At 45.1% G+C, this 287,326-nt stretch overlaps 2 protein-coding genes across 4 annotated transcripts; one reads left to right on the top strand and one right to left on the bottom strand.

Annotated features, from left to right (window-relative positions):
* The first annotated feature begins 7,974 nt into the window (after positions 1–7,974).
* LOC144681554 (monocarboxylate transporter 5-like) lies at positions 7,975–78,621 on the top strand. 3 transcript variants are annotated; one of them, XM_078543226.1, is made up of 9 exons: positions 8,102–8,156; positions 42,219–42,272; positions 47,427–47,559; positions 49,963–50,106; positions 50,846–51,007; positions 57,451–58,137; positions 67,447–67,658; positions 73,308–73,401; positions 77,522–78,621. In XM_078543226.1, exons 3-9 carry the CDS (start codon positions 47,433–47,435, stop codon positions 77,755–77,757), a joined length of 1,662 nt encoding a protein of 553 aa, XP_078399352.1. In that variant the 5' UTR covers positions 8,102–8,156; positions 42,219–42,272; positions 47,427–47,432; the 3' UTR covers positions 77,758–78,621. The 3 variants fall into 3 exon arrangements, with proteins under 3 accessions (XP_078399350.1, XP_078399352.1, XP_078399351.1); XM_078543224.1 differs by lacking the exon at positions 42,219–42,272 and having other exon boundaries at positions 7,975–8,156; XM_078543225.1 differs by lacking the exons at positions 8,102–8,156; positions 42,219–42,272 and adding an exon at positions 20,986–21,302.
* Positions 78,622–107,484: 28,863 nt separating this feature from the next.
* LOC144681562 (sodium-coupled neutral amino acid transporter 3-like) lies at positions 107,485–250,296 on the bottom strand. The gene is made up of 16 exons (XM_078543245.1): positions 250,093–250,296; positions 202,266–202,418; positions 197,473–197,560; positions 197,173–197,288; positions 180,314–180,387; positions 178,996–179,088; positions 173,713–173,794; positions 152,190–152,272; positions 146,687–146,745; positions 143,618–143,785; positions 142,027–142,106; positions 140,297–140,397; positions 134,957–135,081; positions 130,753–130,897; positions 112,341–112,444; positions 107,485–108,195 (listed from the first exon to the last, which is right to left on the bottom strand). The coding sequence occupies exons 2-16, from the start codon at positions 202,373–202,375 to the stop codon at positions 108,091–108,093; spliced, it is 1,533 nt and encodes a 510-aa protein (XP_078399371.1). The 5' UTR covers positions 202,376–202,418; positions 250,093–250,296; the 3' UTR covers positions 107,485–108,090.
* Between the last annotated feature and the right edge of the window lie 37,030 nt (positions 250,297–287,326).

The raw sequence follows: 287,326 nt of genomic DNA, 5'->3' as shown, positions 1-287,326 counted from the left end.
CCGAATCAAGGTGGTCAGTTATGAAATCACAACGTCCTGTATCAGCCAAATATTTTTCAATCCGTTCAAATCCTTGATATGACATAATATTGAATAGTTGGCCCGTTCTATAATCTTCTATTTGACACAATATACATCAACAGCCAGAAACCATACATTACCTCTATTACAGACTGGAGGATGGGCACATGTCTGAGATATAAAGATGGATTTGGTCAGTATGTAATCACTGGCTACTTCTGTGGTGTATAGCGCCGGTGTTTGTGACATGGAGCCTAGTCTGATTTTGGTTATCGAAAATCTGTTCTGCATCTAACATTAAGATAGGAAATAGCTCAGTGTGTTTGGTACCAGTGCATGACGAATTTCTAATCTCAGATTTGTCATTGGGAGAAGGTTGAACCAGGACTGTTTATATGTCATAGTTGGTAAAGTTGAAATGTTGACACACGAGGTCAGAGCATGAATAAAGTGATTAGACTGTAAGGGTGTGACTTTATGCTCATAATCCTCCACGTTTAAGATCCTGATCTTAATCATGCTAATGAAAGGAAATGTCAAGTCAATCCAGGGTTTTACTACACACTGGGGGATGAGAGTAATTGTAAAATCATCCCTGAGTTGCTTTTCAAGTATGTGTTGGTTTATTAGGCTACTTCTGTCATCAGGGAATGAAGTTAACCAGCTATATACTTTTGGAGTTGGTGTATTGCTCACAAGACTGTTTGGGGACAAAAATAAAAGGAGGTTTATCCTTATATACTTTATTTTTTGAAGTGGTATTGTAAAGATCTTTTCAGTGGGTAGCTTATGCTCTGAACCTGAGAATGGTTCATTGGCCAGAGAGAATCAAATTCATTGAGGATTAAGTATTCTTACTTTACTATCACCATGCTCATGCTCATGCACCTGCACTGCCCAGCTAGTTGTGAAACAGCAACCCTGGAAGATATTAATCCCAATATATGATCTAATTTAAAATAAATTAGCAGTTCTCCCATCAATGCTGAAATTCACAATAACACACACACATACATAGAGGTACAATAATACAAATGCAGCAAAGATCTGAGTTCATTATATTTTAGCCATCAAGGGGTTCTGTACTGTACGTAAACATCCTTTGTAACATGTGCACTTTGAAAAAATTCATTCATGGGATGTAGGCGTCGCTGGCTAGGCCAACATTTATTGCCCATGCCATTTAAGAATCAACCATATTGCGGTGGGTCTGGAGTCACGTATAGGCCAGGCCAGGTAAGGATGGCAGATTTCCTTCCCTAAAGGGTATTAATGATGGGTTTTTACAACAATCAACCATGGTTTAATCATTAGACTTTGAATTCTAGATTTTTATTGAATTCAAATTCCACCATCTGCCGTGGCGGGATTCGAACCTGGGTCCCTAGAGCAGTACCCTGGGCCTCTGGATTGTTCCCCTCCCCCCGTCCCCCTCCCCCCATCTGCTACAGGGTCATCTGTTACCTGTTCCCTGATGTTCTCTCTCACAATGCTACTCTTGTTCTGCTATTATCACATTCTGCTTTCTTACCTTTTTGCCACTATCAGCACCTTTTTTAGCACTAACCACTACCATTAACACTCACTTTGTCCTTTAGTTAATAACACCTTTGTCCCCACTTATCACTGGCCTTCTATCCATCTCAACCTGCCCCACCCCCCCTTAAACAGTATAAATTTCAGCTCACTTCCACTTCTTTCCAGCTCTGAAGAATACGGACTCGAAACATTAACTCGGTTTCTCTCTCCACAGATGCCGCTAGACCTGCTGAGTTTTTGCAGCATTTTTTGTTTTTATCTCTGGATTACTAGCCCAGCAACAATACCACCTCCTCCCTTGTCAGCATTGCTCCTTCTATACTGCGTGAATTATTGCGTGCTTTTTCTTGCCAAATTTATTTGCCATTTTCCTGTTAATCTGAGGCCATTGCATATGCAATTACACCCAACAATGAGTGACTGAAATGCCATGCACATTACATTGGCTAATGCAGGATGCTGTTCGTCTGCATTTAATGTCAGCAAGGCCTATTGTTAGTTTAGAATTTAGAATGGAACAGGTGAGCAAAGAATTCTGTGCAGCAGTCAGCATGACACAGAATTGAAAGCACAAAAGACTTCCTACAATTATCCTAAATGCTCATTGAAGGTCAAGAAAGAAATGTATTCCTTGAGTATTGCACGCATAATATGCGAGGGGATAATCTTTTTGGTGTGGTGCATAGTGTTACATTATTTTCTGAATCCAGTCATGATACCGCTGATCAGAGCAAGTCATGCTCCGAGATTGGGAATGAGTTGCGGACGTGCACTGAACTTACCCTTTCATAAGTCATCTATTTCCAGTGAGGAAGGAATAAGAAAATAGGGGCGCTAAAGAAAAGCTACGCTAGTTACACTACAACTATGTGTGGATTGCTGTGGGTATGGCAACCACCTGTCTTCTGCTCAGCAATGACAACCATTGCAGACAGTGGGGATTCATGCAGCTCCAATGCACCATTTCAGCTCAGAATCCACAGTAATGTGTTTGGAAACTATAAATGTTCTGCTGAATTTTCTATTTTCTATCAGGCCTTCAAGGAAAGGAGAGCAATGAGCTGAAGCTCTTCACATCTGGCTTCATTGTGTATCCTGGTGTTTTCACTAATGAGTTACGAACGCTGAGAGTATTTGTGGAGGTACAAGGATGGAGCACTGTTCAATAGTCAAAGTAGAATTTAGTAGTTTGTGTTTGTGTGTTGGACAGGAGGTGCCTCTAGTAACTCAATAAGTGCACTTGGTTACTACCAAGCCACATAGATTGGGAAAATAAAAATACCTGGAAAAACTCAGCAGGTCTGGCAGCATCTGCGGAGAGGAACACAGTTAACGTTTCGAGTCCGTATGACTCTTCAACAGAACTAAGTAAAAACAGAAAAGAGGTGAAATATAAGCTGGTTTAATGGGGGGTAGAGCTGGATAGAGGGCCAGTGATAGGTGGAGATAGCCAAAAGATATCATAGACAAAAGGACAAAGAGGTGTTGAAGGTGGTGATATTGTCTAAGGAATGTGCTTTTTAAGGGTAGAAAGCAGGACAAGCAAGGTACAGATAGCCCTAATGGGGGTGGGGTGAAGGGATCAAAATAGGCTAAAAGGTAGAGATAAAACAATGGATGGAAATACATTTAAAAATAATGTTCCAGTGAAGCTCAACGCAAACTGGAGGAACAGCACCCCATCTTCCGACTAGGCACTTTACAGCCTTCCGGACTGAATATTGAGTTCAATAATTTTAGATCATGAACTCTCTCCTCCATCCCCCACCCTTTTTTTTCCCCAATAAATTATATAGATTTTTCTTTTCCCACCTATTTCCATGCTGTTCTCGTCGCATTCTGAGATCCACACTCAGTGTCATGCGCCGCCATATGAATACACTCGACCTCTCCCTCCAGCAGCACCGCCGCACCCTATTTCTAAGCTGCTCGTGCCCCCAGTTTCATTTTATTCTTCGTCTCATCTGATGCCTCAACAAGAAACTTTGTCTCTTTCTTTCAGGAGCAAAGGAACACAAGCTCCAACAACTCATCGACACCAACACCCATCCAGGACCCTCCACCCCTGCATGTCCCTCTGTTCCCATCCCGCCTTCCAATCCCAGCCCCGGCCGTGTATTCAGCATACCCCCTGACCTTCCCCTCTCCGATGCTGAATGTTCAGTGCTCAGCAAAGGACTTAGTTTCATACCCTTGCGCCCTCATCTCATTGAATTTCGGGCTTGGCACGATGCTGAACTCTTCTTCCGCCACCTTCGTCTCCGTGCTCACTGCTTTGGGCAGGAGTCCTCTCCCCGTTCAACGGATCCTTTTACCCACCTCCAATATTCTCCCTCCACCTGGACCCCTCCCTCTGGATTCTTACCTTCTCTTGATCTTTTCATTGAGAACTGTCGGTGTGACATTAGTCGTCTCAATTTCTCTGCTCCTCTCACCCACTCTAACCTGTCTCTCTCTGAACTTGCTGCACTCTGTTCTCTCAGGTCCAACCCTGACATTGTCATCAAACCTGCTGACAAGGGTGGTACTGTTGTTGTCTGGCACACTGACCTCTACCTCGCAGAGGCTGAGCGTCAACTCGCAGACACTTCCTCCTACCTCCCCCTTGTTTCCAGGACTGTTACTGACCTCATCTCCTCTGGAGATCTTCCTTCCACACCTTCCAACCTGATAGTCTCCCAACCTCGGACGGCCCGCTTCTACCTCCTACCCAAAATCCGCAAACAGGACTGTCCCGGCAGCCCGATCGTGTCAGCCTGTTCCTGCCCCATGGAGCTCATTTCTTGCTATCTTGACTCCATTCTCTCTCCCCTTGTCCAGTCCCTTCCCACCTACATCCGTGATTCCTCTGACACCCTACATCATATCAACAATTTCCAGTTCCTTGGCCCCAACCGCCTCCTCTTCACCATGGACGTCCAATCCCTCTACACCTCCATCCCCCACCGGGATGGTCTGATGGCTCTCCGCTTCTTCCTCGAACAGAGGCCCAAACAATCCCCATCCACCATTACTCTCCTCCGTCTGGCTGAACTTGTTCTCACACTGAACAATTTCTCCTTAAACTCCTCTCACTTCCTCCAAATAAAGGGTGTGGCTATGGGTACCCATATGGGCCCCAGTTATGCCGATCTCTTTATGGGGTATGTGGAACATTCCTTGTTCCAGTCCTACTCCGGCCCCCTTCCACAACTCTTTCTCCGGTACAGCGATGATTCCTTCGGTGCTGCTTCATACTCTCGTCTGGATCTGGAAAAATTTATTAATTTTGCTTCCAATTTCCACCCCTCCATCATTTTCACATGGTCCATCACTGACACTTCCCTTCCCTTCCTTGACCTCTCTGTCTCTATTTCTGGTGATAGACTGTCCACCAATATTCATTACAAGCCTACCGACTCCCACAGCTACCTCGACTACAGCTCCTTACACCTCGCTTCCTGTAAGGACTCCATCCCATTCTCTCAGTTCCTTTGCCTCCGTCGCATCTGTTCTGATGATGCCACTTTCCAAAACAGTTCCTCTGACACATCCTCCTTCTTCCTTAACCGAAGTTTTTCACCCACAGTGGTTGACAGGGCCCTCAACCGTGTCCGGCCCATCTCCCGCGCATCCGCCCTCACACCTTCCTCTCCCTCCCAGAACCATGATAGGGTCCCCCTGGTCCTCACTTATCACCCCACCAGCCTCCGCATTCAAAGGATCATCCTCTGCCATTTCCGCCAACTCCAGCATGATGCCACCACCAAATACAACTTCCCTTCACCCCCCTGGCGGCATTCCGCAGGGGTCGTTCCCTCCGGGACACCCTGGTCCACTCCTCCATCACCCCCTACACCTTAACCCCCTCCCACGGCACCTTCCCATGCAACCGCAGAAGGTGCAACACCTGCCCCTTTACTTCCCCTCTCCTCACCGTCCAAGGGCCCAAACACTCCTTTCAAGTGAAGCAGCATTTCACTTGCACTTCCCTCAATTTAGTCTACTGCATTCGCTGCTCCCAATGCGGTTTCCTCTACATTGGAGAGACCAAACGCAGACTGGGTGACGGCTTTGCAGAACACCTTCGGTCTGTCCGCAAGCATGACCCAGACCTCCCTGTCGCTTTCCATTTCAACACCCCACCCTGCTCTCATGCCCACATGTCCGTCCTTGGCCTGTTCCAGTGAAGCTCAACGCAAACTGGAGGAACAGCACCTCATCTTCCGACTAGGCACTTTACAGCCTTCCAGACTGAATATTGAGTTCAACAATTTTAGGTCATGAACTCTCTCCTCTATCCCCACCCCCTTTCCGATCCCCCCCCCCTTTTTTCCCAATAATTTATATATATTTTTCTTTTCCCACCTATTTCCATTATTTTTAAATGTATTTCCATCCATTGTTTTATCTCTACCTTTTAGCCTATTTCAATCCCTTCCCTTCACCCCACCCCACCCCCACTAGGGCTATCTGTACCTTGCTTGTCCTGCTTTCTACCCTTAATTAGCACATTCCTTAGATAATATCACCACCTTCAACACCTCTTTGATCTTTTGTCTATGACATCTTTTGGCTATCTCCACCTATCACTGGCCCTCTATCCAGCTCTACCCTCCCCCCCCTTAAACCAGCTTATATTTCATCTCTTTTCTATTTTTCCTTAGTTCTGTTGAAGAGTCATACGGACTCAAAACATTAACTGTGTTCCTCTCCGCAGATGCTGCCAGACCTGCTGAGTTTTTCCAGGTATTTTTATTTTTGTTTTGGATTTCCAGCATCCACAGTTTTTTGCTTTTACATTAGATTGGGAAAATCTCAGGTTCAGTTTCTGATCTATGCTGATCTTTGTTACTTCAATGATGGGCATGATATAATTTGTTTCAGTATCCCCTTGATGGAGGGGGTGATCAGCCAGGATCCTACTCATCAGATTACCCATTCCACAGTGAGGTGCATGTCATAGGTAAATCTGAAAAAAAACAAGAATTGCCAAGGCTTGTTAGGAGGAGATGGAAAAGGCAGATAAAAAGTATCAGTTACCACAAGACAGACAAGTGACTGATGAATGACTTAAAGCAAGATTTTACTGTGATTGGTGGGCTAATAGTTACAGTAGGCTTTCCTAGAATAATAATTTTAAGAATGTGGGGTCTGTCTTTGTTGATCCAGCTAGGGTTGGACACATTCCTCGGGCCGTTTTTATACTTTATATCTTCATGGGACGTGGATGTCACAGGCTAGGCCAGCACTTACTGCCCATCCATAATTGCTCTGGAGAAGGTAAGCTGCCTTCTTAAGCCACCACAGTTCATGTGTTGCAGTTACACTCTCAGTGCTGTTGGAAAGGGAGTTCCAGGATTTTGACCCAGTGACGATGAAGGAATGATGATGTATTCTTAGGTCAGGATGGGAATGGCTTGGAAGGGAACTTGCAAGTGGTGGTATTTTCATGAGGCTGCTGTTGTTGTTCCATTCGACTGGTAGATGTCATGGTTGTGGAAGGTGCTGTTGCAAATCCTTGCCGCGCTGGAGGGGGTGCCAATCAAACGGGCTGCTTTGTTCTGGTTGGTTTTGAATTTCTTGAGAGTTGTTGGAGCTGCACTCATCCAGGCAAGTGGAGAGTATTCCATCACATTCCTGACTTGTGCCATGTGAACAGGCTTTAGGGAGTCAGGAGGTGCAGAATTCCAGGCCTCTCAACTGCTTTTGTAGTCACAGTAATAATTTGGCTGATTCGGTTCAGTTTCTGGTCAATTGTGACCCTCAGGATGTTGATGGTGGGGGTTTCAGTGATGATAATCCCCTTGAATGTCAAAGAGAGATGGTTAGTCTCTCTTTGATGTTATTATATGGCACATGTGGCCTTTATGTGTTCAAGCAAAATATACACATCATAGACTAGAAAGCATAGAGTCATAGGATCATCATGGAACAGAAGGGTACCATTCCACCCAACGAGTCCAAACCTGAATGTTGTCCAGGTCTTGCTGCATGTGGTCAGGGATTACTTCATCACATTGTCCTTCAGCTACAACCTGCCACAACACTCCTGTTATTCTTTGTAGCCAATTGAAAAGTGAAAAGACGGCATTGCTCAATTGGGAGGTTCTTGACTGTTAATTAAAGAACCTTTTCTTTCCAAATCTAAAATTTTTAATAACTAATGAACAAAAATGTTAAGAGAACATTTTAAAACCAAAATGATTTTAATACCCCCATGATTTTTCTCTTAGGTTTGCTCCTAGCAGTGTACTGGAAATTAATCCTTTAATTCCAGAAGGTTTGGCAATCTTATACCCCAAAGAGAGCTCTGACAGTTTCAGGAAATCGAATGATCTCCAAGTTGGTTCAAGGCGGGTTTGTCAACCTCAGCCGCTAGGGGTGGGCTGTGCCTGTGTCATAAGGCAAAGGCTGAGAAGGCACGCTAGAAACGGAGAGGGATAAAGCGGGGGGAATGTAACAGAGAGAGAGAGAGGAAATCGGCAGCACAGAGAAACAACCGAAATAAAACAGGAACCAACACAATGTCCGGTCCAAGAGGAGCCCAACATGGGACTGTGCTGGAACCTCCTGAAGGAGGCTGGGGATGGGTCATTGTCTTCGATCTCTTTGTGGTGAGTGAAAAGTTTTAGAGCGAGAGGATGAATGGTAGCAACTACCTGTTGCAATCTCAGGAATTGGGTTGCAAGGCAGCGGATTACACTGAGCCTGTTCTCAATGGAGTGAAGTTTCTGCGCTAAAAACAAAATGCGGAGGAGGGTTCTCACTCCAGCAGAGAATTGTTTCTGGGGAGAATTTATTTAATGTCAACTGTGCCTGGAAATAAGAGCCTGGTGGAGATTGCGGGATGCTAGTTTTCCATCTGAAACAAAAGTGAAACTCTGGAATAAGGAGGCTTCCCTGTTTTCGGGTCAGATTCGATGATTAGCAGCAGAAGATGAATTCTAAAATGAGAGTTGGGATGGAACGAGTTCTCCGGTGTAAGGCTTTCTCAAGTTTGTTGCGCTTGGCATAGCTCTGACATTGCGGTAGTTCAAGTTGAATGAAGTCACATAAAGAGGAGTTAAGTGTATACATTAATGTAAATAATTGAGGTGCTAATGATGTACATCAGTTCTCTTAGTAATGTACTTTGTGAAGACTGTTGTAAGGGATTTTTTTTTCATTTGTTTTCTGATGGGTAGCTGAAATTGACATGACTACACTTAATGTCAAGTTGCCTTGAAACTCTTTCGAGTTATCAACAGTCACAGATTGCAACTCTTTCGAGTACAATCGCAGTACTTGGTTTCCAGGAGTGGGACATGAACCCGCAACCCTCTGATTCAAAGGCGAGGGTGCTATGAACTGAGCCACAGCTGACACCTCTTGCCTTGCCTTGAAGGTGGTCGGCCTATTCCTGGCGATTGCTTTACAGCTGGCTGGCTGGCATTACAGGGCATTGACAGTCTCTAGTCCCCAAATTTGGCTCCCCAGCGCCCGTAGTTTCCGTGCTACAAGTACCGTTCCGCTTACACCACCAGGAGACAATGTTGGATGTTGGTTCACCAGGAGACAATGTGGGCTGGAGGGAAAATGGGATGTGGGGCGGCGGGATGTGGCTCAGGTGGGGACATAACCAACATCTTCAGTGGTTTCAGCCACGTCACTGACCACAGCCTCAATCGTGGCCATTTCAATGATAGCAGGTACCCTCTGCTCTCTGAGGGTGAAGACTGTGCCCGACCCTGAGGCCCTGCGGCTGCTGGTAGTGTGCCCCATTGTCCTGCAAGAGAGGGAAGTGTGCCAACGAGTGCGATATAGTATGCCTGGTTGATGTGCCTGCCATAGTTCTATAGCTGGCAGTGCATTCACATTGAGAGATTTGGGCGTGAGGCGTGTTGCAGTGCTAAGCATTGAGATGAGGCTATGAGTGTTGGGTATGAGTTGTGCTTTACAGACAATGCTGGTAGATGAGTGATGGAGTTGTGGTGCATTGAGCTGTGGGGGACGCTGCTGGTGCAGTTGTTGGCATATGGCATTGGAAGATATGTTCACCAACTTGACCTCTCATGCGACATCACAAAATTTCTTCCTGCAATGCATCCATGTCTTCAAAGGCTACATTGTTGGCATTCACAGCAATTCACTATCTGCTCCCACTGTTTTCTCAGTGCCTGTCTGGAGGGCCTCCTGGCCCTTGTGGGAAGACAGCCTCTCTCCTCCTGTCCAGTTCCTGACCCAAGACCTCCAGTGCTGCTTCAGAGAATCTTGGAGCACATGCCCTGCCTTTTTGGGCTTTGTTCAGAGACTATTCTTCAGCTTTTTCCAGCACTTGCTGCAGCCAGAATGCACCTTCCCTATGAGAGGTGCAGCCTGGCTTTAAGTAGTGCAGGCTATCTTTAAGTACTGCTAGCAGGAGGTATTGTGGTGCAGTGGGTGGTGTTCTTCCCTCTGAGCCAGAAGATCTGGGGTCGAGTCCCACTCCAGGCTTTGATGGCCGGTATGTTCACATCAGGCCAAGCAGTTTGGTTATCAGCCTGCAATTCCTTCCAGTATACCTATGGAAAGCAGGAAGAGCAGGAGATCCTGGTCAGCCAGAACCGTGTGGTAGCTGCAGTCTCCCCACATTAAAAGGCTTCATGTGCAAGCTCTTACCACGTGCTACTCTCTGTTTCAGGTGTCCCCCTCACTTTGAGGGACTGCTAATGATGGTAATGAAATGCTGCCAGCCTTACAATGGGCCCCCTGCTGAGGTGTACAGCCTGGGCTGCACACCGACATCATATAAAATATCAGGCAGCACGAATGAGTGGATATGAGTTAATTACCCATGCCCTGTGCTTATTTTTAAACCTTATCCGAACTTTCCCCCAGTTCGCGGTGCATCAGCAGCTCCTGATGATCGACGCAATCTGCATATGTACACAGCTGGCTGCAGGACTGGTGTCAGTAGTCACTCAATTTTATGAGATATGAGAAGCCACCATATAAATTCAAATTTCTTTTGTTCCTGCTATACTCTATGGTTTCTTTGCTGTACATTGTTGCTGAAGATTGATTGTGCATCTAATCTATGGCATATCTGGTCAAAGCGTACTTAATGCTGACAAAGGGTATAAAGTAGAGAAGCAATCCATTCGCAAGCATTGCTGTTTCTCAATAGGATGTGTACATTTTGCTCTTAAGCAACTTCAGCTTTGTGTAAACAGAACTGCAGAACACAAGGTGTAAGGATATTAATGAATTACATCCACTTTAATTGCTTAGATAGCTCCACTGGTAACCAATGCAGACAGAATGAGTTGATAGGCTTCCTTCTTTACTTAAATTCCAATGATTTTATACCCGGTGTTTATAAGTTTCACCTTAGCTATGAAATATTTGGTGTTTCACTCTAGTTACGTCACGTGAGTTCATTGACACGACTCACACATTGATCCCTTGCTCATGAGTTGCTTAGTCATTCTCACCCATTGGAATAGAATCCATCCCCGGTGTGGTTTACAGCATCCTCTTAATAATCCCTTTATAACCATAAAATTATAAACATTTTACATCATTCCAGTGATACAATAAGAGGTAATATTGCAGATAGTATGATTTGTATAGCTTTGGTATTAGAAAATAAGCAGCAAATGATATGAGTCTTGTCAGAGTGGAATGTTAGACTGTGTTTCACATAATTTCCCTAGTGAAAAAGGATCCATGAGCAGTCCCTTTATATTGAACAGTGTCATAATGAGGGGCATGTTGTTTTATTTCATTAATTTATGGGATGCGGGCATTGCTGTCTGGGCCAGCATTTCTTGCCCATCCCTAATTGCCCTTGAGAATGTTTTATAGTTTCTCTTAAAGGGAACTTAACAACATATGAACTTAGGGTAAAAGCTGTTGGAGGATGCATACAAAAGAAGACAATGAACATTTTCATTTGTTACAATTTACCATATTGCCTCCATATCAAGTTGATGAACTCCAAATAATGTGGAGGTTTACATAAGGTGAAGGAGATGATATAATAAAATTCATCTGAAGCAGAGGAGACAATCTGTGCAGTCATCACCTCTCGAACGAGCATGGAATTATTCTATTCTTTGTTGAGTAGCAATATTTTATCTGAGTGCCAAATTTCCTGCCTTATTGTTTCTGAATTGGTTACAGCTGAACTTTAATTATATTATGTTTTGGAGGCCATTCAGTTGCTTTTTATGTTGCTCAGGATTACATTTATTGTTCAGATTCTCTTAGCCTAGCTCCGAGGGAATCCAAGAATGGATTTTCTTTTAATAAATTATTGGGCCAATTATTGTGAATCTGGCCAATCAATTCTGCAGCTTTGAGTTTAGACACTACTTATTGGTAATTTGTTTGGACTAAGTCATAGTTGTAAAGTGAGTTCTCTCATGACTCATCATTTCACTGATGGTGGAAAATTCCCATATATCATTTAAGTTTAGAGAGTGGTGTACTCCCCTTGTGACGTTAATAGAAGAAGTTATTTAAAAACCCACTCAAGATGATCTCAGCCAGCTTGAGCAGCTAACTGAGATGGTCAGTCACTTGCCTGTTTTGTACTTAAGACTGATTGAAAATGTTAAGAGTATAAAAAGTTCAATTTTTCTATGAGTTGAGTCTCTTGGAAGAGGCATCTCAGATGGAACATAAGGTGTGATAACTAACCTTCAGCTTAGCATTTCCCTAGTGGTTGAGGTAAAAACAAAAGCGACTATAAATAGTTTGGCATCATGTTTGGCACCACTCTGCATCTCACAATCCTCTCTAAATGGCCACAGTGACATATGCAAAGACATTATGGCCAGGATTTTGCAGTAGTAATGATATCGATGTTGACAGTGTTCACCGTCATCACTCCATTGAAACTGACAGCAACCTCTGGAGTCCACAGTGGTGCAGAATAATCCAGAGATTCAGAAGTTGCAATCAGTGATCCTACACTTCTCCTGTGGTGTTCAGGTACCCCTTCAGAATGCAATTCTGGAAATCAAAGGAATTGACAAGAATTTTGACTCATACGGTGGCTTACCACCACCTTCTCCAGGGCAATTAGGGGTGGGCAATAAAATTCTGGCCTAGCCAGTGATGCCCACATTCTGTGAAAGAATTTTTACAAATGCTGTTAATCTCACTGCAAAAAGCCTTGAAAAGTCACACCTTGTTGAATGAAGTGAAACTGGGTTTTTAACAGTGTACTGACTTCATAATTACTGCTAAACACATTCACTGGCCCTGAAAAACTATTTTTATATTTGTGGAACGTCCAGTTTCTCCATGATGATAAAAAAAATCACAAACTGTTAAAAAAAAGTTTTTAAAATCTATTTTTTTAAAAGTTTTTTTTATTTTAGCTTTAACTTAATAAAATCATTATTTATTTTTCTATCTCAAAATTTAAATTAAAAGTGAAGGATTTTAAGTACTTTTAACTTGTTAGTTTGCAGCGTAAGAAGGGTAACAATCACAGGCAGTGGTCAAAACCACCTGTATATGGATGCGGTCAGCACCTTCAGCTCGAACCCACTGTCAGAACACGGGCTGATGAGCATCTGTGACCCATTTGAACTAGCCTCGGAAGTCGGAGTAAGCTGCTGCAAGAGCCAGGCCATCTTCTTTGTTCTACTGAAAGGTCGACGACTTGAAACATTAACTCTGTTTCTCTCCACAGATACTGCCTGATTTGCTGAGTATTTCCACTTTTATGTTCTTTGGACTGCGTGATCTTTTGTCCTCTTCACTGTATGGTCCAATTACCTGAAGGTGCTGGGAATATGGTTCAAATGGCCACAGTGTGCACCAAAAACTGGGAGGAGTGGATGGGCAAAGTAGAGCAGAACCTGGTCACGTTGGAGTGACTCTTTTTCTCTGTTGTGGGTAAGAACCTGGTCATCGGGTGCAAGTTACTCTCGGCGTTGCTGGATGTTGTGCAGGTCTGGCCCATGCCCAGCCCTGCATCACTGCAGTCGCCAGAGCCACCTTCCACTTTATCTGGAGATCCAACATGCATCTTGTACAAATCTCCAGATAAAGAATTGAGAAATGTACCCAATGTTGCCCGCATTATGAGTGACTACATCAAGCTGTGTGTAGACCCTCGATATACAAACAACAAATGCTGAGCCTCTGTCTGCTGTGAAGGATGGTTCTGGCCACATTGCCGTGGAATGCTTCATTTAGTATCACCTGCCCCTCTTGGAAAAGTTTGTGCCGAAAAACACTTTTGACCACAAGTCCATCAGGTAATGGTCCACACATAATGTCCCTGAGGCCTTGTGGGAAAAGGAGCTGGTGAATCCTGTCAGACGGGGCTGAATTTTGCCCCCGTCGGGGGTTTTGTGCAGGGGTGGGCGGGAGCGAGCGTGAACCCTATCGGCATCCCCGATCAGGTGCGCGCTGCCATTTTACGTGGATGGGCCAATTAACGCCCGCTCAGCGTGACGCTCACCTGGAAACGCTGAGCGCTCCCTGTGCGGGCGGGGGAGGAATTCCCGAATTCCCTGAGTTGGGGTCGGAAAGAGTGCAGAAATCTCCCTGAGGCATAGAGGTGCCTCAGGGAGATTTGTTAAAGTTTTACACATCAAAATAAAGAAATTAAAAACTTTTAAAACATGTTCCCTCATGTGATAGTGTCACATGAGCTGGGACCTGTCAATGAATTTTTTTGAAAATTTTTATTGAATTTTTAAACACTTCATGAAACCTCATCCCGCCCGTGGACGAGGCTTCATGAAAAATTCAAAGGCCACCTGGGCCCTTCGCCTGCCCGCCAACCTTAAGGTTGGACGAGCAGCTCATTTAACTATTTTAATTAGCTTTTAATAGGCCTTAATAGGCCTTTGACAGTTCGGCAGGCGTACAGCTGACTTGGCTGCTGCCCGCCGAACTGAAAATCTAAATGACGTGGTGATGGCGGGACGCACACCCAACGTCACCTGGTGTCATTTTATGTGTCGGCGAGTGGGCCCCACCCCTGCTCACTGAGCAGAAAATTCTCCCCATGGTTTTTTAAGCAGACTGTCAAAGTCATCTGGTAAAATGCCTCAGCACCAGAACTTTCAAACAAGCACCAATCCATAGCCTGGTTGGTGGTGAGAAGGGCCTTCCTCATCAGATCCTTTCTGCATTCTCGGAGTCTCACCCTCTCCACACGTTGCCCTCAAAACAGCTGCAGAGGGGAAGAGACAGTTGCCCATCTCCTTTCGGAATGTACCTTTGCAAAGAATGTCTAGAAAGAGATGCAGTGGTTTTTTGTTGGGAATTCAGCCCTAGCAGCTCTGTAATGCCAGACTGTGTGCTCCACAGTCTGTTCCCAGGGACACACACTGAGACAACTACTGCTGGAGGAGCATCAGTGAAGGACGCCCTTTGGTTGGCCTATAACCTGTTGGTCTTCCAGTGTAAAGAGCTGTACACGGCCAAGTGTTGCAAACTGGCATGTTCCAGGGTCCTGACTACGTGCTGCAGTGAAGCTTGATGCAGCCACCAAAACAGTCCAATGGGGAAAGGGCCCTCTTGCCATAGCATATTGAGAGACTAAAGCCCATGCAAAACCCCTTAGGCTGTATGTACCTGTTCGCAATCTGCATTGTAAGTGGTGTAAGGCACTCTAGATGGCCATGTACTGAATTTAACCAAAATGATCTGTATTGCACTTTACAATCTGCCACACCTGAAGTGTATTGCAATGTACCTTTATAAATTTTACGAATAAATTTTATTTTTGTGATAGAACACACATATTTGCAGCAGAGGAATAGAAAGAATCTGAAATGAGAGAGAAATTTCAAGAAGTAGGACATGGAAATAATAACCTCAGTCTGATTAGCTACTCACAGGCAGTCTGTCTGGAATGATGATTCCCTGAATACCTCCCCTTTCCTCTTCCTCTCCCTCCTCTTGAGGTGCTCGGCAAAGGCCTGGTGACGAGGCCTGTGCCCTCGGCAAAGGCCTGTGCCCTCATGAGAGTCAGGGTACGGCAGATCACTATGAAATCAGAGACACACTCTGGCGAGTGTTGTTAGAGCTCCACCTCCCCCTCCCCCATCCCAACCCCAACCCACCCCTACCTTTCAGCCCAGGCAGCAGAACGGCAAATGCATGATGTCCCTGGTGGCAGCATGGCTCTCATTGTTGCGCACTGTTCCGTGTGGTCAAGTAATGGAGGGAAGTCATAAGCCGCGTGTAGAGCGCAAAACCCTTGTCATCAAGCAGCCACCCTCCGGTTCATCATCAGATATGGCAGGAATAGCTGGGTGTTGCTGGATGAAAGCATCCTGGCTGCTGCAAGGATCGCAGGCATTTGCTGAAATAATGTAGTGTGCACAGTCACAAACCAGCCAAATGTTAAGTGAGTGGAACCCAGTTCTGGGTCCCTGTAGAGACGTGACACTCGCAGAATCTCTTTGAGCAGTCAATAGCTCCTGCACCATTTGGAGCCTGGCCACTCTTGCAACATACTGTGAGATGTTGGTGATGTCTCCAGTCTGCAGGGACCTGAGGTGTAGAAATTTAGGGCGACAGTGACCTTGATAACCACTGGCAGTGCCATCCTCTCCCTGCAAGTCTGTTTTGAGGAGGTGGCACAGTTCAGTGATCATGTCCTTGGTGAAGCATAGCCACTGCAGACATTGCTCCTGGCTGAGTGTGGGAGTGCTGCTCTCTCAATGCCTTAGTTACATAGGGCCTTCTGTTGAGAACCCTCCTCCTCCGCCCTTTGTGCACAGCTTATCCTCTCTGTTGTCTGCCTTCCATCTCCTTAATCTGCTGTAGCACAAGACTGATTGAAACTATAGCCCTCATGAATGAGAGCAGGCTTTATGCTCAGCAGCCATCAAACTCCACTGAACTCCTTGAAATAATTCAGCACCACTCCCTTCTTACCCCAACAACTTCCTTCTTACTCCAACAACTTCCTTCTGACTCCAACAGCTTTCAAAAGCTCCTCCAACAACACAGTAAAGAGTACCTCCACTAACTGCAGCTGCAAAGAAAATCAAAAGCACTTCATCTGAAAGTCCATTGCTGATGCCTTTACAAAGCGCTAGTGGGATGGTTCCTCATGCAGCTGGACGCATATTCAGTTGAGAGTGTTTAAAAGAGGCCGTTAACAGGACCTGTGGAGTCTAAAATGGCAGGCCTGGTGCCAAATCACCGTTAGATGCTGAATGACATCACGATCTGCCCACCCTACATGCTTTCACTGTGTGAACAGCATGACCACACTAACGCCCTTTCAGTCATGGCTGGCTGTGACATAAGTGGTCAGAAATTGGTCAGCCACCGCTTTCAGCACCTCCAGGCTCCCGTAGCGTCAATACCTGCAGTGCTAGAGAGCTCAATTTTAGACCCTAGTGTCTACCCTCATACCCCACAAAGCATTACTACTTTCTCACCAAGTGCGAACAGTGGTAAGCATCACTGCTTAATAACGAGTGATAAAACAGATTTACTAATTAGCAACTCCAGCACCACATTTGCAATGTTTTCTTTTTTTGAAGGCAGTGTTTACTTTTTGACAGTGCACTGCAGATTGTTTAAAGCTACATCAGAATAATTTAGTCGTAGACCCGGAGCTGGTGCCCTGCAGGAGACACAACAATCACACAGGTCGGTTCTTGGACACAAAATTGACTACACAGATTTTCCCCTCTCCCTTGTATCTGATAAAGGTTGTTAGAGTTAATTGCTTTCTCTCCGGAGAGATATTGCTTATTTTCAAAGCCTAAGTAAATACTTAATTATAAATTGCTTTGATATAGTATGGCCAGACATCAGGCAGGGATTCATTTAACATTTAGAAGGTGCTTTGTTAATTTTTACTTACATAGGATATATGGCACAGCAACCGGCCCACCTCGATTTTATTTTCCACTCGAGCCTCCTCACATATTTTCTCAGTTAAATCTACCATTGTAACCCTCTATTCCCTTCTCCCTCATATGCTTGTATAGCTTCCCCTTAAATGCTTCCACACTATATGCTTCAGCAACTCCCTATAGTAGTGAGTTCCACAGCCCCACCACTCTCTGGGTTAAGAAGTTTCATTGGATTCCCTATTGGCTTTCTTCATGGCTATCTTATATTGTCGACCTCTAGCTATGCTCTTCCCCACAACAGGCAACATTTTCTCTGTATCCACTCGATCCAGGCCTTTCATCATTTTAAAGGCCTCAAATAGTCACCCCTCAGCCTTCTTTTTTCAAAAGAGACCCAGCCTGTTCATCCTTTCCTGATATTTATGCACACACATTTCTGGCATCATCCCTGTAAATCCTCTCTGCACCCTCTTCAGTGCCTCTATGTCCTTTTTATAATACGGCGACCAGAACTGTATGCAGCTCTCAAAGTGTGGTCTTACCAAGTTTTGATACAGGTTTAGCGTCACTTCCCGAACTTTTCAATTCCATCCCTCCAGAAATAAAGCCTAGTTCTGGGTTTGCTTCTTTTATGAACTTGCTAACGTTTGGCGCAACTTTTAGTGATTGTTGTATTTGTACTGCAAGATCTCTTTGTTACTCTTCCCCACCTGTACTTGCACCTTCCAAATAATAAGTGACTTCCCTATTCTTCTTACCAAAATGTACAGTCTCCCTTTTATCTGTGTTGAACTTGGTTTGCCAACTATTTGTCCATTCTGTAAGTTTATTAATGTCTTCCTGTAATTTGTTGCAGTTCTCCTCAGTATTGACCATTCCCCCTGCAATTTGGTGTCAGCTACAAATTTAGAAATTGTAGATTTGATTCCAAAGTTCACGTCATTAATTAAATTGTGAACAGCTCTGGCCCCAGCACTGATCTTTGAGGAACACTTTGTCCAACGTTCTTCCACTGTGAATAACTACCCTTTTATTTCCATTCTCTGCTTTCTATCTTGAAGCCAGTTCAATCAATTCTGCCACTTATCCCCTGACTCTGCATTCTCTGACTTTATTTATTAATCTAATACTTATTGAAGGCTTTTTGAAAATGCAGGAAAGCACATCTACTGCATTATCATTATCTACTCTCTCCGTTAAAAAATTCAGTAAGATTGGTCAAGCAAGATTTACCCATTTGAAATCTATGGTGACTATTCATTGTTTTATTTTTCCTTTCTAGGTGTTCTTCAGTTCTCTCCATTAGTAAGGATTCCATTATTTTTCCCACCATTGATGTTAACCTGACTGGTTTATAATTCCATGGACCTTTTTCGTCACCCTTCTTAAATATAGGAATTACATTACCAGTCCATTAATCCTCTGGCACTACACCTTTTTCTAATGAGTTATTAAATATATGTAGTAATGCCTCTCCCACCTCTTCCCTTTTAAAATACATGGATACAATCCAGCCGACCAAGGTATTTATTTTCTTTGAGTTTCATTAGTTCACTCAATATATCCCCATTTTTATTTTAAATGCATTTATCTCATTACACATCTCATCATTCAATGTCATGTCTACCTGATTTATCTCTCTGGTGAATACTGAAGCAAAATGTTTAACTATCTCTACCATCTCTCTATTATACTATACTATCCTTGCACTCCCTCAGTGGCCCTATTCCCACCCTAATCTCCCTTTTTATTGATGTGCCTGTAAAATATTTTACTATTTTAGAAACATAGAAAATAGGAGCAGGAGTAGGCCATTCGGCCCTTCGAGCCTGCTGCGCCATTCATTATGATCGTGGCTGATCATCCAACTCAATAGCCTGCTCCTGCTTTCTCCCCATATCCTTTGATCCCTTTCACCCCAACAGCTATACCTAACTCCTTCTTGAAAACATACAATGTTTTGGCCTCAACTACTTCCTGTGGTAGCGAATTCCACAGGCTCACCACTCTCTGGGTAAAGAAATTTCTCCTCATCTCAGTCCTAAATGGTCCACCCTGTATCCTCAGACTGTGGCCCCTGGTTCTGGATTCCCCTACCATCGGGAACATCCTTCCTGCATCCACCCTGTCTAGTCCTGTTAGAATTTTATAGGTTTCTATGAGATCCCCCCTCATTCTTCAGAACTCCAGTGAATATAATCCTAACCCACTCAATCTCTCCTCATATGTCAGTCCTGCCATCCCAGGAATCAGTCTGGTAAACCTTCGCTGCACTCCCTCTATAGCAAGAACACTCTTCCTCAGGTAAGGAGACCAGAACTGCACACAATATTCCAGGTGTGGTCTCACCAAGGCCCTGTATAATTGCAGCAAGACATCCCTGCTCCTGTACTTGAATCCTCTCACTTTGAAGGCCAACATACCATTTGCCCTCTCTACCGCCTGTTGCACCTGCATTTGTTTTATGTTCCTTGATAACCTAATCTCATAGTTCCTCTTTGCCTTCCTACTTTACTTGTCTGATTTCTCTCCTAATTTCTTTCTATTCTGTACCCTCCTGTAATCCTGTGCTGTCTGTGTACTTACTCTACACCTCTTTCCTAACCCTCAAATGCTCCCTTACGTCTTTGTCTATTTTGGAGTCTCACTAATGTTTAGTTTGTTCTTGAATGTTGCTGAAATGAGAGACATGTTGCCAAAGCTTTTCATCTAGCACTTATCAGGACAAACACAAGAATACAAAATTTCAAACATTTTATATTACAGAAGAGGGCTGTGATTGGTTGGCAAGACGACTCTGACTGACCAAGGCATTGCTGAGGAGAAATCAGTGGGGAACCATAGATTCCCCAAAAGCTTGTGATTGTTTGAAATTTTGTATTCTTGTGTTTGTCCTGATGAGTGCAAGATGAAAAACTTTGGCAACATGTCTCTCTTTTCAGCAATATTCAAGCTCTGTACTACCAAGCAACTGTTTGTTCTTTCCTTTTAACAGAATATATTTTCCTGCACTCTGTCAAAAGCTGTTTTAAATGTTTCCCATTGTTGTTTTACATGATTGTTTGCCAATATTGTTGCCAATTTTGTTTTCCCAACTTCTAATCCTGTTGGGGCTTATTTGACTTGAGAAAAGTATATTGAGGGGTGCAGGATCGAGAATTGTACATGAAAGTAAGAGAAATTCTCTACTTCAGAATCAAAGGTGTGTGAGGCATCCTTCCTTGTGGTCAGTACTGAGCCTGTAATCATTAACCACTGCAGAGTGTATGATACTTGTTCGTGGTAACAATCATTCAACTCATTTGTTAATAAGTTCCACAGAGTCAGTAGTCATGATCACTGGCAACTGCATGACAAGGTGAATATCCAGGATGGCATCTGTACTCATTTAGCTAAAACCTCTGGCTGTTGATATGACAAGGAGGAATGGAGGGGTTCTGAAGAGACTTGAGCTCCTGGCCTCCTTAGCAATTATAGAATGGAGGAAGATTTCAGCCATTCTGCCATGAGGAAGAACAGTAAAAGCAGGAGGTTGGTCACACAGGATCACTCCTTTGGATAACGTTGAGCCTGCTTTAAGGACATCGGCAGAGAAGCGAGAGGAGGTTGCTTGGTTTATAGAGCAGCATGTAGAGAAAGTTTAGGTAAAACACACAAAGGAAGTGGAAAGTTGGCTCACCTGAATTGGTAATCAGGGGATCATAATCTCAGTGTGGACAAAAACAATGACATTATCTTTCTTGTTTAGTTGTTGGTAGCCATTTGAAGGCACAGCTGTTACTGCAGCCGGACATACAGATTAATAATAGTGGCGAAAAATAATCATAGACTTTGAAATTAAGAAGAGTGGCAACCCTGAGTAGGAGCTGTTTGAAAATAGACCAGAAGCACTGAGCAGCTGAGTCTATGAGCAGGGGGAGAGAAAAGGAAATGCAAAGTGATGGCAGGGTGAGTTACCAGTAGATATTTAATCCAGCTATAACTTAAACTAGACCGAGCAATTAATTAAAACATTTTAATATATGTTAAGTTGATTTATTACTTTAATTAATTAAACAAATAATAATTTTAAAATTATATAGGAATGGCAGTGCATGAGGTGTGCCACAACTGCAGCATGTGAAAGTTTGTGGAGGGCATTATGATGCTGGATAACCACATTTGCAGTAAGTGTTAACATCGCGAGGAGCTTCAGCTCAGAGATGTTGAGCTGGAATCTGAGGCGCAGACATTGTGGGGCGTTGGGGAGGGGGAGAGTTATTTGGACGCTTTTGTTTCCAGGAGGCAGTCAGTCACACCCCTTAGATTCGGTAGTCATGCAGACCTGGTTAGTGGCACTCCTCAACTGTCAAACATCTTCTGGGCCTTTTATCCTGCCCTGGATCGCGAATGATGCAAAAATGCGAAGGCCGCCTGGCCAATTGGCCTGTGCGCCAAGCGTGAAAGTGCGCAGGCACTAAAAGTCCCGGTCGATTGGGGCTATAATTGACTTAATTGGAAATTTGATTGTCAGCGGGCATGCTTTCCACACCCACGCACGCCCGCCAACTGTGATTTGGCATGATGTTGGGACGCCCACCCAACATTTTCACGCATGATTTCACGCTAGTTTGGGTTGGCCGAGTGTCCGATCGCGGCAAGGAAAATTCCGACCCAGGATTCTGAAGGAACTAGGTGAAAACTTCGCAGGCGTCCAAATTATAATCCTCAAAAGTTTTTTTCAATTTGGGAACCATTACTTTAGATTGAGGAATTGTGCATGTCACTGCGTTATTTAAGACCGGTGACAGAAGAAAACCGGGGAATTATAAGCCTCAGTTTAATATCTGTTGTCGGAAAATTGCTAGAATCCATAATTAAGGATAGGACGACTGAACGTGTGGAAAGTTTTCGGTTGATCAGAGAGAGTGATCATTGGATTTATCAAAGGTAGGTCACGCCTGACAAACCTAATTGAAATTTTTTTGTAGAAGCGACTAAAGTAGGGGAGAGCGGAATGCCTATGGATGTTATTTATATGGACTTCCAGAAGGCGTTTGATAAAGTCCCTCATAACAGACTGTTTGCTAAAAGTTGAAGCCCATGGAATTGACAGCAAATTATTGACCCGCTTCGGAAATTGGCCGAGTGGCAGGAGACAGAGTCCTAGGTTTTCGTCATGACGAAGAGCCTCTCCCGTCGTGCTGAAAATCCCGGGAGCGGCCAGAAATTCTAAGTCCTGTCCCCAAACACGGCATGTTGCATTTTCATGGGAGTGGAGTAGGGGCAGGGTTTGTGCATGCGTGGTTTATGGAGGCAGCTAGCCATTTAACTTACCAGCTGCCTCCCCTGAGGTGGATTTTGATAGGCCAGGAGAGTGAAACTCAGAGTATGCAGATTAGATCGGGTAAGAGGAGGTCTGAACTTGTTGGTTCGTTTAGATCGCCAGGGTACCCCTTTAGAGAGGTAAGGTGTCCCTTTGGATATGGTCCCAGGACACCTTTGGGAGAGGTGAGACACCCATTGGTAGAGGTAAATCCTTTTGGGATTGTTAAAATAAACATGATTGTGTGCAAAAAGTGTATAAACTTATTGGAACTGCCATGGAACTGTCCAGCTGCCAAAAAACTATCAAGGAATGGTCCAGCTGCCAAAGAAGTGCCATGGAACTGTCAAAGCTGCCAGGGAACTGTCAAAGTGGTCAATGAACTGTCAAAGTATACTAGGTGAGTTGGCATGGAGGATGCAAGAGCAAAGGGTGATGGCTGGGGGAATGGATTGGCAGAGATGGCACTGTTGGCATGGGGCTATAAAGGGCCATGGGGATGTGGGGGGCACAGGGGGGTATGAGAGGCCATGGGGGTGGGTAGAGGGACATGGGTTGGCATAGGGGGTATGGGGGGGCTATGAGTGTTGAGTGGAGGGCTTGGATTGGCATTGGGGTATGAGGGACCTTGGGGTTGGGTGGGGGGCATGAGGCAGCATAAGTTGGCATGGATAGGGCATGGGGAGAGTATAGGGGGTGAGGGGTGGTGAGGGCTGGAGGACTGTTTTTTGTTTTATTCTTTTTTAAAAATTTAATTCAATGTAGTGGCAGAGCAAAGAGGCAGACCTTCAGCCCAGCCTTCCTCCGCACCTTGTAGCCTTCTCACCCGTTCCGGCAATGGCGGGCCAGGCTTCGATTCCAGCCCACCACTCCCCCTGCCCACACCCCCCAGAATGAAACTCTGACCTGCAGGTGACTATTTTTAAAGGCCGTGTTTGCAGAGCCAGGAATTGTCCCATCTCTGCACACCCAACCTGGAAGTGCAAACCTGGGCCAGAGCGTAGGGATAATGGGTAGGGACTCTAAATGGCAGGATGTGACTAGTGGTGTCCTGCAAGGATCTGTATTGGGGCCTCAACTATTCACCGGGTTTATTAATGACTTAGATGGTGGGATAGAAATTAAAATATCCAGGTTTGCTGATGGCACAAAGATAGGCAGTATTGTTAGCAGTGTAGGTGGAGGCATCAAATTACAAAGCGATATTAATGGAGTAAATAAATGGGCAAATCTTTGGCAAATGGATTTCATGGAAGGAAATGTGAGGTCATCCACTTTGGATCTAAAATCGATCGATCAAAGTACTTTCTAAATAGTGAAAAGGTGGCTGGGGTTTGAGGTACATAAATCATTAAAATATCATGACTAGGTACAAAAACTAATCAAATGGGCGTATGCTGACCTTTATATCTAAAGGTCTAGAATACAATGGGATAGAAATCTTGTTCCAACTCTCCAAAGCCCTAGTTAAACCATATCTTGAGTAATGTGAGCAGTTCTGGGCACCACACCTTAAGAAAGATATATTGGCCTTGGAGGGAGTTCAGCATAGCTTTGTCAAAATAATACCTGGACTCTCAGGGTTACTTTATGAGGAGAGGTTACACAAACTAGGGAAGTATTCCCTGGAATTTAGAAGGCAATGGGGTGAATCGGTCAAACTTTTCAAGATATTAAAGGGAATAGATAGGGCGGATAGAAATAACCTATTTCTGTGGATTTCAGAGTCTAGGACTGTGGTGGGGGCATAGTCTAAATATTCGAGTCAAACCTTCAGCAGTGAAATTAGGAAACGCTTCTACATCCATTCCAAGTTTGGAGCCCCTTCTGTAAATAGCAATTGAAGCTTGATCAGTGGTAAAATTTAAAACTGAGGTTAATAGATTTTGATTATCCAAGGGATATGGGGCAAAGGCAGTGAGGGGAGTGAGGTCACAGATCAGCAATGATCTCTGAATGGCAGAACAAGCCCGAGGGGATAAATGGCCTCCAGTTCCTATGTTCTCATGCTATGTGAAGGTTAGTGTATGGGCATTTTATGTTACTTTATGTTTTTCTGCTTTTTTTTAATGCAGTCATTAGCCTACTTAAAATAAAATCCAACACAGAAACTTAGTATTAGTTCACTAATGATTTGCATCACAACATAATTTATGTTAAAGCAGGTTAGCTGCTGCCTCAAAATAGAAGATGAATGAATTTTATACAAACGTGTTGAGGGTTGATAAGATGATGTTACACAGTATAATACCAAGGCCATAGAACATACATCGAAAGAAAGATTAAAAGTAGAACATTATGTGAGGAATTTCTTACTCATTACCCGGAGTTCCGGCATTCGTTTTGATATCAAGGAGCACAAAACAATTCATTGAAGTTGTAGAGGACCAAGGTCAACTCGTGTAGATGTAGCAAATCAATGTTTACTGTGCCTTGTATCACTGTATACCTTGACCAGTTTCTTCTTCCAAAGCAAAGCTATCCAAACTGCAGTCTGAAAGCCACATGCAGCTCCCGAGCCCTGTCACGCCAAGTTTATTTGGCCTTGGCATGCTATGATCTTCCTGCAGTGCCACTTTACTATTTGCTGCCTCATCACCTTGCAATTTTAAGGGCTCAGAGGTCTTGAAAGCTGTTTTACCGCAATGGTGAATTTCTCTTAAACCAGAAATGCCACTGTCGATCAGCGTAAACAACTTGTGATACTTACACAACACAATGAGTGCACTGAATTAAGCTTTATTCTACACATAGCCTGAGGTAGATACATGAGCAGCTGCAAAACTCAGTGCTTCGACACTCTTGCTCTAGAATTCTTGATTGGCAACATATTTGTGTTACAGTGAATGTCAAACCAAATAATACTTCCGTATGGAAAAGGAAGGCGGGTTCATGTGTAGGAGTGAGGGTTATGTGTAAGGGTAAAGCACAGCCTCCAGCAGTTGCCTTCTCCAGAAACGACTTGCGGTTCTTAATGCACTTACATGCTGTGGCTCAGTTTAAAAAAAAATATTCATTGCTGGCAAGGCTGGCATTTATTGCCATTCGTATATGACCAGAGAAGGTGGTGATGGACCTTTTACTGGAACCATTGGTAATGATTTGATACATTTTTGCGTGGCTTGCCTGCACCACTTCTGAGAGCAGTTAAGAGTCAACCACGTCGGTGTGGGACTGGGGTCACAGGTAGGCCAGACTGAGTGAGAACAGCGGGTTTCCTTCCCTCGAGGACATTGCTGAGTCAGCTCTGTTTTTACAAGCTTCATGGTCACTTTTACTGATACCAACTTTTATTTACAGATTTTCCATCAACTGAATTTGAATTCTCAAACTGCCATTAGTACAAACCTTAGGATTACAGGTAGAGTACCTCAGATCTGGCTATCCGAAAACCGGATATTTTTTTTTTGTTCTCCAGTGAACCTTGACCCTACCGACCCAGCTCGGGAAAGTTCAGGGAGTTGCTGATTACTGACCAGTTTCACTGGCCTGACGTTTCCCATGCTCCAGTGAACGTTGACCCTGGTGCAGGTGTGGCAGAGACAATTGAACTCACCCAGGGAAAACAAGGCTCTTGCAGAATCCAAAATTTAGCTATGTATTGTACTTGAGATCAGGACATGTGCCTGTTCTTGCTACAGTAAAGGACACCTGTATTGAATTTTGATGTCATTAAGGCTACTCAAATAGAAGCCCACTGGCTTAAATTTCAAACATTGCACGTGATTCCCAAACTCCTTTAAGTTCCATGGACACTGGTTGCCTTCTTACAGCTGGCCCAAGTCAGTTCAAAGAGAGTTATTAAAGAGTACTGTACAATCTTGAATGAGTAAGAAACAGTTTCCAGTTACAGCTACAGGGTATTCTTAACATCATTTTAGTTAGATTGATCTTTTCTCACTTTAATCAGGGTGCGCTGGTGTAGGGGAGTGGGGAAGACATGAAAAAGTTATTGAATCCAGTGCATGAGAAGTGAATTAATACCAGCAGTGACATGACCATTAAGCTAAAGGCTTTGCAATTGGTTTTCCTGCACCCGCTATTCACTGAAATAAGGTTTTTGAATTAAGCTGTTCCGAATTTTTTCCCGAAAACCAGCAAGTCCCGAAATCTGGGATGGACTTGGTCCTGAAGTTGCCGGTTTTGAGGTATTCCTAGGGCAGAATTTTACATCTCGCGGGCAGGCAGGTGCGCACCTGACCCGACTGGGCATGAAATCACGCAAAATGACGTCGAACGATGTCATCCTGCATGCGAACAATCTTCAGGTCGGTGGGCACACGCAGGTGTCGGAGCTGCCCAATATCGATTAAAAGGCCACACAAGGCCATTAAAAAGGCAATTGATCCTGATTTTACGTTGCCCATGCACTTGCGCGCTCGTCGCACGGGCAAAACGGGCAGGCGAGAAGCTCACTTTTTACAAAACCTCATCCAAAGGCAGGATAAAAAGGGCCAGCAGCATTGCCAGTGTGAGTAGTGAGGAGTTTAGGGGATAGTTTGCTGTTGGCTGCTTATTTGAACTTGACAGCTTCAGCTCCATTTGTAGCTTCATTCTTAGCATTTCCAGTGTTCATTTCAGGACTCATTGGTGTCTCCAAGGCCCTCAGAGAATTTAGACCATGTGGACCCTTCCAAGTATCAGACAGCCTCCCATTACATGGATTGTGGTCTCTGCTAGAAGCACCTCCTCTGAGGAGGAAGAGAGGGGCAGAAGGGAGAGGAGGCCACATGTCCCAGTGCAGCGTCCAGGGGAGCGGCCTATGGGAGGAGAGGTGCAGGCACAAGGGGCGCAGGATCCAGCAGGTTGTCCCAAGGCGTGAGGGGCCGCAGAAGACACTACTATCCTGCAGCCAGGGTTTACAGGCAGCGATGCAGCTACCTTAATATGTCAGAGGTGCAATTCTGAAGGAGGCTCTGCCTCTCCAAGGAGACTGTGACCTCTGTTTGTCATTTGATTGGGCCCAAGATCACCTCCAGCTGTGTGGGTGGACACTCCATGCTAATGGCTCTGGAGGTCACAGTGGCCCTCAATCTCTATGCCTCCGGCTCTTTCCAGGGGTCAGTAGGGGATCCATGTGGAGTGTCCCAATCAGCTGTTCATAGTTGCGTCAAGCTGGTGACAGAAGGTCTGTTCAAGTGGTTAATTACATTTATTCATTTCCCTATGGATGAGGCCAGCCTGCTCTTCAAGCGAGTGTGAAGTGCCCTCACCACTGTGCACTGACATTCTAGCAGCCAATCTAACGCCCACCCAGGCACTGGTATCAGCGCTGGTGCCTGGTTCAGAAAGTGGGTGAGACGCAGGTGCATCTGAAGCCTGGCAGTCCTCTGGAATCAGGGATAGCTCTTCGGGGTCCTGCATTCGAGTGCGTGTTAGCGAATCTAATGGAGAACATTGACATGCCATTGATTTAAGTCATCACACTGTCACTGTGCATGCCATGCGCTCTGGTGAGACAATGGAGATCTGCATCATGGTGCCATCGTCCTTCAATGATCAATGGGGACTCCAGGTTTGAGGCTCCCATTAATGCTGAGACTACACAAGAATGTTTGCACAATCTGACACTCTCACCTCTGTGCACTGCACTCTTACCTATGTCAGAGACCCCGCCTCGCCCCGACCGGCTGACAGAGGTGGGCGGCGGCTCCCCAGCTCTAAAGCATCCATTTCAAACCTGGTCATGATTAGGAGGTTGAGCTGGCCTCCACCTGTCCATGACCTCTCTGCTTGGTTATGGCTCATCTTCTCCTGAAAGGACAGAGGAGCATTGATTAGTCCACTCTCTACCTGCAGCGCCATTGCAGCCTGGCCAACCCTACCTGAGGAACACCTCGCAGGGCACATCCGAGTTGTGGCCCTTGAGTCGCAAGGCACTCAGTCCAAGCAGCCAGGGCTTCACCCCCTTGGCCAGCTCCGGCGTCATTGACAGTTGGCACTCAGACTCAAACACCCCTGAGCTCCATGGGGGTACGCCAGCCCTTAACACTGTACCACACTGATCCATGCCAACACTACTCACCCTTCCTGAGCGCAGCAGGTCGCTGAACCTTTTGTGGCATGGCACCCATGTGTGCCACACGACATCGTGGCTGCTGGCCTGCACTGCCACCTCCTCCCAAGCTTTTTTTGGTCTGTTGTGGTGGCCTCCTCCTGCCAACCCTGGGAACGAGGGTGTCCCTCCTGGCACCCACCTCCTCCACAAAGACCACGAGGCACTTGTCTGAAAAACAGGGCCTTCCTGCCTGACGTCTCCAGCTGCTGTTGAGCCCATTGCTCCAGTCTCCAGGACGCAGAATGATTCCCCTCCCCCGTCGCGCCAATTTTAAACCACCCGCCGGGTCACCATTGGGCCTGGCACCCCACAGGCCCCCAGCCCAGCCCTTCCCAACCATTGTGAAGACGTGTTTCACGCTGGGCAAGCCTCAATTGGCTAGCCAGCGTGAAATTGCGGTCACTGGCCGATCGCGGTTGGGGACCTGTTTCCCGGCTGCTCCCGGGCCCGCCGATCGCGCCCGCCAGCCAAGGGTAAAATTCAGGCCCCAGTATGATCATCATTGCACTAACATACCTGATCCCCATCTGACTGTGAACATGGGATTCATGGGATAAAAATATTCACTTTGCCCCCAGTTGCAATAAACCGGGAACTCATATCAGAATTGCAGATTTCGAGCCTGTGATTTTGCATCTTTCAAAGATAACTGAAGGAAAGCCATGGGATGGGAGTTTGCACGTTCCCAGTATATGGTCATAGCATATGCCAGGATGGAATGCGGTGACCTGGTCATCCCCATGTGTGATGGATGCAGGGCCTTCTCATGCTTCAGTCAAGAACATTTCTGTGGTACTCTTGCATTTTTGATCTCAGTAAACTTGGAAAATGCACCGATTTATATTGAGACATGAAGCAAACCTTTTTTCTCCTTGCTGGATTCCAGAGTGAGACCAGAGCCAGGTTGTCTATGGTAACAATAATTTATCTGATAATTGAGAAAATAAGGGAGGTGATGACTGTACATAAAAAATTAATTAGTGACGCAAGTTCGCTTTATCTTGGACATTGCACTTTAGGGAGTAATTTAAAGAGATTCAGTTTTATTGTTCACGCTTTACGCCTTCAGTAAACTGAATGACGTACCTGATGTGAAGACCCAGCAAGGGATTCTGCTTTAGCATCATAGGACTTGGAAACAGGAGTAAGCCATTATTTAGCTCATTGAGCCTAATCCACTATTCAATGAGATTATGGCTGGTCTGTGAACTAACTCTGCCATTTAGAAAGTGCTGTGATCAACCTGATCTATCTGTTTTAGGACCAAACTGTATGACCTCCCACTTTTGCCCACGTTGAAATCCATGTGTCACAATTAGCTCCATACACTTAATCTATTAGTGTTAGTTTGTAATTTTATTTTTCCATCTACACTGCACACAATGCTTTGGTGTCATCGGCAAACTTGAATATGTTGCTGTCTATCCCATCATCTAAGTCATTAATAAATGAGGTGAAAAGTTGAGAGTCTAACAAGGAGCCTTCTGGTGCACAGCTAGCCACATCCTGCCACTTAGAGTACCTGTGCTTTATCCCTACTCTGTCTCCTATTGCTCACTCAGTTTCCCAAACAAGTCAATCATTTTCCATTAATTCCATAAGATTCAGCTTTAGCCAACAGTCTCTTATGAGGGTCTTCATCAAATACCTTCTGGAAGTCCATGTAAATAACATCAACAGACCTTTCCTCTGTCCACAACTTTACTCACCTCTTCAGAAAATTCTTTAGGCATAACCTACTCTTTATAAGTCTGTGCTGGTTCTCTGATCAGCTGAATTTCCAAGGTATTCATTCACCCCATCCATAATTACAGCCTCCAGGCGTAGTATTTTATTTTTATGGAAGGGTTTAGCACTCTGCCACCTGAAGAGTCAGCGGGGAATGCACCCATGCCAATCACGGCAGCTCCGCAGCCACCTAATGCCCTGAGATCATTAATTGATTGGAGGCTGGAGGAAGTCCCGCCTCAAAGAGCGGCTGACCAATCTAATTGGCCACAGCTCGATAGTCCCACCTTGAGCGGTGTCTGCTGCTGGGACTACAAGCTGTCTACAAGCTGGAGCCCCCAGGACCAGGGAGTTGCAGGGTCTCGCAGCAGGGATGGGAGAGGAGGCCGGTGGGTGGTGGAGAGAGGTGGGTGGGGGATGACTCTCTAGATGCTCCCTCCCTACCAGACCAGGTAGGGAGGGAGCACCCAGAGAGGGGAGACCTTGCAAGTCACCCAATCTGGAAAGGGGGCCAGTGATGGAGGTGCACCCCTCCACTTTCCTGACTTGAGACCTAAGCCAGATGATCAGCTGAGCTCATCCCTCAGTCCTTGACCACCTTGCGCTGACTGAAAAATTGCAGCCAAGTGGGAAGCACCCCTTAAGTGGCCACTAATTGGCCAATTGAGGGCCCCAGCTGGGTTAAAGGTGGATGGGCTGCCCTAGACCTTGCCCCCCCACCCAATAAATTTGTGGACATGTTGGGGGCAGGCAGGAAGCTGGTAGGAAGACCACCTGGGGAAAGTTATGTGCCCTCTGCCTGCAAACCCCGCCAGCCGGGGACTTTAAAATTCTGCCCTAGTCATTTCTCGTCAACAGATGTTAGGCCAACTGGTCTATAATCAAAGTGAAGAGAGACAAATAACTAAGGGACACAGTGGTCCTGCTTCTTTATACCTATTAGGGAAGATCTTTAGGAATCATTGTCCATAGAACTTTCAGTCAGAGCCTGTGACCAAAACGTTATTGGAAAAAATGCTTATTCTGAGAATGTAGAGGAAGTATTGTACTGCTGCACTCTGTGTGTTTTCTGACTGTGTAATTATCATGAGTGAACGAGTGATGTGTGCTCTGTCGGAATTCAGCTCCTTGGGCTCCTTCTCAGCTGTTTCACCCTGGGCTGTTTTCTTGGCAGTTTTTATCAATGGTGGTTTGTCATTGTCTTCCACTGTCAGAAGCAGGGCGAGGAGACAGGTCTCAAGTCTACCTCACCCGCAACAGGAATTGGACCCGTGCTGCTGGCTTTATTCTGAACCACACACTAGCCATCTAAGCCATCCAGCCCTCCCCCGCCCCCGCAAATCTCTTAAATATTAATCAATTTGACAACTGTCTTAGCCCGAACATAGCGGGCAGAATATTATGTTCCCTCTACCGTGGGTGGGGATGGGTGGGATGTGGTGTAAAATTCGCTGGTTAGCCTTCCCACCCGTTTCTGACCTGTCCACAATTTTACGGGGAGGGGGTCAGGTGAGGCCATTCAATGGCTAATTATTGGCCACCCGAGGACTGCTTCTCACCTGGTCACGTCTCTGGTCAGTGGGAGGAGCTCAGGGCTGGTGGGAGGGGATGCCTAGCAGATCACCCAGCTCGGACTTCGGCCAGGAAAGTGCAGGGGTGGAGGGGGGGGAGGGCCTCCATCACTAGCCCCCTTTCCAGATCAGATACCTCCATCCCCCCAGGGTCTGCCCCCTCCTGACCCTCCCCCCATACCCCAGGTGCTCCCTTTCCACCTGGTCTTGCCATCATGACCTGTACCCCCACCCCCTCCCCAGGCTTCTCCTACCCTGCCATGAGACCTCCACACTTACCTCTTTCCTGGCTCTGAGGCTTAGAATCTGGGGACTGTTTGTAGTCAGAACAGTGGCCGCCGCTCTCGATGATACTGCTGGGACTATAGAACTGCCGGCCAATCAGATTGGCCAGCAGCTCTCTGAGGTGGGGCTTCCAACTGAGTGAGGGGTGGCAATCTCATCTCTAGCCAATTAACGCTCCATAGAGCATGAAATGGCTGCGGGGCAGCTGACATCGGAGAGGATACATTCCCTGCCAACTCTATAGGTGGCAGGTTGGGAGACCCCGCCACTCACAAAATTCTGCCCCATGGGGATGTAATTTACCTCCTCCCTAAATAAAAGGAGGACACGGTGAGCCATCTAACCCCATATAGAAGGATAATTGCTACCTCTGTTATACAGGCTTTCACATCAGAAGATACCTAAGGATATGCATTCTAGTTCACATGAGATGCAAATCTACGTATGGTTGTTAGCTGTTGACATGGGATTGATTAAAAGTTTGAGAGAAAGTCCAAAGTTTTAACATAATGGATATATGACCTTGAACTTTGTAACATCCATGACATTTTTTGACTGCGTGTTACATATGACTTTAAGCAAGAAGATAAAAGCAAAATACTGCGGCTGCTGGAAATCTGAAACAAAAACAGAAAATGCTGGAAAAACTCAACATGTCTAACGTCATCTGTGGAGAGTAAAACAGAAACGTTAACTCTGTTTCTCTCTTCACAGATGCTGTTAGACCTGCTGAGTTTTTCCAGCATTTTCTGTTTTTGTTTACTGCAAACAATAACCTTGTTTTAAAAGCTTTTTGGGAATATATCATATTAGAAAAAGAACTTATCATAATTTAAGGCAGTGGATATGGTCTCCCTTTCTTAATGGGACAATTTATGCATGACATTCAATTCTTGTCAAGCTCTCAGTTTTGCCACACTCTGTTCCAATCCCTTCATATTATTAGGTTCTTGGTTACAGCATTATCTCTAGGGCCGTGCCTCTAGCTAAGTTGTTCCAGTACAGCTACAACACTGGCATCTACCCGGCAATGTGGAAAATTGCCCAGGTATGTCCTGTAATCAAAAAGCAGGACAAATCCAACCCGGCCACATCAGTCTGCTTTCCATCATCAGTAAAATGATGGAAGGGGTCATCAACAGTGCTATCAAGTGGCACTTGCTTAGCAATAACCTGCTCACTGACGTCAGTTTGGGTTCCGCCAGGGCCACTCAGCTCCTGACTTCATTACTGCCTTGGGTCAAACATGATCAAAAGAGCTGAACTCCCAGGGTGAGGTGAGAGTGACTGTCCTTGACATCAAGGCTGCATTTGACCGAGTGTGGTAACAAGGAGCCCGAGCAAAACTGGAGTCAATGGGAATCAGGGGGAAGACTTTCCGCTGGTTGGAGTCATACCTAACATAAAGGAAAATGGGTAGTGGTTGTTGGAGGTCAGTCATCTCAGTTCCAGGACATCACTGCTGGAGTTCCTCAGCGTAGTGCCCTAGACTCAACCATCTTCAGCTGCTTCATCATGACTTTCCTTCCATCATAAGGTGAGGATGTTCGCTGATGATTGCACAACGTTCAGCACCGTTCACGACTTCTCAGATACTGAAGCAGTATCCATGTCCAAATGCAGCAAGACCTGGACAGTTTCCAGTTTGGGCTGACAAGTGGCAAGTAACATTCGCGCCACACAAGTGCCAGGCAATGCCATCTCGAACATAAGGCAATTTAACCATTGCCCCTTGATATACAATGACATTACCATCGCATAAAACTTACTATCAACATCCATTGACCAGAAACTGAGCTGGACTAGCCATATAGATACTGTGGCTACAAGAGCAGGTCAGAGGCTAGGAATCCTGCAGCGAGTAACTCACCACCTGACTCCCCAAAGCCTGTCCACCACCTAGAAGGCACAAGCCAGGAGTGTGATGGAATACTTTCTACTTCCCTGGATGAGTGCCGCTCCACTGACACTCAAGAAACTTGATACCATCCAGGACAAAGCAGCCACTTGATTGGCACCCCATCCACAAACATTGACTTCCTCCACCACCGACGCACAGTAGCAGCTGTGTGTACCATCTACAAAATGCTCTGCAGGAACTCACCAAGCCTCCTTAGACAGCACCTTCCAAACCCACGACTGCTATCATCTAGAAGGACAAGGGCAGCAGGTAGATGGGAACACCACCACCTGGAAGTTCCCCTCCAAGCCACTCACCATCCTGATTTGAAAATATATCACCATTCCTTCACCGTCATCTGGGTCAAAATCCTGGAAATCCCTCCCTAACAACACTGCGGGTGCACCTAAAGTACATAGACTGCAGCGGTTCAAGAAGGCAGCTCACCACCACCTTCTCAAAGACAATTAGGGATGGGCAATAAATGCTGGCCTAGCCAGTGATACCCACATCCTATGATCGAATCAAAAAAAGTACATTCCATTCACATTATGGAGCTCTCAGTTATAAGTGTATTAGTCTTAACTCACAGCTTTCCCACAATAATACACTGTGGGAAATTCCTCACGGCTTCTAAGGAGCATGTTGCAATATCAACAGAGTGCGCAATGTGTGACAGATGCAGCAGAGGAGGTACCGACCCAGTATTTTTGCTAGAGTGACAGCTTTATATTTCATTATTGCAAAATCACTTCACAGTTGACATAGCTCTGGACTTGTTCACTCATTAAAAAAACATAAACGCTAAAGGGCAGACATCATAAATCTCTTGCTTCATAATACGATAGCGGGGGGAGAGGGGGCACATGTTGACTCTTTTGAATAAAAGCAAAATGCTGTGGATGCTGGAAACCTGAAATAAAAACAGGAAGTGCTGAAAAAACTCAGCAGGTCTGGCAGCATCTGTGGAGAGACAGAGTTACTAGGCGGAATCACCCGTGCCCGCTGGTGCCAGGAGTGCTCGGCGGTGTGAGCGGGCAATATGGCAAGAAGGCCAAAAATCGGTTTCACGACATTGTGAAACCAGTTTGCGATTGTCCGCTCAGCCTATTGATGTCGGGCCGCGTTTCCCGCCATCGGACATCGGGAACCTCTTTGTAATGCATCTCCATATCATTATAAGGCTAGCCCGCCGGAATCACCCTCCCGCGCTGGATTGGCCGCCCACGCCAGCATGATTGTATGCTGACATGTGACATGCACCTGGTGAGCTGCACATCACCCGGGACTTCGAGGTTTGTTTGCCTATCTTTCTTTGGGCAGCAGTTGCAGTCATCAGCGCCAAGCTTTGCAGACAGCACCGCATCACTTTTAGAGGGGCTCACAGGCAGATCTCTACCTACCAGACCAGCCATAAGGCGGGGGTGGGTTTGTATGGCCGCAGGAAAAGGGCTTGCTTGGGGAAGGGGGAGAAGTGGCCTCAGGTAAAGGAAGAGGCTGCAGGGTGAGGGCTGCACTGGGGAAGGGGGTATCCCAGGGTTTGTGTGAGAGCACATGTTGATCTGTACAAGTGGCCTCAAGATGGTGAGGGCTGAGGAGGCAGTCTCCAGAGGAGATGAGGCCAGATGGAGATGTGAGGTTATGTGTGTGAAGGACTGAGTGGTGATGTTCCTTGAGCTGGCAGTGAGTGAGACATCAGTGAATGTGTGATGGCCTTGTGAATGTGTGAGTTCAGAGTGATGAGATGGTTGCCTTACCCTAGCAACTCGGATGGGATCATTCATACTTTTTCTGCATTGGATGGCCATTGCTGCAGCATTGGCACTGATCACCACTGCCACTGCCTCCCAAGCCAGAGTGGTAATGTTGTTGCCCCTCCTGTGGCCAGAAGGGGGGCAGAGGACACCATGGCGGGCCTCCACAGTGTCCAAAAGGTGCTCGAGGGACGTGTCACTAAGCCTGGGGTTGCGTTCTTTTTGCCTTTTGGGGCCATGTCTTACTTGCGGCAGTCCTGGGCTGGAAGCACCGGGAGGTGTGCACGCGGCTGTACTTTAAATATGGCGCCTGGCGTGATGAAGCGGCGAGGTGATGGCGCGCCGGGCGATTCGGAGCCCATCCGCCATGGAAACGGCGTATTTCCCGGGAATGCATTATTATTGAGGTGGGTTTGGGACAATATGGCGTGAGAAGCCACCATTGTGGCTGGCGGGTAAAACGTTTTACCCACCTGCGACTGTACTTAGTGCAAATATGGGATGATTCCACCCAATGTTTCGAGTCCAATATAACTCGTCTTCGGAACTGAAGAGAGGTGGGGATGTGATGGGTTTTATGCTGTTGAACAGGGGAAGGGGCAGGTGGAGCAAAAGAGAAGGTCAGTGACAGGTTAGAGAGCGGGGGAGATTAAATGACAAAGATGTCATGGAACACAAGGCAAAGGGAATGGTAATGATAGTATTAAAAACACAAAGCATTGGTCCAGAGTAGGAGTTAATAGCAGAATAAAGGTAAGTGCTATGAGAAAGCAAAAAACATGAGAACATGATACAGACTGGCACTTAGAGAAAAAAAAATCAAAATGAAGGACAGAGTTCATGGTCTGAAATTGTTGAACTCAATGTTGAGTCCAGAAGGCTGTAAAGATGAGGTGTTTTGTGCTCTCATCTGGAACTGGAAAAACTCACCAATTTTGCTTCCAATTTCCACCTCTCTCTCACCTTCACATGGTCCACCTCTGACACTTTTCTTCCCTTCCTTGACTTCTCTGTCTCCACTTCTGGGGATAGGCCATCTCCCACTATTCATTACAAGCTCACCAACTCCCACAACTAAACCTCCTCACACCCTGCTCCCTGTAAGGACTTTATTCCATTCTCCCAGTCTCATCTGTTCTAATGATGAAACCTTCCACAATGGTGTTTCCAACACGTCTTCCTTTTTCCTCTGCTGAGGATTCCCCCCCTACTATGGTTGACAGGGCTCTCAACTGTGTCCTACCCATCTCCTGCACCTCTGCCCTCAATCTTTCCCCCTCCCTTACGTTAGAAGGATTTGCAGATTGAATCATAACCTATTTAGCCACATTATGAACATATCTTCTTTGCCCATCAAATCCTGGTGTGGGACTTGAACTGAGAGCTTCATGGTTTAGAGGCAGGGATTCTACCTAGTGCGCCATAAGACCTCCAGCAATTAAGCATATAGAATAATTATTAGCAACAACCCTTGTCCCAAGCACTACAGATTGTGAGGGATAGCAGCAAAAGAAATTACATTACAGTTTGTGTCATCACACCCGTGCAGTGTTCTTTCTAAAAACTGAACAGTTGGAAATATTACACATTTTTCTTCCACAAACATTGTGCAAAGTTTTGATGTTTAAAAAAATAATTTCTCCCACCCTCTCCTGGCTTCATGGTCTGACGCAGTATTGAACTATGCAGATCAAAATGTCACAGACCATCACTAAGAAATAAAGACTTGCATTTATATAGCACCTTTCATAACCTCATAACATCCCAAAGCACTTTATACCCAATGGAGAACTTTTGAAGTGAGTCACTGTTGTAATGCAGGAAATACGGCAACCAATTTGCACACAGCAAGCTCTCACAAAACAGCAGTGCGATAACAACCAGGTAATCTATTTTAGTGATATTGATGGAGCCATGAAAATTGGCCAGGACACTGGGGGGTAATTCCCTGCTTTTCTGTGAAGTTTTGGTATGGGATATTTTGACATCCAACTGAGACCCTAGTATAATGCCTCATCCAAAGGACAGCACATCTGTTAGTGCAGCACCCACTCAGCACAGCACTGGAGTCTCAGCCTGGATTTCTTGTGCTCAAGTTTCAGGAGTGAGACTTGAACCCACAAATCTTTGGGTTACAGAGACAAGAGTGCTGCCTACTGAGCCACCCCTGACTGATTTCAACTAAATTGGCCAGAGGATCACCACATTTATTTTTGTGCGCAGGACCTGGGCTAGGGAGGGGAATAAGCCACGATTCTTGTTCCTGACTGCTGTTGGAAAAATGCATTTGCATGGGCATTGCGTAAAGACTGCACAATGCCGTTAAATAATATTCTCCAGTAAAGGATCTCCACTTTCCATCTTCTCTATGTAACCCTCCTTCAACTGGGAGGTTTTCGAGAGGCAGAGTTTCTGATATGTGAAGTCAATGCTTCTCTGTATTGACTGAATGGAGACATTCTCCACTGGATGGCAAGGCCATTCTGCTAAATATTTTCTGTTGTTTACTTCCTTGCTTTGTTCAACTGAATGCTCCTTTATCATGAGACGCTTCATGAAATAAGACAGCTAAGAATTGCAGTATTCACTTACAGGGAAGTAGCCACACTCGAATGATACAGATGAAATTGGAATCAGGTTCTGAATGAAAGTCCCACCTGTGTAGCACTAGAGCTAATAGTCCTGTGAATGGGAGCTCCTGGAGATTTCTATCATTGACAATTGACTGGGGCAGGGGAATGGCATTCCTGATATGTGTCATATGTACGGGACTCCATCCTCAATCAGGACATCCAGATGCCCACAAGGAACATAAGTAACAGGCAGCCGATTCAATATTGCCCATTTTACAATACCACCAACTGTCATAGAGTTAAAATTACTGTCATAGAATGTTTTTGTACCTTTCATCGGAAAGTTTATATCGTAACTTAAATACAGTAACCAGACTTTGTGTCGAGCCTCCAGGCAATGCCGCATTACCAGAGCTGGGATATAAAGTCATACTCTGGTTTCCAGGCCTCACTTCCAGAGGTGGGCCATGAGTTTCTGCTTTGGGTAAAATCAGTGATTCAGGTGCAGATTGTGCTCGAGTGTGCACTAGTTTTTTAAGATACATGTTTTTTTTTGCTCCGGTTCCCGTTCAAACCCATTTGGATACCACCAGATGTAAGATTTTCCCTGAGCTAGTGCCAGTGGGCAGTGTTCTAGAATGTAAAACAAAAACAGAAACAGAAACACCTGGAAAAACGCAGCAGGTCCGGCAGCATCGGTGGAGAAGAGCACAGTTGACGTTTCGAGTCCTCGTGACCCTTCAACAGAACACGAGGACTCGAAACGTCAACTGTGCTCTTCTCCGCAAATCTGGGATGATTCCACCCAATGTTTCGAGTCCAATATAACTCGTCTTTGGAACTGAAGCGAGGTGGGGATGTGATGGGTTTTATGCTGTTGAACAGGGGAAGGGGCAGGTGGAACAAAAGAGAAGGTCAGTGACAGGTTAGGGAGCGGGGGAGATTAAATGACAAAGATGTCATGGAACACAAGGCAAAGGGAATGGTAATGATAGTATTAAAAACACAAAGCATTGGTCCAGAGTAGGAGTTAATAGCAGAATAAAGGTAAGTGCTATGAGAAAGCAAAAACATAAGAACATGATACAGACTGGCACTTAGAGAAAAAAAAATCAAAATGAAGGACAGAGTTCATGGTCTGAAACTGTTGAACTCAATGTTGAGTCCAGAAGGCTGTAAAGATGAGGTGTTTTGTGCTCTTATCTGGAACTGCTCTTCTCCGCCGATGCTGCCAGACCTGCTGAGTTTTTCCAGGTATTTCTGTTTCTGTTTTTGTTTTGGATTTCCAGCATCCACAGTTTTTTGTTTTTGTTTTTGTTCTAGAATGTAATTTTTATCTAATTGCTTTTGCATTAAAATCTGTTCCTTGGTTATGTTTGATACTGGTAACCTGGAGCAGTTTGACTAATAGAGCTGAAAACAGGTTTATCATTGAAAAAAATGAGGCTTTTTAATAAGAATGTCTGGTCCACTTCCTGTGAGGTACTGAACAAGTGAAAATGAGTTTTAATCTCTATATAAAATCTATAGAACCATCTGCTAATTACATTGGTGTAGAACGGTCAGTTTCCTATTAACAACATATAATACCGAAAAGTTTCTAAAACATCTCTACTGGTGTTGTAATGCTTAAACAATGATTAATTTTGAAAGTTTCCTTAAAGGCCTGTAACCAGGCACAATAAGCGCAAACTCACAATGGCCATGTCTTGGGCCATGGCCAGTTTCATGGGTGGGACTGGTTTCCAGCACAATGGGCCAAAACCTGTGAGGAATGGTAATCACAGTCAGATTTCTGCTCCGCTCCTTTGTGCTTACCTTAGTCAGGAGCTGCACGACTTTCCAATTCAGGCCTGCTTAGAAATGCGCAGCGTACCAGCTCCTGGGACTCTTCTGTGGAGTGTAGCAGTGGCAGGGGAAGTGAAGTCACACCCCCTTTTTTTACAGCACTGGCTGGCAGAAAGCAGGTAACTTTAAAGCCCCCAGCCACTTTGAGAAGCCAAGTTGGGGCTCAGACCCCCTGAAAGCCCCCACGCAAGGACAATATGCCAATTGCCTGGGAAGTTCAAACTTCCAATGGGCCATTAGCCTGCACTGGAAACTATGATGATACTCCGACTTAAATTGGAGACATGGGATGGTTCTGACTCCCTTAGCAGAATAGTTGTCCAGGAAACGTTAGAAAGATTAAAAGCACTTTTTACTCCTGGGTAACTATAATACTGACCCCCAAACCCCATGGCCCCCTACATCCACCCCACTGGACCCCACCCCCGATTAAATCCCCAAAACCTGATTACCCTCCAACCCCTCCAACTAGCTCCCCACCCCCTGAATGCCCCCCTACTACCTTTCCCACCTCCCAGCTAACCCAACCCCCCACAACTACACCCCACACTCCTGAGAAGCCAGAGAGAAGGTAAGTGAGTAAGGTATGTGGATAGGATGGTGGTGATGGTGGTGGGTGGGATTTGATGGTTCAGGGGGCATAGGATGGGTCGTGGGGGGATAGAATGGGTTCAGGGGACAGGATGGGTCATGGGGGCCAGGAGTGGGCGATTGGTGGTTAGTCAGGGGTTGGGAGGGTATTCGGGGGAGTGAGGGGGGTGGTCGGGGGGTCATGAGGGTAGTCAGGGATTGGGGAGGGTAGTCGGGGGGGTGGTGGGGTAGTCAGGAGTGTGGGGGTTAGCTGTGGGGGGTGGAGTTAGCTGGAGGGTGGGAAAGGTAGTAGGGCGGCATTCAGGGGGTAGGGGGGAGCTAGTTGGAGTATTTAAGTCGGAGTATCGGATGGTTTCCAGTGCAGGCTAATTACCCATTGGAAGTTTGAACTTCCCAGGCAATTGGCATGTTGTCCTTGCGTGGGGGCTTTCCGGGGGTCTAAGCCCCCAACCCACCATCCCAACCCCCACCCCCCCCAGCCCCCGACCGCACCCCAGGGAACAGAAGTTCTGGGCCAAAGTTTTTTAAACCATTGCAAAAGATCATGGAAAGCTGATTTGTACTCTGCAGTTTACACGTAAAATTCCTTGATTTTTTTTTCACCTCTTTGACTGATATGGGGGATTTGTGCCAAATAAAACCCAGCGCAGCCTCACGGGAACTCCCTTCCATGATTTTTATTGTACAGCACAAGTATACAGTATATGCATATACCCACACCCACAGATACAAATACATCACCACACACAAATACACATACACCACCCTCCCACAGATATACAAACAACCCACCCAAATATACATACACATGCCCACCCACAGGTACACATACACCACCCTCCCACAGATATACAAACAACCCACCCAAATAAACTCTAAAAGCATAACACCCTTGTACTACGTTTCTGGGGTCCCCCTTTGCTTTTCTACATCATGACTCTCAAGATTTCTCTTTCCAACTTGTATCCTTCTCTCCATCAACTTCCCCTTTTGTTTTCTCCCCTTCCTTCCCCTCCCCTCCCCACTCCTAGCCCCCATGACCCATCCTATCCCCTGAACCCATCCTATCCCCCCCCACGACCCATCCTATGCCCCCTGAACCATCCAATCCCACCCCCCTCCATCACCACCATCCTATCCACATACCTTACTCACTGCCCGTTGTTTCATGTTTTTTGAGATTGCCTATCCTGGCCCCACCATGTCCCGACCTCAGGTCAGTGACTCCCTGTCTCTCTCTCTCCCAAACAGGTAAATTGAAGTGACCACTCTTAGGGACCGAGGCAACCTCATCCTCACCCTAATGTGAGTGAAAGTATTCTTTGACCTTAAATGAAGTTTGATTGATTTGCAAATAGCATTCTAATAATACTAAAGTGTTAAGGCTGTAGTGGTGGTAAGTCTGACCAAAAGGTTGTTGGTGAGTGGGAATGAACTGGGGGGACAAGAATGTGGCAACAGGCTGAGTAATACAGGTTTGCAATCGATTTGCTGTAACTGTACCTTGACATAATGATGTTAAATGATTAATACTATAGGTTGCAACATGGTACCAATATATGACATTTGGTACTGTGCCATGTAAATATTGTAAAATGTTAAGACGCAATAGAGTATTTGCCTTTCCTGTAACGATATCTATTCACAAAATGTGGAATACTTTGGATATTCCTGCCTGGTCTCTATTTTAATTGTAATTTTCATTTGGGTTCCTATGCCACGTGACATTTCATGATCTGCAAGCTAACAGCTGGAGAAAACTGTTTGGTCTGTTGTGATTTTGTATTTCCATTGGAATTATATTCGAATCAGGCAACACATCAAGATGAATAACAAACTTTTTACACCATAGGCTGGAACTTATTTTTTTAAATAAGGGATTACATTTCTCTCAGTAACTCGTAATGTTTCTTCATTTGCATTTAATTTAGAGATTTAAATAGGCGACTAAGTCTAACCACGGTATTCTGAGAGTCATTCTGGGAATTATGTAGATAGTGGGTATGGTAGCGTATTGGTTTTGTTACTGGGCTAATAATCCAAAGTCCTAGATTTAATGATCTGGTGATATAAACTCAAATCTCACCATGGCAGCGAGGTAATTTAAATTCAGTTAATTTTTAAAATCTTGAATAAAAATCAATAGCATCAGTGATGGTGACTATGTAGCTAACAGATTGTTGCAAAAGAACCATTTGACTCACTAAAGCTTTTCAGGGAAGCAATTTTTTTTTCATTATTCTTCTGCGTACTTTGGACTTGGCTGGCGAGGCCAGCATTTGTTGCCCATCCCTAATTGTCCTTGAGAAGGGAAATCTGCCATCCTCTGGCCTAAGTGTGACTCCAGACCCACAGCAACATGGTGAACTCTTAAGATAAAAGCTAAATAATGTGGATGCTGCAAATCTGAAATACAAACAGAAAATGCTGGAAAAACTCAGCTGGCCTGGCAGTGCCCGTGGAGAGAGGAACAGAGGGTGGAATCCTGCCAGGTTTGCACTAAGTGTGGTAGCGGGCGGGAAAAAAGGACCTTTCACCCGCTGGCTGCAATGGCGGCTTTTCACATCATATCATCCCAATTCCGCCTCATTACTTATGCAGCCACAGGAAACATGCCGTCTCGCTGGCGGGTGGCCTCTGAATCGCCTGCCATACCATTACCTCACTGTTTCCTCACTCCAGGGCCATATCCAAACTGCAACTGCGCACTAAGTTCTCAATGCTTGCAGCCCAGGACTTCTTCAGTGAAGGCATGGCCCTGAAAGCTGTGTAGAGTTCAGCGGTCCATCACTGGAATGCCTTTCGGAGGCGATGTGATGTCCTCCATCTCCGCTCTGGGCACAGGAGTCCCAGCAACCTTACCACTCCGGCTCGGGAGGCGGTGGCAGTGGGGATCAGTGCCAACGCTTCACGGAAGGGGTTGGCCATCCAGTGCAGAACGAGGATGAATGATCTCATCCGTGCAGCCTGGTTAGGGAACCATCTCATCACTCTAAACTCTCACACTCACAAGTCCATCACACATTCACTGGCATCTCACTGCCAGCTCAAGGGACATCACCTCTCACTCTCTCACACACACCCTCACATCTCCATCTGGCCCCATCCCCTCTGGAGACTGCCTCCTCAGCCCTCACCCTCTTGACGCCACTTGCACAGATCAACATGTGACCTTACACACACCCTGGGATACCCCCCTTTCCCAGTACAGCTCTAGCCCTGCAGCCTCTTCCCTTGCCTATGGCCACTTCTCCCCCTTCCCCAAGTAAGCCCAAGCCCTGCAGCTGTTGAAAAGCCTTATGGCTGGTCCGGTGGATAGGGACCTGTCTGTGAGCCCCCCCTAAAAGTGATGTGGTGCTGCCTGTGAAGTCTGGCGCTGATGACTGCGAGTGCTGCCCAAAGTAAGGTAGGCAAACAAACCTCAAAGTCCCGAGCGAAATGCAGGTGCACGTCGCTTATATACAGTTGTGCCCGGATGATCCAGTGTAGGGGGATGATTCCAGCGAGCAGGGCTTATAATGATATGCAGATGTATTAAAATGAAGTTCCAGCAGTGGGAAAGGCAGCCCGCCATTGACTGGTGGAGCGGATGATCACAAACTGGTTTCATGACTTCATGAAACCAATTTTGAACTTCCCGCCACATTGTCTGCTCATGCTGGACATGATGCCCGACGCCATTGGGCACGGAAAATTCCGTCCAGGGTTAACGTTTTGAGTCCATATGACTCTCCTTCAGACTCTTAACTGCACTTGGAAATGGCCCAGCTAATCAATTCAAGGGCAGTTAGGGATGGACAATAAATGCTGGTCTTGCCAACGACACCCACAACTGTGAATGAATTACAAAGGGAATGACTTGCCTTTTTAGCTAATGAGTGTGAAGTCAAAGCTAGATTGCTGTTTCAAAGAATAAGTGATAAACTGGGAATGGCAATTCATGTAGCGACTTCTATCCCGTGACTCATCAGGAGCTTAACAAACCTTTAGAATTTAACCCATTCCCATCTTCTCACCTTCTTGTGTGACTTGCATGAATCCGAGAGGAATGTGGTGTGATGTGGCTCCATAAATGTCAAATCAGTGGACAGGTCACCACTGGAAGCTACTGAGAGCCTGGATGGTATGCACCCCACTGGAAGGGGAGACCAAATTAGAGGTAGTCACAGCAAGTGTCTTTCACACTTCTCCAGATAATAGCAAACAGCAAAAAGAGATGACAAAAGAAGTGATTCATTTTGGTAGGAAGAGTGACAAGAGGCCAGATGAAATAAAAGGTACAATTCCAAAGGGGCTGGAGGAGCAGAGTGACCTGGGGGCATATGTGCACCCATCATTGAAGGGGGCAGGGTAGGTTGAGAAAGCATTTAAAAAAACATACAGAATCCTGGGCTTTATAAATAGGGGTATAGAATACAAAAGCAATTCAATTATGATAAAACTGTGTAAAACACTGGTTCAGCTCAGTTGGCATGTTGTGCCCAGTTCTGGCCACCACACTTTAAGAAGGCTGTAAAGGCATTCGAGTGGTGCAGGAAAGATTCACAAAAATTGTTCCAGGGAAGCAACTTCAGTTACGTAGATAGATTGAGAAGTTGGGGCTGTTCTCCTTGGAGAAGAGAAAATTAAAAGAATATTTGATAGAGGTATCCAAAATCATGAGAGGTTTGGATAGAGTAGATAGGGAGAAGGAAGTTAGTGGAAGGATCAAGAACCAGAGGGCACTGATTTAAGGTGATTGGCAATGGCAACATGAGGGGGAACTTTTTTATGCAGCGAGTGGTTAAGATCTGGAATGCACTGTCTGAGAGTGTGGTGGAGGTAGGTTCAATTGAAGCCTTCAAAACAGATTTGGTTAATTATCTAAAAAAATCAAAAAGGGGACACAGTCCTTAAGCCTCTCTGGCCAAGAATTTTACAAAGCACAGAGTATGGAGATCCTAGGAGAAAAGAAATAAAACTCCCAACACTTACATCTTATATTCACAACAAAAAAGCAGTTTCTTAAAACCCCTTGAAGGTCTTGTCGTTCCCTATCTCTGTAACCTCCTCCATTCCGACTACCTCCTCCCGAACCCACTCCACCAAAATCTCTGGCCCCTAGTGCACTACTATCCCTTTTAAGAGCCTGCTTAAAGCCTAAATCTTTGATGAAACTTTTAATAACCCCTTCACTTCCTTTGGCTCGGCATTCATTTGGCCTGATTACATTTCTGTGAAACTAACGGCAGTTTTCACATGTACACTGACAACCTCCAGCTCTGCTTCACCACCACCTCCCTCGACCCACACCACTGTCTCGAAATTGTCAGGCAGCTTTTGTGCCATCCAGTAATGAATGAGCAGAAACTTCCTCCAACTAAACATTGGGAAACTGAAATCAGAATCTTCAATCTCTGCCACGGACTCCATCCCTCTCCCTGGCACCTGAGACTGTTTGCAACCTTAGTGCCATATTTGACCATGAGATAAGCTTCCAACCATATAGCCATGCTATCACTAACACTGCCTAATGTGGGCCGACTTTGCCCCTTTCTCCCCTTCATCTGATGCTGAAACTGCATGTACCCCTTTGTTATCTCTAGACTTGAATATTCCAGCCTCTCCTGGTTGGTCTTCTACATTCTCCCCTCCGTAAACTTGAGATCATCCAATGCTCTTCCGCCCATGTCCTAACTCACACCAAGTGTTGTTCACCCATGCACGCTCACCTACAATGGCTCCCAGTTAAGCAATACCTTGATTTTAAAGTTCCAACCCTTGGTTTCAAATCTCTCCGTGGCCTTACGCCTCCCTTTCTCTGTAATCTCCTCCAGCCCCTCAACCCTCCAACATATTTGTGCTCCTCTAACTCTGGCCTCCTGAGCTTCACTGGTTCTAATTGGTGTCCGTACCTTCAGCTGCCAATGCCCCAAGCTTTGAAATTCGCACCGTCAACCTCTCATTCGCTCTACCTCTCTTTTCTCCTTATGTCCTTTGACCGAGCTTTTGTTCACCTGCCCTAATATCTGTTTATGTGGCTTGGTGTCAAATGTAGATTTACAATGCTCCTGGGAAGCATGAAAGGTTATTTCCCATGTTAAAGGCTCCATATATGTACAAGTTTCTTGTTGTCGTTGTAAAGCAACTTAGGATGTTAAAGGTGCGATATAAACAATGTTTGTTGATGGTGGCAGTGGTTTTGTCATTCCAGGTGAATGAACCAGTTAATTTTTTGCAAGTGTAGCACAACATCAATGCCGAATGAAGCAACAATAACGCCAGTGACAACTAAAAGCAATGTTGCCCACAGCTGTGAAAAAGTAGCACGGTTTGTTGGTTTAACAACAGTCCGTGCTGTGTGGGATCTTGATTTACAATCCTCCAATTGATAACCACACGTGCTATGTTGCTCAGCAGTGGGTTGCCATGGGGAAAGCTCTGAATGTGATTTTTGTTCTATCCCTTTGATTCTTGTAGATAAATATGTTGACAATGGGACTGCTGAAATCGTTTGGGATCTTATCTGCACCACTTCAAGACACATTCCAGGCATCTATGGAACAGATCAGCTGGATTGGGTCGATTTTGTCATGCGTACGTTTGACAGCAGGTATTATTAATATGTAAGGCATTCCTCTGTAGTGTAGAAATATAATATATAACTTTGTAATGTATGAAAAATATTACATTTGCATACACACTGTCTACAAATATGTTGAGATGTTTTTGTCACACTTGCTTGTCAACCTTTTTTCCATTATAAGTTGCTGTATCCACATTTATAATGGAAATTGCTTATTCAATCTTAAAAGTTTACCTTCCTGCCAGTATTTGCACCTAGGTTCTATGCCTGCTTGCTCCTCTGGCTGGGCTTCAAAGATACTTGAATGTTCCTTTATGAGGATGAGGATGAAAGGAGTGGCTCAGTGTCTGTGCCAAGGGCGCTCTATATAGTGAGCAAGGACAGGTAAATTGAGTGGTCAGGAATTGCTAATCTACCTGAATAGGAGCCCAGAGCCACCTAGTCAGTTTAGGAAATCCACCTCACCTATGCCGGTTTAGCCTACCCGACAAGATTAGCAATCAATCCCTCAATCAACATCACAAAAGCAGATGCTCCGACCATTTTCACATTGCTGATTGTGGGAGCTCGCTGTGTGCAAATTGGCCGCTGCGTATCCTACATTATAGCAGCGACTACGTTTCAAAAGCACTTCACTGTCTGCAAAGCGCTTTGAGAAGTCTGGTGCTCATGAAAAACACGATATATATGCAAACCTTTCTTTTTATCAGATTCGTAATCCCGGCCTATCTGCTTTGACAAGCACCCGCAACCCCAAAAGCTAATCCCAGCCCCATCTGTATATCTTATTCAGCACGTTCTAATCGATAGAATTATTGTTAGGAAAATAAAGGTATCTTCAAGTGTGATTTTAAAGAAATATCTAAATAAAATGAAAATGAAGAACAAACCATCGGTCCAGAAAATTCTTGGGCCTACTCCTGCAGTGGTGATCTCTGCTGCTCAGCGTGTTGGGGTCAGGGGTCAAGGGGGGGCACCTAATTTAAGGTGGGCACCAGGAAGAGAAACTGCCTTGTTGGCTCCATTGACTGCTAGCCTATCAGATGTCTGATCGTCTCTCCTGAACAGAATATTGCTGTCAAGGCGTTTAGGAGGGTCCAGGACAGAGACATTCGGACATCTCTGAAGTGGAGGTGACCGTGTTAGCAAGCTCAGGCTGGGGATGTGGCGTGTCCTAGTCATGGACAGTTTTCTATTTTTGCTCTCACGGTCAGTCTACACCAGGGCCAGGATTTTATGGCTCCTCTGTGGCATGTCTCTCCCTGGCGGACGCAGTGAGCCATTTAAATCCCCATTCAGTTTGGCGGGACCGTAATATTCCACCAGGCGGGAGGCGCCGTAAAATCTTGGCCCAGGAGTAGGCCACTGAGCCTATGGAACATAAAGGCTACAGTTTCATTATAATGTCAGGATAACATACCTGGCGTTATTAATTAGCCTTACTCATCATCTAGTAGTTTGTTCAAGTGCATTGTGCTAATGATCAATCCAGTTTTCCCTTAAATAACTATTTTGCAAGGAATCATTTTGATGTACTAATTTCGAGTAATTAGTTTTACCCCTTTGTTTAGACCTCATTTTCAAGCGCTGCAAGAAAGAGGTTAATCAGACTCTGATTTCAACCTTACCTACAGTATGAAGGATACAACAGGATTTGTGAGTGTAGGAGCACAAGCCAATGAGCTGCGAAGTGCAAATATGAGTAGTTAAAACAAACGTAATTCACTCTGGAATAAACTCTATTGAGAATCACCTTCTTCTTGTTTTCATTGGAAAGAAGCCACAAGAGCAACATCCCATTGTACCGGAGAGCCAAGCAGTTAACAAGAGTGGTAGCAAACCTAAAGTTATCACACTAAACGCCTTATGCTTAGGCCTAGTGGTAGTTTAGGTTTGCAGTGACCATGCCTTTTTCTGCCATTTTTTTTTTTTACATTCTTCCGACTTCCTTTTTCTTGCTGTAGATAAGTGCCTGGTGCTTAGTTGTCCTCTGGTATATTGTCCAAATGACCATCATTATTAGAGATTTCGTTCAACATTGATTGTCAGGAACTACAGCGAGTGTTCCACCGCGGGGGTAGGATTAAAGCCGGGCCAAATCCTTTCCTTGCCCACTGCATACAGAGCCAGGATCGCTGATCAGGAGCTGCACCATAGTTGGTTTTCTGCTCTCCAGCCCAGGGGTGCTAAGGCAAATTGTAGCATGCCTACCTGAAGTCTGTTAACCCTGTACAGAACGGGTATCAAATATGGAATCTTAATTGTCTGTGTGACTCATCTAGAGCCATTGGTGGGATGAGAAGAGAGTCAATGTAGATTTAATGCTGGAAAGCTGCTGATGGAAATAAATTTGAACACCAAGTGATCATATCCCTGCTGCTTTCTCCCCTAAGTAATATTGTTTTGGGCTTTTGCCATTTTCTGTTCCAGGTCCAATTGCTTCTATATTCTGTGCAAAGATAGGCGAGAAGCAAACTGGAATTCTGGGAGCAGTTATGGTAGCTACTGGACTGTTCATAAGTTCGTACGTTGACAGAATTGTCTTCCTGTATGTCACCCTTGGCTTACTGACAGGTAAGAGCAATATTTACTGCACTGTACAGGAGAAACATCTTATGTAGTAAGAGTTTACTAGCAGGAAGAGGTGGTTATGAACTCTATCCCTTTATTTTCCAGTGTGAGAGACGCTGGCACAATGGGCCGAATTGTCTCCTTTCACATTGAATGATTCGACGATATTGAGGGAGCTATTTAAATATTTCATTGAAGGGGGAACAGGGACTCAGACTGGATGACAAGGCTCCGAGTGAAGCAGAGCAAGAAGGCATGGCCAAATCTAACCATTGAAGGTACCCCAAGCAGTCAGTTCCCTATCTGCTATAGGAAGCCCCTCCATCAGGCACAGATACCGGAGCAGAGGGTGTTATGTAATTGCAGTTCCATGAGCACAACCCATACTCTAAGGGAAACTCAATGATGCTGCATTTCTGGCGTAGTTTGGCTAGAAACATATCTGTGCTTTCATCAAACGATGGTCTTCACAGGAAGCACAGAATCACTGTTTATCTACAATCCTTTTTTTTACATATGGGAAGTTATTTTCCTGTTATGTGGGGAATTATGTGCTTGATCCACACTCCTCCACTGCTGTGGATTACAGCAGTAAATCTCCAATTTACAGTGCCTTAGCACTGCCTCTTAATGATAAAATCTTTGCTGTTAAGGGAATCCCAAAGGTAACAAATTGTCTTTCACTCTGCATTCTCTTGTTCTGCAGACCAAAGGTAATGTGTTTCTTGGTATCTTTTTACAGGGTCTGGATTTGCCTTCCTATCCCAGGCTGCAGCTCTGAACACAACCAAGTACTTCCACAAAAAGCTTACCACCGCTTGTGCTATTTCCCGCTCAGGAACAGGACTAACTTTCGCCGTGGCTCCATTCCTTCAATACCTTCTCAATGAATATGGCTGGCGAGGTAGGTAACTAACTAAATTCTCATTACAATTGCATCGCTCTATTAAGTGTGTTGCGTAGTCAGATACACCTTCTGTAATTGTCAAGTGGGTTTTTGTCCTGTATAGACTGAGCTATCCTTACTCTACTAAGCCTTTATTAGCTAGGCCCACTGGAACAACTTTTGGGTGCCATGGAGGCCTGGCCCGATGTCCTCTACCCTCGCCCTGGCCGCAGGATGGGCCGCGGCGTGACCAACCAGGCATGGGAGGCAGTCGCAGCTGTGGTCAGTGCCAATGCCCTTCAAAGGAGTACAACCACCTTGTGCTGCAAGAGAATGAGTGATCTCCTCCTTTCCACCAGGCTAAGTCGCCCTTCTCACACTCTCAACTCACACACTCACAAACCTATCACACACCCACAGGGCCCTCACTCACTGCCGGTTCACGGGACATCACCATTCACTCTCTCTCACACTCACTGTTATTGTCTTCATCCCATCCATGGGACCACTTACCACCCACACAGGCCAGTCATACTTATCATCTGGCCCAGCAGGCATCCTGCTTACATGCTCTATTCATGCAGATCAAGCTTACACACAACAAGAGGGCGAGGTCCCTGACCAATGGGCCTGAAATCAAGGTCCTCACGAACTTTGAAAACAGAGCCATCCAGCTGGCTGGCGATGACCAGGACCGTTCCTGTGCTGACGGTGAGGTCAGCGCTGCTCTACCAAGTGAGGACCCAGCAGTGCAACATCCATCAGACAACCATACTGTGAGCGATGTGTCCTGTTCCACAGCCTCCTGCCATGCACTATCTCCCCTTGCTTCTGCAGGCACATCTGGGAAACAGCCGATGGATCCTTGACCCAGGGCCTCCAATCAAGCCCGAAGAAACCTCTGAAGAGAAATCTGAAGGCACCCTCTCTGAAGACCCATCACAGCCCGCTCACCCACACCCTCCACCAGCGCAGGGACACAAACCTCGGTGGGACCTAGCTTTAGAATAGCCTCGGGATCACAACCTGGTGAGCACATCGCCCTGTCTGATCCACAGCAGGCGGAGGCAGGGATTTCCCAGGTCCCCGGCACTCAGAGGACTGCTGGGGGCCAGAAATTTGCTGAGTCTGAGTCAGATGACGAGCCTCTGGACTTAGTCATGTCACAGTCACCGGAGCTGCAAAGGCAAGCTCGGGAACATCAGGAAGGGATGTCCGCTACACTCCTCTGATTGCAAGGCACGATGGAGGAGTCCGTCCAGCTTCAGGCTGAGGTGATAACACCAGCATTGCAACGCACCGAGGTCAACACTGGTAGGATGGCGGCCGCCATGGAGACCTTGGTCCAGGAATTCACTCCTGCACTGCTGCATGGGGTCAACTCCATCACTGATGCCATAGTTGGCCTCCAACAGTGTGTATGCGAGAGGGGTATCAGGCAGCTTGATCTCACTCCAGCTACCCCTTTTCCTCAAGGAGTCAGCCTGGGGCCCCCAGGCATCCATAGGGAGGAGGATCAACAGGTGTACCCCCTGGGGCCATCCACCCAGGTGACTCTGGGAGCATCTGGCCCATCCGAATCCCATCTTCCTGTGGCCTCAGCAGCTCCTGCTCCACAGGCTGAGGAGGGTGCCACTGCCACACAGCAGGACCCCGAAAGCAGGCCGGGGCCCTCCAGGTCTCGGCCCTCCTGAGGGCGCCCACCAAGCTTATCACAGACAGGGCGTCACAGTCAGTAGGCTGTCTCCACCTCCACTGTGGATGTCTGGGGAGCACCAAGATGTCGCGACAGGGTTGGGAAAGTTAAGAAGATGTAGTTGCACAGCCTGGGTATGGGTGCTAGTCACTTGTACACACTGTTCACTATTGTCAATAATCTCCCAAGAATGTCTCCCTGCCTATGGCTCCTTGTTCTGATGGGCAGTGTTCTTATCACTCAGTTTTGAAACTTTCTGCACAGATAAAGGCAGGTATTTCAGTCCAGGGCTTCTTCCCTGTGCTTTGTGCAGTCTTCAGACTAAAGTGATGGTCTGGCCCCACACTCCCTAAACACATTACTGATGTCTGCACCTCTACGGTGCTGGTCATTGCTACCAGAATATAGTGGGCAGGCATCACAGAGTTCTCTCATTCTCTTTGTGTGCTCTCAGCACCTTTAAGGTGGGGCTGGCCCCCGTCTCTTCAGCATCTGTGACCAGTGAAGCTGTGATCCTGAAGGGCTCAGGTGCTGAAGGCGGACAAAGGATCAGATGCTTCTAAAGTTTCATGGCTGCATCACAGAACGCATGCTCTGGGGGAGGGCGGGGAGGGGGGTGCGGGGCAGTGGCATAGTGGTATTGTCACTGGTCTGGTAATCCAGAGACCCAGGGTAATGCTCTGGGGACCTGGGTTTGAATCCCACCACGGCAGATGGTCAAATTTGAATTCAATAAAAATCTGGAATTAAGTCTAGTGATGACCATGAAACCATTGTCAATTGTCATAAAAACACATCTGGTTCACTAATGTCCAGAAATCAGCTGTCCTTACCCGGTCTGGCCTACACGTGACTCCAGACCCACAGTAATGCATTGACTCTTAAATGCCCTCTAAACAAGGGCAATTAGAGATGGGCAATAAATGTTGGCCTAGCCAGCGACACCCACATCCCAACAAAAAAATAAAAACATTCTCACAGGCTGTGTGAAGATCTATGGAGTGTCCTCACCACATGTCATTGTCATCCTGCAATTGAGCGACTATTAGGGCCTCCACCGTGTCCCGTGTCCCCATGACAGGAGCATTATCACAGAGGGTTTACACACTGCCATAAGCCAGATTGGAGTCAAACGTTCAGAGATGCAATGTGAGGATCTATGGTGTCTCCTCACTGCATGTCATCATCATCTTCCACAAATCTAGCAGCTATGAGGCCCTCCCTAAGCGCACCTGCCTTGTCTCTGGCAGTGCGAGGGCCTCATCGCTGCCTTCGAGGACCTCATCCCCGTCAGCGTCCTCCTCATCTGAGGAGACCTCCATCTCCTCCTCAGCCAGCTCCTCTCCCCGTTGGAGTACCAGGTTGTAAAGGGCGCAGCAGACAACGACGATGCGTGACACCCTCTGCAGACTGTATTGCAGGGCTCCGCCAGACCGGTCCAGGCACTGGAATCTCATCTTCAGCATCCCGATGGTCTGCTCCAACAAGTTGAGAGTTGCAGCATGAGCCTCATTATAGCGTCCCTCTGCTGCAGTCTGAGGCCACTGCACAGGTTTCATCAGCCACGGCCTCTGTGGGTAGCCCTTGTCCCCGAGGAGCCATCCCTGCAGCTTCTAAGGACCCTGGAAGACTTCAGGGACCTGTGACCGACTGAGAATGCAGGCGTCGTGTGCTCTCCCTGGAAACCATGCGCAGACCTGCAGGATGCGTTTCTGGTGGGTGCACACCAGTTGCACATACAGCGAGTGGAATCCTTTGCGGCTGATGTAGTTGATCGCATGTTGTGATGGAGATATGGGCGCCACATGAGTGCAGTCGATGGCGTCCTGTGCCTGTGGGAAACTCAAGATCTGGGCAAATCCAATTGCTCTTGTGTCCTGGACCTGAGTGAAATGCACAAAGTTGTGGAGAAGATGGCATCTGTGACCTCATGGATGCATTTGTGGGTGGCGGATTGTGAAATCCCACAGGGGTCACCTGTGGAGCCCTGAAAGGAGCCACTGGCGTAGAAATTGAGCGCCACAGTCACTGGCAGTGGATGCCCTCCCTGTCCCTGTGGCGCCAAATCCTGCAGTAGCTGGCAGGCGTGACTGACCAGTTCCCTAGACATGCACAGTCTTCGGCGACACTGGTTCTTGATCATCTGCAGAAATGATAGGCGGCGTCTATAGACCTTGGGTGTCACTAAGTGCTGACCAGCAACAGCTCACGCTGGCTCTTTGGCAGCGTGTGTGGGAGCCCCAGCCGCCCCTTCTGAGGGTGCTGCTCCTGTCTCTGCGCAGCCAGGAGCCTCAGTTGCTCTCTCCTCTGTCGTCTTTGCTCCCTGTAAGCCACAAGGCACACAGCTAGTTCACCAGGCTCCATGATCCTGATGTACTCCTCCTGCAGGATGAAAGAGAGAGACTCGTGGTTAGCATGGGTGTACTAAGAACCTGTCCTGGTTAAGTGTGGAGGCCCCTTTACGGCTTCCCAGAGAGTGCTGGCCACCACTTGGATGGCCAGAGATTAGTGCGCTGCATGGCTGCCTGAAACCCCACCCACCTCTGCCCCACTCCACCCGACCGATTGGCGGCAGCTTTGCCCACTGGACTGCATGCTGTGCTCTCAGCACAGGCACAGGCATTCTCCTAACCCGCACTGCAAGGCTGCACTGTTAGCTTGGACCATGGGGGAGAATGGTCCAAACTGGGATGATGACATTGCAAGGGGCTGTGAGCACCTCCACCAGTGACTGCTCCATGACCAGCTTTAGCATGGAGATTGTACAACATGCCCAGTCGTCCAACTGTTCTGCAGTCCACTAAAACGCTCATTATTTTGCAGTCTGTGCTGGAAGGGTGAAAAGCTCTGGAGCACTTGGCGGCACTTTGATGCCTCTGTGTTGCTTGAGTGGGCAGATAAACTAGAGGCCCGACTCTAATCATATCAATGGCTGCACCAGAACTGTCTCAGTTGCAGAGGAATAGTCACTTTATATAAGGTGTCCCTAATGGACAGCAACTTCCCTTGCCCCCTCTACCCCCCCGCCCTGAATGCTTGCACCCCCCTCGCCCCCAAGTTGCCTCAGCAGGGCTGCCTTTGCCCCCCCCCCCCCCCCCCAAACAATGCACCTCAAGCTTGAAGTCCAACAGGCAATGCTGGTGAGCACTGTGCAATGTCACTGCGCACTCACCTCCGTGTTCCCCTCAAAGCGCAGCCCGCCAAGTGCATGCCTTATATATGCTGCTGTGAAACACGTCGGCGGGAAGTGGGCGGATGATCCAGCAGGCGGAGGGAACAATTCCAGCAGGCAGGGCTAATAATGATATGCAGATGTATTACAATGAGGTTCCCGATGTCCAATGGCGGGAAACACGGCCCGCCATCGGTGGGCTAAGCAGATGATCGCGAACTGCTTTCACACCGTTGTGAAACTGACTGCGCCATATTGTCCGCTCACGCCAACGAACACGCCCGACGCCCGCGGGCACGGAAAACCCTGGCAATTACCTTTTTATCCCAAGAGTTTGATTTGAATCAATTGATGGAGGGAAAGCTCACTTTTCCCGATGGCTGTAATGGTTTGAAGTAAAATACAGGAGGTAGTTAGAGTCCAGTTCCTGGCTACATACAGTCAAATGTCCATTATTCTGCCAGGACAATTTGCAAAGTGAAGGTCCCACCAGACAGGGATGCAGGATCAAGATGGGGCCGCTGTACTATTGACCAATTGTGCAACTTAGGAGTGGATTTTTAGACCTCCTTACAGGTGAGCATGGAGGCCGGTAGGCACAGAATTTGGTGCCGCCGATTGGTGTGCAAGTTTGCTGGCACCTTCCCGCCCTGGGCCATTTCCCCAGAGAATGGGATTAGGGTAGCTGGGCTACCTGCCTGCAAGCGGCGGGTTGCCAATTAAATCTCTTTAAAAGGCTATTGAGGTCTATTGTCTGAGGCTGATTGCAGTTTTCCAGAGGTGTGGGGGACTAGGCCAGCTGCCTGGAGACAGCCTCCCAGCTGTAGACTGTGGGGCCAGCTTTGAGTGGCTAGGGGCCTGTCTGGTTTCAGCTGTGGCTGCAGGCCGCCCATTGGCGGGGTTCCCCCTTCACTGTGGTAGCCCAGCTGCCAAGGGCAATTTTTTATTTCAAAGTTTAAAATGTTGGAAAAGGGGGTACCACCATCTTGAGGCACCTTCTCTCATCTGAAAAGTCAGCCTGCTGGGTGGTTCTTCAGCGATGGAAGGCCTTCTGCTGGTGATCTAGCTTCAAGAGCTAGTCCGCCATCCTTGATTGGATAGCGAACCTGTCCATTGGTCACTCAGAGGCCAATTCAAGGAAAATCGCAGCCAATCCCCCCCCCCCCACAATGCAGTCTCCTGACCTCCATTTAACCCTGAGGCTGGGGTTGCAAAGGCCTCAGGGAAAAATCCTGCCCTTAGTCTCCTCTGTGGCAAGGCCACACAATGGGATTGGTGCCTCAGAAAGTTATTCCTTATATAGGAAATCAAATCTAAACCCTTCAATTAGATTATAACATGTACCTCACCCCCACATATCCAGAATTCAACATATATTAGTCTTTAATTGCCTCACTGTTAAGTATCTGTTATTCTCTGTACAATTGTTCGCTCCATGTTACAAAGTGTGGATATATGTTGACATAATTAATTTTGCACATTTCCAAAATTGTGCTTTTTTCTCTCTATTTACGAGAAAGGACATTCAACATTGTACCTTTTAAAGGTACAGTGCTCATCAAGTTAATGATTGCTGCTGCTTGTATTGTACAGGTGCCATCCTCATCCTGTGTGGAATAACACTGCACCTGATTCCGCTGGGAATGCTGAACCGTCCAATTTATTTAAAGCAAGACGTGGCCGGGGATAGTGATCAGAGGGAATGCCGGCAGAGAGAGCTGCAGCTGCTCGATGACAAAAAGGACGTGATCACTGATGGAGTGTCAAAGGCAGAGCTACCAATCAGTCACCATCCAAAACTTGTCCGAGGATCTCTCTCGAGTCAGAATGAACTGGAGGAATCTAACTCCTTACGATGTGATGAGGAAGAGGCTGTCGAGCAAAATCACCATGCTCCCGCTGACTTGTCAATTTTACAACCTGAGGACCTCTCCTTATTTCATGAACCAACTTTATTAAGACAGTTGCATTCCACTGACCAGCTGGACTGCAAAGTCCAAAATAAAAATTCAAGCCAAGTGCTGGCCACAGTTGACGTGCCAACTGACACAAGACACAAGGGCTTCTGTAGGCAGTTTGGTGCCCAACTGAAGTCTATTTCTGTTAGTGTGAGAGACCTCATTGACTTTACTCTGCTGACTAACCCACTCTTTATTATTTTCGCTATTTGCTCCTTCTTCAGCCAACTGGCCTACTTCATACCATATTTTCACCTGGTAGCCAAGGCCAAAGCTTTGGGCATTGAACCATTCCAAACCACTTTACTCATTTCTATTGCTGGTAAGTGCTTTACTATATTATTCAATTATATATAGTATAATTATTCACAAACTCAGGTAATTACTGCTTTCTTCCTCTTGTTACTCCATTGGACTTTATCACTGCGGTAAAAAGGTGGCAATGTTTGGATATGAAAAACCCTGATTTTGATTGGCAGTAGAAAAACGCCAATACTATAGGAAGTTGCATTCTGCTACATTTAGTTATTTGTTCCATAGAATCACAGAATGGTTACAGCACAGGAGGACACCATTCAACCTGTTGTGTCCATGCTGGCTCTCTACAAGAGCACCTCAGCTAGTCCCCTGCAAATGTTTTCTCTATAGGTGCCTATCCAACTCCCTGGCCTGAATTTTTTGCTCGTTGTTATGACCCAGCAGTTGGTAAAGCTGAATTACTTAAAAATCCCAGAGGGAAACTTTGAGCAACTGTTATAACCTATATTTTTAAGTGGTGCGTTTGAGAGCCAATTCTAAATTCAGGAATCAGACCACCAGTTTTTGAGAGGTTTTATATTAAACTAAATGAAACATTTTATTAAGTTACAACACAGTAAACACACACACATGGCTACAAATTACTACTATCATAACTTTTAATCAATTCCCAGACTAATCTCCACTAAGGCAACAGCAACCCATAGAGTTTTAAGCAGACACCAGGCAAAGCATTTTCACCTTACAAATTTAAAATGAGATTCCTCTCACTTTGGTTCCTGTGGAGACAATTGTAGGCTTACAGCTACTTTGATCTTACATTGCCTCTGCCCTGCACACACAAAACTGCCATCAGTTATATCCAGCATATCTCGTTGAATGTATATTCTCATTGTATCACCAGCCTCTTTGAACTCCACCTCTCCTAACAATAAAACCCCTTTCATAGTACCAATTTTATTAGTGATATAAACATATTGCTTGGTCTCTACTAGCTAGGTGCTAGATTTCACCCCATTTCTTGAATGCTCTATTCAAAAAATGCAAATGCACTCTACCTCTCAGACATCTCAAAATTAGTACACATCAAAGTACCCAGACTAGCTGGCTTTAATCCATTTAAGACACACCCACAGACTAAACCTCTATTTTAAAAGAAAAATATTATATAGATTAATAGCTTCATGACATCGTCGGGCGCGCACTATCAGCAGGCCCGGGAGCAGACAGGAAACGTGCCCCTGACCGCGTTTTCACACTGGTTGGTCAATTATCATCCAGCCAGCGTGAAATACGCACTGAAAAAGGCTCAGCACTGCCGGTGGGGGCGGGGAGAGGGTGGGCGCTGACGTCACTGCGGATGCTAGTGAGCACTTCCACTGAGCCCCCTGAAGGTAGCCAGCTGCCTCAGGGAGCTGCAGACCTCCACAGAATAAACCTTATAAGCATACCTTATAAAAAACCAGTCCCCAGATATCTCTTTTTATTTTATTTCCCCGCGGAGATTTCATCCCGCCCTGGATCGAGGTTTAGGCAAAAATGTGAATGCCGCCTGGCTTGTTGGCCCGTCCGCCAACCATAAAAACTGGATGGGCCGCGAAAAATCGCTTTCTATTGCCTCCTTAATGGGCTTAATTACCCGCTTAATCTTGGCAGGTACACTTCTGACTGCCACGTGCACCACCAAGCGAGATATCACACGAGTGCGCAATGACGTCAGGACGCTCGCCTGACATCATCTCGCGCTATTTCGCGGCCAGACGGGTCAGGCGCACGCCTGCCCACGGGACCTAAAATTCTGGCCCCTTTTTAAAAGCCCCTATTGCATCTGCCTCCACTACGCTGTCAACTATTGCATTCCAGATCCTAACCATTCACTTCATAAAAAAAGATTTTCCTCAAGCCACCATTAGTTCATTTGCCATATATCTGCGTCCTCTGGTTCCCAACCCTTCCGCCAAAGGGAACAATTTCTCCCAGTCCACTTCCCAGTGGAATGATTTTGAGCATCTTTTTCAAATCTGTTCTCAATCTTCTCTTCTGTAAGAAGAATAGCCCCTACTTCCCCAATCTATCCACATAAATGAAGTCCCCAATCTCTGGAACCATTCTCATCAATCCTTTCTGCACCCTCTCTAAAGCCTTTGCATCCTCCCTAAATTGTGGTGCCCCGAATTGGACACCATGCTCCATTTGAGGCCCAACCAATGTTTCATAACGGTCTATCATAACTTTCTTGCTTTTGTACTCGGTGGCTCGATTTATAAAGACCTGGATCTATTGAGCAAAGGGTTAACATCAGAAGCACATGATACTGGTGTAATGAGGATGTAACATCACCATGACTGAGAGATCTGGAGGGAGCAGAAGTTCCAACCTTGTGCAGAGGTCCCAATATATACATGGTAGCTGTAAATAAAAAGTTATGGTTTTAACAAAGCTACAGTCTTGAGCAGCTTACTATGGTAGAATAGACAAGCCCCGAAGAGTCCCAATCAGATCCCGAACATGTGATGAAACAGCATGCCTTATTAACCTCTTTCTCAATCTGCCCTGCCACCTTCAACAATATGTGCACATATACCCCTCGGTCTCCCTCTCCTGCACCCACTTTGGAATTGTGCCTTTTATTTTGTATTGTCTTTCCTTGTTCTTCCTACCAAAATGTAGCACCTCACACCTCTTTGCATTTCATTTCTCCCTGTTCCACCAGAAGCCACACAGGAACAGACTGGCCTGATTTTCCCTTGCTTTCTCTAGAGAAAATCTTGCCATTCCTTGTGCCATCCCTTTCATTGAATCAGGATGGCCCCACTGGACTGGGAGCTCCCTACATGAGGAATTGGAGGCTGTGAGCCATGCCATACATTGTATCACACCACTCTCCCTCTTCTAGAATTAAAATCCTTATAAGGTGACTGGTTATCATTGACAGATTTCAGCAATACAGTGCTATTGTGTGATGCTCAAAATAAGTTGATCTCTATGCTTGCCTATTCTAGCGTATCTGTGCTATAAGTGGAAGCAATAGTGCGAGTCTGAGAGTGGGCAACTGTCCATTTCACCTTGAGCTCTGAAGAAGGGTCATATGGACTTGAAACATTAACTCTGTTTTTCTCTCCACAGACGCTGTCAGACCTGCTGAGTTTTTCCAGCATTTCCTGTTTTTGTTTCAGATTTCCAGCATCCGCAGTACTTTGCTTTTATGTTATATTCATTTCACCTGTTTGTTGGCAGTCCCTCATTTCTTTGTTTAAGTTCTTCAGAACAGGGATCCTGGATCCAAGCCAATTCCCTACCTGATTAATTCAAATTAGACAGAACCCATCAATTCTTTTTTGCTTTAACAATGTGTTATAACCTAATGAATAGAGAGACAGCTTCACAACAGAACAATATTTCTGTTTGGGGAAAAGAAAACATAATTTCAATTGTTGCAAAATACGTGCTGTTCTAAAGGTGCAAGTTAAATTAATTATCAATTGCCCGGGAGGCGTTTAATAATGGTGTTAGGCTGTGGAGCGGGATCTTGGTAACTATTTTGATCCCAGCCATTACAACTTTTGGCAACAAATCTAGATTATGTTGCAGAAATAATTAATCAGTTCTGCTTCTCTAGCCTATTTTTAGAATTTTCTTCAAAGTCGACCTTTGGGATATCCACTCCCTATCCTAGAAGGTGGGTGAGATTGCTGCTCCCAGCATTGCTTTATAATTGGCCATTAGGGGATCTTCAAACAATAGGTACATAGCACCACACAATGGTTGGAAATAGATTTGCAGCTGCCAAGAAAGGAGGGAGGACATGCATTGATAGCTAGTGCTTTCAGACCTCATAATACCCCAAAGAAGAAAAACAAGGAGAGAGCGAGGGAAGAGGCTGGGAGGTAACATAAAAGGGAACCCCCAAGGTTTTCTATAAGTATGTAAATAATAAAAAGGTGGTTAAAAAAAAGAGTAGAACCGATTAGAGACAAAAAAGGGACTTGCATGTGGAGGCTGGAGAAAGAGCGGAGGTATTGAATGAGTACTTTGCACCTGTCTTTGCAAAGGAAGAAGATACTACTCAGGCCGAGGTGAGAGAGAGAGTAACTGGTACACTAGAAGAATTTACAATTGAGAAGGAAGAGGTGTTAGAAAGGCTATCTTTACTTAAAATAGATAAGGTACCAGGACAGGATGAAATGCAGCCAAGGGTACTGAGGGAAGTGAGAGTGGAAATTGCAGAGGCACTAGTGATAATCTTCCAGTCTTCCTTAGACACAGGGGAGGTGCCAGAGGACCGGAGAATTGTGAATGTTACACTCTTGTTCAAAGAGGGGTGCAAGGTTAAAGTCGGCAACTACAAGACCAGTCAGTTTGACCTCAGTGGCAGGGAAACTTCTGGAAACTATAGTTCGGGATAAAATCAGTAGTCACTTAGGCAAGTGCAGGATAATTAAGGAAAGCCAACATAGATTATTTAAGGGAAAATCATGTTTAACTAACTTGCGAGAGTTTTTTTGAGGAGATAATGGAGAAGGTTGATAAGGGAAATATTCTTGGTGTGGTGTATATGGGTTTTCAAAAGGCATTTGATACAGTGCCACACAACAAACTTGTGAGCAAAATTCTAGGTCATGGTATAAAAGGGAAAGTAGGCACTTGGATAAGAAATTGGCTGAGTGACAGGAAAGTGATAAATGGTTATTTTTTGAGGTTGGAGGAAGATTTGTAGCAGTATTCCCCAGGATTCAGTGCTGGGACCCGGGACCCTTGCTCTTCCGGATATATTTTAATGACTTAGACTGTGGTGTGCAGGGCATGATTTCAAAATTTGCAGATGATATGAAGATTGGAAATTTTGTCAACTCTGGTGAGGATAGTCTTGAACTTCAAAAGGGCATGGACACGTTGGTGGATTGGACAGACAACTGGCAGATGAAGTTCAATGCAGAGAAGAGTGATGTCATTCATTTTGGCAGGAAGTTTTTGGTGAGATAGTATAAAATAAAGAGAGAGCCTCTAAAGGAGGTGCAGAAACAGAGGAACCTAGGTGTATATGTACATAACAAAAACAGAATTACCTGGAAAAACTCAGCAGGTCTGGCAGCATCGGTGGAGAAGAAAACAGTTGACGTTTCGAGTCCTTATGACCCTTCGGCAGAACTGAAGTATAGTTAGGAGAGAGGTGAAATATAAGCTGGTCTAAGGTGGGGGGCGGGGGGAGAGAGAAGTTGAGGGTGGGATGGTTGTAGGGATAAGCAAGCAGTGATAGGAGCAGATAATCAAAAGATGTCACAGACAAAAGGATCAAAGAGGTGTTGAAGGTGGTGATATTATCTAAGAAAAGTGCTAATTAAGAATGGATGGCAGGATACTCAAGGTACAGCTCTAGTGGGGGTGGGGTGGAAAGACTAACAAAGTATTAGTTGTAGATTTAAAAATAATGGAAATAGGTGGGAAAAGGAGAATCTATATAAATTATTGAAAAAAAAAGGGAGGGGGAAGAAACGGGGTGGGGATGGGGGGAGGGGGAGTTTAAGATCTAAAGTTGTTGAATTCTTAATTAGCACTTTTCTTAGATAATATCACCACCTTCAACACCTCTTTGATCCTTTTGTCTGTGACATCTTTTGATTATCTGCTCCTATCACTGCTTGCTTATCCCTACAACCACCACACCCTCAACTTCTCTCTCCCCTTGCCCCCCACCTTAGACCAGCTTATATTTCACCTCTCTCCTAACTATACTTCAGTTCTGCCGAAGGGTCATGAGGACTCGAAACGTCAACTGTTTTCTTCTCCACCGATGCTGCCAGACCTGCTGAGTTTTTCCAGGTAATTCTGTTTTTGTTTTGGATTTCCAGCATCCGCAGTAGCTTTTAGCTTTTTGTATATGTACATAGGTCACTGAAGATGGCAGGGTATGTTGAGAGAGCAGTTAACAAAGCATATAGTATCTTAGCCTTTATTAATAGAAGCATTGAGTACAAGAGTAAGGATGTCATGTTGAACTAGTATAAGACACTAGTTAGGCCTCATCTGGAGTACTGCATCCAGATCTGGGTGCCATACTTGAGGAAGGATGTGAAGGCATTGGAGAGAGCACAGGGGAGATTCACAAGAATGATTCCCGGGATGAAGAACTGTAGCTATGAGGGTAGATTGGAGAAGTTGGGACTCTTTTCGTTGGAGAAAAGAAGGCTTGCTTTCAAGATATTCAAAGTATTCAAGATCCTGAGGGATATGAGCAGGGTAAATAGTGAGAAACTGTTCCCACTCAAGGGAGCATCCAGAGCTAGAGGGCACAGATTCAAAATAATTAGCAAAAGGAGTAAATGTGATGTGAGGAAAGGTTTTTTCACCCAGAGGGTGGTTGGAGTCTGGAACAAACTTCCTGAAAGGGCAGTGGAGGCAGGTTCGATTGAAGTATTCAAAAAGGAATTGGATTGCTACCTGAAAAGAGAGAATGTGCAAGGTTACGGGGATAAGGCAGGGGAGTGGGTCTAGGTGGAATGCTCTTTCAGAGAGCCAGTGCAGACTCGATGGGCTGAATGGCCTCCTTCTGCACTGTAACGATTCTGTGATTCAGTTTTCAAAATACTTTTGAAGTGGGATTACCGACGTGATAAAGGGGAACTTGACACAAAGCAAGTTTGCACAAAAGGCAGTGAAATAAATGACCAGATAATGTCTTCGTGATGTTGGATGAGGGATTTTTTAAAAAAAAATTTCATGGGATGTGTTCATCGCTGGCAAAGCCAGCATTTGTTGCCATCCCTAATTGTCCTAGAGAAGGTGGTGGTGAGCCAGAAAGTTCCCATACAACCAGTGCCATACGATCTTTTGCATTCACCTAAGAAGACAGTTCAGCCATCAGTTGAATACCTCAACTGTTCTGTCTGACGGTACAGTGCTCCCTCAGCTCTGCACTGAAGTGTCAGCCTAGATTATGCACTCAGGTTCTTGGAGCAGTAACTGAAGCCACAACCTTCTGACTCCTGGCCTACAGTGTGACCAATGAGCCAAGGCTGACAGTGTGCAATCCCCTATGCTGTGGTTCAGCTGACCTCGTTTGTGGCGGTTTAGACACCAAATAGAAGTTAACCACATCTTTAAAGGAAAATCAGATGGAATGCCATCGCTGATGCCTTCAAATGATAGTTATCAGAGTGGCGTGGATGGACAGAGTGGCATGGATGGACAGAGTGGCATGGGTGGAGAGAGTAGCATGGATGGAGTGTGTGGCATGGATGGAGTGTGGCATGGATGGAGACAGTGGCATGGATGGAGAAAGTAGCACGGATGGAGAGAGTAACATGGATGGAGAGTGACATGGATGGAGAGGGCGGCATGGATGGAGAGAGTAGCATGGATGGAGGGTGTGGCATGGATGAAGAGTGGCATGGATGGAGAAGGTGACATGGATGGAGAGTGGCATGGATGGAGAGTGGCATGAATAGAAAGGGTGGCATGGATGGAGAGTGGCTTGGGTGGAGAGCTGGGTTCAACTACTGCTCTCTTATCTACAATTATTACATAGCCTGAGAGGCATGAAAATTGGGGGAGGAACTGAGAAGAATTGGGGAGTTTTCCTGGCTAATAGTTATCCCTCAACCAAGATAATTAAAACAGATTATCTGATCATTTATCTTTTTTAAAATTAATTTTTGGGATCTACGTGTCATTGGCAGGGCCAGCATTTATTGCCCTTTGCCAGGTGGTGGTGAGCTGCCTACATCTGAGTGGTTTGCTCATTTCAGAGGGCAGTTAAGAGTCAATCTTGTGAGTCTGGAGTCACACATTGGCCAGACTGAGTAAGGACAGCAGATTTCCTCCTCAAGTGAACCAGCTGGATTTTTATGGCAATCTTGTAGTTTCATGATCATTATGGATGAGACTAGAGTTTTATTCTAGATTTATTAATTAACTGAGTTTAAATTCCTCCAGTTTCTATGGCGGGTATTTAAATTCACGCCTCCAGAGCATTAGTCCAAGGGTGGCCAGTCCAGTAAGATAACCTCAGTGCTACCATCCCCTACTATTGCTGTTTGTGGGATTCTGCTGTGATTCCCTACATTTCAGTAGTGACTACACTTCAGAAATACTGTTTCAGCTGTGAATTTCTTTGGGAAATCCTGAGGTCATGAAAGGTGACAAAAATTAAAGTTATTTTTTTCATCTTAGAGAGTACTTATTCAGTACATTGTAAATTTGAGTGAGAACTACCAAGTGCCTTATTTTCTTCAGGCCTGTACTTTAACAATGGGCATGGTTTATATTTTAACCCATGGCTATTGTTGCATTATAAATGTAATTAACTGCAAAATGGAAGTTAACATGATTGTTTCAAATGCAAGGTTAGTGACAATATAATCAATTTTGACTACTTAAATAGTTAAAGGGGACAAAATTGCATTGTTACGAGGAAAGAGAAGGTGAGCGCAGACTAGGCCTATATTTCCTGGAGTTTATAGGTGATCTAATTGGTGCATATAAAATTCTTCAAAGGCTAGACAGGGTAGATGCTGAAAAAATATTTCCCCTGGCCTGGGAATCTAAAACATGATGGTCACAGTCTCAGAATAAGGGGTTGGCTATTTAAGACCAAGGTGCTGAGGAGAAATGTCTTCATGTGTTGTGAATCTTTGGAACCCTCTCCTCAGAAAGCTGCGAATGCTCAGACATTGAGCATATTCAAGACAGGGATCAATAGATTTTTGGGAACTATGGGAATTAAGGTATATGGAGAGGCAGTGGCGTAGTGGTATTGTCACTGGACTGGTATTCCAGAGGCCTAGGGTAATTCTCTGGGCACCTGGGTTTGAATACCACCACAGCACACAGATGTTTGAATTCAATAAAAATCTGGAATTAACAATCTGATGACAAAGCCATTGCTGATTGTTGTAAATACCCATCTGGTTCATTAATGTCTTTTAGGGAAGGAAATCTGCCATCCTTATTTGGTGACTCCAGACTCACAGAAATATGGTTGACTCTTAAATGCTCCCTGAACAAGGGCAATTAGGGATGGGCAATAAATGCTGTCCTAGTTAGCAACACCCACATCCTAGAAATGAATATTTTTTTAAAAGTGCAGATAGGCAAGAGATCAACCATGATCTTATTAAATGGCACAGCAGGCTTGAAGGGCCACATGGCCTAATCCACGTCCTATTTCTTATATTCACGTGTTCTGATTGGATAGCTCTTTCAAAGAGCTGGCTTGGACTTCCTGTGCCAAATGCTGTGTGTATAATCCTATAATTCTACAAGAAGAGTTACCTTGTTACCACGTACAGCATGATTCTAACTTAATTATTTTCTTTGTCAACGTTCAGTGTGTTACAGTTACAGACAGTTCTTAAAATACAAGTTTTTATTGCAGGAATCGTTGAGATTGTGGCTCAGCTTATCTCTGGCTTTGTCGCTGACCGTAACTTGATGGCAAAGTATCATTACTACAAAGTCTACCTGCTCTTCTGTGGAGCTGTCAATCTTCTGGCACCCCTTGCAGAAACGTTCCCGACGCTAATGGTGTACATGGTGTTTTTCGCCATGTTCTGTGGGGGTTATCAGACTTTGTTGCTTCCAGTCCTGGTGAGAGGGAGTTTATTCATTACATTACTTTTATTATTCTTATCCCGTTTAGGCCCGACACTCACTACACGTAATTCACCCGCCGTCTTCCCATCCTCTATGTCAGCTTCTCAGTAAAAAGTCACTAGAAAGGATGTTTGAATCACTTAGGATGATTTTCCCACCCTTTAATTGAGTAGGTTTTCTTGCCTCCAACTGGCCACTAAAATTAGCAACACAAGTAGATGAGGTCATAACGAGTGTAAAGAACATACAGTGGTTCATTTCTAGAGAACAGAATTCAAAAACCAGTATCACTTTATAGAGAACCTTGGTTAGACAATACCTTGGACTTAAGGGTATTGTAAACAATTCTAGTCTCCAGAAAGCACATGGAAGCATTGGGAAAGTGCAGAAACGGTTTACAAGGATGTTACCAGAACTGAGAGGATGTACCAATGAAGAGAGATTAAACAGGCTGGAGCTTTAGAATTGGGAAGGGGTTCAATAAGTGTGGAGTGTAGGGTTGCCAACTATGACTCCTGGAGGTTGCCCCACCCTCCGGCCATTAGTTGGTTCAACACATCCATCCTTGTGAAGTCTTGCCGTCCTGCACCAACTGGAAAGCAAAAAAGGCTCATTACCCAATTGGATGGAGCTTGACTGTCAGCCAAGCAGCCTTTCCCCCCTCCCCCTCATCTCCATTTTTAACATTTTTTATATCTGGTAAAGAGAAATGCTCAAAAAAAAGATTTAAAAAAACATATGTTTTTAGTGTCCCTATGATTTTTCTCAAGGGTTGCACACAGCAGTGTACTGGAGATTGAGTGTCAATTCCTGGAGACTCCAGGCCAATCCTGGAGGGTTGGCAACCCTCGTGGAGCGAGTGTTACCACCTTCGGCCTAGTCCAGGCCAAATGGGGCACAAATATAAGGCAGCCGCCAACTAAGATAGACAGATTTTTAGGAGGATTTTCTCCACACAGAGAGCACTGAGAATGTGGAACTAGCTGCCACGTCGAGGTTTGAATCTTGCGTTCCGAGGTCAGGCGTATCCCTGATCCGAACACATGCAAAATTGTGCGAGAAACACGTGCAATATTGAGGTGGGTGGCCGCACATGGGAGTCGGAGCAGCGCCCGCTGACAATTAAAGGGCCAATTAAGGTCATTAAAAAGCCTATTGACCGCGATTTTACGTTGCCCGTGTGATTTTTAGCTCGTCGCACGGGCAAAACGGGTGGACGGAATTTACGTTTTTATCATTTCCTCATCCACGGGTGGGATAAAAGGCCCCTGGAGCAGCAGCACTTTCTCTGTCTTTGCCAGTTTGTTGTTGTGTGAGTACAGTGTTGTCCCAGGGTTCCTTGGCGTCTCGTCTCATTGTCAAGCTTGCCTTTCAGCATCTCAGGTCCTCATCTTCCCTGGAAGGTTCCTCTCAGTGCTGCAGCACAGAGCTCCTTCATTTTCAGCGCTCCCCTGCATCCCATCTAATGGAGATAGTGTATTCTGCTGGAGGAACCTCCTCTGAAGAGGAAGTGAGGGGCAAGAGGGAGAGGAGGCCAGGTGGGCGCTGGCAGCATCCCAAGGACAGACCTTTAAGAGGAGAGGCATGGGCTCAGTTGGTGCAGGGCCAACAGGGAGGCCAAAGCGGGAGGTCACGCCGAAGACGCCACTATCCAGCATCTAGAGTGTTCAGGCAATGCTCCAACTACCTCCAGGTGTCTGAGGTCCAGTGTCACAGGAGTCTCCGCCTCTCCAGGGACACAGTGATCGCAATATGTCACATGATAGGTCCGGAAATCGCCTCCAGCTATGTGGGCGGACACCCCATGCTGGTGGCTTTGAAGGTCACAGTGACCCTCAACTTCAATGCCTCCTGTTCCTCTCAGGGCTCAGTGGGGGATCTGTGCGGTGTTTCTCAATCAGCTGCACACAGTTGCATCAAGCTCGTGACTGACGCTATCTTTAGACATGTCAGCACGTTCACTCACTTCCGGACAGACAAGGTGAGCCAGGCAGAGAGAGCATGAGGCTTTGCTGCGATGGCTGGGTTCCCCTGCGTCCAGGGTGTAATAGATTGCACTCACATGGCCATCAAGGTGCCAGCAGATGGGCCTGGAGCTTTTGTAAACAGAAAGGGGTTCCACTCAATGAATCTTTAGATCGCCTGTGACACAGGGCACAGATTCTCCAAGTTTGTGCCCGTTACCCTGTGACCTCACACAATGCTTATGCCTTGTGACACTCACAGGAACCAAGGCTGTTCGTGGCTCCTGTATGAGTGGATGGATGGCTTCTGGGTGACAAGAGCTATTGCTTGAAGAGGTGGCTGATGACCTTGCTCCGCCACCCAAGAAATGAGGCCAAGGAGAGATACGACAGGAGTCATGCCTCCACAAGGGCAGTGGTGGAGAGGATCGTCAGGCTGCTGGAGATGCACGTCAGATGCCTGGACCTGGTCAGGGGGAGCATTGCAGTATCCTCCAGAGCGTGTCTCCTTCATAGTCGTCGCATGCTGTGCTCTGCTCAACCTGGTTCTGGCAAGGAAGGCCTACTGGAGGCTGAGGAAAACGAAGCAGCTTCATAGGCCAGGAAAGATGACACAAGTGATGGCTCAGAGGAAGAGCCTGGGGAGGCGCAGCATGAGGACCTTGATGCAGAAAACAGGAACGTTCATGGAGGCAGGGACGCCAGGGATGCTTTGATGCAGCGAACCTTCTGCTCGGCATCCAAGGCATTGATGCCTCATCAAGCCAATGGCACTGTCTCCTTTGCTAACAATCATTAACTGAGAGCCCAGCCCAGTACACCAACACCACACAATGCCATACTTTTACAAGCCTGTGCTGCATCTGGCACCTATTCATACCATCCAGCCAACTCAGCCCATTTAAGTCAAATAAATGTTTATGTTACTTCACTTGAACAAACAAAGTGTCCATCCGTAACACAAGAGTCAAAATAATTAATGCAAAAAATTTATGCCTGCAGGTGCTGCGTCTTGGTGCCCCACCCCACCCCTCGCTGACAGTGGCGTTGGGGGCAGCTGCTGACTGTACTGTCCTGGTGGCCCTGATGACCTTGGCAGTCATTCTCTGGCTGCCAGAGCCTGCCTGGCAGGGTGCATCCAGCCCCATTGCTGGGCACTCCTCAGTCATCGCAGCATCATCAGATGCAGCGGCTACTGGCAGAGTGGCAGAGGAGCTTGTGCCCTCATCCAGAGCGCCCTGAGAGAAGCCCATAGAGATGACGTCTGCCAGGGTGAGGTGCGTTTGCACCTCCCTGCTCACCATTGATGGATGGGGACCAGCAGGGAGACTAGGTGCCTCATCCATCTCTCACACTGCCAGTGACCTCCTGAGGCCAGTGCCTGTGAGAGGGTTCGCAGGTCCGAGTGCAACCCCAGGAACCCCTGAGCCTGCTCCTGAACTGCCTCTCCATGAGAACCGCCACTATCTCAATGGAGGTGTTAAGGGTCAATGCAGAACCCATGCTCTGCAAAGACTCCTCCATGATGGAGACCATGACCCTCATGGATCTCCACCAGTTCTCCCCGCGCAGGACATCCAGCACCTGCTGCCTGATGGACGACTCCAGAGGCTCATCATCTGCCTCGGACGCAGCATAGTCCTGGTCTCCAACTGTGCTCCCACTGTCAGCTCCCTTGGACCTCTCTGCCTCTGCCAGCTCCTCATGAGAGTGTGCTGTGCCCTCACCGCTGTGCGTTACCCATGGAGCCGAATAACTAAAGTCCACCGATGTGTGAGTATTTGCACTGGTCCATGGTTCAGAGAGACAGTGTGATGCTGGTGCAGGTGTGATGCCTCCCCTGGAGCTCAAGGGGGGGTCCTCAGGGTCGCCGGAAGCTCCTGCGGATGGTGCATCTGCGGGAAGAAGGCATAAGATCAATACATTCAATAGTCACTATGCATGCTAGGCAGGCTGAGGAAACAGTGGAGACTTGCTACATGGTGCCATCTGCATTGGAGCTTCAGTGGACTCTGGCTACGACAGTTCAGTTTCTAATGAGAGGAGCCTGGTATGTTTCCAATACCCAACTCAAAGGCATCTGTTATCTGCAACTTACCTTCATCTGAGACCCTCGCCTCACCGCGACCGGAGGAGTGGGCTGGCCACTGGCATTCAAGCTCTAGTGCATCGCTTTTGTGCTTCGTGAGGATGCACAGATTTGGCACTTCTCCACCCGTTCTGTGGCGCTCTGCCGCGTTGTGACTGCCCTTCCCCTGACAGGGAAAAATAGCCTCATTATTGCTCCGTCTCCCTGAAAGTCCGTTCCTGGTTCCCACCTGCCCTCCCACCTGGGCATTAGGCGGGCCATGTCACTGTGGCACACCTCACCCTGCAGTGCATTGAAACCAGTCGTGCTGACATCCCAGCCTTGGCAGGGCAGGTTTCAGTGCCAGTTGGCATACACATTCTTAGACCCCTGAACGTTCCTAGCAACGGGCACCCAACTAAAGTTCTCCACACAGGTCCATGCCATCTCTGCACTTACCCTTGCTGACCTCAGCAAATCATTGAACCTTTTGTGGCACTGAAGCCACGTGTGGTGTACTATGTCGTGCCCACTGACCTGGGCGGTGACTTCTGTCCAGGCCTTGTTGTTCAGGTGGGGCGGCCTTCTCTTGCCATCCCTGGGCTGCCTGGCACTGACCTCCTCAACCAGCACTCCTAGGCACTCATCTGAGAAATGGGGTGGTGCAGAGTGTCCACCTGACCTGTCCTCCTGCCTTCCATGACCACCAGGTGCTGAGGCCATGCCTGCACACTGGGACATTTGTTGGATTGCTTCCAAACAGCTCCCTCAGCCTCCCCCACAACTCCTGGCAACCTTCAGGAGCTGCCTCTTACGGTTTTTGAACCATTGGACCCGGCGCCCAACGCGCCCCCACCTCCGCGCACGGAAGACACATCCAGCAATCGCGTCTCACCCAGTGCAAGATGGTGTTCACAGCGCAAACTCGGCCGGGAGCAGGTTATACATCTGCCTCCGACTGCGCCAACTTCGGGCGCAACCCGAGGGTAGAATTCAAGCCTGAGTGTTTGAGGCAGGTGGCATTGATATATTTATTGAAAAGGAGCCTTGAGGCAAACATGAGAGAGAAAGAATAAGAAATACTGACGGAGAAGGGGAGATTGCAGGCAAGTTGGGTTCAAGTGGGAGAAGGTGCATGTGGAGTATGTAGACCAGCGTAAAGCAGTTGAGCTGAATGACATGTTCCTTTACCGTAATATTGCAGAATCCTCTCCCACATCAAGAAACTTGTCAGAAAATTGTCGCATGAATATTTATGGCTCCAAATTCACATCTTACTATTCAGCAAATTACAACAAAATTAAATTTAGGATCTCTTACAATAAAGCACGTTGTAAATCTGTTTTATTCGTGACAAGGGCATCATTTCATTCAGAGAGCATCTTAGCTAAAATTCAGCTGCGCCCAATTCATGCAGTGAAGTGCAGCAAGTTTAAATATCAGATTTGAACTTAAAAGTGAGGTCCTCAGTTGGGTTAATGTTCCTATGCTGGAGCTAGTGGACCTCACCACCCCCCCCTAAGCTTTCATTATCCTGGCTTCAGAATGATGTAAATTTTGAGCACATTTTATGCCTGAAATATGCTTTAATTAGGACTTTTTTTTTTTTAGGTTGACTTTATTGGAGTAAATAGATTAGACAAAGGAATGGGCCTCTTCCAGTTCTTTGTTGGGCTTGGCTGTTTGATCGGGCCACCAGCAGCAGGTAAGCAGAACCTTGTTGTGAACTCCTGCCTGCACCCAAAGCATTATCAGGTGAAGTTCAGCACAAAGACAGTAGCTTCAGGCTGTAGAAAAGTTTGAGAAATGGGCGTTCCAGTGATTGCTGAAATGATACTTTCAACTCGCTGTTCGAGGCAAAAGTGTCTCGCCAGTCCCAGGTGGATTGTAATATGAAGCAGTTCTGTGCATGGCTCAGCTGCTTAAGGCAGGAAGTATAGCTCACACATGGAGAATAAGATGGTCCCCGATTTGATCCCGTATGTGTGTTATGACCTGGCAGATGATGTGTGCCAGGTGGATCAAGTCCATGAGGGAAACCTGATCACGCAGTCATGATAGTTTTGCAGTTCATATTTATTTTGAGATGCGTGCTTTGAATTCAGAAGTAATAAGACTACCAAGACTTCAAAGATTTTTAGAAAACTAAATTAAACATTTATTGACAAAAGAAAAGATTTCAAGCACATACATAAGTCTACAAATTACTACTTTAATAACTCCTAAAACCGCTAATTAATCTGGCTGCCAGTTACACCTCTGTTAAGGCAACAGTAAAAACAAATAGATTTAAACAGACACAGGCAAAGCGACACAATACCCTGGACAGTTGTATTCAAATGAGTTTTCTCAGCTTCAGTTCCTTTGGACAGCAACTTGGTGCACAGAGGCTGGAGGCTTCTCACACTTGTGTTAGATCTTAGAATGCCTTCTCCTGTTACACATACCCTCATCTCCTTTATACATGTTTCTCCCTTTTTAATGCAAATTCCACTGTTCCGATATGTCTTTTGAACTTTACCTTTCTCATAATATAAATCTTTTCATGGTACTAATTTTATCAATAACCTTTGGGAAAAATAAACACACTATTTGACTTAGCTTCTTCTGGCTAGGTGTAACATCTTACCATCTCTTTGAAATTCAAACTACTCTGGATTATCAAAAAATGCAAATTTTCCTTACACCTCACATTCTAAAACTTCAGCCATGTTTACGTATTTAGCATTTCAAACCTAGTTTCCTTTTTGATTACTCAAAACCTCCAGACCAGCTGTCTTCAATTCAATTAAATCCCACTATTAACCTACCTTTACAATAATTCGTAATAATATTATGAGAGTTATTATATTTTCACGACAATGTGTTAGTTATTCAGTCTTAGTTGGCCTGGTGATGGCAGCACTAAAATTGGCCTCAGTCCTTTAGTTAAAGAAAGAAAAAACCAAGCCAGTGGCCCAACTCCTGATGATGATCAGGATTGGAATTAGACTCTGTTGAGACACTCCCTGCAACTGTCACACACGAAGAATGGTTGCTTAGGCGAAATGCGAGATGACACTTGACAACCATGGAACTGTAACCTAGCAGGTTGGAACAGGACCTTAGGAGACGAGGAGCAGAGGATGGAAAAGAAGAAATAATTTACATTTTAACCACAATGAGGCAATAGTGAAAGCGTCTGACCAACTGCTTTGCTGTAACATACGGGCAGAAATTAGAATGGCTTAAGAAGCATTCTATTAAAATCATCAGCATCTGTGGAGAGAAAAACAGAGTTAACGTTTTGAGTCTGCATGGCTTTTCTTCAGAGCTCTGAATATAGGGACTCGAAACGTTAACTCTGTTTTTCTCTCCACAGATGCTGTTAGATCTGCTGAGTTTTTCCACCACTTTCTGTTCTCATTTCAGATTTCCAGCATCTGCAGTATTTTGCTTTTATCTATTAAAATCATTGTTGGAACAAATTTCACCACATGATGCAAAAGTGCCTGTTATGTAAGCTATAAACAGGGGAGTGGCCTAGAGGGTGAAGTAACTGAGCATTTGACTCCTAGCTAGATGCTGGGTTACAAGGCTCACATGTTAATGGGATGAATTTTCTGAGTCTTAAGTTTGCCTCTCGCTCCAATCTGCCCACATCAATTATCTCTTCTCCACTTTCAGTCCGATCGGCATTCAGGCTGATTCTCCCAAGTGAGTGAGTTTCCTCATTGCATAGCTAAGGGCTCCTTGTCACTCAGCCATGCTGCTTTAACTCCCTGGGTTTCCATAGCTCCAAACACAGGACCCCTTGCAACATTGCTCTTAACCTTGATGATTTGGGTCAGCAAATTTTTTCCGTCTTCTGCAAGGTTTATAGAAGCAATGGGCTGGATTTTATGCTCTGCCACTGGCAGGTTTGAAGGCAGGGGAGCACATAAAATCCAGCCCACCCTCTATTCTCTTGCCCCACCCCCACTGCATTGGACACCGCTTCCAGTGGCACCGCTGGTGCTGGAGAGCTGCCGGCCCCTGATTGGCTGGCAACCCTCTGAGGCGTTACTTCCTGTCCCTGAGGGGCAGAAGTCCTGCCTCTCATCTATTAACAGCCAATTGGCTCTTAAATGGCTGCCTGGGTAGCCTCCCCTCAACTTTTACAGCTGGTGTGGGGGTGGGGGGAGGTGCAACAGGGGGGCAAGGGGATGCTCAGGGACCACAGTGCCCTGTAAAATTTTGCCTAACAGTGCACTAGTTGTGCTAAAACATAGAGCTAACTTACAGATATCATGGTTTAAAAGGTTACATTATGAGGATCAGTTGGACAGTTTGCCCCTGCCTTGTGTTTCTTTGAGTACAGAAGATTGAGGAGCGATCTGTTCTAGGTGTTAAAAATAGTAAGATGATTTCTTAGGTTTATACTAAGAGAAAGCATTTCTTCTGGTGGATGAATTTTTTTAATTTTTATTCATTCATGGGATGTGGGCATCACTGGCTAGGCCAACATTTATTTCCCATCCCTAATTGTCCTTGTTCAGAGGGCATTTTAAGAGTCATTGCTGTGGGTTTGGAGTAACATGTAGGCCAGACCAGGTAAGGACAGCAGATTACCTTCCCTAAAGAACATAAAGATGGGTTTTTACAACAATGGTTTCATGGTCACCATCAGTCTTTTAATGAATTCAAATTCCACCATCTGCTGTGGTGAGATTCAAACCCAGGTCCCCAGAGCATTACCCTGGGTCACTGGAATACCAGTCCAGTGACAATGTCACTATGCCACTGTCTCCCCGTGAATGACAAGACTTAATTTTAAAATTGGAGCTAGGTTTGTTCAACAGCAAAATCTCAAAGCACTTTTCACACAAAGGATATTGGACATCTGGAACTCTCTACCCCAAAAGACTGTGGACGCTGGGAGAATTGGAACTTCCAAGACTGAGATGGCTAGATGTTCGTTCGGTAATGTTATCTAGGGATGTGGAGCAATGCCATGTGCAGATCAGCCCTGATTTAATTGAATTGCAGAGCAGGAACTGAATAACCTGTCCCTGTTTCCATGTTCTTACCCAAAGTGACAATCCTCTGGTTATAATCTTCTGCAATCATATCTTGAAAGCTACAACATTGCACTCCAAATAGGTGTAGGTGTACAGTCAAATACGTTACAAGACAAGTAATCCAGAGGCCTGGATTAATGATTTATGACAGTGAGTTCAAATCCCACCACAGCAGATGAGGAATTTCAATCTATTAATAAAATATGGAATAAAATGCTTGTATCAGTAGTGGTGACCATGAAACTATTAGATTCACCAATGTCCTTAAGGGAAGCAATAATTGTCGAATTATTATACTATGAACACTGGGAGAGTCTTGAGAGTGTATCACTTTAGTTCCTGGCTGCAAACAGCACATGAAGTAGCAAAGATGATATAAATTGGGGGCAAATGCACATTAAGTGAAGAACAAATCTAACATTTCAAAAGACCTAAGTGAAACAGAGGGTTAGTATATCAATGCCATGGAATGGATGATCATTGATTCAGAGTTCAAATCTAGTTCTGTTAGGGATGAAACACTGACTGAATACTTGCAGTGTTGCTCATTATTTAATATGCCATCCCTAGCTGGTCTGGCCTACATGTTACTGCAGACCCACTGCACTGTGGTTGACTCTTAACTGCTTGCTGAAATGGCCTAATAAGCCACTCGGTTATGAACAAGAAGGTAACTCACCAGCACCTCCTCAAGGGCAGTGGGAATTCATAAGACAAAAGGTTCTGATTTGAGTAGAAGCTTTTAATTCCTGTTAGTCGGCTAAAGTCCATTTTGCTTGTTTCTAGGAGCTCTTTACGATTTCACCAAAAATTACGATGCTTCATTGCAGCTGGCTGGTTCTTGTTACTTTGTCGCATTCCTACTTTTATTTTTTGTTCCACTGGCTGAGAGAAAATTGTCCAAAGAGACCAGGAAGAGAATAATGGAAGACGCCAACAACTTGCCTCAGGCGAGCGTTCTCCCTCAATCTCTTGAGGGCTCACCGACGAAAGAGCACCTGGAGCTGGAAAGCATGGTCTGAGGGTGGCCCTTCCCGGCAGTGCTTTAACGAGCTTGGGTGTTGAAAGTACCAGGCCCCGGAGTTTGCTAGAACTGGTGTCCTCAGTTTAGATGGTAATGGAATAATAAATGAATGAAACTACTTCTGTCCAACAGAAATGAAAAGGAAAAGGTGGTCGGGTATTTCCACATAATCACATGGAGGAGAAACTGGAAGTTTGGCAGATCTTTATGGCTTAACTTTTTATACCGATTTCAAGCCAAAGTTGGAAAGGAGAGCAGCACTTTATTTGAAAATTCATATTGAATACTGAAGAGTATAATAATTTCAACAGAGCAATATTTATGAAATTTTCATTTTATAAGTTTTCAGTGTGGGGGTATTGAACAATACACAACCTCAGGGCTGATGCAATTGAGACCATCAATGTTTTCCAAGACATGTAAAGGAAGTTTTAATGGATTGGACTAGAATATTTTCATTAAAGGAATTTCAAAATGAATTACAATGTTGCTGGTAGTCACATTGTCGAATTATTATACTATGAACACTGGGAGAGTCTTGAGAGTGTATCACTTTAGTTCCTGGCTGCAAACAGCACATGAAGTAGCAAAGATGATATAAATTGGGGGCAAATGCATATTAAGTGAAGAACAAACCTAACATTTCAAAAGACCTAAGTGAAACAGAGGGTTAGTATATCAATGCCATGGAATGGATGATCATTGATTCAGAGTTCAAATCTAGTTCTGTTAGGGATGAAACACTGACTGAATACTTGCAGTGTTGCTCATTATTTAATATGCCATTTGTTCCTTTTGATTCTTCCTTCTGTATAGTGCCTTGGGACAGTTTTTCTCTATTAAAGTTGCTGTATAAAGGCAAGTTGTTATTGATTCGACTCTTGCCTTTACCCTCTCCTGCCTCACTGTTTTATGACTGAAAATAGAATCCTTGTTCTCTCGCACTTTACTCATTCTGGTTCAATGCCTTTCTTGGCTACGAGTTCATTACCTGCTCCTATCTCTCTCTCTCTCTCTCTCAGTTTGATGTTCTTTTACTTCATGATTTCTACCACTCCTCTCCCAAAGCTGTACTATGACTTGATTTGCTGTACACTTATACTGGTCCTGGCTTGGTTGCGCTCCCACTCTGCTTTCCATTTTAGCTCTCTCTTCTAAATGTTTGGAAAAAAAGATTTGAAATTCAGCTGAGGCTGTATGTGACTCCCTGTTTAATTATGGGCTGTAATTTCCTCGGAGTAACAATCAGCATAAGATTGCCACTCCTTGCCGAATTACTTACCCTAAGTTTCTTCTGTGCCCGTCTCACCCAACCTTCCGACTCAGGCTGGGCCAGATACAGGCAGCACAGCTGTCCTCGAGGTCCCGCATTGCAGTGCAGCAGAGTCAGATTGAAGGAGTATATGCCCCCTTTTTTACAGCACTAGCTGCCATAAACCAGTTAAGTTTAAAGGTCCGACTGAAATTGACAGGCCAGGGGGATGGTAAGTGTCGAAAGTAAGTGTATAGGATTTGGGGTGTCGGGGGAATCGGAGGTCGGGGTGGGGGGTGGTTCGGAGGTTGGGCGGGTGCATTGAGGGGAGTGAGACCTCGGGGATGGGGGTGGGTGGGGGGGTGTTCAGACTTCAGGGGTTGGGGGGTGACGGGGTTGGACCTCGGAGGGGATGTGGTGGCGGGGGGGGGAGTGGGGTTTTGGGGATAGAAAATATATAGCTGCCAAGGGAAAAATCTAGGGAAAAATAATCTTATTTGCTGAAGTGTAAATGAGTAATATGTGATTGGAGAAAAAAATTGAAACTAGATTTTGTGTAATATGACATACGATAACAAAAATGGAAAATATCCAATTAAAATGGTTAATAAACTGACAGAGATTTCTAATTATGGTGTAAAGAATTAGACACACCAGGAGCAACGGAGAATTTTATCATATTTTATAAAATGTTAATTGTACTGCCATGGATTGTAACCTGCAATGTCCAGTTGCAAAAAATATAAGCAACCATTTTTCTGAATGTTCTATTTGGCTTACACAGTTTGTTTAATTACTTATACCCTAGTACATTCTCAATAAACTCCCAGACAATTATCAGGCTCAAATCATTATTTGATAATAAGCAGATGGCGGTTGATGGGAATGGTACATCGGAATTTTATTTTTCAGTATGTTTACTTTTTCTCCTGCAAACTCTCAGCATCACTGCCTCAACAAAAATACTCGGTTGGCTGGTGCAGTGAGCTTGATCGGATTTGAATATAGAGTTTGTAAGAATCTGTCCTCCGCAGGGTGCTGTTGTTGACCTTGTCTGGCATGGTGCTGATTTTCTGTCAGAAATAGCAATATGGACTCAACATCAATATGGTAGATTTTAGCATTGATGTGGTAGATCCCGAGCATTGGTATGGTAGCTCTCCAGCCAGACCCTTTGACAATTGGTCAAGGCTAGTAAAAGTTTCTTTAGGGGAAATCCCTCCAGGTTTCCTCAGTCTCTCTGGATGTATGCCAGCTGTGGCAGAAAGGGTAGCCAGGTGACCTACTTTCAGGCTCATCTGTCCTCCAAGCTAGGACATTAAAATTTGGCTATAAGACCATAAGATGTAGGGAGCAGAAGTAGGCCATTCGGTCCATTGAGCCTGCTCCGCCATTCAATGAGATCATGGCTGATCTGATAATCCTCCACTCCACTTTCCTGCCTTTTCCCCATAACCCTTGATTCCCTTCCTGATTAAAAACCTGTCTATTTCAGCCTTGAATATACTAAATGACCCAGCCTCTACAGCCCTCAGCGGTAAAGAATTCCATAGATTCACTACCCTCTGAGAGAAGAAATTCCTCCTCATCTCTGTTTCAAATGGGCGATCCCTTACCCTGAAATTATGCCCTCTGCACTCTCCCACAAGGGGAAACAACCTCTCAGCATCTACCCTGTCAAGCCCCCTAAGAATCTTATATAAGGTCATCTCTCATTCTTCTAAATTCCAATGAGTACAGGCCCAACCTACTCAACCTCTCCTCATAAGAAAATCCCTCCATACCCAGAATCAACCTAGTGAATCTTCTCTGGACAGCCTCCAATTCCACTATATCTTTCCTTAGATAAGGGGACCAAAACTGTTCACAGTATTCTAGGTGTGGTCTAATTAGTTTTAGAAAGACATCCCTATTTTTATAATCCATTCCCTTTGAAGTAAAGGCCAACATTCCATCTGCCTTTCCTATTACCTGCTGAAATTGCGTGCTAGCTTTTTGTGATTCATGCACAAGGACCCCCAAATCCATCTGTGCTGCAGCTTTCAGCAGTCTTTCTCCATTTAAATAATATTCAGCTCCTCTATTCTTGATGTCAAAGTGCATAACCTTACATTTTCCCACCATATATTCCATCTACCAAGTTTTTGCCCACTCACTATATCCCTCTATATCCCTCTGTAGACTCTGTGTCATCCTCACCACATGCCTTCCCACCTATTTTTGTGTCATCCGCAAACTCGGCGATAGTACATTCACTTCCCTCATCCAAATCTTTATTATATATTGTAAATAACTGTGGTCGAAGCACTGATCCCTGTAGCACTCCACTAGTTAAGGTTGCCATCCTGAAAATGCCCCACTTATCCCAACTCTCTGTCTTATATTAGTGAGCCAATCCTCTATCCATGCTAATATACTACCCCCAACACCATGGGCTCTTATCTTATTAAGTAGCCTTATGTGTGGTACCTTATCAAATGCCTTTTGGAAAGCCAAATATATTACATCTACTGATTCCCCTTTATCTATCCTGCTTGTTACCGCCTCAAAGAATTCTAATAAATTTGCAACTTGTCACCAATATATACTAAACATGTTGCTATATAATAGTAGTGAAACTGGTGTCATTGTTTATAGCCCTTAATGCATACATCTCAGGCATTCACATTTGTCCTGAATAGTCCTTATCGAGATTAATTAAAGTGCCTGTTCACTAGAGTAGTCAGGTAATCTAACAGCACTAATATGCATGACAGGGAGACATAACGTTAGATAGTTCATCTTTCATGATATGCATGGCTTCCTGCACAATGAGCTTCATATCTCAGGTGGGCCATTGGCATTTGGATAGCGCCTTTCAGCACCTAAGGATATCCCAAAGCGTTTTACAGCTAATGAAGTACTTTTAAAGTGTAGTCACTGTTGTTATGTAGGAAACAGGGCAGCCAATTTACACACAGTAAGCTCCCACAATCACCAATGTGATAACGACCAGATTATTTGTTTTGGTGGTGTTGGTTGAGGGATAAATATTGGCCAGGACCTTGGGGAGAACTCCCCTGCTCTTCTTACAAATAGTGCCATGGGATCTTTTACATCCACCTGAGAAAGCAGACTTCTAACACCTCATCGAAAAGAAGGCATCTTGGACAGTGCAGCACTCCCTCACTGGAGTGTCCACCTAGATTTTGCACTCAAGTCTCTGGAGTGGACTTGAACCCACAGCCTTCTGACTCAAGTGAGAATGCTACCAACTGAGCCATGGCTGATACTAGACAGATGTTGGAAGAAGGATAGGTGAAAATGACAAGCAAACACTGATTTAACAAAACAAAAGGTGCTCATCTTAGTTAGTTCCCATTCAGTCTTGCTCCATTGTTATGAAGCAATCTAAGTGGATAATGGATCAAAAGATTAGATTGTTGCTAAATTTATCTGTGCCAAGCAATGTCTGCACAATTCGGAACATTATCTCCCAGTGCTGAGTTCTCATGGAAATAGGCCAATGTGCATTGGTACTGACCATGAAAGCCTTCCCATCATACTCATTTTTAGTGGAAATTTATTCATAAAATAACTTGCATTGTTTTAAAGAGAAAATTGCATATTTATAACAAAATTTATTTCGCTAAAAAATCCTGCAAAGAGCTTGTGTTCAAAGGTGCTGGGGCGTAGATTGAACTGTATCATTATTACTGAGGCCCCCTGTAATCATCTTTGTCAATCATCTGCAAAGCCAATGCTGCTTCCCTAGCCCCTGGGGTATAGTAATGTAGTGGTTATGCTGCTGGATTTATAATCCAGGCTGACTAACAATGCTGAGACATGAGTTCACAATCCCATGGTAGCTGGGAGATTTGGATTCAATTAATTAAGTACAAATCTTGAGTGAAAAGCTACCATCAATGATGGTGAGCATAAAACTGCTGGATTGTCTTAAAAAACTGACCTGGTTCCCTGATATCCTTTAAGGAAAGAAACCTGCTGTCCTTATGCTGTCTGACCTATATGTGACCCCGACTCACAGTAATGTGGTTGACTCTTAACTGCCCTTTGAAATGGACTGGCAAGCCACTCAGTAGCATTCAAGAAGGTGGCTCATCACCACCGCCTTTTAAGGGGAATGAGTGCCTTTGCATCCTATGAATTAACATTAAAAAAAAGAGGGAGAATGCTGTTGTGAGGCAGCCTCACTACCCATCACGCGGTGATGTGCTTGACCCAGAGATTGTGCAGAAGGAAAAAGGGGGCAGCGGAGGGGAAATGGCTTCAAGCCACACCAACCTTTAAGATCTACCTAAGTTATGTCAGAAAACAAAATCCCTTGAACTTCCATTGTTCCATAGGCAAGTTTCTTTTTTACAGACAGTTTGAAGGAACATCCCACTGAGCCTTTGAAACCCTTTGTCATCAATGCACTGAAGAAAGCATGTGTTAGACATTTTAAATATTGCAATATTTTTGCACATATTGCATTTTAAGGACTTATGGATTTGTTCCATTTGTGGATTATGTTCCAGGGAAATTTGGGGTCAGATATTAAAGCACGTATTTATTGAAAGTAAATACTGTGTTTTAAAATATTGAGGAAATATCTTTGTCAATTGCAATAGTATGTAAATTTTATGTAAAGCAGTTGAGGCCCATATTTCTGCCATTTCTGTAGCTAATAACGACTTATTAAGGAAAAGTTAACATAATATCATGCTCCTTCCCCTTAGGAGGCTGAATGCACCACACCACACAGAATATAAGAATGGTTAGGGACAAGGAAAGGGTACATGGCTTGTCTCTCCAGTACCTGAACTGCCTTAGCCTAGTCATTTTGAATGTACCCAATGTCTCTGGGCAGCAGTAGTGACTTTGTGGATCCATGTGGAAAAATTGAATATGATTGCACTTTTTGTGATGGCCATTTTGAGATGTTTTGTAATGTTCTTTCAGATATTTTATGAATAAAGTATATTTTTCCAAAGAAAAATATAGTGACTTTGTGGAATAAAATGGATGATCATGAATCAGCTGCCCATTTCATATCTTTCCTGATTTTAATTTCCATTGACTTATGATTGTATTATTGCACTTATGATGTTAGCAATAATGACTAATAAATGAATAATGGTCTGAGGAAGGAATAATCTTCTTCTCATTCTTACTTTAAGACACTCTACAGTCTTTGGTTAGGCAAATGTTACCAGCAGATGGTGCTCATAATCTACTGGAACGGGCACACAAAGTCAAAGGCAAAGCTTACAGTCCAAACGATTAATCAAGGTAAGTCGATGGGCTGCTCTATTTGAGTTCAAGCAGATAAGCAGTTGCTTATCTTTACTGTACTCCTCTGTGGGCTTCTGTACATATAGATTTTTTTTTGTAAACTGAGTGGGATGATGCCAGTCCTAGGGTGCCAAGATATCTGCCTAACATCTCAGCCATCTAGTAAATGACCTGAGAGTGACAGAAACCTGGCTGAAGAAGGATTAAAATGAACAGAAAATAATATTTTTAAAAATGTAAACGTTAAACATGTAAAACAAACGTAATTGCCCACTTAAGGCCTCAATTGGCGCCTGTAAAGGAAGGCGCAGGGGGAGATGGTGGGGTCCCCATCCTGCACCCTCTTGCCTGATCAAATGTCACTGTCCCTCCGAACTTGCCTCTGGGGTCATTAAATTCTGCCCAGTGGTACAGAACGGAACAGCAGGCGGATGCATGCTCAAATTAATAAAATGTATTGTTTTGAACTTTTTCAAAATACGCTCTTGCTTTCTCTTTAGGCCTTCCTTTACCACAGAATGATTTCTCATTAAATTAAGTTAGTGACCAGGGTATGGCATTCAATCTGGGTTCAGGGACCCCGACGCCCGGAACATTTCCGGATCCCAAACCCGTGTTGCATCAGTCTCACTGAGGTGACGCAATTTGGAAATGCAAAAGGCCTAACTGATGTGGGGGCGAGTATGGCAGCGAATTAGTGACATTGGGAGCAGCCTGGAGGCAAGACACATTTACCTTTGAAAAGGTGAACAGCAGTCAGGACTGGGCTCGTAGCTCACTGAAGCAAAGGGGACGCACTGCCATGAACAGGCATCCATGGGCACCACCAAGATTCTCCGATGCCTTCCTTGAGGCTTTAACTGATACAGTGGCAGACTGGAGGGAAATTTTGTTCACAGCGTCCGGGAGAAGAATGCGCCAAAAGGCACAACAAGGGCTTGAATGCTTGAAAGGCGATGATGGGGTTCGGCAGCAGCGAAGTCATTGGAAGAATGTGGGTCCAGTGCAGAAAGTGATTAGGTCTGGAAAGATGACTGTCAGGTGACCACTGGGCGACAGGTCTCTAACTCTGTCTACACCGGCATCCACATGAGCTGACCAGACTGGTGCTTATAGTTCTCCTCAACTTTGTCAGGTCAAGTGGCCAGTTGCATCATTTGAGGCGACAGTGACTCTAACAGCTGGAATAGGTGAGGGAGCGCATCCTACTCATCAAACATTCTCTCCTCACCCTACAGGAAAACAGGGTGTATAACTCTCGGGAAATATCTCGGATGGGTGCTGGTATGCCGGACCTCCGCACTCTGAGCCCGATGGAGGCGGTGACACTGGAAATTGCAAGGCTGCCATTGCGTCAGGCCTTGGCCATGGCGAGATGGGAGTCCAGGGTCATTTGATAGCTCAGTCTTCAGGTGAAGAGCATGGAGGATGCTCCTGCCCAAAGAGTACTGTGGCTGCAGAATCTATGGGGTCGGTTCTGCTGAGGCTCCTGCTGAGTAACCTGACTTCTCAACACCACCTTCTTGTGTTTCCCTCGGGGCCAGTCAGTGGGGAGGAGAATGTCCCAGGCCAGTCATCACCAGCCTCCTCAGTGGGAAGTGTTGTTCCAGAATCAGCACCATCGCATCGTTCCTCCGCATCTTCTGCCAGCGCAGACACACCCACCTCAACTGGGCCTCAATTAAGATTAGAACAGGGAGCACTAGGTGAGCAGCACATCATGAGTGAACAGGAGGAGGAGAGTGAGGCAGAATCACCTGCAGGAAGTCACCTTCGGAGGACAGAGGACAGACCCAGCCATGCTGGATCCATCCCGGCCTCCTCCTCAGGACTCCATCACCACAGATGCCAGTCTTCAGCCAATTCGTTCCACCACACATGATATTAAGAAGTGGCAGAAGGCATGGATACTGCAAAGGCTATGGGCCCTGACCACATCCTGGCTGAAGATAGTACTGAAGACTTGTGCTCCACAACTAGCCACACCCCTAGCCAAGCTGCTCCAGTACAGCTACAGTATTGGCATCTACCTGCCAATATGGAAAATTACTCAGAAAAATGCACGACAAATCTCATCCCGCCAACCAATGTCCCATCAGTCTACTCTTGATCATCAGCAAAGTGATAGAAGATGAATTTTACAGTGCTATCAAGCGGCACTAATGCAGCAATAACCTGATGCTTAGTTTGGGTCCTGCCAGGGCCACTCAGCTCCTGACTTTATTACAGGCTTGGTTCAAATATGGACAAAAGAGCTGAACTCAGGAGGTGAAGTGAGAGTGACTGCCCTTGACATCAAGGCTGTATGTGACCGAGTGTGGCATCAAGGAGCCCTAGCAAAACTGGAGTCAATGGGAGTCAGGGGGGAAAAACTCTCCACTGCTAGGAGTCATACCTAGCACATAGCAAGATGGTTGTAATTGTTAGGAGTAATCATCTCAGCCTCAGGACATCGCTGGAGGAGTTCCTCAGGGGAGTATCCTAGGCCCAACCATCTTCAGCTGCTTCATCAATCACCTTCTCTCCAGCATAAGGTCAGAAACAGGGATGTTCGCTGATGATTGCACAGTATTCAGAACCTTTTGTGGCTCCTCACAAAATGGAGGCACCTATGTCCATATGCAGCAAGATCTGAACAATATTCAGGCTTGGGATTATAAGTGGAAAGTAACTTTCGCTCCACGCAAATACCAGGCAATGATTATCTTCAACAAGATAGAATCTAACCATCTCCCATTGACGTTCAAAGGCATTATTGTCGCTGAATTCCCCACCACTGGCATCCTGGGGGTTACCATTGACCAGAAACTGAACTGGACCAACCTTATAACTATGATGGCCAGCAGAATAGGTCAGAAGTTGGGAATTCTGAGGCAAGGAACTCACCTCCTGCCTCCCTAAAAGCGGTCCACTATCTCCAAGGCACAAGTCAGGAGTGTGTTGGAATATTCTGCACTTGCCTCAATGAGTGCAGTTCCAACAATACTCAGGAAGCTCAACATCATCCAGGACAAAGCAGCATGCTTGACTGTCACCCCATTCACCACTAAATATTCAGTCCCTCCACCACCAACATACAATGGCAGCAGTAAGTACCATGTACAAGATGCAAAGAGGCAACTCGCCAAGTCTCCTTCCTGCTGCAGTACCTTCCAAATCTGCAACTCTATAACTTAGAAGGAGGGGGGCAACAGATCCATGGGAACACCAGCTGCAAGTTCCCCTCCAAGTCACTCACCATCCTGACTTGGAACTGTATCGTTCGTTCTTTCACTGTCACTGGCTCAAAATCCTGGAACTCCCTTCCTAACAGCATTGTGGGTGTCCCTACACCACATGGACTGCTCAAGAAGGCTGCTCACCGCCACCTTCTCAAAAGCAATTAGGTGGGCTACAAATGTTGGTCTAGCCAGCGACGCCCACATGCAATGAAAGAATAAAGAAATGCTCCTCCGACAAAGACTCACGTGTCACAAACAGGGAGGGCTTTTCTGGAGCATCAGGTGCAAATGAGTCTCTGAATGTCAAAGATCCCAGAGGCATTGTGGAGCCTTGGGCGGACAATAGAGGAGTCCATCCATGTGTCCCATTATGACTCAGGATTTTTTAGTGCATGAGCTCATCCATTGAGATTGTGGCCAACTTCTTGAAGAGTCATATGCAGCACCACTCAGAGCGGATGCGGGGGCAGCAAGAAGCCGCTCATGCCACACGATCCTGTGACAGAGGCTGCCCCTGCAATGACACAGGCGCCGCAGCCCCATGGGCTCCTCCACCAATGAGCTCAGGAGACGAGCATCTCAGCAGTGAGCAGAGACAATGGAGCAGGCTGCCCAGACCTCAACCTCAGCCACAGGCGGGGCACCCTGTAGGAGTGGAAAGGAACACAAGGTGACATGCCATTAGTTGCACTTTATTGGACCCCTGAGCGATGTTTTCTCAATTTGTTTGTTCACTAACTTTTCCTGTAGTAATAATTGTTTACGCTTTTGATCAGACTTGTGTGTTATTATTGCTTGATGTCAAAAGGGACATGGATTTAAAGGAAGTGCACTGCTGCAGAGTGGAATTACTGCGCATTTGGTGAGAAGGGAATATTTTAAATTTTAAGGGTTAATCTTTTGTACTGCTTGCTTGCAATTTAGAATTCTACTTAAATTTACTGTTTTTAAGTTTTAAGTTTCATATAGGCTTGGGCTGGGCTAATCAAGCCCTCTGCTGGAGGGCAGGTGAGATCAACAAATTAAGTAATTGGCCTAAAACAAAAACAAAAATACCTGGAAAAACTCAGTATGTCTGGCAGCATCTGCGGAGAGGAACACAGTTAACGTTTCGAGTCCGAATGACCCTTCAACAGAACTGTCATTCGGGTCATTTGGACTCGAAACGTTAACTGTGTTCCTCTCCGCAGATGCTGCCAGACCTGCTGAGTTTTTCCAGGTATTTTTGTTTTTGTTTTGGATTTCCAGCATCCGCAGTTTTTTGCTTTTAAGTAATTGGCCTAATCTGGTTCTGTAACTTCACCTGAATCTCAGTAGTATGAATAAGGGAGGTTAAGTGCCCTGTCATGAAGTGCACTCGTTCAGAGTGGATTTACTGTGAATTTGGTGAAAAAGGAAGGAAGGAAGATGCTCTTTTCTTTATCTTTCTCTATCTTTCTCAGCCTGTAGGAGACCAGGAGCTGAAAAGCTGCATGAGAGGGCTGAGTTTTGAAAACATTCAACAGTGACATCACAGGATAAATGTATGTTCATTGGTTGATGAGAAACTGCTGTTGGGGAGGGTGCTTTGGAGTGCTGAAGAAGAGTCATACGGACTTGAAACACTAACTCTGTTTCTCTCACCACATATGCCGCCAGACCTGCTGAGTTTTTCCCAGCATTTTCTGTTTTTATTTAAAATAAAGTTAACATAAGGGAAGTAAATTGAAGACATGGCAGGATAACCCTGTGTGGAATGCATGTCCTGTAATATGTGGGAAGTCCTGGATGCTAGAAGTGTCATCAGCTGCAGAGCCTTAAGCTCCAGGTTTCAGAGTTTGAGCGGCAGCTGAAGTCACTGTGGCGAGGCTGAGAGCTACGTGGATAGCACGTTTAGAGAGGTGGTCACACCGCTGCTTAGGAGCATGGAGACAGAAAGGGAATGGGTGACTGCCAGGCAGCCTAAGAGACGTAGACGGGTAATGCATGAGTTCCCTGGGGTCCTGCTCACCAATTAGTTTTCTGTTTTGGATACTGGTGAGGGTGTTGGTTCCTTGGAGGAGTGCAGCCAGAGCCAAGTTTGTGGCACCACAGGTGGCTCTGCTGTACAGCAGAGGAGGAAGAAGAGGGGAAGAGCAGTAATATTAGGAGATTTGATAGTTAGGGGAACAGGTGCTTCTGTGACCGTAGACGTGACTCCAGAATGGTATGTTGCCTCCCTGGTGCCGTGGACAAGGATGTCATGGAGTGGCTGCAGGACATTTTTCTGGGGGAGGGTGATCAGCCAGATGGTCATGGTCCATGTTGGTACCAATGACTTGGGAAGGAAATAGGATGAGGTCCTGAAAGCAGATCTTAGGGAGCTAGGAAGGAGATTGAAAAGCAGAACCTCTAAAGCAGTAATCTCAGGATTACTCCCAGTCCAGTATGAAAGTGAGTATAGATATAGTAGAATTGAGTGAATAAACACGTGGCTGGAAAGCTGGTGTAAGAGGAAGGGCATCAGATTTGAGACGTTGGGAACAGTTCTGGGGAAGGTGGGACCTGTACAAGCAGGATGGGTTACACCTGAACAGGACTGGGACAAATATCCTCGCAGGGAGATTTGTTAATGCTGGGTGGGTGTTGTGGCTGGGGGTTAAACTAGATTGCCAGGGGGCTGGGAAATTTAGGGAAGATTCAGAGTAGGGAATGGGAGAATTAGCGAGTGCTTCTGAAACACAGAAGAAGTACAGGTTAAAAAGTGCACAGCACAGAAATTTGGCAGTGTTAAAAGGTGTATATGTAAATGCAGGAAGTGTAGCAAATAAAACCGATGAGGTGGGGCCACAGATAATGGCAGCATGATGTTTTTTATTACTCATTCATGGGATGTTGGCTAGTTCAGCACTTATTGTCCATCCCTAATTGCCCTTGAGAAGGTGGTGTGAGCTGCCTTCTTGAACCGCTGCAGTCCATGTGGTGTAGGTACACCCACAGTGCTGTTATGGAGGGAGTTCCAGCAATTTTGACCCAGTGACAGTGAAGGAACGGCATTATATTTCCAAGTCAGGATGGTGAGTGGCTTGGAGGGGAACTTCCAGGCGGTAGTGTTTCCATCTACCTGCTGCCCTTGTCCTTCTAGATGGTAGCGGTTGTAGGTTTGGGAGGTGCTGTCTAAGGAGCCTTGGTGAGTCCCTGCAGTGCATCTTGTAGATGGTACACACTGCTGCTACTGTACATCGGTGGTGGAGGGAATCAATGTTTGTGAATGGGGTGCCAATCAAGCGGGCTGCTTTGCCCTGGATGGTGTCAAGCTTCTTGAGTGTTGTTGGAGCTGCACTCAACCAGGCAAATGGAGAGTATTCCATCACACTCCTAACCTGTGCCTTTTAAATATTGGACAGGCTTTGGGGAGTCAGGAGGTGAGTTACTCACCGCAGGAATCCTAGCCTCTAACCTGCTCTTGTAGCCACACTATTTATATGGCTAGTCCAGTTCAATTTCTGGTCACTGGTAATCCCCAGGATGTTGATAGTGGGGGATTCAGCAATGGTAATGCCATTGAATATCAAGGTGTCATGAAAATATAATAATTTGCATAATATTATTGTGATTTATTATAAAAGTGGGTTAATAGTGGGGTTTGGGTTAGTTTCTGTGTATGTGTGTGAGATTTAATTGAATTGGAGACAACTCAAAGCCTTCAGTCTGGCTATCAACAAGAAGCTAGGTTTATACATAAACCTAAACCTAAACCTTTCCCAAAGGTTACTGATCAAATTAGTACAATGAAAGATTTATATTATGAGAGAAGTAAAGTTCCAAAGACATATTGGAACAATGGAATTTGCAAAAAAAGAGAGAAACACGTATAAAGGAGATGAGGCTATGTGTAAGAGGAAAAGGCATTCTAAGATCTAAACCAAGTGTGAAAAGTCTCCAGTCTCTATGCACCAAGTTGCTGTCTACAGGAACCGAAGCTGAAAAAACTCATTTTGAATGCGGCTGCCCAGATTATTGTGTTGCTTTGCCTGGGTCTGTTTAAATCTATTTGATTTTACTGTTGCCTTAAAGGAGGTGTAACTGGGGGCCAGATTAATTAGGAGGTTTAGGAATTATTATAATAGTAATTTGTAGACTTTTTTGCTAAATGTTTAGTTTAGTTTTCTAAAAACCTCTACACTTGCGGTAGTCTTATTACTTCTGAATTTAAGGCATGCATCTCAAAATAAAATAGAAATTGCAAAACGGTTGTGACTTGCCTGATCAAGTTTCCCTCATGGATTTGATCTGCCTGGCACATCATCTGCCACATCATAACAAATGCCAATGGTTAGATTCTCTCCTATTCGAGATGGTCATTGCCTGGCACGAATGTTACTTGCCACTTGTCATCTCAAACCTGGATGTTGTCCAGGTCTTGCTGCATTTGGACAGTATCTGAGGAGTCACAAATGGTGCTGAACATTGTGCAATCATCAACGAACATCCCCACTTCTGACCTTATGATGGAAGGAAGGTCATTGATGAAGCAGCTGAAGATGGTTGGGCCTAGGACACTACCTTGAGGAACTCTGGGGCAGAATCTTGCCCATGTCGGGTGGGCTCGGTGGGAGTGGTGGGGAAGCCGGAAGGCGATTTCATGCTGGCAGGCCAATTAAGGCCCACCCAGTGTGAAACGCGAGCAGCAGCGCTCAGCACTGCCTGTGCAGGCAGTGGTGAGGGTGGGGGGTAGAGCAAGCGGGGTGAGCATGAACTTCGCGCATGGACACGAGTGCACGCTTCAGAATCTCCCTAAGGCACAGAGCTGCCTCAGGGAGATGAAGAGCTTTAAAAAAAAATTGAAAAATGTAATAAAACATGTCCCTTCATGTCCCTGTCACTTGAGCAGGGACATGTTATTAATTAAATTTTAAAACTTTTATTTTTATTTGCTTTTGGAAACCTCATCCCGCCCGTGGATGAGGTTTCCAAAAAATTGCAAAGGCCGCTTGGCCTTTTCGCCTGCCTGCCAACCGTAAGGTTGGATGGGCAGCGAAAAATTTAACTACCCTTAATGTCACCATTAGCACATTTCTTAGCTAATATCACCACTGTCAACACCTCTTTGTCCTTTTGTCTGTGACATCTTTTGGTTATCTCCACTTATCACTGGCCCTCTATCCAGCTCTACCTGTCCCACCAGTTTATATTTCACCTCTTCTCTATTTTTCCTTAGTTCTGTTGAAGAGTCATACGGACTCGAAACGTTAACTGTGTTCCTCTCTGCAGATGCTGTCATACCTGCTGAGTTTTTCCAGGTATTTTTGTTTTTGTTGTGAAAAATTTAACTTAATTGATTGTTTAATGGCCTTAACAGGCTGCCAATTCCTGCGCTCGAGCCTGCCAACTGAGCTATTGCGCGGCTGTGCATTGACGTCGGGACACTCACCCGATGTCAACGTGTGTGATTTCATGCTCGAGAGGGTTGGGCACATGCCCGCCCGCTGAGGTAAATTCTGCCCCTGCAGTGATGACCTGAAACTGAGATGATTGACCTCTAACAACCACAGCCATCTTCCTTTGTGCCAGGTATGACTCCAACCTGCAGAGAGATTTCCTCTTGATTCTCATTGACTCCAGCTTTGCTAGGGCGCCTTGATGCCACACTTGGTCAAATGCTGCCTTGATGGTTGGGATTTTCCATGCCCGCTGGCATCGGGCGTGTTTGGTGGTGTGTGAAGGCAATATGGCAAAGGCCCAAAATCAGCTTCATAATGTTGTGAAAACAGTTTGCGATCGTCTGCCCTGCCTGTCGATGGCCGGCTGCATTTCTCTCCATCAGATGTCGGGAACCTCATTGTAATGCATCAGCATATTATTATAAGGCCAGCCTGCCGGACTCATCCCATTCGCTGGATTGTCCGCCCACGTCGGTGAGAAAACACGCCAATGTGTTTCACAACAGCATATATAAGGCGTGCACTTGGCAGGCTGCACTTTGCTCAGGACTTCAAGGTTTGTTTGCCTACCTTGCTTCAGGCAGCACTCACAGTCATCAGCGTCAGGCTTCACAGACAGCACCACATCACTTTTAGGGGGGTTCACAGATAGGTCTGTACCTACCAGATCAGCCATATATGGGTGGTTTTTCAACGGCTGCAGAGCTAGGGCTTGCTTGGGGAAGGGGGAGAAGTGGCCTCAGGCAAGGGAAGAGGCTGCAGGGTGAGGGCTGTACTGGGGAATGAGGGTATCCCAGGGTGTGTGTGGGGGAACATGTTGATCTGTACAAGTGGCCTCAAGGTGGTGAGGGCTGAGGAGGTGGTATCCAAAGGAGATGAGGCCAGATGGGCATGCAGGGGTGTATGTGTGAGAATGGATGGTGATGCCCCCTTCAGCTGGCAGTGAATGAGATGCCAGTGAATGTGTGATGGACTTGAGTGCGTGAGTTTAAACGGATGAGATGGTTTCCATACCCTGGTGGCACGGATGAGATCATTCATCCTCTATCTGCATTGGATGGCCAACCTCTTCTGTGCAACATTGGCACTGATCACCACTGCCATCGCCTACCAAGCCAGAATGGTGATGTTGCTGCCCTTCCTGCTGCCAGAGTGGGAGTAGAGGACATCACAGTGGACCTCCATGGTGTCCAAAAGCCTTTCGGGGCCATGCCTTCTTTGCTGCCGTCCTGGGCTGGAAACACTGAGTGCGGCTGTACCTTAAATGTGGTGCCCGGCGTGATGAAGCGGCGAGGTGACAGCGTGGCAGGCGAATTGGAGCCCGCCTGCCATCGAAATGGCGTGTATCCTGGGAATACATAATTAATGTGACGTGTTTGGGGCGATGCAGCGTGAAAAGCCGCCATTATGGCTGGCAGGTAAAGCGTCACTTTTCCACCTGCTACCGCATGTAGTACAAATCTGGGATGATTCTGCCCAGTGTCAAGGGCAGTCACTCTCACCTCATCTCTGGAGTTCAGCTCTTTTGTCCATGTTTGAACCAAGGCTGTAATGAGGTCAGGAGCTGAGTGGCCCTGGTGGAACCCAAACTGAGCATCAGTGAGCAGGCTATTGCTAAGCAAGTGTGGCTTAATGGCACTTTGACCCCCCTTCCATCACTTTACTGATGATGGAGAGCAGGCTGATGGGACGGTTGGATTTGTCTAACTTTTTGGGGACAGGACATACCTGGGCAATTTTCCACATAGCTGGGTAGATGCCAGTGTTGTACTGGAACAGCTCGGCTAGGGGTGCGGAAGTTCTGGAGCACAAGTCTTCAGTTCTATTGCCGGAATATTGTCAGGGCCCACAGCCTTTGCAATATCCAGTGCCTTCAGCCATTTCTTGATATCGTGTGGAGTGATCTGAATTAGCTTACAATTGGCATCCGTGATGCTGGGGACCTCCGGAGGAGGCCGAGATGGATCATCCACTTGGCTTATCTAGCTGAAGATGGTTGCAAATGCTTCAGCCTTATCTTTTGCACTGATATGCTGGGCACCTCCATCATTGAGAATGGGGATATTTGTGGAGCCTCCTCCTGCAGTGAGTTGTTTAATTGTCCACCACCATTCACGACTAGATGTGGCAGGACTGCAGAGCTTAGATCTGATCCATTGGAATTGCTTAGTCCCGTCTATCACTTGCTACTTATACTGTTTGGCACACAAGTAGTCTTGTGTTGTAGCCTCACCAGGTTGACACCTCATTTTTAAGTATACCTGGTTCTGCTCCTGGCATGCCCTCCTGCACATTTCATTGAACTAGGGTTGATCCCCTGGCTTGGTGGTAATGGTGGGGGATATCCCGGGCCATGAGGTTACAGATTGTGTTCGAGTACCATTCTGCTGCTGCTGATGGCCCACAGCGCCTCATGGTTGCCCAGTCTTGAGTTGCTAGGTCTGTTTGAAATCTATCCTATTTAGCATGGTGGTAGTGCCACACATGATGGAGGGTATCCTCAATGTGAAGACGGGACTTCGTCTCCACAAGGACTGTGCGATGGTCACTCCCACCAATGCTGTCATGGACAAATGCATCTGTGGCAGGCAGTTTGGCGAGGAGGAGGTCAAGTACGTTTTTCCCTCTTGTTGGCCCCCTCACCACCTGCCGCAGACCCAGTCTAGCAGCTATGTCATTTAGGACTTGGACAGCTCGGTCCATAGTGCTGCTACCGAACCACTCTTGGTGATGGACATTGTACTCTGGGTTGGGGACCTCATTCTGCGCTCTTGCCGCCCTCCATGTTTCCTCCAAGTGGTGTTCAACATGGAGGAGCACTGATTCATCAGCTGAGGGGGGCAGTACGTGGCAGTCAGCAGGAGGTTTCCTTGCTGAGATTTGACCTGATGCCACGAAACTTCATGGGGTCTGTTGAGGACTTCCAGGGCGACTCCCTCCCGATGATATCATTGCTATAACAGAAACTTGGCTTAAAGAGGGGCAAAAATGACAGCTCGACATCCCTGGATATAAAGTTTTCAGGCTGCATAGAGAGGGGAATAAAAAGGTGGAGGTGTAGCATTATTGGTTAAAGAAACAATTATAGCTGTAAGGAGGGGTGATATACTAAATGAATCATCAAATGAGGCTATATGGGTTGAGCTCAGAAATAAAAAAGGGGCAGCTACACTGCTAGGAGTGTACTATAGACCCCCAAATAGTGGAAGGGAGTTAGAAGAGCAAATATGTAGGCAAATTTCTGAGTGCAAAAACAATAGGGCAGTAATAGCTTGACTATCCAAATATCAAATAGGATACAAACAGTGTCAAGGGCACACAGGGCATAAAATTCTTCAACTGCATTCGAGAGAACATTTTCAGCCAGCATGTAACAAGCCCAACGGGAGGGGGCACAATTGTACATTTAGTCTTAGGAAATGAAGCTGGGCAAGTGGATGAAGTAGCAGTGGGGGAATCATTTTGGAGATAGTCACCACAATACAATTATGGAAAAGGACAGGAGTAAAAGTTCTAAATTGGGGCAAGACAAATTTTACAAAGCTGAGAGGTGAACTGGTGAAAAGTGGATTGGGTACAGCTACTAAAAGGGAAATAAGTATCAAATCGGTGGGACGTATTCAAAAGTCAGAGTCTATGGGCACAGTGTAGACATGTCCCCACAAAGAAAAAGGGTGCTACTGCTAAATCTAGAGCCCTCTGGTTATCCAGAAGCATACAGGGTAAGATAAAGCAGAAAAAGAAAGCTTATGACAGTCACAAAAAGCTTAATACTGTAGAAAGCCTAGAGGAGTATAGAAAGTACAGGATTGAAGTAAAAATGGAAATTAGGAAAGCAAAGAAGATACAAAAAAAAATGATAACAGTTATATCAAGGAAAACCCAAAGATGTTTTGCCAGTACATTAAGAACAAGAGAATAACTAAGAAAAGGGTAGGGCCTATCAGAGCTGTACATGGTAACTTGTGCGTTAATGCTGAAGGTGTGGGCAGGGTTCTCAATGAGTATTTGTCTCTGTCTTCACTAAGGAAGGGAATGATGCTGACATTCTAGTGGAGGAGGAATGTGAAATTTTAGATACAATAAGCATAATGAGAGATTGCTGGAGGTACTGGCATACTTGAGGGTAGATAAATCACCAGGGTCAGATGGATTGTATCCCAGGCTGCTAAAGGAAGCCAGGGAGGAAATAGTGGATGCTCTGAAGATCATTTTCCAAACCTCACTAGATACAGGTGAGGTACCATAGGATTGGAGGCCGGCGAACATTATACAAATATTTAAAAAGGGTGCAAGGGATAGGCCAGAAACTTATAAGCCAGTCAGTCTGACTTCAGTGGTGGACAAATTATTGGAATCAATTCTGAGAGAGAGACAGGATAAACTGTCACTAGAAAGGCATGGGTTGATCAGGGTTAGTCAACATGGTTTTGTTAGGGGAACATCATGTCTTACTAACCTAATAGAATTTTTTGAGGAAGTAACAAGGAAGATTGAGAGTAGTGCAGTGGATGTTGTCTACATAGATTTTAGTAAGGCATTTGACAAGGTCCCACATGGCAGATTGGTCAGAAATGTGAGATCCCACGGGATAAAGAAGATGGCAGTTTGGATCCAAAATTGGCTCAATGACTGGAGACAAAGAGTAACGGCCGATGGATATTTTTACAAATGGAAAGTGGTTTCCAGTAGCGTTCCACAGGGCTCACTGTTGGGGCTCTTGCTGTTTGTTGTATATATTAATGATTCAGACTTAAATGTGGGAGGCATGATTGGGAAGTTTGCAGATGATGCAAAAATTGGCCATGTAGTTGATAATGAAGAGGATAGCTGTTGTCTCCAGAAAGATATCAGTGGTCTGGTTGAGTGGGTGGAAAAGTGCAAATGGAATTCAATCCAGAATAATGTGAGGTAATGCATTTGGGGAGGGCAAACAATGCAAGGGACTACTCAATAAAATGGACGACATTGAGGGGTTGAGAAAGTGTGTGGAGTGCATGTCCACAGGTACCTGAAGGTGACAGGACAGGTGGATAAAGTGGAAAAAGCATATGAAATGCTTTCCTTTCTTGGGTAAGGTATTGAACAAAAAAAGCAGGGATGTAATGATGGAACTTTATAAAATGCTGGTTAGGCCACAGCTGGAATTTTGTCTACAGTTCTGGTCACCACATTACAGGAAGGACATAATTGCTCTGGTGAGAGTACTGAGGAGATTTACAAGAATGTTGCCAGGGCTTGAAAATTGCAACTATGAGGAGAGATTGAATAGGCTAGGGTTGTTTACCTTAGAACTGAGGAAGCTGAGGGGTGACCTAATAGAGGTGTACAAAATTGAGGGGCCTAGATAGGGTAGGCAGGAAAGACCTGGTCTGCCTAGCTGAGGGGTAAATTAGGGGGCATAGATTTATGGTGATCAGTAGAAAGAATAGAGGCAATTATGAGGAAAAACCTTTCCACTCAGAGGTGGTGGGTGTCTAGAATCCACTGCGTAAATTGGTGGTTGAAGCTGAAATGTTCAACTCATTTAAAAGGTACTTGGATCTGCATCTGAAGTGCTGTAACCTGCAAGGCTACGGCCAGGTGCTGGAAAATAGGATTAAAAATGAGTGTCTAGTTTCTTTTTTTGGCTGGTGCAGACATAATGGGCTGAATAGCCTCTTTCTGTGTGGTAACTTTTCCATGGTTCTATGGAAAGGGGTTGATGGGGATGGGGTAATATTCAGGCTCTTATTCTGAGGAGGTAGCTTTTTTATTCCTCCTAGAAAAATGCATCACTTCACATTGATATTCATCTGCTTTTTACATGTTCACTCTTCAAATTTGTCATTGTCTCCTTGTATTTTGTCACAGTTCCTCAATATTAACTATTTGGTGTCATGTACACATATCGATATTGTATTTCTGGTACCTGAGTCTAAAATATGGGTGTTTTGGGCTTCCACAGTAGGCATAGGACCGCGATTTTAAGCATTTGAGTAAGGTTCCCCGCCATTTCTGGCAGGTGTGCTGTCTGTGCATTTCAAGGTCTGTTTGAATACTGATATGACCACATCACAGGTGCAATTTCTATAAGAGTTTTATTCCAAAATTGTCATCCCGCTACCTCCCCATTTATGCTAAATATTTGTTCAGCAGCAAGGCAAAAATCATCTCTGCTATATAGTTCACCAGACTGATTTCCTGGGAAGGCAGGATTGTTGTATGAGGAGAGATTGGGTCAACTAGGCCAGTATTCATTGGAGTTTAGAAGAATGAGAGGGGATCTCATTGAAACGTATAAAATGTTGACAGGGATGGACAGGCCGGATGCAGGGGTGATGTTTCCTTTGGCTGTGGGGGGTCTAGAACAAGGGGCACAGTCTTAGGATACGGGGTAGGCCATTTAGAACAGAGATGAGGAGAAACTTCTTCACTCAGAGGGTGGTGAACCTGCAGAATTCTCTACCACAGAAGGCTGTGGAGGCTAAGTCACTGAATATATTTAAGAAGGAAATAGATATATTTCCAGACTCTAAAGGTGTCAAGGGGTATTGGGAGAGAGTGGGAGTACGGCGTTGGAATAGAGGATCAGCCATGATCATACTGAATGGCAGAACAGGCTCGAAGGGCCGAATTACCTACTTCTGCTTCTATCTTCTATGTTTCTATAAAGGGTAACCTGTTGTCAGTATTGACAAAATGGTAATTGAAATGGTTGAAAACAATGAACATTAATCTGTAATTGTGGGGACAGATAGGCAGGTAGGCTCGATGTCCATATCATTGGTTTTGCTGATTCCCGGCCTGCTGCTGTGTACTGGACAAAAGCCTCCTGCTTGAACAGATAGAAAGGGAAAAGAGAGGTGGGTTAAACTCTTGGTTTACTGTCATGCATTGCTTAGCCAGCTCAAAGAGCAAGTCACTAATGTTCTTATTGCCTAATCCCAAAGAGGGTTGGCAGGAACCAGGGAACAAATTACCTTGCCTGACTCGTTTAGACAGGCTGTGGTATCTGATGCCATAAAAACCTTGGGCAGAATTTTTCATCGCGCGGTCAGGTGTGCGCCCGACCTGATCGGGAGTGAAATAGTGCGCGATGATGTCGGACGGGCGAGTAGGCCAGGCGGCCTTTGCGTTTTTTTTCACAAAACCTCATCCACGGGAGGGATGAGGTTTCCAACGGTTACTAGAAAAACAATAAATTTTTTAACAACATTTTTTTACACGTCCCTCCATGTGACTGAGTCACATGTAGGGACATGTTTACATCATTTGTAAAAAAAAAATTTATTCTTGTATTTAAAATTCTTCAGCTTCCTGAGGCCTTCAGGGAGCTTTCTATGCGTGCACCCCTGTGCACGCGTGGACCACCACCCCGGCAGTGCTGAGCGTTTCAGCGCACCTTTCATGCTGTCTAGTCATTTTGTGGCCACTCCTGGGCTTGCGCCCCCACCCCCCCGCCCTTTGAGGGGTGAAGGATCCAGAACAATCCGCAGTACATTCCATCATGTCCTGTGGAACTGAGTTATATTTTCAGGAGACTGGGGAGACCTTGATCTTCCTGCTCTTCTCTCTTCGGAGTGTTTAATCTTTTCCAAATGTTGTTAAAGCAACCAAATGAATCAAAAAATAGCCCACGAGAGGGTTACAAATTCAGGCCAGTTCTAATGAAGCGTCACACCCAAAACACTTAACCTTTCTTTTTCTCTAAATGCATTTCTAGAAATTTTTTGATTTGAAATTTTCAGCTTTGAGGTTTTGCTCTTTCCAGTGTCCCAGCAGTTATGGGTGCAGGTAGAGTACAAACCTCTCATGGGTTCAGGCATTAAGGTGTCATTCACTCTGCGTATGAATTTTTTTCCCAGCTAGTAATTAACAGGGTCACACAATGTTAGTAAATTGTTCCTTATAGCACACTTAATGCATGATGTTCCTTGGGGATTGTCCAGGTTGACGCTTTGTAACTTTGGCGGGAGATCTGTGTGTATCCCAGGCACGGCGCTAAAAGTTGGGTTCTGGACAGGTCGGCTCGTTTCTGTCAATTAATACAACCCCCTATGAGAGGTATCAGATTTAAAATTGTTTAATATTTATACTTTTTTTATTTCTACACGATACAGGTCCACTCGACACCTACAGTTACAGAATGCCCGGGTCTCGAAAAAACAGACTGAACTTGAAACTTAAGGAGGCAATAAAATACATTTCAGAAGGCTTTTCCTTTTCCACCTTATCCAACAAAACTGTCATCTTATTATGAAACACAAATCAACATTACCCCACCAGTGTGACAAAAAGATGAAGGAGATATGTTTTTAAGTAGGCTAATGTTTGTTTTAGCTCATGGTCACAAATCAACACAAGCTGCTTTTACCTAGTGCCAACCCTCTTTCTCCTTCCCCATTCTGAACAAAAACTACAAACAATTAAGCTCTCATATTAATGCGTAGTTACCATAACCAGCAACTGGGGATCTGGTGTATCAGTCATAATTCCCAAAGACCGGGGTTCTGATGTTACATAGATGGACTAATATTAACTCCATGATCCTCTATCAAGAGCTGCTTCTCCTCAAGGTCTATTCTGACTTCTCCAGATGGATCACCCAGTTGCAGCCCCTGCTTCCTCTGAGTTGCAATGAATAGCTGTGCATTGCATGCTGAAATCCCATAAGGGGGGATTTCATTTTAAGATTCAAATAAAATTATAGACTATTACAGCCCCAAGACGAGTAATGAGGTGGCTACAGACTGATTGAAAGTCTTTGGCTCCATGACAGAACAGTAAATAAAATAGGATCCCCATCTCAAAAGGGAAACCAATTGGTGGGAAAAAGCCAGAGGACAGGACAGGGTCCACTCTCTAAGTCTGAGAGGGCCTCTTGGCTTGAGGCAGATCACAAGGAAAAAAAAGCGGAGTGGAAATAAAATCAAAGATAGGACAAGAAGCTGGTTGGCAGGATAGGTGCAAATAATCAAATTTAGTTTTGGACACTAAATTAACAATGAACAGCACAAGGTGGAAGGAGTGATGCACTGAAGGATTACAGACTGATGGCACGGAGGAAGAATTAAGCTTTAAGGGTTTCAATTAATTGAGACTCAACAGCGGAAGGAGGTATAAAAGGGATAAGTTATATTTGTATAGTTTCTTGCACAAGCTGAGGACCTTATATAACCTCGAGAGCTTTACAGCCAATTAGCTCCTTTTGATTTGTAATTACTGTTGTAATCTGGGAAACATAGCTGCCAATTTGCACATGACAAGGTTCGGCTACAAACAGCAATGTGATAATGACCAGATAATCGTTTTTATTACTGATGCTGGCTGAGGAATAAATATTGGCCAAGCAAACTCTTCTTCAAAATAGTGCCCTGGGATTTTCCTACATCCACTCGAGAGGGCAGTTGGCGTAATGCCTCATCCAAAAGACGAGACCTCCAACAGTGCAGCACTCCTTCAACAATGCACTGAGGTGTTAGCTTCACGCAACAGTGAGACTTGGCCTCAGAACCTTCTGACTCGGGTGAGAGTGCTAACTACTGAGTCAAAGCTGAATACATTGACAGGCTGGAGCCTGACTAACACACTGAATGACAAGACAAAAATAAATATGTTTAAGGACCAAAACTAACCAATACAGCGAACAGCAGAAGTGGCAGGATTGGAGGCTGACTGACTGAGCAACAGGATGAGGGATAAAGGGTCTGGCACACTGAAGAAAAGGAGGCAAGTGCCCTGACACATTGCAGGATTAAAGAATTAAAGAATGACACACTGGCAGATCAGAAACAAAAGGCCTAAGGCATATTTACAAGGAAGTGACTTGGATCTCTTATGTGCTTTGTAAAAGCTGAGCAAAGTTGTATTGCTGAGGTGGGTAAGTGGAAAATGCCAATCTTGAACATATCATGTATGTTAGTTCCCCCCCAACACACATCATGTGACACACATCTCATGTGGAATACTGTACATTCAAAAAGATTCAGCGTTATAATTTACAGAGTACTTGCACAGGATTAATACAAGACAGAAGTATGTTGTGTAATTTTGCAAACAGTCAACTACAAAAACATACATAGTTTTTTTTCACACAGCCAGATACAGCTCTATAAGGCTTTTCCACAGCTATGCAGAACATAAAATATTAAAAATCTTTAAACCTTTGTATTTTCTATTAAATTAAAATTTAATTACACATTTAATAAAATATAAATATTGTGTATAGGAATCTGACAGATGAGCTTCATTTCTAAACATGACTAATGCAATCTAACAAAAATAAATCCATAAAGCTTTAGAGCAAAGGTTACTGGAGGTTTCCACCAACACTATTAATATTGCATAGACTACACGCATCAAAAATAAAACCCAGCTTTCATTTAATCAATGTCGTTGACATTATTGTCACAAAATAAAATAATTTTTATCCTTTGCCCTCAGAATTATTACTTTATAAAAGTGCTGAGATGTTTCTGAACCATAAGAAGATAAGTAATGTACTAACTGTCCAGTAGCCATTTTGCTGCACACCCATTATATTAACAGTTCACGGTTACGTTCCCAGTGAAGAATGAATCACTTAATTTACTTATTAAAATTCAGACATTAGATGAAATCATTAAATGCATTAGAGAATTACCTCCTTTCCCCTACATTTAAACTAAAACATTTTTAGTTTAATAAAAAAAAATCATTCATGGAAATGTGTTTTTTTCTTTCAAATGGCAATTGTTAAATCCACCCTCTCCCATCTCTCCATCCTACAAACAGATATTACTCTACCACTGGGAAGGTGTAATAGCAGGTCCATCTTCCTAATGGGCTGGCCAATCTTCATAATGGGCTGGCCCATCTTCCTGAGGGGTTGGACTATCTTCTTGATGGACTGACCACTGTTGTGAGTACTATCAGTGCCATACAGGGGATGGAACATATTTGCTCTGCTCACTGTTTCTAGCAGATGACTGCCTTCACAATAGCAGGAATACTGCAGGAATCAGCCTCTCCCTTTATTCATTCAAGGGATGTGGGCTTCACTGCATAGGCCAGCATTTATTGCCCAGCCCTAATTGCCCTTGAGAAGGTGGTGGTGAGGTGCCTTCTTGAACTGCTGCAGTCCATGTGGTGTAGGTACACCCAGTGGATTTAGGGAGGAAGTTCCAGGATTTTGATCCAGTGACAGTGAAGGAACAGTGATATATTTCCAAGTCAGGATGGTAACTGGCTGGAGGGGAACTTCCAGGTGGTGGTGTTCCCATGTGTCTGCTGCCCTTGTCCTTCTAGATGGTAGTGGTCGTGGGTTTGGAAGGTGCTGTCTAAGGAGTCTTGTTGAGTTCCTGCAGTGCATATTGTAGATGGTACACACTGCTGCTACTGTGCATCAATGGTGGAGGGAGTGAATGTTTGTGGATGTGGTGCCAATCAAGCAGGTTGCTTTGTCTTGGATGGTGTCAATCTTCTTGAGTGTTGTGGGAGCTGTACTCATCCAGGCAAGGGGAGGGTATTCCATCAAACTCTTGACTTGTGCCTTGTAGATGGTGGACAGGCTTTGGGAAGTCAGGAGGTGAGTTACTTGTCACAGGATTCCTAGCCTCTGGCCTGCTGTTGTAGCCACAATATTTATATGGCTAGTCTAGTTCAGTTTCTGGTCAATGGTAACCACCAGGATGATGATAGTGGGGGTTCAGTGATGGTACTGCCATTGAATATCAAGGAGCAATGTTTAGATTCTCTCTTGTTGGAGATGGTCATTGCCTGGCAGTTGTGTGGAGCGAATGTTACTTGCCACTTGTCAGCCCAAGCCTGCATGTTGTCCAGGTCTTGCTGCATTTGGACATGGATTGATCCAGTATCTGAGGAGTCGTGAATGGTGCTGAGTATTGTGCAATCATCAGCGAACATCCCCACTCCTGACCTTATGATGGAAGGAAGGTCATTGATGAAGCAGCTGAAGATGGTTGGGCTGAGGACACTACCCTGAGGGACTCCTGCAGTGATGTCCTGGAGCTGAGATGACTGACCTCCAACATCCACAACCATCTTCCTTTGTGCTAGGTATGACTCCAGCCAGTGGAGAGTTTTCCCCGATTCCCATTGACTCCAGTTTTGCTAGGGCTCCTTGATGCCAGACCTGCTCAAATGCTGCTTTGATGTCAAGGGCAGTCACTCTCACCTCACCTTACCTTTCTTTTCTATCCCAGTGCCTTTTCTCTGCTGGGCACTGCATCTGATAGGTGGTAGTAATTCATTCTTCGGTGGATGGGTTGGTGGAAACAAAGACATGGGTGAGAAATATCTTTATTTGATCCTGAGTATTTTAGCTTGAGAAATGATGCAATCAATTCCTTGTACATCACTCAACTATGTTTTTTATTCATTCAGGGGATGTGGGCTTCCCTGGCTGGGCCAGCATTTTTTGCCCATACCTAATTGCCCTTGAGAAGGTGGTGGTGAGCTGCCTTCTTGAATCGCTGCAGTCCATGTGATGTAGGTACACCCACAGTGCTGTTAGGAAGGGAGTTCCAAGATTTTGACCCAGTGACAGTGAAGGGACGGTGATATATTTCCAAGTCAGGAAGGTGAGTGACTCGGAGGGGAACTTCCAGATGGTGGTGTTCCCATTTATTTGCTGCCCTTGTCCTTCTAGATGATAGTGGTCGTGGTTTGGAAGGTGCTGGCTAAGGAGCCTTGGAGAATTCCTGCAGTGCATCTTGTAGATGGTACACACACTGCTGCTACTGTGCATCGGTGGTGGAGGGAGTGAATGTTTGAGGATGGGGTGCCAATCAAGTGGGCTGCTTTGTCCTGAGTGTTGTGGGAGCTGCACTCATCCAGGCAAGTGGGGAGTATTCCATCATACTCCTAACTTGTGCCTTGCAGATGGTGGACAGGCTTCGGGGAGTCAGGAGGAGAGTTACATGTTGTAGGATTCCTAGCCTCTGACCTGGTCTTGTAGCCACAGTATTTATGTGGCTAGTCCAGTTCAGTTTCTGGTCAATGGTAACCCCCAAGATGTTGATAGTGGGGGATTCAGTGATGGTAATGCCATTGAACGTCATGGGGAGATGGTTGGATTCTCTCTTGTTGAAGATGGTCATTGCCTGGCATTTGTGTTGCGCAAATGTTATTTACCACTTGTCAGCCCAAACCCAGATATTGTCCAGGTTTTTCTGCATGCGGACATGGACTGCTTCAGTATCTGGGGAGTTGTGAATGTTGCTGAACCTTGTGTAATCATCAGCGAACATCCCCACTTCTGACCTTATGATGGAAGGAAGGTCATTGATGAAGCAGCTGAAGATGGTTGGGCCGAGGACAATACCCTGAGCAACTCCTGCGATGATGTCCTGGAGCTGAGATGATTGACCTCCAACAACACAACCATCTTAAACAAAAACAAAAATACCTGGAAAAACTCAGCAGGTCTGGCAGCATCTGCAGAGAGGAGCACAGTTAACGTTTCGAGTCCGAATGACCCTTCAACACAACCATCTTCCTTTGTGCTGGGTATGACTCCAACCAGCGGAGAATTGTCCCCCTGATTCCTTTTGACTTCAGTTTTGCGAGGGCTCCTTGATGCCACAGTTGGTCAAATGTGGCCTTGATGTCAAGGGCAGTCACTCTCACCTCACCTCGGGAGTTCAGCTCCTTTGTCCATGTTTGAACCAAGGCTGTAACGAGGTCAGGAGCTGAGTGGCCCTGGCGGAACCCAAACTGGGCATCAGTGAGCAGGTTATTGCTAAGCAAGTGCCGCTTGATAGCACTGCTGATGTTGAACTGGCTCATCTTTCAGGAGTAGTCTCCTGGATTGCAACCCTGGTTTTCCAGTCCAGTGCACAGTGCAGCAAGAAGCTTCACCAGGCTGGCTTGCAGGCAAGTCTTACAAATTGTGTAAAGCAGCCTCACAGACTGGGAAGCCGCATATCTGCTAGTGAGGAAGTGTTTCCCGCTGTCAAAACGGCCCACCATAAACAGCCGTCTGTTTTCCAAACTTTATTGTGAACTTACTGTTTTCACGAATGAATATTCAGGCCAGCAAGCTTTCCACTAGCACTGCTGAGCTCGTCATCTATGTGAGATGAAGGCCAAAAAGGACCATCTTCATATCAAAGAGCAATCTTCCCACTACTGTGTATTTAGAGAGCAAAATCTAAGCGCTCCATTAATCTGCTAAATATCTACCTCTGAATCATTTAAAATATATATATCTACATTGCTCAACATGTGACATGCTAAATTATAATTTGACAGGTGAGGTCAGTCTTCTCGTACCTCACCCAAGTGGCCAGATTCCACATGCGAGTGGCCAGTGAGTCTACAGGCTATGTCACCATGGAGGCATAACAGTTGAGCTTCAGCATGATTTGATTCAGGATCTACAATATTCTGCAGAGTTGTGGATAGTGGAGCCCCCCGACCGATTTTGTTCCCCTCACTAGCCTAGGGAACTCCCTTACCAGGACCTGACCGAGACCAGCTCACTCAGCACAGAGAGAGTTTTGCACCAGGAGAACGGCCAGGCATAGATGGTTCACCACTATACCATGCAATGCATTTACCTACCGAGACGTCAAAGGCTTTTTTTTGTTAAAATTAAGTAATCAGGCATCAGAACTGCTCTTATCTATAACAAAAAGTGCACACAGCATTTAGCAGGGCCGTTGGAAATGGGAACCGTGAATGGCTGTTCAAAATCTCTTTTTGTTTTGCAATGTTCCGAATCATCTTTAAACATGCTTCTGTATAGTGTTCAGTTGTGTCAAAAGAGCACAATGTAAAATATATATTATAAAAACAAGACTTAGCCGCCAGTATACCCAAGGTGCTAAATTCAGGCCCCAGGCAACGATACCTGTGACCCTACACTATACTAAGCCAGTTATTTCACAGACTATAACTCTGAAAATGCTGCCTGTGTCCTAGATCTATACAAAATAACTTAGAAATGTTGCAGTTTTATAAAATCTCATGCACGCATTTTCATCAATTCATCACTATACAGTTATATGGTATAAAAATTGCTGGTGTGCAAAACTATATATATGTACAGTACTACCAGTGTGTGTCTCATTACAGAGGGCGCAGGGTGGGCATTGGGGTTTGTTGGCAGTTTTCTACAGCGATTATCTTGCTCCTTGAGGTTGAGGGGGTGTGGAGGGGGCACTTAGCTCTCAGTGGAGGAGGCACTCTGTTGTCTAGTGGCCTCCGTTCACATTGCCACCTCCTGTGGACCAGTCGATGAAAATGAAGCTGAGGCTCATGGTCATGAAGAGAACTCCCAGACCCGCAAAACAAGCAGCCTGGAAAATACAGCAAACAGGAGGAAGAAATGGTTAACATGTGAAGAAAGGGCCAAGCTCCCAAACTTAGCATGGGGCCTGCCGGTGTAAAGGGTGGGGGAGCTCCACCTGTGACCTAACTAGTGTTATATACCATTCCAGCATAACCCCTAAGCTCTTATATTCTATGTTTCAGCTGAAAAGGACAAGTGTCCCATCAGCCTTCTTGACTGCCTTATCTGCCTGCCCAGCCATCTTCAGGGAGCCTCTGTTCCTCTACACTTCTCAGAATCCTACCATTTATTGTCTATTCCCTTGCCTTGTTAGTCTTCCCCAAATACATTACTCACACTTCTCTGGATTGAACTCCATTTGCCACTGTTCTGCTCACCTGGCTAATCCACTGATGTCTTCCCATTGTCCCCAGTTTTCTTTGGCCAATTTTTCTATCGTCTGCAAACTTCTTAATCCTACCTCCTGCATTCAAATCCAAACCATTGATACCTACCGCAAAAAGCAAGGGACCCAGTACTGAGCTCTGCAGAACCCCACCGGAAGCATCTTACCAGTCACCAAATTACCCATCAATCATTACCTTTTGCTTCCTGCTTCTGAGTCAGTTTTGGATCCAACTTGTCACTTTGCCTTGGATCCCACAGGCTTTTACTTTCGTGACCAGTCGGCCATGTGGGACCTTATCAAAAACCTCGCTAAAATCCACATAGACCTTTTGACCCTCCAGACATGACGTTCCCTTAACAAATCCATGCTGGCTGTCTTTCTAAATGAAGATTTATCCTAAACTTCAGAAGTTTTCTAATATTTTTCCCATCACTGAGGTTTGGTTGTCTGGCCTGTAATTACTTGGTCCATCCCGTTCTCCCTTTTTAAAATAACTACAATGTTAGCAGTCCTCGCGTCCTCTGGCACCATGGCGGTAGCCAGAATGGGTTGGAAAATGATGGCTAGAGTCTCTGCTATTTCTTCTCTTGCTTCCTTTAACAGCCTGGGATGTCTTTCATCTGGGCCTGGGGATTTATCCGCTTTCAAAGATGTTAAACGCCTTTATACTTCCTCTCTCACTATATTAATTTCATCTAATGTTACACACTCCTCCCTGATTGCAATGTCAGTATTATCCCTCTCATTTGTTTTATTACCAAACCAAGGTCCTGCGCCTCAACATACAGGCTACTTTTATGCTCCCTAATAGGCTGGACTCTTACTTTAGTTACCCTCTTCCTCTTTATACATTTATAAGAAATTTTTGGCATTTCCTTGATTTTACTTGTCAATATTTTTTCATGCCCTCTCTTTGCTTTTCTAATTTACTTTTTAATTTCATTTATACTCCTCTTGGTTTACTGCAGTATTGAGCCCCTGGTGTCAATAATAAGCTTCCCTTTCTTTCTTTATCCTCTCCCTTAAGCCACTTGATATCAAGGGGGCTCTGGATTTGTTCATCCCACCCTTTTTCTTTACTATCTCTGAACCCTCACTTTCTCTTCCTTGAATGCCTTCCACTGATCTGGCACTGATTTATCTTCATGTTTCCATTTCACTTTAGCTAAATCGCATTTCAGCTTAATAAAGTAAACTTTTCCCGACAGAGAACTTTTATTCCTGGACTATCCTTACCTTTTTCCATAACTACCCTAAATCTAAACGAATTATGATCGCTTCCACCAAAGTGCTTCCCAGCTGATACCTTTTCCACTTACCCAGCTTCGTTCCCTGAAACCAAGTTCAAAACAGTCCCCTCTCTTATAGGGCTTGTTACATATTGGTAAAAAATTTCTCCTGAATGCATTTTAAGAACTCTGCCCCTCTGTCCCTTTCACTCTAATTTTATCCCTGCTTAACAGTGAGCTATTTCAGTCCCCTGATGAACAAAGGAGGAACAAACATCACATGGCAAAAAAACCCCCTTCAAAACAGTAAAATAAACATGAGCAGAATGGCACAATAAGCTCATTATCAGGACGTTCCTAGTAACCAAACTCCACCCACATCTGCCATGCAAATATCTCTTTGTGTCAATCCCAAAAGTTAATAGTGTTCACTTGTACATTTTAAAACCTGCCTTTCCAATGACAACTATATTCTGGGTCAGTGCAATCTGTGCTTACATTTCCGTTCCTTAGACAGAGCCAGTGAGATGAAGGAGAGAAGAACCAAAAAGGTTTTCTTCTCGAACGCATATGCCTGTGTTGGATTTAGAAAGTTGCTCCCTTAAGTAAGCTGCATTCAGTTCATACCACCTCTTTTTTTTTGCCTTGAACAGAATACGACAAACATTTACTCTGTCCTAAGTGTGGCATCTAATGGTCGCCCAATCATTCTGCCACTGTGTCTAGGCTTTTGAGTCCATTTGTAAACATGTTTTCCCTCCAACTGCCTCTGACCAAAATCCAATAAATTTGTCCTTAAACTGTCCCTATTATGCCAGGGTCATGAATGTGACCCTAACTGGTGTAGTTTCTGCTCCATATTCTTGGATTGGCTGTAGCCTATGCTGCAGATACACACTGCCTAAAAAGCATGACATCAGTGGGCAGACTGCACCGGAAATGTAGGACTCACAAGCATGACACATTCCAGTTAAAAGTGGGTCGATTACCCCCTTTCTGGCATTGGTGTCTTAGTGTTAGATCCTGTATATACGCAGCAGTTCACTCATGTCTGATACCAAAAAGCTGGTCTATATGCCAGTTCCTGTTGGGCAGTTTGGATGATGCCTGTCTACATAATAGAGACTGAAATTCAATACCATTCTTGGAAAGTGCTGCAGGTCATCGTGAGGACAGGGTTTTCCCTGTGGGCTTCTGGACCCCACCGTCAAGGTTAAATGGGGGTCAAAATCCCACATCCTGTGTCGGAAACTGTCACTTGGCAGTGAGTTTCCCTGAGTTGGCCAATCAGTGCTCAATTGGATGGTGAGCCTGTCCTCTAAGTATGGTGGGCGGGCTCTTGAGGCTGGAGGGCCAATGGGAGGTCCTCCAGCTTGAAAGCAGAAGCTCAATGCCAGAGCAGGTTAATTGAGAGAGGAGGTGCTTCAAAATGGAGTTGCCCTCTCTCCAAACTTCTAAAATTAAAATTAAAAAATTAATCCAGCAGCTAGGCCACTATTGCTGGGTGGGGGGGGGAGCGGGAGGTTGGTGGTGGGGGAAGTGTGGGGGTGGTGGCTGGGGGGTGGAGGGAGGTGGAGGTGGGGGGGTCAGAAGGAACCCTTCCAAAGAGCAGTCTGTGGCTGCCATTGCATTCAGGCAGGCTAGGGGAGAGGGGGGGCTCTCTTTGCCTGCCTGGAAGACAGGCTTCCTGGTCTGTCTCCAGGAGGCCATCTCCAGCGCTGTTCCCCAGCTGCTGCCTGTGGGACTCAGGTAGCACCCTGCTACAATTGATCTTAAATGGCTATGAACAGGGTCAATTGGCTACTGCTGCTTGTGGGTGGGTATCCCTTCCGCCAGCACCCCCAATCCCAGGTGAAATGGCCCAAGAATGGGATGGAGACAAGGAACCAGCTTGCTGGCTGGTGGAACTATTTTTAGCACCCGCCCACCTCAGGGCCTAAAAATCCAGCCACCAACCACCCCCCCACCCCCACCCCCAAACCACCTCCCCACCCAACAAGCCACTATCTAACTGCAAGTTTGGTCTTTCTTATCCCAGGCAAAAGGCATAATCTGGTAATGTGTGTGGGTTTCTGTGTATCTCATGGGGCCAATTGATTAAAAACCCCAAAAGACCTGCAAGGCACTTCCAAGGCAAGCCCCTTTAACAACAGCTGCTCCTGCTATTGGCGTTCCAGTGGGTGGACCATTGCGTCCGAGCAGTGTCGGGCACCCTCTGTGTGCTGGTCACCCTGCATTGTTAGTGAGCCCCATTCCAGGAAAATGGATCAGCTTCGCGACAGCAGGTGCAAGTCCTTTCCTCAACTGACCAACAGCAGTGAAGCCACCATGGAGGAACATTCAGCTCCAAGACCACAATGTTCACTGTGCTACCTGTGCTATTCATGTCAACAATGCCCTTGAAAACAGAAACCCCCAGAAAACTGATTTAACATAGTCCAAGGTGAGGTGTCGTTTAGAAAGAAATGCTCTGAGACTGATTATTCTAGACAGTATAGCTTCCGCATTTTTGGGCTTTGCTCACTGGAGACGTACCAGGATTTTTGGATGCGACCTCGTTGGCTCTTCTTCTTTTGGCACTATCCGTATGTAGAACACAGCTGGGAAGATGAAAATTAAACATGGGGCAGAGGTAGCACCTGAAGAAAGAGAAGAGGAACCAATGGTCATTAGCATCAGGCTGGCCTTTCAACGCACAAGCATTTTTAGAGTTTATATAAATTATACTTTTTCTTAGGCACCAAGTCTTCGTCAAAACTTTATAGTTTTGTTTTAACAAGCATTTCACAAAAAAAACGTGTCGACTCTGGGGAATGGGATGTTTGGTTGTTTCCTGCCCCTTTGTGTCAGCACTGAGTACCGGCTCAGACACAGCTTACAGTCAGTGCTGGGTGCATCGCTCCCTCTCTCTGTCAGATAGTCAATCTCCGTCCAAACCATTCTAAAGTGGGGAGGAGAAGTACAGCTGAGCCCAGTCCTGTTCTCGCCTAACATTCACACAAACGCTTGGTTCACCGGATAGCAGCCAGAGTAGGAAATCTGGCTTATTTCTCCCTTCTGTTGACTAGTTGTTAACAACTTTCCTGCTTCCTTAGCTGAGAGTAACATTAACCACGAATCTGGGACCATATGGTTCTGCGTTGCTGAGCATCACATCAGGTGGCTCACTTGCCCACATCTTTTGGTGGCTTTTTAAATATGGACCAATAGATCTCCCATCATACCGCTTCTGAATATGAGACCTAGAATGCTCGTTTCCTATTTACCAATATCCCAATGGAGTCTGATGCAGTCTAGCCTTTGCTGTAAAGTGGCAAATTTACTGAAGCATTGCATCATACAATTGGCTGAATCATAGGATTTGCAGCATTTGCTTGCAGCACAAGTACTTGTTTTTTTCCATTATTTACATGGCTCTGTAGAAGATACTTTTTGTTGCTTTACTTCCTGTGTTTGATTTGCTGTTGCTGCTGAGATTGCCAGGTGTGGAAATGCCAGGGAGATTTGCCCCATGTCAAGCTCCCATTGCTGTCTCTCCCTCCACAAAGACAGCCTGGCAGCTGTGACATTTTGAAGTTGCAAGATTTTAAAAATACTGAGAGGGCACCGCCATCTTGAGGCATCCTCTATCTCCCTTACCTGCATTGAACTCTTTCAGTGCCGGAGGGCCTCCTACTGGTCCTCCAGCTTCCAGAGCCTAGCCGCCATCCTTAATTGGATGGTGAGCGTGCTCTTTGTCCATTAATCAGCCTTTCAATAAAAAATTGTTGTGTAGGTGTCATGCCCATCTCTTGTGGGGTCAGGACCCGGAAATTATCCCGACGCATACGTCCCAATCTCAAAATAAAACTTCATCCCTACAACTCCCGTGTCTTATCTTTCTCACACACACGGTATTTCTCCACAGGAGCTAGAACAACCCAGTTATTTCCTACCTTTGGTGACCTAACATGGGCTGCTGTGGATATTATAAAAGCAGGTTTCCTGGGTCAGCTTGGAAAGGAGTCACCATTATTAAGAGTCTCCAAACCAAGATGCGCACAATTTCCATTTGCCCAATGCCATGTGTAAACTTTCTCCTTGCAGGGACACCTCCCACTTTCCCAAGTGCAGAGAACCTTAGTGCAGATTGGCAGAGGCCACATTTTGAGACCCCTAGATGAACAAAGGGATAATCCATCATTCATCTCGCTGTTGTATGAGAAAGAAGTCGCAAATCCGCAGCACCTCAGCCCAGTGACATTTCTGACTCAAGCGGCAAGTTTCAGACAGAAGGGCCAGCACACCAAGTAACCAAGTTCATGGGTAATTTGAGTCGTTTTTTTAATATTATGTTATAAATATTTTTTCTAGCTCTATACAATGATTTGAGTGAAGGATAAAAATGGCGACTGAAAATAGCGTGAAGAAATGATCTGATCAATTTATTAGTTTGCTTTGTGGTATTAGCAGGTACGCAAATAGTAATCTTGAATAGACTTGAGATTTAATTACTCAGTTTTCTGTAGACAATCCTGCAATCATTTGTACTTCTTCATTCCTATATATTTGCACACTTGATAGTTTAAATTATGGTTCACCTGTTGTTACCAATCATAATTTCTTTGCTTTGTTGAGCTGTGACATCTTAGTGTGTGACACCCTGAGACATGTCTGAGGCTGTACTTTCAGATGCAACATCTTTGAAAGCTGTGACAGGATAAGCATACACCATGCGCAAGAATTCAACTATGTAGAAAGATGGGATTATGGGTTTTGCACACAGCTAACCTCCAGTGACACAAGTGACCACAAAAGGCAAGATTTAAAGAAATTTAACTTCACAAAGCATTAGTAGACTGGATTGCTTCAAAGAAAAAACTGGAATGGCTGAGAGGGGATTAACAGAATAGAACATGTAGTGAGAAGATTTTACTTTGTAGTTACTAATATCATACTTGGAGGTAGAACTGGCAATTTTCAATACCTTGAGTTGTATTCTAAATGTGAAAGGTTATAGCTGTCATTGTTATAGCATTGTTGCTTTGTGACCTGTAGGGAACACAAGTGTCTGGGAAACTATTCTGTTTCACTGGAATTCCATGCTGGATAAGAAATGGATTTCACTGAAGTGCTCTCCATTCCAGTTGCCTTTATCTCAGAGCCATCTGAATTATAGCCAAGCCACAGGAAGCACTCAAAGATGAAGTCAGGAGGGGTGCCAAAGTCACATGTGTTCTCTTTCTCTCAACTTATACAAGGGCAACCCCCTCAAAAATAAACACTAAACACTTCACGTATTAGTCAACATAAAATAGCTATCCAAGGCAATAAGTACCATATCTCATAAAAGCAAGCTGACATAAAAATGTACACCTACAGATTCTCACAAGGGCCAGCATTTTTCCCTGGTCAGCCGGGCTCGGTGGGGGTGGACGGGAGCGGTCGGGAAGCCAACCATTGCTCGCGGTCGGGGCGGGACTGTGATTTCACACTGGCGGGCCAATTAAGGCCCACCCAGGGTGAGGCGTGCTTCAGCGCTGCCTGTATGGAGGGCGAGAGCGCAAGTTCGCGCATGCATGCGCATGAGCACTGGAAAAGCCCCCTGAGGCACAGAGCTGCCTCAGGGAGATGAAGAGTTTTGCAAATTAAAAATAAAGATTTTTAAAATGTTGAAAAACATGTCCCCTCATGTGACTCTGTCATGTTAGATAGTAGAAATGAAATCAGGATGAAATTTAAAGAATTTTTTTTAATGACGGATCAAAACCTCATCCCGCCCATGGATGAGATTTTGCAAAAAATGCAAAGGCCACTTGACCTTTTCGTCTGCCCACCAACCGTAAGGTTGGACAGGCAGTGAAAAATTTAATTTAATGACATTGTCAATGGCCTTAATAGGCCTGTTAATCGTCAGTGGGCGTGCTGCTGACTCCCGCGCGTGCCCACCGACCGAAATATCGCGCGAGTGTGCAATGATGTCGGGACGCTCACCCGACATCATCGTGCGTCATTTTATGCTTGAGTGGGTTGGGCGCGCGCCCACCTGCTCAGTGAAAAACCCTGCCCAAGTTGTTTGAACCAATAAAAACACAATGTAAAACGACTTAATAGATAACAGTTAATAGATAACATTGAAGATAACAACATCCATCAAAACATTTTCACACAAGATCATTAATCAGCACATAACACCATTCATCACCACAAAGGATCTTTTATCTCCACACAAGACCATCAATCACCACACAAGACCATTTATTGAGCATCCATCACCATACAAGACCATTTTTCATCACTCACCACCCATTGTCAAACAATGCCACCCATTGCTACACAACATATATAAGCCAAAATCACCCCACACACAAGTTGAAACCATCTCATAAAAAGTGGCCTACAACAGGTAGCATAAATACAAACCAATGCAACGAAAATACACAACACATTAAATTGCAACATACATTAGCACAAACCAAACAATAACAACACATTTATTAGAAAATGCAATTGAAAAAACACAGGTTGCCGGTAACTATTGATCTTGCTAAGTAATATGTTGCACAGCACCTAATACTGTTACTATTTTGAGCAGCTACAAGCACAACAGTGTCATGCCAGCTGTATTAAAAGATCCATAACTGTTACGAGGGTGTACTTTTAAAGATATAATTTCTAATTTTCCTTTTTTTGGCTGCATTTTAAAAAACCAGAACCCTCTGAGAGACAATGATGAAACTGCCCAGACTGCAGCAATACACAGTCGCATTCCACCGAGTGGGGTGAAAGAAAGCAGAGCGTGAGAGACCCAGCCCCTGTTGGCTTCACACCATCCTGAGACTGTTCATATGTTTCTGAGATGAGTCATCAAAATGCAATTACCTGTTCTGAAACAATAACTGCAGCAGACATGGACTAATAGAACTTCTCTGGAATATACAGCCAGCAGAGTACTTTAAGGGACTGCTCCCCAAGCAGGAGGGAGAACAAAATGCCATACTGAACACAGGCTGTCAAAGCTCTGTGCTCTCTCCGTCTCTCTCTCTCTCTCTCTTGTAAGTGCTGCCCAGTTTGCATAGTAACCATCCTGAGAAGAGAAATCTACTATGAACTGAGACCTTTTTGGGAATAAAATGTGGAAATCTGTTCCATACAACTATACCCAGGAAGACAATTGAACAAAACAGCTGCAACGTGTAATTGGGACCAGCCAAGGAACAGCTAACCATATACTCCTCTGTTTTATGTTTCATGAACTGTAAAAATCCTATAAGCCTATCCTCTGACTCTGCGATCTTTATTGGTGTGTGTGTGTGAGCCCAGGTGAATGCGTGTAATGTATGAATGGTAGTTGTGATTTATCTAGTTCTTTTAGTTCAGGCAATAGTTTCAATAAACTGACCTTGTTCTTTGTTTAACCTAAGAAAACCTGTCTAAATCTTTACAGCCTAAAAGCATACATAGTGGGACTCTTACAGAATTGGCAAGGCACATCCTCTCTAAATTCACTAAAAAACACCCTGTTATGGTCAGACCCGGAGTGGGTGAATAGGGGAGTCATTTCAACCCTCCTCACATGGTAACAATAACATTTATTAGAAAAATGTCTGCGCATATTTCTTGTCAACTTTTCCTTCATAAATTCCTATGGTTCCAGTTATAATGGAAACAACCATCCCTGAGCTGCAGTCAATACCCCCAGCACTTTCATTACAAATTTCAGTGATGAAGTGCTTTTCAGGGTTGGGAGCAAGCACCAACTGATGAGTTCATATCCTCTTAATTCAATTCAATATATCTAGTGGACTGTAGGAAAAATCAACCACAGATTATAGATTGTAGTGGATTGCTTCAAAATCTATTTATTCTAGTGCTACACAAAATCAGTGATGCTGAATACCTTCTAAAGTGGCCTAGCAAGCTACTCTGCTGTAAAAGCAAATACTTCAAGAAGGTTTTTTTCACAAGTTGATCCTAATTCTTTATAATGGTGTTGAGACAGAGGATCAGCTCGAAGGGCAGAATGGCCTACTCCTGCTCCTAGTTTCTATGTTTCTAGAATGGTTAAAGCAACTCCTCCTTAAAGAAGAGTTGAAATGTTGAGAGCCCCGTTAACATATGTGTGCTTTAACTATATTCGCACTGATAAATTTACATTAAGGTTTATCCTTACGCATTTAGGCCAAGAGTCTCCAGTGCCTGTAGGGGGCTCTGCAATCCCGGAGGTCTGAGCGGAAGCAGCTTTGAGGAAATTTCCAGCATTACAATTTAAAAAAAAATGGCTCCCATCCTTGAAAGTACCTTGGCTTTGCAACTTGTAATAAAGGCAACCGTTACTGCTGATGTGGTTGTACATATTTCGCAAGGATCCCTGTGGTGAGCTCTAGTAATCTTATCCAAACCAGGTCACGGCACTTCTTTAAACAGTAAACACTGTTGGCAAACAAGGGAAAAGGGGAGGGATGGTCCCTTTTCCTTCTTTGGGTTCATGTGACTGAGAGATAAGGACTTGCCTCCTCTGCCGACTTGCATATTTTAATTCAAAGGCACATTGAAAAGTGACATAAGGGGAGATTTTCCGCTTTAAGTCTATCTGGTCGGACGCTGGGCGCACACATTGAATAACGTGCACTATCAGCCCATGATTTTCTGCTCACTGCAAGTGGAAATGCCTGCCTGATTCATTTTCCATTGAGGGACTCTGAGAACAGGTTACTTTCCTTTCTCTCAAACTCCTCCATAATATTACAATCCAATAGTTAGCAAGCCAGTATCTGTAGGTGATTGGTCACTTAGAATGGTGGGATGATGAGATAACTGAGATGGCAGGGACACTAACAATTAATTGAAACACAAAGGGCTCTTTGTTACTTTGCACTGAAACAATTACTTACACAGAGAGTTCATTTTGAACCACTGAGTTTGTTTTTATTTGGGAATGAATAACTGAACACAAGCCCTCGCTCACTGTGCCCTCTACTAAGGAGCCATGTTCTACCTCTGACACAGTGTGCGGTCTGGTGACTGAAGAAAGAACTCGCATTCATATCATGTCTTTCACAACATCAAAACATCGAGAATGCTTTACAGCTGATTAAGTATTTTTTGAAATGTAGGGACTCTGTTCTACATCTCTCCCCATTTTTATTTGCATTGATTTTAATAAGCAACGTAAAATGAGCTGTTAGTTTGCTATTACCAGTTTTTCACTTCTCTCACATGGTCAGAACTGATCCTATTGTCACTGTTGTAATGTAGAAAATGCAGCAGCCAAATTGCACAAAGCAAGATCCCACCAGCAGTACTGAATGAGGTGTTGAGCTCACCTGTTTTTGGAGTTGGTTCAGGGATCACTGTTGGCCAGGACTTCAGGAATACGCCCTGATCTTATTCAAATTGTGCCATAGGGTTTTTATTTACTCCAAAGTGGGCAAATGAGTCCTTGATTTAACGACTGATTCGAAGGATACCTTTGACAGTGCAGTGTTCTCTCAGTACTGCACTGAAGCGTCAACTTCCATTGCGTGCTCAAGTTCCTGGCGTTGGGTTTGAATGCACAACTCTGAGCTACCCAGACGCCATGGCCTGAATTTTTGCTCCTGAGTCGGGAGCGCAGAGTCTGGACAATTCCCAGGTCCTCAACCTGACCCAGGAGAAAATGCCCCCCTAAAGGTCGGATTTTCAGTCCAAGGAAGGGGGGCAGATGAAAATGGAAGTTGTGGTGGGCGATTCTGGAATAAGGGTGGAGGCTGCCGGGTGCAGAGGTCGGCTGGGTGGAAGGCCTACCTCAGTGCACTGGCACTGTGTTACATTTAAAAAAAATACAATGAAACATAAAAATGCCCTCCATTCCTCATCCCTTACAGTCCTTCACCCCACCATACATTCCCCATGCCCTATCCATACCACCTCATGCCCCCACCCATCTTCCATAGTCCCTCAAACCCTCCATGCCAACCTATGCCCTTCTACCCATCCCCTGCAGCCCTTTATAGCCCCTATGCCAACTTAGTACCAACTAATGCCAACCCATGCTCCCAACCTTTACACCTACCATGCCAACTCACCCAGTATCCACCAGAGGTAGACCTCAGGGCCCATACTCAGATGAGATAAAGTACAGTTCTTAAGGGTCTATTGAAGAATTCACAATTTCAAAAAGAACCATTCTCATTGATAAAAAACCCATTCACTACATTTAACTTGCTTTAATCCCTTATTAAAAACAAGCATCGGAATTCATAGCCCCACTTCAAACAGTCTATAACCACTTGGAGCTGTCAATCAAACTGTGAATTGAGAGGCACTCCAGGTTGTGAAATCAGTCATGCAGCACTAATCCAATAATGATAACTCTCAGGTTTATGTCAAAGACAGAGTGAAGTAGCAATTACTGATGTTTTGTAAACACTGAGGAGTTTTTTTCTCAAAAATATAAAGGGCAGGAGTTGTAAATGCTTTGACAGCTTGACAGTTCCTTTCGACAGTTCCAATGAGCTTGAGAGTTCCAGCGAGTTTATGCACTTTTTATGCACATTCATGTCTACTTTTAACAATCCCAAAGGGCATCTTACCTCTCCCAAAGGTGTCGTGGGACCATATCCAAAAGGGTACCTTACCTTTGCAAAAGGGTACCTTTTAAGTAACCCCCTATCTAAGTAACTCCATAAAGTTTAGACCTGCTCCTACCAGATGTACTCTGCACACATTGTGTTTCCCACTCCTAGCTGGTGAAAATCCAACATGGCTGGAGGCAGCTGCTTTTATATGGGGAGCTGCCTCTTTGAACCAAGGATGCAAATTAAAAGCCCTGCCCCCACCCTCCCTCCCAACGCCTACACCAATCCTGTGAAAATGGTACATGCTGTGTTCCGGGGGCAGGGACTTCCAGATCTATGCCTTGGCAGGCATTTTTGTAACGACAGATAGGATCTCCATCTCCACAAAAATTCAGGTCTGTGCAACAGTGTATAAATCAAGTGTCAACTGACTTCAAACTGAATTGGAGAGAGACCACTTTCCTTAAGAAATCTCATGCTCTGTTGCTGTTTTGTGAGTTGGGTACTGATTTCAGATTCCGACTGTAATTACATTGTAAAGGCACATTGCAATGAATCCAAACAACTTTGCTATGTTATATTATAACTCCCTAAGAGTCTTAGACACTGAACTGTGAAAGATAAGAGGTGATAACTACAAGATAACCACATTTTAGCTGCAAGAGGTCAAGTTTTAGTTTTGAGAGACTGAACAATTAAAAACAACTCCTGTTTATAAAGCTCCATTAACATAATAAAATGTCCCAAGGGGCTTCATGGAAACATTATAAAACAAAATATGATACCAAGCCAAATGAGGAGATATTGGGTCAGTTGACCAATTACTTGGTCAAGGAGGTAGGTTTTAAGGACTGTCTTAATGGAGGAAAGCAAGGCAGAGTGACGTAGGGAGGGAATTCCAGAGCTTAGGGCCTCAGCAACTGCAGGCACGGCCACCAATGGTGGAGTGATTAAAATCAGGAATGTTCAAGAGGCCAGGATTATTGAATGATCTTGGAGAGTTGTGAAGCTAGTAGAAATTACAGATAGAGAGAGGGAAGGGCGAGGCCATGTAGGGATTTGAAAAATAGGATGAGAATTTTAAAAATCAAGACTTTGCTAATGTAGGTCAGCTAGCACAGGGGTAATAGATGAATAGGACTCGGTGCAAGTTGAGACAACAGACTTTCAGATAACCTCAAGTTTACAGAGGGTCGAATGTGGGAGACCAGCTGTAGGTGAATTGGAGTAGTCAAGTCTAGAGGTAACAAAGGCATGAAAGAGGGTTGCTGAAACAGATGAGCGAAGGCAGGGTTGATGTTACGGAGGTAGAAATAGGCAGTCTTAATGATGACACGATTATGTGGTAGAACCCCATCTTGGGTTACATATGACACTAAGGTGCGAACATATGAATTAGAAGTAGGGATGGGCTATTTGGCCTCTTGAGCCTGCAAGTCGGTGATTAGGGAATGGAATTAAAATCACTGGTGAATTAATACACTTAAAGTTTGATGTTATCCCTGCTTTCTAAAATGATAAACCCAGGAACAGAAACAGCACCCTGGTAAGTGTTGGAAATGTGCAGTTTGAGCAGCCTCGGAGAGATAGTAATGGGTTAATGTTTCAGGTCTGCCTCTGATCTGCTGGAGGGTCCCACCAAGAACTTTAAGCCATCTGTTTCCTTCAGACGTCATCACTTCTGACATTTTCTGTGTTTTTGTACTTTGGAATGTACAGCATCTGTAATTTTACACAGTTTCCCCTTTGAGGTTTCTGTTTAACACAAAAGTGCTGCTAAATGTTAGGCTTGTTTAACCAGTGATCAGGCAGACAGGCTCAGAACACTGTGATAGCTGTCTTATGAAAGCCTAACAGTAACACCGGAGCATACAGCTCCTGGGTTGATGACTGTACTACTAACCAACGTTAACTGAGCTCCACAAGATTCTCTTACCAAGCTTGGTAACCTCCGGTCCTTTAATGACATCTTCGCAACTCAGTTGAATCAAAATATCATTTTCAAAGAGCAGACCAAGCTATGGAAGAGGTGAGGTAATGTCTTCGGAGGGTCAGGTTGGGGTGCGGGATCTGCGTCTTACAAAGAACTTATGTCATCCAAGTTTTTCCCAAAATTCTCTGGAACAGAAGTCCTCTATGACGTCAGGCTGCTCAGCCAATACATTACCCAACTGGACTTTTCTCCCTAGATTTAGACAATTGGACACTAATATAATCCAGATGTAGCTCCCGATTGATGTACTCTCTCAGTGAAATGCTTCCTAACTCTATTACCAATGTAGCATTCCTTAAAAGCAGAGATGGTATTTAACGGTATATACCCGATACCACACATTACAGCCCTATACACCATCAGCCCCTCCGTGGAATTGCTCACCGTGAGTTCGGGATATGTTTAAAAACAACGGGCAGGATTTTTCGCTCAGCGTGCGGACGCGCACCCGATATGCCCGAGCGTAAAATAGCGAGTGACGACGTTGGGCGAGTGTCTCGATGTTATCTTGGTCGGCGGGCGTGCGTGAGAGTCGGCAGCACGCCCGCTGACAATTAAGCGGCCTATTAAGACAAGTAATGTATTAATTAACCTGGATTTTTCGGTGCCCGTCCAGCGTTATGGTTGGCGGGTGGGCGAATCGAGGAAACCTCACCCAAGGGCGGGATGAGGTTTACGATATTCATGGTAAAGAAAAATAAAACTGTTTGGGCAGAATTTTTATAATCTATACATTTAGGTGAGTGAGTCCAATCTGTGGACGTTTTTTTCCCTGCATTTTAAAATTTTTATTTGATGGTTTTAAATGCTTCGGCTCCCTGAGGCGGCTGGCTTCAGTGCTCACCCTCACTCCGGCAGCGCTGAGCCTTTCGACGCCTCTTTCACCCGTTAATTGGCCAGCCAGTGTGAAATCGCGGTCGGGGGGGGCCGATCGCGGGCAGTGGACCATTTCCTGGCCGCTCCCAGGCCCCTCCACCGCGCCCGCCCGACAACCTCAAAATTCTGCCCAATAATGTTACTGTCAACTAAGTGTGACGCCGAAAATGTTACAGCAAATAAGTGCATCATCCACAGGAATGGGCACCGTCTGCAGGATTTTTAACTATATACAGAGTTTTCTCAATCCACCAGGAGGTGGCAACCTTTCAGATGAAGTGGCCAGGCTGTAGTGGCGCTGCAGGTCCAGAGTGGACTAATCGATGCTCCTCTGTTGTTTCAGCAGAAGACAGCCCACAACAATATAGAAAGGTCGTGGACTGGTGGAGTCCCTGCTAGCCTCCTAATGCACTACAGGTATGAGGTTCACCAGCAGGCGTTCGATCTCCGGACCCCGAAGGGCCACCCCTGACACCGGAGGACCACCAGGCGCCATTTGCACCTGCACCACACCTGCTCTCTGAAGCAGGCACCAGCGCAGATACCAGCACCTCGGTGGGCATTAGAGTGGCAGCTGGTATCTCGGTGCACATTGGTGAGGGCACCTCACAATCACAATCGCTTAAGGTGCATGCAGAGGCAGAGAGTGCCCAGGGCACCGGCAGTCGGAGGACTGCTGGAGACCAGGACGATGCTCAGTCGAAGGCTGATGATGAGCCACTGGAGTCGTCCATTAGGAGGCACATGCTGGATGTCCAGCGGGATGTGTGGGAGGATCAGTTGGAGATCCATGCGGATGTGCATGCCATGGACTCCGTGATGGAGGAGTCCATGCGGAGCGTGAGCACTGCATTGACTGGCATGGCTGAGCGCACTGCCTCCTCCATTGTGACAGTGGCAACTCTCATGGAGAGGCAGCTCCAAGGACAGAATGAGGGGTTCCTGAGGTTGCGCTTGGAGCTGCAAGCCCTCACACAGGCACTGACCTCAGGTGGTCAGTGTCAGTGTGGGAGCTGGATGAGGCACCCAGTATCCCAGCTAGGTGCCCCTCCATCAATGGTGTGCAGGGAGGTCCAGAGCAACCTCGCTTTGGTGCACGAGTTGCCTGTGGTCTCTGTGGGCTCCTCTCAGGGCATCCTGGTTGATGGCAGCAGCTCCTCCGCCCTTCCACCAGTGACTGTGCCATCTGATGAGGCTGCAGCGACTGGGGAGATGCCAGCCATGGCACTGGCCGCTCCCTCCCAGGCGGGGCCAACACAGGCTCCACTGCCCAGAGGACGACCACCAAGGTCATCAAGGCCAACAAGACAGCAGAGCCAGCCGGCTGGCTCCAATGCCGCTGCCAGTGAGGGGGTAGCACCTAGATATAGCACCATGAGCATAAGAGGGACTGGTCACAGGTGATTTTATGTTCATTTTTGTTTACTTTCTGTATACTGGTCTGATGTTGAAACCAGAAACATTTCTGTCAAGATTATTGAACTGCCAGAATGACGTAAATTGTGTTTTTGTGGTCCATGGCCTGTATATGCTTCACCTTTTTATCTCATTGGTGTGGGAAATGCCAGTATGTAATGCTGGACGTAGGTGACTCTGAACTTTATTGCACAGGCACCGAGAGTTCTTTGGGTTCAAATGAAAGGATCCTTTCAGACTTCCGGGATGGAGGCGGCAGCCTTGGCCTGTGTTTGAAGCTGATCTTGGTGGCCTAGCTGAAGGAGCATTGGATTAAGGTGTCCCTGCAGGTTACTGAGGTCTGGCTCCATGCCCTCAATGTTCTCCTCACCGTGCTCCTCTTCAGACCCACTACTGGACTCATCATCTGTGGTCTGTGGAGCTGCTTCAAGATCCTCTTCCTCCAGTGGGTCCCCCCTTGCCAGTACCAGATTGTGGAGACCGCAGCATGCAACCACGATCAGAGACGCCCGCTCTGGGGGGTATTGTGGTGCTCCCCCTGAACAGTCCAGGCATCGGAAGTGCATCTTGAGAAGACCTATGGTCCTCTCTACCACCGCCCTTGTGGAGCCATGATTCATTTTGTAACACTTCCCTGCCTCTGCTCTTGGGTGGCGGAGAGTCATCATGAGACACCTTTTCAATGGATAGCCCTTGTCACCCAGCAGCCATCCATCCAGTCAGGCTGGAGCAGTGAAGAGCCTCGGCACCTGGGAGTGTCTCAGGATGTAAGCGTCATGGGAGCTCAGGGTACCTTGCACAGACTTGCAGAAGCTGCATCCTGTGGTCACACACTATCTGGATGTTCATTGGGAATCCCTTCCTGTTAACGAAGGCACCGGGCTGACCCACTGGTGCCTTGCTAGCCACATGTGCGCAGTCGATTGCACCCTGGATGTGGGGGAACCCAGCAATCGCTTCAAAGGCTCTGGCTCGCTCAGCCTGGCTGGCCTCGTCCTTATTGTAAAGAATAAAAGTCAGTACCTGGGTGAACAGAGTTTCTGTCACCAACTTGACGCAACTGTGGGCAGCTGATTGGGAGACTCCACACAGACCCCCTACTGACCCCTGGAAAGAGCCGGAGACATGGAAGCTGAGGGCCACTGTGACCTACAGAGCCACTGGCATGGGGTGTCCACCCACACAGTCGGAGCTGATCTCAGGACCAATCATCTGGCAAATGGAAGTCACGCTGTCCCGAGAGGCGGAATCTCCTTTGGCATTGCACCTCGGGCATATTGAGGTAACTGCATCACTGCCTGTAAATCCTGAAAGCAGGATAGTGGCATTTCCTGCAGCCCCTTCTGTCTTGGACTTCATGCTAGCCCTGCGCCCTTTGTGCTTGCGTGTCTCCTCCCACAGGTCCCTCCCTTGGAAGCTGCACAGACACACGTGGCCTCCTCTTCCTTCTGCCCCTCTCTTCCTCCTTAGAGGAAGTGCCAGCAGCAGAGAGCACAATCCCCATTCCCAGGGTAAGGGAAGGCTGTCTGATACCTGGAAGGCCCCACACGGTCTGAATCCTCGGGGGGCCTGGCAGACAGCAATGAGTCCTGAAATGAGGCCAGGAAATGCTAAGAATGAAGCCCCGAACAGAGATGAAGCTGCCAAATACCAATAAGCAACCAGCTGCAAACTATCTCCAAAACTCCTCACTACTCACACCGCCCTTGGATGAAGTTTGTGAAATTGTCGGCTGCCCGCCCGCCCGTTTTGTCCGTGCGGCGAACAGAAAATCGCACGGGCAAGGAAAAAAATCACAGTCAATTGGACTGTTAAGGGCCTTAAGTGGCCACTTAATTAATGGTGGGCACCGCTCCGGCACCCGCGTGTGCCCGCTGAGTGAAATATCGCGTGAGTGCGCGATGACGTCAGGACGCTCGCCCGACATCATCGCGCAGTATTTTACTCCCGTTCGGATTGGGCCCGCGGGATGAAACATTCTGCCCCTGGAAAATCTCACTCTCTTCAGGGTTCTCCTGGCACGTTCCTCCGATGACACAAAGCTAGGGAGAAATTTGGAGAAGGAATTCACCACCCACTGGAAGGCTGGAGAATACGCTGGCGCTGTTTTTAATCTTTGTTAGCCTCTGCTCTCCACCCCCCACCCCCGCCCCACCAACAAGCCCCTTACCCACTGTGTCCAGTTCTATTTCCAGAAGGCTGAAATCAGACTGCACAAAGATCCCATAAAGTTCATAGTAAGGAAGGCAATAAGAAGCAAGCAACGACTTTGTTCCAGTGTCCCCTGCGTGATCTTTTAAAAACCAAAGAATATTTGAAACAGGGTCACAGACCCGAAACCTTGGGCGACCTTTTCATCTTCAGGTGGAAGCAGCTTTGGGAATGGGCGAGTCGGCAATTTCTCACCACCGGCTGGTGAGCCAGTTTGCTGGGATGTTCCCAGCTCTGGCCTATTTTCAGGGAGGTGACTTGTGGTGGTGGTGTGTGGGTGGGGGAGGTGACGGTTACTTGCCCACCAGCAGCGGGTAGCCAATTAGGCCAACTAGGGAACTGAAAAGTGCCAATCGACGGCACTCTTAACTTACCGTCTGGATTTTCCAGATGTAAGGCGTGGCTGGAGCCCGAAGAGTTAAGGGGCCTGCCAGAGGAACATCCAGCAAAGCAGCCCAGCATGGATCCATTGGGCTTTTCCATCCTCTGGTGGCCTCTCCCTCTTCAACGATGGCCTGGCAGCTGTGGCCACAATATATTCTGTATTATTTACCAGTCTTCCTGTGGAGCTGCCAGTTGCCCAGAGTCACATTTGCTGCCATTGCCCTCCACCATTCCACCCCACACCCCAACCCCCAGATGACTGCGGAATCCACCGACTGTCCTCAACAGGACAGTGTTCCCTGAGGCAGCCTATTCATTGGCCACCCCCCTTGAAAATCTACTTCAGGATCCCACCATGGGCACTTCCGTGGCATCAGGACCCAGACCTTGGAACTAAAATTCAGCTCCTTGGCTCTGTTTCTCGCTCTGCTGATGCTGTCTGACCTGCTGATATGGTCAGGATTTCCTGTCTATGTCCAAGATTTCCAGGAATTCCAAAGAATTTTGTAATTTTGTACTTATGCAGATTGGGCTAAAAACATGATTTTGTAAATCAGAAAGAAATATCTAAAAATAAATGTCTTTAGCATCCCAATAAAGTCAAATCTTCACTATGGGCCACAATGGCATGAGATTTCACGGGGTCCGGAGCTAAGGCCTTTTTCAAAATTGGCAATAGGGCTTGGATGTTAGGGGAGTGCTTGGTGTCTTAAACAGGAGCTGTTCCTGGCTTGGAGAAATAAATTGCAGGGAACCTGGAGACAAGGCATATACGCTAAATAAATATAACAAGTCACACCGCAACGGTACGAAAATTAATCTTCACTCTGATTGCGACCCCCTCCCCCCCTCCCCCCCCTCCCCCCTCCCCCCCTCCCCCCACCAAGGCTCTGGCTTCAAATAGGCTTGATCTGCTTTCACTAATAATAAACATGCTGACACTTGGATCTTTCACAGCCTGTGAATTCAATCGCATGTTACCCTGGTCAAGGTCACGCAGAACATGAGCAGAAGTTCAGAGAATGTCAGGGAGGATGGGCAGGTTTTGGATGTGTTTGGAAAAGCACAGTTTAACTCAGTTAACGTGGTCTAAAATGGCCCCACTGTCTACCTGCCCAGAAAAATCCTCACCTTCTTCAGACCAAAATGTGAGGACGTGCAAAGAAGTTAAAATGCTTACCAGCTGCATGTGTACTTAATTACATTCCCTAACTTGTGGGACTGAAAGTTGCTTCAAGGACTGGCTTACAATCGAGTCATGACAAAAATCTTTTCCTTCAGCTCTTAGGTAGGGAAGAGACGTGCCAATGTGAGCAAGCATTGTTATAAAGAGGTGCTAAACGATAAGATAGGGGTGGGAAGACACAGCTCATGACAGATATATAGGCGGGCTCAGATTCGTTAAGCTGCTGAAATAAATTTAAATAAAGCTACTGGTTAAAGTGGAAGTCTCCACACCACTCACACCCTGCACTGCCCACCCCCTCCACTCCCTCACAACTCGTCCCATTTCCTCACCCCTACAATTCAGTCTGCCTTGAAGGAGGCGGGGCCTCCTGTGATGCGACATGAACTGGCCAGGAGCTGCCGGTACCAGAACAAAGCAAGGCGGGAAAGTATTTGGTCAGAAGGGGCCTGGAGATCCCTGCCAGTGAGACAGTTAACTGCAATACTTTGTATAATTGTATGAACCTACCGGCCCACACACCTAGCAAAGAAAGCACCTGTATAGCATCGTTCACAACCTCAGGACATTCCAAAAACGGGTTTACAGCCAATGAAGTACTTTTGAAGCATAGTCACTGTTGCAATGTAGGAAACATGTGCACAGCAAGATCCCACAATCAACAACGAGATAACGACCGGATCATGAGTTTTAGTGATGGAGCTTGATAGGGGCACATTGGACAGAACACGGTGGTGAACTCCCCTGCTTATCATTGAAATAGTGCCTCGTGGGATCTTCTGTCCAGCTGACAGGCAGATTGGGCCTTGGCTTAATGTCCCATCTCAAAGGATGGCACTTCCTCAGTACCGCAATAAAGTGTCAGCGTGGGAGTCTCCGGCGTAGTATTTTAATCCGCAAAATTGCTGACTCCGGCAAGAGCGCTACCGGTGAGCTAATCAGATACCTGACCCAAATTTTTAACCCCGAGGTTAAGGGGGTAAGGAAACAATTCTCCCCCGAGCAGACAGAGCACCTCAATAGCAAAGAAGCTTCCACTGCTTCCCCGAAAAAAATACCAGACATCAGGCCAAGTGAGTATACTCAGCAGCTGATCTCCTCTCAAGCCTAGGCCAATGCCAATCTGAAACGAGTATCCAGGGTGATTCCCCTTTGATTTTCATTCCCTGCTCAGCATTGTCCTTGTGATAGAGGACACAGCACACAGGACATTACAGGTACAAAACTGTGGGCTCCTTCCCGTTCCATAGCAACTGGGCATTTGAGGCTCCACACCGACAGCCCTACCCTCTCATTGTTCCATCCACAACCAGGAGAGGACTTTCCCCCCATTGGGGGGGTTGTGCAGGGGGTGGGCACAGGTGGGTGCGGATCCGATCGGCGCCCCCGATTGGGTCTGCTCCGCCACTTTACATGGACGGGCCAATTAAGGCCTGCCCAGCGTGGCGCGTGCCCAGAAGCGCTGTGCGCCCCTTGTGCGGGTGTTAGGGGGGGGGTGTTCCCTGAGTCAGGAGTGCACTCTATTGCGTGCAGAGGTGCCTCAGGGAGATAAGTTTTAAGTTTTAAAAATTTTAATAAAGAAAATTAAAAAATTTAAGACATGTCCCCTCATGTGACAGTGTCACATGAGCTGGGACATGTCAATGAACTGTAATGAAACAATTTATTTAATTTATAAACCCTTCATGAAACCTCATCCTGCCCGTGGATGAGGTTCCATGAAAAATGTGAAGGCCGCTTGGGCTCGTTGCCTGCCCGCCTCTGCCCGCCAACCTGAAGGTTGGTCAGGCAGCTTTCTCAAGAGCCTTAATTAGTTAATTAATAGCGCTAATAGGCCTTTGACAGTTCGGCGGGCAGGCAGCCAAACTGAAAATCTAAATGACGCGCGGTGACGTCGGGACACACGCCCAACGTCACCCTGTGTCATTTTAGGCCTCGGCGAGCAGGCCCTGCCCCCACTCACCGAGCCGAAAATTCTTCCCCCAGAGTTCTCTGATTCAACGAAGAGTGTTTTTTATTCGGTGGGAAGCACCTTTGCTGTTTTGAAAGGGCTCAGACAAATAGCCCTATTGATGGGGTGTCAATATAGACATTATCGCGTCTGCACATCATACAGTTTCTCTGTTAGCAATAAAGCAGTAAAAGCATACATTATATAGCACAGTGTCTACTTTATCATTGTGTACATGGTTTATAAGGGAGCTATGACCAAGCATGTTACATCAGTCAGCCTTGTTCAGGTGTTATAGGACATCTTAGAATAGGTCACTCTCCAAGCTGTTTAATTTTATTACAGCATCATAACTCTCCGTCACCTATTCTAAGTGGCTGCTTCCCACTTACCAATAATTCCAAAGATATCAAGTATGTTTGGTGCAAAGATAACCAGTAAGTTGATCAAAGTAAGCAGTATGATGGCAATGATGATATGTCTCAACCAACTAAAGGGTTTATTCTGGAACAGCATTTGTTGGATAGCACGGCGCACCTGCAAACAAGCAAAATTAAAGAAAAGATTTAAAAAGGAACATTCCAGAAATATTCCTCCAGATTCTCATTTCTGCCTCTGGCAGTCATGCCCTCCAGCAGTTGTGATGGTGGCACATTGAAGACTGTTGCACTCTTCATGACCATTAGGAAGTCCAATCCCAACCTGGTGGGATTGTATCTGTCCCCATGTTAAAAATGGCCTCTCTGGTGCCAGTCCAGTGCCAGTCTGGCCTTGGCCTGGCCTTAAGGTGGCTGCAATGTAGGAAATTCATAAAGAGTTGTTCTGTGTTTTGTTGCATGTACTTACCCCATTGCACAAATTCAACAATAGTAATTTGGAGTGGTATTATGCTACAGCCCCCATTGGAGCTCCAACATCTCCTAGGATATTAGTTTGCTGGACTGAATTGTGAAGTTCTTAAAAACTATGCTGGGCACAACTGTCATGTCCTTAAGCTTTAACAGTAAATATTTCAATAGTTTGATCAAAGCCAAATTATCTGGCCATTGTCCTGAATTGTGTGCCAATGGATTGTAGAGAATGATAGCTTGAAACACAAGCGCAGTGACATTTTAACCTTTTGCCGCTTGGCTTCATTGTGGAACGGGTTTCCTAACAAAACCGATTCCCAATGAGCGTTGAGTTACCTGGCATCTCCCACAATAGCCTAAAAGAGCAGCAGATAGAATTGGATGCAGGCATTCCTCAACCTCATTCCCAATCCTGAAGATTAACCCTACAAGACTAAGGTCAAACTTGAATCCCTGACTACAATGCGTTGAGAGGTGGTATTTGCATTGGCCTTGGGCCAAGTCTGGTTTTCCCTGGAAAAAGCAGAAAGATTGATCTCTGCAAGAATCTGGTGCATCGTTATTGATTTTCTCAACACTTGATGTTGGGATCACTTGTACAATATAAGATTAAGACCCTTAAACATGAGTTCATTGTCCTCTCTCTGCTCTTTTCTCATTCTCTATAAGTTCAAATATACACACACACACCAGCAATCCTTGGTGCAGGGCTATAAAGCTGCACCATTGCACTTATTAATGTGAAGCCCTCCTCAGGTTGTTTTGACCAGTTAATGCAACCTTATTGCTTCACATTTGTGTAACTAGTTCACTTACATAGAATATACAGCACAGAAACAGGCCATTCGGCCCAACCAGTCCATGCCGATTTTTATGCTCCACCCGAGCTTCCTCCCATCTTCTACCATCACTCAGCACTCTCTGGGTAAAGAGGTTTCTTCTGAATTCCCCATTGGATTTCTTGGTGACTATCTTATATTGGTGACCTCGAGTTATGTTCTTCCCCACAAGAAGAAACATTCTCCCTGTATCCATCAAAACCTTTCAAAATTTTGAAGGCCTCTATCAGGTCACCCCTCAGCCTTCTTTTTCAAGAGAAAAGGGACCGAGCCTCTCAATCCTTTCCTGATATGCATTTCTGGTGTCATCCTTGTAAATCTTTGCACCCTCTCTCCAGTGCCTCTGCAACTTTTTTATTACGTGTTGACCAGAGCTAAGTGTGGTCTAACCAAGGTGCGATACAGATTTAGCAGAACTTCCCTACTTTTCAGTTCCCGCCCTCCAGAAATAAAGCCTCGTGCTTGGTTTACTTTTTTTTATGACCTTGCTAACCTGTGGCTTAAGCATTTACCTATGACAAACTACAGTAGAAGTTACCGTTGGCAATACATTTCAAATAAAACAGGTTAGTTTAAAAAAAAATTGTTCTCGGGGATTTAGGTGATCCTGGCAATGTCACATTTCCTGCTCATCTCCAGTTGCCTGTGGTTTGTGGTTCCTACCATTTGGCTTCTATTCTGTACGTAGACAGAGAAAGAGAATTGATGGTGGCCCTTCTTCTTAAACTGTTCATAGTGATTGTTTATACTTGCTAGGCCACATCAGAAGTTACCAAAAGGCAACACAGGCAGTCGTGTGTAGGCCATTCTGGACAGAGATGGTAACAGTTCCCTTCCCTGAAGGACACAAGTGAGTTTTTACTCATGAGCTGGCGGCTTTGATGGTCATTTTTCTAATCTCTCTATTAGAAAAATGCAGAATGAGGAATTTGGTCCAAGTGCACTTAATAATTATCTGATAATATCACCGGCAATAATTTCTACCCTTATATGGTATTGTCTAGCTTTGCTATTCACTAACGCTAATTGGTCCTCAATGGGATATGTTCCCAGAGTAAATTACAATATCTTTGCAATAAGCTACACACCAACAAAAATAACTTGTATTTATATAGCAACTTTAGCTTAATAAAACTTCCCAAGGCACTTGACGGGAGCAACATTTGACAGCAAGTTACATAAGGTGATTTTAGGGCCAATGGCCAAATCCTTGATCAAAGAAGATAGGGTTTAAGAGGAGTCTTGAAGGAGGAATAATGCCAGGGATTATCATTACCCTTAGTGAAGAGTTGTCAATAGTGATTTTTTTTTTGGTATAAAACTATTTTAATATTTTTATACATCAAAAGTTGAAAATTCCAGTAATCCATCAATTAGGATTATTTTCTTCTGTCAGCATTTTATTTCCTTTTGATGTTCAGAGATCTAAAAAGAATGTTATTACTTTGCTGTGGTACATGAGCCCTGGCATTTGGACTCTGTGCAGTAAAAAAGGTTGAAAAAGGGAAACTGTTAACCTTAAAGAGAGAAGAAAAAGGATCGAAAGAGAAACTTTCAAGTGGGAAATAAAGTGGAGAACATGAAAAATCACAGAATTGTTATGGCGCAGAAGGTGGCCATTCGGCCCATCGTGTCAGCACCAGCTCTCCGAATGAGCAATTCACATAGTGCCATTCTCCCACCCTCTCCCCGTAACCCTGAACATTCTTCCTTTTCAAATAACAGCCTGATTTCCTTTTCAATGATTTGATTGAACGTGCCTCGACCACACCCTCAGGCAGTGCATTACAGGTCTTAGCCACTCGCCGTGTGAAAAAGCTTTTTCTCATATCACTTTCGCTACTTTTGTCAATTACTTTAAATCTGTCGCTCTTGGTCCTTTCATGAGTGGGAATAGTTCCTCCCTATCTACTCTGTCCAGACCCCTCATGATTTTGAATACCTCTATCAAATCTCCTCTCAGCTTTATTTTTCCAAGAAAAACTATCCTAACTTCTCCAATCTATCTTCATAACTGAAGTTCCTCATCCCAGGAACCACTCTTGTGAATCGTTTCTGCATTCTCTCCAATGCCTTCACATCCTTCATAAAGTGTGTTGCCCAGAACTGGACACAATACTCCAACTGAGGCCAAAGTCATTTCTTATACAAGTTCAAAATAACCTCCTTGCTCTTGTACTCCATGCCCCTTTTAAGAAAGCCCAGGGGCAGGATCTTCCCCCTGTTGGGGGTGGGGAGGGATGGTTATGTGGGAGCGGGCGGGTTCTTGATCGGCACCCCCAACTCCATTTTACGTGAGCGAGCCAATTAAGGCCCACTCAGTGTGACTTGCGCCCGGAAGCGCTATGCGCTCCCTGTGCGGGCGGGGGGGGGTGGATTCCCTGAGCCGGGAGTGTGCACTTTTGCACATGCGCGTGTAAGAGCGCACAGGTCTCCCTGAGGCTAAGTGCTGCCTCGGGGATCGGCTCAAATATGAAAAACAGATTAAAGAATAGAAAAAATTTTACTGACATGTCCCCTCATGTGACACTGTCACATGAGCTGGGATATGTCCATAACTTTTATTTCAAGAATATGTTAACATTTTAAAACCCTCGTGAAACCTCATCCCACCCGTCCCTCTGCTCATCCACCCCCTTCAGAGTTGTACCCTTTATTTTATATCGTTTCTCCATGTCCTTCCTACCACAAGAAAAAGAAACATTATAAAAGGAAATAACAAAGACAGAGAGAGAGAGAGAGAGAGGGTGAAAGTAGTAGCATTCAGTACCGAGACCAGAGATTTTATAGTGTGGACCATCAGCTAATAGAAGCTCCTGTTCAATAAAGCTGCAAGTTTTCTGATCCCCTGTTCTAGTAATGTAAAATAAACCTGTTCTGAACCACATTCAGATCCTTGCACTTACCGGGAAGAGCACAATAGGCACAGTGAGGGTTACAGCAATCAGCACAGCTACACGGACGCACAGAATCAGTGTATCGAAAGGGTCAAGCTTACTGTATGTATGCAGCAGCTCTGGCTCAACTCTGCCTGTAATGAAGAAACAGAGCATCAGATCTGGTGTTCTGTGACAGGAATAGAAAAATGGGTCTATGATTGCAATGAACAGCATGTCAATGGAAATAGGCATCATTGCTGAGTAGGCTCAATGGGCTTAATAAAGCATATATATTTTTTCTTTATTCTTTCATGAGATGTGAGCATCGCTAGCAGAGCCAGCATTTGTTGCCCATCCCTAGTTGTCCTTGAACTGAACATTTCAGGGGACATATTGCTGTGGGTCTGGAGTCACATGTAGTCCATATAATCAATATTTGCATACAATTACAGGGAAAAGAAAACTTACATTTATATAGTGCCTTTCACAATCTCAGGACATCCCAAAGTGCTTTATAGCCAATGAAATGCTTTTGAAATGTAAGAAATGCAGCAGCCAATTTGTTCACAACAAGGCCCCACAGACAGATAATCTATCTAAACAAAAGCAAAATACTGCAAATGCTGAAAATCTGAAATAAAAACAGAAAATTCTGGAAATACTCAGCAGGTCTGGCAGCATCAGTGGCGAGAGAAACAGAGTTAATGTTTTGAGTTGAGTATGACTCTTGTTCAGAACTATTTGAGTGATATTGGTTGAGGGTTAAATGTTGTGTTGGCCAGGGTGCCATGGAGAGTAACACTGCTCTTCTTTGAAATAACCCATGGGTTTTTTTTTCGTCCACCTCTGAGGGGGGTCAGGGCCTCGGGTGTAACATCTCATCTGAAGAACAGCACCTTAAAAAAAAGAGTAGCACTCCTCAATACTGCACTGGGAGTGTCAGCCTGGTTTAGGTGCCAAATGCCTGAAGTGGGACCCTGATCCAGAGGTGAGAGAGCTCCCAACTGAGCCACAGCTGGCACTGTGTCAACTACCTGTACGAATCAAGTATTTAAAAAATGACAGATGTTTGTAAAATCAGCTTTGGCACCAACTTAAAATAATAGGAACACATGAGCAGGAGTAGGCCATTTGGACTTTCGAGCCTGCTCCGCCATTCAATAAGATCGTGGCTGATCTGGTTGTGGTCTCAGCTCCACTTTCCTGTCTGACTCCCCCATAACCCTTGACTCCCTTGCCTAACAACAATCTGTCTTACTCTGCCTTAAATAAATTCAAAGGCCCAACCTCCACTACTTTCTGAGGAAGAGAATTCCACACATCAACGACCCTTTGAGAGAGAAAAGTTTCTCCTCATCTCCATTTTAAAAGGGAGTCCTTTTATTTTTAAACTATGTCCCCTGGTTTTAGTCTCCCCCACAAGAGGAAACATCCACCCTACTTAGTTTCTTCAGGATCGTAATATGTTTCAATAAGATCATCTCTCATTCTTCTAAACTCCAAAGGGTATAGGCCTAACCTATTTAGCCTTTCTTCGTAAAACAACCCCTTCAACCCAGGAATATGTCCAGTGAACCTTCTCTGAACTGCTTCTAAAACAATTGTATTTTTTTAAAATAAGGAGACCAAAACTGCATACAGTATTCCAGATGTGGTCTCACCAAGACCCTGTACAACTGTGGTAAAACTTCCCTACATTCCCCTTGCAATAAACACCAACATTCCATTTGCCGCCCTAATCACTTGCCAAATCTGCATACTAACTTCACGTCATTCGTGTAACAGGACACCTAGATCCCTTTCTATCACCGAGTTCTGCAATCTTTCTCCATTTAAATAGTATGCTGCTTTTCTATTCTTCCTGCCAAAGTGAAGAAATTCACTTAATAAGTGATACAATTTCAACACCAACTCAAAACTAGCCCCAAGCTTTCTCCTTAACCCCTGAATTCTCCAGCAGCTGAGGGCAGGATGGTCTGGATAGTGAAAATCTTCACAGCTACAGTCAATACGACTCTTAAACTGACCCACAGGGAAGACCAATCATCTGATTTTCTGTACCACCTTTTTTTTTTGAGACAAAATGCCTTGTTTCCATTTGCTGGTTTGTTTGGTGGTCAAGGGAAGCGCTATCAAAAATCAGCAAATGGGAGCTGTTGGCCAATCCGATTAGTGGGCATCTCCATGCAACAGTAACTTAGTGGGTGATATAATGGAATGAGTTAGTGTATTTAACAGACAGCCGTGTGGTTAAACCCAGTGGAAGCGAATGAGTGCACGACACTACTATCCTAGGATTGGAACCCAACTCAGGCAAGAATGGGAAAGGGACTGGGAGAATTCCTTGGGTATTCAAAAGTGATGAGTTGAAAAGATAATCAGCCATCCTGGGGCTCAAAGTTAACTGAGGTGCACCATGATCAAGAGACAGAATATGGCTGTAGGTCAGCTGAGTCCATGAGTATGGGACACAACCACACTTCTTGGGAATGGACCCCACTAAGTTGAAATGAGAAGAGAAAGGAAGTTGTATCGGGATCTCAGATACAACTGAGCTGAGTGCAGGAGACAAGTGCCCTGGGATTGTCACGGAAGTAAGACATGTCAATGCATGAGGTGACAAGCCTACCTCTGACCTTGTCAAATGCTCAGACCTATATTGTCTCTGACCTCAAATTTCATCACCTGTCTCATCGCTGCTGAAGTAAGTTCTAAGAACTCCTGGCACTGCCAAAAAGCAGACACTTTCCTTTTGGCAGAAGACATCATCTTGCATGCCTCATTTTAGCCACTGGTTTGGTTGCCAAAATGTGCTGGGACTACATAGCTAGAGTGTAAAAATTCTCACCTAGTTGCTACTTTCCTCATCTCCCACCATCCTGTGCCAGTATAGCCTGGCTGTTGGAATGAATAGCCAAGTACTGTACAGTGGCTCTAGTGCACTTGTGGAACAAAAAAACTGCTGTTATCTATCTCACTCCCTCTGACTAAATATCACACCTCTGGTGAGCTATTCTAAGTGTCCTGGAGACCGTCTGCATATAGTTCATAAAGTAGGTGTTAAGCCAAAATGATTGTGGGATAAAGGGAGAACTAAAACAGGCAACTTGTGAGTCCACACAATTTGTGGGAAATTTTCAGGTGAGGGATATAACCTAAAGTCTACAGAACCGTGGCCACTGGGCTGATGAATATCAAATTATATTTAATCTTGCAAAATTTAAGGTGACTTTGGAAATAGCAAATGTGCATACACAACGGGGGATATATAATTACATAAATTGCAGAACAGAAGAGCTGGCATAATTCCGATTATTGAGTGCTAAAATGCGTGAAGATCAATAGCAAACAGCAAAGATTTACAGAGATCAAAAATGGTTTAAAGGTGCAACAAGAATAGCAAATTGATGAGTTATCAAACGAGACCAAGGAGCCCAAGTTTGGGAAAACAGGAAAAAAATGATGGAGGGAAGCTGCAATAACTCTCAATGCTAATTGGATCACTTTAACAGTCATTGGCTGAATATTAATGGCCGGTGGGGGGGAGGGGGGGGTTGGCAAACAGCTCCCCACCCCCCCCCAACCCATCAGGAGCAAAGCTGGTGTAGAGCCATCCCACTCTGTGCCAGCATGCCCTGTTGCCATGACATGCTGCGGGCAGGGTAAACAAAGGCTGACCGCCCTTGGGCGCTGCCAGCTAACCCAATTGGCAATCTGATGGCAGTTCCATCCATCCCGGCAGCACACCAAGGACACATTAGTGGGCACTGCTGGGGCTTCAAGAGGAGGAGGAAGTCCCATGGATCCCCACAAGCAGGTAAGTCTGGGTCTTGGGCAGGGAGGGTTTGAGCAGGACAGGGGATAGGGGGTAGGGGGCAGGGTGGGGCTGGTTAAAGGCTGTGAGCAGGTAGGAAGAAATGGGGGGTTCTATCTTAGAGGGGTCACCACCCAGTCAGCAAAGGGCAGCCCTGAAGATAGAACACCCCCCACCACCCCGCCGACCTTTGAAGAGATTATTTTAAAAATTGGGTTGCCCACTCCCTTCCAACTGTCCACGCCAAACATTTCATGGCATGGGTAACATATTATCAGGTTCAAATGGCTTGGTAACAAGCCTAATTGATCCTTGGTTATCTATTTAAACAGGTGGGCAGGCTGACAATTTTGGCAGTCCCCACCCCTCCCCCCCAGTATTATGGGGGTGAGCTCAGAGGGTGGTTGGGAAGGTGGTGAGGTGGTAGAAAGGACCTATTTTTTATTTTTCTTGGACTGTGACTTTAAAATTGGACTATGGCTTTAACAACTACTATGGCTGCAGTTGAAGGACATGTTCACTGAGCAGGATGAGGAATATCTACAATGTTGCTATCCTGGAACATAGTGTGTCATGGAGGAAAGGGATGGTGCGGAAAGGACTCCTGGACTAGGGGAACTGCCTGATGACAGCATTTTAATTGGCTCCTGACCAGGTGACCAGGGTTATGTTTTTGTGTGGTAACAGTGCGGAGAGAACAGCTCCTAGCCTGCAAAGAGCGAAGGCCTGAAACCTCTCTCTCCTAGTGTTTCTAAGATTCCAGCAATTCTGCCATATTAGCTAGCTGGCTACCCCTCACATCTCTGTAACCTGCTTTCTCTGAAAACCCCTGTCAAGAGGAAAAGGGGAAAAAAAATCACCACTAGAGACATTGAAAAGCAAGTTTTTCAACCACAGGCTGAAAGAGCTGGGAGACCACCTTGTGTCGTCAACAGCAGACTGCAAGGAATTTGGAAGACATCAATCAAAATCAACCCATCTAATCCTGCACTCCGGATTGGTGCTATTGAACTGTTTTATCTCACCCTTAAAATCCATGTTTTGTGTGTCTTGTGTGTGTGTGCGTGTGTGTTTGTGTATAGGGGTTTAAGAAGGGGTAGAGTTTAAGTTATTGAGTTAGAAATTAGCAGTTCATATTTCTTTCTTTTGCCAGTAGTTAAAGACAATTTGTTCATTAATCTGAAGAGTCTGATGACGACATGGGCTTTGGTCTGTTTGATTAAATGTACCATGCAACATGATTTTTACAATTAAAAATATTAAAATTGAATATAAAAAAGTTATTTACTTAGTAAGTTTACAAACCTGATGCTCGTATTCTGTTAATCTAAATTAAACAATTTGGTAGAATTGGGACAATCTGGTGATTTGGACAAGCTTTTTCACATTTTTCGCAGCTCAGGGAACAGTGATATTACAGCGCGCTATTGCCAGTGAGTCGTGACAATGGCCCCAAACACGCCTGGCGGGGCACGTAAAATGCCACCCCTTGTCTCTACCTCTGTACACGAGAATGAAATGAGACAAAAGATATGTGCGTTCTTTGAACTCACCATAAAACGTCAAGTATCCAAAGAGCGCTGCGAGAAAGTACATGACATACATGACCATGATCGAGATGTTCGACACGTGCTGCATTTTTTTCTTGTTTGGGCTGAAATACAAGTTGTTCGTTTCAGACATAAATCACCCACAAGCACCTGGAATTGTCATTAAAGAAGAAAACACCACCTGACACTTCATAAGACACTGAATTTAAGCGTGCAGGTCTGCCAGAGATACCTTCTTATGTTCCGTAGTAAGTGCCTCAGCATTTTATTTTTTCTGAGAGTTGATTCACACTGGCTTATGTACCACTTGGAAGTAGATAGGCCAGAGATGGGACAAAAAAATCCCCATGGTGAATCTAAATGAATAGTTGTGCCTTTCGTCTCTTCAGAGGTGGAATGAGCCATCACTTGGTGACATATTTGATACAAACAGGTAAACTACTAGAACTCAGAATAAGGTGAACATGCAAAACAAGTTAGGACCAATCTCACTTAATGCAAACAGTACAACTTATCCTTGTGTATTGATACAAAATAAAGAACATGCCATGTCGCTCCACTTGTGAATTGTCTCACTTGACTTCCAATTCCTTTCGATGGAAAAATCAACAAATCCTGAAATGTGACATGTGGCGTAATTTTAATTCACCCAAAACCTATTCACTTACACAGAGTCAGATTCAGGCCCATAATATTTATCTTGTCCTCTCTTCCATCTCCTTTGAAAAAGGGTAATTAATTTGATTTTCACTCTTCAAAATCGGTTATAAAAAGAGCCTTCTTTCTCTACGTTCTCCCTCTTCTCCAAAAGCTTAGGAAAAAATGCCTTCCTTTTATTTCCGGGATTCCTGGAAAAAACAGAGCTTTTGTCTCTTTCTCTCTCTCTTTTGCTCCCTAATTCTTGGCTCCTGTTCTTCATGGTTCAGAGCCTTCCCTCCCTCCTGCTTCCTGTCTGCTGGGCACCTTCTTTATGCTCCTTGTGCACTAAAGATCTTCATGCGACCGACTTTTTTTTCATTCGTTCATGGGGTGTGGGTGCCGCTGGCTAGGCCAGGGTTTACTGCCCTTGTTTAGAGGACAGTTAAGAGCCAACCACATTGCTGTGGGTCTGGAGTCACATGTAGGCCGGAGCAGTTAGGGACAGCAGATTTCCTTCCCTAAAGGACATTATTGAACCACATGGGCTTTTATGACAATCAGCAATGGTTTTGTGGTCATCATCAGACTTTTAATTCCGGATTTTTATTGAATTCAAGTTTCACCATCTGCCAGTCCCCTGAGCATTACCCTGTGTCTCTGGAGTACTCGTCCAGTGACAATACCACTAAGCCCCACCTCCCCTTTCTGATTGTAGTAGACCCAACTGCAGGGAAGGCTCACTTCTCGCGACAATCCTAGCCAAGGTCTTCCACTCGCCTGTGATGTCCTCTCCATTTATTTTATTGGAGTGGGAACTCATTTGTCGACAAGCACACAGTGGGAAACGCCTGGCCCCAATCTCTCTCTGCCTGCAAAACCTGCTTTACTCATCAAATGCGGTTGGAGTTTGTTATACCCGAGAAGCACCATCTCACATCTCACTGAAGCCACCCAATGTCACAGACCATGGAAACAAAGCTGGATCGTTAAAGTTACAATGACTTCAGAACTCAAAATGCATCAATGCTGCATGGTTGCTCAACCCCCAAGCAAACAGATCCATTTGCCCAATCAAAAACCTCACTTATACATACTTTTTCAGCTCTGTGTAGATAGGTAGTACCTCTGGGTGACAGACAAAGGCAAAGGCCAAGATAGGAATGGTGTACGCAGTCTGCGAATGAGAGACAGAACATTGAATTTATTTAGAACAATGAAGGAGGGATATAAATACCTGCAACATCAGAGCCCAATCCACTGGCTCCAGCTTAGTTACTCTTTCTCAATTGGGGAGATCATCATTCACTGCCATTACTGTATTAAACATTTGTATTCTTACTGCGAACATTACCATGAGAGATCCTGCAGTATGTATTAAAAAAAGGCCTATTCAGTAACAGGGGCCGGGGTTTTCCGGCACCACCATGGCCGGACCCGCCGCGGGAGGTTCAGCAGCCCAGCCAAAAGTCCATGTTCGGTGGGACCAGACGATCCTGGCAGTGGGCGGGGCCGGCGAATCCCACCCAGGGGTTCCTCTCAACTAGGACTTCAACTATGTTCAAAGTACAAGTTCTGGAATGCTTTACACATCAATCCTCTGTACCACAGATTCACAGGCCTGGATTTTCACCAAGTCGGGCCGAGGTGGGAGACTCTTAAAAATGACAGGTGGAATCAATTTTGGGATTTCCGCCCCCCCCCCATTCCCATTTCTGGCAATTTTTGCTCGTGCAGGAGCGTGCACCCGCCCTTGCCAGCTATATTGCGGGGATAGGCAGCTCAAAGCACCATGCAGTTTTGATTCAGTCAGGCCCTTTCCATTAGGAGACATGATTCACGGCTTCTCAGAGGAGTTCTGAACCAAGGGGAACCCTCAGTCCCGAGTGGGGGATGAAAGAAACCAGCCACTTGTTCCTGGAACTCTTTGATTGCTGGGTCATTTGCTTTGAAATAGAGATTAAAAAATCTGTTCTTTCAGTTTTAATGGACTCCAGTTGTCTGGAGCTGTCATGATTTGTTTTGACAGCTGAACCCATTATGAATGCTTGGCTGGTGAACCACTTAACTCAGCAGACAGTTATATACACAGTTTGATTGACAGTTTTAAGAGGTTATTTAAGGGTTATCTGACCTTGATGTGGTTTATACATAGATCTTTGTTTGTTTTCCAACAGACGATTGCTTGAGGGGATTTAATTTTTTTTCATTTCTTTTCAGCATGGTGTGTTTGAGTAACAGCTCTGTTTGGATTGTTAAAAGATTTTTTCAGGTCCATTTCAAAAGCTTCCTACTGCTATTACATGGCTCCTGAGGTCTGTCCATGGTGAATAGCGTGTGAGTTGCTATGCAGGATACGTGGTGGGGGGGCCATGGGGTGGGTGTGAGGGCTTCAGGGCTTGACTGTTATGACTGGGCCGACATCCCAGTAAACAGAGGTGGACATTCTAGCCAGCCTGCATGGCCATCCGCCCACCTCTGATGCCACCTTGAGCCTGCCTCGGGAGGCAACAGGACCCGGCCCCATCCTGCCTTGCCTCCTCATAACATAAACATGGCGAGCAGGGGCCTGTTAATGGGGGCGGGTTTTCTGGGTCAACAATTTTCCCGACTCACAATACCTGTCTTGACGAAAATTCAGCCCACAGTCTCAATGTATTGTCCTTATTGTTCCTGCTGATATGTTACCTGAGAGTTCATGGCAAACAGCTGTGGGGAGCATTGGTCCTCAGTGACTTTGTGAATGTCGCTGTTGTTGCAGCTGGTAGTATTCTCGTAACTGACGCTGCCCAGAAAGGAACTGTTTGCGTGGATGTTAGTAAATGGACAGGGAATCTGGAACTTCTTGTAGATCACCTAAAACATCCAAATAAAGATCAAAATTACTATTGGCAATATTAACATATAAAGACTTCAAGGACTTGTGTTGGGTTATTTTCTACCATTTTAAGAAAGCCTGATTAAAATAAATCTGTTCGTTTGATTAACTCACTAAAGCAAGTGAGGGAAGAATGGGACACAACCACATGAAGAATTCAAACAACAATGTCAACCCTATCAGGAATTAATTAATTGGATAGACTTGAGTTGTTTTCGTTGGAGCAGAGAAGACTGAGGGGCGACCTGATCGAGGTGTACAAGATTATGAGGGGCATGGGCAGGGTGGATAGGGAGCAGCTGTTCCCCTTAGTTGAAGTGTCAGTCACGAGGGGACACAAGTTCAAGGTGAGGGGCAGGAGGTTGAAGGGGGATGTGAGGAAAAATGTTTTTACCCAGAGGGTGATGACGGTCTGGAATGCGCTGCCTGGGAGGGTGGTGGAGGTGGGTTGCCTCACATCCTTTAAAAAGTACCTGGATGAGCACTTGGCACGTCATAACATTCAAGGCTATGGGCCAAGTGCTGGTAAATGGGATTAGGTAGGTAGGTCAGATGTTTCTCACGTGTTGGTGCAGACTCGATGGGCCGAAGGGCCTCTTCTGCACTGTGAGATTCCGTGATCCCGTGAATTGAAACTTTCTGCTGGAATCTGACCACGGAGTTCAATTCAGCACCTGAAAATGAAAGGCAGACTTGCTCTGAACCAGCCAATGTTTTCTCCTGGGTAGTCAAGGTAATCTCTGCCCCTCCTCTTCTCCGTGCAATCTTTGTACAAATTGTTTGACCTGCGTTCTTGCAAATTGAAACATCAGCAGAACCCCTCGACTGACTTATAGGGATGAATTTTACAGTGGGTGGATGGCGGGGAGGGGGTGGTGGGGGGTGTGTGGGGGTTGGTGGGATTGCTTGTCCTCCTGGAAGAATAGTCAGTTGCAAGCCAACCAACTTTAAAAAAAAGGCCACCTCACAGCAATAATACGCTGCGGGCAATCTAAATAATCTGAGGGTCGGACTTTCTCCCTTCAGTGGAAGGAAATCCCTCCCTTAGGAGCTGTCGGCCGATCAGATTCTCAGCAGCACCAGAAGACAGTAGTGTACGCTGCTGGGACTGCAAAGGGGCCCACAATGAAGTGTCATAGACACTGGAGGCAGATAAGTCCCAGGCTCTTTGGGCAGGGAGGGATCAGGCACCCTAGAGAGGGGACCGGGTTTTGAAGGCCAGGCAGAGAGGTACAAAGGGGGTATACGATCTTGGAGGGGGTGCTCCCAATATGCACAGGGCACCCCCCCCACCAAAGGATGTACCCCACTTTCTTACCACCTTCACCTACTATGGTGAAAAAACAGCCTTACCATACTTCTCACAACCACCAAGAACACAAGAAATTGGAGCAGTAGACAACATGCCCCATGAGCCTGCTCCATCATTCAGTGCAACCATGGCTAATCTTGGGCTTTAACTCCACTTTCCTGCCCGCTCCCCATATCCTTTGATGTCTGAAGAGGCCAAAAATCTGTCTATCCCAGCCATAAATGTATTCAACGATGGAGCATCCCCAACCCTCTGGGGTAGAGAATTCCAAAGATTCACAACCCTTTGAGCTGGGCTCAACGGGCTTTACAGCCAATGAAGTGCTTTTGAAATGAAATCACTGTTGCAATGCAGGAAACTCAGCAGCCAATTTGTGCACAGCAAACTCCCACAAACAGCAATGTGATAATGACAAGGTAAAATTATTTTTTGTGATGGTGATTGAGAGTTAAATATTGGGCTAGGGCACCAGGGATAATTCCCTTGTTTTTCTTGGAAACAGTACCAAGGTATATTTACATCTACCTGAGCAGGCTTTGGGACTTGGTTTATTATCTCATCTGAAAGACAGCACTCTCTCAGTATGAGTGTCAGCCATGATTTTTGTGCTCATGTTCTGGAGTGGGAACTGAAATCTTGTGATCCAGAGGCAAGAGTTCCACCAACTGAGCCACAGTTGACACAAAATGATGAACAAGAGCAGGTCAGAGGCTAGGAATCCTGCGGTGAGTAACTCGCCTCTTGACTCCCCAAGGCCTGTCCACAAGGCACAAGTCAGGAATGTAATGGAATACTCCCCACTTGCCTGGATGAGTGCAACTCCAACAGCACTCCAGAAGCTCGACACCATCCAGGACAAAGCAGCCTGTTTGATTAGCGCCCCATCCACAAATATTCACTCCCTCCACCACTGATGCACAGTGGCAGCAATATGCACCATCTACAAGTTGCACTGCAGAAACTCACCAAGGCTCCTTAGACAGTATCTTCCAAAATCACGACCACTACCATCTAGAAGGGCAAGGGCAGCAGGTAGATGGGAACACCGCCAATTGGAAGTTCTCCTCCAAGTCACCCATCATTCTGACTTGGCAATATATCACTATTCCTTCACTGTTACTGGGTCAAAATCCTGCAACTCCCTTCCTAACACCACAGAGACTTCAGCGGTTCAAGAAGGCAGCTCACCACCATCTTCTCGAGGGCAACTAGGGATGGGCAATAAATGCTGGCCTAGTCAGTGACGCCCACATCCCGTAAATGAATTAAAAAAAATAACTAGCCTTATAATGGCTGCTGAAGTTTTTAATACTGAGTTCAATAGATTTTTGTAAAAGGTATCAATGAAATATGGATAAAAGGCACAAAATGGAGTTGAGTTATGGATTAGAATAGCCTAACCCTGTTCCAAATCTATTATTCAATCACTTGTGTGTTGTTGGGCTATCATTGTTTGTCGAATAAAATTCTGCCATATACATGACCATCACATTGGGAATCCTCTATAGATGGATATCTCATCTACTTTGACTCCCATCTACCAAGCTATTAATGTTAGCATACTTACCACAATTAGAAAGAAAACCATGCAGCTCAGGGAGAAACCGCTGGTGTATCCCAGGTAGCCTACAATTAAAAGATGCATAGAAAACATTATTCTTCTGAGTGTACCAAAAATATTCAGTAGAATTCCCTCTGATTTGCCCTGTTAGGATGCAGGAAGTGAGATAGTGGAGTTCTGTTGGGCAGTTTTGTTCACCTGAATTGTTACATTAGCTGAAAAGATATGAAAGGCCATATTTTGTGCATTTGAATGCCCTTCTCAGTGCCCTTGGTCCTATGTTTTTCACTTGGCAACTGATGGCCACAGACTGCCTGTGAGCAGCCATTTCATGGTGAATCTCCTCCCCATATGATAGCATAAGACATTAACTGTGGAATTCCAGTTACACTACAAATGGGGCGTTCACTTCACTAGTTGAACTGTTGCTGTCTGGGATAGAGGGCAGGAGGGGAACAAGGAGAAGGGAGGGGGGGGAGAAGGATGGGGAAGGGGAGGAAGAAGGAGGTCCTACAGATTGTGCCACCTCTTGGTGGTTTTAAAATGTAAATGCTGGGAACAAGGGAAGTTTGTGAGACATTGGCCACTCTGCAGATATCTCCTCTTCATAGAATAAACAGGTTTTGTTGCAATGCAAATAATTCCCATTAGGGATTGATCCAGTTTCAGGAACAAAGTACAAAAGTCATGGTGACTGAAGACATACAAAAAATCTACTTGAGAAATATAGCAGACCAACAATCAACTAGAATGAAGAATTATGACATTAATCCAGGGATCTATTGTAGTCCTTTGATAACTATATAAAGCACTTTGGATTAATGTTTACAATACCATTTCAGCTAAGGCATTTGCAAAGAGCTGAGTTTTTTACTGGGAATTTAAACACAAGGATTCTATTCCTTGATCCTTCAGCTTGGACAAAAGGAGGGAGATTATTTGTGCATCAAATCACCAGTTTTTTCCTCGCGACTTAAACAGTGAACCAAACCTCAGCAGTGAGGGAAAAAATACATTCTGAGGCTGATTTTGGTTTCTCAACCAGACCATTTTCTTAGTGGGAAGGAGGGCGACAGTGAAACCAAGTTCACAATGATGAATTTTCCGCTCGATTTGCACTGTTGCCTCTCCAGCCATGAGACTGAAGCGAGCCACAAAACAAGCCTCTATGGCTTTCCACAGGAAACATGTAGGAGCCTCAAAACTGTAAGCAGATCTGGGTCCAATCAGAACAGAACTCTTGAGTGAAAAGGAGCTTTCATGTATGCTGTGAAAGCCCCACACACTCAGTCATGTTAAAAGCAGTCCTTAAGGCCTCTTGCTTTCTCAGAAACACAAAGAAAACTGGGGGGGAAGAGGGAATGGGGAAGGCTTTGTGACGTTTGCCAATCCAGTTTCCTTTTATCCAAGCTGAAGGCCGAGGACTAGTGGAGATCGGGTCACCACCAAGGTTGTAGAGGAAATTGAAAGACATGGTAGATCAAGCAGTCATATTCAGGAGCCCTCGGGGCTCAAAACCCTGTAGGCTATAGACGGCATGGAAGACTGAGGGAGGGGAGGGGTTCCACAATGTTGAATTCCTGGGAATGAAGGAGTTCAAGTGAGAAGTTTCATTATTAGATCTTCAAAGCACAGGACAGTTGCACTAACATGCAATTTTGTAGTTGGGGGTGGGGGGGGAGTGATGGGAGATCTCTACAAACACAGCAGCTACTAATTAAATGTTCTTTTTCACGTTAGTTTTGCCTGCTATTACCTACGCAGTGGAAGACAGAACAAGCACTGCCCTTCATTGGATTCAGATTAAAAATCATTCGAAACAACACCCAGATGACAAAACAGGACTTGATTTTTTTTTAAATTACTTAATAAAAGGCTCCAAAACCCTGAGAGGATTATTGAAAAATCACTGTGACCTATTTCTCTGGTCCATCTCATTACGAAGAATTTAAGTTGAACCTTATTCAATCTTTCAAATTTCTGCAGTACATCAATAATTAATGAGCATTCAGTTTGACAGACAAAGGTCAGACTGTTCATTGTGATGCAAGTACACCTCCTGTGGCTAAGAATTCCTCTTTTCAAATTAGATGCAAGTGCTTTGGAGTTCGCAGCCAATGCTACTAATGTCCCCTTTCACTCGCATTTCGAGAAGGGTTCTCAGGGTGTGTTTAGGCTGGTGGGGGCCAGGGTGGGCAGTTGCAGAACAATTTGATGTTCCATTGCACTGGGTGCACATCGCTGGCTCACAGATTTGCCGGGGAGAGAAGGGAATAGAGGGTTATGATGATAGATTCGGATGGGGAAAGATGGGAGGAAGCTCGAGTGGAGTATCAACACTGGCATGGATTAGTTGGGCTGAATGGCCTGTTTCTGTGCCGTATATCCTATGCAATCCTGCAGTCTGCAAGAGATTGCTGAATGGTTTATGATTTCATTTGCAATATTTCAGTTGTGGGTCCAGGATGTGATGTTGCACACAGTTTACAGCTGTCGACCTGTTAGTGAATCTGATAATTTACTTAGATATCAGTTAATTCGTTCCAAATTAGATTACCTTTCCTGAGTGGTTATAACTATCAGGAAAGACTGAACAGGCTTGGACTCTTTCCTCTAGAAAAGAAAAGGCTGAGGGGTGACCTAATAGAGGCCTTTAAAATTCCGAAGGGGTTTGATGAGGTAGGCATAGTGAAGGCACTCTCCACTTGTGAGGGAGACAAAAACTAGCGACCATAAATGTAGTTACTAATAATTGCAAAGGGAATGCAGGAGGTATTTCTTTACCCAGAGAATAGTTAGAATGTGGAACTTACTACCACATGGAGTGGTCAAAGTGAATGGCTCAGATGCACTTAAGGGGAAACCAAATAGGTGCCTAAGGGAGAATAGAAGGATAGACTCATAGACTCAGAGATGTCCACAGCACAGAAGGAAGCCATTTGGCCCATCATGTCTGCAAGTGAATATCTAAATACGCTGGTAGGTAAGATGAAGTACGGCAGGAGGAGCACAAAAGCTGGCGTAGACCAGTTGAGCCAAATGGCCTATTTCTGTGCTCTACTTCACATGCAATTCTGTGTAATTCTTGAACATTTTTATTATTTCAGAAAATGTCTTCATTTAAACAAAAACCTGACGGTGGAGAGGGAGAATCAATAAATGAATCATAATTTTAAGTACACAACTGTCACAATCACATGCCACCAGTCAATGCTTCAACGTGACTGCTGTTGGCCCTGAACCACATTATCCAGAACAGCTTGGAGCAGAGGCAAGATATTCAGCCAAATGCATGGGGGAAATGTGCCCAGGGTTCACAATGTCACTGGATGCACTTCTGCCACTTTTACTTGCTAACTTGTCAGAAAGAATGGGGCAGTTCTGCTTAGACCTTCATGTATATTTGCACTATTCTTTGCCCAAGAACGGCACTTGGCTGGTAACATACAGCCCTCCAGACCAAGCCAGTATCGCTCTAGGGCTGACTAGTGGGTGATGCCCAATGTGGTCTACGGGGAGGCTCCTTCCAAGATTCCCTTTCTGCCAGGTTAGATTTTGCCAAACAGGGGGCAGGATGTTCCCCTCGTCGGGTGGGCACGGTGGGTGAGCCCGGGAGCGGCTGCAAAACGGTCTGCCCTGACTGCGATTTCACACTGGCTGACCAATTAACAGGCAGCCAGCGTGAATTGTGTGCTAAGAGCCTCAGCACTGCCGGGATGGGGGCGGGGGCAGGAGGAGCGTGAGTGCTGAAGTCTGCGCTTGCTGAAAGCTCCCTGAAGGCACAGAGCTGCCTCAGGGAGCTGAAGATTTTTAAAGTGAAAAATGAAGACTTTACAAATAATATAAACATGTCTCCACACGTGGCTCAGTAACATGAAGAGGGACATGTTAAAAATGAGTTTAAAACAATTTTTTGTTAATTTATTGTTATAAATCTCATCCCGCCCCCACTTAAAATTAGGATTCATTTATTGATTCCCTCTCTCTCCCCGTCAGGTTTTTGTTTAAATGAAGACATTTGCTGAAACCCTGATGAGGTTTTGCAAAAAAAATGCAAAGGCCGCCTGGCCTATTCGACCGGTTGGACAGGCAGCGAGAAATTCTACTTAATTCGCTGCTTCAGGGCCTTAATAGGCCTCTTGATTGTCGGTGGGCACACTGCCGGCTCTCGCACGTGCCTGCCAACCAAAATATCGTGCACTATTTCACGCTCAGCCCTGTCGGGCGCGCGCCCGCACGCCAAGCTGAAAATCCTGGCCAGGGAATTTTCCCCAATGGAGGACGCGACATAATGCATTCAAAGCTGTAGAAAAATGTGCTGGGCGGACTGAGATTTAAATGACTAGCGATCTTTAGCTTTGAACAAAATGACCCTGCCATGGAATTTAAAAATCTAAGCACCTGCTACACTCCGCTGATTGACAGGCAATCTGCTTTGAAATGGAAATGAACATCATCTATACCTTAAAAGAAAGGGCATCTGGTGTTTCAGTCTCAATGGGTTGCATTGTTGACATTTCCCAGGGTTTGTTTTGGTAGCTGGGCCAATTATGAATGTTTAGCTGAGTTTCAAAAGGTCCAGAACCACTTATCTCAGCAGGGAGCAGTGTGCACATTTTGATTGGCAGTTTTAAGATGTTATTTTTTTTAATTACAAGATGGAACTCTTTCGAGTACATTCACAGTTCTTGACTTTTTTTTTTCCAGGAGTGGGACATGAACCCACAACCTTCTGACTCAAAGGTGAGGGTGCTATGAACTGAGCCACAGCTGACACCTCTTTAAGATGTTATTAAAGGATTATCTGTCTTTGATGCTTAAGTGGATAAGTGTTTGTTTTTACAACAGAATGACCACGTGAGGGGAATTAACCTTTTTGAATGGGTTTTATGGAGGAGAGGTTTTTTTCAGTATTAAGTGTCTTTGAATGTCTCAGCTTTATTAGCTTGTTAGTTTTTTTTTAACACCCATTTTCAAGATATCATGAGGTCTGCCCATATTTGATATTGGGAGGGTGGTTATGGAGAATATGTGGGGGATATGGGGACATGGAGGGAGCATGGCCCCCACATTCCTCCAACTCTGCCTCAGGACCTGGAAATCCCAAATCTTGCCCGTCCAAATCTCCAGGAGACGAAAATATGGTGGGTATAGGCAGAGGCGATGGGCTCGGGTTTCTGAACTCAGGAAATGCTTCGACTTGCATTTCCCAAGCCCGACATGAAAATCCAGCACAATGTTTCAGGTCGATGACCTTTCATCTGAGCCTGCTGAGTATTTTCAGCATGTTCTGTTTTTACTTCAGATTTCCAGCATCCGCAGTATTTTGCACTTGTATTGGTGTTTAATTCCCTAAACAATATAATTATCTTTGGTGGAAAAATTGTTCGAATTTTTACCCTTATCTGGTATCTCAATGTGAAGCATTAATCAATGACAATGAAAGCGGATTTTGTCACACTGTTTCACAGAAATATTACACACACAAGGTTCGATTCCTGTGACTAACCGAGTTGCTTCATTAACGCCAGAGGCAAAACGACCGTGGCTGTTGCTATGATCACCAGGTAGTTTCCATTCAGGTACCACTCGCTGAAAAAGGAGATAAAATTAAAATGAAAGTTTGCACAGATACATATGTGAGAAATCATCACAAACTACGAGTCAACTGCAGATTTCTTTTAAAAACCTGAGTTCTGGGAATCTAAAAGTTTAACAAAGAATGCTGCAAACTACACAGCTTGGACAATTTGTAAAGAGAAAAGTGAGCAGGCCTTTTGGGATAGTGACCGTTCTTCAGGGCTCGGGCCTGAAGCAAAACACCGATCAGCTCAGAAACCATTTTGGGGAAACATAAGCTTCATCTTAACTTTGACAGTGCAATTAGGGGTGGGCAATAGATGCTGGTCCTGCCAGCAATGTTCACATCCCAAGAATGAATAGAAAAAACTAAGCTTTTAAAGAATATCGAACTTTCCTTTTACTGATATGTTTCCCACCCTCCCTCCTTTAAAGCACCTGGAGAAATGGGGCTGGCATTTGAATATGCCTCCCCCATTTCTCCTTGAAAATAGCAATCAGGGTCCCAGAATAAGCATAGGACCCCACTTCACATATCTAAATGGCCTCCTGCCTGTTTTGAGCGCATGCGCTGGGTGCCTTATTAAAGTTCTGCCTAAAAAGATGACTCAGGTGGGTTACTGGGTGCACAAGGTCGCCACCAGACTTTCAAATACTGGTCGCTCATTTTTCAGGCCAGAAACAGGCAGCCAGTTGCTGAAAGTCTCTCCCATGGTTTGATGATCTGGCTGAAGCATTCAGCAAATTTTGTGATATAGTTAATATCCCTGCACTCATTGCAACTTGAACAATTCACACTAAAGGTTTCTTCTCCAAATTCCTTGTGGCCAAGTGACCTCTGACAGTGGAGTTCTTGAGCTATGTGAACCCAGGGTGACTCATTTGGTGATTTTCATTCTGTCCATGAAAGCTCCTTCCAGTTGTCTTCTTGACTCAGTTTGTCTGAGTTAGAAGTACATTGGTTCAAGTCCCAATCCTTAGGGCTTCAACTCGGCTGACACTTCAGTGCGATAAATGAGAAGTTAAACCAAGACCTTATCTGTCTATTCCTATATTTCAGGAACATGTTGACGATCTTTTGTTGAAGTTCTCCTTCAAGCAAAGCCAACAAAAGATAGACTGGTCATTAACTGGTCATTTAGCCACTTGATGTTTGTGGGAATCTGCTGATCACAAATTGATGAAATCATTCTGCTTCAAAGTGATTCCTTTTACATGAGGTGCTTTGAGACATTTTGGAGAGATGTGATAAAGTATTACATAAATGTGAAGTACCTCTCTGTGCAGTCATGTGGCAAGGATTGGGGAAAACAAATGTTGTATTCTACAGCTCTTCAATTGTATGCACTGGAGAACCAGCACAATGCGCCAACCTTCACCTCTTGTAGAAACGGAATCATTCTGCACTCCTCAATGGACTAACCCCAAAACAGGCCTTCTGTGAGGCACGGATCTGGGCAGGTCAGGCATTCACTGGGATTTAGGGCCTAAGGGACAGAAGTTCCACCTGCACAGAGCTGCCAGCCAATCAGAGGCCGGCAGCTCTCCATTGCAGGCAGTGCCACCGGGAGCAGTGACTGCTGCCGGTAATGATCCATGGATCACCACTGGATGGCGAGCGAGGGTGGGATGGGGGTCTCAGGGAAGGGTTTACGAGGGGGCGGAGGTGCAGAGGCATTGGGGGCAAGAGCAGAGAGTGCCTGACAATGAGGGGTCCCACCCCCGGTAGGCCGCTAGCAAATCTGACAGGATGTTTTGCAGGGGGCACGGGAAAGCTGTGCGGCTCCCACTTAATCCCTGATCTGCATTAAATTTCAGTGGTTAAGGGATAGTTGGTGACAATTGGCTCATTAATGAGCCTAATTGACAAATCGCTGGGAGCAGGCGAGTTTCTCACATCAGCCCCTTTCTGTCTCTGACTAATTGTGGTAGGTTCTCGCACCACCAGCAGACTGATGCACAGCCTTTCCCATGATTAAATGGGCCCGACTACCATGTTTCACGCCATGGTTGGGCTGGTTTAAATTCCGCCCATTCTTTTGATAATTGGACTCATAAATCTGCTTCATAACCGTCAGATCACTTCATAAATTAGTTCAGTGTGGCCAAGGTTGGTTTCCATTTTCTATCCATTTTCAGTGGAAGAGTGATCAGCACTTGATCACTCTTTATAAACTCAGGACATTCCAAAGTGCTTTACAGCCAATGAAGTGCTTCTGAAGTGTAGCCACTGTTGTAATGTAGGAAACAATTTACACAAAGCAAGTTCCTACAAACACCAATGAGATTATTGACCAGGTGATCTGTTTTGACATATTTTTGTGAGATAAGTTTGGTCATTGCGTTACTCTTCCTCAAAAAGTGCCAGGGATATGTTATATCCACTTGAGAAGGCAGCCTGGGTTTAACATCTCATCCAAAAGATGACACCTTCAACAGTGCAGCATTCTCTCAGTGATACATTGAGGTGTAGGCCTAGATTATGAGGTCAAATCCTGGAGTAGAGCTTGAACCCATAATTTGCCGACTCAGAGGCAAAGAGCACTATCACCGAGCCATGGGCGTCACCTAGTACAACAGAACTGAAAAGCCACAAATTAATTCAAGGATCAGTTGATGATGTGAGACAGCTATTAAGAACATAAGAACTAGGAGCAGGAGTAGGCCATTCGGCCCCTCAAACCTGCCCCGCCATTCAATAAGATCATGGTTGATCTGCCCCAGGCCTCAACTCCTCTTTTGCGCCAGCTCCTCATTACACTCAACTCCCCGATATTTCAAAAATCTATCTACCTCCTCTTACTTTCAGTAATCTAGCCTCCACAACTCTCTGAGGTAGAGAATTCTAGACATTCACTATCCTCACAGAAGAAGTTCCTTCGCATTTCAGTTTTAAATGAGCGCCTCCTTATTCTGTAACTATGGGCAACATTTTCCCCCCTTCGGGGGGGATGTGCCGGAGTGGGTGCGGGCAGGTTCCCGATCAGCGCTCCCAGTCGGGGGCGTGTCGCCATTTTATGTGGGCGGGCCAATTAAGGCCCGCTCAGCGTGATGTCCGCCAGGAAGCACTATGCGCTCCGGGAGTGCACTCTTTCACACATGCGTGTGGAAGAGCGCACATATCGCCCTGAGGCTAAGTGCTGCCTCAGGGGGATCGGCTCTGATTTGAAACATTAAATAAAGGTGAGAAAAAAATTTTGCTACCATGTCCCCTCATGTGACACTGTCACATGAGTTGGGACATGTCCATAACTTTTATTTTAAAATATTCTGAAATTTCTAAATCCCTCACGAAACCTCATCCTGCTCGTGGATGAGGTTTCATGTTTTTTCAGAAGCCCGCCAGGGCTCCCGGCCTGCCCGACAACCTTAAGGTTGGACGGGCAGTTCCATTAATGATTTCAATTACATTTTTAATGGCCTTAATAGGCCGTTGACAGGTTGGCAGCTGTGCAGCCGAGTTGGCTGCACGCCCGTCGACCTGAGAATGTAAACGACGCGGGATGACGTCGGGACACCCACCCATCATCACCCTGTGTCATTTTACACGCCAGACAGCGGGCCCTGCCCCCCACTCGCCAACCGGAAGATACAGCCCTATGTCCCCTAGTTCGAGATTTCCCCACTGGTGGAAACAGCTTCTCAACGCCTACCTGTCAAGCCCCCTCAGAATCTTGTACGTTTCATTAAGATCACTCCTCATTCTTCTAAACCCTATTGAATAAAGCCTAACCTGTTTAGCCATTCTTGATAAGTCAACCCCTTCATCCCAGCAATCAGCCTAGTAAATCTCTTTTGAACTGCCTCCAATGCCAGTATATCCTCTCTTAAATACGGGGACCAGAACTGTACACAGTACTCCAGGTGCAGCCTCACACAGGGTGTTGGTTTTGAAGACTTCCCTATTTTTAAACTCTAACTCCCTGGCAATACAGGCCAAAATTCCATTTGCCTTCTTAATTACTTGCCGCGCCTGCATGCTAACTTTTTGTGTTTCATGCACAAGAACACCTAGATCCCTCTGTGCTGCGCTTTTTTGGAGTCTCTCTTCATTTAAATAATAGTCTGCCTTTCAATTTTTCCCACCAAAGTGCATGACCTCACACTTTCCTACATTAAACTCCATCTGCCAAGTTTCTGCCCAGTCACTCAACCTATCTATATCCCCTTGCAGATTCCTTATGTCCTCATCACAACATGCCCCCCAACCCATTTTTGTATCGTCAGCAAATTTGGATACATTACACTCTGCCCCCTCCTCCAAGTCATTAATATAGATAGTAAATAATTGAGGCCCTAGGACTGATCCTTGTGGCACTCCAATAGTTAAACGTCTTTCCAACCTGAAAAAGACTCATTAATCCCAACTCTGTGTCTTCTGTGTGTTAACCAATCCTCAATCCATGCAAATACATTACCCCCAATACCGTGAGCTCCTATCTTGTGCGATAATCTTTTATGTAGCACCTTATTGAATGCCTTCTGGAAATCCAAATACACTACATCTACCAGTTCCCCTTTATCAACTCTGCTTGTAATATCCTCAAAGAACTCTAGCAAATTTGTCAAACATGATTTCCCTTTCATAAAACCATGTTGACTCTGTTTGATTGCATTAAGCTTTTCTAAATGTCTTGCTATTTCTTTCTTAATAATGGTCTCTAGTATTTTCCCAACGACAGATATTAGGCTGACGAGTCTATAATTTTCTGCTTTTTGTCTCCCCCCCTTCTTGAACAGGGACGTCACATTAGCAATTTGCCAATCCACTGGGATCCTCCTGGAATCCAGTGAGTTCTGGGATATTTCGAACAATGTCTCCACTATCTCTGCAGCCACTTCCTTTAAAATCCTTGGATGTAGGCCATTAGGTCCTGGTCACTTGTCTGCCTTTAGTCCCATTATTTTGTCAAATACTTTGTCCCTCATGATAGAGACTGTTACAAGATCTTTCCTCCCATTAGCTCCTTGCTTAACTGATATCGTTGGAATGTTTATAGTGTCCTCCACCATGAAGACTGAGGCAAAATATTGGTTTAAATTATCTGCCATTTCCCTGTTCCCCATTATCAATTCTCCAGTCGCATCCTCCAAGGGTCCCACACTCACTTTAGCTACTCTCTTTCTTTTTATATATCTGTAGAAGCTCTTGCTGTTTGATTTTATATTTCTTGCCAATTTACTTTCATAGTCAATTTTCTCCCTCTTTATTAGCTTTTTTGTCATCTGCTGGCTCCTAAAATATTCCCAATCCTCTGGCCTACCACTAGTTTTTGCTGCTTTGTATGCCTTAGTTTTTGATTGGCAATCTCCTTGACCGCCTTTGTTAACCACGGGTGGTTCATCCTTCTTATCGAGTCCTTCTTTTTGACCAGGATAAATTTTCGCTGGGCGTTATAAAATATCTGCTTAAATGTCTGCCACTGCTCATCCACTGACCTTCCCCTTAGTCTATTTTGCCAGCCCGCTTTAGACAACTCTTTCTTCATACCTCTGTAATTGCCCTCATTTAAGTTGAGGACACTGGTTTGAGACCCAAGTTGCTTGCCCTCAAACTGAATTTGAAATTCTACCATATTGCGATTGCTACCCCCAAGAGGATCCTTAACTACAATATCTCTTATTAATCCTACCTCATTACACGTTACTAGATCTAAAATAGCCTGTTCCCGGGTAGGTTCTGCAACATATTGCTCTAAGGAACAAACCCTGATGCAGTCTACAAATTCGTCTTCCATGTTACCCCTGCCAATCTGATTTTTACAGTCAATATACAGATTAAAATCGCCCACGACAATTGTAGCACCCTTCTTACATGCCTCCATTATTTCCTGATTTATACTTTGTCCTACAGTGAGGCAACTCTTCGGGGGCCTATAGACGACTCCTGCCTGTGACTTTATTCCCCTTGCTATTCCTTATTTTTACACAAACTGATTCCACATCACGATCTATTGCACATATATCACTATTCACCTCCGCACTGATACCTTCCTTTATTAACAAAGCTACCCCACCTCCTTTTCCTTTTTGCCTATCTTTCCAGAATGTCGAATACCCTTGAGTATTGAGTGCCCAGTCTTGGTCACCCTGCAACCACCTCTCTGTAATAGCTATCAAGTCATATTCATTTATTTCCATTTGTGCAGTCAACTCATCTGTCTTGTTACAAATGCTGCGTACATTCAGATAAAGAGCCTTAAGCTTTGACTTCTTACCATTATTACTCATTCTGTTCTAATTTCTGTTGCACTCTTCTGCTTATATTTTCTGCCCCTTCCGGTCACATTTTGATTATCGTTCGTCCCTTCATTACCCTGTACCTCTGCTCTCTCATTTCTTTTTGATTTTTAAACTTCCTTCAAACCTCCCTGCAGTGTGTACCATCTACAAGATGCACTTCAGGAATTAACCAAGGCTCCTTCGACAGCACCTTCCAAACCCACGACCATTACCACCTAGAAGGACAAGCGTAGCAGATAGATGGGAACTCCACCATCTAGAATTTCCCCTCCAAGTCACTCACCAACCCAACTTGGAAATACATCGCCGTTCCTTCACTGTCCCGGGGTCAAAACCCTGTAACTCCCTTCCTAACAGCAATGTGGGTGCACTCACACCACATGGACTGCAGCAGTTTAAGAAAGCAGCTCACCACCGCCTTCTCAAGGGCAACTAGGGATGGGCAATAAATGCTGGCCCAGCCAGCGAAGCCCACTTCCCATGGATGAATAAAAAATAATTGACCCCTTCCCCCACTAATTAATTCAAAGTCCTACCTACAACCCTAGTTATATGACTCGGCAGGACACTGGTCCCAGAATGGTTCAAATGAAGCCCATCCCAGCGGAACAGTTCTGTTCTTCCCCAGTACTGGTGCCAGTGCCCCATGAATCGGAACCCATTTCTCGCACACCAATTTTTGAGCCATGCATCTACCTCTCCAATCTTATTTACCTATGCCAATTTGCATGTGGCTCAGGTAATAATCCAGAGATTATTACCTTTGTGGTTCTGCTTTTTAATTTAGCCCTGAGCTGCTTGTAGTCCCTCAGCAGAACCACTTTCCTAATCGTACCTATGTCATTGGTGCCTACGTGGACCACGACAGCTGGATCCTTCCCCTCCCACTCCAAGTTCCTCTCCAGTCCAGAAGAAGTGTCCTTAACCTTGGCACCAGGTAGGCAACACAGCCTTTGGGACTCTGTCTTTGCAGCAGAGAACAGTTTCTATTCCCCTAACTATGCTATCCCCTATTACTACTACATTTCTCTTTTCTCCTCCCACTTGAATGTACCATGGTGCTATGGTCTGTTCACTTATCCTGTAGTCTGTGCCCTTGTCCACACCGGAAGCAAGAACCTCATACCTACTGGACAAGGACACCAGCTGAGGCTCATCCAAAGCTAAATTCTGGATCCCCATACCTTCCTCACTCACAGTCACACCCCCCCTGAACCAAATTTGACGTACTTAATCTAAGGGATGTGACTGCCTTCTGAGAACCAGTGTCCAGGTAACTCTCCTCCTCCCTGATGTTTCGCAGTGTCCGCAGCTCGGACTCCAGCTCATCAACTCTGAGCCGAAGTTCCTCCAGCAGCCAACACTTGCTGCAGATGTGGTCACCGTGGATCGCACCTGCGTCCACCAGCTCCCACATACCACAGCTGCAACACATCACCTGCCCAGCCATCTCTATTCATTTAATTAATTAATTTGGATGTTAAATATTTTAGAAGTGAATTTCTTAACTGTACTCTACAGCTGTAGATTTAAACTACTTGGCCAATCGAGACAGGGAAGAGATATCCACCAATCACCGGCCTGTTTTCCTGTGACATCACACTCTGGCTCTAACAGGTAGAAACAGGTTGAAGGGGTTCTCTGCCGTGGGTTTTTACCTCCCGCCGCTGCTGCACTTCTCACACAGGTCTGCTCCCCGTGTGCTGGGCCTCTCTCTCTGCCGCCGGTTTTTATCTTCCGCCGCCGCAACGCTTCTCACACAGGTCCGCTCTCCGTGTGCTCCCGGCTCTCCTCTCGCTGTTTTAAACGGTGAAAATCCTAGTTCTCCTCCCGCTGTATTAAACTGTGAAAATCCCGGCTCTCCTCTCGCTGTTTTAAACTGTGAAAATCCCGGCTCTCCTCTCGCTGTTTTAAACGATGAAAATCCCGGCTCTCCTCTCGCTGTTTTAAACTGTGAAAATCCCGGCTCTCCTCTCGCTGTTTTAAACTGTGAAAATCCCGGCTCTCCTCTCGCTGTTTTAAACTGAAAATCCCAGCTCTCCTCTCCCTGTATTAAATTGTGAAAATCCCGGCTCTCCTCTCGCTGTTTTAAACTGTAAAAATCCCAGCTCTCCTCTCGCTGTTTTAAACTGTGAAAATCCCGGCTCTCCTCTCGCTGTTTTAAACGGTGAAAATCCCGGCTCTCCTCTCGCTGTTTTAAACTGTGAAAATCCCGGCTCTCCTCTCGCTGTTTTAAACTGTGAAAATCCCGACTCTCCTCTCACTGCTTTAAACTGTGAAACTCCCAGCTCTCCTCTCGCTGTTTTAAACTGTGAAAATCCCGGCTCTCCCCTCGCTGTTTTAAACTGTGAAAATCCCGGCTCTCCTCTCGCTGTTTTAAACTGTAAAAATCCCAGCTCTCCTCTCACTGCTTTAAACTGTGAAAATCCCGGCTCTCCTCTCGCTGTTTTAAACGATGAAAATCCCGGCTCTCCTCTCGCTGTTTTAAACTGTGAAAATCCCGGCTCTCCTCTCACTGCTTTAAACTGTGAAAATCCCGGCTCTCCTCTCACTGCTTTAAACTGTGAAAATCCCAGTTCTCCTCTCACTGCTTTAAACTGTGAAAATCCCGGCTCTCCTCTCGCTGTTTTAAACTGTGAAAATCCCGGCTCTCCTCTCGCTGTTTTAAACTGTGAAAATCCCAGCTTTCCTCTTGCTGTTTTAAACTGTGAAAATCCCAGCTCTCCTCTTGCTGTTTTAAACTGTGAAAATCCCGGTTCTCCTCTCGCTGTTTTAAACTGTGAAAATCCCGGCTCTCCTCTCGCTGTTTTAAACTGTGAAAATCCCGGCTCTCCTCTCGCTGTTTTAAACTGTGAAAATCCCGGCTCTCCTCTCACTGCTTTAAACTGAAAATCCCGGTTCTCCTCTCGCTGTTTTAAACTGAAAATCCCAGCTCTCCTCTCGCTGTTTTAAACTGAAAATCCCAGTTCTCCTCTCGCTGTTTTAAACTGTGAAAATCCCGGCTCTCCTCTCGCTGTTTTAAACTGTGAAAATCCCAGCTCTCCTCTCGCTGTTTTAAACTGTGAAAATCCCGGCTCTCCTCTCGCTGTTTTAAACTGTGAAAATCCCGGCTCTCCTCTCGCTGTTTTAAACTGTGAAAATCCCGACTCTCCTCTCACTGCTTTAAACTGTGAAAATCCCGGCTCTCCTCTCGCTGTTTTAAACTGTGAAACTCCCAGCTCTCCTCTCGCTGTTTTAAACTGTGAAAATCCCGGCTCTCCTCTCACTGCTTTAAACTGAAAATCCCGGTTCTCCTCTCGCTGTTTTAAACTGAAAATCCCAGCTCTCCTCTTGCTGTTTTAAACTGAAAATCCCAGTTCTCCTCTCGCTGTTTTAAACTGTGAAAATCCCGGCTCTCCTCTCGCTGTTTTAAACTGTGAAAATCCCGGCTCTCCTCTCGCTGTTTTAAACTGTGAAAATCCCGGCTCTCCTCTCGCTGTTTTAAACTGTGAAAATCCCGGCTCTCCTCTCGCTGTTTTAAACTGTAAAAATCGCAGCTCCTTTCTCGCTGTTTTAAACTGTGAAAATCCCGGCTCTCCTCTCGCTGTTTTAAACTGTAAAAATCGCAGCTCCTTTCTCGCTGTTTTAAACTGTGAAAATCCCGGCTCTCCTCTCGCTGTCTCAAACTGACAAAATTAATTTGTCTTTTTGGATGGATGAGGTAAAATGGGCCAAATAATTGTTTTCTCAACTGTATTCATTGTGTAATCTTGTGAAATCTGAATGGCTAAATTTTCATGCATAAAATCACTTGAGTTTTCAGATATGATCTTCCAACAATGGTCTCAGCCATGCTCAGTTGATAGCACACTTGCCTCTGAGTCAGAATGCTGGGTTCAAATTCCACTCCAATGGTTTGACACTGGGCTGACAGTACTGATGCCTTGTGTCTCAGTTAATAGCACTATTCCCCCTGAGCTCAAAGGCCCTGGGTTCAAATCCCACTGCAGAACTTGCTGGCCATTGGAAGCGGTGTTCATGATGCAGTTCAACAGGTTGTTATCCAGCCTGCAAATCCTTCCTGTGCTTAAAGGAGTGTGAACATGTGCAGAAACAACCAAATGCTCAGGGAGTGCTGCACTGTCGGAGGTGCCATCTTACAGATCAATGGAGAGGCCCAAGATCTGCCCATGTTGCAGACTGGGGAAGAAAATGGAGCATTCAGAATATCTCACTAAAATCTATATTTGAAGAAAATGAATGCTTGTTTTAGTTCAGAAGTTACCTATTTACCAATGAATTAAAAAAAAACACCATTGACAAACTTAGCAACCAGCCATAATTAACTGGACTTTAAAATAGATAAGTCACCAGGAGAGCAGCTTGGGACTGCTCCTTCATGTCTCCTAGCAACTAGCATAACTGGAGGTGCGAGACCTAAGGAAACCTCAAGAAAGAGGAGAAAGCTAATAAAATTGGGAAGGAAATGATAAATTCTCGCAGAGGCAATAATAACATCTATCAAAAATAATTTTCCTGTTTCAGAGAGAGGTTACGCTTTGGTTGAGTACAGGTTGTGGAACCCAAACATGGTTTGCAGCAACCTTATCAGAAGCAGTCCGATTGTTATGTCAGTGTAGTACATTTCTAAAATTAATATTTACTTTTACCTTTTTCATATTTATTTTTAATTACTCACCTGACATGTTTGAACAGAATTACTGACGACCGCAGATGCATCATCAATTATATCCTACTTGAGGCACTGACCGAACTCACAAGTGACATATGTGGTTCCTTGGGTGTTAACAGGTCAATGCACTCAAGGGACAAAAATTGCAGCCCACAGCCTCTGTGTTTTAAATGGGTGGGAAAGAGATGGGTTTAGATTTTATCCTTCACTATCCAATAATTCCTGCTGAAAAGTGAGAAGTGTGCGCTTATTTATATGTGTGTTTATGTGTACACACCAGGTTAGGACAGCATCAGGCTAGTCAGGAGAGTCTGTGTTGTCTCTCTCCCCCCCAACATCAAATAAACCACCTAACATTCCTGTGAAAAATAGCCACTTGATTAAGGCACCAGAAACGGACTGGCAAACATCATGTAGCACCTTTAAGGATGAGGAAAAAAACTGGAATGGGATATTTTAAAAATCCAATGGTCAATCTTTTTGCAATTAATTTTTGAACTTGTCAGGTTAGAAATTGACATAAAGAGCCCCCAATTTCCAGGAATCAAAAGGGCACAATGCTGGCAAATGTAGCAGCGGGATGGCCCACACACAATGTACGTGAGCACTCGGACTACCGCGACATTGATTGGGGCCAGTTTTGAGGCAAAGCAGACGGCCGCCTAAAGCAAGCGTTAGACTTCTTGTGTATACTAATTACGGTCTGATGCCTGTTTAAGGACTCCTCCGGGAATTTGCTTTCCTACGAGCAGAGCAGATGTCGGAAGAACGGTGACTCCTCAACTAACACTGTCAAAGCAGATTGACTGGTGATTCCGCCTCATGTCTGTTTGCCAACAAGGCAGCAGTCACTGCAGTTCTAAGAAATTAATTGAGTGGAGCACTTTGAAGATATTTTGACACAGAAAGGTGCTATACTAGTGCAAGCACCGTCTTTAATAGGGAGCACTCTCAGGCAGCTCGAGTGCTGGGGTCAGCCATGGTTGTGATGTTACAGCTCAGCAGCCAGTGATTTTCCATCAAATACGTCTGAATGAGCCCTCTCAGAGAGCAGCAGCTATCCTCCCGGGTGCCAGGTTCCAGTGGTCATGGAACCTACCACTGATAAGGCCAGGCAGCTGAGCCGAAGGACAGTGGCATGATAGAGACTGAATAAGAGGCTGAAGCCGTAAATCACACAATTCAGATGTCACAGTGTGAAATGTTATTGGATTTAATAGGAAGCACGAATTGTCCAGCATCAAATTTTAATTAAAAATAACTTTGTAAAGACTTATCCAACTGTTTAAGTGCCATTTTCCACAACATGTTTCTTTTCTTTTGCTCGTTTCTGCTCTTTTCCTTTGGACCGTTGAGGGAGGCCATTTTCTCCCTGGCATCACGCCAGGTCATTGAGGTATGTCAAAAATGAATTCACACATGCTTCTCTGTATTTATTCCCCAGCGTCAGACTCCACCTGTTTAGAATACATCAGGCTGGATTTTAACTCTGTGCTAGTGGATGGCTTTTGAGTGGGTTAAAATCTTGCCCACTCTGTTCAATGCCAAGGGTGGCTGTGCTTTCCTTTTCAGGCAAGGTGAGAGGCCAAGACTCCTGGTAAATGCCAGGTTGAAAAGAGTAAAAGGGAAGAGGAGGTAGATTGGTGAATAGCGATGAGATGATGCCAAGTTTAGGTTTCCAAAGGAGTATGTCCACACACCTACAAACCCACAGCCCAAAAGATAAATTAAGTCTGACCTTCACTTTTCTGTATTGCCAACAGAACTCATGATTCATTAAACTGGAGTTGCAACTCAGTATCCAGATGGGACACTTAATTTAGAATCACAGTTCCATATACGTAGCAATACATAGAATTTACAACATGGAGGCAGGCCGTTCAACCCAACAGGTCTGTGTAGGCATTTACCTGCCTTCTGCTGTACTACTGTGCAGCCTCTGGATGAATAAAGAAGGTGCTATGATAATAGGTCTGCTGGCTAGACATTTAGATATGTCTCTGCTTACCTAAGTATTAAAAAAAACTATCTTGACTGGTACTGGGCTGTTGTAAAAATCCAACTGGTTCACTGATGAAGGCAATCCACGGTCTTTACCTAGACTGGCTCTCTGCGACTCCAGTCCCAAACCAGTGTGCTTGAATCTTACCTCTGAAGTAGTCTAACAAGCCATTCAGGGGTATCAAACCTAGTGCAGAGGTTCAAGATAAACGTCCACCACCACCTCCTGGAGGCAAATAGGGGTGGGCAATAAATGGTGACCTTGCCGGCAATGCTTACATCTCAAGGCTGGACTTTTAAGCAGTTGTACTCGCAGCAGAAAATGCGCAGCTACATCAGGCTGAGGGACGTTGTGCCTGTTCTCTGCGGAGGGTTATGTGAGTTTCCAGAGGTAAAATGCACTGGGACAGACTTCTAAGGGCAGCTCCTGCCTCACAACTTCAATCCATTGCCTCTGCTGCGAAGGATGCACTTGTGTGTGAATCTTATATATTTTTAAGTGCTCTCCGTTGCATTGTGTCAGCGAGATGCCAACAAGAGCTTGAATGCCAGTTTATTTTCTCCCACTGATTTCCATGGGCCTTGTCCTGGAGATAGGGCAGGATTGAGACACCAATAGTACACTCATTCTCGGTGCCATTTTGCCTGAAAGGACCCAGTGTTTTCACATTGGCACAGACACTAGCAGCAGTCTTTGGTCTGGGCCTCATAATCCTGTTACATACAGTCTGTTTTATGGTTAAAGGCCTGAATGGGTGATGCTGTTACTGGACTGCTCAACACCTCAGAATAGAGACTGTAATGGGAGTCTGCAGCCAAGTCAAGCTAATCCCTTAACCCCTTCATTGCTAGCATCAGTATATTCATTTCATGAGTTACTAAGGTTGCAGGGGAAGATTTCCTCTGTGCGCTTTGCATAATAAAATTGATATCCCTTCTGTAAAGAACAGATTGATGATTTCATGGCACATCACACCACAGGGGAACTGTTCTGATTACATTTTAAACATCTGTTTTAGATCTAAGAATCAGCGTGGTACTTGAAGAGCAGCCTCGATGACTTACATACCAAGCAAGTTTCAAACCTGCGTTCGCTTCCCTTCTCAGATATTCAAAACCTGAGAAGACATGATGGGGAGGAAGAAAAAAAAAGGGAAAAAAATTGAATTGGACTGCAGCTCCCTTGTTAAAGCATTAGTATCTTAATTTACTTCAAAGAAAGATTGATTCACCCAGCAGCCCAAGCTGCACCAGCGATGAGCAGAAGTTACTCTGCAATTTCAATTCTCTTTCTGTGAAAAGCACCAATCAGTGGCCTTAGTTAAGGCCCTCCTCCCAACCTCTTTATAAATGTTTCTGTCTCTATAAGGCTGTATTAATCCTGTTTGAAAGAGGGAAGAAAGCTAAACCCAGCATTTGCAGGCCAATCAGCCTAACACTGGTGGTGGCGAAACTTTTTGAGGCAATAATCTGGGACAAAATGAATTGTCATTTGGAAAAATATGGGCTAAATAATGAAAGTCAGAATGGATTTGTTAAAGGCAAATGGTATTTGACCGACGTGTTCTTTGATGAAGGGTTGATGAGGGTAGTGCAGTTGATGTACAGCAATGTGTTTGGGCTTTTGGAAAGTGTTTGACAACGTACCATATAACTTGTTTGTAAAATAGCCTATGGGATTAAAGAGACACTGGCAGCATGGGCACAAAATTGGCCAAGGGACACAAAGCAGAGTGTATTGGTGAACAACTGCTTTTCAGACTGGGGGGAAATATACGCTGGGGTCAGTATTAGGTGCATGGGCTTTTATAGTATGTATTAGCAGCCTGGACTTGGATATACAGGGCATAATTTCATAGTTTGCAGATGGTAAAAGCTTGGAAATGTAGTAAACAATGAGAAGGATAGGAACAGACTTCATGGCAACATGGACAGACTGGTGAAACGGGCAGACACATGGCAGATGAAATTCAAAGGATTTTAATATGAAGATTGAGGTGTATGCAAACAAATCTTCGAAGGTTGCAGAACAAGTTGAGAAGACTATTAATATATTGTGTAGGACTTTTGGCTTTATTAATAGTGGAATAGATTCCAAAAGCAAGGCAGTTTTGTTAAACCTGTATAAAATATTAGTTAGGTCACAGCAAGAATATTGTGTTCAATTCTGGGCACCAAGCTTTATGAAGGATGTCACGGCCTTGGCGAGGGTACAGGAGAGATGTATTAGAATGGTAAAAGGGATTGGAAACTTCAGTTGGGTGGAGAGACTGAAGAAGCTGGTGTTGTTCTCCTTTGAGCAGAGAAGATTAAGAAGAGACTTAATGAAGGTGTTCAAAGTCAACAATGGTTTTGATAAGAGTAGATAAAGAGAAACTGTTTCTGGTGGCAGAAGGATTGGGAACCAGAAGACATAGATTTAAGGTGATTGACCAGAGGCAACATGGCAAAACATTTTTAACAACGAGTTGTGATCTAGAATGTGCTACCTGAAAGTGTGTTGGAAGCAGATTCACTCAAAACATTCAAAAGAGAATGTGAGTAATACTTGAATGGAAAATATCTCATGGCTTTGGAGAAAGAGCAACAGATTATTTGGATAGTACTATCAAAGGGGGTAGGCCCAGGCATGATGGGCCAAATGGCCTCTCTATGTGCTCTATCATTCTATGTATAGTGCAAATCAAGTGTTTTTTGTGTGTGTTTTTAAAAATCAATTTTAAATTATATTTTAAGCTGAAATTTGTATATAAATACTTAAGCATTATTTTTGTTACTGTGGTAATTCTCTCCAACAGTATTTTTATTATATTAGATGCAGCACAGAAGGCCATTCGCCTTATCATGCTTATGCCAGCTCTCTGAAAACCTACCAATTAGTTCCACTCCCTTACTCTTTACCCACCTCCCTGCAAAATGTTTCTTGCTAAGGACATACCTTACTCCCTTTGGAAAGCTGCTACTGAATCCGCTTCCACCATCCTTTCAGGCAGTGCATTCCAGATCATAACAATTTGTTGAGCGGAAAAAATTATTTTCATCTCCTGTTGGCTTTTTTTGTCCATTATCTTAAATCTGTGTCCTCTGGTTACCAACCTTCCTGCCAATGGTAATGGTATCTCCCCATCAACTCTATCAAAACCCCTCATAATTTTGAACCCTATTAAATCCTATTAAATCTTATCTTAAACTTCTTTGCTCTAAGCTTTGATTCTTTGTTTTGGTCATGCCTTCAGTTACCTTGGCCCCGAGCTCCAGAATTCCCTCCCTACACCTCTCTCCTTCACTTTCCTCCTTTAAGGCACTCCTTAAACCCTACCTCTTTGACCAAGCTTTTGGTCACCTGAGCTAATATTGCCTTATGTGGCTTGGTTTGTTTTATAATGCTCCTTTGAAGCGCCTTGGGATATTTCATTACATTAAAGGTGCTATACAAATAAAAGTTGTTGTTGTTGTAAGGAGGATAATCCCAGCATCTCTAGTCTTGGCATAACTCAATTCCCTCTTTCATGCCATCTTCTCCCTTTTGTCATGTTGATCCAGGATGCGCCATTCGATAGCCAAGTTGGCAGCTAATTTGCTCTCACTATATTTACTCATCCTTGGCCCGGCTACTCAACCCCAACCCCTTAATAACCCTTGTCTGCTTTAAATCGGGGGCCCTAAGGGAGCAGCTGCGAATGAATGCACTCCTGTTTGTTAGTATTAAGGCCTGTATCACAGCATACTTTCACAGTCTCCACACACCCTCCCCTGGGGAGGCTGATGCAAACACTGATAAAGGTTACACTTGCTTTAAGCTCCAGCAGCTCGAGAAGGCAGCTCACCATCACCTCCTATCACCTTCTCAAGAGCAATTAAGGATGGGCAACAAATGCTGGTCTTGTCAGTGATGTCCGCATTTGTTGAATGAAAAAAAAGAATCAAACGCAGTCTAAAACCATTGTTGGCATCCTGTAAATACCTGTAAGGCATCCATGCAACTGTGGAACTTCAAGATTCCACTAGTGGAAACCCTGGACTTAATAGATAGCTTCCAACCACCTGAGCCAACCACAGCTAGAGCAGTCCGTATATAGACTGGGCAGTGATCAGTCTCCATATCTCTGCAGCTGTCCTGTTCCCTTCACTGTCAAGGTCTTATTGGGGATTGCATCACTTCTGTGTACATCTAGTCAAATGACAAATGTTATGGGGCAGCTCTGCTTCAGCACTTGCAAATGCAGAGGTAGGGGTTTTGCACCCAGGTTTAATATTTAACGTTGCTCCCAATGCGGTCTCCTCTACATTGGAGAGACCAAACGTAAACTGGGTGACTGCTTTACGGTCTGTCCGCAAGAAAGACCCAAACCTCCCTGTCGCTTGCCATTTTAACACTCCACCCTGCTCTCTTGCCCACATGTCTGTCCTTGGCTTGCTGCATTATTCCAGTGAAGCCCAACGTAAACTGGAGGAACAGCACCTCATCTTCCGACTAGGCACTTTACAGCCTTCCGGACTGAATATTGAATTCAACAACTTTAGATCTTGAACTCCCTCCTCCATCCCCACCCCCTTTCCGTTTCTTCCCCCTCCCTTTTGTTTTTTCCAATAATTTATATAGATTTTTCTTTTCCCACCTATTTCCATTATTTTTAAATCTATACCTGTAATGCCCTATCAGTCTTTCCACCCCACCCCCACTAGAGCTGTACCTTGAGTGTCCTGCTATCCATTCTTAATTAGCACATTCTCTTAGATAATATCACCACCTTCAACACCTCTTTGTTCCTTTGTCTGTGACATCTTTTGATTATCTGCTCCTATCACTGCTTGCTTGTCCCTACAACCACCAACCCCCCAACTTCTCTCCCCCCCCACCACACCCCCCCCCCCCGCCCCCCAACCTTAAACCAGCTTATATTTCACCCTTCTTCTAATATTACTCAGTTCTGTTGAAGGGTCATGAGGATTCGAAACGTCAACTCTTTTCTTCTCCACCGATGCTGCCAGACCTGCTGAGTTTTTCCAGGTAATTCTGTTTTTGTTTTTAATATTTAACTTTCTTAACCCGTACTCAAATAAACAAGGCTGAACTCCAAAACAAATCCCACCACCAATGATTTGCCTTTAACTGTTAACCTGCTGAACAAACAGGAAATCATCATTTGGCAAATGCAACAACTGCTGTGACATTTGACTTAATCTCTACCCTGGTGCATAAACAAAAGCACCACAAGGATGCACTGTGCATAACCCTTACTCTGCTGAATAAACATGAAGTCAGTAGATGCCCAGAGTATAACCCTTACTCCTGTTCAATAAACACCAGCTCCCTTTAGTAACACAGTGAGTAACCCTGACCCTGCTAAGGAAGAGTGGTATCGAGCTTCTTGAGTGTAGTTGGAGCCGCACTCATCCAGACATGAGTATTCCATCACACTCCTGACTTGTGGATGGTGCAGGTTTCGGGGGAGTCGGGAGGTAAGTTACTCTCCGTAGAATTCCCAGCCTCTGGCCTGCTCTTGTAGCTACAGTATTTATATGGCTGGTCCTGTTAAGTTTCTGGTCAATGGTAGCTTCAAGGAAGTGGATAGTTGGGGATTCAATGATGGTAATGCCTTTGAATGTCAAGGGGAGATGTTTGAATTCTATCTTGTTGGAGATGGTTATTGCCTGCCACTTGTGTGGCGCGAATGTTACTTGGCACTTACCTGCTACTTCTTCAATGCTAGGGGGGTCTCCTATTGGCCCTCCAGCTTGGAGAGTCCACCCGGCCTCCTTAATTGGACAGTGAGCTCACTAACTGGCCAACATGGGGAAAATCACAGCCGAATGACTGTTCCTCACAAAGTGCGGGCCTCTGGTCTCCCCATCTGACCCTGTCAGTGGGGTCCTGAAGCCCACGGCAAACATCCTGCCCTCAATTTCCCTATCATTTGCTCTGCAGTAAGGCCATCTCCATGTATGTTAGTGACCTCCCCTTATCCTGCTAAAATACCTACACAGCAAATGGGCCTTACCCCACTGAGCAAATGAAAACCGTCAGACAAACTGCAGTTCCTAACCTTCACCTTGCTGATCAAACAAAAATATTGTATAGTTCAGCATTGAGCAACTATTTTCCTCGAGCCATGAACTCATATTTTTAGCAATATATCTACTCTGATTGAGAATTAATATAAACACACATTTTTTCCCTTTCTTTTCTCATATATCACCATATTCCGGTCTCCAGCAGAATGAACAGGCAGTTAACCTGCTCTCAGTCTCTTCCAGAGCCATTATCAACCAATAATAAATAAGCAACATTAGGCAATTTCTTCCACTTTGGTTAATCGCTACACTTAGAAATATCCACAGGGTATTCCCTGATCTTCTGTTATCATATACGTCACTCCCACAGGGTTTTCCTTGATCTTCCGCCAACATTATGTCAAGAGATCGGGAACCCCCTCCCCCCATGGAACTTCTACCTCCAGACCTCTGGTGCTCATTTCCAAACTAAGTTGTGGTTAATAATGATAAAATTGCCACATAAGATTGTGAAACTTCACACACGGAGACATTAATGCAATGTGCCACCAAAATGGTGGTGCTTTGATGCTACCAACACAGGTCTCTTGTTAGGCCTAGGGTTCTGAAACAAAAGGGCTAATTTTAACTCAGTGCAGATACTTTGGGTGCCAAGATGGTTGGTGGATTGTTTGCGGGGGGGAGGTGGTTTGCAGGTGGCGGAACCATTGACTCCCTCTTGGAACATGATGCCCAGGAGATTTAATCTTAATGGGCTAATTTGCGTGGTCCGTCTCTGACTTCTGCCTTAGCCGGAGGGAATGATTATTTAAATTTAAATAAGGCTTCCACATCTCTGAGACAGCGAGCCGTCCCATACCTGTAGAAGAGGAAGGAAAAATGGTGGCGGACAGAGATGTGGTGTGACCTTCTGTCATTTTGCCTCCCCCACCACCTGACCCTCGCCACACTTGGTGGGGATTTAGAATTGGCTGTTAAGATTCTATTCGGATAACACGTTCAAATTTAAAACAAGAAACCAGGTGAAGAGAAAGCCTCTGTATCGTGTTCAAATATCTGTGACAGCCTTCCATCTCTTAAGGCAATTGTGTGTTAATTATTGCCTGGTGTGGCTCAGGAGCCCCATTGTGGCAATGCAGTCTCTGCTGCATTCGCTGAAGAGGAAGACTCTGGGCTGGGAAAGTGCATGATTCGCTGGCCTCTGTTTCCTCTGAATCCTTTTCTTGGCCAGCTAGGTTTTTCATTTCTGCTCGCCTCTTCCAATGCCCTTCCAAACAGTCAGATTCCGGAGATCAGGACCATCAGCGACCCTCTCCCCGTTGTCAGTGTTAATATCTGCCATCTTCACATCTCACTTGCAGGTGTCCTTGTGGTGAAGGTATGGAAGCCCAGGAAAGTTGTGACCCAGTGGCCAGTTCACCGCACAGGTCTTTGGGGTAAACAGCCATCATCCACGTGGTGAACGTGGCTGAACAAGTGCTGAACGTTGTTGGCTTAAAAATGAGCGTGTGCCGATGGAATTAGCACACTCCAGGACTTCTGAATTGGTGACCTTGTCCTGCCAAAAGATACCGAGGATACGTCTGAGACAGCAAGACAAAGTTGCCTAGCATATGTTGTCCCAGGTCTCATCCCTGCAGGGGAGTGCGCTGAGGACACAGGCTCAGCGGACTCGCAGTTTGGTGTTCCCAGTCAGGTTGCTGTTGTTCCTAGCCCTCTTACTCAGCTTGAACATAACAGCGGCAGCTTTTGCAATGGGTGTGTTTGTTCAAATATAACAAGATATTATTTACTAAATACACTCGTGGCACTGGGATCATGGGAGATCAGTACAGCACTGGACTTCATTTTCATTGTATTCACTGGCTCTTAAGTTGGACAGCCTGGATCCTTTCTATTTTGTCCGACTGGAATATGAAGCATTTACTGGATAGCTTCCTTCATGGATCAATGGGTAAATACACTGTATTGTATGATACCAAGACTGTACTGACCAGGAAACTTTCAGAATTGATACATAAACTGGGATTCTTAGCTGAAGTAAAAACAGGGTTAATGCTTCGAGTCCAGTATGACTATTGGACTCGAAACGTTAACTGTTTCTCTCTCTACGGATGCTGCCAGACTGGCTGAGTTTTTCCAGCACTTTGTGTTTTTATTTCAGATCTCCAGCATCTGCAGTATTTTGCTTTTATTCTCAGCTGAAGCATTGCTCAAGACCTCTAACCAGTGCCCAATGCAATGCAATGCAATTTATGGCTGTTACCTCATTCTTATTCTTATTCTAATACTTTAAATATTCCAGAGCTTAAAGAAAGACCAATGGTCAGAATTTCCTGGGGGCTTCCTCTGCTCTGCTGGTGGAGGTTTGGTGTAAACCCCCATTTACACAGATTAAAAGGGGGTTTACACTAAGCTGAGCAGCAGTAATGGTTGAGGGATGGGAGCAGGCCCAAGGGAATTTACACCATACCCTGAACATTTATTCCACCCTTTCCAGCTTTCGGGAGCTCCTACTCACCCAGCTTTCTCCTCAATGTTCAGAAAGGCCTGTATCACCAGCGGAAGTTCATACTTCACAATGTAGAGATAACTGGACATGGCTGAAAACAGACAGAAGGGCATTAGGATGAACTTTCTGCTTAAATCCCAGCAATGATCGCAGCAGGGAGCGCACATCTCCTTCTTGGGAACTGGCTCCCTTCAAGATTTCACTCATTGGTCAGAATTCTACCAGCCCCCGGGAGGCAGGCTGGGAGACACAGAGGACGGTGAAATTGTGGGGAGACGGGTCAGAGTGGGGAATTTTACTGCCAGTGGGATGGGACGCAGCAAGGCTGCTGCCCCGAGCTGGCAGGCAGCTGATTTGCATAATTAGAGGCCCAATTAGGGGGCCATTTTACGGTGCCTTTGGCATTTTGCCTCCAAGGGGGGGGTAGGGTGTTTATCTCACATCATGTGGGGAGCTCGCCAGTTAAATGCAAGTGGTCTCCCTATCACAGTCTGAGGGGGGGGTAAAGCTCCATAGGCACAAGAGGCTGCAGATGGGGAAAGCAGCACCCATGGCCCCAACGACTGTTTTACCCTCCGACCCTTGACCCTGTCATTTTTTTTTTAAACTTACTTCTCGTTGGCTCCAGGTCTCCCATGTTCCTCAGCTTGCCATTTCCCTCCCTGATTCTGCCACTTGCTGCCTCTCCTCGACCCTCCTGTTCACTGCTTCCCTCCCCAACCTTCCCGAACGCTACTTCCCCGGCCCTTCCACACCCACCCTCTCACTCACAGCTTCTCTGGCTCCCTCACTCCCTCCTTCCCTCTTGCCGCCCCTCTCCCAAGCCCTCACTCACAGTGAGGGAAACAGTGAGCGAGAGGGAGCGGCAGAGGGAAGCAGAGAACTCGAAGGAAGCAGCAAGTGGGAGGTCGGAGAGAGGGAGGGAGAGCATGCAGAAGGGGCCAGTGAGAAGAAGAGGTGGGAGAGGGAAGTGGCAAGTGGGTGGGTTGAGGAGGCAAGTGGTGCGTGGGGGGGGGGGGGGGGGGGGAGGGGGGTGGCAAGTGGTGAGCTGGAGGGTTGGGGAGAGAAGGGGCAAGTGGGAGGGGCAGGGAGGCAAGTGGTGAGTGGGAGGGTCAGGAGAAGGAAGTGGTGAGCCAGAAGGTTGGGAGACGGAAGAGTGAGAGGGTTGGGGAGCAGGAGGGACGGTGAAGAGGAGGTCGGGATGGGATGCGGCAAAGTGGCAGTTTGTTTTTAAAAAAGGCCGAACATGCTCAGTAACCACTCCAAAATAAAAATAGCGGCGGTGCTATTGGGGAAGTCCCTAATTTACCGATTGTGCTAAAATGAGAATGCGCTATTAGAAACGCACTTTGAACAGGGAGCACCTGCAGATATCTACAAGATCTCACAGGCTGTATAAAACCCTTTGGTGGGCTGCCAGTTGGACTGCCCTACCACATATGGTTATATGGTGGAATTGGCAGGGGCTGAGTTCAAAGGCAACCTACCAGCATTCTCAAATATAAAGTGGCTAATGGAGAGCTCGAAAAAGAGATCAACAAAGACAGGGGATGTGCTTCAGAGACTTTATTTGCTGTGTTGTAATCGTATTTATCAGTGCGAAAACTTAATTGAATCATACGCATATAAGGTGGATACTGGATCCACCTACAGAATAAATATTACGTGCAGTGGATCATCATTACACAATATAATTAGGAAGAGTCAAGTTGAGGTCAGTGTGGAAGGTGTGAGTGCACTTGCAGAAAAAGATGCAGTTGTTATGGTGCATACGGATATCAGTGAGTACATGATGTCAATGTAACAATGAGAACTATGTTGTAGTATCCTGGCAGTAATTATACGGGCAGTTTTCATTGAGTAGCAGGGCTGTAGTACATCAATAAGTGGAGCAATACGAGATGGATAGTGGAAGAGGAATAAGTGAATAAGGACATGGCAGAGCAATTAAACAACTACTTCAGTTCTGTCTTCATGGAGGAAGACACAAATAACTTCCCAGAAACACTAAGGAATCAAGGGTCTAGTGGGAAGGAGGAATTGAAGGAAATTAGTATTACTAAAAAAGCAGTGCTGGAGAAGTTATTGGGACTGAAATCCGATAAATCCCCTGGGCCTGATAATCTACATCCCAGGTGACTAAAGGAGGTGGTCGTGGAAATAGTGGATGCGTTCATTGTCATCTTCCACATTTCTGGTGGATTCTGGAACAGTGCCATCAGATTGGAGGGTGGCAAATGTAACTCCATTATTTAAAAAGGGAGGGAGGGAAAAAACAGTGAATTACAGGCCGGTTAGCCTAACATCAGTGGTAGGGAAAATGCTAGAGTCTATTATAAAGGGTGTGATAACAGGGCACTTAGAAAATATCAACGAGGTTAGACAAAGTCAACATGGGTTTATGAAAGGAAGATCATGGACAGGATTTTCAGGTCACTGGGCGGGTGTGGCGGGCAGGCCTAAGGAGCGGCCGAGAAACGGCTCCCCAGCCGCAATTCCAGGGTGTAAGTGTCACTGAGAAGTTCAGCGCTGCCGGGGTGGGATTGGGAGGAGGGCGAGTGCCAAAGCCTGCGCATGCACGGGGGAGTACTCGCTGAAAGCTCCCCGAAGGCAGGGAGCTAAAATATTTTAAATCAATGAATAAAGTTTTTAAAATTCTGGAAAAAATGTCCACACAGCGGACTCACTCATCTTAACACGTATCTTTGAAAAATTCTGCCAAAATTTTTTATTTTTAGATTTAATTACGGAACCCTCACCCATGCCCCATGGATGAGGTTTCTTTAAAAATCCAAAGGCCACCTGGCCGATTCACCTGCCTGCCAACCGTAATGTTGGACGGGCAGCAAAAAATGCCTATTAATTAATTGATTAATGGCCTTAATAGGCCTCTTAATTGTCGGTGGGCGCACTGCCGACTCTCGCGCGTGCCCGCCGACTGAAATAGCACGCGATGACATTGGGACGCTTGCTCAACGTCATCTCGTGCTATTTCTCGCTCGGGCGTGTCGGGCGTGTGCCCGCACGCTGAGTGGAAAATCGTGCTCCATGATTGACCAACCTACTGGGGTTTTTTGAGGACATAACTAGCCGAATAGATAAGGGAGAACCAGTGGATGTGGTGTATTTGGATTTTCAGAAAGCTTTTGATAAAGTCCTACATAAGAGGTTAGTGTGCAAAATTAAAGCACATGGGATTGGGAGTAATATATTGGCATGGATTGAGAATTGGTTAGCAGACAGGAAACAGAGAGTAGGAATAAATGGGTCTTTTCGGAGTGGCAGGCAGTGACTAGTGGGGTACCACAGAGATCAGTGCTTGGGCCCCAGCTATTCACAATATATATCAATGATTTGGATGAGAGAACCAAATGTAATATTTCCAAGTTTGTTGATGACACGAAACTTGGTGAGAATGTGAGTGGTAAGGAGGATGTTAAGAGGCTTCAAGGTGATTTGGACAGGTTGAGTAAGTGGGCAGATGCAGTATAACGTGGATAAATGTGAAGTTATCCACTTTGGTAGGAAAAACAGAATGGCAGAGTATTATTTAAATAGTGATAAATTGGGAAATGTTGATGGACAAAGGGACCTGGGTGTCCTTGTACACCAATCACTGAAAGCAAGCAGATAAGAAAGCCAACGGTATGTTGGCTTTCATTGCAAGAGGACTTGAGTACAGGAGCAAGGATGTCTTACTGCAGCTATAAAGGGCCTTGGTGAGACCACACCTGGAGTATTGGGTGCAGTTTTGGTCTCCTTACCTATGGATGGATATACTTGCCATAGAGGGAGTGCAGCGAAGGTTCACCAGGCTGATTCCTGGGACGGTAGGATTGTCATATGAGGGGAGACTGGGCCGATTAGGCCTGCATTCACTGGAGTTTAGAAGAGTGAGAGGGGATCTCATTGAAACGTATAAAATTCTGACAGGAATGGACAGGCTGGATGCAGGGATGATGTTTCCTTTGACTGGGGGAATCTGGAACAAGGGGTCACAATCTCTGGATACAGGGTAGGCCATTTAGGACTGAGATGAGGAGAAACTTCTTCACTCAGAGGGTGGTCAACCTGTGGAATTCTCTACCACTGAAGGCTGTGGAGGCCAAGTTACTAAATACATTTAAGAAGAAATAGATAGATTTCTAGACTCTAAAGGAATCAAGGGGTATGGGAGGAGAGCAGGAATATGGCGTTGAGTTAGAGGATCAGCCATGATGGCAGAACAGGTTCGAAGGGCCGAATGATCTACTCCTGCTTCTATTTTCTATGTTTCTATGTTTCTGGGAGAGGTTGAAATCCCTGTTTTAATGAAAAATGAGTTAATGTCCATTTTTCTCTGTAAGAACAAAATCAAGGGAATACATGTCAATGAAACAGCAATTTCTGAAAATGTGATTTCTTCAATTATGGAGAAATTTAAATCTTCTTCCATGTCATCATTGAAAGAAGGGTTTCATGTCAATGTTTTGATGGAAGCAGTTCTTTGTGGCTGACGGGTAAAAAGGAAGACTAGCTGATTTGGGTTTTAAAATTCAGTTTGCTCTGAGATGCCCATATAAGGAGTGGAAGTTGTTCAATGGACATCATGCACAGTGGATGTGCCTCCTTTGGCTAAACTAGGATTTATTTTTCTCTCCAGGATGAGGAGTTAATGGTCTGCAGAAGGTCAGCCTTCCCATGCAGTACTCTCACCAAAAGTAACGCTAACCTTGATATCTCTTAACTGATGCCTCAATGATACAGGGATAAAAGCAGGCATTGAGGTCATTTTGGGACATAAGAAAGGGGAGCAGGAGTGGACCTTAGTCCCTCGAGCCATTCAATAAGATCATGGCTGAACTTTTACATCAACTTCATTTTTTCCCTCTACCCCCATATCCTTTGATTCCCTAAAAATCGATCAATCTCTATTTTGAATATATTGAGCATCCACAGATCTATAGGGCAGGGAATTTCATAGACTACCAGGTCTCAGTTGGTTCACGGACAGCTACAGCAGGGAACAGCAAGATTTTTCACGCGGTATTTGTTTAGGGTCTTACTTTCAAGTGTTGGATTGTCCCAGTACTGGCTTTTGATACCGAAAGTTCACCAGTGGGCAATGGAAGCAGCAGAGCATCTTAAATATTGAACTGTACTGACAGCAAAACAGGATATAATTTCTCAGTTTTCTCCACAAGTCTCACTACGTGTGCATTGATATTCTTTGTCACCATGCTAACACTATCAAAAGACAAATGACTGATCTCAACGCTGAGGAATTTTCAAATCATTGTTTTGACTTCTTACCTCCGATATTTTGTAGGGTGATTGCTACAGCAGCTGCTAACTTTCCAGGAGTCCCAAACGCCCTGAAACCAAGCTGCTCGTATGCACGGATTCCTGAGAGAGTGAAGAAAAGGTGATCTGAATTAGGAAAAATAAGGCCCAGAGTTTCCGGACGTGTACTTGAATACTTCAAAGGCATTTGTAAAGAACAAAAGGCACTCAGACCTATTCTCCCAGAAGGAAAAGGCAGTAAAACTTGGGAAATGACGAGTACTGGCCCAAACTGGTCTTGTATACCTTGAAATGGAACCTCCAGTTCAGACCAGTACCAGTCACTTCCAAGTTTCCTACCACATCTGCCCAGGTGAAGTGGGTTCAGCTGGTCTCATTGAGGGAATAGGTGTAGGAGGAATGGATAATTTGTTGTAAAGTTTTTTACAGAGAAGATACCAGAGCTGAAACTGCGTTCTGGTGTAATCCCAACAGAGCATTCGCTCTGAAGAAGAGTCATACGGACTCAAAACGTTAACTCTGTTTCTCTCTTCACAGACGCTGTCAGACCTGCTAAGTTTTTCCAGAGTGTTTTGTTTCTATTTCAGAGTATTTGCTGGACTGTGCCAAGTCGGTCAAAATCTCACCAAGTCTCAGATACATGAACTTTCTAGATGGCCTTGTGGGGTCCCTTGCAATGCCATTGTTGTGAAAGGGCACAGAGGGCTGATTCCTTTATCCAGCCTTCAGGTATATGGTCAGAACGAGCATTCATGGCAAAGTTGGAGGTCTCTGAGGTACAGAAGGAATATTTCTCGGTCTAGTGATGGTGCATAATGTGTGGGAACTAAAACGTAGGGGGTTAAACTATGTAGCAGAGTGTCAGAGGCAGCAGGCAGAAGTCTCAGTCATGGGCCTCCTTTAGTCCTAGGGCTGCCAACAATGATTGGATGTATTCCTGAACGTTTTACCTCGTGACCTTCCACCTCCAACTGCCTAGTCTGGTATTTGAAGAAAAAAACCCTACAAATGTTTTGAATGCTCCTATGATTTTTCTCTGATTTTGCTGACAGCAGTGTCCAGGAGATTAATCCTAGATTCCTGGAGGTTTGGCATCCTTTAGTGCCACTGGGTGTATGGGAGACCATCCTACAATTTTCCTTTGGAAAATTACCATATAAGTCATTGTAGCCATGGCCCTCACATGCTCCAAAATAGCAGTAACATCAAAGGAAATTAATAACAGATGTATTTGCGTTGAGTGAGTTCTTCAGTAAATTAAAGGTATGTGATTTGTTTCCCCTTGGACAAAACGAAACACAGATAGGAACCATGTTAAGTCACTTACCAACTACCCCAGAAGCTTTCAGAAGCAAGTGGATGGAATAAGATGAGAGTAAGGCCACAGTCGTTAACAGAGAGCTGAAAGAAAATTGGAGGAAAGGAAAGGCAATGGATCATTTCCAAATCATACACATTGGCTGTGCACTGTAAAGTCTATGTCATAGCATTAAATTATTGACTATCAGTTTCTCCATTTCTGTATTTAACACGGTTTCCTCAAGAATTGTTTTTTGCAGCATGGGGTTTACCCAGTATGGTGTATGATTTTTGATTATGTTCCTTCTTCATTAGTCATGGCAATAATGACTGATAACTCAAGCACTCTTCGAAGCTCAATTTCATGCTGTCCCATCCTTCAGTCTTTTTGAATTGCAACCCTCACAAGGAGTTAGGAGTCGATTCAGGGAGAGGATATGAGGCTGTCACTGGAGATAAGGAAGCCCCATATGGAAACTCCCATTCTAATGTGAGCTCTCCTTTGCAGGAAGATGCCTGGAACTTAATCGTTGCAGGGTTAGAATCCACAACTGCTCTGTCTGTGACACTGCTAGTTGGTGCTCTACTGCACCAACCCTTTCTTTATTGCCCTCCCCCTCACGGGGCTGCTTCAGGGTTTCAGCCAACAGCACACTGGGGCTACCCACTCAAATGTGTAGGAGCACGGGATGGGCTGATACACTCTCCGGCTTTCCCCTGTTCTTGTGGAAAGCTTCTCGCTTACACCAGTCAACAGCTCAATCAATTGGGAATCACAGGCCCAAATTTTTTCTTTGAGAGACAATGTGTTGGTGTTTCCTGTAGTACAACTAAAACAGGCAGATCTCTTGTTGTCTAATTGAATTGAAGCTTCACTCTAATTTCTCATTCTTGACTGCAAGGGATAAAAGGCAACAGCCTTTCCACATGCTCAGGTTCCAGCCACCATTGGCCTGTTTTCAAAGTGTCAAAGTTTTCAAAGGGCTGAGGTGGCAGCTGTGGGAAACAGGGAATGGGGAAGGTTTATGTTTTGCTATTAACATCCAAGACTGAGTCTCTAAATCACAGAGATTTCTCAGCTCTTTTATCATTTTTGAGTGCTCTGTGCTCTGGTCATAAAGATGGTGCCATGAGAAGGTTCTTCGAATTAGGATCACTTGTGTTTTGAAACATGTGGAATGCACTCATCATGCTTTCCAGTGTTAGGATTGGATAGAAAAAGCCTGTGCAAATGGCCAGATGACTGGATGAAAACGGTGCGACTGACAGAGATGCTGGGATTAACAGGCTGTAGACATTGGGCTCTTCCTTCTCTAATAACTAGCCTATAGCCTGCCATTCCTTTTGACCATCTCCGCCATCAGCAATCAGTCACATCTGTTCACCATGCTCTAGTCGTGCTGGAGCCCTCTTTAATTGTCACAAAGTTGTGTTAGGACTGGAAGAGCAGTGGAAATTTTACACAAGATATCTGGTCTCAGGCTGTCAACCAGCAGCACTACATAATAACCCACAGGACAAGGTACAGTGACTGGGCCAAGGGCATTTGGTAATACGTGGAAATTTGTGGAATTTTGTTCAAATCCCTTAACACTTAAGTCCTTCAATTTACCAAATTGAGGTGTTAACTAATCAGAACAGTTATTTCTTATTCATAGAATCATGGAATGTTGTTGCAGCATGGGAGGAGCCAATTTGGCCCATTATGCCTATGTCAGCTCTTTGGAATAGCTATCCATTTAATCCGACTCCCCTGATGTTTTCCCTATGGCCCTGCAACATTTTTTTCCTTTTCAAGTATATGTCCAATTCCCATTTGAAAGTTATGATTGATTCTGCTTCCACCACCCTTTCAGGCAGTGCATTCATTTTTTTTAAAATTTACCCCTTTTATTTATCTATTTAACTTTCTATCTCAAACTAAATTTCACATTCATTGGCTGGGGAGATGGGTGACAGTGCCTCCAGTGTAATTAACCTCCTGTTTTTCCCTCCCTCAGCTGAGGTAATGGGGGTTCTTCACTGTTTGTTCCCACTCCCAATACCACAGTTTTCATTTCTAAATAAGGAGGGGTTGGGGAAAATTCTAATCCCCGCCCACCAATCCTCTTTCATCATTTTCTCTCCTAGCCTTTCTGGCGAGGTTGGGAATTGGCAGCGAAGTGGAGGAAGGTGGTAGGATGGGAGAGGGCAGGTGGAGGAGTCACAGGGCGGATCCTTAACCAACAACCCTGTTCGACATGGCTTGCTGAATATTTCCATCCCTGCTCTCCTGAACGCCCCTGACCTTTCCCAACATTTAATTTGCCTCCACCAGTGGTTGAAGTCATCTGGGCATCTCCCAAGTGCTCATTGTGTCCGAGGCTATACACTGGCTGTTAAATCTGTAGGGGTTATCACCGTCTCTTGTTACCACCCAACAACTGCACTCATGGGCTTTCTGGCAAGGGGCAGCGGATGACAATCAGGGTGAGAAAGATGCCTGACATCCTCCTCCATCACTTCTGGGCCCCTGGGGTTAACTCTGCTGCTGGGGCAGCCATGATCAGGTAATTCAAGCACAGTCCCAAGTTCAGCACTGAACTGGCAATCTCGCTCAGAAGGGAGATGCGGGAAAGGGGAAAATGCCAGGCTAATGCAACAGGGAACACTCTTCTGAAGAGGGAACACTGGGCACAATTTTAATGTGCAGAATTTTTTGCTCAGCGTGCAAGCACGCGCCCGACCCGACTTGCGCGATCTTTCAGTCAGCGGGCGCGCTAAGCTTGGAAGCGCGTCCGCCGACAATTAGGCCTATTAAGGCCACTAAGGTTGTAATTAATGGAGATTTCTCGTTGCCCGTCCAATGTTACGATTGGCGGGCAGGCGAATCGGCCAGGCGGTCTTTGCATTTTTCAGGAAACCTCATCCAAGGGCGGGATGAGGTTTCCGTAATTAAATTAAAAAATACATGGACAGAGTTTTCATCTTGTATATGTTCAGGTGACTGATTCTGACCTGTGGCCATTTTTTCCGGAATTTAAAATCTGTTTTTATTGCATTTAAATTCTTCATTTCCCTGAGGCAGCTCTCTGCCTTCAGGGAGCTTTCATTCCGCGCTCCCCCCTGACTTCAGCGCCCGGCCTCCTCCCGCCCCCAACCCAGGCAGCGCTGAGCTTCTCGGTGCGCGTTTCACACTGGCTGGCTATTAATTGGCCAACCAGCATGAAATTGTGGTCAGGGGCCGATTGCAGTCGAGGGTCCTTTCCCCAGCTGCTCCTGTGCCTGCTGATTGCGCGTACCCGCTGAATTAAAAACCCTGCCCAACCTTACCCCCCCCACCCCCAGGAAACCAGTGGGATCAGGTGTAATGCTGCACCCTGCTCGATTTTATTAAACTCACCAGACACCAACGTTGGGCAGGTCGTTAAGCCGATGATGCGACCGGCCATTTGAGAATTTGAGTTAGATTAAAATGACCCCCTTTTTACGAGCGTCCGCAGATTAAAGGGAGCTTCACTCGGCATCGAAACTTACCGAGGAGTACTCTCTCCCAGCATGGGCTGCAAAGATTGGAGATTGTTTCCATTTGCCAACGCTAAGACCCTCACTCAGCAGAGTAAAGGGGAAAGGGTGGGATGCGTAGCACTAGCTAGCTCACTCTCGCAGGGATCCGGCAAGGGCTCAATTGGCCTGCGCACAGCTCATTGAGAACCAGATACTGCTGAACATGTAACTTTTATAGCAAAAAGTGACAACAATGACGTGCTTATGAGCTCCGTAGTTTAAGGAAGGACAGATTTTCTAAAAATTTCTCTTTTTCCCCAGCAGCAGTGATCAGATGTTTCAAAAATTATCAGACAAGTAACTATGCTGTCTGCAACACGATGGTTGCTGAACATACAAATCAGGGTGTTCTAATGTCTGGTGCCAGAGTGATTGCCAAAAAGGCTCCATTGACAAAAGCCCTGTTTCTCACAGATAAAAAAAACCCTTCAGTGTAGGAACATATTCATAATAATTTTAGACACCAACACATTCCAACAGCAGTTTTTTTTTCTTTTCGTTAAAATACTATTCTGTTTTCAATCCTGTGTGAATTTTTAATTTCGATCCCCTCAGTTTTTGTTAACTTTGACCTCGGCAGAGCGAGGGGATGGAACACTTTCCAATCCTCAGCACTCCAAGGGAAGTGCTCTGTGCTCCTTCGTCAGGTTGCCAACTCCAAATGTGCGCGCTCTGGAGATTTTATCACATGACTTTTCACCCCTGGTATTCAAGGTTTTTGAATAACCAGCAAATGGAAGTGAAAAAGCATCTTTTACAAATCCCCATGTGATTTTTCTTTAAGGATTCATCTCGAACTCCTGGAGGCTCCGAGGCAACCCTGGAGCGTTGGCAACCCTCCTCCCTCACTAATGTATCTCAGCCCCAATCTCACAATAGCTCTCCCCTATGGGGGTAGCCCAATATATTCTTCACACCAGTGTTCTCTGGACGAAACTGCCAGTTTGTGACTGAACTTTGGCCAACTGCTTGCTACGTAATCATGCCATTAAGGCAGTGTAAAATTATTCCAACTCTTTTTAGCTGGGTGCCCTGTGTAAACTTAGGCTTGTTTTCCATCTTAAGAAGTCTTAATGAGCATCCATTAATCAAATGTGGTGCCATTTTATTATTTAGCTTCTAAACTGATGACTGTACTAGCCTGAAGTCACCCCCTCCCCCACCACTGCCAAATCAAGCCCTACCCCAGACTTATTGCTGATCTGCTGCTGAGCTCATGGTTAGCAAATCATGAGTAGAGCACAGCACAGTGTGTGCCATCAGATGAGATTGACTGGAACATCTGGGAGAATTAATGCCATGGATTAGTGCAGGAGGAAAAGAATCATCAAATCCTCCTTCCTTTATCAAAGAGCTAAAATAAGGAATTAAATCCCAGTAGCTTTTAAGATGCAAAGAATTTTCATCTCAACTTTTGAAAAAAAGAGCTACGTGTCTAAAAAAATGTTTCACACAGTGTGTAAAAGCAGTCAATTCAATCATATCTGAGATCTGCAACCTGTATAAAATCTGATTTATGTGTGCTGTGTAATCTCAAGGAGGTTATGTTACCACCATGTTAGAGAAGCTGAGAGCCTAGGCAGACTGTCTCTGTGATGGAAGAGTTTGCATTCATTAATACATCAATACATACTCTGCAATACAGAAACACCCTATTCTCATATCTGTCAAATAAAATATCATAACATTTCAGTTGCAAACACAAATCCCTTTCTCTGGTAAATATTTTGGTTAGTCCCATATTACAAAGGTTTCTTAAATTCACTCCTTGATATATAAACCTCAACCCTTTGCCTCCATTAGTTTCTATTACTTATTCCTGTCCAGTAGCTCTGAGAATTATTTAAGAGTAACTGATGAACTGGGTTTTGCATTTCGCACTCCTGCCCGAGTCCCACATTCTCCTCAGTATCAATGACTTGGTGTGCAGTAAATAAGATAAAGATTAATGCTGTACATGTGCAGTTTATATTTACATGTGTTGGGGTGCGTTGGGGGGGGAATGGGGCTGGTTAATCAAGCTTAAATTGGGAACATTGTATCATCTAAGTTCTGTTTGCTGTTCGAGGCTGGCGTATTTTACTGCGTGGTCTCTAAGATTGACATGCAGCTGTGCATGCCCACACCTTAAAAGGAACGATAACTGTGTGTGGCGCGTTTGTGCCTTTCATGGTACATTCCCATTTGCTGCATAACCAAGCACCTGCACAGCTTAGCGAGAATTCGGAATGTAGGAACATTGGAATCCAAGGAGGCCGTTTAGCCACTTGAGCCTGGTCTATCATTCAATGAGATCACGGTTGATCTATGATCGACTTCAATGGCGCTTGGAGCAACTATTAATGGCAGTGGAGGCTATCAATTAAAAAAAAATATTCCTGGGGTGTGAGTCTCGCTGGCGAGGCCAGCATTTACTGCCCATCCCTAACTGCCCTTGAGAAGGTGGTGGTGATCCACCTTCTTGAACCGCTGCAGACCATGTGGCCTAGGAGGGGGTTCCAGAGATGTTCAGTGAAGTGAAGCCAATGGCAATATAGATCAAAGTCAGGAAAAACTCAGCAGGTCTGGCAGCATCTGCGGAGAGGAACACAGTTAATGTTTCGAGTCCGAATGACCCTTCAACAGAACTAAGTAAAAATACAATAGAGGTGAAATATAAACTAGTTTAAGGGGTGGGGGGGTGGGACAAGTAGAGCTGGATAGAGGGCCAGTGATAGGTGGAGATAACCAAAAGATGTCATGAAGCAAATCTCAAAAAGCATGTTGGCAATGTTTATCCTTCAGAAGATAAGACACAGATGTGACATTCTACTCTAAAGACTTGAATACAAAATCCAGGCTGACACTGCAGTGCAATACTGTGTAGCGCTGCACTGCCACTGGTCACATCTTTTGGATGAGATGTTAAACCATCTGCCCTCTCAGGTGGATGTAAAAGATCCCATGTCACTATTTCAAAGAAGAGTAGAGGAGTTCTCCTAGTGTCCAGGCTAATATTGATCCCTCAATCAACATCACAAAAACAGATTATCTGGATTTTGTCAAATTGCTGTTTGAGGGAGCTTGCTGTGTGCATATTGACAACCGTGTTTCTAACATTGCAACAATGGCTACAGTTCAAAAGTATTTCATTGGCTTTTGAACAGCCTAAGGGCATAAAAATGCTAGATAAATGCAATCTTTCTTTGCTTCATTAGCACTGAACCCGGGCCTGGTCCTGAGCCCAGCCAGAAACTTCCTCAAACGTCTACTTTAAAGATTCGGAAGAGCACTTAAACAGGCAAACACTTAAGGACAAATGGAGGAGAGGTCTGTCATCCAAAAAAAGTATTTTCTAAAATGAGTTATTAAACTATACAAGGCTGATTCCTTCATGTGACTATCAATCAATCTCTGCTCATGCAGAGAATTTGTATTGTGAATTCTAGCCAGTAAACCTCTCTTCATTTAAAGCTTCATTTTGTAGGCATAAATTTATTTTGTATTTGCAATGATTTTGACAGTGTTCATAATCCATCACTTGAGGCAACATCTGCATGTTCTAGGGCTTTTCGGCCCTCTGTTAGCACCAACACATACAAATGAATGTGTGCAGTACAAATGTCGGTAAATATTGGGATAGTCAAATACTCTTGTCGCCAATTTGTGGGAGGACTCCAAGACTAGACTGAGGAGGAGGGGAAAGTGAGGGCATTTAAAAACACAAGGACAAGATTTGAACTCTGATAAGTGCTGCTGGGAAGAACCACCAGACTGAAGGCCCTCTTGCCCTGTTGCACCAGATTAATTGCTGCTCTTATTTAAAGAGAGCTGTACTATGCAAGATGACTGAATGAGGACGTCAGTTCAGACTTCGTGACGTGGTTCAATATTTTATTTGAATCCCTGCCCATTCCTATCGCAGACACACATAAGCACAAGCCAAACACGTAGACACAACTGAGGGTAAGTTTTAAAAAAAAGAGGGCCAGCAGGAAACAATTTCCATCTGTGCTACAAGGCATCCTTGCCATTGGCAAACTCACAAATGTATTTTTATCCCTTTCAGAGTCACATATTACGAATTAAACTTGATTTCTTTTTTCTGCTGTCGGCTTGCCTGCAGGAACTTGCAGGACACAACTGTATAAATCAGTGTTAAGAACATAAGAACATAGGAAATAACAGCAGGTGTAGGCCATTCAGCCCCTTGGGCCAGCCTCACCATTCAATTAGATCATGGCTGATCTTCCACCCCAATGTCATTTCCCTCACTATCCCTATATCCCTTGATGCTTTTAATAAATAAAAATCTGTCAACCTCTGTCTTGAACATACTCAATGATTGAGCCTCCACTGCCCTCTGGGGCAGAGAATTCATAGATTTACCACCCTCTGAGTGATGAAATTCCTCATCTCAGTCCTAAATGGCCTGCGTCTTATTCTGAGACTGTGTCCCTTGGTTCTAGACTCCCCAGCCAAGGGAAACTTCCTTCCTGCATCTCCTCTGATGAACCCTGTAAGAATTTTGTACATTTGAATGAGAACACCTCATTCTAAACTCTAGAGAATACAGGCCCAGTATCGTCAATCTCTCCTCAAAGGACAATCCTGCCATCCCAGGAATCAGCTTGCTGAACCTTCATTGCACTCCCTCTGTAGCAAGGGGACCAAAACTGCACACAATACTCCAGGTGAGGCCTCACCAAGTCTCCATACAATTACAGCAAGACTTCTTTGCTCCTGTACTCAAATCCTCTTGTAATAAAGGCCAACGTCGTGGCCAGAATTTTACGCTGGTTGTGCGGGTGCGCGCCCGACCTGACTGATTGCAAAATTGCGCGAGAAGACTTCAGGAGTGCATCTTGAGGTCATCGTGCGCTTGCGCGATATCTGGCTCAGCGGGTGTGCATGGCAGTCAGGAGCGCACCAGCCCACAATTAAGCGGGCAAGTTAGGCCTTTTAAGGAAGCAATTGAGATTGATTTTACATGGCCCGTCCACTTTTATGGTTGGCAGACGGGCCAATCGGCCTTTACATTTTCGCTGAAACCTCGATCCAGGGCGGGATGAAATGTCCGGGGTGAAATGCAGTAAAGAAACTCATCTGGGAACTGATGTTGTTTGAGTTCTGCTGTCAGGTGCTTGAATGTGCTGCATAGACACAGTTTGGTGCATTTTTTTTTCTTCTCATTTGATCTGTCCAAGTCTGCAGCTCCCTGAGGGAACTCGCTAGAAGCACCCACCCGCACCCTCACTTTTGTCAGCGCCCGCCCACTTCCCACCCCACCCAGCAGCGCTGAGGCTCTCTCAGCGCGTGTTTCACACTGGCTGGCCATTAATTGGTCAGCCAGCGTGAAATTGTGTTCGTGGGCCAATCGCAGGCAGAAGCGCGTTTTGCGTCTGCTTCCGGGCCCACCACTAATGCATGCCTGACGGATGTAAGATTCAGGCCAATATTTGCCTCCCTAATTGCTTGCTGCACTTGCATGTTAGCTTTCAGTGATCCCACGAACAAGAACTTTCAGGTCCCTTTGGACATCAGCACTTTCCAATCTCTCACTCTGCATTTCTGTTTTTCCCATCAAAGTGGATAACTTCACATTTTCCACATTATAATCCATCCATCATGTTCTTGCCCACTCACTAAAGTCTGTCTAAATCCCCTTGAAGCCTCTTTGCATCCTCCTCACAACTCACATTCCCATCTAGTTTTGTGTCATCAGCAAACTTGGAAATATTACAATTGATCCCCACATCCAAATCATTGGTACAGATTGTGAACAGCGGGGACCCAAGCACTGGGTATCCTAATCGCACCGGTGTTATCTCACTGCTGAGCATGAAAATCAAGGCTGACACTCCGGTGCAGTACTGAGGGAGTACTGCACTGCCCGAGATACCGTCTTTTGGATGAGGCGTCAAACCCAAAGCTCCATCTAGCTGCTCGGGTGGATATAACAGGTCCCATGGTACTATTTTGAAGAGGAGCAAGGGGAATTATATTGGGTGCCCTGGGTGATACTTATGCCTCAATCAACATAATACAAACAGATTAGCTGGTTATTATCACATTGCTGTTGTGGGAGCTTGCTGTGCACAACTTGGCTGCGGCGTTTCCTATATTGCAACAGTATTTCATTGGTTGTAAAGCGCTTTGAGACTTCCAGTGGTCATGAAAAGCGCTCTGTACAGTCTTTTTCTTTTTTACTCTTGATCAGCTGATAGTCTGTGGTTCTCGATTCACCTGGGTCCTACTTGGGCATTGGTGAGAATCAAGCTGACAAGGCCACTTAAATCTTGCTGCCAATTTATGCACTAATGGCAGCAGAGTGCTTTAGGTCAACCTCCAGATCAAATGAAAAGATAGAACTAAAACAGAGGAATTAAGTGGTAATCGGGGAGTTTATAATGTATCCATTTCTCTCCTGGAGTTGATTGCTAGCATCCTTGAACATCCACACATCTCCAATTTTATTTTTGAAGGCTTTTATTTTCTCTCATCTATCACCATCTATGGCCCCAGCCAAAAGGATAGGCAGATGACCTACCCCACCCCCCACCCCGCCCCCCAGACTGCTGCCAAAGGCTGCTTTGCCACTGCCAAAAAAGGACTGGAAAGTGACCTTCTCTCTCACCCTGTGCATTGAAGCCGCTGACTCAAACTCTGCATGTCCTGTCCAACATCATCTCTGGGGGGGGTATAGACCTTATCTTGTGCATAATTATAGCCTCAAATCAGCATCCTGCCAATTTGTGGTCACCACACTGGCCTTTCCATGTGCCAAGCAACTGTGCAACCATCCATCTCTTATTTCAATGAGTGATGCAGGTCAACATATGCTCAATCTATCAACTGATGTACCTATCTCAAAATGTCCCTCATCCAAGCATGGGTATATGCACAGATTAACAATGAATTACTTGTCATAACTTCACATCCTTATTGATGCCAGCAACTAGAATTATCATTATTCTTGGATTAAGATAGCTTTGTTTGGTAAAACAATTACATTTAAATATTTAAGATTTCAAAATTAAAAGTGACTACTCTGTTAATCCATTTCTCCATATGAATGTGCCTGAGAAGGCGACAATATTTTTTAGTTATAGTGGTAATTCAGGTAAGATATTTATTCATGTCATCAACAACAACAACCACTATTGTGTCTTTCACATAGATAAAATGTTCCAAAGTGTTTCACGTAAGTATAAGAGAAAGAGACATTGAGCCAAAGGTCAGATTAGGAGGGGTGACCAACAGTTTGGTCAAGGATGGATTTTAAGAAAGATCATGAGGGAAAGATGAGGATTTGTATTTACAAAGTGATTTTCATGCCTTCAGGGCAATTACTTTACATCCAATGCAGTGCTTTTGAAATGTAATCACTGTTGACATTTAGTCAAACACAGCAGGCAACTTGTGCACAGCAACTCCCACAAACAGCAATGAGATAAGTGACCAGATAATGTGCTTTCCTTAGTGGTGCTGGCTGAAGTATAAAAAATTGGCCAGGACATCAGGGAAAATCCCCCTGCCTTGCTTCAAATAGTGCCATGGGATCTTTCACATCCACCTGAGCATACTAGGTGTAACATGGCACCTGAAAGACGGCACCTCCGGCAGTGCCACACTCCCTCGGGATCGCACTGAACCAATTATGTGCTCTAGTCTCTGGAAGTGGGCTTGAGTTCAGAAGTGAGAATACTATCACTGAGTCAAGGCTAACACTTAAAGTAGAAGAGGGAGGTGGAGATGTGGAGGGGGTTAGGAAAAGTATTCCAGAGAGTGGGACTTAGGTGATTGAAGGCTTGGCCACCAATAGTGGGGTGAAAGGTCATAAGGGTGAATAAGAGAAGTCAGTAGGTAAGATACAGCACAAGCTATAAGACCTAACAACAATGCTTATAGTGGAGCTGTGAGGCGCACACTGTAACAGAAATTGGGTGCCATTTGTATTGCTGTAACGTGAGCAAAGATGCCAAGCAACAGACTCTCTTCATCAGGTTTTCTGTTCTTAAAAAAATATCAGTTCCTCTGCTTTGATGGGCATACCAATTGCCCAGGATAACTGAGGGCGGGATTTTCTGGCCCCACAGTGTGCCAGACTGTTCCTTTTCACCAACTCTGTCCTATATAGGAGTTGATGTGTAGACAGAAAGGCAATGAATTCCTTGGGATGGGTGGAGGTGTGGTGGGATTTTCGCAATCAGCTGCTATAACTTTGGCAGAAGATCACCGGAAACCCTGTCTGGCACAATTGAAATGGGGTTTCATCCAAAGTCACATCGGCCGGAATAGGAGAACCACTGAAACAAATTTCCTGAAAAAATTGTACACAAATGTGGAGGAGAGGATTGTTAATTTTTATCCAGGATATTTGTCACTATGTTTATTTTCTGGGTGTAAAGCATGAGAGTTGACATAGATAATTTAATTAGTTCCTGTTTGTGGAATCATTCACTCAGAAAAGAGAAACACAGCTTGTTGATTAATTTGCTACATTGATAACTGTATTGATGCTGTTTCCTGTTCTCACCCTGAACAGGGACATTTCATCAGCTTGGCTTCCAATTTTCACCCTTCTCTCACATGGTCCATCTCCCACTCTTCCCTTTCTCAATTTCTGTCAACCAATATTCACCCTAAGCCCACTCACTCCCATAGCTACCCTACACTTCCTCACACCCCACTTCCTGTAATGATTCCATTCCACTCTCCCAGTTTCTCCGCCTTCGTTGTATCGCTCCTGACAATACAACCTTCCATTCTAAAATAAACGACATGCGTTTCTTTTTCCTCAACCGAGGACTCCCCCCTTGACCGTGTCTGTCCCATTTCATGCTCTTCTGCTCCCACCCTTCTCCTCCCTCCTCCTCACCTTCCAACCCACCAGCCTCCATATTCAACAGATCATCCTCCACCATTGCCGCCACCTCCAGTATGATGCCACCACCAAATACACCTTTTCCTTCCCTGCCCTTTCATCATTCCAAAGGGAGCATTTCCCCCACAACAACCTGATCCAATCACCACCCCCCCCAACACCCTCTCCACTCCCCAGGGCACCTTTCCATGCAAGCGCAGGAGATGTAACCACTGCTTTTTTACCTCCTTCTTTCTCACTGTTCAGGCCCCAAAATTACAGGTGAAGCAGCAATTTATGTGTACTTCTTTCAATTTCGTATATTGTATTCACTGCTTACGGTGCAGTCTCCTCTACACTGGGAAGACCAAACGTAGATTGGGTGACTGCTTTTCGGAACACTTCCGTTCACTCTGCAAGCGTGATCTCAATATTTCCAGTCACTTGCCATTTTAATTCTCCACCTTGGTCTCACATTGACCTCTCTGTCCTTGGCTTCATGTTGTGTTCGAATGCACCTCAGTGTAAGCTTGAGAAACTGCACCTAATCTTTTGATTAGACATTTTACAGCCTTCCAGACTTGACATTGAATCCACCAATTTCAGATCATAATCTCTGCCCCCATTTTGTTTCCTTTCCCTTTGTTGGCTTTGGTCTTACTCTATTGCTTTTCTCTCTTTTTTGTTTGTTTTCAGATGACAACTGGCCATGATTCTGCCATTCACACCTTCGCTTGGCACATCTTTTGTTTCTTCACTTGCCCCACTACCACTCCCTTCGGCCTTGCAAAGCTCTTTGGTTAGTTAATCTCTCTTGCCTTCAACCTGATCACAGGCCTTCCCTTTTTTATCTTCCCATCTTCCCCACTTTCACTTGTTTCAAACCTATTCCATCTCTAAATTTTCCCAGTTCTGATGAAAGGTCATCAACCTGTTGGGCTGGATTTTGTTATCACAGCAGACATCTTGCCAACGGGCCCATGGAGTGGGGTGGGGGGGGGGGGGGGGGGCGCGCGGCTGCGAGGCGGTGGTGTGGGGGAGGGGGCGAACCCCCTTCAGTAGTCTGCGGGATGCAGGGCTACATCTTATCCATAGAAGCCAGCTTATTGGCTGCCACTGTGGCTGCCAGCCAATTAGAGGGCCGGCAGCTCGGCAGCGCCACTGCGAGGGGTGGCCATTGCTGGGGCTGCACCTCAAAGAAGAGGATGCAATGGATGGCTGACACTCTCAGGATCAGGTAAGTGGGGCCTAAGGTCTTGGGGCCAGTCAGGCAGACCCGGTGCGGAGTGAGGAGGGGGAGGGTGTTGGTTGGTGGTGATGAGAGCAGGCAGTGCAATTGCCACAGGAACAGCCATTGCTGCTGGGGGGGCCCACAGATAAGCAAAAGAGTGCCCGACTAGGAGAATCCTGCACTGAGGCTGCTAGGAGGCCACCGAGGTTCACCAGGTGGTCTCCCCATGTAGTAGTGTCCACACGCCACTGGTAAAATGCCAGTGGTGGCAGGAACAGGCCCTTAATTGGCCACTTACGTGCTTGTACTAGCCCCTAGGTGGAAGGGCCATCCTCCAGTTCCCCGCTACTGGCAAACTGCCATGGCAGCAGAAGGATGACAGGCACTCCACGTCTACCCACCGCCTCCCTCCCACCCCACCCCCCCCCCACCCCCGGTATTCCTTCACCATTGTACAGCCTCCCAACTGGTCACAAGAGGGCTAGTTAAATTCAGTCTATTAACTCTGTTTCTTTCTCCAAAGATGCTGCCAGACCTGCATTTCCAGCATTTCCTCTTTTCATATCAAGCCTATTCAGTTACGTCTGACACCGTGGAGTTCATGTCCAGCTTCCGTACATGCCGGCTTAATAAGGAACGGTTCAGTCCTGCCCGGTGCTTTCTAAACAATAATTCATGTGTCTTTTCCCCTCAATCATACGGACTTCCTGAGCAGTGAAAGTAGTGAACGATAATCAAGAAAATCAGGGTAAAAGTAAAAGGATGCAGCTTTGAAGTGTGTGTCATTGCTTAAATCACTGGAAGGCTTCTGGAAAAACAAATTAGATGTGCATCCCAGTAATTCCTAAGTGTCTACCGATAGAAATAAATTCCCGAAAAGAGGCACAGATCACCCTAGTTCATGCATTTTGATGGAATATCTCGCATAACTGAACCGATTCTCAGTGTATTTTCTAACACCCCTCAGAATCCATTCTTCAAACCTCAAGCATTCAAACAGTACAGTACATGTATTGTTGATATAAGCTACGTGCATAACAGCCCGTCCACAGCACTGACACCATTACTGTACAAGTCAAAAGCACCTCTTTATGCTAAATCTATTTCCAAGTCAAAACAGTCTCAGATTCAACATAAACATGCAGTCTGACATACCGTCAGATTTAATTTCGGTGCACATTGGTCAAAATGGGATATGATTATCTCCTTGCCTAGGACTGCTGCAGATGGCAAATGAATTGACTGTGGGAATCTCAGTCCAATTGACAGGCTAGTTAATACCATGACAGGCTGTTAATACCATGCTTACAGCCTCCTCCAGCTCGACAATTCTGGCCTCTTGAGCATCCTTGATTTCCTTCCTCCCCACCAGCAGCAGCCGTGCTTCCAGCCACCTAGGCCCTAAGCTCTTCACTATTAACTTCACTACCTCTCTGCCTGTTTACCCTCCTTTAAACCGCTTCCTAAAATCTACTTTTTTGACCACGTTTTTGGTCATCTGTCCCAATCTCCTGTGTGGTTCGATGTCAGATGTTGTTTGTAAAACAAAAGCCTCCTCAAAAATGTGACGGCATGGATAATTTCTCTTGTCAGGCCACGTTAGTATAGCCCAATGCCAATGAGAGCCTTTCCTGAAAATTCAAATGAAATAAGGTCACCTTTGCACTAGTGCGCCACATAGTCATGTGAATGTGAATACACTTGTCCATGAGCAGTAAGACAGTCGGAAACACATCAATAGCCAGTAAATGCAGGAATAACTATTACTTGGGTTAGTAGCCCCTTCCCATTGCAAGTAGTAACACTTATCTTAAATTCTGGGTACTTCAGCTAGCTATGTTTTTATCAATACAAGCAAATATGCCTCCAGACAGGTTATTTACTCTTAGTGTTTAGAAGTAGATTAAAGCAGATACCTTAATATGAGGGAAAAATAGAGACATGACTTGGTTCCAGATGGATTTTTATATACCAAAAGGCCAAATTTCAACTTTATTGGATAATCCAAGTTTATTTTTGTTATACAGGTAGTTAACAGGGTTTACCTAGCATGTAAGAGATGTACAATTTCACAGAACTTGGTGATGGTGAAATGCTGCGGTTGGGAGAATGCCTGTGCAAGTTAATGTTTAACTTTAGATTTGTGGTGTGTGGCACTGCCAGCAAAAAGATGAACAAGCACCAAAATTCCAAATTTCAACGCATACGGACAATTCAAGTTTGCTTGGGTTCTTCTAGTTGCCAACCCCAAATGGTCGTACAGACAAGGCAATGGCACCATCACTGTACTTCTCTCATCATCCACAACTGATGTGGAGGAAGAATGTCCAAACTGCAGCCCATGGACTATTTCTAGAATTCAACATTTTACAATATAGCAGCTCCAGATATTGGGTTACACATTGGTGGAGTATGTGCTTGTGCCTGTGATTCACCGGAGAGTGAGTTGTTGACTGTGGTTCAAAGTTTTGGGGAAAACCACTTCTCCAAAAGGAGGGAGGGGAGAAAGCAAGAGGGAAGTCATTCCAGGCTATCCTGACACATTTCTTAACAGCCAGTCAAAGAATAGAACAGACAGGTGCCTAACAGTGGGCAATGCTGTAAAACTCTGGTTAGGCCACAACTAAGGTGACCAGCTCTGGTCACCACACTTTAGGGAGCTTGTGAAGGCTCTTGAGAGGTTATAGAGGAGATTTACCAGAATGGTTTAAGGGATGAGGGATTTTAATTCAAGGTTAAATAGGAAAAGTTGGGGCTGTTCTCCTCAGAGCAAAGAAGATAGAGGGGAGAATTGTTAAGGGTGCACAAGATTATGACAGGTTTTTTATAGAGTAGCTAAAGAAAAGCTGTTCCTATTAGCTGATGGCACAAGAACTAGTGCTCACACATTTAAGTTTTTGGGCAAGAGATGCAGGGGAGATGTGAGGAAGAACTTATTTATGCAGCAAGTGGTAATAACCTGGAACACGCTGCCTACGAAGGTGGTGGAAGTGGAGATCGCAAATAATTTCAAAAGGAACCAGGGGGTGGGCACTTGAGGGAAATAACCTTGCAGGGCAATAGGGATAAGGTGTGTGAATGGGGCTGGCTGAATTGCTTTACAGAGAGTCAGCATGGACATGACAGGCCGAATGACCTCCTTCTGTGCCATAGCCATTCTGTGACTCTATGAATGGCCTGTTCCCTCTTTCGTGGATGCTGCACGGCCAAAGCATGGAAGGGGAGAGAAAGGTGACTGATTAAAATAGATAAAAGGTGTACTTACAGGAAAAGGACAATGCCCGTGTTGGCCATCGCATACGCCAGACCCAGGATGCCACTGCCCATGATAGCATTGCTCAGGTTGAATACTGACATTCCAAATGAGGTTTTCCCTTCAAACTGCAACGAGAAAAGTCTTTAAACACCGAAAACCAGGGAGGCTAGAAAAGGTCGAATGATTAACTCTCAGAATTGCCAATCATTCATTTGAGGACCTAAGTTCTGCTCTGATCCAATTGACTAAATTCAGCACTTTCTCCAATTGAGGAACAAATCTTACTTCACAAATAACAAAACAACTTACATCTGTGAATCGAGTAGGTTTCTTCTCATTATCTGAATGAGGCAGGAATTCATCGCACTCAGCTGAGTTTCCTTCATTTTCTTCATACCTTGGTTGGATGGAGAGAAATAAGAATGAAGTGTGCATAAATGTAAAGTTTCTGCAATGGTTATTTAATCCTAGCTTCACCTCACCCCTACCTCCATTGCTTTTCATCCCCATGTAATGGAGGGGGTATCTGACTCTTTGGCTGGAATTTTCCAGTGGGAGAGCCCACAGGTGAGCCATTGAAATCTCCATTCACCAGAAGATCCAGCCAGCGTGCGCGGCTGGAAAATTTCAGCTTCTGTTTCAGGGGAAGGCAGTGACATAGTGGTATTGTCACTGGACTAGTATTTCAGAGGCCCGGGTATTGACCTAGGTTCGAATTCCACCATGGCAGATGGTGAAATTTGAATTCCCTAAAAGAATCTGGAATTAAAAGTCTGATGGTGACCATGAAACCACCGTCAATTGTTGTAAAAACCCATCTGGTTCACGAATGTCCGTTAGGGAAGGAAATCTGCTGACCTTACCTCATCTGGCCTACATGTGACTCCAGATCCACAGCAATGTGGTTGACTCTTGACTGTCCTCTGAACTAGGGCAATTAGGGTAATAAATGCTGGCCTAGCCATGTCCCATGAATGAATAAAAAAAAAATTTCAAAGAGTAGAAGGGGAAATAAATTAAATTAGAGGTTTACTTTTAGTAATATGACATTCCTTCAGTAAAGTTCTTGCTGAGAAATGAGCAAGCCACTACAGATACAATACCATTGATGGCTATTGAGTAGTTTTTTCTTTATTTGTTCATGGGATGTTGACGTCACTGGCAAGGCCAGCATTTGTTTCCCATCTCTAATTGCCCTTGAACTGAGTGGCTTGTTAGGCCATTTCAGAAGGCTGTGAAGAGCCAAGAGTCAACCACGTTGCTGTGGGTCTGGAGTCAGTCATGGCCGACTGACCACATTGGTCAATCCGCGCTCTTACTCTGAGAGAATCTTACACCTGAATATTTAGCTACCCTGCCTAATGAGGAACATCAGATGTGCATGTTGTGGGAGGGATGGTACTTTGCTGAAAATAAGCTGCTCCCTCAAGTGACACCTCTAACTGAATACTCCCTATGCCCAGAATGGAAGGGATAATGTAATTCCACCCTTAAAGGGAGGGGAGCATTTTCTACTCCATCTCTAATTTCTTTAAATCTTCACATACATGAAAATTCTAAATGAGAAACTAATCCCCTAAAATGATAAAATATTCGCCTGTCTGCCTGAAAAATATACTCTCAAACTAACTTTGCAAATAAAAAGGCAAGTGAACTTAAGGAAAAAAACACTTGCCATATGGTGGCATTTGACAAAATTGTGCAAAAAAAATTATGGGAGTCGTTCTGACTCTGTTAAGATGCACAATATCTGCTCAGTCACCGGTTAAACACCTCTCCCGAATTCCGTTTCCATGGCGAGTTTCTATAGTGGTTGAGCCAGCAGCATCCACTGCATTGCACTTATACCGCTGGGAACTGGCCTATGTATCATGAGAGCCAAATTGAACAGGCTCCTGATACCAATCAACGATCCAACCATAAACCTCCTTGTGTTATTTTTTGGGGATTGGGGGTGGGAGAATGGTGAAGACGTACAGTAAACACTATGACCCTGAATCTTAGGATACTAGCTTATGAATACTCACTCTGAAATTCCTCCCTGCACTATCCTCGTGGAGGCCTTAGCCTATTTGTTTTAAATGGATTAATACTGCCAATAAAGGAAAGAAATTGCATTTATATAGCACCTTTCATGACCTCACGATGTCCCTAATCACTTAGCCTCCAATTAAGTATTTTTCAGGTGTAATCACTGTAGGGACATTACACACAGCAGGATCCTACAAACAGCACTCTAATGATGACCAGATAATCTGTTTTTAAATTTTGTAGGATAAATGTTGGCCAGAATGAATTCCACTACTCTTATTCAACTAGTACTTTGGAATCTTTTGCATACTTCTGGGAGACCTTGGTTTAACATCTCATCTGAAAGATGACACCTCTGACAATGCCATACTCCCTCAGCACTGCACTGGAGAATCAGCCTAGATTTTGTGCTCAAGTCATTGGAGCAGGATTTGAACCCACGACCTTGTGAATCAGAGGTGAACTTGCTACCATTAAGTCACATCTTGGTACAGCTGAGTTATTTAAAAATCCCAGAGGGAAACTTTGAACAACTATCTAACCTATAATTTTAAGTGTTATGTTTGAGATGCGACTCTAAATTCAGGAATCAGACCATTAGTTCTCGAGGTTTTACATTAAACTAAATGAAATGTTTTATTAATTTGCACAGGTTAAAATATATGTACACATGGCTCCAAATTACTACCATCATAACTTTTAAGAAATTCCCAAACTAATCTCCATTGAGGCAACAGCAACCCATTGACTTAACCAAACACCAGGCAAAGCATTTTCACCTTACGAATTCAAAATGAGGTTCTTTTCACTTTGGTTCCTGTGGAGACAGTTGGAGGATTACAGCTACCTTTTGATCTCACATTACCTCTGCTCTACACACACAAAACTGCTGAAGTTATATGTAGAACCGCTCATGGAATGTAAATTCTCATTGTATCACCAGCCTCTTCTAATAATAAAACCCCTTTCATAGTACCAATTTTATTAGTAATATAAGCATATTGCTTGGTATCAGCTAGGTAGGTGCCAGTTTTCATCCCACTTCTTGAATGTTCTATTCAAAAAATGCAAATACACGCTATCTCCCTTACACATCAAAATTAGTGCACATCAAAGCACCCAGACTAATTGGCTTTAATCCAATTAAGACACACCCACAGACTAAACCTCTATTTTATTGGAAAAATATTTTCCAATAATATTATATACATTAATATCTTCATGACACAAGGGAAAAGGAGCAGAAAGGCACACAAATGTATTAAGGATTGCTATGCTAGTACCCTACTTTGCAATTTGAGGGCCAATATATTTTGGGTTGGGGCTGAGAACTTTTAAGTTATGAGAAGTAAAATTAATAAGGAGTCCAGAACCGAACACTCAGGCACCTTCCAATTTCTTTCCTGTGTCTTTCTCAGTCACATTCTGGAGTGGGAGAGTTGCACCAGCAATTGAAAGGCAGGAATCCATAGGCCCCAAGTCAAATTAACAGAAGCAGAATTGATTGCTTTTAAAAACGAGTTTATAAGGAGACATTTCCACAAGTGTGTCATTTCTGAGGGGCAAGAATAAATGTTTATGCAGTGAACCTAAAAATAGAGCAACAAAATATGTCAATTTTAGCTTTGGCTCATTTACCGTATTTATAATAACACCTTCCAAAATAAATACGCAAAGGATTTTCTGGAGTAAAAGCAAAAAGGATGTAGCTCTCAAGAAGGAAATGGGAATGTCTGGTGTGTTCTACTGTCACTAAATGATTTCTGAACTGGTCTCTAGGAATTATTCTGTTTCCAAACCAATTGACTCTAAGTAAAGAAATCATTAAAGCCCAGTGCAGCAAAGATGTTAGCAGTTAAGATATCTCACTTGGAGATCCTAAAATAATGACAAGAGCTATGCATATCAGAGGCTGACTGATGCTTGGGGCTGGAGACACATGCAGAACGATACTCTAGAGGAGTCTAAAACAGACTGGTCCAATTACCACTCATCTGAGAAATATATTCCTATATCTAAAGGAGAGAATAACTCCAGGCATGGAGTGGGTGGACAATGGGCAGAATGCCCCTCCATTCCTGCTGGCAGCAGGCCTGACTGGGCGCCACCTTCAGCTCAGGACTGGCAAAAATTCGGCCAGCTCTGAACCACACCCAGATGACAGGAGGTAGTTCTGGGGAGTGGCGGGAGCAATTCCCAAGGAGGGAGGCAGGGAAGAGAGCCCAGGGCAGCAAGCAGTGTCACCTATTACTGCTGTGGAGCACAGAGAAGAATTCCTACTCCACCATGATAATTTCTTACGTATGTTTTTGGAGCCATTTCCTCTTTAAGGCCTTTTCCCTCTAAATTGCATCAGGGTCTTACTTATGTTGCAGGACATAGTAATGAGGCTTCCTCCTGATTTAGGCAAGCACTGATGATGCATAGTGGAAGGTCCCAGTGAATATGGCAGTGGAGCTAGAGGGGAAAGTAAGTGACACACAGTAATTTTAACCCCAGAGCTCCTACATTTCTGCTGCTCGGGTTAAGTTAAAATAGGGCCTAAATTATCAAGAAAACAGAAAAAAAACTGAGCCTATGTTGGCTGCACATCAGCAAGAGCCAACCTCCATTTACCTCCGTGTTTCTGTGCTGGCATTAAAACGTAAAGCACCTTCACTTAGCTTAGGCTGCCAGCATCACTTCAGTCCTCTCCCAACTGCAGGAGTAAAGCAGGGGGAAGAGCAGTGAGGTGAGTCATTCTGTGATGTCACCCTGCTCTCCGGATGGCTTCAGGAGGAGACAGGTTTGATTCGCCTTCTGTTTGATTTGACAGATGGCTGGGAGCAAGCTACACTCTCAGCCAGGCATGATGCTTGACATTGGGGAGGCCAGGGGAAACAGCGAGTGGAGATATTATCTAGAATAACTTCCAATTATTGTTTTAATTGGGCATAAAAGGCCATTGTGTTGCTACGGCAACCATGCACATGTCTCATCACCAGCAATAAGAACTTCCAGAACCTGCGGCCATTTTTTTGCGAAAATAACAAACCTATTTGAGCCAACAGTATTCAGCTGCCATCACTTACCTGTCCTCCTCAGGTGGCATTTTGATTGGTACAGTCAGATCTTCCACATGATTGCCATTTGGAATAATTTCCACCATTTCAGCCTCTTTGGCCACCTGAACGCACTCCATGTTACTCCGCTTGTTGTCCAAACACGCGTGGAAATTACTAGTACTGCAAATACAAAAAAATGAAAACATTTAGAAAAATATATTGTCAAATGTGATCTTTATTTCTCATTGGGCCAGATTTGGCTCTCAGCAGCAAGCAAGTGGTACCAAGCATACTTTACACTTATATTTGCCCACTGTTGTTTTACACTGGAACTATCTGTGAGTGCAAAGCCATTTCAATGCAGCAGCCTCTACAGGGTATTAGAGACCTATATGAACAGGCGAAGCATCATCTTAGCCAATCAGATTGAAGGTTTCTTACTGAGCAGCACAGAGTCTGAACCAGGAAGTGTTAGCTAGAATATTAGACCATAAGACCATAAGACATAGGAGCAGAAATTAGGCCATTCGGCCCATCGAGTCTGCTCCGCCATTCAATCATGGCTGATAAGTTTCTCAACCCCATTCTCTTGCCTTCTCCCCGTAACCTTTGATCCCCTTACCAATCAAGAACTTATCTATCTCGGTCTTAAATATACACAATGACCTGGCCTCCACAGCCTTCTGTGGCAATGAATTCCATAGATTCATCACTCTCTGGCTAAAGAAGTTTCTCCTCATCTCTGTTCTAAAAGGTCTTCCCTTTACTCTGAGGCTGTGCCCTCGGGTCCTAGTCTCTCCTACTAATGGAAACATCTTCCCCACGTCCACTCTATCCAGGCCTTTCAGTATTCTGTAAGTTTCAATCAGATCCCCCCTCATCCTTCTAAATTCCATCGAGTATAGACCCAGAGTCCTCAAACGTTCCTCATATGTTAAGCCTTTCATGCCTGGGATCGTTCTCGTGAACCTCCTCTGGACCCTCTCCAGGGCCAGCACATCCTTCCTGAGAAACGGGGCCCAAAATTGCTCACAATATTCTAAATGTGGTCTGACCAGAGCCTTATAAAGCCTCAGCAGCACATCACTGCTTTTATATTCTAGTCCTCTTGAAATAAATGCCAACATTGCATTTGCCTTCCTAACTACCAACTCAACCTGCAAGTTAACCTTAAGAGAATCCTGGACTAGGAGTCCCAAGTCCCTTTGCACTCCAGATTTCTGAATTCTCTCCCCATTTAGAAAATAGTCTACGCCTCTATTCTTCCTACCAAAGTGCATGACCTCATACTTCCCCACGTTGTATTCCATCTGCCACTTCTTTGCCCATTCTCCTAACCTGTCCAAATCCTTCTGCAGCCTCCCCGCCTCCTCAATACTACCTGTCCCTCCACCTATCTTTGTATCATCTGCAAACTTAGCCAGGATGCTCTCAGTTCCTTCATCTAGATCATTAATGTATAAAGTGAAAAGTTGTGGTCCCAACACTGACCCCTGCGGAACTCCACTAGTCACCGGCCGCCATCCTGAGATGGACCCCCTTATCCCCACTCTCTGCCTCCTGCCAGACAGCCAATCTTCTATCCATGCTACTACCTTGCCTCTAACACCATGGGCCCTTATCTTACTGAGCAGCCTCCTGTGCGGCACCTTGTCAAAGGCCTTCTGGAAGTCCAAGTAGATAACATCCATTGGCTCTCCTTTGTCTAACCTACTCGTTACCTCCTCAAAGAATTCTAACAGATTTGTCAGGCATGACCTCCCCTTGATGAAACCATGCTGACTTTGCCCTATTTTACCATGCACTTCCAAGTATTCTGAAATCTCATCCTTAATAACGGACTCTAAAATCTTACCAATGACCAAGGTCAGGCTAATTGGCCTGTAATTTCCCGCCTTTTGCCTCACTCCCTTCTTAAACAGGGGGGTTACATTAGCGATTTTCCAGTCCTCTGGGACCCTCCCTGACTCCAGTGATTCCTGAAAGATCACCACTAACGCCTCCACTATCTCTTCAGCTATCTCCTTCAGAACTCTGGGGTGTAATCCATCTGGTCCAGGTGATTTATCCACCTTCAGACCTTTCAGTTTTCCTAGCACCTTCTCCTTGGTAATGGCCACCATACTCATCTTTGCCCCCCCCGACTCTCTTGAACTTTGGGGATGTCACTCGTGTCTTCCACCGTGAAGACTGACGCAAAGTACCTATTCAGTTCCTCCGCCATTTCTTTGTTCCCCACTACTACTTCTCCAGTGTCATTTTCCAGCCGCCCAATGTCCACTTTTGCCTCTCTCTTATCCTTTATATATCTAAAAAAACTCTTGCAATCTTCTTTTATATTACTGGCTAGTTTATCCTCATATTTAATCTTCTCCCTCCTTATTTCTTTTTTAGTTGTCCTCTGTTGGTCTTTGTAGGCTTCCCAATCCCCTGGTTTCCCACTGCTCTTCACTGCATTGTCTGCTTTCTCTTTAGCCCTTATGCTGTCCCTGACTTCCCTTGTCAGCCATGGTTGCCTCGTCCTTCCTTTAGTATGCTTCTTCTTCCTAGGGATGAATTTTTGCTGTGTCTCCCAAATTACTCCCAGAAACTCCTGCCATTGCTGTTCCACTGTCTTTCCTGCTAGGGTCATCTCCCAGTCAATTCTGGCCAGCTCCTCCCTCATGCCTCTGTAGTTGCCTTTATTTAACTGTAATACCGTTACATCTGATTCCAGCTTTTTCCTCTCAAATTGCAGGGTAAATTCTATCATATTATGGTCACTTCCTCCTAAGGGTTCCTTCACCTTAAGCTCCCTTATCAAATCTGCCTCATTACACATCACTAAATCTAGAATTGCCTGTTCCCTAGCGGGCTCCACCACAAGCTGCTCCAAAAAGCCATCTCGTAGACATTCCACAAATTCCTTTTCTTGGGATACACTACCAACCTGATTTTCCCAGTCAACCTGCATATTGAAATCCCCCATGACCACTGTAACCTTGCCTTTCTTACACACCTTTTCTATCTCCTGGTATATCTTGTGCCCCACATCCTGACTACTGTTCGGAGGCCTGTACATAACTCCCATTATGGTTTCTTTACCTTTGCGGTTCCTCAACTCTACCCACACAGATTCTACATCATCTGACCCTACATCATTTCTTGCTATCGATTTAATTTCATTTCTTACTAACAAAGCAACCCCACCGACTCTGGCAAACTGCCTATCTTTTCGATAGGATGTAAATCCTTGGATATTTCGCTCCCAGTCCTGATCCCCTTGCAGCCATGTCTCCGTGATGCCCACCACATCATACCTGCCAATTTCAATCTGCGCCACAAGCTCATTTACCTTATTTCGTATACTGCGTGCATTCAGATACAACACCTTCAGCCCTGTATTTCCCGTCCCCTTTCTCATTGTCCCTTTATCTGATGTGCTTGAAGTTAGATTCCTAGCCCTTTCCAAACACTCTGTCCTATTTTGTGTTCTGCAGACTTTAATAGCCTCTCCTGGGCTCTCCTTTCTTTTCAGTTTTTTCATAATTTTCCATGAAGTTGAATCCACCCCTCCATACGCTAACCTGCTGCTTTGTTTCCCATTAGTCATACTTCTTGGAGTTTTACCCTTCCCTTCCCCCAACTTATATCCCCCCCACCAATATTCACTAATATTGAATTAAATGTCGGATCAGATGCAGTCAGCAAAACAAAGAGAGGGAAGAAAGATAGAATTAGAGACAGAAAGAAAAAGTTTAAAAAAATAATATTTTTTATTTTTTGAAAATAGTACAAAAGGATGAGTCTTCACACTTATAAAAGTTAATTTTCAGGGCCAGAGAGTGTGTTTGGTCGTAATTAAAACCTACCACACCTTTAAAAATGTACTTACACTGGAATGGACAAACCCTAACTTTTTTTGGCAAACTTAGTGGGTATCATCACATAAGCCCAGCAACCTGACGCAGTTCCATGTGTTTCAATGTAGGGTCTTTCAGCAAGACACCAGTATAAGGAAGCTTTGAAGGAGCAGTGAAACTCGGGCCGCAATTTCCTGCAATCTCCAAAAGTTACCGACTAATTCAGGCTTTAATATCAATAAGTGCTGATAGCCTCAGCCTTAATTTAAAATCCAGGCAATTATTTTCTCGACCGCTCCAGGCTTGCTATGCTGCACACTAATTCTATGGTAAAGGGACAGCTCAAGCAGTTTCGGCCAGAGCTTAGGACTTCTAGAAGAGGGTGGAGGGGACAGGAAAACTAAATTGTTGGAGTTTGGATCTATTTCGATTTCACATGCAATATTTCAAGTAAGTAATGGGGGTGGAATCAGCTGACAGGACTCAATGGATTGATAGTTAGTCCAGATCAGTGACTGCCCTACATAGTGATTGGCTGAGTATTTACCTCTCTGAAGTTCTGCTTAAGCTCTGAAATTACCCCTGACTGAAGATCTCCGATTGAGAGAAAAATCAAAAAGGAAATGACCGGTGAGTCACCAGAAGGCATTCCTTTAGCTTCTTAGAAGTTAGATCCAAAGTGGCATTGGCAGAAGCCAGGAGGTAGACTAACCACCAGGTCCTCTTAGTTGGTGACATTGTTGGAGGAAAAATGAGATTGGGAAAAACTAAGACACTCTGAGGGTAAACTTCGATGTTGGCAGGGCACAAAATGAGTAGTGAATTGACCACCCATTATACACTTGGCAGAGCTTTTCTTTCCAATGTTGGAAAGGGAAAGAGTTTTTAGACTTAGAGTCTTTCTCATGTCTAATGACACATGAGGCAGACAAAGTACATTCTTATGTCCATTTCCATAGCTAGTTTTTCCTGGAACAAGTCGCCAGAGGCTATAGCTTAAGGAGCGCCACTCCAACATCAAGCATGGCTGAGCAGGTGACTGTCTCACTCATACCACCTGCCATAGGCATATTGGAAGGAGTTACATGTTGACAATCAACCTGTTTGGCCATGGTATAAAAACACCTTCTATGGCCATCAAGTCCCAGAGCTGTACTCGAACCCAAAGCTGCTGGCCCAGAGGCAGGGAATCAACCCACTGTGCCACAAGTCCTCCTCAAGGGTGTATAACCAGTGGTTAATTTGCTATTGTCAGTTTTGCACCCCCACTAAAGTTAAATTGGTCCCATGTTATAGACATATAAATCTCAGCATAGATTTCCCTCATAACTGAGCAAATATTATCATACACGATGGTGCTGCAATCTTCCTCTTCCCTGTACTCAAGATAACACAAAAACAAGCTAGTTTCAATAGCCTGTTGGATTTTTTTTCATGTATAGATTTTTAAAGAGATGATTGTGCTTGATGAACCTTATTGAATTCTTTGTGAGGTGGTAGATGAGCTAAATGCTGTGGATGTAGTATACGTGGGCTTTAGTGAAATCTCTGACAAGATATTGCTTAAAAGGTTACTAGAGCAGATTAAGGGGTATGATATCAGGGGAGGATAGCAAACAGGATTAAAACTTGGGTGAGAAGGAGAAAATGGAGGGTAAGGGTTAAGGACAGTTTTTCAGGTTGTTCAAGTAGTGGTGTCCCACAGTTCTCGGCCACTTCTGTACTATATGCCCATAGAGGGAGTGCTCCTGAAATTTGCAAATGGTACCATAGTAAGAAGTATAGTTAATTTTTTGGAAGACCAAAGGAAGCTGCAAAAGGTGGGGAAACGATTACGACATGGAATTCAATGTCACTAAGTGTGATGAAAGGAGGCTTGATGCTGGAGAAGAGCAGGATTTTCTAGGTACAGCTTCACAGGTTATTGAAGGCAGCATCTCAGCTTGATAAAGCCATAAAAAGTCTAGTGAAATTCTAGGTTTTATCACGTTATCTAGAATTTAAAAGTCACAAGGTAATGATAGTAAACCCAATAAAAACTCAATCAGACTAATGTGTGCAGTACTGAGCTCCATACTATAGGGAGGATATTAGGGGAAGGCACAGTGCAGATTCACTAGGATGCTGCCTGGTATGATGAAATACAGATACAAAGAAAGACTTGATTAACTGGGGATTTTTTTCATTATAACAAGGTAGGGTGTTTAAAGTTATGGAAGGATGAAACTTGGAAGACAGAAGTAGACTTTATTCTTTCATGGAATGTGGACATCACTGAAGACCAGCATTTGCTGCCCATCCCTAATTGCCCTTGGCTCCTTAGGCCATTTTAGAGAGCAGTTAAGAGTCAATCACATTGCTGGAGTCACAAGTAGGCCATTCTGGGTAAGGATGGCAGATTTCTTTCCCTAAAGGGCATTAGTGAGCCAGGTGGGTTTTTATAACAACCAATGATAGTTGTCATGGTCACCATTACTGAGACTAGCTTTACATTCCAGATTTATTAACTGAATTTAAATTCCACTAACTGCCCTGATGGGATTTGAACCCGTACCCCCAGAACATTAGCTTGGGTCTTCTGGATTACTAGTCCAGTGACATTACCACTACACCATCATCACTCTTTAACAACCAGATTAAATGTAGGGAATTTAACACAAAAGGCAGGAGGGAAGTGTTTGAGGTTGTTGAATTCACATCCAGGGGTAGTAGCTGAAGTAGAAACCAGGTCAACATTGAAGATTAGATAGGAGAAAATGAAGCAAAAGAAGATGAAAAGGTGCTCGAAATAGGTGGGTAAATGTGATTCGGAATATTTGTTCATTCGGGAGGTAAATGATGACATGGGCTGAATAGCACGTTTCCATGTATCCTATGACTACCAGGTCAGCCAGAGTTGTTTCAGTGCCGGAGTGGTGAGACTGATGGGCCTCCTGAGGCCAGAGCGGGGGTAGAGGACATCGTGGCGGGCCTCCACAGCATCCAGAAGGCATCCCAGGGATGCGTCACTGAATCAGCGGCTGCACTCTTCTTGGCTTTTGGGGCCATGTCTTCACCAAAGCAGTCCTGGGCTGCAAGTGTGTGGCTGCAGTTTAAATATGGCGCCCAGCATGAGGAAGCGGTGAGGTGACGGCGTGGCAGACCAATCGGCAGCCACCCTCCAGCGAGACGGCATGTTTGCTGTGGCTGCATAATTAATGAGGTGGGAAGCAGATGTGGTGTGAAAACCCTCCTTTGCGACTGGCGGGTAAAACCTTTCTCACATCTGATACCGTACTTAGTGCAAATCTGGGACAATTCTGCCCAGTGTCTCTTTCACATACAACACAGCAGTTACTTTCGAATAACAGCTACGTATCTGAGCTTGCACAAGAGAGGTGGGCAGTGGCATGTAAGTACAGGGAAATGTTACTGAGGGACTGGAATCTCTCTCCAACTTTATTCTAACCATTGTTTGCTTGGCCATCCAGCAAAGGTCCTTTTGGATGCCAACATGTGTTTAGACATGGACTTGCTGCTCTTTGTAACAAGTTGGCGTATCACTGACCTATGATAGCGAGTGGGTCTTCCTTTGCATAAAACTTGGATCTGTGCACTGTAGAGAATTCCTCAGTTCAAGGAGCACAAACTGGACCAACTAAAATGCTTTCAGCTGCAGTCCCTCTCTATTTCATGCTCCGATTAGACACCTTAGATTTAAAGGCCAACAACCCTTTGGATTTCACACTCATACCTATGTATCAGAACAACACGTTATAAGAATTACAGCCAATTGATATCTACTTTAAATCTGTACTTGGCTGGTTTTCTGTTTTTCTCTTGGCTTTAATCTCCTTAAATATATGATACCAGATGGTGGCTGGAGTCTAGAACAAACTACCTGAAAGGGTGGTGGAGGCAGGTTCGATCTAGTTATTCAAAAGGGAATTGGATTGCTACCTGGGGAAAAATTTTCCCCCCATCGGGAGGGTAGTGCAGAAGCAGGCGCACCTCCAATCGGCGCCCCCAGTTGGGGGCGCAGCACCATTTTACGTGGGCGGGCCAATTAAGGCCCACCCAGCGTGACGTCCGCCATGAAGCGCTATGCGCTCCCTGTGCGGGCGGGAGGAGGGGATTCTCTCAGCTGCATGCGCGCGAAAGAGCGCACTGATCTCCCTGAGGCTAAGGGCTGCCTTAAGGAGATCGGCTCCAAATTATAATTTGCAATGCAAATGATAGAAAAATTTTCCTGTAATGTCCCCTCATGTGACAGAGTCACATGAGTTGGGACACGTCCATAACTTTAACTGAAACTTTTATTAAAGATTTAAATACCCTCATGAAACCTCATCCCGCCCGTGGATGAGGTTTCATGCTTTTTCTGAAGCCCACCAGGGCTCCCAGCCTGCCCGCCAAACTTAAGGCTGGACGGGCAGGTCCATTAATGATTTTAATTAGTTTCTCAATGGCATCAATAGGCCGTTGACAGGTCAGCGAGAGCACAGCTGGCTCAGCCGTGCCCCTGCCGACCTGAAAATGCAAACGACACGGGGTGACGTTGGGAGTTCCACTCGACGTCATCCCGGGTCATTTTACGTGTCGGCGAGCGGGTCCAGTCCCCATTCGCCAACCGGAAGATCCTGCCCCTGAAAAGAGAGAATGTGCAAGGTTACGGGGATAAGGCAGGGGAGGTGGAATGCTCTTTCAGAGAGCCAGTGCAGACTCGATGGGCCGAATGGCCTCCTTCTGCACTGTAAAGATACTGTGATACTTACACCTGGTGGACTGCATAACTTATAAGGTTTATAACATAAATATAATTTTCAAATGTGTTGCATCACGGTGAACATACAGAGGTCAGATGTGATAGTTGGACAATGCATTCAAATCCTATTTACGTACCATTCAACTCAAAACTTAACACAAAGCATAGAGAATGATAAATGGCTGGGAGTTCATTACGAGGCTGCTAAAGTCAGCAAAGCCTAAAAAGTTAGTAATTTAAAAATGGTCTATGTTATGGGTTCATCATAAAACAATGTCTCACAGTTTTACAGTAGTGCCATGCTGGGAAAGGTGGAACAATAGTTGGTGTCATGGACATGTTGGGATGTTAGCATGTCGCTACAAGCAAGCGCTGAGGCAAGGCCTCATTGACCAATTAAGAGTTGAGCTACAAAAGCAAAATACTGCAAGACTGGAAGCCAAAAGTGCGGCATGTCCTGATCAGAGAGCTTCTGTATGTTGATGATGCCGCACTAGTTGCCCAGGCAGAAGGCCAGCTCCTAAGGTTCATGGATCGTCCATCCCATGTCTGTATCATGTTCTCCCTCATCATCGGTGTCAAGAAAACTGTAGTTATGGGACAGGTTGTTGTGTCGCCGCCTGTGATCAGACTCAACAACACACCACTGGAAGCAGTCAGCAAATTCTGCTTCCTTGGGTCTACGGTGACAGACAACCTGTCTCTTGACGAAGAGCTCAGTGCACACATTGGAAAGGCAGCGATAAAAGCAAAGAACTGCGGATGCTGGAAATCCAAAACAAACACAGAAACAGAAATATCTGGAAAAACTCAGCAGGTCTGGCAGCATCGGCGGAGAAGAGCACAGTTGACGTTTCGAGTCCTCATGACCCTTCAACAGAACTAATTAAAAATAGGAAAGGGGTGAAATATAAGCTGGTTCAAAGTGGCGGGGGGGTTGTTGGGACAAGAAGCCAGTAATAGGTGGAGATAACCAAAAGATGTCACAGACAAAAGAACATTCTTTGTTCCAGTCCTACTCCGGCCCCCTCCCACAACTCTTTCTCCGGTACATCGATGATTACTTCGATGCAGCTTCATGCTCTCGTCGGGACCTGGAAAAATTTATTAATTTTGCTTCCAATCTCCACCCCTCCATCATTTTCACATGGTCCATCTCTGACACTTCCCTTCCCTTCCTTGACCTCTCTGCCTCAATTTCTGGTGATAGACTGTCCACCAATATCCATTACAAACCTACTGACTCCCACAGCTACCTCGACTACAGCTCCTCACACCCCGCTTCCTGTAAGGACTCCATCCCATTCTCTCAGTTCCTTCGCCTCCGTCGCATCTGTTCTGATGATGCCACTTTCAAAAACAGTTCCTCTGACATGTCCTCCTTCTTCCTTAACCGAGGTTTTCCACCCATGGTGGTTGACAGGGCCCTCAACCGTGTCCGGCCCATCTCCTGCGCATCCGCCCTCACGCCTTCTCCTCCCTCCCAGAAACATGATAGGGTCCCCCTTGTCCTCACTTATCACCCCACCAGCCTCTGCATTCAAAGTATCATCCTCCGCCATTTCCGCCAACTCCAGCATGATGCCACCACCAAACAAATCTTCCCTTCACCCCCTCTGGCGACATTCCGTAGGGATCGTTCCCTCCGTGACATCCTGGTCCACTCCTCCATCACCCCCTACTCCTCAACCCCCTCCCACGGCACCTTCCCATGCAACCGCAGAAGGTGCAACACCTGCCTCTTCACTTCCTCTCTCCTCACCATCCAAGGGGCCAAACACTCCTTTCAAGTGAAGCAGCATTTCACTTGCACTTCCCTCAACTTAGTCTACGGCATACGTTGCTCCCAATGTGGTTTCCTCTACATTGGAGAGACCAAACGCAGACTGGGTGACCACTTTGCAGAACACCTTCGGTCTGTCCGCAAGCATTACCCAGACCTCCCTGTCGCTTGCCACTTCAATGCTCCACCCTGCTCTCACGCCCACATGTCTGTCCTTGGCTTGCTGCATTGTTCCAGTGAAGCTCAACGCAAACTGGAGGAACCTCATCTTCTGACTAGGCACTTTACAGCCTTCTGGACTGAATGTTGAGTTCAACAATTTTAGATCATGAACTCTCTCCTCCATCCCCACCCACTTTCCGTTTCTTCCCCCTCCTTTTTGTTTTTTCCAATAATTTATATAGATTTTTCTTTTCCCACCTATTTCCATTATTTTTAAACGTATTTCCACCCATTGTTTATTTCTACCTTTTAGCCTTTTTAGTATTCCTTCCCCCCACCCCACCCCCACTAGAGCTATCTGTACCTTGTTTTTCTTGCTGTCTACTCTTAATTAGCACATTCTTTTCGATAGTATCACCACCTTCAACACCTCTTTGTCCTTTCATCTGTGACATCTTTTGGTTATCTCCACCTATTACTGGCTTCTTGTCCCAACAACCCCCCTCCCCCCCCTCAACTTTGAACCAGCTTATATTTCACCCCTTTCCTATTTTTACTTAGTTGTGTTGAAGGGTCATGAGGACTCGAAACGTCAACTGTGCTCTTCTCCGCCGATGTTGCCAGACCTGCTGAGTTTTTCCAGGTATTTCTGTTTCTGTGTTTGTTTTGGAGAGGCAGCCACCAGCTTCGGCCAATTAACAGAATGGAATGGGAAAACAACAAAAACATCCCCAGGACCAAGATGCTTATCTATAAGGTCCATCAGCACATTGCTGTGTGGCAGCGAAGCCTGGACAACTTACACCTATCAAGAGAAAAGACTCAATAACTTGCATCTCCAGTGTCTACAATGCATCCCTGGCATCATATGGAAAGACAAAGTCAGCCCTGAAGCAGTCTGTTCTAGGGCAAACATGCCAAGCGCGCTAGATCTAATCAAGCAAAGAAGGCTTTGTTGGCTTGAACATGTGCATACGATGGAAAATGGCCACATCCCCAAGGGTATGCTATATCGGGAGGTTGCCCATGCCAAGAAACCAGCAGGGTGCGTAAAGCTCCAATTCAAGAATGCTGTCAAAAGAGACATGAAAGTCCTCCACACCAATCATGGCAAGTGGGAAACTCTAGCTGACGATCAATGCAAATGGTGACATGTGGTTTCAGAAGCTCTGCAAACAAGGCGGCAGCAGAGATCATCCCACACCACCAGCAAGGGACGGCCTCATGTGCAGCACTTGTGGCAGGCTTTGCCTTTCCAGAATCAGCTTGTTCAGCTATCAAAAGAAGTGCAGCAGATGGTCTCACCAAATTCGAAGGCTGCATTCCCATTATTTCTTGCAGATGGAGGGATGCCAACAAGCAAGTGCTGAGCCAAAGCCCCCTTGACTAATTAAAAGTTGAGTTACAAAAGCAAAATACTGCAGGTGCAAATAATATAGAAATAAAAACAAAATATGCTGGAAATATTCGGCAGGTCTGGCAGCGTCTGTGGGGAGAAACAGAGTTAATTTTTCAGCTTGATGATCTTTCATCTGAACTGGGAGAAGTTGGAGATGTAGCAGGTTTTGAGAAAATGAACAGATGGCATTCAACGTAAGTTCGAGAACCAGCACCTCACCCATTGATGATGCACTTAATAGACTCAACATTGAGTTCAGCAATTTCAGATTGTGACATCGGCCCCATTTTCTTTCTTTTTTCTTTGCTATTTTGATTTCTCTTCCTTATTTTTCTCTTTATGGGCAGCAGTTGTTCATGGTTCTGCCATTTATACCTCCTCCAGACACATCTTTTGTTTCTTTACTTGCCCCATTACCACTCCCTTTAGCCCTGCACCATCAATTCTTTTGCCATTTAATCTCTTCTGCCTTCCACCCTATCAGAGACCTTCCTTTTGTTCACCATCTCACCAGCTTCTGCTAGATCAGTGCACCTCCCTTTCCCTTCCCATTCCCAACTTTCTAGCTTGTCATTGTTAAGGTTAGAGTTAAGGTAGCAGCATTTAAGGGAATCTGAAAATTTGACTCTCAATAAGATAGAGAACTTCTTCAATGAATGGGATTGAATTGTAGAACAGTGAAGATTGCAAAAGAACTTTCATTCCTCTGTGAGGCTATGTGTCTCTCTATTTTCAGGTTTTCTCTCCTCCTTTTCCAGAATTTCCTAGAGCACATACTAACTGTGTGTAGGAAAGAAAATTGTTAACGTGCCTACTAACTCTGATCTTCATCCACCCTCTGTGAGATGTCAGTGAGTAACCTGTTATTAACTGACTTTCCATTTCCACCTCCTGCTCCCCCCTCAAATGATGAACATTTCTGACCTTGCCTCAGCAGCATTATAATCCACATCTTAAGACTCCATGGAACCAACTCTGGTGCTATATGGCACCATAATAAACCCATGGTCCTTATTCCCTTACATGGTCATCAGGTCCATTACTGCAGCTGGGAGCTGGATGCCAAGAAATGAAGCATGAAAGGTTAAATGTAAATGTGCTGCCAATAGGTTGTACTGTAGTAGTTGAGCAAGAGTTAGCAAAAGCTACAGGAGGTGTTTGTGGAGCTGGCTCTCATTCCACAGCAAAATAATTAATAAAAGCAGAATACTTTAGGCCAAAGTTGCCTTCAATCAAAGTTGGCTTTTGTTACATTCCTGTGCTGAATTTATGGATGTTGTGTTTGAGAATATACATTATAAAATTATTCAATCATGGTGAGAGTGGGGGGGAGGGGTGGGAGAATTGCAATTCCACAGATGATGAGCTCCTGATCTCAGCAATGTGATCATGGAGAGTTACAAGTCATAACCCTGATTGTACGATCCATTGCTTTGGAGGATGTATGCTCCACTCCATCTCAAGTACGTACTACAAACAATTGCTAAGGGTTGTTTTCAAGGCTCTCAACTAGCCAATAGCTGCATATGGTTTTTAGAACTCAAACTTCTCTTTCTCTTACTGTATTCTGACGTCTGAAGTGTAGGATAAAGCCACAGTTCCTTGGCACCATTATTCTGTGCACATCCATCAATTAGGTGATTATTAAGAGAAGTTAAAAATGGTACAAGATTAATGGAAGAGGCTCATAAATGTTGACAAAAAGAGTGGTAAACCTGAGGATTGGGAGGAATTTAGAATTCAGCAAAGGAGTTGATAAAGAGAGATAAAATAAAATCTGATAGTAATCATGAAGAGACATAGAAACAGATTGTAAAAGTTCCTACTGGTATGTAAAAAGGAAGAGATTTGCGAAGTATACATGGATCCCATACAGGTACAGACAGGAGAAATTATAATGGGGAAGGAGGAAATGGCAGAGGCATCAGACAAATACTTTGTACCTGTCTTCACAGTAGAAGATACAAAAAAAAGTCCAGAAATAGTGGGGAACCAAAAGTCTAGTGGAAATGAGGAACTTAGGCATATTATTAATAGTAAAGAAATAATACTACAGAAATTAATCAAACTTAATGTCAACAAATCGCCTGGACCTGATGGTCTGCATCAACAACTAAACAACAAATATATAAACATAGGTTGTTGTTGTATCCTAGGGTTTAAAACGAGGTAGTTACAAACATAGTGGATGCATTGATTTTGATATTCCAGGTATTCCCTGGATTCTAGAACAGTCCCCATGGATTAGAAGGTTGCAAATGTAACCCATTACTCAAGAAAGGAGGGAGAGAGAAAATAGTGACGTATAAGCCAGTTAGCCTGATGTCAATGGTAAGGAAAATGCTAGAATCTATTATCAGGGATGTGGTAACAGACCACTTAGAGAATCATACGATTAGGCAGAGTCAACACAGATTTCTGAAAGGGAAATCATGTTTGACAATCCCGCTGGAGTTTTTTTGAGGCTGTAACTAGCAGAGGGAATAAGAGCGAGCCAGTGGATGCGGTATGTTTGAATTTTCAAAAAGCATTTTATAAAATGGCAGACAAAAGGTTATTACACAAAATTAAGGGCTCATGGATTGGGGTAATATATTAGCATGGATAGAGGATTGGTTAACAGACAGAAAACAGGGAGTCGAAATAAGCAGGTCATTTTCACATTGGCACACTCTAACTAGTGAGGTACGACAAGGGTTGATACTGGGGCCTCAGCTATTTATAATCTACATGTCAGACATCCAAAATATGGCTGTCTGAAAAGGGAATTGTCCATAAACCAGACATTTTTGAAAATATTCAAAATCCTTTGATTTCATAAATGCCTAGTCTACACTGGTGCATTAATGATAACTCTATGAAGAGTTTTACAGCTGGTAAATTAAATTAATCATCAAATGGTTTATCATTTTCTCTTGAGAGATCTAGGTGCTGCTCTTGGAGCAGAGTAAGTGCGGGAATGAAAAGGTCATTCTCGTGCTGATCCCAGAGGACGGAATCAGCGAATGCTGTGTACACACAGGACCTGAGTCCATTTAAGATCTGTCTCCCCACTCTAGCCCTCCCTATTCTCTGGACATAAAGCTGCCTGTTCCACAGGCGGGGAGTTGGGGATTCTCCATACTTGCGACTGCAACATTCCGGGCACTTTCAGGGGATAGGATCAGAAATCAGTTGTTTCTCCTTGAGAAGTCTGTGTGAAGGAGTTGGTTGGTAATCTATATGTTTTTGCTTTTCCAGTGAGCTGATATTTGCTCTGTTTTAAATTGCTGAACGGGGGCTACCTATTATCCAAAGTCTGGGAAAATCCGAAACCCGGCAAGCGCTTGGTCCCGAGGGTGCGGGATTTTGGACATTGGACATTAATAACTTAGACAAAGAAATCAAGTTTAAGTTTGCTGATGCTGCAAAGTTAGATGAGAAAGTAATCTGAGGAGAATGCAAGGAGGCTGTAGCGGGATACAGACAGGTTAAGTGAGTGGGCAAGAACATGGCAAATATCATGGGAAATGTGAAGTTATCCACTTTGGAAGGAAAAATAGAATCACAGAATCACACAGTGCAGAAGAGGCCCTTCGGCCCATCGAGTCTGCACCGACACGTGAGAAACACCTGACCTACCTACCTAATCCCATTTACCAGCACTTGGCCCATAGACTTGAATGTTATGACGTGCCAAGTGCTCATCCAGGTACATTTTAAAGGATGTGAGGCAACCCGCCTCCACCACCCTCCCACGCAGCGCATTCCAGACCGTCACCACCGTCTGGGTAAAAAAGTTTTTCCTCACATCCCCCCTAAACCTCCTGCCCCTCACCGGAATATTTTTTAAAATTTCAGAGACTGGGAAATAGTTTTCACAGGAATCTGGGTGTCCTTGTACACAAATCACAGGAAGTTAACATGCAGACACAGCAAGCAATTAGGGAAACAAATAGTATGTTAGCCTTTCTTACAAAGCGATTGGAGTATGAGTGAATAAATCTTACTGCTATTGTATAAGGACTTGGTGAGTCCACACCTGGCGTACTGTGTACAGCTTTGATCTCCCTCGCTAAGGAACGAACTAGCCTTGGAAGGAATGCAGCAAATGTTCACTAGACTGATCCCTGGGATGAAGGGATTGTCCTATGAGTAGAGATTGAATAGAATGGGCCTCTATGCATTGAAAAGAATGAGAGGTGATCTCAATGAAACATATCACGTTTTTGATATAGTAGACACTGGCTGGGGAGTCTAACCATCATAATCTCAGAATAAGAGGTCAGCCATTTAGGACTGAGATGAGGAAAAATTTCTTTGTTCAAAGGGTTGTGGATCTTTGGAACTCTCTGCCCCAGAGAACAGTGGATGTTCAGTCGTAGAACATATTCAGGACAGAGATTGACAGATTTTTGGATACATGGGACATGATCTTAGTACAAGCAAGTGGAATTGAGGTAGAAGACTGGTATGATTATACAGAATGGCAGGGCTGGCTTGAAGGGCCGAATGGCCTACTCCTGTTCCAGTTCCTCATATTTTTATGTTCTCATATATAATCGAAGTTACCCTTCCGAGGGAGTATTCCTTCTAGCTCATTCAAAGCTATCCATTATTCTATATGGCATAACATGTTAAACTAAATATAGAACATTTGTTAGATCACAGTTCAAGTATGGTACATAGTTCTGGTCTCCAGATTGTTAAAAAAAACACATATAGACGCACTGGAAAGTTCTAAAAGATCTATAAAGATGATACCAAGCTGAGAGGTTCTAATTGTCAGGTAAGAATGAAGAGGCTGGGACTTTTTCTCTATGAAAGAATGAGGTAATATAATACAGGTCTTTAACAGTTTGAAGATGTTTGGTAGAGTAAATGTAGAGATGGTGTTTCCACTTATGGGGAATCTAAAACTACATGTCATAAATCTCACTCATAAGTCCAAAAAGGATTTCAGCAGAAACATTTTTACCCAGAGAGTGGGGGTTAGAATGTGGAACCTGCTGCTGCATGGAGGTGAATAACATAAATACATTTAGGGGAAAGCTAGATAAACGCATGAGGGAGAAAGGAATAGAAAGTTATGCTGATCGGGTAGATGAAGTAAGTTAGGAGGAGGCTCATGTGGAGCATTAGCGCTGGCATAGACTAGTTAGAACAAATGGCCTGATTTCTGTGCCGTAATTTTTATGAAGTTCTAGCTAAGTTCAGTGATCCGACATTCCGAGTGGGGAGTCACATTTGGTCAAAGCACCAATCAGAGAATTAATGGTTCCGTCTCCAACTCAAGCTCCCTTTGATTTCAGCTTCCCTGCTGGGAAGGCAGGATTGATGGATTTCCCAAGTGAACCCCTCAATCAAGTTTCGGCCTTTGATTTGTACTCCTTCACATCTAAAATTCTCTCTCCGGATTTAAGCTTTGGGAACAGAGGCCGCTATGTGTGGCTGAATATTTGAGCAGCAGAGTGCTGATGTTTCCTTTCCCCTACTTTTCTCTGGAACTCTAACTGACACCGGCTTTGAGCTGAACTGACATTTGCTAACAACTCTCTGCCTAAAGTTTTGTTTACTTGCATTTCTCCTTCAAAATACGTTAAACATAAAATAGATTTTCCTACCTGTGCCAGCAAAAGCCGTGACCTTTATTTTGGCCTTGAGCTGCCTATCATCATGTCAATACTTCCCATTAATGTTTTTCTTATCTGTTAGGTTCTGGACTGGGCTAAGTTTTGCGACTTCTAAGGTGCTTCACATTCCACTTGTTCACTGATCACTTTTCTACAAAGAAAGTGCTGTAACTTACGCCTGCTGATTGCTTCTATCAAAATACACTTTCACCACATTGCCCCATTGTTTGTAGATTAATTCCCGATCAACCCTTGCTAGGTTTTCTTCCACTCCAAATGTTTCTGCTCAGTTACTTCTGGAAAGCGAAGTTGGAGGTTAGAGGGGGGGCGTCAGTGAAAAACTTCTTAAATGCTTTGCCTCCGACATACTGACTTATGGGGTAAATTCAGGGATCTGGCGCTCTCTGTGGGCAGCCATGCTTCATGATAGCATGGGTCGGAGATGGGGGTCATAGGAACAAGACAAGGCTGTTGCTATCTCTCCGGCCTGTTTCATTAATACAGTTAGATCATGGCTGATCTATACCTCAACTCCCATTTATCTGCCTTTGCTACAAATCCCTTGCCCTATCAAAACTCAGTTTTTCAACTGACCTCACCTCCAACAGCTTTTTGAGGAAGAGAATTCCAGATTTCCACTAGACTTTGTGTGAAGAGGTTCTTCCTGTCATTATCCCTGAATGGCCTAGCGCTAATTTAAATGATATTCCCCCTTGTTCTAGACTCCCCCACCAGTGGAAATAGATGCTCCCTATCTACCCGATCATATCAGTTCATTGTGTGGAAAATTGTTTAACTATGTGACACATGCAATTGTGATTGTGCAGCTGCTATTAAACTTGTATGGTTAATCCCCTGCACTCCTTCCTAGTTGAGAATGATTTTACCCTATAATAAATTAAGGAGCTTCTGTGATAATATTAACTCCCCATTTTTGCACACGTCTGACAACTACCTGCGTGCTCTCATGGCGGCAGTGAGTGCTCAGTGTGAGATCCTCATGCCGCGGAATGGCAAGAAGAGGCCATCCCACCAGACCAAGAGGGCTTGGATGGAGGCGGCTGCCCAGGTGAGCGGGTATGATGTTGTATGCCGAACATCGATTCAATGCCGGAAAAGGTTCAATGATCTGCACTCCGCAAGGGTGAGTACCAACTTGGCATGGAACTGTGTATAGACGTCTTGGAGAGTGGCTATTCTTCGTGGCGCTCAGAGGAGTGAGATGCACTGCACCGACCAAGGCTGGGAGATATGCCGTTTGCCTTGGGTGTGCACAAGGGTGAGCTGTGCCAAACTGATGGGCACCTCAACCTAGGTCTCCTGGGGTTTGGGGGCCAGATTGGTATGCTGTTGCAGGCAAAGGATGGATTAATGAATGCACTTTTGTCCGTACAGGAGAAGGGAAGCCATAATGCGCTGGAGTGCATACGAACAGGCAGTGTGCTGGCCAACCTCCTGATCCTTTAAAAGTTAGAGTTGGACGCCCTCAGCATGGAATGCGAGTGTGGAGCAAGGTCCACAGGTCGGAGAGAGGAAGGGGTCTCAGAGGAAGGTAAGAGTCCAGTGGACAGGTGAGAGACTGGGGGAGTGTGGAAGAGATGGAGGGTCGTGGCATCTCCAATGAGAATTTCAAATCAAGAATCCCCATTGCTCATCCAATCACAATGCCTCAATGAGGCCGTTGTCCATTGTGACAAGCAACCGTCATGCAAGCACAGTCACTTTGTTATGATGTTATCAACTGACATATTCTCTTCCTCCTTCAGATGCACCATCGTCATGATGCCCCGAGGACCCTCCCTTGACACCCAAGGAGGAGCCGTGGACAGATGCACCCCCATCACACCCTCTCACTGAACCAAGCACCAGCGCAGATCCAGGCACGTTGGTGGGCAATTGTGCATTGGTTTAGTTAGCAATGCACAGTGGTGAGGGCACATCACACTCGCATGAAGAGCTGGCGGAGGCAGAGAGCGCCCAGTTGGAGGACTGCTGGAGACCAGGAGCATGCTGAGTCCAAGGCAGCTGATGAGCCTCTGGAATTGTCTATCAGGCGGCAAATGCTGGATGTCCAAAGGGATGCGCATGAAGATCTGGCGGAGGTCCCTGAGGGTCTGCATGCAATGCTCTCTGTCTTGAAGGAGCATGGCGTTGACCCGGAGCTCCGAGTGCACAGCCTCTGCCACAGAGAGAGAGGGTGGAGACTGTCATGGAGAGGCAGCTTCAGGTACAGAATCAAGGGTTTCTGGGGTTACGCTTGGACCTGCAAGCCCAGACACCAGCAGTGGCCTCAGGAGGTCACTGCCTGTGTGAGAGATGGATGGGGTGCATGGTCACTCTGCTAGCTAACTCCTCTCAGGGTGCTCCAGCCGAAGGCAGCAGCTCCTCAACCCCTCTACCAGCACCCGTCACACCTGATGAGGCCGCGACGACGGAGGAGTGCCCAGGCATGGCGCTGGACGCTCCCTCCCAGACAGAGCCAACGCAGGCTTCGCCGGCTAGAGGATGTCCGCCAAGGTCATCAAGGCCGACAGGACATCGCAGTCAGCGGGCTGTCTCTGATGCTGCTGCCAGCGAGGGGTAGGGGGAGAGGGAGGGGGGGCACCAACGTGCAGCACTCGCAAGCAGAAGTTTAAGGCACTATAAATAGAAGAGGGGTTGTCACGAGTGATATAACTTCAGTTAATATAGTCCTATGTACAAATTGTGTTATTGGGACTGACCACCATATAAAGATTTCATGATGTATCATGGCCTGAATGTGCTTCATGTTTTTCATAGGTGCTGGGCACGGGAGTGGCTTGTGACAGACGGAAAGAGCTGCTAACTTTATTTCAGAGGTCACTGGACCTCAGACGTGTCCAGGCAGCTACAGCGTTGCCTTTAGACTCTGGCTTCAGGTTAAGGGTGTCTTTTGTGGACCCTCCCACCTTGCACTTCATGCAGGCCCTGCATCCCCTCTGGCTGCTCCTCGCTTCACACAGTTTGCTCTCTGGGATGCTGCCTGGGACATGTGGCCTCCTCTCCCTTCTGGCCCTCTCCTCCTCTACGGAGGAGGTTACTCCAGCAGGGTAGGCAATGCCCATTTGCTGAAATACAGATGGCAAAGGACAATGTCCTGAAGGGGGCATTCAGTAGAAAGCCTCTCAGAAAACCTGTAAGCCAAACAGTCCTCCAGAAAACACAGAAAATGTAATGAACTGCCTGAAAACCACCTCCAACCAACTCACGCCTAAACTCCTACCTACTCAAATTGCCTCGGCCCTGGTTGACTTTTATCCCGCCCTGGATCGAGTGTCAATTAAAAACGGGGTGGCCACCTGGGCAAGTGTCCTGTGCGCCAACCACTAAATTGCACGAGCCACATAAAATTGCTGACAACTGCCTTTTTAATGGGCTTAATTGCCCCTTTAACTGCCAGCGGGCACGCTTCCGACTCTCACGCGGCCTGCCAAACGTGATATCGCACGATGACGCCGGGAAACCTGTCCAACGCCTTCTTGAGCAATTTCACGTGAGTTCGGGTCTGCCATGTGCCCGTTTGGAGAGTGTAAATTTCTGGCCATGATCTTTTCGAAGGAGCAGGGTTAATGGGATAAGTCCGTAGTTTGATGGGAATAGCTTGGGAATTTTGTGAGATTGGCTGCAGCTCCTTCTCCTCTTGCCCTTCACCCCACGGTCTCACTTGTAGGTACTCTTTATTACCCTATGACCCACTGGACTGTTAGGGCAAAAGAAATACTAGACAACTATAACTCCACTCTCACTAGGCTGCACATTGGCCAGCAAAGCCTCCTTATACTGTCCCATGAATCACGAACGATTGCTAATTCCGCACTTGGGTGGCTTAAACAGCCATTATAAAAGTTTGTTGTCTCTTCTAATTGCCGATAACACTTGCCTTGCAGTGCCAATTCCCAGCCACTGCATATACACATTGGCATGCGTCACATATTCAGTTTTGTTTACTTCTAAAATGTACCACCATCTTCCCACAAGGCTAGTTCTTTAACCTCAGCCAGCCAACAAAAACAGCTTGACAACTGTACAGTGCCTTAACACAAAACAAGACATCCCAGGGCGCCTTAAAGCAGGAGTGATGGATATAAAGGGGGAAATAGGAATTAACTTGTGGAAGGTGATCAATCACACAGCAAAAGTGGTTAGCTTCAAGGAGGCTTCTGAAAGAGGGGAGAGTAAAGAGATTTAGGAAGAAAATTCTAGAGTGCAGAGGCAGCAACCATATTAGGGAATGTCACACGTAGCTTCAGAGCTTCACCAAAGGAAAAGTGCTAAAGTTAAAAATATGATAACTAAGGATAGAGCCATACGGAATACTCCTGTGCATCTCGCAAAGGCTGGTTCAGGAATGTCATTAACAGGGAACTAGAACAGATTACCTGTTAGGGCTCTAAGCTGGAAATTGCTCGGACACGGTGGGAGAATGAAGATGACAATTCTTTTCTGAAACATGAAGAATCCCCATGTTGGTAACGGTGTGTGGGCGAACTGAACGACCCAGTGTGACGATGAAAATTCTTCCTGCACAGCATGGGTAAAAGTTGATCCACACACAGAGATTTCTGCTTTCAAAAAAAAAATCTTGGCCTCCCTGCAAGTATGTCATTCACAGTGTTGAACAGAACAGGTTGGAAGGTTGGAATGATTACTAATGATTACTTAAGGCTCCAGTAAAAACAATGAATGTATTTGAAATGCAGCAACACCGTAAAATAGTTGCTTTTAGTTCCGTAACCTTTGAATAGTAGGCACTGTTCATAAGTTTCTATACCCTGTAAGACAGGACTAAAGACCTGTGTTTGGCTTTCAAAATACATGTGTTTTCCTTTTATATTATGATATCTAAATCCGCAAGAAATAATATGGCAATTGCCACTAGAAACTTACAAAGCGGAAATAGAGCTGCGCAAAAAATCAGCAAATACATCTTAAGTTACATCTTAAATACATCTTAAGTTACAGCACTGGAGAGTTTTCAAACAGGTTCAATTCTTTGAAGCAGCCAGCACTGAAATCTCCTTTCAAAATGTTATCTGATTGGACAAAAGAATGGTTTGTGTCACACTTGCCCAAAACAAGCCCTTTGCAAAGAGCTTTCATTTTCTTAATCTTTATGCTTAATCGAATGTTAATTTCTAATTAAAGGCCCAATTAGTGATGCAACGCCACAACTTACGTCAGCACTAAATAGGTCACTCTGCAATCTTCACAATATACACCTGGCAAAGTGCCTCACGTACGTGACAATAATAGCAAAAGAAAGATACGGTATTTATCTACAAAACATTTTACTGCCAATGGAGTACTTTTGAAGTCTAGTCACCAGGAAACGTGGCAGCCAATATGTGCACAGCAAGTTCCCATGAAGAGCAACGTGATCATTATCAGATAATCTGTTTTATTATTGTTGATTGAGGGATAAATGTTGGCCAGGACACCGGGAGGCGCTCCCCTGCTCTTCTTTGAAATAGAGCCTTGGGATCTTTTGTGCCCTCCTGAGAGGGCAGGCAGAACTTCAACTTAACGCCTCATCTGTGGCATGGCACCTCCAACGGTGCAGGGCTCCCTCAGTACTGCACTGGAATGTACCCTTAGATTATGTGCTCGAGTCTCTGGAATTGGACTTGAATGCACAACTTTCAAGTGTGGTTATAATTTACACTATTTCTCTGGCCAATGCAAGATGGCCACCAATAGCTGTCTGCACATATGCACATGGTCCGTGCATGTGCGGGAGTCGCTCGCAGTGACGTAACAGAGTAAAACACTAGAACTGCGCAAGCGTGGCACTGGTAACAAACACAGCCTATAATTGATACTTAATTCACTTAAACGGAAACCTGTAAATTTTGTTCCCATTTTACTACCTGACTCAAAATTCTGCTTAAATCCTCAATGGGTTAAACCACCCACAGAGAATCTCTCTTCATTCAATCAGTTTGATTTTTTAGGCTACAAGTAACCATGGAGCTATCAGCTTGTTGTTGCTTCACTAACTTTCTGCCTTTACTGGCCTATATATGACTCCAGTCCCGCACAACATGGTTGATTTTTAACTGTGCTTTGAAATGCCCCAGCAAGTCATTAAGGGGCGATTAGGGGTGAGCAATAAACACCGGTCTTGCCAGTGACACCCACACCATAAGAGCAGTCGTTCGAAAGTGTACATGCTGCAGTGCATTGCATTACTTAATTGAGCATTGTACTAACAGAGTGATGCTTGTGAATCGGAATTATCCTGTCAGACAATTAGATTATCACACACTCCCTGACCCGTGAAAGGCCTAAAGAGTTAAAAAAAGACGACATCTGACAAAGTCGACCATTTGAATGATATCTATATATATTGCATAAGATTCAAACGGCACAACTGAGGTCAAACGTTGGTAAATTCTGATTTTTTAAAAATTCATTCATGGGATGTGGCTGTCGCTGGCTAGGCCAGCATTTATTCCCCATCCCTAATTGCCTTGAGAAGTTGGTGTTGAGCTGCCTTCTTGAACCTCTGCAGTCCCTGTGGTGTAGGTACACCCACAGTGCTAATAGGGAGGGAGTTCCAGGATTTTACCCCAGCGACAGTGAAGGAACGGCGATATATTTCCAAGTCAGGATGGTGAGTGGCTTGGAGGGGAACTTCCAGGTGGTGCTGTTCCCATCTGTCTGCTGCCCTTGTCCTTCTAGATGGTAGTGGTCGTGGTTTGGAAGGTGCTGCCGAAGGAGCCTTGATGAATTCCTGCAACGCATCTTGTAGATGGTACACACTGTTCCAACTGTGCATCGGTGGTGGAGGGAGTGAGTGTTTGTGGATAGGCTGCCAATCAAATGGGCTGCTTTGTCCTGGACGGTGTCAAGCTTCTGGAGTGTTGTGGGAGCTGCACTCATCCAGGCAAGTGGGGAGTATTCCATCACACTCCTGACTTGTGTCTTGTAGAGGATGGACAGGCTTTGGAGAGTCCGGAGGTGAGTAACTCGCTGCAGGATTCCTAGCCTTTGACCAGCTCTTGGAGCCACAGTATTTATATGGCTAGCCTAGTTAAGTTTCCGGTCAATGGTAACCCCCCAGGATGTTGATAGTGGGGGAATCAGCAATGGTAATGCCATTGGATGTCAAGGGGCAATGGTTAGATTCTCTCTTGGAGATGGTCATTGCCTGGCAAGAGTGTGGCACGAATGTTAATTGCCATTTGTCAGCCCAAGCCTGGATATTGTCCAGGTCTTGCTGCATGTGGACATGGACCTCTTCAGTAAATGAGGAGTCGCGAATGGTGCTGAACATTGTGCAATCATCAGTGAACATCCCCACTTCTGACCTTGTGATGAAAGGAAGGTCATTGATGAAGCAGCTGAAGAAGATGGTCGGGCCGAGGACATTACCCTGAGGAACTCCTGCAGCTGTATCCTGGAACTGAGATGATTGACCTCCAACAGCCACAACTGTCTTCCTTTGTGCTAGGTATGACTCCAACCATCAGAGAATTTTCCGCCTGATTCCCATTGAATCCAGTTTGCTAGGGCTCCCTGAAGCCAGAATCGGTCAAACGCTGCCTTGATGTCAAGGGCAGTCACTCTCATCTCACCTCGGGAGCTCAGCTCTTTTGTCTATGTTTGAACCAAGGCTGTAATGAGGTCAGGAGCTGAGTGAATCTGGCACAATCCAAACTGAGCGTCAGTGAGCAGGTTATTTCTAAGAAAGTACTGCTTGATAGCACTGTTGATGACCCCTTCCATCACTTTACTGATGATCGAGAGTAGGCTGATGGCGATGAACGGCCGGGTTGGACTTGTCCTACTTTTTGAGTACAGGATATACCTAGGCAATTTTCCACATTGCTGGGTAGATGCCAGTGTTATAGCTGTACTGGAACAACTTGGTTGGGGCGTAGCAAGCACTGGAGCACAAGTTTTCAGTATTATTGTCAGAACATTGTCAGGGCCTATAGCCTTTGCAGTATCCAATTTGTTCAGTCATTTCGTGATATCACATGGAGTGAATCGAATTGGCTGAAGACTGGCATCTGTGATGCTGGGAACCTCCAGAGGAGGCCAAGATGGATCATCCACTCGGCACTTCTGGCTGAAGATTGTTGCAAATGCTTCAGCCCTATCTTTTGCACTGATGTGCTGGGCTCCTCCATCATTGAGGATGGGGATATTTGTGGAGCTTCCTCCTCCAGTGAGTTGCTTAAATGGCCACCACCATTCATGAATGGATGTGACAGGACTGCAGAGTTTAGATCTGATCCATTGGTTGTGCTATTGCTTAACTCTGTCTATCGCTTGCTGATTATGCTGTTTGGCATGCAGGTAGTCCTGAGTCGTAGCTTCACCAGGTTGACAGCTCATTTTTAGGTATGCCTGGTGCTACTCCTGGCATGACCTCCTGGACTCTTCATTGAACTCTGGCTTGGCGGTAATGGTAGAGTGGGAGATATGCTGGGCCATAATGTTAAAGTCTGTGGTTGAGTACAACTCTGCTGCTGCTGATGGCCCACAGTGCCTCACGAATGTCCAGTCTTGAGTTGCTAGATCTGTTCGAAATCTATCCCATTTAGCACAGTGGTAGTGCCACACAACATGATGCTAGGTGTCCTCAGTGTGAAGACATGACTTTGTGTCCCCAAGGATTGTGCAGTGGTTATGGACAGATGCATCTGTGACAGGCAGATTGGTGAGGATGAGGTCAAGTATGTTCTTCCCTCTTGTTGGTTTCTTCGCCACCTGCCACAGACCCAATCTAGCAGCTATGTCCTTTAGGACTTGGCCAGCTTGGTCAGTAGTGGTGCTACTGAGCCACTCTTGGTGATGGACATTGAAGTCCCCCAGCCAGAGTACATTCTGCGCCCTTGCCATCCTCAGTGCTTCCTCCAAGTGATGTTGAGCTGAGACAGTACGTGGTAATCAGCAGGAGGTTTCCTTGCCCATGTTTGACCTGATGCCATGAGGCTTCATGGGGCCTGAAGTTGATGTTGAGAACTCCCAGGGCAACTCCGTCCCAACTGTACACCACTGTGCTGCCGCTTCTGCTGGGTCTGTCCTGTGGAGGGACGGGACATACCCAGGGATGGTGATGGTAGTGTCTGGGAAATTATGTGTAAGATAGGATTCTGTGAGTATCTTGGCACAAGCCCCCAGATGTTAGTAAGGAAGACTTTGCAGGGACAACAGGGCTGGGTTTGCTGTTGTCGTTTCCGGTGCCTAAGTCGATGCCAGGTGGTCTGTCAGATTTAATTCCTTATAGACGTCACAATGGTTTGATACAACTGAGTGGCTTGCTCGGCCATTTCAGAGGGCATTTATGACTCAACCACATTGCTGTGGGTCTGGAGTCACATGTAGGCCAGACCAGGTAAGGATGGCAGATTTCCATTCCTAAAGGGCATTAGTGAATCAGATGGGTTTTTACAACAATTGACAATGGTCTCAAGCACAACATTAGACTTTCAATTCCAGATTTTTATTAAATTTAAATTCCATCATGGTGGGATTCAAACCTGAGTCCCACAGCATTATCCTGTGTCCCTGGATTACTAGTCCAGTGATAATACCACTACGCCACCACTTCCCGTTAATGGTATGTTCTGTTTGCACTTTATGTAACTGTATCCTATTCTGAATCCTGTTAAACAAAAATGGAGTTGCCGCTATTGTAAAATTAATCTGTCAAGTCCCCAAAAGTTACATCATCTTCACCATTAAAGGCTCATCACCTGCAGATCAGCTTGATATTGCAGATATGCGGGATGTAGGAAGCACTAAAGAGAAGAGTCAGAGTCAAACCCTTTGTAAGAGGGGAAAGGAGCATGTGCCAACCCACAAAGAAATTATGGATCAAACCAGGAAATTTGGTTTCCCGAATGTCCCCACTAATCCTTGTTATACTAAAGGAGAGATAGGACTGGGGGCATAGGACAGGAATCCAATATACACTAGACCTGTAAAAGGGTCAAGTTTCATCAAATTTCCAATATACATCATTCACATTTCTTTCACTGTTACAGCAAAAGGTGCATCCTGCACAGGATTACACCATAAAGTCTCTGAATGGTAAATTCAGATACCAGGGTTGCTGCATACCATGCCCCTATGCTTCTTGTACCATCGGAATTCTGACCATCCCACGTAGTTAATACAATGCGTTATTCTTCAAAAGCTGAAAAGCTTTGCAATCCTACCCAACACACTATATACTGAATTGTGTCATTCTTTTCATCTTTAAATGAAAACTTAATTTATGCCCATTCCCTCCTTGTTCCATTTAGTCCTTTGGGTTCTCAACCCAGCCAGTGCCAACTCCTCACGCCCCCTCAACTTGTCTCTGTTTCAAATACAACATCTGACATGTCACCAGGCTGAGTTCTCACATCTGCGTGCCTGGGAAACTGGGTCAATCTATAAGTGGATGCGATGCAGCAATAATCTGCTCATTTGCTGCTCTTCCAATGTAATGGCTGTGCCTGAGGTACAAAAGAGGTGGAAACTTCCGATTAATTGGTTGAATGTTTAACTCAATATCGTAACAATATTACTGATAATAAAGCAAACTATTAGAATGTTAGCTGCTTTACGGTGAACCGCACACTTATCAAGGTGGCTTTGCACATATACGGGGTTCACTACTTGAAAGGGGGATTTGTTTGTTTTCCTTCTTGTATTTTCATTCCTAAAGTGCTTTCCCAGTTAGGAAAACAGGTCTACCTAATCTATGCCAACAATGCTCTGTAGCCAGCTGCTAGGATTTACCCTGACACTCACCGCTACAGCTTTCCAGTGTGGTTGAACCTGTGCCTCAGTGCTTTATGCCTCACAATCGAGATTGTAAATTCACTACAACGAAAATCTTGGACTACATCACGTCATGTCATTGAGTGCCAACCCTTGGTTGTGAGGTTTTTGGGCTGAATTTTGCCACTAGCGTGCTGATCATGCCGCTGCGATGAATTCTGGGTTGGGAACCCGGAAGAGCGGCGGCACACTGGGTGCCATCTTCCCCGAGGCGGTCAATTAAGAAGCCACCTCCGAGAGTACCGTCCAATCAGGGATGGTGGGTAGGCACCAGAAGCAGGAGGTCCAATCAGAGCGGCTGAAAGGGAAGGGAGGTCGGCAGCCCCACAAAGAATGGTGCACGCGGCTCAGGTAAGCCAAGAGGGATAGGGCGCCACAAGATGGAGGCGTGCTACTAATGCCGGAGCCAGCAGACAAATCCTAACGCTAAGAATATCGGGTGAATCTCTCTGCAAGGGAAACGCTTCCACTTGAAAGCGTTTGCTTGCAGATGTGCTGAATGAAACCTATATTTTCAGTTAAAAATAACTCTACATATGCATTCCATGAAGCTCCGACTGCTTGCTGTGCTCTTGCCTCCTGTGCGAAGATGAGCTGCAGACACAGCAGGGATCTCATGCGCTCCTGGCAAACTGTCATTGTTCTAGGCACATGCCAGTTAATTGGTGCTCTAATGGTCTTGATTGGTTTCCCATCGTTACTGGGGTTTGCCTTCCGGGCACACAGCTCACCCCTGGAAAAACGACCAGTGGTGGGAAAACATTCGGAAGCATGCCCAATGTACTTTAAAAAAAATATTACCACCCCCTCCGCCCCCAGTGCACCTCCAAGGGGCTAGGAGAAATCCCCCCTTTATCTCTGTGAACACTGTATGATATCAAGCCACATATGGCATCTTAGGTAGGGTGAGTTTTAACCTAACTTGCCCAGGTGGGGAAACCACTGGATCAGGTGGAATTATGTTTCATACCCCAGCCAATGTTATTCCCTGTTAACTGGTCTGGGTCAAAATCTTGGAAATCCTTTTCCAAAAGCATTATGGGTAGACCTACAACAGATGGACTGCAGCAGTTCATGAAGGCAGCTCACCAGCACCTTCTCAAGGGCAATTAGGGATGGGCAATGCCTTGCCAGTGATGGTCATGTCCCATGAAATAATTTTTAAAAACTTAAATGGAGACTAAAATCCAGGGGTAATATGAACCAGCTAGCGCCCAATCCTGTCAGGTTCCCGGACGGTAGGTTAGGTACTCCAATGCTGGTACTGTAGGAGAGACATTCAGGAAAGGAAGTTTGCTGTGTTTACACACTGACACCATTACAAACCAAATATTAAAGCTGCTTACATAATGAAGTTTTAAAAATATTTGAATGAAGCGATGCTTGCTATTCACATCTGGCCTGTTGGTTACAGTAAAGTCCATTTACCCGGGGGCCGCCGTGAAATGTGGCAACTCAAAAAGACGCACAAACATATTCCAACACAAATGCACAGGTGATGAAATAGATTCTCTGCCACAAGAAGCATGTCACAACAGTTTTACATCTCGGGCTGAATTTTGTAGCGGGGGCCATGCTGTTCACCCACACCCACCTCTCCCCCCCCGCCCCACCCGATTCCATCTCCCCCAAACCAGGAAGGGAAATTGGTGCCGCACCGACCAACGTTCAACAAGGCTGCCCCACAGCCATAACGAGCTTTGGTTGGCCTTAAGGAGGTGAGCGTCGGACTTCCGTGCCTCAGTTGAATGAAGTCCAGCTCTCGAGGGCCCTCGGCCAACCTGATTGGCCGGCAGCTCTGTAGCGGGTGCTGCTGGGATTGCAAGGCGTCCCCGAGATGAAGACAGCCATGGCGTCTGGACCCAGGTAAGTCTGGGGTTTTGGACAGGGAGGGATCAGGGAGCCTAGGGAAGGGGGTGAGGGGTGAGGGGTGAGAGGTGTAGGGAGGTCAAATTTTGAAGGCCAGGCCAGGAGGAATAAAGAGGGAGTAACATCTTGGTGGGGGTGGGGGGGTGTGCCCCCAATGTGCACAAGGCACCCTCCGAATGATGTGCCCCCTTCCTTCCTGCCTTTTCAAGGAAGTAGACTAAAAAAAACAGCATTTTGACTCCTGCCCACCTTCCCACGCCAACCGTATTATGGCATGGACAGCACATTATTCAGGTCAATTGGCTTGTTAACAAGCTCAATGGCCTTTTAATAATCTTCTTAAAAGTGGTGGGTGGATGCCAGTGATGACGTCTTCCCACCTGCTGTTTTATGGGGACCGGGTCGGGGATGTGCCCTCATATTTTACATGCTCCTCCTGCCGCCATCACCAGCCCCCACTTCACCAAAAACACACCCCAGTGTGGGGGTGGGGGGTGCGGGGGTCGGGGTGGGGTTAAATCTAGCCCCTTGTGTCACAGCTAATAGCAATATCCTTATTGTAATGATCCTATGGGGTGGCCTATGGGAAGGTGGAGATGTGGTTCCTCTCACCTCTGGAGATGAGGAAGGGGAAGCTGGGTATATAATGCAAGCCTCAAATGATTGTGTGTGAAAGTGGTGGTGATCATGACTATGGATTAATTCATGTTTGTCATTGACTTGAAGCTCAATTGCCATTTATTATTAAACATATTGTTCTGTGTTTAACTGGATCTGACATTTATTTGGAAGAAGCTGAAGATACTACCGTCAGAATCTTCACAGTATCATTAATGCACTTTTAATACTGGTGGACCAATGTTTTATTGCAGCCCCATGTCTTGTGTCAGTTACAGTCCAAATGTCAATTACCATCAGACAGAAGTTCAAGCCCTGTGGAAGCTTAATTTACACTGATATCTCAAAGAACTGTCATCATCATGAGAACTTCTACAACTTTAGTTAAGAAGGAAATCGCCACTCCAAAAAACGTCCAATATTTTTGTCAAATACTATGATGACACATGCGCTACGTTTCAGATGGTAACACTTTCTAGGAAAAGATTCCAGAGGCTGAGAAAGCAATTCACAAAAGGTCATCACTGTCATTCCACCAAATTATTCTACCCTGTCTTATATAATTTTTTCACTACGAAGCATTTAAAAGTGCCATCACTATCAATTTGGTAATGTTGGTTACAGGTAATTACTAATCTTCTGATTCTGCTGCCATGAAGTTGACCAAATCACTTTATTTTGTTGAGTTTAATGGAGTTATGATCCTACCACCCCTCCACTTAGAAAAATGGGGGAGTTATCGCTGGCTAGCTATGTGACCTTCTCAAGGAACGTGTAGGGTAGTGAAGCAGGGGTGAGAGGTTTGCTATCAAGGCTGAAACTCTATTGTAGCTAGAAGTTAGCTGAGGATGAGAAGTTATGTCTTAGGATGGATGTGAGTCCATTAAAAACTTCATGTAAAATCTGTTAGATTTAGCATAAAAGTTGAGCCTAAAGGTTTATCCTTCAAAATGTTAAGGCTTGTACAAATAGCATCTGCAGTTTACAAGACATAAAAATGTGGATAAGTTAGACTTACACAGCAGATTTAATAATAATATTTAACACATCAGACTTATCAAATGTACTGATGCAGCAGTCTTCATTACGTGGTTCAGGTCCTCGATATAGTACTTATGAAATCCATGGGTGGAATTTTACGGCAGTGGGATTTCACATCCCCGCCAACATCAGAGGAGTTCAGGATGGCTCGCTGCATTTTACGGCCCCATCCCAACGGGAATGGGACTGTAAAATTCCAGCCTGCATGACCTTCAGCGCCTGTGATGTAGGAATGGTGTATTGGTTTGCAATTTTAATATAATTTTAATTCAATCTTCCTTTTTTAATATCCTGTCCACCACTTCCCTATTAGCTGCTGAATTTCATCATCCATTATTGTTATTACATGATTGACACGTTTCCATGGTTTCAACTTGATTAACTTGAGTCAGTATATGAGTTTTATGAATTTTTTAATGTAAAATTACACTGCAATTCAGCCTTTGGACTGCGAATATGAATAAAATGCCATCCTTCCTATCAATCTTTTCAGAGTTATGGGGAGAGTGCCAGTTACTTGCACCATGGTCTTGAGTACCTGGTAGCTGCCTACAACAAATCTTCTAGTTCATTTTCCGCCCTTTGTTCCCTTGAAGTTCCCAGGGTATCAGGCCTTGTGAGTTTGTTGGGGGAAACTCTGCTGAACATGGCAGCAACTACCCAAGCTCCTTGAGTGAATATCGGAGATTTGTGGAGGATAAAAGCCTTATAAACAAAAACAGCCTGAGGGCGGAATCATCCAGTCCCGTTGGCGGCGGGCGTCATGGTGGCGTGAGTGGACAATACGGCGAGAAGGCCAACAATTGGTTTTATGCCGTCATGAAGCCAGTTTGTGATTGTCCGCTCCACCCATCAATAGCAGGCCGCATTTCCCACCGCCGCATGTTGGGAACCTCATTTCAATACTTTAGCATCTCATTATAAGCCCTGCTTGCTGGAAACATCCGCCTATGTCAAATTTACTGTCCACATCGGTGTGACTTCAGAACGGCGTGCTTCACAACTGTCTTTAAAAGGTGTGCACCTGGCAACCTGAATTTCGAGGAGAACTCGGAGGTGAGTGCACACAACCCTGCGCAGAGCTCGCGAACATCGCCCAAGGGACATCAAGGAAGCAGCGCCGCACATTCAGGGTGGGGGGGTCACAGGCAAGTTGCCTTTTCCTGGCTGTCTTCCAGTGCGATGCTGGGCCAAGGGCTCCAGTGCGGGTGAGGCCGGTGTGGGGGGATCGGGGGCAAGGCAGTACAGACTGAAGGAAGTACACAGCCACATGCTGGGGTAGGGTGATGGGTGGGGGGGGGGGGGGGGGGGGGGGGGGGAAGGGAAGTGGCCACACATTTGGAAAAGCTTGTCAAAAGTGAGCATTCTTCAGCAGCTGAGGCTGTTCAGCTGCAGCTCCATTGACATACTTGGAGTGGGACCGCTGAAGCTTTTCTGCCCACTCAAGCAACGCAAAAGCATGAAAGTGCCACCAAATGCTCCAGAACTTTTTGCCACTCAGGCGCAGACTATAAATTAATGTGCGTTTTAGGGGGCAGCAGAGCAATTGGCCAACTGGGCAAGTTGTAGAATTTCTTGTGAAAGGCGGCTATGGTGCAGTCACTGGTGGAAGCACTCACAGCCCCTTACAATGTCTTTATTAAGGTGCGGACCAATATCCATCATGGTTCAAGCTAACAGTGCAGCCTTGCAGTGCGGGTTAGGGGAATGCCTGCACCTGAGCTGAGAGCACAGTATGCAGTCCAGTGCCCGAAGCTGCCGCCAATCAGTCAAGTGGACTGGGGCAGACGAATGTGGAGTTTTGGACAGTCAATGCGCGCACTATACACTGGCCATCCAAGTGGTGGTCAGCCCTCTCCTGTATGCGTGAAGGGGCCTTCAGACTTAACCAAGAGAGGTTCTTATGACACACATGCTAACCCATGTGTCTCTCTCTTTGATCCTGCAGGAGGAAGACATTGGGATCATGGAGCCTGGCATCTACCCGACTATGTGGAAAATTGCCCAGGTATGTCCTGTACACAAAAAGCAGGACAAACTCAACCCGGCCAATTACCGCCCCATCAGTCTACTCTCGATCATCAGTAAAGTAGAGGAAGGGGTCATCAACAATGCTATCAAGCAGCACTTGCTTAGCAATAACCTGCTTACTGATGCCCAGTTTGGGTTCTGCCAGGGCCACTCAGCTTCTGACCTCATTACAGCCTTGGTTCAAACGTTGCCAAAAGAGCTGAACTCCCGAGGTGAGGTGAGAGTGACTGCTCTTGATATCAAGGCAGCATTTGACCGAGTGTGGCATCAAGGAATCCTTGCAAAACTGGAGTCAATGGGAATCAGGGGGGGGAACTCTCCACTGGTTGGAGTTATACATAGCACAAAGGAAGATGGTTGTGGTTGTTGGAGGTCAGTCATCTCAGCTCCAGGACACCACTGCAGGAGTTCCTCACACTAGTGTCCTAAGCCCAACCATCTTCAGCTGTTTCATCAATGACTCTCCTTGCATTATAAGATCAGAAGTGGGGATGTTCGCTGATGATTGCACAATGTTCAGCACCATTCGGGACTCCTCAGATACTGAAGCAGTCCATGTCCAAATGCAGCAAGACCTGGATAATATCCAGGCTTGGGCTGACAAGCGACAAGTAACATTCGCACCACACAAGTGTCAGGCAATGACCATCTCCAACAAGAGAGAATCCAACCATCGTCCCTTGATGTTCAATGACTTTATCATCACTGAATCCCCCCACTATCAACATTCTGGGAGTTACCATTGACCAGAAACTGAACTGGACTAGCCATATAAATGCTGTGGCTACAAGAGCAGGTCAGAGGCTAGGAATCGTGCGACGAGTAACTCACCTCTTGACTCCCCAAAGCCCTTCCACCATCTACAAGGCACAAGTCAGGAATGTGATGGAATACTCCCCACTTGCCAGGATGAATGCAGCTCCAACAACAATCAAAAAGCTGGACACCTTCCAGGACAAAGCAGTCCACTTGGTTGGCACCACATCCACAAACATTCACTCCCTCCACCACTGACGCACAGTAGCAGCAGTGTGGACCATCTACAAGATGCAGTGCTGGAATTCACCAAGGCTCCTTAGACAGCATCTTCCAAACTCACGACCACTACCACCTAGAAGGACAAGGACAGCAGATAGATGGGAACACCACCACCTGGAAATTCCCATCCAAGTCACTCACCATCCTGACTTGGAAATACATCACCGTTCCTTCACTGTCGCTGGGTCAAAATCCTGGAACTCCCTTCCTAACAGCACTGTGGGTGTACATGGACTGCAGCAGTTCAAGAAGGCAGCTCACCACCACCTCCTCAAGGGCAACTAGGGATGGGCAATAAATGCTGGCCCAGCCTGCGAAGCCCACATCCCGTGAATAAATTTTTTAAAATTTAGCAGTATGCCTCATGGTTTACAGGGAGCAGAGAAGAAAAGAAGAGAGTGGAGGAGGCACCCGGCTCAGCAAAGGGAGGAGCACCACCCTCAAGAAGAAGGGGTGGCAGGGCCTGCTGCACAGGTAGCTGAAGATGCACAAAGAGCCGTCGCTCGTAGGTGCTTCACTAGACCCAGGGTCTATAGACAGCGCTTGTCATTCCTGCAGATGACTGAGAACCAGTGTTGCCGAAGACTGCGCATGTCTAGGGACACATATGCCACCTGCTACAGGATTTAGCGCCATGGGGACACGGAGGGCATCCACCACCAGTGGCCGTGAAAGTGACCGTGGCGTTCAAATTTTATGCCAGTGGCACCTTCCAGGGCTCCACAGGCGACCTGTGCGAGATCTCGCAAGGCTCCACACACAAGTGCATCCAGGAGGTCACGGACACCATCTTCGCGAAGGCACAGAACTTCAACCAGGATCAGGAAAACCAGAAAGCAAGAGCACTGGGATTTGCGCAGATCTCAGGTTTCCCATAGGTGCAGGGCACCATCAACTACATTCACCTGGTGCTTAGATCGCCGTGACAACAAGCAATCTCCTGCATCAACTGCAAAGGCTTCCGCTTGCTGAATGTTCAGCTGATGTGCGACCACAACAAACACATCCTACAGGTCTGCGCACAATTCCCAGGGAGCATCCACGACTCCTACATCCTTAGTAGGTCTTAGATCCTTGACATCTTCCAGGGTCCACAGAGGCTGCAGGGTTAGCTCCTCAGGGACAAGGGCTACCCACAGAGGACGCCTGTGTGGCAGCCTCAGACTGCAGCAGAGCGACGGTATAACAAGGCTGATGCGGCAAACCGGACTTTGGTGGAGCAAATGGTAGGCACCTTGAAATTGAGATTCTGGCCCTTCAAAAGGTCCAATGGAATACTGCAATACAGTCCCCAGAAGGTGTTGCACATTATCGTAGCCTGCTGCGCACTACACAACCTGGCGCTGCAACGGGGGGAGGACCTGGCTGAGGAGGAGATGGAGGAGCTGCATGCCTCCTCCGATGAGGAGGACATCGAAGGGGATGACAGTGGTGAGGTCCTCAAAAGGCGAGGATGCTATGACTCTCGAATGGAGTGAGGACCTTGGTGTCTGCCACTCCACCCCCGGTCTGGGTCCTCTCCCGCTGCCTGGCTAAATGAGAAGGATGCCAGGCATGCGTGTGTGCTGAGTGGAGCCATGGATGGGATGAAGAGGCTATCTCCAGAGGAGATGAGGCCAGATGGAGATGTGAGGGTGTGTGTGAGAGAAGTGAGTGGTGATGTCCCTTGAGCTGGCAGTGAGTGAGATGCCAGTGAATGTGTGTGAGTGGGTGAGTTAAGATTAATGGGATGGTTGATTTACCCTGGCGGCATGGATGAAATCATTCATCAGTTTTATGCACTGGATGGCCGACCTCTGTGTGCAGCATTGGCACTGACCACCTCTGCCACCGCCTCCCAAGCCAGAGAGGTGAGGCTGATGGGCCCCCTGCAGCCAGAGCAGGGATAGAGGACATCACGGCGGGCCTCCACGGCGTACAGAAGGTGTCTCAGAATTGGGGGAGCTGCAGTCTTCTTGGCTTTAGGGGCCATGTATTCACCGAAGCAGTCCTGGGCTAAAAGCATTGAGAAGTATGCACGCGGCTGCATTTTAAATATGGTGCCCGGTGTGAGGAAGCAGTGAGGCAATGGCATGGCGGGCCAGTTGGAGGAAGGCTGCCAGTGAGAAGGCATGTTTCTTGTGACTGCATAATTAATGAACGGAGGAGGGGAATAATATGGCGCAAAAATCCACCATTGCGGTCAGGGGTAAAACGTCTTTTTTCACGCCTGCTACCGCACTTAGTGCATATCTGGGATGAGTCTGCCCTTAATGTTCCAAAGTGTCCTTTGGTTGCACTGCTCCAGACCCCAGAACGCCAAGAGAGATCAACTAGTATTTTAAATGATGCTGAAAGAAGCATATACTCCTATACTTGGGACTACCAGGTATCAAGGAGATTTGAACATACCTAAAAAGAAAATAAATAAAATTTGGGGGGTTCCGCATACTTATAACCTTCTCCTTGCTCTCATCTGTCAGTCCACTCTCAGCAGATGCAAATACTTGAACTCAGGAGTATTAGGCTGTACATGATCCAGATGGATGGTGGATATTTTGTGTAAAATAACCAGGCAGAGCCACCAGCAAAATCTCTCACCAGCAAAAGTGACCATTTGTAAACACGTTCAAGGATATGGAATTTTGTTTATTTTTAATGTTGCTAAAATGAATTATATTTTTCAACCAAAATGAATGATTGTCACTGCTAATAAGTGATATTCGGCATTCTCTGACAGTATATTCAATTATAATAACACTACATTTGCAATGCTTCCAATACTTTTTAGACTGTGTTTAGCTTTTAACAGTATATTCACAAAGATACTTATAAGCTAAGGGGAGCATAATTAATTCCCCAAGAACGGGGAGCCCTGCATAGTCCACCCTTGCAAATAAAATTTGCTGAAGATTTGCTGTAAAATTATATTAAATAGTTAAGAAACTTTAGTGCCACTAAGTACCAAAACTTTTTATTACAAGTATGTTCTCAAGGCTATCAGTCTTTGTCAGTTTTTTTAAAAAACGTATAAGTTGTGCTGCTTCTGAATGCACATAACTATTGTTAATTAACAACACTCAGTTACGTTACTCCTTGAATGTCATATATCAATTTCAACTGTGGCTACAATATTTAAGTGCATCTCATGGGGAACTGCATTGTGATTGCTGCTCATCACTGTTAACTAAGTATTCCTCAACAGATTTCCAAGTGCTTTGTTCTACATCCATTGTTTTTATAAAGTGCTTAGGGCTAGAAAAAGAAAGTAACTGAACTATCTAATATAAGGCCTAAAGAGCAAATACATTGAAATCTGAATGTTCATTGATCTTCTGACCTGATGAAAGAGCATGTATCAGGCCCCAAGAATATTCAGCTAAATTTACATCTGTATAGCAACCTATAGTGTATTAAAATACCTCACAGTGCCCATCAGTTGGGATTATACACAAGCAGGAATAGAAAGGAAACTAGGGTAGGCGGTTGAAGACATTTCTGAGGTGTCTTGACAAGGTCGATGTGGAGAGGGTGTTTCCTCTTGTGGGAGAATCTTGTACTAGGGGCCACTATTTAAAAATAAGGGGTCGCCCATTTAGGACAGAGATAAGGAGAAATTTTTTCTCTCAGAGTCTTTGGAACTCTCTTCCTCAAAAGGCAGTGGAAGCAGAGTCTTTGAATATTTTTTAAGGCAGAGCTAGATAGATTCTTGATAAGCAAGGGGGTGAACGGTTATCGGAGTAAGCGGGAATGTGGAGTTGAGGTTACAATCAGATCAGCCATGATCTTATTGAATGGCGGAGCGGGCACGAGGGGCCGAGTGGCCCACTCCTGCTCCTAATTCGTATGTTTTTATGTTTGTAGAACTACATGTTAAGAAGGCCGTAGAAAATGGCGAGCGGTGGAAAGATTCAGGGAAGGAGTTCCAGAGTTTGAGAGTTCCAGCATGCAGCTGAAGACTTTATCACTGGCGGCAGTTTAACTTGAGGAGGGGCTACCCACTCCGATCACCAGGACCTGCCTGCTTAGTCCTAGCACAGCAACAAATTTCTTACCTCCACTTTGAGACAGCCTCAAAATGGAAGCGTCCTTTCATTCTCCTTGCGGCCTTAGCAGTGGCCAGCTCGCTTGGTGGTGCTGCCAATGCTACAGAGGTCCAGCCCTCTGATTGGGCCACAATATGGAGCACCAGCCCACTGCCCTTAATTGGACTGGGCCCAACAGCAGCCTCTCAATTAAAGAATCAAAGAATGACAAGGCACAGAAAGAGGCCATTCAGCACATCAAATCTTCGAAAGAGCTCTCCAATTAAATTAACTCCCTTGCTCCTTCACGACAATGCTGAAAAATTTTCCATTTCAGGTATATATCCTAGTACCTTTTGGAAGAAGTTACAATTGAAGCTGCTTCGCACTGCATAAAAAATATTGTCCTCATCTCCTCCCAGCCTTTTGCCAACTATTTTAAATCGGTGTTTAGTTACTAACCCCACCGCCAGTGGAAATAATTTCCTCCATCCACTCCACAAAACCCTTTATAACTTTGAACATCTCTATAAAATCTCCCCTTAACCTTCTCTGCTCTATGGAGAACAATCCAGCTTCTCCAGCCTCTCTATTTGATAAACGCCTCTGTTTCCTCTCCAAGTCAAAAATTGAAGTGAGCTGCTCAAAAGCCATGCAGTCCTTTGAATTCTGTCAGTGTCGGGAGCTTCGGTAATATGCACTTACAATTTTATGCATCCAGAGCATAAAACAACAACAACTTGAATTTATTTAGCACCTTTAACATTATAAAACACTCCAAGGTTCTTCACAGGACCGTTGTAAAGCAAAAATTGACGCCGAGGCAAATAATGAGATATTACACCAGATGACCAAAAAGCTTGGTCAAAGAGGTAAGTTTTAAAGATTGTTTGAAAGGAGGGAAGAGTGATAGAGAGGTGGAGAGATTTCGTGAAATTACCCGCTAAAAAGATAAATCAAGAGTTAGAGGTAGGTTGCAGGAAATAATAAATACAGAATTACCTAGAGCAGAAAGCAACCACGGGCTGCAGAGGACCAGACTGTGGTACAAACAGAGAGAAGAACACACGAGAACATAAGGATTAACAGCAGGTCTAAGCCATTCAGCCCCTTGAACCTGTTCTGCCATTCATGGCTGATCTGATTGAAGCCTCAACTCCACTTTCCTCTCTGCCCCCCCGTAATCCTTGACTGTCTTGTTGATCAAATACTTAGCTAACTCCCTTGGATACATTCAAAGACCCAGCCACCACTGCTCTCTGGAGAGGAGAATTCTCCTGACCCTCTGAGAGAAAATATTCTCCTCATCTCCGTCTTAAATGGATGACCCCTAATTGTTAAATTGTGTTCCCATATTCTATACTCCCCCACAAGGGGAAATATCTTCTCAGCATTCACCCTGTCAACCCCCTCAGGATCTCATATGTTTCAATGAGATCCCCTCTCATTCTTCTAAATTCCTATGCGTATAGGCACAATCTGCTTAATCTATCCTCATATGACAACCCCTTCATCCCAGGAATCAGTCAAGTGAACCTTCTCTCAGCTGCTTCCAATGCAATTCTATCCTTTCCTTCGGATGGAGACCAAATCTGTACATAGTACTGCAGATCCGGTCTTATTAAAGCCCTATACAGCTGTAGCAAGGCTTCCCTATTTTTATACTTCATTCCCCTTGCAATAAACACCAACATTCCATTTGCCTTCCTAATCACTTGCTGTACCTGCACACAGTGTGATTCATGTAATAAGTCACCCAGATCCCTCTGTACCATAGAGTTCTTCAGTCCCTCTCCATTTAAGTATTATACTGCTTTTTTATTCTTCTCGCCGAAGTTCACATTTTCCCACATTATACACCATTTGCCAATTTTTTGCCTGCTCACTTCACCCATTTAAGTCACTTTGTAGGCTCTTTATGTCCTCCTCACAACTTACTTTCCTACCTATCCTTGTATAATCAACAAATTTAGCTACCATACATTCAGTCCCTTCAGCCAAGTCATTGATGTAGAAGGTAAATAGCTGGGGCATCAGATCCCTGTGGCACTCCACTCATTACAGCTTGCCATCTGAAAATGACCTACTTATCCCAATTCTCTGCTACTTGTGGGCGAGCCAATGCTCTATCCATAACATGTTACCCCCAACCCCCCAAAAACTATGAGCTCTTATCTTGTGTAGTAACCTTTGAAATGGCATCTTATCAAATGACTTTTGAAAATCTAAGTACAGCATATCCATAGTTCCCTTTAATTCAACTTTCTTGTTACTTCCTCAAATAACTCTAATAAATTAGTCGAACATGATTTCCCTTTTGCAAAACTCTGAACTCAATTGACTCTACCTGATTGTATAATGATTTTCTAAATGTCCTGCTGTTACCTCCTCAATAATAGATTCTAGCATTTTCCCCCTGACAGATGTTAAGCTAAGAGGCCTATAGTTTGCTGCTTTTTGTCTCCCTCCTTTCTTGAATAGAGGTATTACATTTGTAATTTTCCAATCTGCTGAAACCTTTCCAGCATCTAGGGAAATTTTGGAAGATCAAATGCATCTACCATTTCTGCAGCCACTTCCTTTAAAGCCCTAGGATGAAAGCCATCAGGCAATGGGGGCTTGTCAGCCTTTAGTTCTACTAGTTTTCCCAGTACCTTTGCCCTAATGATTGTGATTGTTTTAAGTTCCTCCCTTCCTTTCACCTTTTGCTTTCCATGTATTCTTGGGATGTTTTTTCTTTCATCTACAGTGAAGACAGATGCACAATATCTGTTCAACACTTCTGCCACTTCCTTATTTCCAATTATTAATTCTCCAATCTCACCTTCCAAGGGACCAACACTCACTTTAGTTACTTTTTTCCCTTTTTTAATACTTGTAGAAACTCTTACTATCTGTTTCTTTATTTCTAGCTAGCTTTCTCTCATACTTGGATTTCTCCCTCCTTACTTTTTTAGCCATTCTTTGCTGGTTTCTAAAATCTGCTGAATTTTCTGACCTACCACTGATCTTTGCAGTATTGTAGGCTTTTTCTTTCAATTTGATACTATCCTTGACTTCTTTGGTTAGCCATGGATGGTGCATCCTTCTCATAGAGTCTTTCTTTCTTAATGGAATATATATTTGCTGAGTTATGAAATATCCCCTTAAATGTCTGCCACTGCATCTCTCTAATTATACCTGGAAAAACTCAGCAGGTCTGGCAGCATCTGTGGAGAGGAGCACAGTTAACGTTTCGAGTCCGCATGACTCTTCAACGTTAACTGTGCTCCTCTCCACAGATGCTGCCAGACCTGCTGAGTTTTTCCAGGTATTTTTGTTTTTGTTTTGGATTTCCAGCATCCGCAGTTTTTTGCTTTTATCTCTCTAATTATAGTTGCCTCTCCAGTAGGGAGATTGTTCATCCCTAACTGTGACTGAAAGAAACTTTAACAGTAAATTATAGTTAAATGCTAAATGCAAACTAGACTAGATTTTAGAAAGGCATTAACCCTTAAAATTATTCCTTAAAATTCCCTCATCCACCAAATTCTGAAGCAATGAGATGAGAGTAATTAAAGATTTCATAGTGAAGGCACCCACAGGTAGCAGCAATCATAATATGATTGAATTTTACATTCAGTTTGAGGGAGAGTCTGAGACTAAGTTTTTAAACTTAAATAAGGTCAATTATGAGGGCATGAAAGTTGAGCTGGCTAAAGTGAATTGGCAAATTATGTTAAGGGATAGGTCAATAGAGATGCAGTGATAAATATTTAAGGGGATATTTCAGAATGCATAGAATAGATACATTCCAATGAGTAAGAAAAAGTCCAAGGGACGGACACACCACCCGTGGTTAACTAGAAAGGTTAAAGCTAGTATCAAACTTAAAGAAAAAGCAAAGACAAGTGGCAAGACAGAAGATTGGACAGAATATAAGGAACAGCAAAGAATGACTAAAAGACTAATTAGGGGGGAAAAATTAGAGTATGAGAGAAAGCTAGCCAGAAATATAAAAACAGATAATAAGAGTTTTTATAAATATTTAAAACAGAAAAGAGTTAACAAAGTGAGCGTTGGTCCTATAGAAAGTGAGTCTGAAGAATTGATAATGGAAAATAAGGGGATGGCAGATGAATTGGACAGGTATTTTGCATCAGTTTTCACTATAGAGGATATAAGTAACATCCCAGCAGCAGCTATAAACCAGGAAACGGAAGTGGGGAAAGAAGTCAGGAAGATTAAGTCATCAAAGAAGTAGTACTGAATAAATTGTCGGAGCTGCAGGCTGACAAGAGCCCAGGTTCTGATGGACTTCATCCTAGGGTCTTAAAAGAAGTATCTAGTGAGATAGACGACGCATTGGTTTTAATTTTCCAAAACTCCCCAGATTCGGGGAAGGTCTCATTAGATTGGAAGATAGCAAATGTAACTCCAATATTCAAAAAGGGAGGGAGACAGAAAGTAGGAAACTACAGGCCAGTTAGCTTAACATCTATAATAGGGAAAATGTTAGAAGCTATTATTAAAGGTGTTCTAGTAGGGCACTTGGATAAGCTCAAGGTCATCAGGCAGAGTCAGCATAGTTTTGTGCAAGGGAAATCATGTTTAACCAACATATTGGAGTATATTTAAGGAAGTAACACGTGCTGTGGATAAAGGGGAACCAGTGGATGCACTGTATTTAGATTTCCAGAAGACATTTGATAAATTGTGACATCAAAGGTTAATGCGGAAAATAAAAGCTCATGGTATAGGGGGTAACATATTGGCGTGGATAGAAGATTGGTTAACTAACAGGAAGCAGAGAGTAGTCATAAATGGGTCTTATTCAGGTTCGGAAGCTGTAACGAGTGGTGTGCCACCGGGATCAGTGCTGGGACCTCAACTGTTTACAATTTATATAACTGACTTGGATAAAGGGATTGAAGGTACGGTTACCAAATTTGCTGATGACACAAAGATAGATAGGAAAGTAAGTTGTGAAGAGGAAATAAGGAGTCTACAAAAAGATATAGATAGGTTAAGTGAGTGGGCAAAGATCTGGCAGATGGAGTGCATTGTGGGAAAATGTTAAATTGTCCATGTTGGCAGGAAGAATAAAAGAGAAGCATATTATCTAAATGGTGAGAGATTGCAGAGCTCTGAGATACGAGGGATCTGGGTGTCCTAGTGCATGAATCACAAAAGGCTAATATGCAAGTACAGCAAGTAATTAGGAAAGTTCATAGAATGATACCATTTATTGTGAGGGTAATTGAATACATAAGTAGGGAGGTTATGCTTCAGTTGTACAGGGCACTAGTGAGACCACCTTTGGAATACTGTGAACACTATTGGTCACCTTATTTGAGAAAGATGTAAATGCGTTGGAAACAATTCAGAGAAGGTTTACCAGACTAATACCTGGAATGGGTGGGTTGTCTTATGAGGAAAGGTTGGACAGGCTAGGCTTGTATCTGCTGGAGTTTAGAAAAGTAAGAGGTGACTTGATTGAAACATATAAGATCCTGAGCGATCTTGACAGGGTGGATGTGGAGAGAGTGTTTCATCTTGTGGAAGAATCTAGAACTAGGGGTCACTGGTTAAAAATAAGGGGTTGCCCATTTAACACAGAGGTGAGATGAAATTTTTTCACTCAAGAGGTTCATGAGTCTTTGGAACTCTCTTCCTGAAAAGGTGGTGGAGCAGAGTCTTTGAATATTTTTAAGGCAGAGGTGGATAGATTCTTGTTAAGCAAGGGGGTGTTAGGTTATCGGGGGTAAGTGGGATGCAGATATCAGGTTACTACCAGATCAGCCATGGTCTTATTAAATGGCGGAGCAGGTTTGAGGGGCTGAATGGCCTACTCCTGCTCCTTCTTTGTGTGTTTGTAGGCTCGCACTCTGTTTTGAGTTGCACTCAGTGATGAGCTGCTATCTTCATGTTTTCTTACTTTGTGCGTTTTGCAAAACCACCTGTACTTATATTAACTGAAATTCTACTGAGATGAGTCAGCACTGCTGACTACAGAAACCTGTTCTAATTAGCTATCTATTTAACTAAATGTAGTGGCCTCTCCAATAGGGAGCTTGTCTATCCATAAGGCCATAAAAAGCTTAATTTAACAGTAAATTGTAGTTAAATTCTAAATGCAAATTAGAATACCTTTTTCAGATAATGAGCCAAATCTCTTTTGAAAACTTCAACTGATTCTGCCTTCATCACACTCTCAGGCAGTGCATTCCAGATCCTTATTACTAGCTGTGTGAAAAAGTTTTTCCTCATGTTACTATTGCTTCTTTTGCCAATTACTTTTAATCTGTGCCCTCTGGTCCTTGATCCTTCCACCAATGGGAAACAGTTTCTCCTTATGTACTCTGTCCAGAGCCTTCTTGGTTTTGAATACCTCTATCAAATCTCCCTTCTGCCTTCTCTTCTCCAAGGAGAACAGTCCCAACTTCTCCAATCTTTCTACATTACTGAAGTTCCTCATCCCTGAAGCCATTCTCATGAATCTTCCCTGCACCCTCTCTAATGCTTTCACATCCTTCTTAAAGTGTGGTGCCCAGAACTGGATGCAACACTCAAGTTCAGGCCAAATGATTATTTTATACAGGTTTAATACAATTTCCTTGCTTTTGTACTCTATGTCCCTATTGATTAAGCCCAGGATGCCATATGCTTTATTAACCATGCTCTCAACCTGTCCTGCTACCTTCAAAGGTTTAAGCACATATACACCCAGGTCCCTCTGCTCCTGCACCCACTTTAGAATTGTTCCCTTTATTTTATATTGTCTCTCTGAGTTCTGTCTACCAAAATGAAGTCGTTTCACACTTCTCTGCATTAAATTTCATCTGCCACTTGTCCGTCCATTCCACCACCCTGTCCATATCTTTTTGAAGTTCTACATTATCCTCCTCATGGTTCACAATACTTCCAAGTTTTGCATCATCTGCAAATTTTGAAATGGTGCCCTGTACACCAAGGTCTAGGTCATTAATATATATCAGGAAGAGCAGGGGTCCTAACACCAACCCCTGGGAAATGCCACTATAAACCTTCCTCAAATCTGAAAAGCAACCATTCACCACTACTCTTTATTTCCTGTCACTCAGCCAATTTTGAATGCATGTTGCTACTGTCCCTTCTTTTTCATGGGCCTGAATCTTACGTTCATTCGGCGCGCATGATTGGCCAGCGCGGAAGCAGTCATGAAATGCACTTCCAGCTGCGATCGGACCGTGAGCGCAATTTCATGCTGGCTGGCCAATCAGCGCTGCCGAGAGGTGCGGGAAGAGGCGGGGGGCGCCAAAAGAAGGGAGGGTGTGGGCTCCTTGAAAGCTGACGGATGCTGTGGAGGTGCCTCAGGGGGCTACAGTAATTTAAAAATGAAATGAGCTCAATAAAGCGCTGCAAACTGCGACAACACTGTAAATGCAAGCACCTGGCAGCAAGCGGCTTAGCAGATCATCCCTCAAATGTCTCCTTTTATTTCATTTAATCCCGGACTTTTCATCCCACCCTGGGTGTAGTTTGTAGTGAAAACAGGAAGGTCACCTGGCCGTTTAGCTGTTCGTCAACCATGAAAATAGATGGGCCACGTAAAATCGCTGACAAGTGGCTCCTTAGTGGGCTTAATTGCCCGCTTAATTGTTGGCGGCACGCTTTTAACTCCTGCGCGTGCCTGGCGACTGTAATGTTGTGTGCAAGCGCAATGACATCAGGCCGCACGCCTGACATCTTCTCGCGCGATTCTGGGTCGGGTGCATGCCCTAGCGAGCAGCATAAGATTCTGATCATGAGCTCTAACTTGGCTCACAAGCCTATCGTGCGGCACTTTATAAAATGCCTTTTGGAAATCCATGTACACCACATCAACAACACTTACCTCATAAACCCTCTCTTTTACCTCATCAAAAAAACTCAAGCAAGTTAGTTAAACGCAATTTGCCCTTAACAAATCCATCTGCACAAATCTATGGTCACAGGACAGTCAGTTTTACTATTTGCTTGTACTGCCATGCATGCGCACTCACATGTGTACTCAAACACATACCTCAAGTGCAGTTTTACTGCAACATTTTCAAATCAATAGAAAATAGAAAGCTTTTTGTACCAACAGTTTTTAAAATAGTAAATACAACGTGGGCTTCACACTAGTCACAATCGCACCACACAGTCCACATGTGACAGTTCTTGGAGAAGATTTCATCCACATTGGTACTGACCAGATTAAACTGGCACAGGCAGCATTAAACTCCACTCTTGTTGCTAGCACACACAGACACACACAATCTTAACATGGCGATGACACTAAAAATACAGCTTAAGCACAGGGTAAGAGGTCACAGTAATCCTGCAACCCATGCCAAGCCTAAGAAGTGTGAGCATAGCCTCTCCAGGCAACTCTCAGAATACCAAGTGTCGCAGGTTCTCCAACTTCATGCCTGAATTTCATTGCACAATTTGGAAGAAGGGGTAGAAAATGCAAATCACTGGTTGTGAGGCAGAGAAACAGGCACAGGTACAGAAAGAAGTGCAAAATCACACACACACTCTCTCTCTCACACACACTCACCAGCACTGGGTCAGTCAGCGACCAGTGGAGTTAAGTTCCTGGTTAGAATTTCAATACCCTGCCCAATAAAGCTCTGCTATGATTTCAGGCTTTACCTCAGTGGCAAGGCTCATGCCTGGGACCCTGGCATTTGCACAGTTCTCCCCATTTCCACATGGTCACCCAGGACAAAAAGGAAACTTGAAGGGACATCGAAGTAAAAGTTCACAAAAAAAAACAGCTCGTGTACGTGCAAACGCGCGCCTTTCCATTCAAGCCACAGAAATCAAATCCGCAGCAGCCGCCCCGGCTGGATTTTTTTCTTTTTTCTCTCTCTCTCTCTGTCTCTTATTGTTGTACATCTCCCTCACATGTGCTGCTTACCCGGGTTCAGTGTGTCTGGCTGCTGTCCCCCTGACTCTGGTGTCTGGTGTTGTTCCTGGGCAGTCAGGGAATGTGGCTGGGCTGCTGCTGCTGTCCAGATGTCACACGGGCGTACAGATGGATCAAGGTCTCAGTCCTGGAGCCGGCGACCGTCTGAGGAGTAATGTAATGTATCCGCGGATGCGTCTGTCCTTCCCCACCAATGCCTGTCAGCTTGCTATGTTATAGTGTTGGATCCGCCTCCCTGGGGCCGAACGCCCTCTCCAGCCCCTCGCAGCCCCTTTTACCCCACCTCCCAGCGTCACAACTACACACGAACAGTAACATCATTCATTAACCATATAAACCTGATTACCAGGCACAAGACACTATGTGTATATATGAATACACGAGTTTATAGACATATTAGATGCATCAAGTCTTTATATAAACATAATATCTTAAGAATCTATGTATTTTACATATCGAGTCAATACAGATTATCAATCTCGAGTTTATATATATGGAGTCTATATAAATATGTATATATCTTAAGAGTTTATATAATGTCATCTCAATGGTCTCAGTTTACATGTAGATCGAGACTTTATGTCCTAAGTTTGAGTTTATATATTGTATGCATCAAGCGTCGATATATTGTGTCTCGTGTTTATATATGGATCGAGTCTTTTATAACTATGTACAAATCTGAAGAGTTTATTATATATTAACCGTCAATGTACACGAATCTCAAATTTATATACCGAGTTTTACATAAATAGTATGCATATATCTTAAGAGTTTATATAAAGAATCGATATATTATACATGTATGAGTGTTTTTACACATACTAATCTAGTCTTTATATATTACATATATGTCCGCTCTCCCTCTTATGATGGTTTTACCTTTTGCATTATTTGTTTCAGAAACTGGACAAAATGGTTGAGATAAATTCCATTTGTCTTTTACAACAATTTCTTCAAAAAACAGTCTTGTTTCTCGGTGTTTTAAATCATGGTCTCAATTCCAAGACCAGCTCTGAAAAATGCTCTCTATTCGAGTCTACTGACTGAGGTGTTATCTGGATGATGAACATCTGGCACAGTGTGAACTTTAACAGTGCAAGCGTGAGATTTTTTTTCTCCCTCTAATTAAAGGGTACAAATAATCCAGGAGGCTGATTTTATTCAGGAAGCAATCTTAGTATCAATATTGCTGAGTCAAAACCGGGATTAAACAAGATTGTGACATTCTCGTTGCATTGGTTCTCCATCTGTTACATCAAATAGCCCAGACAGCAGGGTTTTATTTTTCGTTCGGTCTGGTTGTTTCAGAATTTAAAGTTGATAATCCGGATGCATGAGTTAGGCAGGTCAGACTTACTCATTGCGGTAGTTTTTCAGCAAACTACCAGTCTCACCATGTATTATATCACCCATCTTTATAAAGCCTGCTAATGATACTTCAGTCATGTTAATGTTATCATTTCAAATGGTCCAATAATTTGAGTGAGGACATTTGCAAACGCAGCAAAATGGGAATTAGTGCTAAAATGTTAATTACTGAATGATTTGAATGAAGCACGTTTACATTAAGAGGAGTGGAATGTAAATCTTTGTAAATTATTTTTTCAACAAAAAATTAATATGTGACTTTTTTTGTTCATTCATGGGATGTGAGCATGCTGGCAGGCCAGCCTTTATAGAATCACAACATTTTAATGGCATCGATTTGGGCCATCGTGTCTACACTGGCTCTCCAAATGAGCATTATGAGCTCGTGCCATTGCCCTGCCTTTTCCTCTTGCCCTTGCACATTGTTTCTATTCAAATAATCATCCAATGCCCTCTTGAATGCCTCGATTGAACCTGCCTCCACCACACTTCCAGGCAGTGCATTCCAGACCTGAACCACTCGCGTGAAAAAGTTTTTTTCTCATGTCAAATTTGCTTCTTTTGCAAAGCACTTTAAGTTGGTACCCTCTCGTTCTTGATCCTTTTACGAACAGGAACAGCTTCTCCCTATCTACTCTGTCGACCCCCCTCATGATTTTGGACATCTCCATCAAATCTCTTCTTAGCCTTCTTCTCTCCAAGGAGAACAGTTCCGGCCTCTCCAATCTATCCTCATAGCTGAAGTTTCTCATCCCTGAAGCCATTCTTGTAAACCTCTTCTGCACTCTCTCCAATGCGTTCACATCCTTCCTATAATGTGGTGCCCAGAACTGTACACAATATTCCAGGTGACGTCTAACGAGTGCCTTATATAAATTCAGCATAAGCTCCCTGCTCTTGTACTCTATGCCCCTATTAATAAAGCCCAGGATACTATATGCTTTTATTAACTGCTCTCTCCAACTGTCCTGCCACCTTCAATGATCTGTACGCATATATACCCAAGTCTTTCTGCTCCTGCACCCCCTTCTAAATTTCACCCCTTATTTTATATTGTCTGTCCATGTTCTTCCTAGCAAAATGCATAACCTCACACATTGAACTTCATCTGCCACCTATCTGCCCACTCCACTAACTTGTCTATGTCCTCTTGAAGTTCCACACCGCCCCCCTTGCAGTTCACAACACTCCCAAGCTTTCTATCATCCACAAACTTTGAAATTGGCCCCTGCACACCAAGATCATTAATATATATCAGGAAAAGCAAGGGTCCCAATACCGACCCTTGGGGAACTCCATTACAAACCTCCCTCCAGCCCGAAAAATATCCATTGATCATTACCCTCTAATTCCTATTTTTCAGCTAATTTTGTATCCATTCCTAATTACCCTTGAGGTGGTGGTGAACCACTTTCTTGAATACCGCAGTCCAACTGATGTAGGTAGCCCACAGTGCTATTAGGTAGGGAATTTAACGATTTTAATCCAGGGACAGTGAAGTGTTTTGTGGGTGTTTATTTTCACAAAAGGATTCTTTGGGTGTTGTTGTGATAATAGACCTGACTTCAACACTGATTTGAATTAGTTGCTGTGTAGAGTGGAAATAGTGAAGAAAGTCTCCTAAATTGTACTTTTAAATATAAGGATATCTTTAATTTGCTGAGACATTCAGGAGCATCTTAACTTCAAAGGGTGAATTTTCCAGTTTTGAATATGGGAATGCTCTTGATAGTTAATATGAATGATTTCTATGTATTTCCAACTGGCATTGATGATTCACATTCAGGTCATCTTGTTTAACGATGGGAAGTTTGGAATGTTGTACCGTTGTGTCTGGTTACCAAGTTGGAGCATTCTATGAAGGTTGAATTACACGATGACTCAATTTGGTAATGCTGTGCATTTTTGGTTTCCATGCTCAGTAAATTCTGCAAATCATTCTTTGCATTTTGGAAATGTAAGTTGTTTCTGAGCTTTTTAAAACAAAGATGCATGATATCCTCGAATCTTCACCATTTTGAAATGGAACGGTTGTATTTTGTTGAAGACAAGAACCTAGTACGTTATACTTCACTGCATTGATTGTGTGCAACATTATTTGGAGAACATAGATTTGATTTCTGATTTGTAAAGAAATATACGTTGGTCTAGTTCTTGCTGCTGAAGAGCTTATCTTGTATGTGAAGAAAAACAGCTCCAGGTCTTCTGGAGTGTGGTCAATTTTGTTTCGGAAGTCTGTGAGTGGATTGTTAATTTGTCGATTAAAAGACTGAGGTAACATCCAGCATGGATGTTTTGTTCTGCTGTCTTTCATTATGAACTTTGCCAGTACCCTGGAGTTTTACATTTTCAGAAGACCTGAGTTCTTCATTGCAAGCAATATTGAATGGTTTTGATTGACTGATGATGGGTGTTGCTATGGTGCTATGAATGTGAAAAGTGCTTCTGTGCTTTGTTGGTAATCGGCATGAAGGAGGACAGTTGAAATTATGCCATCATTGTGTATGGATGTAGATGTGTCACATGCCCCATCACACAATTTCAGGAATGCAAACTGTGCTAAGTTTAGCAAATAAACTATCAATATTCAACCTACATGTACAGTGAAAATATAGGATAAACAACATTGACCAGCGATATGTGTAAATTTAACGTCTGAGTGGTATCCCACACATAACTCAGAAGTACCATCAGTAAACTGCCAGTAAGCAGTGTGTATTCTTTATATATAACTTGATGATCTCCCATTCAGTTACTCAGGGACAAATTACAACAGTAGTTGGGTCTCTTATATTTTAACTGTTTCTCTGCTTCTTGTCCAGTCTCTAGCTCTTTCTGTTGCCCTCTGTCTTTGGGTTCCACTCTCATTTCCCCGCGTGGCTGTCAGACATTTTTCCAACTGTACTGTCTGCACCGTTCTGTTTGGTTCTCACTTTTCCTCTATCACATTTTTGATAAGTATCTTCTTTCCACAGCCTCCTCTCTTCTGTATGTCTCCCTATGCCTGCCAATGCCTCATTTGGCTCTCACACATGCTCTGATATTGCTGTCACCAATTTAAGTGCCTTACCTTTGCTAAAGCTCATGATTGAAAGCCAGGGTGTGCAACTGGGGTGTTGGGTTGATGGCTGAGGCTAGTTCTTGAGACAGGTGAGACAAAGCATTAGATGTTGGGGGCTTGGGAAGGAGTGGATTTTGCATGGCCCACATGAGGGTTTGAGATTGGTGAGAATGTGGACCTTGCTACCACATGGAATGGTTGAGGTGAATGGCACAGATACTTTTAATAGGAAGTTGAGTAAACACATGAGAAAGAATGGAACAGAAGGTTACGGTGACTGGGTGAAATAAAATTAGAAATGTAAAGAGTTTTAAGCAAGTGAAATGGGGGAGGGTGAAAAAAACGTGAGGCCTGTAATAGGGCAGGTGATGGAAGATATTAAGTGACAAGTTAAAAAAACAATAGATGTGCCTAGAAGAGGTGCCATCCGAAAGCAAATCAGGATAAAAACAAAATTAAGAAAAGGAAACAAAATGGGGGCATGGATTACAATCTGAAGTTGCTGAACTCAATGTTGAGTCCAAAAGGCTACAAAGTGCCTAATCAAAAGGTGAGGTAATGTTCCTCAAGGTTGCGTTAAGCTTCTTTGGAACACGGCTGTAGGCTCAAGACAGAGAGGTCAGTGTGACAGCAAGGTGGAGAATTAAAATAACAGGTCAAAGGAAGCTCAGCGACATGCTTGTGGACTTAACGGAGGTGTTCTGCAAAGCAGTCACCCAATATGGATTTGCTCTCTCCAGTGCAGAGGAGACCATATTGTGAGTAGCGAATACAGTATACTAAATTGAAAGAAGTGTATGTAAATTGCTGTGTCACCTGGAAGGAGTGTTTGGGGTCTTGGATGGTGAGGAGGGAGGAGGTAATAGGGTAGGTGTTGCATCTCCTGCGTTTGCATGGCAAGGAGCTGTGGGAAGGGGAGGGCTGTTGGGGGTAACTGAGGAGCTGGCCAGGATATTGTGGAGGGAATGGTCCCTTTGGGACGCTGACAGGGAAGGAAGGAAAAAATGTGTTTGGTGGTAGCGTCATGCTGGGGATGGTGGAAATGGTGGAGCATGATACTTTAAATAGAGGCTGGTGGGAAGAAAAGTGAAGACAAAGGGAACTCTATCGTGGCTCTGTGAGGGAGGAGAAGGTGTGAGAGAAGAAGTGTGGGAAAAGGGACGGAAATGGTTGAGGGCCCTGTCAACCATGATGGGGGTATTCCTTGGTTGAGGAGAAAAGAATACGCATCAGAAGCGCTGGTGTGGAAGGTTGCATCATCAGAACAGATGTGATGGAGTTGGGGAAACTTGGCGAATGGAATGGAATTCTTACAGGAAGCAAGGTGTGAGGAAGTACAGCAGAAGTAGCTATGGGTTTATAATGAATATTAGTTGATAGCCTACCCACAGACACCTTCTTAGCACATCCTTTGTCATTTAATCTTAATTTGTTATTTAATGTCTCCCATCTTCCACCCTATCACCCTTTTGTTCTTTTTCCACCCTCCCTCCTTTCACTTGCTGAAAACATATTACATTTCCAGTTCCGATGAAAGTCCATCGACCTGAAAAATTAACTCTGTTGTTTCTCCACAGATGCTGCTAGACCTATTGAGTATATCCAGCATTTTCTGTTTTGATTTCAGATTTCCTCAAACTCAGCTGTTCCTGGGCTCCAGAATCTGGGAATTGCTGCTGCTGGGGACTTCCTCCTGAGCAAGGGGCAGAAGTCCCATTCCCCAGCTAGCTAATCTTCCTCAGAGCCCTGCCATCTGAAATATCCTGCCCACTGTCAACATTACTGAGGCCAGCTTTCAATGCCAGATTTTTATACAACTAAAATTATTAATTAATTGAATTTAAATCCCACCAGCTGCCATAATGGGACTTGAACCCATGCCCTTATGGGCCTCTCCCACTACACCACCATCTGCCATAATTTCACCAACTATATCAATAGGGAGTGCCATTCCTACCTAGCAATGACTGTGGGTGTTTAGCTCCAGAGGTTGTAGGTCATTAAATTCTAGAAAGTTCTTCAAACAACTAGGAATATAAACAAAAAATCCTTGAAAGGTTTTGGTTAAGATGTGGTTATTTATTTCCTGGAGTGATCAACTGTACAGGCTAATTTTATCCTGAGCATTAATCATCCAGATAAAACAGGGTGGGATTTGCAGCGTCATTGGGACAGAAGGTAATTAAGGAAAGATTTACATCGTAGCACATAGTATTTACAGCACAGAAACGGGCCACTCAGCCCAAGAGGTCCATGGCAGTGTTTATACTCCACACAAGCCTCCTGCCGTCTTCATCTAACCAGAGCAACAGATTCTTCTAATTCTTTCTCCCCTATGTGTTTATCATGCTTTTAAATACATCTGTGCCAGTTGCCTCACTACTCCTTGTGGCTCCCATCCTAACCATTCTCCGGGTAAATTTCTGAATAGGACTTATGAGAAACAATCTCATTCCTCTGGCCCCTAGTTCTGGTCTCCCTGTAAGTGGCAACATTTTCTCTACGTTTCCCTATCAAACCCTTTCACAATTTAAAACCGCTCTAAAAGGCCAGCCCTCTGTCTACTCTTTTCTACAGAAAAGAACCCCAGCCTGTTCAATCTTTCCTGATAGGTAAAACTTCTCAGTTCTGTATTACTTGAGTGAATATTTTTTGCACCTTCTCCAGTGTCCCTGTTTCCTTTTTAATAATACGGAGATCAGAGCTGTTCACAGTACTCCACATTCGTCTGATCAAGATTCCATACAAATTTAAAATAAATTCTCTGCCTTTCAGTTGTATTGACACTGTAATAAAGGCCAGTGCTTTTATTTCTAAGGCCCTATTAACCTGCATCACTACTTTTAGTGATTCATGTATCAGTACTCCCAGATCCCTCTGCTCCTCTCCCCCATGTAGACATTTAGGGATAAATTTTCCATTGGGTGCAGGGCTCCAACATCAGGCCCATATGGGGCTCCCATGCCCGCCCATGTCATCAGCATGCCAACTGGCGCAACCTTCTGGGAGGCAGCCTCCCAATTACCCGCCTTCGTGTTCGCTGTCCTATTAAAGATGGTTGGTGTGTTCTCAAAGATGAAGCCCTAGTCAGATGGCTGGCAGGCCACATCACCCCGCCCCCAGAAGAGGTAGGCGCTGCTGAGGCGGTAGGCACTTCTCGGGCAGGCAGGTGAGTGCAAGGGCGCCTCATCGTGGACACGCCCTTGCTTGCCTACATTGAAAGCATCAAATAATAAGGCCTGAAGCCGTTAGAGTCATTGGGGTGGAGGGGAAACCCCTCAACAGGAGTAGTGACAGATGCAGTTGCAACCTTTCACTCGTGCAGCCCCATCGCTGGGGCATTGGGCCTCTGGCTCCAATGACTACCAGGCCTGCTGCCGGGAGGTCACCTTGATTGAAATGGTGGCTTCTGAACTCAGCAGGGACCATTCTGACAGTGGGAAAATACTGGTACCATCGCAGAATGGCGCCTAATTGGCTGTCTGCCTCCATGGAGCAGGCAGCCAACCTAGTTCTCAGACTGCCCATTGGAAAGTCCTCCAGAGGCAGGAACACACCGGGGAGCCATCCTGTTATGGTTCTCTTCTGTTTTTCCAGCCCCCAATCCCCCAGTCCCATTTCCACAGGAACAAGAAAATTCAGGCCTGATTTTCCAAGGACCATGTCACCTTCTTAATCTTCCTACCAAAATATACCATCTCACACTCATCTCCATTGAAGTTTATTTGCTAATTACATGCCCAATCTGCAAGTTTATTAACATCTTATATTTTGTCATAGTCTTCCTCTGTTTTGCACAAATTTTGTATCTTCTGCAAATTTTGAAATTGTATTTCTGATTCTCGAGTCCAGATTGATTATGTAAATGGTGAACAACAGTGGCCCCAGCACTGATCCTTGTAGAACACCACTACCTACTTTCTGCCAGTCTGAGTAATACCTTAACTCCTATTTGCTGTTTTGGAGCTAGCTTTCTATCCATTTCACCACCTGTCCTCTGACTCTACGTTTTCTGACTTTACTCATGAGGCCATTATGAGGTTCTTTATCAATATGATTAGGCAGAGGCGACATGAATTTATGAAAGAGAAATCTGTTCGACAACTTGTTAAGGGTTTTTTTTGAGAATGTAACTATGAGGGTGGATAAGGTGGAAACAGCAGATGTAGTGTATTTGATTTTCAGAAAGCATTTGACAAGGTGCCAAAAGGATATTGCATAAGATAAGGGCTCATGGGATTAGAGGGTAACATACCAGCATAGACTGAGGATTGGTTTCTGGACAGAAAACAGAGAAGGAAAAGACAAGTCACTTTCTACAACTAATGGGTTTTCCACAAGGATTACGGCTTGGACCTTACTTATTTACGATCTATATCAATGGCTTAGATTAGGGGATCAAATGCAGTGTATCCAAGTTTGTTGACGATACAAAGTAAGTTGTGAGGAGGATGCAGAGAGGCTGCAAAAGAATTTAGACAGGTTAAGTGAGTAGGCAAGAAAGTGGAAGATGGATGAAATGTGAAGCTATTCCCTTTGGTAGGAAAAATAGAAAAGCAGAATTTTTTTTAAAAGTTCAGAGACCAGGAAATATTGATATTCAACATTAGTTGATTTTCCTGTATAAATATTACATGAGTTGGAAGTAATGCTCTTCAGGACCAAACCACCCGATGAGTTTGCTCTAAAATCTCCCTTGGCAATTCATTTTCCTTATGTCCACTACTCCATACACACCCATTCTGCTTCTCTTCATAACCCAAACATGAGTTTCATGTATATGCTGGTAGCGAAAAATCAGATACCTGTCTGTAAATTCAAGCTCATAATGCATTTTGTTGCCTAGCAACTGATGTACACAGTCCCAACTCATTAATATTTTATGAATCACTCAATTAACACGTTGCCTTTGCAAAGTATGGAAATTGATTCTTGCAGCTTTGTAGGGTGTAAGGAATGACACAGCACATGAAACTGGGAGGGAGGGTTTTTTTGAGAAAATTAAAGATTGTTTGGTTTTTGGTGCTGAAACCATATAAAGTTTAGTTTAAAAAAAAAAGCAAGTTTAATACAGGTGCGTTCAGAAAAAAAATTGGAAACCACTTTCAACCTGAAAATTGTTGTTTGCTTGTTGCCATTCATGGGCAGAATGTGAGTTGGAAAAAGCTCTGTCACATGATTAATATTTTTGAAGTTGTGAAAGCTAATTAAAATAAGTTTACACTTGAATTCCTCTTGTTTTTTTTTCAATTATAGGAGCAATTTGGCATTTCCAACACAGCCACACTCACAAGGAACTTGGGTTGAATAATGCTAAAATGTTATGGACCTGTTCTTTAAAATAGTTGCTCTCAGCATGTGGGCCATGCTGGTAAAACCTCAGTTTTCATTATCCATCCCTTGATGCCCAGATGAGATGGTGGTGGACCTTCTCCTTAGACCACTACAGTATTTGTGATGATGGTTTGCCCACAATGGGGAATTCCAGTGATAGCGAAGCAATGATGATATCTGTCTCAGTCAGTATGGTGTGTGACCTATGACATGATAGTCTTGTCATAATATTACTGTCCTTCTCCTTCCTTGTGCAGGAAATTGTGGAGCTGAGTGGTGCTGTTGAAGTAAGCTTGATGAGTTGTAGCAATGTATCCTGAGCTGGTGGAAGGGGTACATTTTGAGCCTAGTGAGCAAGTGAACTGCTACGTCCTGAATGATGTTGGCTTTCTTATGTGCTATTGTGGCTGTGCCCATCCTTGCAAATGGTGGGTATCCCATAATTCTCCTGCCTTGTGGAGAGGCTTTGAGTGAAGATGACTATTAATTAGCATTTATTTATCACAAATGTTACCTAACACTTGTCAGCCTGAGCCAGGATATTGTCCAGGTCAAGCTGTGAACTGGAAGAGTAAGTGAAACTGGAAGAATATGTAGAGCTGAACACTAAAATCGCTGATGAAGGAGACAAAGATAGTTGGGGCCTGGTTACTTTTATGAGGAATTCCTACAGTGATATCCTGGGGCTCTGATGATTGGTTTCCAACAACCGTGACCACCTTTCTTTATGTGGAATCCACAGCATTAAAAAAGACCTTTTAGCCTAACTGGTCTTTACCAGCATTTATAAGCTTCCTCCCATCCATCTTTATCTAACCCTGTCAGCATATCCTTCCATTTCTTTCATCCACAATTGTTTATCAAGCTTCCCTTTAAATGTATCTATGCTATTCGCCTCAACTACTCTTTGTGGTAACACATTGCACAGTCGTATTACTCTTTGGGTAAGGAGGTTCCTCTGTTGGAATAATTAGTGACTACCTTATATTTATGTCCTCTAGTTTTGGACAGACCATAAGTGGAAAGACTTTCCCCTATCAATTCTTCTTTAACCTTAAAGGCCTCCATCAGGTCACCTCTCAGTCTCAGAAAAGTGCCCCAGACTTTCATGATTATATATACTCTTTGCTTGGATATTATCCTTGTGAATCTCTTTTGCACCTTCAGTGCCTTTATATCCTTCGTATCATGTGGAGTCCATAACTGTTCCCAGCATCGTGCCCCCCCCACCCCTACCCATATTCTATACAAGTTTAACATAACCTGTTTTTCAATTCTGCTCCTACAGAAATGAAACCCATTTCATGGCTTACCTTATTAATATGCATTATTACTTTTGGTGATTTGTACCCCTAAATAACATTCCTCCTCTACCCTGTTTATACTCTAATGCTCCAACGTATGTGGTTTTATACTTTTCCTATAGAATTTGAATATTGCTGAAAAGAGAGACATGTTGCTGAAGCTTTTCATCTTGCACTCATCGACTCGAGCCACATGCAGGGACCTGTTCTCTGCAAACAAAAGAATATGTTCAAGCTTTGCACCTTTTATGAAGTACCCAGGAGCTTGGGGAGCCTATAGTTCCCTGTTGCTTTCTCCATGACAACACCTCAGCTAATCAGAGTTGACTTGTCAACCAATCAGCACCCTTTTCCCCTGTAGTATAAATTGTTGTGATTGTTTGAAATTCGGTAAGCTTGCGCTTGTCCTGATGAGTGTAAGACGAAAAGCATCAGCAACCTGTCTCCCTTTTCAGCAATATTCTTTCTACCAAAATTCATCACCTCACACTTAACTATATTGAAATTAATTTGACAATTGTACACCATTTAACAAGTTTATTAATGTCTTCTTGTATTCTGTTGCATTCTTCCTCAGTATTAATTATTCTATCACCCTCAAACATACATATACAACACATGGCTTTAGCTATGAAGGTTTTGCCCTCACCCACTATTTACCACAGGTTTGCCAACGATCCTTAGTACCATAGTTGGCTGAATGCTGCCTTGGCTTTGAGGGCTGCAATTTTCAGCTTTCTGTTTGCAATTTTCACTCCTGGTGTTGTGCTCTTGTGCCCATGTCTGGATCAAGGCTGTGAAGAGATCTGGAGCTGGATGTTTCTGGAGGAACATTAACTAAATGCCAGCGAGGAGATTAAGTAGTGTTGCTTCATGGCACTGTTGAAAGCTCCTTTTCATAATTTTGCTGATAACGGAGAAGAGGCTGAAAGGTAGTAATTAGCTGCCAGAGTTCTCCCGTTTTATGTAGATAGAACTTATTTCTTTTGTCCCTGCAGGTGTATTGGCAGATTGCCAAGCCACAAACTGCCATGAAATTTGAACTGATACAAAACACACTGATATGAAGGAAAGATTTTCTTTGTACTCCATTTGTAAATAAATTGTTGATACAGATAGAGAACAGAAGAAATCTCCTTGCTAGGTTTCTAGGTCTCACTTCATTGTGTGTGTTACAAGGGGAATAGGGGATGTATGGGGGAAATATTAACAATCAAAATTGTATTAAAAAAAACTAATTCTTTAATATGTTGTTTTAAACACAAATGCAATTTGCCTGATATAGAACATAGACATAGAAAATAGGAGCAGGAGTAGGCCATTCGGCAATTCGAGCCTGCTCCGCCATTCATTATGATCATGGCTGATCATCTAACTCAATAGCTGCTCTCGCTTTCTCCCCATTTCCTTTGATCCCTTTCGCCCCAAGAGCTATATCTAACTCCTTCTTGAAAACATACAATGTTTTGGCCTCAACTACTTTGTGGCTGCGAATTCCACAGGCTCACCACTCTCTGGGTGAAGAAATTTCTCCTCATCTCAGTCCTAAATGGTCTACCCCATATCCTCAGACTGTGAACCCTGGTTCTGGATGCCCCCAACATCAGGAACATCCTTCCTGCATCCACCCTGTCCAGTCCTGTTAGAATTTTATAGGTTTCTATGAGATCCCCCCTCATTCTTCTGAACTCCAGCAGATATAATCCTAATCGACTCAATCTCTCCTCATATGTCAGTCCCGCCATCCCAGGAATCAGCCTGGTAAACCTTTGCTGCACTCCCTCTACAGCAAGAACATCCTTCCTCAGATAAGGAGACCAAAACTGCACACAATATTCCAGGTGTGGTCTCACCAAGACCCTGTATAATTGCAGCAAGACATCCCTGCTCTTGTACTCGAATCCTCTCGCTATGAAGGCCAACATGCCAGTTGCCTTCTTTATCGCCTGCTGCACCTGCATGCTTACCTTCAGCGACTGGTGTACGAGGACACCCAGGTCTCGTTGCACATTCCCCTCTCTCAATTTATAGCCATTCAGATAATAATCTGCCTTCCTGTTTTTTCTACCAAAGTGGATAACCTCACATTTATCCACATTATACTGCATCTGCCATGCATTTGCCCACTCACTCAGCTTGTCCAAATTACACTGAAGCATCTCTGCATCCTCCTCACAGCTCACCCTCCCACCCAGCTTTGTGTCATTTGCAAATTTGGAGATATTACATTTAATTCCCTCATCTAAATCATTAATATATATTGTGAATAGCTGGGGTCCCCACACCGATCCCTGCGGTACCTCACTAGTCACTGCCTGCCATTCGGAAAAAGACCCATTTATTCCTACTCTTTGTTTCCTGTCTGCCAACCAGTTTTCTATCCATCTCAATACACTACCCCCAATCCCATGCGCTTTAATTTTACACGCCAATCTCTTATGTGTGACTTTGTCGAAAGCCTTCTTAAAGTCCAAATAAACCACATCCTCTGCCCCCCCCCCCATCAACTCTACTAGTTACATTCTCGAAAAATTCCAGTAGATTTGTCAAGCATGATTTCCCTTTCATAAACCCATGCTGACTCTGTCCAATTCTGCCACTATTTTCCAAGTGCTCAGCTATTAAATCTTTTATAATGGACTCTAGAATTTTCCCCACTACCGACATCAGGCTGACTGGTCTATAATTCCCTGTTTTCTCTCTACCTCCCTTTTTAAATAGTGGGGTTACATTAGCTACCCTCCAATCCATAGGGACTGTTCCAGAGTCAATAGAATCTCGGAAGATGATCACCAATGCATCCGCTATTTCTAGGGCCGCTTCCTTAAGTACTCTGGGATGTAGATTATCAGGCCCCGGGGATTTATCGGTCTTCAATCCCATCAATTTCTCCAACACTATTTCCCTACTAATGCTGATTTCTTTCAGTTCCTCCCTCTCACTAAACCCTGTGTTCCCCAACATTTCTGGTATGTTATTTGTGTCCTCCTTTGTGAAGACAGAACCAAAGTATGTATTTAGTTGGTCAGCCATTTCTTTGTTCCCCGTTATAAATTTCCCTGTTTCTGACTGTAAGGAACCTACATTTGTCTTCACCAACCTTTTTCTCTTCACAAACCTATAGAAACTTTTACAGTCAGTTTTTATGTTCCCCGCAAGCTTACTCTCGTACTCTATTTTCCCCTTCTTAATCAATCCCTTGGTCCTTGAATGGTTGCTGTGGTGTTGCCACACCATACAATGCAATATGTGGTGTTGTGGAGATTTGTTATAATACAAATGAGACAAGGTATAGCAGTCCTGATTATCAGCTCACTCCCAATACTTCCTTTATATTCCTAAATAATTATGCAGTATCTTTTTTAGATGCTGCAAGTTTTTTTTACATTCTTTCATGGGATGCAGGCATTGCTGGCCAGGCCAGCACTTATTGCCCACATTTAATTGCCCTTGAGAAGGTGGTAGTGAACTGCAGTCCATCTGGTGCAGGTGCTCCCACAGTGCTGTTAGGGAGGGAATTCCAGGATTTTGAGTCAAAAGGAACAGCGATATTGTTTCAGGTCAGGATGGTGTGTGGTTTGGAGGGGGACTTGCAGGTGGTGGTATTCCCATGCATGTGCTGCCCTTGTCCTTCTAGGTGGTAGAGATCGTGGGTTTGGAAGGTGTTGTTGAAGGAGCCTTGGTGAGTTGTTGCAGTGCATCTTGTATAAAGAATTTGTAGAAAGAACACACTGTTGCCACTGTGCATTTGTGCTGGAGGGAGTGAATATTTAAGGTGGTGGAAGGGGTGCTAATCAAGCGGACTGCTTTGTCCTGCATGGTGTCGAGCTTCTTGACTGTTGTAGGAGCTGCACTCATTGAACTGGCATTGGGGAGTCAGGAGGTGAGATCCTCAGAATTTCCAGTCTCTGACCTGCTCTTGTTGCCAGCATATTTAAATGGCCGGCCCATTTCAGTTTCTGGTCAATGGTAGCCCCCAGGACTTAACACTGATCACCACAGTGCAAAGTAAGCCACATTCTGATAATTCAGTTTGCAAAAAGTATTCTATAATCTCTTCCTTTATGGATCTAATACTTATCTTGAGGTTATGACTTTTTGCCTTCAATTTAACCCAGCATTGAAAATAATTTATGTATATCTTGTCTGTTCTATAGGCACCTCTTTGTATGAACCATTTTTGTTCACCTTAAACCGAATATATTATACTGGAATGTATATGTTTTACTAGGACTTTATAACCTTAGTTACCTCATTTTCCAGATCAAAAAGATACCGCTTGTGTTTGTCTACACTTTCGTCAGTGTTTCAATGTTTCCTCGGAAAAACGACCCTGAGAGCACACGGTGTACTCTCTGACAATATTGACAGTGATGACTAAAGTGTTTTTTTTAAATTATATATTTATTGTCTTTTGAAAGGTTTATAACAAAATGGAAATGTACACAGTTATTCCAGTAATATGTGATTCACCCATTGTGTCCTTTATTAATACAGTTCAGTCTCCAGGAAACTTCATGCTGGAACATAGCCAAGAGTGCCAATTCTATGTCACTGGCCAGGCTTGGCCCTACTGCAATTTGTCTCAATGAAACCAGCACAGCTCGTGGAAAGGCTACCCCTTCCGTTCTACACGTGTACCTTGGTTGTATCCTTGGATTCCTTCTATTCCTCATCTAAACGCTGTGCTCTTTCCCTTGCCTTGCCCTTCTTCTGGGTCAGCTTTCGTATGTTTGCTTTGAAACTGAGCTGTCACTCTCTACCAATACCTATAACTCTATAGCCGCTACTGCATTTTCTGGCTGCTTATTAAGGCCTGGATGAGCAAGATCTTTTTTCATCTTAGTATCAACAAGACTGAAGCCATCGTATTTGGCCGTTGCCAATTCTGAACCACTCTCAAGGTGATTTTTATTCAGATTTTTCTGTATTTCTTTATGCCCAACTCTTATTTCGCATTCTTCATCCCTTTTTCTATTTCTCCTTTCCTCGGTCTTGTCTTTATTCTATCGGTCTCCAATTTCCTTTGAGCGTTGCTCAATTATTTTATTTACTTACTCAGTTTTTATCCCTTACCTTTTTAAAAGGCCAGGGAATTTCACCACAGCTGTGCCTTCGGTTACCTGGTGCCAAGTTCTGGCATTTCCTCCCTAAATCTCTTCGCATCTCTATCTCTCTCTCCTCCATTTGGATGCTGCTTAAAACCTACTTCTATCCCCTGTCCCGATATTTCCTCATGTGGCTGGGTGTTAAATTTTGTATAAGAGCGCTCCTGTGAAGTACTTCAGGATGTTGCACTACGTTAAAGGCACTATATAAATGCAGGATGTTGTGGTATATAGCAAGTTGGAAGGCTGGATGAACTGGGTTGGTTAACAAGACAGGGCCATGGCAAGAGAGGACAGCACTGGGGGCAGGTTGGCATTGGCAGGGTAGGAGCAAGTGAGAGAGAAAGTGGGGCCAGGGCTTGGACTGGGTGGGTAGTTCAGGTCAAAGGGAGGGAGCAAAGAGAATTGAGATTTTTCACTCCTCTTACTGATGAGCAAAGCAGCTTAAAAAAATGTAAAACATCTAAACACATTTACCTTTCTGACAACAGGGCTTCTCTTCTGTAACAAGAACAGGTGCCACCTGTGGGAATAGGATAAATACTCTGGCAGAATTTTCTCATCCCTCCCGTGGGAGGTTTTGTGATGGGCAGGAGCGGAGAATCTAGCAGGAGCCAAAAAAGATCGGAAACCCGCTGGCGTAAAAATGGTTTGCGATTCCTCCCGACGGCAGTTTAATGGCACGTCGGTTATCCCACTGACTAGTGGCATGAACACCGTTTGCATTCATTAACATCTCATGAATGCTCATTAAAACAGCTGCCCCACCCGCATCTCCTCATGCCTTCCAATCTTGCGTTGCACCAGCATTACGTCGGCCTCAAATCCGTCTGAAAATGAGTGGCTGTGCACAAGTCGGGACTTACCGTTAGGGCCTTGCTCAGCTCGTAGGCATCCGACAAGAGGATGATTATGGAGGCTGGCAGCTATCGGACCCTGGAGGAAGACGTGCATCGTATGGTAGGTGGAACTTCATCCACGTGGCTTCTCCATGAAGGTGGGAGGTCTCCACGCTGCAACTTCGACTTCACTGAGGCTTTGGGCTTTCATGGACCTCGCCGAGGCTTCAGACCAGCCTTCAGGGACCTCCCTGAAGCTTTGGACCATCTTACAGGGACTTCGGCATGGGCTCGGGCATTCTTCCATAGTCTTTGGCATGGGGGATGAGAGCCTCGAGCTGGGGAATGGAAGGTACTGATGGGCAGTGAAGGAGGCCAGGTTGGGGATGGGGGGTTGGGGATGGGGGAGGTGTGGTGGGGGGGTGACGGACGATGATAGGGCGTGGAGGTCAATGTGAACGGGGGTGGGATGCTCTGGAAGGAAGGGAACATGCATGTTCACCTGGACATCCCGGAAGGAGAAGGGTTCTGGCTGGAAGGTGACAGTGGGGAGGTCAAAGGTGAAGCCAGGGAGGCGGGGGATGGGTGGGTGGGTGGGGGGGGCGCGCGGGAGGTGGGGCGGCGCTATCAATGGTGATGGGAGAAAGGACATGGGTGACTGGGGTAGGGGAAATTGTGGGGGATACCCAAAAAAGTGACCACTACCATCGTTCTCAAATCGGAAGTGAGTGGCGCCTCATGTTGGACGGGCACAGATGCTGCATGGGAGTTGGGTCAGTACAATCACAGCAGGCATTATTGAATATGCTAGGGACCAGTGAAATGAGTTTGATGGATGAAGGCTCTGCACGCGCAGGAGAGTGCTTGCAGGAGGCTCTGAAAGGCACTGCCGCAGACCCTTCTTCCTGCAGGTTCAGTCCTGGGGCCAGCTGCGTGCAGAAGAACTGCTTGGAGGGGGTTGGGGTGGGGGGAGGGGGGTGGGGGGGGTGGTTGTTGGGCATCACAAAGCCTTTAGAAGGGTGCTGAAAGAAAACAGTAGACAATATGCAGTGGAAGTGAATATATTTGCAGAAGTTCAATTAGTGACAATTATTGTCTTCACCTATGCAACAAGCTGTGATCAAAATGTTTTGATTTCTCTAGGCCTTCCACTCCTTCTAGGAGCTGCCTGACATCTGCAGCAGGGTGGAGGCAGCAGGCCAAGTTGTTTGTCCTCTTGCCTTTGGTGACTTCGCCGGTCGTCCTCTTCGAGGGCTTCAAATACCGCTGGATGATGATTCCCCACCTCTCGACTATCCACCATGAGCTGGAAAGCCGCTTCCAGAGGCTCATCAACTGACTCGGACTGAGCTGGTGGCTGTTCTCCAGCAGCCCCCTGAGTGCCAGAGACCTGGCCTGTCCCTGCCTCTAAATGCTGCGGGGATGTGTCAGTGAAATCTTCTTCAGAAAGTGAGGCCGAGCCTCACCGAGAGATGTGCCCCACCGAGGCGTGTGTCTATGCGCTGCTGGAGGGTGCAAGTGAGCTCTGTGAAGTTTCTTCATCATCTTCCTCCTTGGATGTGGTCTGGAAATTCTGGTGGTGACCCTAGTGGGCCTCGATCTGCAGGTGCCTATAAGTTAGAGAATGGAGTTTTAGTAGATGAGCACGAGGGATATAAGACTGAATGTCACTCGCTGAGATTGTCAGGATGCGATGAACTCACGGAGGAGTGATTCATACTGGGTTGCTGAGACAATCCACTCTCCCCTTCCCCACAGGAGCGATCGATCACTGTCCTCCCCAACGATCTGGCCTGCAGCCTCCAGGAGCTCTGTGAGGTCAATGATGTCAGCCGTGCCCACACCCCACCACCCCCGCCCCCCCAGGTTTGGGAACTTTCCTACCTGTTGTGGGCAAGTTTGGCCTGGATGAAGACACAAGAAAAGCACGTGATGAGAAGGGGCGGACCATTGGTTAGCAAAGATTCTTGCTCCCCCCCCGTGGCCTGAATTAACGGCCAGCCAGCGTGAAAGGTGCCTGGAGAAAGGCTCAGCACTTCTTTTGGGGGCGGGGTGAGGGCGGGCACCAACGTCACCATGGGTGCTGGTGAGCGCTTCCCCTGAGCCTTCAGAGAGCAGCAGACCTCCAAATAATAAAATAAAGCACAGAAGTGCTGCAAAACATGTCCATGCAGCACAATCAAGTACGTGAAAGCATACCTCATTTAAAAAAACAGGTCCTTTCCCCCACCACCAGATATTTCTTTTTATTTTAAATCCTAACGGAGATTTCATCCCCCGGCCTTGGATGAGGTGTCATCAAAAATGTAAAGCCCGCCTAGCCGACTGGCCTGTCCACCAACCATAAGGTTGGGCGGGCCACGAAAAATCGCTTTCAATTGGGCCGTTAATAGACTTAATTGCCCGCTTAATTGTTGGCGGGCACGCTTCCAACATTTGCGAGCGCCTGCCAAGCGAAATATCACACAAGTGTGCGATGACGTCGGGACGCTCGCCTTACGTTATCTTTTGCCTGTTCGGGTTGGGTGCGCACCAGATCTCGGAACGCAAAATTGTGGCCTGTGTGCGTGGTGAGCCCTCCCCAACAGGTCTGAGGATGGAGAGTGTACAGTATGACAGATGGGAGCGGTGGTGATGTAAAAGATTCCTTTGGTCTATCAGTGTTGATATGTGTCCCCTGCTAATGGTTGGGTGAGATCCCTGAAGAGAGTAGCCATTTGAGTGCATGATGCTATGATGAGAGTTTGATACTAGAGGGAGTTGAAGGATGACTTACCCTGGTGGAGCGGATGAGATCATTCATCCTCTTCCTGCACTGGATCTTGTTCCAGGCGTAACTGGAAGCCGCGCTGACCTCCTTGACAATGACCTTCCAGGCCTGAGAGGAGAGGCTGGTGTGCTTCCTGGAACCGTCCCTCGGATAAAGCACATCTCTATGCATCTGCACTCGTCTGATCAAGGCTTGGAGGGCGCCGTGGCTGAACCGGGGCTGCTGCCTTCTTCTTGTGTGTGGAAGACATCTATAACAGTCTCCTGGAGATGGGTGGGCTGCAGAGAGTGGGGTGTGTGTGTTCGACAGGCTCTTAAATATGGCGCCTGGACCTTCGAACCCCCCAGCTGACGACGGAGCATAGAAATCAGCTCCCGACCCACCAGGTCATTCAACCCGATACTTGCCTGGGCATAATTAATGAGTTGCCAAGCATTCTCCCCATTCCGAGCAGCGGAGTGGGCGCTGCCAAAACCGCCCACCACCGCACATAGTCGTATAAATGGGAAACTCCACCCTCTATTTCTGTCTCTCTCACATCAGGGGTTATCTTCCTCTCTCTCTCTCTCTCTCCCCTTTCTTCCCAAGCCAAACAAAGTCTAACCACATTCTTTTGCTTCTTCCATCCCAGCAACACACAAGTTTTTGGGATGGCATGGATTGGAGAAGGAGGAAATAAAGTGAAGTGACATTATGTCCACTGAAAGTGAGAGGAGGTGGGCACAGAAGTCTCTGTGGGGTCTGCAACTCCATACTTATATGCCAGAAGCTCTGCCTTTTGGGCAAAAGTGACTATGGGATGGAACATAAGAATTATGGCATACAAGGTTGTGATTAATCCCACTCTCCCTGTGCAAAATTCTCAATCTGAGCACTGCACTGTAATCCCATTTCCCTGCCTTTTCCACCTTAATATGATGACAACGTGCCTTTGAATGTATAATATTTAGTTAGGAATCATGCAATGATATTGATAGTAGGTGCTCATCTTCCAATGTTCCCTCACCTTCACAGTAGCAATGAGACTGGCTAAAATACTGAGCAATAACTTTCTTGTTTGAAGAACCATTAATAAGTGCTGGATTATTCTTTAAACCTTTGGCTTGTTATTGCCATGAGTATTCTTGTCAACATTCACTACCTCCGGTTGTCTGCTGACAGTTGGTGGGAGGAGGGATGGGGGCGTGACACAGGCTGGCTATCTGCCAAGCATTTATGTGACATATCAGAAAGGGTGAACTCTCAAAGCCCCTAATCAAAAAAAATCTTTGTATCTTTTTAAAATATAATTAAAAGATATATTTTCCCTTCTTTATGTAAATTACTGTCTCTCTAATCTTTTAAATTACCTCTTCTAAATACCCACCAGAAACTATCAACACCCTGGCCTGAAAACTAATCAGCATTTTAATCTCAGATGAGAGAAGAATAAACAGTTACCCAAGAATAGAATGGATCAACTTACCAAGCCTAATATTTTCTGATCGACCTACTCTTCTGGAACATTTTTTTTGGATTATACCTCTGAAGTGCTTTGGATCATTTTTCTCTATTCCCATGACACTATTTCAAAGAAGGGCAGGGGAATTTTTCCCAGTGTCCTGGTCAACATGTATCTCTCAATCTGTTCTAATGCTGTTGGTTAAGCACTTTATGGTTTCATTGCATTACAAGGAACACCTCTATCAATCAGAGTCCAACTGCCAACCAATCAGCACTCTCTTCACATACAGTATAAATTGTAGTTTTCCCCTCACATTGTTATTCTTGCGATGAGTCCTGATGAGTGCAAGTCGAAAGACTTAGACATGTCTCTTTTGCCAGCAATACTCAAGTTCTGTATTACCAAACGACTATTAAATGCTAACTTTGTCTCTCTGTCCACCTGCTGAGCATTTCCTGCATTTTCAGTTTATGTTTCATATTTCTAGCATCTGCAGTATTTTGCTTTTGCGTCATTCAACAGATAATCCGGTCAAAGATTGTTGTGTGAGGGAGCTTGCTACACTCAAATTGGCTGCCACATTTCCTACCTTGACAACACTTCAAAGTGCTTCATTGACTGTAAAGGTGTTTTAGGACTTTGTGAAAGGACCTATATAACTGCAGGGTAATTTGGAGCCACTATATCAATACAAGTTGCTGTCTCATTGGGCAGAATTTTGAGCTCGGCAGGCAGGCGCACGCCTGACCCGGCTGAGCGTAAAATGACGGGTGATGACGTCGGGTGAGCATCCCGACGTCATTGTGTCGTCCCGCGATATTTCGTTCGGCGGGCGCACGGAGTTGGCAGTGCGCCCGCTGACAATTAAAAGGCCTATTAAGACCATTAATAAGGTAATTAAATTCAAATTTACACTGCCCGTCCAACCTTACGGTTGGTGGGCAGGCGAAAACGCCAAGCGACCTTTGCGCTTTTTAGGAAACCTCACCCACGGGCGGGATGAGGTTTCCTAAAGCAAATAAAAATTAAATGAAAAATTTTACACTTGCATTAAAAACATGTCCCTGCTCGTGTGACAGCTGCATGAGGGGACATGTTTTATGACAGTTTTATTTTGCTCATTAGGTTTTTTCAAAGAGCGCTTCATATTCCTGAGGCAGCTTCATGCCTCAGTGAGATTGAAGCGCTCTTTCGCGCTCATGCACTCTTTCGCACTAGGCCCGTTCGCCCTCCTCCTCCCTGCCTGCAGAGGCAGTGCTGAGCGCTGCCGCTCGTGTTCCATGCTGGGCGGGCCTTAAACCGCCCCCGCCAAGCACCCCGCCAAGGGCAAAATCCTGGCCCATTTTTTTCCCCCTTGCATCCGCCCCCTTCTCCAACTGCAATCAGAAGGTCATAGAGGAGAAAGGGTAACCCATACTGCTGCAGAGCACTGTAAGTGTTATACCCCATTTTTAAACAGCAAAATAAAAACTTTCAAATCTGAAATAATAAAAGAAACAGAAAAAAGCAGAAACACTGATCATATAACACTTGTAGAAAAGAGGGAGGACAGGTCAGGGTCAAATTCAACATCGGTATGGGTCACAGAAGGGCAGAAGTGGATCAACCACTCTACACCCTGTCTGACCTTCCTTTCAATTGCACTCGATCCACTACCATCCATTTTGCACCCTTGTCGATATTGTATTTCTCTTTCATTATATTTCAGCTACTGCAGCTACAATGTAAAATAAATCCATTTCTTCTGATATGCCTTTCAATTTTTGAAAATTTTGAAAACCCAAATAATAACATTAACTATATACCAGAGAGACAGTATTGGTGACTGGCACCTAAAACATTGTTACTATGCTGTGTGGATATGCACTTACTAAACATAACATGTACCTGCCAGTGTTCAGAGTATGATAAAGGCGTGCTGTGGGATATAATCATTAGTGTCCTAAAGTTTTACTTGCCTTGGCTCCTGGGATGCAAAACTTGACCAATGAAAATTTGACAAACTTTTAAAGGATTAAAATGGTTCCATGCCAGGTTACTAACGTACATATAAAGACATTTATTGCTGAAAAAAGAGACATGTTGAAGCTTTTCGTCTTGCATTCAATCTGGACACTTTGCAAGAATACCAATATAAGGGGAAAACAACAACAAAACATTTATATAAAATCCCCCTTTGTGCACTATTTAATACGAATGTCAACTATTCCCTACAACGAATATTAATATTGGTACAGCAAAATTTTAATACAGAAATGCTGTCCTGGATAGCTGGTTAGTTTTATTAATTGAACAGCTATAGTGCCTCTGACAAATAATTTCAATTTCAGAGCAGAACAATGCATTTATTTTAAACTCCCGGCATACATAACAATGGCATTGCACAAATGGCCCATCAGAATCCAGGAATGTGTGACTTTTGCAATGTTGCAACATAAAAATAAAGAGCATGACAGATCTTTGTTAGCAGCTACTGAGTCATAGCTAAAATCTGAAATTGAGCCCGGCTGACAGGCATTTCAATACGGAGGACCAAGCTTTAATCGTGACATCACCTGATTTTTACATGAATAGACATCCACATATATTTAGCCACAAGCTTTTTTATGTCAAATTAAAACACATTGGTTATTTTATACATCAGTTCAACGTATTTTAAGACAATGTTTGGTAATTGATTTCAGGCACCACAATGGCAAAGCCTAGGGCTCTAATCTCTCTTTTTATTTCAAACAACCAACTGCAGCCGAGAAAAGAGACTTGTGTTTTGTAAACATCCTTCACGACCACAAAACATCCCAAAGCACTTTGCAGCCAGTGAGGTTCTTTTGAAGTGTAGTCACTGTTGTTATGTTGGAAGCGTGGCAGCCAATTTGCACACAGAAAGATCCCGCATCACCATCTCAGATAGAGATATAATATCCCCTGGAAACTATTCAAAGGGGGGCAGTTGATTTTTTCCAGTGTCCGGGCCATTATTTATTCCTCACATAATGCACAAAGAACTGGCAAACTGCACATATATTTTGTTGATGTTAGTCGGATCTTGTTATGTGTAAATTGGCTGCTTTATTTCTGTATTGGTGATTACAACTGAACAGTACTCCATTGGCTGTGATGTGCTTTGAGGCATCATGAAATAATGAAAAGCATTATACAAGGGGCGGGCGGTATTTATAGAGCCAACATGGGTCTCCGCTGCCAGCTGGAGAACTGAGGAGAGTCCTACGTCGCCTCCTTTGGGGAAACCCTGTCACATTAAGTGCCATTCAGTGCTCACTTAACTGGGTAGCAGCAGGCCTTCCCAGGCATCAAGGATCCCCAAGGATGTGGGAGGGGGGGGCAGGGGAGGGAGTGGGGACAGTGGTGGGTGGCAGAAGTTTTCATTGACCAGCAGTGCCACTGGTGGCTGCTGCTGGTACTACACCCACTCAAGGCCTAGGATCACCATGGGCCTAGGCACAGGTGAGTGATGGCGGGAGTGGGGGTTTTGGGGTGGGGAGTCATTGGGTAGGGGCAGTCAGCAGCAACGGTGGGGTTGGCTCTCAGCAGGCCCCAGCCCACCCTCTTCCCGACGCTGAATCCCTAGGTCAGACCATGTGTTTGAATTCCTTTAAATGAGGGATTCCACCCCCCCATCAGCCTGCAAGCAAACACACCATGGTTTGGTTTTCAGGTTTCCCACATAGCAAGTCCCCAGCCCGCTAGTAGGTGAATACCAGTTGAGGTGGGATGATGCCCTTAAGTGGCCATTAATTGTCCACTTAAGGGCTTCAACTGTCAGGAAGGTTTAATATATTTTTAATATATATTTAAAACCCTATTATAAATGGTGTTTTCCAAGGCACTGAGGTACTTGCTTTCCTGAAACATCCCACCACCACCCCATCATCAATAGCACACTGCTGTCGATCAATTTTTTTTGAGAAGGTTAAAAATAAAATGGATGGGAGCATTTTTTTTAGTGCCAGGCATCTTGCACAGTAGGAATGTGCTGGGCAAAAGGGCAGACAATATGTGTGATTAGATCCTAAGACTACTGCACAATCCGTTATAATGTTAAGTTAAAAAATATAAATATATTTTACAGTCCAGCTGAGTAAACTTTGAGAGGCCATTTGGCACTAAATCTTTGTATTTTACCACAATTTACACACAAAACTAGAAGACAAATTGGGTTCAATTTCCTCTATTTCACAGGAGAGTGCAAGAGGAGGACCCTGGGACAGGCAGTCAGCAGCACCTAGAGGAGAGTGCAAGAGAAGGACCCTGGGACAGGCAGTCAGCAGCACCTAGAGGAGAGTGCAAGAGGAGGACCCTGGGACAGGCAGTCAGCAGCACCTAGAGGAGAGTGAGAGAGGAGGACCCTGGGACAGGCGGTCAGCAGCACCTAGAGGAGAGTGCGAGAGGAGGACCCTGGGACAGGCAGTCAGCAGCACCTAGAGGAGAGTGCAAGAGGAGGACCCTGGGACAGGCAGTCAGCAGCACCTAGAGGAGAGTGCAAGAGGAGGACCCTGGGACAGGCAGTCAGCAGCACCTAGAGGAGAGTGCAAGAGGAGGACCCTGGGACAGGCAGTCAGCAGCACCTAGAGGAGAGTGCGAGAGGAGGACCCTGGGACAGGCGGTCAGCAGCACCTAGAGGAGAGTGCGAGAGGAGGACCCTGGGACAGGCAGTCAGCAGCGCCTAGAGGAGGGTGCGAGAGCAGGACGCTGGGACAGGCAGTCAGCCGCAGCTAGAGGAGAGAGCGAGAGGAGGACCCTGGGACTGGCAGTCAGCAGCACCTAGAGGAGAGTGCGAGAGGAGGACCCTGGGACAGGCAGTCAGCAGCACCTAGAGGAGAGTGCGAGAGGAGGGCCCTGGGACAGGCAGTCAGCAGCACCTAGAGGAGAGTGCGAGAGGAGGACTCTGGGACAGGCAGTCAGCCGCAGCTAGAGGAGAGAGCAAGAGGAGGACCTTGGGACTGGCAGTCAGCAGCACCTAGAGGAGAGTGCGAGAGGAGGATCCTGGGACAGGCAGTCAGCAGCACCTAGAGGAGAGATTGGTGGAGGTTGAAAAAGAGCAGGCGCTGAGAGTCAGAGCAGAGATTTAAAAAGGGCGGGAGCTGAGAGTCAGAGCAGAAATTTAAAAAGAGCAGGAGTTGAGAGTGACAGCGGAGATTTAAAAAGAGCGGGAGCTGAGAGTCAGAGCGGCGATTTAAAAAGAGCGGGAGGTGAGAGTCAGAGCGGAGATTTAAAAAGAGCGGGAGCTGAGAGTCAGAGCGGAGATTTAAAAAGAGCGGGAGCTGAGAGTGAGAGCGGCGATTTAAAAAGAGCGGGAGCTGGACTCGGGGCTGAAAGCGGAGCGAGGATATCACGATTCAAAAAGTGACGCAACGCAGGGGAAGCAGCTGATTGGTAAGTACAGTCAGGTGAAAACTTTTACTTCTACTTCTTCTACTACTTAAACTGCTACAGTCCATTAGCTTAAACAAAATAAGGCAAGGACTTTGGACTGCAGTGAGAGTGTTTGGAGTAGAATAAGGCCCCTAGCATAATTAGTATTCTTTAATGGGAGTAACTCATAAGCTTAATCTAAAGGGAAGTCATGGCAGCAGAGCTCGCACCTGTGATATGCTCCTCCTGCGCTATGTGGGAAGTCATGGACACTTCCAGTGTCCCTGGCGACCAAGTGTGCAGGAAGTGTGTCCAGCTGCAGCTACTGGCTAACCAGAGCTGGAGCTGCGGGTGGATTCACTGTAGAGCTTCTGTGGTCCTGAGATTATCGTGGACAGCATGTCCAGTGAGGTGGTCACACTGCAGGTAAAGACTGAACAGCAGAAAGGGGTTGGGTGACCACCAGGCAGAGTAGAGGAAGGCAAGTAGTACAGGAGTCCCCTGTGGCTGTCCCCCTCTCTAACAGATATACCGTTTTGGATACTGTTGGGGGAGATGACTTCTCAGGGGAAAGCAGCAGGAGCCAACTCCATGGCACCATGGGTGGCTCTGCTGCACAAGGCGGGAGGAAGACGAGTGGCAGGGCTTTGGTGATAGGGGATTCAATAGTATGGGGAATAGGCAGGTGTTTCTGCGGCCGCAAAAGGGACTCCAGGATGGTATGTTGCGAGGGTTAAGGATGTCTCGGAGAGGCTGCAGGACATTCTGAAGGGGGAGGGTGAACAGCCAGTGGTCGTGGTACATATTGGTACCAACGACATAGGTAAAAAAAAGGGATGAAGTCCTACAAGCTGAATAGAGGGAGTTAGGACGTAACTTAAAAAGTAGGACCTCAAAGGTAGTAATCTCAGGGTTACTACCAGTGCCACGTGCTAGCGAGAGTAGAAATAACAGGATATATCAGAAGAATATGTGGCTGAAGAAATGGTGTAGGGGGAGGGATTCAGATTCCTGGGATATTGGGAGCGGTTCTGGGGAAGGTGGGACCAATACAAACAGGACGGGTTGCATCTGGGCAGGGCCGGGACTAGTATCCTCTGGGGGGTGTTGGCCTTCATTGCAAGGGGATTTGAGTTCAGAAGTAAGGATGTTTTACTGCAGTTATCCAGGGCCTTGGTGAGACCACACCTGGAGTATTGTGTGCAGTTTTGGTCTCCCTACCCTAAGAAAGGATACACTTGTCATAGAGGGAGTCCAGTGAAGGTTCACTAGGCTGATACTGGGGATGACAGGACTGTCGTATGAGGAGAGATTGGTTCGACTGGGCCTGTATTCACTAGAGTTTAGAAGAATGAGAGGGGATCTGATTGAAACGTATAAAATTCTAACAGGGCTAAACAGACTGGGTGAAGGGAGGATGTAACCCCTGGTTGGAGAGTCTAGTCTCAGGATATGGGGCAGGACATTTAGGACTGAGATAAGGAAAACTTTCTTCACTCAAAGGGCGGTCAACCTATGGAATTCTCTACCACAGAAGGCTGTGGAAGCCGGGTCAGAGTGTATTCAAGAAAGAAATTGATAAAATTTTGGATATTAGGGGCACCAAAGAGTATGGGGAGAAAGCGGGAATATGGCGTTGAGATAGAGGATCAGCCATGATTATATTGAATGGCTCGAAGGGCTGAATGGACTACTCCTGCTCCTAGTTTCTATGCTTTAGCATTGTGATTATGAGTTTGCATAAATTCCAATCTGTGTTAATTTAACATTGTTGTTACCTGCTTATTTTAAACAGGTTGACAATTGTGGAAAGACAAATCACTGAGCTAAAAAAGGAATACTGCACAGGGGAATGTAAATCTACAAAGCTCTTGGCACAAAAAGCACCCAACAATTATGGGTTGGAAACCACCTTTAGCTGAGGTCTATTTCAGCAGGGACATGTGGGTAAGAACCACTTGTGCTTGGATCTGTTTGAAAAGGGGCACAAGTTTTTATTGTCAGACCCACACCATGGCCTTGCTGCAGTAATGTTTAAAAAAAATATCAAATGCACCTCCTCAAAAGCTAATTTTTAAAAAAATGTCCTCCTTCTAATTCTGTCTGTAATTGCTTATGTCCAATCTGCATCATAAACTCATTTTCTTTTTAATGTGTTTATCAACACAATTAACTTACTTGTAGTTATGATCTTTCGGAAGGTATAGAAGGGAAGAGGGAAGATCAATTCACCTCCCAGGTCATTAATATAATACACAATTTAATTTTACCATTTTTTCTGAGAAACAGAGCTTGCCAAATTGTTACAGACAAAACTAATCTCTAGAACCACAAACCTTGCACTACAAATGTGCAGAGAGTATTATCAGTGGATATTAAAGACTTAGTTCTTTTATAGTTTATTCTAAGAAGAATCTGAATTAAATGCTCTGGAGATTTCTTTAATTATCCGAGTTTAGTGGAAGGAAACAGTAATTTAAATGCTACTCTAAGTATATGACGATTTCCAGATTTCAAATCATCTTGAGCTGCTATTCAGAACAAATTTGTATCAAACATTAAGCCTCCATGAGTCATATCAGTGAGGGCATGCACAACAGTGATTTTTGTTTGAGAAAACATTTTCTCCTCCATTTTCAGGGGGTGCAGAATCATGCCTGGGGTTAATGGTTGCACAAGTACTTCACCACATGGCCATGTCAGCAGCTCTTTCAGCTGTCAGTTCAAGTTCAACCGTTAAGAGAGTAAAAAAGTGACTTTTTAAAAATGTAAGCGCTAATTGTAATTTGACAGAGGTGTTCAAAACGATGAGGGGCCTGGACAGATTAGGTAGGGAGAAACTGTTTCCATCGTCAGAAGGGTTGAGAACCAGAGAACACAGGATTAAAGTGACTGGTGAAAGAGCCTAAGGTGACACGAGGGAAAACTTTTTTTTTTTAAACACAGTGAGTGGTTAGGATCTGGAATGCACTGCCTGACAGTGTGGTGAAGGCAGATCAATCATAGATCTCAAAAAGGAATTGGATAATTAGCCGAAAGGAAAAAAATTGCAGGTGCGCACGGCATCCTTCTGTCCTGTAACTATTCCATGTTTCTATTAAGCACAATGCGACCTTGACGAGATATTGACAGAATGCCACCTTGGCCAGACATCGACAGACACGCATTTGCATCAGCCATGACTGATTTTCTTTTCCTTCGCATTAGCAAAGGTAATTTATTTAAAAAGTCATGCAGCACTGGTGCAAAACGATCTTGCAGGGCAACAAAATTTTGATATATTGTTCTGTCCTTAAAAATATGCATCCTTTTCCTTTAAATATACACAGTACATTTGTGGAATATAAGGATAGATATTTGCTCAATATTTTCCTGAGTGTCCCATGGGTAGTGTTTTTAAGCAAGTCAGGAATCTAACTATATTTAATGTTCTCAATTTCAATGATTGTACAATACATGGACAGAACCGCTTTGGGTTTGGAACCCAACTCTCTGAATAGCGCACCCAGCAGTTGCTCTTTACCAGAGCAAACCAACTGTCATCCTGCCTCTGGGCTCCCTGATCAGAAAGTGGGAGGATCATCCATTATGTCAAAGGAAGGATTTCTAATTGAAGAGATCACAGATTGGGTTAGAATGGCTCGGCTGGACATGGAGTTTTGAGGCTGCAGAAACCGCACAAATAGACTGGAGAATCGGGAAGGCTGCTCCCCGGGTCTCCCAATCTTACCCATAGGGTCCGCCTGACGGGTGAGGGGCTGCAGTGAGGTAAGCTCGCCCAAGGACCGGAGCAAGGGGACAATCTCTCCAACCAAATAGGTCTGGATGTAAGTGGCCGAGGAAGTCAGGAGCAGGAGTCTGCTCCTTCCAACCTTGAGAAAGTGCATCGTGAACTCAGGACCTCATAAGGATGTGACAGGTGAGTGGCACAGCACTTTCAGGTGCCAAGCTTCACACTCTGACCTTCCCCAGCATTCCTCTGCACAGTACTCTTCAGGTCAACACACCTCGCGGTGCCACTCATTCTTCACATTGTTATGAGACCCAGACTTAACTCATCGACGGGAAGCTGAGAACTATACCTCCCAGCATTCCTCGGGAGTTTTGCGCATGCGTGGACTGGGAGCTGGTGGGCTGGTGCTGGAGTGTAGACTCAGGAATCTAAGGGAATGGAGTCTCAGGAGATGAGATGAAACCCTGCAGAGTGTGCAGTCATTGAGGCAGAAAGTTGGAGAGACTTTTGGAGAGAATTCCAAGACGTGGTGAAGACTGGAATCCCTTGTGAGAGACACGGTTTCAATGAGATTAGTTGGCTCACGGTGTTTGCTGACATCTGGGTCAGTTCTTGATAAATCTGTGGAATTTGTCTTGGTTGCACCTGCCATTTATTGTGCAGTGTGGTATGTTAGACCACAGCTTGCCTGTTAATTCACATGTACCTCATATTAACCCTGAATGTTAGAGTATAAGATAGGTATTGTACACTGTGTTAACTTTATGACCTTGTGACTTCATTGTCTTAGCAAGTGTCTTGAATCTCAAACTTTGTCCACTTTAAACAAAAAAATGATTGGTCCCTAACCAGATCTTAGCAGAAACTTGGGGATCTGGTCCAGGATCATGACAGCATCCCCATCTAAGGAGCTAATGCACTCCCATCCTCTTACCTTCTCACTCCATGTCTCACAGCCACCCTGCACAAATGATGTCCTTTACTCCCTCTGCAACAAGTCATTATGACCACTCACACTCCTGTGCTTTCTCTCTTTGAAGAGAGCACAGTACTTAGTGAGAGGCAGAGACCCGGTGTAAGAGGAAAAAAGGGTAGCCCTCTAGTGACAGGCACCTTGTCAGCCATTGCTAATGTGTTCCCACCTGCTCTACTGGGAAGCAGGTCGTATTCCAGGAGGCTGCAGATGTCAGCAGCAACCTGCTGTGAAAGCACAAGCCTTTTGAGGCACTGGTGCTTATAGCTGTCAAGAGAGTTGATCCTCTGCCTGTAGACCCCTTTTGGGGGTCCTACCTCCTTCTAGCTGTATCTGTGTCCATCCCTCTGCTCTGTGGAGGAGTATGGGGCTGAGAACAAGGCAGTTGCTGCTGCTCCTGCTGGCGTGAGCTGCAGAAACTCTTGGTGAAGGCTGACCACAGAGAAGTGTAGCCTAAGGTGAGTGAATTTCTAGACAGAAGTGCCTTTCAAGAAGTTGTCAATCATCTGTCAAGTGGTTATAACATCCAGAGAAGAAGTGCTTTGAATCGCAGTCTCTCACCTGGTCAGGGCTGGTGCTCTTCAATGTAACTGATCAATGCCTTCACTGCTTGTCAGTTTCATTGAGGAAGCTCTCCCTGCTGTGCACTGGCTTCAGTGACCCCGGTGGGTTTCTGACAGGTCAGGAAACGGGTTCCATGGCTGGGAAATTGAACATACGAACAAGGAGCAGGAGTAGGCCATTCAGCCCCTCAGGCCTGCTCTGCCATTTAATAAGATCATGGCTGATCTGATAGCAACCTGAAATCTGCATCCCACCTATCCCCGACAACCTATCACCCCCTTGCTTACCAAGAATCTATCCACCTCTGCCTTAAAAATATTCAAAGACTCTGCTTCCACCATCTTTTTAGGAAGAAAGTGCCAAAGACTCATGAACCTCTTGAGTGAAAAAATTTTGCCTCATCTGTTTTAAATGGGGGACCCCTTATTTTCAAACAGTGACCTCGAGTTCTAGATTCTTCCATAAGAGGGAACATCCTCTCCATATCCACCCTGTCAAGACCCCTCAGGATCTGTCTTATATGTTTCAATCAAGTTTCCTCTTACTCTTCTATACTCCAGCAGATACAAACCTAGACTGTCCAACCTTTCCTCATAATATACAACCCACCCATTCCAAGTATTAGTCTGGTAAGCCTTCTCTGAACTGCTTCCAATGCATTTACATCCTTCCTTAAATAGGGTGACCAAAACTGTACACAGTACTCCAGGATTCCGGGCTAAAGCAGCTCATAATTGGCTTCTTAACAACATAACTAATTAATTAGTCACTCGACAGATCCAAGGGATTCCCCATTGAGCTGCAATATCTCACCAGGGAAAGCAGAAGACGGCAAAGTCCATGATGTGATTCCGTTGCAATGTCAATTGCGAGAATGTTCCCACCCTGCTCACCATCAAACCCACCTTCAACAGGCTGGGAAAATTCTGCCCACAATTTCAAAAGTTGTGGAACTTTACCTAACACTGGTATCTGCCAATCCCCGATTGAACACTCCCACGAGAAAACATTTATCTTTTTACAGGCATAAATTTGATTAATAGGTGATTAATTATGTATGCTGTCAGTTCCAAAAGAACATTTGGTGCGCAGTAGGCAAATAAGCTCCTGGCTTAAGAACTGGCAGCCGTATCAGTGTGATGAAAATACTGTGGGACACATGGCATTCTATACTAATTGCCAGCACACCATTGTCTATTTTTAAGACGTGTATGACAGCGGACCTGCCACAGAAACAACTAGATATCAAGGCCAGGATTTTCCATTCCTAGCCCTTGGTGGGGGCGGGAACCGGGAGTATCTCCCGCTGCAGAGTACAGTGGGAATTTGTGCCGAATTGTGCGATGCTGGGCTCATTAATCATGCAGCCAGAGGTTTCCCGACATATTGTGCAGCAGGGCAAGCTGGATGACACGTGCCCCACTGTCATATCCGGGCGCCATATTTAAAAGGGACCTGGACATCAACTTCTCAGTCGTGAACCCACCGTGGAAGGAGGAGAAGCCCAGCGATCCCAGGGAGCTCCGGTCCCCAAATTCGGCGACGTTTCCCTCAATGAAGGAGGAGGCAGAGCCACGAGACCAACCCTGCATGGGAGGAAGTCACCAGGATGGTCTGCGCACAAGGCCTCCACTGCAGGACTGCCCCACTGTAATCCATCTAGCCTGCAGGTGGAGAGACCACTGCGGGTCCCTGACTCTTCCACACATATGTCAGGGAGGTATAGGGCTGAATTCCCTGGTCAGCGAGTGGGGGTGGGGCCCGTTTGCCAACGCATAAAATGACACGTCGGGCGGGCGTCCTGATGTCATTGCGCGTCATTTAGATTTCCAGTTTGGCGGGCGCGCAGCCGAGTTGGCTGCACGCCAGAACTGTCAAAGACCTGTTAAAAACTAATTAACGCAATTAAATGAACTGCCCGTCCAATTTTAAGGTTGGTGGGCAGGCGAAGAGCCCAAGCGGCCTTCGCATTTTCCATGAAATCTCATCCACGGGCGGGATGAGGTTTCATGTATGTTTTGAAATTCAATAAAAAATTTTAAAATAATTCTTTGACAGTGTCACATGAGGGGACATGTTTTAAAAGTTTTTAAATGCTTTATTTCAGGTTTTAAATGTCAAACTGATCTCCGAGGCACCGAGGTGCCTCAGGGAGATTTCTGCACTCTTTCGCGCGCATGCCTGGATGGTGGATCATCAGGGAGAAGTGTCGGAGGCCCTAAATGGAGTGAGTCCTTCCGCCTGGTCTCTGATGAAGTGGTTCCAACCTGTGTGCGCATGGAGGTCGCCATGGGGAGGATGGCGGATGCCGTGGAGAACCTCTCCCAGCTGAACGTCAAGTTTATGTCGGAGATGCACGTGGACCTGCGCTCCATCGCTGTTGCCATTGATGGGATCTTGCAGTGGCTACGTGATGGGGAGGCCAGGGCACCTCGGCCTCTCTCCTGGTGCCCTTTCTCCTCCAGGAGTCAGGCAGGGGCCCTCGGGCACCCAAAGGTAGGAGGAGCGCCCTGGGACCTCCACTCGGCACTCTCTGAGCGTATCCAGCCTTTTGGAATCCCCCTGGCCTGTAACCCCCCTCACCTTCATCCTCTGTGACTGCAGAGGGAGCAGCTGCCGCACAGCAGAGAGCCAAAGTTACCTGGGGCCCTCCAGGCCTCAGGTCTTCAGAGGACGCCTGCCAAGGTCATCCAAGACCGATAGGGCAGACTGGTCAGCAGGCTGTCTCCAACTCTGCTGCAGATGTCAGGGGAGCAACTAGAAGAAGTGGTAAGGAATGAAAGATTAATAAGTTATGATTTCACATGTGATTGTACAGATGCACTAAAATTGTTAATGTTCTTGGGTTTGTTGAGACAGGGGGTTGAAGAGACTCCTGCAGGCTTCAAAACTGTCCCAAAACGGAACCTCGTAATCGAGCCAGCACGATTCCAAAGGCCAGGGGAATCCATTGAACGTAAGTTCCAGGTGGTACAAATATTTAAGTGAAAGATCAGAGAAGCATTATCCTTTGCCACAAGAGGCGATAGGTTGTTGGGACCCTCAATGTCATGTAAAATCAAACCATAGCTTTACTGAATGGAATTGTATGTGTGCAACTGGGCATTCTGAAAATAGTAGATGACAACTTACAGCAGGGCAGCTTTTATGGAGGAATTTCCAAAATCAGCTGCAGAACAGGTGACTTTCCATTCAACAGCAGCTGGTGATGTTTATTCATTGAGCGATGGATCATCCTCCAGCACAGAGACACCATCCACTGGACCCTGGGAGATTGAGATTGTAGATCTCTCAGTTCTTTTTGAGGACAGGCTGGAAGGTGCAGAAACAGAAGGCACTGCAGCCACAGTGACCATCCGCAAGAGGACCTAGGATGCCTCTCTCCTGAAGAAGGTTATGAGAAAGAAAGAAGCTGCTGTGGCAACAAATGATCCATTGGAAGATGAGATCCTAGAGATTGGTACGGTCTTTGAATCTACTGCCAAAACATTTTTCTTTGAGGAGTCAGCTGTGTTTGCATTAGAAGAGCAGAATTCATATCTTTGTCCCACTGAACCCGCCAATGAGATGCACTGTACATCGTTGGCTGACCACAGAGAGTTGTCCAGGGAGAACAAAATGCTCGATTCCATAGTGGATCACACTGCCAGAGTGGTGGTAGAGCTTATTAGTTTGGGTGAAACTAAATTAATGCCCACACTTCAATCTCATCCGAAAGTCATCCTTCCACTTAACGTTGTCCTTCAGCGCAGAAGCAGAGGCCAATCTACAGAGCTTCTATGGCCGAAAAGTCCCATCCAAGAATTTTGTCTTATATTTATATATAGTTCTGTTCTATACTTAGCTCCGGAGATTCATTCCATTGCTGAAGATGGTGTTGTCTAATCTTCTTATGCTGTAGCATTGTTTCCAGTGCCTATAGCAGAGCAGCCTCATGCTGAAGCAAGTGTGGCAATGTTACCACTACCTACAGAAAGTAAAAATAGTTTCCAAAGTGTTGTTGGGAAGTCATATTTTCTTAATTTCCTGCAATGTCTACAGGAATTTTGTCGTTGTTCTTCTCGTCGTTCATATTTATTCAAACCCTCAATGCAGCAGTGAATGATACAGTTGTGAAATTCTTCTTTGGAGTTGAAGATACTTCATCTCTTCAGGCCTCTCTCCAGTGTGCTAAATTGGAGCAGAAGATAGCTGAGCCAATGCTCGTCTATCCTCATCCTGTTCAAGAGAGTGCAATTGTCTAAGTCCTGAAGTCTTCCCCCCTGAATCAGTCTTTCATTGGAAAGGTTTCATGATTCTTACAGTTCAGTTGTCATGGAGATATCCACAACGTGGACGAGGAGTAGGAGGGTGCGAGAGGAGAACCCTGGGACAGGCAATCAGCAGTACCTAGAGGAGAGTGCGAGAGGAGGACCTGTTTCTATCTGTCAGAGCCAAAGTGTGACGTCAAAGGAAAACAGATAGGTGATTGGTGGGTATCTCTTCCGTGTCTCTTTTGATTGGCCAAGTGGTTTAAATCAGGAGATGTTATTACAGCTGAAGAGTACGGTTTAAAAAAAAATCACTTAAAATACTTAATCTCCAAATTAATTAATTAAATAGAGATGACTGGGCAGGCGATGTGTTGCAGCTGTGGCGTGTGGGAGCTGGTGGACGCCGATGCAATCCACAGTGACCACATCTGTAGCAATTGTTGGCCGCTTGAGGAACTTCGGCTCAGAGTTGATGAGCTGGAGTCCGAGCTGCGGACACTGCGACACATCAGGGAGGGGGAAAGTTACCTGGACCCTGTGCTTCTGGAGACAGTCACACCCCTTAGATTAATTACATCAAATTTGAACCGTGGTCAGGGACAGGAGGGTGTGACTGCAAGTGAGGCAGGTATGGGGATCCAAAATTTAGCTTTGGAGGAGATTCAGCCAGTGCCCTTGTCCAATAGGTACGAGGTTCTCGCTCCCAGTGTGGACGAGGGCACAGACCGCAGGGAGGATGAGTGAACAGACCACAGCATTGTGGTAAAGAGAGCCATTCTAGTGGGGGGAGAAAAGAGAAATGTAGTAGTAATAGAGGATAGCATAGTTAGGGGAATAGATACTGTTCTCTGCTGCAAAGACAGAGTCCCGAAGGCTGTGTTGCCTACCTGGCGCCAAGGTTAAGGACATCTCTTCTGGGCTGGAGAGGAACTTGTAGTGGGAGGGGAAGTATCCAGTTGTTGTGGTCCACATAGGTACCAATGACATAGGTAGGACTAGGAAAGAGGTTCTGCTGTGGGACCACAAGCAGCTCAGGGCTAAATTAAAAAGCAGAACCACAAAGGTAATAATCTCTGGATTATTACCTGAACCACATGCAAA

The sequence above is a fragment of the Cetorhinus maximus genome, chromosome 6 (assembly GCF_964194155.1).
Source record: "Cetorhinus maximus chromosome 6, sCetMax3.hap1.1, whole genome shotgun sequence".
In the NCBI taxonomy this organism is placed as follows: domain Eukaryota; kingdom Metazoa; phylum Chordata; class Chondrichthyes; order Lamniformes; family Cetorhinidae; genus Cetorhinus; species Cetorhinus maximus.
The sequence above is the reverse complement of the archived record's forward strand: the minus strand, read 5'-3'. Positions and strand labels throughout refer to the sequence as shown.

What these genes read in the sequence shown, in the direction of transcription:
- LOC144681562 (XM_078543245.1), bottom strand. Translation starts at nt 202,375, where the DNA reads ATGGAGTGCGTTCAGGTGGCCAAAGAGGCTGAAATGGTGGAAATTATT. An exon ending in TGGTTTTCTTTCTAATTGTG is followed by an intron (nt 143,786 to 146,686) that starts GTAAGTATGCTA and finishes TGGATGTTTTAG; the next exon opens with GTGATCTACAAGAAGTTCCA. An exon ending in GGTCGCATCCAAAAATCCTG is followed by an intron (nt 108,196 to 112,340) that starts GTACGTCTCCAG and finishes TGTATTTTCCAG; the next exon opens with GCTGCTTGTTTTGCGGGTCT.
- LOC144681554 (XM_078543224.1), top strand. Translation starts at nt 8,067, where the DNA reads ATGTCCGGTCCAAGAGGAGCCCAACATGGGACTGTGCTGGAACCTCCT. An exon ending in CAATGAATATGGCTGGCGAG is followed by an intron (nt 51,008 to 57,450) that starts GTAGGTAACTAA and finishes TGTATTGTACAG; the next exon opens with GTGCCATCCTCATCCTGTGT. An exon ending in GATCGGGCCACCAGCAGCAG is followed by an intron (nt 73,402 to 77,521) that starts GTAAGCAGAACC and finishes GCTTGTTTCTAG; the next exon opens with GAGCTCTTTACGATTTCACC.